General features: G+C 53.5%; 11 protein-coding genes, 3 long non-coding RNA genes and 1 other non-coding gene across 46 annotated transcripts; 9 read left to right on the top strand and 6 right to left on the bottom strand.

The window, feature by feature from the left end:
• Nucleotides 1-1,744: 1,744 nt before the first annotated feature.
• SLC25A39 (solute carrier family 25 member 39) lies at nucleotides 1,745-6,142 on the top strand. Of its 4 annotated transcripts, none has more exons than XM_003996984.4 (12): nucleotides 1,745-1,899; nucleotides 2,746-2,845; nucleotides 2,982-3,041; nucleotides 3,166-3,210; nucleotides 3,468-3,577; nucleotides 3,921-3,988; nucleotides 4,132-4,256; nucleotides 4,438-4,611; nucleotides 4,954-5,063; nucleotides 5,290-5,371; nucleotides 5,451-5,531; nucleotides 5,624-6,142. In XM_003996984.4, exons 2-12 carry the CDS (start codon nucleotides 2,761-2,763, stop codon nucleotides 5,737-5,739), a joined length of 1,056 nt encoding a protein of 351 aa, XP_003997033.1. In that variant the 5' UTR covers nucleotides 1,745-1,899; nucleotides 2,746-2,760; the 3' UTR covers nucleotides 5,740-6,142. The 4 variants fall into 4 exon arrangements, with proteins under 4 accessions (XP_003997033.1, XP_003997032.1, XP_006940482.1 ...); XM_003996983.4 differs by having other exon boundaries at nucleotides 3,444-3,577; XM_006940420.5 differs by lacking the exon at nucleotides 1,745-1,899 and adding an exon at nucleotides 1,971-2,644 and having other exon boundaries at nucleotides 3,444-3,577.
• Nucleotides 6,143-6,791: 649 nt separating this feature from the next.
• On the bottom strand, nucleotides 6,792-16,064 carry RUNDC3A (RUN domain containing 3A). Of its 5 annotated transcripts, none has more exons than XM_003996982.6 (11): nucleotides 15,905-16,064; nucleotides 12,146-12,261; nucleotides 11,629-11,777; nucleotides 11,355-11,440; nucleotides 10,321-10,410; nucleotides 10,140-10,220; nucleotides 9,830-9,995; nucleotides 9,574-9,731; nucleotides 8,684-8,821; nucleotides 8,459-8,565; nucleotides 6,792-7,419 (listed from the first exon to the last, which is right to left on the bottom strand). In XM_003996982.6, the coding sequence occupies exons 1-11, from the start codon at nucleotides 16,009-16,011 to the stop codon at nucleotides 7,277-7,279; spliced, it is 1,341 nt and encodes a 446-aa protein (XP_003997031.1). In that variant the 5' UTR covers nucleotides 16,012-16,064; the 3' UTR covers nucleotides 6,792-7,276. The 5 variants fall into 5 exon arrangements, with proteins under 5 accessions (XP_003997031.1, XP_019673542.1, XP_011287551.1 ...); XM_019817983.3 differs by having other exon boundaries at nucleotides 11,629-11,765; XM_011289249.4 differs by having other exon boundaries at nucleotides 11,629-11,762.
• LOC123381895 lies at nucleotides 12,258-17,983 on the top strand. The gene is made up of 3 exons (XR_006589453.1): nucleotides 12,258-13,502; nucleotides 13,796-13,895; nucleotides 15,833-17,983. It is a non-coding gene; the product is annotated as an uncharacterized LOC123381895 (long non-coding RNA).
• A 23,303-nt stretch (nucleotides 17,984-41,286) lies between these two features.
• Nucleotides 41,287-57,271, top strand: SLC4A1 (solute carrier family 4 member 1). Of its 5 annotated transcripts, none has more exons than XM_019817982.3 (20): nucleotides 41,287-41,412; nucleotides 44,948-45,030; nucleotides 45,156-45,246; nucleotides 46,286-46,347; nucleotides 47,214-47,394; nucleotides 47,496-47,631; nucleotides 48,080-48,206; nucleotides 48,346-48,430; nucleotides 48,587-48,789; nucleotides 49,258-49,462; nucleotides 50,114-50,326; nucleotides 50,506-50,654; nucleotides 50,743-50,937; nucleotides 52,013-52,186; nucleotides 52,631-52,720; nucleotides 53,181-53,347; nucleotides 53,841-54,094; nucleotides 55,196-55,365; nucleotides 55,460-55,636; nucleotides 56,303-57,271. In XM_019817982.3, exons 2-20 carry the CDS (start codon nucleotides 45,016-45,018, stop codon nucleotides 56,381-56,383), a joined length of 2,775 nt encoding a protein of 924 aa, XP_019673541.3. In that variant the 5' UTR covers nucleotides 41,287-41,412; nucleotides 44,948-45,015; the 3' UTR covers nucleotides 56,384-57,271. The 5 variants fall into 5 exon arrangements, with proteins under 5 accessions (XP_019673541.3, XP_019673540.3, XP_019673537.3 ...); XM_019817981.3 differs by having other exon boundaries at nucleotides 47,166-47,394; XM_019817978.3 differs by having other exon boundaries at nucleotides 47,154-47,394.
• Nucleotides 57,272-65,619: 8,348 nt separating this feature from the next.
• Nucleotides 65,620-65,692, top strand: TRNAK-CUU. The gene has a single exon. It is a non-coding gene; the product is annotated as a tRNA-Lys (tRNA).
• A 10,053-nt stretch (nucleotides 65,693-75,745) lies between these two features.
• Nucleotides 75,746-91,673, top strand: UBTF (upstream binding transcription factor). 6 transcript variants are annotated; one of them, XM_003996979.6, is made up of 21 exons: nucleotides 75,746-76,127; nucleotides 79,083-79,221; nucleotides 80,641-80,816; nucleotides 81,377-81,460; nucleotides 81,558-81,713; nucleotides 83,899-83,963; nucleotides 84,250-84,370; nucleotides 84,728-84,838; nucleotides 85,181-85,314; nucleotides 85,474-85,615; nucleotides 85,877-85,918; nucleotides 86,046-86,159; nucleotides 86,250-86,405; nucleotides 86,792-86,947; nucleotides 87,050-87,160; nucleotides 87,602-87,690; nucleotides 87,793-87,982; nucleotides 88,812-88,859; nucleotides 88,963-89,034; nucleotides 89,132-89,275; nucleotides 89,359-91,673. In XM_003996979.6, the coding sequence occupies exons 2-21, from the start codon at nucleotides 79,164-79,166 to the stop codon at nucleotides 89,482-89,484; spliced, it is 2,295 nt and encodes a 764-aa protein (XP_003997028.1). In that variant the 5' UTR covers nucleotides 75,746-76,127; nucleotides 79,083-79,163; the 3' UTR covers nucleotides 89,485-91,673. The 6 variants fall into 6 exon arrangements, with proteins under 6 accessions (XP_003997028.1, XP_023099219.1, XP_023099222.1 ...); XM_023243451.2 differs by lacking the exon at nucleotides 75,746-76,127 and adding an exon at nucleotides 76,445-76,583; XM_023243452.2 differs by lacking the exon at nucleotides 75,746-76,127 and adding an exon at nucleotides 77,806-77,943.
• A 5,457-nt stretch (nucleotides 91,674-97,130) lies between these two features.
• ATXN7L3 (ataxin 7 like 3) lies at nucleotides 97,131-104,881 on the top strand. 5 transcript variants are annotated; one of them, XM_023244800.2, is made up of 13 exons: nucleotides 97,131-97,436; nucleotides 98,797-98,907; nucleotides 99,207-99,339; nucleotides 99,544-99,715; nucleotides 99,907-100,004; nucleotides 100,178-100,200; nucleotides 100,508-100,574; nucleotides 100,729-100,814; nucleotides 101,123-101,191; nucleotides 101,465-101,508; nucleotides 101,787-101,858; nucleotides 101,952-102,109; nucleotides 102,223-104,881. In XM_023244800.2, the coding sequence occupies exons 2-13, from the start codon at nucleotides 98,857-98,859 to the stop codon at nucleotides 102,369-102,371; spliced, it is 1,122 nt and encodes a 373-aa protein (XP_023100568.1). In that variant the 5' UTR covers nucleotides 97,131-97,436; nucleotides 98,797-98,856; the 3' UTR covers nucleotides 102,372-104,881. The 5 variants fall into 5 exon arrangements, with proteins under 5 accessions (XP_023100568.1, XP_023100569.1, XP_023100570.1 ...); XM_023244801.2 differs by having other exon boundaries at nucleotides 97,134-97,436; nucleotides 100,529-100,574; XM_023244802.2 differs by having other exon boundaries at nucleotides 97,140-97,436; nucleotides 100,786-100,814.
• A 62-nt stretch (nucleotides 104,882-104,943) lies between these two features.
• On the bottom strand, nucleotides 104,944-109,190 carry TMUB2 (transmembrane and ubiquitin like domain containing 2). 4 transcript variants are annotated; one of them, XM_006940418.5, is made up of 4 exons: nucleotides 109,043-109,190; nucleotides 108,365-108,489; nucleotides 106,489-107,055; nucleotides 104,944-106,231 (listed from the first exon to the last, which is right to left on the bottom strand). In XM_006940418.5, exons 2-4 carry the CDS (start codon nucleotides 108,397-108,399, stop codon nucleotides 105,865-105,867), a joined length of 969 nt encoding a protein of 322 aa, XP_006940480.2. In that variant the 5' UTR covers nucleotides 108,400-108,489; nucleotides 109,043-109,190; the 3' UTR covers nucleotides 104,944-105,864. The 4 variants fall into 4 exon arrangements, with proteins under 4 accessions (XP_006940480.2, XP_044901295.1, XP_019673533.2 ...); XM_045045360.1 differs by lacking the exon at nucleotides 109,043-109,190 and adding an exon at nucleotides 108,989-109,007; XM_019817974.3 differs by lacking the exon at nucleotides 109,043-109,190 and adding an exon at nucleotides 107,877-108,233 and having other exon boundaries at nucleotides 108,365-108,951.
• Nucleotides 109,191-117,333: 8,143 nt separating this feature from the next.
• On the bottom strand, nucleotides 117,334-125,192 carry ASB16 (ankyrin repeat and SOCS box containing 16). Its single transcript, XM_011289257.4, has 5 exons — nucleotides 124,312-125,192; nucleotides 122,268-122,535; nucleotides 119,531-120,023; nucleotides 119,035-119,148; nucleotides 117,334-118,568 (listed from the first exon to the last, which is right to left on the bottom strand). Exons 1-5 carry the CDS (start codon nucleotides 124,610-124,612, stop codon nucleotides 118,383-118,385), a joined length of 1,362 nt encoding a protein of 453 aa, XP_011287559.3. The 5' UTR covers nucleotides 124,613-125,192; the 3' UTR covers nucleotides 117,334-118,382.
• A 3,695-nt stretch (nucleotides 125,193-128,887) lies between these two features.
• Nucleotides 128,888-144,812, bottom strand: CE1H17orf53 (chromosome E1 C17orf53 homolog). 5 transcript variants are annotated; one of them, XM_045045098.1, is made up of 11 exons: nucleotides 144,592-144,810; nucleotides 143,558-143,608; nucleotides 137,653-138,828; nucleotides 136,148-136,231; nucleotides 134,541-134,681; nucleotides 133,840-133,948; nucleotides 133,567-133,652; nucleotides 133,093-133,218; nucleotides 131,613-131,730; nucleotides 130,135-130,207; nucleotides 128,888-129,501 (listed from the first exon to the last, which is right to left on the bottom strand). In XM_045045098.1, exons 1-11 carry the CDS (start codon nucleotides 144,592-144,594, stop codon nucleotides 129,498-129,500), a joined length of 1,971 nt encoding a protein of 656 aa, XP_044901033.1. In that variant the 5' UTR covers nucleotides 144,595-144,810; the 3' UTR covers nucleotides 128,888-129,497. The 5 variants fall into 5 exon arrangements, with proteins under 5 accessions (XP_044901033.1, XP_006940478.4, XP_044901032.1 ...); XM_006940416.5 differs by lacking the exon at nucleotides 130,135-130,207 and having other exon boundaries at nucleotides 144,592-144,807; XM_045045097.1 differs by lacking the exons at nucleotides 128,888-129,501; nucleotides 130,135-130,207 and adding an exon at nucleotides 130,217-131,501 and having other exon boundaries at nucleotides 144,592-144,811.
• A 30-nt stretch (nucleotides 144,813-144,842) lies between these two features.
• LOC123382072 lies at nucleotides 144,843-150,112 on the top strand. The gene is made up of 3 exons (XR_006589844.1): nucleotides 144,843-145,069; nucleotides 146,188-148,342; nucleotides 149,264-150,112. It is a non-coding gene; the product is annotated as an uncharacterized LOC123382072 (long non-coding RNA).
• A 9,765-nt stretch (nucleotides 150,113-159,877) lies between these two features.
• HDAC5 (histone deacetylase 5) lies at nucleotides 159,878-198,739 on the top strand. Of its 4 annotated transcripts, XM_023244462.2 has the most exons (28): nucleotides 159,878-160,027; nucleotides 165,369-165,579; nucleotides 172,072-172,229; nucleotides 173,444-173,515; nucleotides 184,422-184,681; nucleotides 184,787-184,931; nucleotides 185,035-185,149; nucleotides 185,453-185,583; nucleotides 185,715-185,861; nucleotides 185,951-186,063; nucleotides 186,380-186,511; nucleotides 186,738-186,960; nucleotides 188,963-189,174; nucleotides 189,440-189,733; nucleotides 190,457-190,622; nucleotides 191,475-191,608; nucleotides 192,224-192,344; nucleotides 192,816-192,865; nucleotides 193,035-193,142; nucleotides 193,550-193,605; nucleotides 193,754-193,841; nucleotides 194,791-194,910; nucleotides 195,168-195,265; nucleotides 195,442-195,560; nucleotides 196,186-196,319; nucleotides 196,641-196,725; nucleotides 196,856-197,021; nucleotides 197,101-198,739. In XM_023244462.2, the coding sequence occupies exons 4-28, from the start codon at nucleotides 173,449-173,451 to the stop codon at nucleotides 197,138-197,140; spliced, it is 3,324 nt and encodes a 1,107-aa protein (XP_023100230.1). In that variant the 5' UTR covers nucleotides 159,878-160,027; nucleotides 165,369-165,579; nucleotides 172,072-172,229; nucleotides 173,444-173,448; the 3' UTR covers nucleotides 197,141-198,739. The 4 variants fall into 4 exon arrangements, with proteins under 4 accessions (XP_023100230.1, XP_023100229.1, XP_023100228.1 ...); XM_023244461.2 differs by lacking the exon at nucleotides 172,072-172,229; XM_023244460.2 differs by lacking the exon at nucleotides 172,072-172,229 and having other exon boundaries at nucleotides 173,441-173,515.
• Nucleotides 177,200-180,974, bottom strand: LOC123382071. The gene is made up of 2 exons (XR_006589843.1): nucleotides 180,641-180,974; nucleotides 177,200-178,920 (listed from the first exon to the last, which is right to left on the bottom strand). It is a non-coding gene; the product is annotated as an uncharacterized LOC123382071 (long non-coding RNA).
• A 378-nt stretch (nucleotides 198,740-199,117) lies between the features above and the next one.
• Nucleotides 199,118-203,539, bottom strand: G6PC3 (glucose-6-phosphatase catalytic subunit 3). Of its 2 annotated transcripts, XM_003996974.6 has the most exons (6): nucleotides 203,145-203,534; nucleotides 201,141-201,247; nucleotides 200,670-200,760; nucleotides 200,353-200,471; nucleotides 200,021-200,162; nucleotides 199,118-199,787 (listed from the first exon to the last, which is right to left on the bottom strand). In XM_003996974.6, the coding sequence occupies exons 1-6, from the start codon at nucleotides 203,360-203,362 to the stop codon at nucleotides 199,424-199,426; spliced, it is 1,041 nt and encodes a 346-aa protein (XP_003997023.1). In that variant the 5' UTR covers nucleotides 203,363-203,534; the 3' UTR covers nucleotides 199,118-199,423. The 2 variants fall into 2 exon arrangements, with proteins under 2 accessions (XP_003997023.1, XP_019673528.1); XM_019817969.3 differs by lacking the exon at nucleotides 200,353-200,471 and having other exon boundaries at nucleotides 199,615-199,787; nucleotides 203,145-203,539.
• Nucleotides 203,540-206,034: 2,495 nt separating this feature from the next.
• LSM12 (LSM12 homolog) lies at nucleotides 206,035-225,045 on the top strand. Its single transcript, XM_003996973.6, has 5 exons — nucleotides 206,035-206,237; nucleotides 208,013-208,146; nucleotides 222,094-222,203; nucleotides 223,607-223,733; nucleotides 224,519-225,045. Exons 1-5 carry the CDS (start codon nucleotides 206,114-206,116, stop codon nucleotides 224,609-224,611), a joined length of 588 nt encoding a protein of 195 aa, XP_003997022.1. The 5' UTR covers nucleotides 206,035-206,113; the 3' UTR covers nucleotides 224,612-225,045.
• The last annotated feature ends 2,744 nt before the right edge of the window (nucleotides 225,046-227,789 follow it).

Below are 227,789 nucleotides of genomic sequence, written 5' to 3'. Positions count from 1 at the left end.
CCAACAGGTGAGCAGGTCACTGCAGGGAGCAGAGAAACTTGGTTCTGAACGGGGTGGGGTGAGAGCTCCTCTGGACTCAGGCAATTGGGGGTTTGAATTCTGGCTCTTTCATTTGAGTGACCTTGGTGTGATTGTGACCTCTCCCGCCTCCATTTTCTTATTTGCAAAATGGGAGATTGCTGAGAGAAGTCTTGGTTCTACTCCACGGTAGGAGCCATTACACACAAGGCCCTCAGTTTCTTCCTCTGTATCATGGGAGAGTAATCTCTTGGCTGGAAACGTGTTTGGGTAAACCTTAACTTGGAGGCTGTGAAAGACCTTAATAGAAGCTTGGTTCTCGCCTTCACATACAGTTTATAAAATGATTTTGTGTAATTTCAGACCTCCTCTTTACGGGGGGTGGGGGGAGGTGGGGGGGGAGGGAATGTAAAAGCACCTTCTCCCCTGCCCTTTCGACCAGCGGCCACTTCACCGGTTACAGTTTGCACTCTCCCGCTCCTAAATGTGGGCTTTCAAGCCTCTCGGAGCCCCAAAGCCAGTTTCAGGGAAAGCTGATGGTTGGCCCCTTCGAATCCACGTGCTAACCTCGCGTGCGCTGGCTGGCTGGGCGGCTTCAGGTCCGAGAAGCTGGTGACGTCAAAGTCACGGACTGCCCTTCTTAAAGGCGCAGGTTTGCACTCCGTGTTCATTTTTCTGTGTTCGGACAAATAATTACGACTGCACAAAAGTTTTAAAGGCAAGGCAGGTGGTGGTGGGGTCTCAGGTGCGGGGCTCGCAGGGGAGATACGTGTCTCTCTGAGAGGCGGGATCAGAGACGTCAGCGCAGGATTTAAGCCTACCTGTCACCCAGTGCGGCACCCCCCAGTGCAGGGGGAAAGTACCTCGAAGGCACTTAACTTTGAGCCCCAGTTTCCTCTTCTGCCAAAAGGGCCCACATAATACACTTCTAAAAACTTGGGGACTTAGAAAAAATAACGTGACAGTAGCCGACGCAAAAATGCCGGTCCCCTTCTTTCCTACTCAACCCTTTCGTTGTGCGAAGGAGGAACCCGAGACCCGGAGTGGTGGTGTAACTTGCCCAAGGTCACACACGGTGGTGGGATGCAGCCTAAATGGAGTCCGGCGGACCCTGTGTTTCCTGGCTCCCGGGCCAGCCTTTTCTCTGTCCAGCCTGCCTGGGCCGAGTCACAGCTCTTCTAACCCCAGCGCCCACGCGCACGGTACCCAGCAGTTTGGCAAGAGGTTGTGGAGCAGCGCCTCGGTCGATTATCTGTAAAATAGGAATAATGCGAATTTCTGTTCCGTAGGTCATCACTAAGTTGGAAAACTCCGCAGGGAGCCCGGCGGGTAAATATATGCCATCACTATCTGATCGCCCAGTGGCTTTGGAAGAACTGATTCAAATCCCTGCCGGCTCCGCAGATGAGGACACCGAGGAAGAGCGGGAGAGCGCGTTACCCACGCTGGTCTGGAAGTTAAGGGAAGAGCTGGGACTCCCCGGGCAGCGCTCGGCCAGCGTACTGGTGGGATGGAGTTTGTAAGACCACGCTGTTAAGTGCGGTGCTGCCTCCGTCACGCTCGACGTGGAGACCCCGCGACCTTGGGGCGCTGGTCCGGCGGAGAACCTGCGGCGCACCCTCCCTCGGCTGGGGGACTGGGGCGCTGCGGGTCCCAGAACCTCTGCGGGTGGGCGGGGCCGGCGGCACTCCGGGCGTGCGGCAGGTCGGCCGGCGGGGGGCGGGGCCTCGCGGCGCGGTCCGGAGGCGGGGCGGGCTCTGCTGCTTTTCAAGTCGGCCTTGGTACGGGTCGAGCGCGCGCGGACCCTGCACCGGCCGCGGAGCCGCCATGGGCCCGCTGGGCCCTGGGCGCCGCGCAGCGCGAGCACCGGCCTGGAGCCAGGTGGGCGGAGCTGGACCGGGGTTGAGGGCCCGGCTCGGGGCGGGGGTGGAGGTGGGCCTTCCGAGGTCCCGGGGAGCCTGAGCTGGGCTGGGGGCCTGGAGTCGTGAGCGGTCGGGCCGACCTGCTCGGTCCCACCGGGCGTCCGCTGAGCGCGGGACCGGCGTGCCCGAGGAACAAGGAGAGATCCTGTCTCTCCAAACCTACTTTCCGCCCTCTCGGCCGAACAACCCCGCCTCTGTCTTGGGAAGAGAGCAGAGAGATTGGCCTTCCCATCTAGGCCTGGGGACTGGCCCTTCCGGCCTCTGGGGGAGGGCCTGGAACCTCGCCTGCAGTCCCGAGAGAGCGGACGGTCCTTTCGTGACCATCAGATTTGTTTACACGTTTCCCTCATTGCTCGGCCCCACCTTTCAGGCCCGGTGACTCGGAGCTCCCAAGTGCCTGCCTCGAGAGGCAGGGGCTTTGGGGATCGGCTCAGACGTTTTGATCTTTGGGTCCCCAGGGCCAAACCAGGTGCCTGCCCCGAGGAGGGGGCACGGTAATTCCGTGTTGCTTAGATGAGGGAATGGCAGTGGGCCATTATTGCCTCTTAACCAGTGAGTAACTCCCCAGGCTTCCCTCCTAACTACTCCCACAGTGACCTTGGTCAGGTCACCCTACCTCTGTGAATCTCTGTTTCTCAACTGACAAAGTAGAGCTGACAACTGCTTTAAAAGGTTATCGTGAGGATCGTTTGAATTCATGTTAAGTGAGTGAATTGGGATGAAGGGCTGGGTCAAATCCCTTTCTTCCCTTCCCACTGACTCGTGTTTTGTGAGTTGGGACTCCAGTTGACTGTTTATTTTTCAGAATTGAAGCTACAAGATGGCTGACCAGAACCCTGGGGGCATTAGCCCCCTCCAACAAATGGTGGCCTCAGGCACCGGGGCTGTGGTCACCTCCCTCTTCAGTAAGATCTGGGGAGGTTGGGTGGGGGCAGCTGGGGACTAGGGCAGACCAAAGATTGGAGGGGACCTGGTCCTGGAGGGGGGGGGGTCAGGGTTGGGGTCCTTAAGGAGACTTCAGACCTGCTGTCTTCCCCCCAGTGACACCCCTGGACGTGGTGAAGGTACGCTTGCAGTCTCAGCGCCCCTCCGTGGCCGGTGGTGAGTGCCCGACCCTGGAGCCAATATGGGGTGGTGCCTGGGTAAAACAAGGGTCTTCCAGGGATGGGGTCCCTGGAGCGGGTGGGGGGGTTCTCCTGACTTAAGGGACTGCCTTGTATTTTAGAGCTGATGTCTTCCTCCAGACTCTGGAGCCTCCCCTACGCCAAATGTGAGTTCCCCAAGCCACAGGGAGCTTGTGAAGGTCCAGGGGAGGGAGTGTCCCCAGGGGACCCGAGAGCTCCACAGCCCTAGCACACACTTCCAGGTCCTGTTAGCGAGCCCTCTGTCAGGAATGTCCACCCAGGGACCACGGCCTCTGCTGGCCCTCTAGGGATGGGGGCTCACCACCTCCCTGCAGGGTTCCAGAGGATAGTCATCCTAACACCCCCTCCCCTTTCCCAGTGCCCTCCTCTCTCCGATCCACAGGGAAGTGCCTCCTGTACTGCAATGGTGTCCTGGAGCCCCTGTACTTGTGCCCAAATGGTGCCCGCTGTGCCACCTGGTTCCAGGACCCCACGCGTTTTACGGGCACCTTGGTGAGTTGTGCCCTCAACCGTGTCTCCAGGCATTCCTGAGGGCTTTGCATTGGTCACGCTGCAGACTCAGGAAAGAATGAGTGACACAAAGCAAGTAGGGGTGGCCGGTTCAGTTTGGGAAGGGCTTCCCTGAGGAGGTATCGTCACTATGAGGTTTTGAAGGGTGGGCAAGAGTCCGCTTGGAGCTAAGTGGGTGATTGAGTGTGTGGGGGCCTGAGCGACTACCGCCAGGACTCCGGGCAGTGGGCAGAGGTGAGGGCATCAGGCTGGGGCCAAGTATGGGTTAGCCCCCTCATGGAGCTTCTTCACCTTCCTCCTTGCGGACTGGTGTCTGCTTGGCCAGGATGCCTTTGTGAAGATCGTGAGACATGAAGGCACTAGGACCCTGTGGAGCGGCCTCCCAGCCACCTTGTGAGTATCCCAGCTTGTGTATTTGCTTTTCCTTCCTGGACTCCTCTGACCCGTTCCTCTCCTGTTGGCTGACCGGGGCAGGGGAGGCCTGGGAGGTTTGGGAGGCTTTGGGAGTCCCAGCTAACCTCTGTTCACACTCCCAGGGTTATGACTGTGCCGGCCACTGCCATCTACTTCACCGCCTATGACCAACTCAAGGCCTTCCTTTGTGGTCGAGCCCTGACTTCTGACCTCTACGCACCTATGGTGGCTGGCGCACTAGCCCGCTGTGAGCACAGCCTTGGGCCCTTGATCTCTCTCTCTGACCCCCACCTGCGCTTGAGTCCGGTTCTGGCTTCCAGCTCCAATGTCTGGCAGCTTAGGGGTAGAGGGATCTCTTGGGCCCCCAGATCCTGGGACAGGTTGCCGTTGGGCCCCGTGAGCTGACCTCTCCCCACTATTCCCCCTAGTGGGAACCGTGACTGTGATCAGCCCCCTGGAGCTGGTGCGGACAAAGCTGCAGGCTCAGCACGTGTCATACCGGGAGCTGGGTGCCTGTGTCCGAGCTGCCATGGCTCAGGGCGGCTGGCGCTCGCTGTGGCTGGGCTGGGGCCCCACTGCCCTTCGGGATGTGCCCTTTTCAGGTAGGAATCAGGGGTGCAGGGGCTGGGGTAACGGAGCCTTTGGATGACTCACAAGAGTTCTGCAGTTAAATCCCTGTTGTGCTATTACTGACTTTGAAGTCACCTGACTTCTCTGGGCTTTGGATATCTCACCTGTGCAAGGGGGCCAGCAGGCAGGGTATTCACCCAGGTTTTCAGAAGTAAATTTCTGCAGAGGGCCCGTTACAGAAACTGGCACGTAACGAGCAGTCTTGGTTACCAGGAGGGAGGGCTTGTCACATTGTGCGGCAGTGGAAAATGGGAGGTCTGGGGCCACCCTGCTGCCCTCTCCAACTCTAATGAGCGTATCCTTGCGCCCCCAAGCCCTCTACTGGTTCAACTATGAGCTGGTGAAGAGCTGGTTGAGCGGGCTCAGGCCAAAAGACCAGACATCCGTGGGCATCAGCTTTGTGGCTGGCGGCATCTCAGGGACGGTGAGTTGATCGGACAGGGAGTGAGGCCAGTGGATGTGTCCTTGGGAGGCCTGAGGGTTGTTGGAGGTGCTCAAGAGAAGAGTGCTCGTGTAGCAGCAGGTGGCTGCCTGTTGAGGAGCAAGCTCACCCTCCCTGGTGAAATCCTAGTCAAGGTTGGCAGACCCTGGCTGGATGCGGCGGATGGGGGTCCTGGGAAGGGAGACCAGCTCTCTCCCTACCCCACCAGGTGGCGGCCATCCTGACTCTACCCTTTGACGTGGTGAAGACGCAACGCCAGGTCGCACTGGGAGCGGTGGAGGCTGTGAGAGGTGAAGGTTCTGGCTGGTGTGGGGCCAGGCAGGTGGGGGCCCAAGCGGGGTCTTACTGGGCTGTGCCTTACGTTTGCAGTGACGCCCCCACACGCCGACTCCACCTGGCTGCTGCTGCGGAGGATCCGGGCTGAGTCTGGCACCAGGGGACTCTTTGCAGGTGAGTGTCTGTGTGTGTTTGTCCAAACTTGGAAGGATTGGGCCCCTCCCAGGACCCTGACCTCTGACCCTAATCTCCGTCTCCCATTGCAGGCTTTCTCCCGAGGATCATCAAGGCTGCCCCCTCCTGTGCCATCATGATCAGCACTTACGAGTTTGGCAAAAGCTTCTTCCAGAGGCTCAACAGAGAACAGCCTCTGGGCTCTTAAAAGGAGCCAGGGGACAAGGACCCTATCTCTTCCATGGATGGGGGTGGGGCAGAAGGAGACTGAGCCAAGTGCCTTGTCCTCAGCACTGAGGGAGGGGCCTCATTTCCCTTCCCTCTCAACTATGAGCTCCAGGGGTTGGGGCTACCCCTCTAGGTCTGCCAAGGCCCCCCTAAAACAGCTTTCTTCCTGCTGTTCCTCATTCCCAAGCCCCAAGGATAATCACTTTTCCAGCCCCCCGCCCCGCCCAAGTTCAAGACCAAATCTGATAACTGCCCCCTCCCTCCCCACCATTTCCCTGTGTTTGCTGTAGCTGGGTCTGCTTCTGGGAGCCACAAAACCCTGGGCCTGGTGTAGTCTGCACCCTTCCCTGTTAATTCCTTGAGTCTAAAGATGATGAACTTCTCTCCAGTGCCTGTGAGTGCAGGGGGGTCGGGGTGGGGAGGGAACTGGGACTTGGTGAGTGATTTGCACAGAGGGGGCCTGGAAGGGACCTTGACAGCGGCTTTTACTGCCCAGGTGGTACCCATATAAAGCACCCCCCTCCTTATTTAGTGAGAGCTGGGTCAGTGCAAGGACCCAGAGTTGGGGGCGACAGGTAGTGTTAGGGCCAGGGTAGAAGGTGGTGCAAACTCTCCCCAAGGGCACACTTCAGTGACAACAGAGGAGGGAGGTTGCTTCTTTGGGTCTGCAACTCTGGGCCAAAGCTGAATTGCTCAGGGTGCCGGAAGCAGAATAGGGCCCTACCAGGGCTTGCCTCCTCCACCTGCCCCCAGGATGTTCAGTGTCTTCTCTGCTTGGGGCTAAGCAAGTTATTAAGAGTATTAGGCTGAATGGGGCATTTACAGGTCTGCTGGGGAAAGGCCTAACATTTAGGACCCTTCTTAGGAAAGCCACCTACTCCTGGCTTTCTTCTGACAGGTCTGCTCCCGTGGGGCGTGCACCCATTCTGTCTGGTCTAGCATCACCTTCGTTATGGGCCCGGCACCGGCTCTTTCAGAATGTGCCACCTCAGGACAGTGTCCAGTCCCAGCCCCCCACAGACAAAGTTGCCCTCAGTCTTCTGGTTTTTATTTGCCTGATCCCCTCAGAGCCCCTGCCCTGGGGACTGGGAAGGGAGGGACTCCAGGGAATACACAAGGACAGACTGAAGAGGCATGGGAGGTGGGGGTGCTGAGGCTGGGCCACCAGCTCCTGAGGAGGGTGGTGGGGATGAGCGAAGAAGAGTCCAGTGGGAAGCCAGCCAGGCGTCAGGGTCACCAGAAGAATGGAACAAACTTTCCCAAGGATTCCCTGTGGCCGCGGTGCCCCTGTAGCCTGGCCCAACCGACTCCCCTTTGCAGCTCCTGCTCCCTTGGGCAGAAAGCTAAAACTGGCGAGAAGCAAAGGGTGCCTTTCGCAAGAGACCCGTGGCTGGGTGGGCAGCGTTCCCTGGAAAAGTGGCCTGGACTGGGGGACTCTGAGGAAAGGCGGCAGGTGTCTGTGCCCCTGGCCAGGGTGGGGGTGGGGGGGCTGGCGTTGGTGCTGCCCACACCGCTCCTCAGCTGGGGCTCAGTGCTGGGCTGCCCTCAGGACTGTCGCTCACCAGGCACTCGTTGGATTTGAAGCTCGCCAGGGACTTGCAGCTGGGGATGGAGGCCAGGGAGCCGCAGAGGCCCAGCATGGAGGGCGTGGGGTCCTTCCCTGGGGAGAGAGGGCAGGTGAGGCCAAGCCAACTGGTCTGCCTGTGTGTGAGTTGGGGAGGGGGGTACAGGCGAAGGCAGTGGAGGGGCAGCCCTCAGGTGAACCCCCCCTCCCCCAGGAATTTTTCCTCATTTCTGGAGCATTTGCCATTTTCAGTTAAACCTTGATAAGCATCTGCCCATGCCATGCACAGTGCCAGGGACACTGTATTGTAATCGTCAGTTTATGTCTCTGTCTCCCCCTGAGGTTCATCCTCTCTGTCTGTTTATTAAACACACGGTGAGCACTTGTTCCGTTCCAAGCACTGGGGATACAGAGAACGGACGAGACACGGTCCCTGCCCTCACGGAGCTCACAGTCTGGTGGGGAGACAGACACACGGACAATCACAAACACAGTGTGGCGGGGTTCCACGTCCATAGCCTGCCTTGTCTCAAAGAAGATCTAAAATCATCCAGTACAGTGTGGTTTTTAGAAAGAAAAGGCAGAAGTCCAGGCACCGGGAAAACTAGGGCGGGGAACCAAGGTGAAGCCAGGGGAGGGCAACACAAAATGCATGCGTTGAAGTCCTGGACATTCGCTTGAAGAGAGCCACTAATTTGGCTCTGAGCTTCCTGGCAGCCAAAGAAAAGGGGGAAACAATGGTCAGGCAAGCGGTTCGCAGAGTGCATGAGATAAGAGCAAATCAGTTAGGCAAAGAATTCCCCAAGAATTTGTGAGCCCCTTGAGGATGTCATCATGCCAAAAAGCCATTGAGCCCTCACCATATGCCAACATGGGTGGTTATTTTAATCAGCATCCCCACTTTACAGATGGGAAGTGCTCAGCCAGGTGAAGTGACTGACCGAGCTGGCAGGGGAGGAGGCACAGCTAGTTTGCCCTAGGGTCTGCCCAACACCCCCAAACCAAACTTAATTGCTGTGCTAAGCTCTCTGAAAGGGCTGAATGAAAGAGGGAATTGGCCAGGGCCAGTTCCATAGGCCCCAAGGCCTGGCCTCAGCCCTTCTTGGAAGAGTTGGGTGCTGGATCGGGGGCTCACCGATGGGGCCCCAGGGCTCCTCATCCCGTTTGCCCTCTCCCAGGCGCTGGGAGTCCGAGCTCAGACTGGCTTCAGCTGACAGTGGCTCCGTGCTCATGAAACTGTGTCTGTGGCAGAGCAGAGGGCTGGTGTGCAGGCAGAGGCCTACAGCCCCCCCCCCCCCAGTGCCCCTCTTCCCAGTAAGGGCCAGCACTTGGGCCCAAGCTGAGCCTGGCTGAGGCTTACCTCCGGTAGAGCTTGGGGTTGTTGGCACCCTCTGCCCCATTGAGCGTTCCTAGTGACGGCCATTGGTTGACCAGGGGAGTAGTGAGCTCTTTGGAACCCTGGGCCAGGGGAACGTGGTCACCGGGGATCAGACCTGTCCTGGGATGGGGAGGAGGGGTCAGGACTGGCTAGGAGAGGGAGCAGAAGTGGGGAGGGGGGGGCGAGCTCAGAAAGAGATGGTGGTGGGGTTAGGAATGAAACCTGGGTAGCAGAAATGGGGATAGAATGTTGAGGATCAGTAGGGCAGATCCTGGGAGTCAGTGGAAGGTACTGGGGGTTAGAGAGGTGACGGGGATTTGGTGTGCTCCTACTGGGGGATGGAGGGGACAATGGGGTGTTTGTGGGACTCAAGTCAGTGTGGAGTGGATAGAGAACAGAGTGGGAATCCTGAAGGTTAACGGGGTATCTTGGGGACTCCTGCTGGGAGGTCACAGGGTAATGAAAAGGTCTAGGGGGGAGCTATTGGGGATGAGTAGCAGTGAAGTCAGTGGTCACCGTGGGGATGATGGTCAGTGGTTGCGGATCAGAGGGCTGTTGAGCAGAGGGAATAACGGGATCGTGTTGAAGGTTGCTAAGTAACACTTGAGGTCCTTATCAGTAATGTTGGGGTCCCAGGAGTAATGTTCTATAACCATGCTAGCTGACGGATGAAGTGGGGCGCCCAGGATCTTACGTTGAGAGTAATTTAGTTCGCTGGGGACGGGGGCCTGGGGTGGAGGAGGTGAGGGGATCAGTGGTTTGATGCTGGCGGTTGGTTGCACTAGATGCTGTTATCAAGGAAGGTGACGTTAGACTCTGGGGGCGATGTGGTCGGGGTGGCCGGGACGGGGAAGGGCGGCGGCGGCGCTCACAGCTGCTCCTGCAGCTCCAGGATCACGCCTTCCAACTCCCGCTTCTCGCGCTGGTTCTGCGCCGCCGCCTCCTCCAGCTGCAGCTGCAGCCGCCGGTTCTCCGCCTCCAGGTCCTTCAGCTGCGACTCGCGCAGGCGCACCAGCTCCTCCAGGTAGCCCTGCGGGGCGCCGGCTCAGCCCGGGACACGGGGGGAGGGTCCCAGCGGCCGCCCGCCCCCTTCCCCCAGCCCGCAGCCCCCGCCGCGGCATCACGCACCTTCTGCGCGTAGACGATGCGGAACTTCTGTTCCATCTTGTGCCATTTGCTGTACCAGCTGTCCTCGTCGGTGACGAGCGGCAGGTACGGGTGCTCGGGCGAGTTGTCCTCGCTGGTACTGCTCTCGGCGCTGTGCCGCTCCTCCTCGTCCGTCAGGTAGTCATAGCTTGGGGGAAGGAGCGGTGGGCACGGCCCGCTCTGCCCGCCCGGGCTTCCCTTGCCGGCCCCCTGGGGCGGAGGGACCCGGATGCCGGCGCAGCCTGCCCCCTGCCCGCCGTCCCCCACCCATCACAGCAGTCCTGCTGCTCACCTCTGGGTGAACTTTAGGTAGGGTGTGTAATCGATGACCACGGGGGTCTTCCCGTCCAGCACTTCGCCCTTTAGGCAGAAGCTGGGGGCAGAGGAACCACAAGGTTGGGGGCGGGTAGGAGGAGATGGGAATGTGGGCGTTCGCGGCTAAACTCCCTCCGCCACCTCCATCCAGACCCCACCTGAAGTCTATGGCGCTCAGTCCGATCAGCATCCCGGTGAGGACGGTGGCTTCCTCCCGAAGCATGATGGCTCCCGAGTCATAGAAACGTCTGCGGGGCGGGGGAGCGAGGGACTGATGGTGCAGCATCCTCCCGCGGGGGTGGGGGGTGGGGCACCCCTCAGGACTTCTCTTGTTAGCTTACTACAGACCTTTCCTAGAGGAAGGAGGGGTCTCTTTCCTGCTCACCTCTCAGGTGTGGATCTGGTCTCTCCCTCAGAGTGGGGCCCACTGTGTCTCCCACCTATTAGAACGTGTGTTCCCTGAGAATACTTTCCTCCATCCTCTGAACTACCCCTTTCCCGCAAAGCATGGAGTCATCCAGAACGGTAAAGTCAGGAAACCAGTTCTAATCATTAGTGCTTGGCATACAGCAGGTGCTCAAAAATATGGTGATGTAAACTCTGACATGTGAGGACAGACTAGAGATAGAATGGAGTAAAAACATTGGGTTGTATGTGACCACTGGGTTGGTGGGGAGAGAGACATGACCCTGACCATACTCAGCTTCAAGCACAAATTCTGCCTGTGACCCCTGCCCCTGAGACCCATTCTCTCTGCAAACCCACGGTGCAGGGACTGAGGCTCGGCACACTGGGACTCTGTCGTCCATGGGTAGCAAGTACAGACTGCTGCCACTGTTTGCGGGGTAGGTAGGGCTCTGTGTTATAGGTCATGGAACAAGGTTAACATAGTTGAGGCTTATTCAGAGGTGTGTCTAAGGTTAGGGCTGTGCATGAGGTCAGTGCTGCCGGATGGTGGAGAATAATTAATCTGACTTGGAAGAGATGGTGGTGGTGCTAAAGGTGTGTTCCAGGAGGGCAGGCGCAGTGGCAGAGGATAGTCTGAGAGAGGGAAACTGGCAAGCTAGCAGTGCATGCTGGGAGTTGTAGTCCAGGTACCGAAGGTTGCTCTAAGAATTGAAGGATCAAGTATGTTTAGGCAGTGAACGTGCACACTGGGATCTGTGGTCCGAGCTGACTGAGAGGGTCTGACCTGGTGGTCCGGGTGTCCCGCAGAGCTGTGGTGATGTATTCCGACATTCGCTTCTCCATCAGTGCCACTCGGATCCATGCCCGGCCCTGGAAAGCACACTCACCTTTATTTGTTGCCCCGAAGGGACCCATGAGTGCACTATTGGGTCTAGACCTCCTGTGGCTCTTCTACCCAGTGCCTGTAGGCAGGGGTGAGGAACAAGGAGCAGGCAATCCCCCCCGTATTCCCCTGCAACCAACAGCTGCCCTCGCCCTGCCCATCACAGGCCCCTCACCTTGGCTCGGGCTGTGCTGATGTTTTCCATGTTCTCAATGCTGCTCACACAATTGTTGGGCACTTTGCTGCAGGCCAACCGGATATAGTCCCAGAAGCCCCGCTGCCCGTCTGAGCTGAACCAGCTCACCGGACCTGCTGGGGCACAGGCTGAGCCAGGGCAGGGAGGCGGCTCAGCAAAACCAGGGAGTTTGTACAGGGTCCATGTAATGGGGTATACACATGCATAAGTATAAGCAGCCACGCCCACACATGGTGCCTCCCCCAAACATATGTGCACACACATGCATGTGCACAAAGGGCTCGCTAGCATATAACTGCACGCCGATTGATTGGGCTTGTGGGCACCCACTCAAGTGGCCAGAAGACCCCGTCCCCTCTTCCCAGCTCTGTGCATGGCCCAGAGTCAATGATGGGGTTCAGAAAGCCGCAGGGGAGATCAGAGTGGGTGGCTGGAAGCTAAAGGCTGGGAGTTAGGAGGGCTGGACAACAGGGGACAGGGAGCTGGGCCCGCCCACCTTTGAAACGGTGGCTGAGGATCTGCTCTAAGATGGCTGCAAAATTCACAAACTCCTCGGATGAGTCATCGATGGGTTCTGCCGTATACTTCTCCAGCAGCGTTTTCACAGAGAACCTGGTGAGGGGTGGGAGAGGGGGAAGAGGGGGGTCCAGTGAGACAACAGGGTAATGGCAGTAGAGGAGGGGTGTTAGGCAAAGAGAGGGAGAGAAGGACAGAGAAGAGGTCATGAAGAGCATGGGTGTGGTGGGAAAGGGAAAGAAGGTGAAATACGGAGGGATACACAGTGACCACAGAGGTGCTGTGACCTGGGAGTGATAGAGTGGCAGGTGGGAGACTGATTGACATATAGGTGATAGGAGAGGTGACAGCTAGAGAAAGGAAACTTCAGGAATAAAGTATGAGAGGGGATAGAACAGGTAAGAAGATGAGACACCCGGAGTCAGGGGTCTTTCCCAGAGCCCCTTCCTTCTTGCCCATCCTTTGGAGTTGCATTTTCTATGTGTGTGGGTCAGAGGTCAGCTAGGAGTTAGAAGTGGGTTTGTACCCCTGCCCTGTGCTGTCTTCTGCTATTGCTGGAACAAACTTCAGTCCCTTCTGGGGGCGGCGGGGGGTCACCTGTGCCAGGACATGTGAGTTGGCACTGAGCACATGGAGCGTGGGCATGCAAGGGTGGCCAGGTGGGCTTTTAGCACACGGATGCCCCCCTTTCCCCTTCTCCTTCCTAGCCTGGTCGCCCACACACCAGCTGCCCAGAACCAGGCGGTGCAGAGCTGGGCTGGGGCGTTGTGTGTGTGTGTGTGTGTGTGTGTGTGTGTGTGTGCAGGTTGTGGGTCTGACACACATTGGGTGTGTGTGTGCGGGACATTGGCAGCAGATCTCTGGAAGGGGTCTTAGAGGTCCAGACACCTGGCTTCTCAGAGAGGAAGGGAATCAAGGGAAGCCAACAGGGCTGAGAAACTGGAGCCCAGCAGCCCCCGTCCTTCTCTGCAATCCTGCTCAGAGCCTCCGCTACCTCTGCAATCCCTACCCCTGCAATCTGCACCTGCCATCCCTGCACTGGGATGGGGCAGGAATGAGGACTCAGCTCCCAACATCCCATTATTACCCTATTGTGGGTAGCAGAGCAAGAGTGGGTGTTGGGGGACATGGGGGCTGCTTGGAACTGCCCTTCCCCCCCTAAGCTTATCAAGCCCTGTAATGTGTCACGCACTGTAGTTTGCATGTATTAGCTCATTTACAACAGCTCTGGGAGGTAGGTCCTCTTACTATCATCATTCCCATTTAACAGATAAGGTAACTGAAGATCCAAGAGGTGGACTGATCGGTTCAGAGTCACACAGCTAGTGAGGAGTCAGGTAAGTATGTCTGATTCCAAAGCCCTTCCTCTTTCTGCTACATCTTGTGGCCTCCTGGTGGCCGTCACAATTCCCAAGGCCTGGGAGCAGCCCCTGCCTCCTCTGCCTTCCACTGCAAGCTCCAGCCCTTACGCACTGTCCTCTGAGGCTCTCAGACCAATGGCAGAACTGAGCCAAAGGCCCTCCCTCCCTCTCTTTGGGCTTAGAGCTGGTCTGGCCCCAAATCAGAGCCAGGTCAGTGTTGGGGTCGTAGTAGATGGAAGCAGCCTGATGGACTCAAATCCTGTTTCCAGGTGATATCCGTGTGGCCTTGGATGGGTCATTTAATCTCTCTGAGGCCCAAACAGGAATAATAGAGTACCTGCCTCGGGCTTCAGGAAGGACTGGGAGAAGGTAAGTGTGTATAGGCCATTGGGCAGGGGTGGCGAGGAGCAGGGCCATTAATGGTAAGGTCGACCCTGCTGGAAGGAGCGTGTGTTTAGGGCATTAGCTGGGCTTCATTATGCAGCACGCTTCACCCCCCGTGATATTTTCTGGTCATCTGGGTCAGCCCTCAGTGGGGGCCTGGGGCTCGTTTCAGTGTGGCAGCCATCTGCCATCTATCCTCAGGGGTGTCGCCGAACTGGTCATTGCCCCCGGGAGCCCCATGGTGTGTTCCTTGTTAGGAGGTGCAGTGGCTGCTGCAGGTTACCATGGAGACGGGGAGGCCAGGGCCCGGGGGAGCCCTTGGCCTGCTAAAGGGAACTGTTCTGGGAGCTGGAGGCGAACCACATGACAGTGATGAGGTGGCAGGGGCCTGAGGGGTTTCTAAGTCTTTGTCATGCCCCCAACCCCCTCCAAAACTCTGTCCCTCACACCCCAGCTCTCAGCCCACTTCCGAACCTCCAGAACCTCTGCTTCTCCAGCGTAGGCCAAAGGGAGATTCCCCGCACCCCCCCTCACCCTTTCCCCATGCACTCAAGAGGCTCAGTTGTCCTAGCAGGCAAAGGAAAGAAGAAGAACCTTCTTCTCAGAGACAGGAAGGGTACCATCAGGAGAGGGCTATTTTCATGTGCCAGGCGTGTGGCCCTACACGAATTATGCCATAACTATTCCTTGGTGTGGCTGTTACATTGACAGTGGGGATGATGAGGCACCCAAGGCCCAGAATGGTTGGGAGACTTCCCATGGTTGTACAGCAAATAACTGATGAAGTCAGAGCTTGAACCTAGGACCCTCTGGTCCCAAAGGCAGAAACCTTTGTTTTATACCATAGTGGCAGGGGTTGAGAGGTGAGGGTGGAGGCAGCAGCCTGCACTTTGGGCTGGGGCAGATGCAGTGTGGTTGGGTGTGTGCTCAGGAACCTGGAAGGAGCTATGGCGGGCAGGAGCCAGGGCATCAGGTGAGCGCTGATTCCTGGGGGGAAGGAGCAGGGCCAAGGCCTGTGTGTAGGCAAGGTGGGGGCGGCAAGGCAGGACAGCTGAGCCTGGCACTTGGAGTGCCTGCCCTCAGAGGTGGCATGGGGGGTGGGGAGGTTGCAGATGGAGAAGGCAGCTGGTGGTGGGGGGAGGTCCTAGAGGGAGAGATGAGGGCAGGTGAGGCTGAGGGACAGTGGCTGGGCAACTGGCCGCTCCTGGCTCAGGACAGGGCAGTGAGGGTGAGTCACTGCAGGGCTGAGGTGGGAAGGTTCATTTCCTGGGCCCCCCAAAAGCAGATGAATCTTCCCAACACTGCGACAGCCCCACCCTCAGGGACACATCTGCCCTCCCAGTCTCCTCCCTGGAACCCAGGAGACCCAGGCTTCTGCGGTCAGACCCTCCCTCCTTCCCACGGCAGGCACAGCGTCCCTCACCCTTCACTGGGTGGATTCAGGGGCTTTGCCCACACCCCTAGTTGATCCTGCCACAGGCTGCAGCTGCCCAGAGATGGAGGAGGGCACCATCTCTGCTCCCGGATTTGAGCCTGGGAAATCTCCCAGGAAAGCCCCACCCCTGAGAGGCCAGGATGTCAGGGGTGGGAGTGAGGGTATGCTTGGAGGGCGTTCAGGCCGCTACCTGTCAGTTCTTCTCTGCCCACCTCGCCCCCGCCCCCAGCAAGGGAGCCAGCCATCCCCACCCCTCCCCCTCACACACAATGTCACTTCCTGGTTTTCACAGGAAGCTGCAGTGCCAATTAAACACCCCTCACCCCCAGGCCCTGGACTGGGCATAGGCCTGACTTGGCCTAGAAGGATAGGGACCAGACCTCCAAACCCCCTCCTGGTCTGGGCCTGAGAGGAACAGTGGACGCGCTCCTCTTAACTCTGTGCTTCATCCCTTTTCCTCCGTGGCTGCTGTGCACCCTCCCGGCAGGCACGCTCGGTCCGTATTTCCGCAGCCCGCCCCGACGCCTCTCCCTGACCACCCCCCGCCAGCGGTGCCCACCTGCACACTGTGATCAGGTTCCTACGCTCCACGGCCACATTGCGGGAAGACGCTTTCTTGGAGGACAGCCCCAGAGCCATGGTGGTCTGGACAAAGCTCGCTTCCATCCAGATGTGCGGCCACTGCTGCCGCCACCAGCTGCCCCCCACCCCGCCTGGAGCCCCGGCCCCCCCCCCGCCGGATCACGGCTGGGCCCTCTGCCCGCCGGGGCCCCTCGATCCCTGCTCGGTCATCCCCCTGCCGCTGCTCCCGGTGCCCGGCCCCCTGGCACCCTCCCCCGGCGGCGATTCCAGAGCAAAACAAGGCCGGAGGGAGCTCTCCGAGGTGCTGAGCCGGGCCCGTCACCCCCCTCCCTTAGACGCCCGCCCCCCTCGGCTGGTGACGTCAGGGCCCTCGGGCCCCGCCCCTGGCAGGCCGGGCACCAATCCGCAGAGGATGCAGAATTTGGGGGTGGGGGGGGAGAGGGCTGGGGCAGAGGGAGGGCGGAGGGGGTCCCCGGAAGAAGCAGCGATTGGAAGGAGGAAGAGGGGGTATCTGGCCTGTTGTCCATTCCCACACTCAGGGCCCGGGACCCCTCTCCTCGCGTCTCTGAGTTCCCACGACTGAACTCCCTGGTTTCTGAGCTGTGATCGGTGGTGTCTCAGTTTTCCTTCTGCTGCCGGGGAAAGGAGGTCCTCACTTCCCATACCCTCATCGCAGCCCCGTCCCCCACCCAATCAGTATCTGCGTTCTCAAGGAGGCCGGGATCAGGTCTGCCTCCAGAGAGCGCAGGTGGCCCTACTCGGTAACCTAGGAGGCCAAGGAGCAGTCCGAGAGACTGTGTATCTGGTGTTTGGCTTGTCAGCACCGGCCGGTGGATTCAACGGCTCCTAGGGTGGGGGATGGGAATCCAGAATAAGCCGTAGGAGCCTAGCGGCTTGAACCACTCAGGACTGTGAGACTAGACTGGCAGCTAAGGGCCAAGGCACTGCTCTCTCTCTCTCTCTCTCTCTCTCTCTCTCTTTCTTTCTCTCTCTCTCTCTCGTAGTCCTACTACACCCTCACACCATCCCAGGGCAATTGGCTTGAGGGTTAACCCCCTGGCTATCAGCATTGCTGCATGGTACCATCAACTCACTCTGCAAGGCTAAGAGAGCCCCCAAAGCTGATCACATCTTTTAGGGTAAAGTGAAAGAAATGGATGCATTGCCTGGCTTTCCTGTCACCCTCTGCCTCCCAGTTGTTCTCTCATCCCTGCTTGCACCTGCTCCATTCCTCTACTCAACCTGTTCTCTTTCACACTCCAAAATCTCCAGCTCCCACAGAAATCCTTCTGTGTTAAGGTGGGGTACACCCAATTTTCCCATTTGGCTTTAGGAATGTCCATCCTAGGGCTCAGCTTATGTGTATTCACCAACTCTGTCCACCTCCTGGATTTACTCCACTTTACTAGTGTATGGTCATATGTCCCCACACGGATTCACATGTGCACCAACATCTGAATATGATCAGCAGGCAGGGACCCTCTGTTAGCACAAACAGAGGAGGAAGAGATTAAAAAAAAAAAAGGCCTATGCAAGCTCACAACCCCGGTCTCACTCCCTGGGCACTCCCAGCAAAGATCTCATGTCTACTCAACCTCAGCCTCAATTCTTGGCTTCCAGGACCTCAGACTTGGTCTTTTCTGTTTCTCCTTTGCCGTTTCCCTCTTCCCTCGCTTCTAGAAGGCCCTCTTATCATCCTCCTGCCTCCAGCTAGATAGCCAAGGCCAATCATGATATTCTTTTGTTTTTCAGTTGCAGGGTATGTCATGTGAACAAAAGAGCATGTAAAACACATAGGTGCAGTTTAAGGAATATTTACAAAACAAACACCTGTGTCATTTCCTTAAAGATCAAGAAATAGAAAGTTGTCAAGAACCCAGGACTTCCCAAACACACCCAGATCTTCTCTTCATCCATCCCCCCAAGGGACAGCCACTATCCTGACTTTTGTGATAATCATTTCCTTGCTTTTCTTTATAGTTTTATCACCTATATGTCAATCAATAAATATATAGTTTAATGTTTCTTTATTAAAAGAAAATTTGTTATTTGTCTATTCTTTCTCCATTATTTTCCTCGTATATGATTCCAGTACATGTCAATACTACACTTTATCTATTCTGTCACTGAGGGTAATTTTGTGTATCTGAAAGGGCCTAGTAAGAAAAATGGAAACCACATTATGTATTTCAGATAGAAGGGATTTAATACAGGGAATTGGTTACACAGGAGTTAGAAGACTAAAAGCGAAAAGAGAAAGAGAACACTGGGACGACATGGAACTCGTAACCAAATGAAGCAGCGAGGGCTGAGGGAACAAAAGAGAAGAGGTGGGATTGCTGCACCCAAAGAGACCACAGGTAGGGCCCTACTGAGTTGGGGCTCAGATTCAGGCAAAGTCACCAGGAGGCTGCTGCTTATTCCTCAGAGGAGCTGTTTACAAAGCTGGTTCTTGGCGTGCAGAATGAAGCTGAAGGCTGGAGCCAACTTCCAACGACAGAGCAACTCTGAAAAAAAAAAAAAAACAGAAATATGGGGAGATAGTTCCTTCTTTCTTCCTCCTGCCTTCCATCTCTCTGTAGTGTCTCTTATTAGCAGAACCTAACAGAAAGCCAATTAGTAACGGAGACTGGGAAACAAGTTTGCAGAGTCAGATGCACTCAAATCAGACACCAGAGACACAAATAATGGATTTAGAGCAGAAAGGCAAGAAATGAATAACTGACATTAGTCTGCCTCTCTGCCTGCTCAACATTTATACACGTCTTTTTTTTTAAGTTTACTTTTATTTATTTTGAGAAAGAGCTAGGAGCAAGTGGGGGGGGTGGGCAGAGAAAGAGGGAGACAGAATCCCAAGCAGGCTCTGCGATGTCAGCGCAGAGCCCCATGCAGGGCTCGAATTTGTGAACCAAACCATGAGATCATGGCCTGAGCTGAAACCAAGAGTTAGATGCTTAGCCACCCTGGCGCCCCTGTACACATCTTTCTATACGTATTTGAACAGTAACAGGGGTGACTGGCTGGCTGTCAGTTAAGCATCTGACTCTTCGTTTCATCTCAGGTCATGATCTCACGGTTCATGGGTTCGAGCCCCGCATCAGGCTCTGTGCTGACAGCTCAGAGCCTGGAGCCTGCTTTGGATTCTGTGTCTCCCTCTCTCAAAAATAAATAAACATTAAAAAAGAAACTTAAAAAAGTGAACAGTAATGAACTTCATACGTTTGTCTCGCAAGATGCAGTTGTCCTTTGTACCAATGAAGATGCTCTGGTTCCCACTCCCAAAAGTGGAGCTGCAAAGTCACTACGGTAACAGTATCCATTTCTGGGTGATGCTAATACCTCACCTAGTTCAGCCACATATCCTCTAGAGGATTCTGTAACCTAAAGGCTAAATTATGAAGTTCATTATCAACAAAAAACCGCCTATAAAATAATAAGGGAAAGAAAGGAGGGGAGAGATTAATGTGTAGAGATTAATATGTAGATTAATATGTCATTATTACATACATAATACTATGCATTATTAATATGTATTAATAATACAAAACAAGCAAGAAAGAAAATACCTATGGCTTCTACAATCCTTATTCCTGTAACTGTCACAAGTTTACCTTTATAACTCTCCTCTTCCATTACTCATTTCATTTTCACTTTGCCTGTAGCCATAACCTCAGCTTGTTAATTGTTCTTTTTTTTTTAACCAGGTCAAGTGACCAAGCCTTCATTCTTGATGATTCTAAATCCTCAGAATTGAGTTCCTGCGTTTTTTCTTTAACTTTTGCTATTGGACATGGAAGAAAGGAGAGGCACACCAGAGAATCCCATGGGTCCTAGGCATAGTCTTCCCTACCTTCATGGCATAGCTGGAACCCAATATCCCTTGGAATTTGGGATAGTCACCCCAGAGGGTAACCTTCTGTGCTCTGAGCCCAGGCGAGCCTCGATCTCCAGTTTAGTGGACCCACTCTTGTATCTGGTGAAAGGATTCCTCCCTAGGTGTAGTAAATGTTATCAGAGCTCCTCCCACATTCGCTCAGCTCTTGGGTATACTGGAAGAACTGCCAACTGCCAAAAAAAAAAAAAAAAAAAACTGCAACTCTTTCCCCAAGGGCTCTCTCTGGCCACTGGAGCCTGCTCTACTCCAACAAACACTGGGCAGGCTGAAAGTTCTGGGGAATTATACTTCCATCCAGAGCAACCCTGAGGAAATAACTGATGGGGATTGGTGAATAAATACCCCAGCTCCCTCAGCCCTCACTTGGGATGGTCCTGAGGCTCACATTATTATTGGTTCCCTGAGTGTCCCAACAGGATTTTAAGCTCTAGCTGGTCACACTCTTAATATATATTTTTTCTAATGTTAGAAAGAGAGAAAACGTGAGTGAGGGAGAGGAGCAGAGAGAGAGAGAGAGAGAGAGGGAGAGAGAGAGTCTCAAGCAGGCTCCACGCTTAGCACAGAGCCCAATGCAGGGTTCGATCCCACGACCCTGGAATCATGACCTGAGCCAAAAGCAGGAGTTGGACACTCAACCGACTGAGCCACCCAGGTGCCCGTAGTTGTTCACACTCTTAACTTTCTTGAGGGCGTGCCCTTATTAGCCTCCTCTCCTTCCCCATGTTGCTTTCTCACTTGCTTCCTGGTGGTTCTTAGCATCATTTCTCAAATAAAAACTTGCTTTTGAATCCTTTCCCTAGGTTCTACTTCTAGGGCAACTCCCCAAAATACAGCTGGTATTTTAAGTGGTCCTAGGAAGCAGGTTCTCAGGATAGGATTCTGGAATTGTATTATTCACCATCCATATGGCAACAAGGGTTACTTTGCTGAGGTAAGTGGAGTCCTTAGATCCACTGGAGTGCTGCACATCATGATTACTTTCCCCTTGGTGAATACAGGGTGTACGGCCTGTGAATATCTCTAGTACTTGAGACGTAGGAGGGAAGTGGTCATTATAAGGATGGCCAAGTTGGCCGGTTGTTGTTAAATGACATCAAAGTGCTAAAAGACAAAAATGAGAGACTCACATCAGCCAACTATCAACTCAGGGTTCAGGGTGAGAGCAGGAAGGCCTCTATGGCAGCATTTAAGGAAACTCTCATCTGCAGCCTGTGCTGAAAATCGATCCCATAATCTGATTGTGAGAATAGCAGAATTATGTCTTTAAAGACGCAACAAGTCAGGCCCCTGAGATCTGGTATGGGATCATCTGTCCTGGGACCCTCAGATTTTTTCCCTGAACCCTTTGGGGCAGCAGAAGTGGCCTCTCCTTGCCTGCATACTGTGCAAAGTCCACATCTGAGGCAGATGCCCCATAAGATGATACCTACCCTCTTCAAGATCTGACTCTTGACTCCCTCCATGATTCTAAAAAAAGTTTCTTAACATTTGTTCATTTTTGAGAGTGAGAGAGACAGAGCATGAGCGGGGGAGGGGCAGAGAGAGAGGGAGACACAGAATCAGAGGCAGGCTCCAGGCTGTCAGCACAGAGCCCGCCGTGGGGCTCGAACTCGTGGACTGCAAGATCATGACCTGAGCCGAAGTTGGACGCTTAACCGACTGAGCTACCCAGGGACCCCCCACGGTTCTAGACCCATAACTTCAGTTAAGTGTCACCATGCACCAAGCAGGGAAGTACTATCCCAGCGACAAGAAAGGGATTATTCATCAGAAGACTGCAGGATCTGACTGGCTAACATGTCGCAGAAATTGGGAGAACGTGCCTCTACTTACCCCATGAGAGTGCTGGACGGGGGCCAGAGGGTGGAATATAAATAAGTCTGAATAACGGAGAGTTTATTGATCTGGGATACTCTCCCAGAGCCGAGGAGTTAACATTTTAAAGGCTTGGCAAGGACATCTGAAGCCAGTTGCAAGATGCTACTGGGATAGATCTTCAAAGTTTAGGAAAACCTACGCATTACGGCAAATGAGGTGGAGAGGCCGGAACTGAGTGGCAGAATACTGGGGAGGGGGGTTCAAAGGCAGAGAGGTGGGCACACCAGAATGAAACTTTAGTTATATGTGATCAGGGAACCCTCCAGCCCGCTGTATTCTTCATGGAGGCCCAGAGATACTTCTTCAATAAAGTGATAAGGAACGGGCTAGATGTTAGGGGACGCTGGCACTCTTTACAACTCAGTAGTGGTTCTGCTCTGCAGGCGAAAGTCGGTGGTAGCAGAAGCTGCTGTGGAAGGGGGCTTCCCAGAGTCGATGTGTACGACAGGAGCCCAGAACAGAGGCCAGGTGGTGGCACTTAATCAGCAGGGTCAAGGTGGACCCTGTAATGGGCAGAAAGGCCAAAATGGTCACCTGGGATCTACTGTGAGTGTTCGCAATTCTTCCGAATTGCTGTGTCGTATGGTTGGTTATTCTATGCTTCATTTGTTGAGGAACAGCCAAACTGTTTCCACAGGGGTCGAGCAATTTTACATTCCCACCAGAGATATACGAGGGTTCCAGTTTCTCCACCAACACTTGTTAATTTTCCTTTATTTTATTTTATTTTATTTTGTTTTGTTTTGTTTTTATTTTGAGAGAGAGAGAGCACAAGAAGGGAGAGGGGCAGAAGGAAAGAGAGAATCTTAAGCAGGCTCCTCACTCGGCTTGGAGCCTGATCCAGGGCTCGATCCAACAACCCTGGGATTATGACTTGAGCCAAAATCAGGAGTCAGGCGCTCAACTGACTGAGCCACCCAGGCGCCCCACTTTGAACATTTTTTAAATGAGTTGTCTGTCTTTGTGCGATTGACTTTTAAGCCGATTCTACTGATTTGCTGAAAATTTCTATACGCTGAATTAATTAACCTGTAGCTTCTTTTGGATTTTCTTGATACACGATTAGGTCATTTGCGAAAACAGGTTTTGTCTTTTCCTCACCAAATAACAAGCATCCTTGTTCTGTTTTTGGCCTCAGAAGGAAAGATTTCAATATTAAGTGTGATGTTTGCTACAAGTTTTTTTTTTTTCAACGTTTTATTTATTTTTGGGACAGAGAGAGACAGAGCATGAACGGGGGAGGGGCAGAGGCAGAGGGAGACACAGAATCGGAAGCAGGCTCCAGGCTCTGAGCCATCAGCCCAGAGCCTGACGCGGGGCTCGAACTCACGGACCGCGAGATCGTGACCTGGCTGAAGTCGGACGCTTAACCGACTGCGCCACCCAGGCGCCCCAACTACAAGTTTTTTGTAGGTATCTCTTATCAGGTTACAGAAGTTCCCTTCTATTTTAGTTTGCTCAAAGTGTTCATCATTAATGGGTGACAAAATTTTATCAAATGCTTTTCCTGTTTCTGAGATGAATATTTGGTTTTTACTCTGTCTTTATGTTCATGTGGAGGATTACATAAATTGATTTTTTCTAATGTCATCAAATTCCATTTCTAGGATAAGCCAATTTGGTCATGGTATATTACCTTTTTTATATATATTATTGGCTTTAGTTTGCTAAATGTTTTATTCATTTAGGCTTTTAAAATTTATGTTCATGCGTGAGATTGACCTATTATTTCCCTCCCTTGTACTATCCACGCCAGGTTTGGGTATTAAGATTATGCTGTTAAATGAGTTAAGACATGCCACCTTATTTTTTATGCTTCATGACATAATTTGTGAATCTTTGGAAGCATTTGCTTCTTGAATATGTGACTGAATTTAGTGATGAAGCTATCTGGTCATGGAACTATCTTTGCTGATTCAATTTCTTTAATCGTTGTGCATCATTTGGGTATTCTATTCTTTTTTTTTTTGTCTTAGTTTTTTTATTTTGACTTTGTCAACTGGTTCTCCATTTTTATTATCATTATTATTTTTTAAAATTTTTTAATGTTTATTTATTCTTGAGACAGAGACAGAGCATGAATAGGGGAGGGGCAGAGAGGGAGACACAGAATCTGAAACAGGCTTCAGGCTCTGAGCTGTCAGCACAGAGCCCGATGCGGGGCTTGAACCCACGAACTGTGAGATCATGACCTGATCTGAAGTCAGACGCTTAACTGACTGAGCCACCCAGGCGCCCCAATGGTTCTCCATTTTTAAAACTCAATTAACACCGAAGAATAATTTACACACAATAAATGGGCCCGTGTTAATTTTACAAGTCAATGAGTTTTGACAAATGCATACACCCACTATCAAGATATGGAATAATCTATCACTAAAAAGATTCCTTTGTGGGTCTTCCCAGTCAATCCTTTGCCTTGCCCTTGTCCACAGGCAACCATTTATCTACTTTGTCTCTGTAAACTAGTTTTTTTTAAAGAATTTTATTTAAATGTAATCATATAAGATGTATGTGTCTAGTTTCTTTCACTTAGCATAACATTTTGGGAATGTATTCATGTTGTTACAAGTATCATTAATTCATCCCTTATTTATTATTATTATTATTATTTTTAATGTTTATTTATTTTTGAGAGAGAGACAGAGAGCAAAGGAGGGGCAGAGAGAGAGAGGGAGACGCAGAATCCGAAGCAGGCTCCAGTCTCTGAGCTGTCACGACAGAGCCTGACGCGGGGCTCGAACTCACACACTGCTAGATCATGACCTGAGCCAAAGTCAGGCGCTTAACCGACTGAGCCACCCAGGGGCCCCAATTCATCCCTTACTGTTGCTGATGGGGATTGGTGGATAAATACAGTGGATAAAATGTCGTATCCCACTGTATAGATATAACACAATTTATTTGTCCATTTACTTGCTGATGGATATCGGGATTGTTTCGATTCTGTTTACTATTTCGGCGAAAGCTAGGACAAATGGTATTGTATAGATTTTCAATACTTGTAATCAAATATTTTCATTTCTCTTGGGTATATATCTGAAAGTGAACTTGCTAGATCACATGGTAAGTATATGTTTAACTTCATAAGAAATTTCCAAAGTGGTGGTACCATTTTACATCCCATCACCAATGTATGAGAGAGCTACTTGCTTCTTATAGTAGACGGCATTCAGTACATTTATTCTGTTTAATTTTAGCCACTCCGGTGGGTGTGCGGTGGGACCCCAATATGGTTCTTCTTTACTGAGGTGGAATTTACATACGGCAAAATGTTTAGATGTCAAGCATGGCATTCACTAATTTAGTAGATACGTGCACTCATGTATCCCACATAGCAGTTAGGGAACAGAACATTTCCACAACTCCAAGGACATTCTCCTGTGCTTCGTCCTAGTCAGTCTGCTCAGAAGCAACCACTGACCCGATTTCTAGAACCATAGATTCGTTTTGCCTACTCTAAACCTTTATAGAAATGGAATCACACAATAAATACTCTTTGGCACTGGCTGTTTTTCGTTCAGCACGACGTTTTGATGTTGAAGCGTCTGTAACTATTTACTGTTATCGATGAGATAAGAAGTATATCACAGTTTGTTCATTCTCCCGTTGATAGACATTTGAGCTGTTTGTAGTGTTTGGCTATTATGAAGAAAACTTCCAAGAACATTCTCATTCAAGATATATTTCAGATCTCTGGGATAAATATCTAGGATTGATTAAATGAATTATAGGATAAGTATATGGTTAACTTTTTTTTTAATTTTTTTTTTCAACGTTTATTTTTATTTTTGGGACAGAGAGAGACAGAGCATGAACGGGGGAGGGGCAGAGAGAGAGGGAGACACAGAATCGGAAACAGGCTCCAGGCTCTGAGCCATCAGCCCAGAGCCTGACGCGGGGCTCGAACTCACAGACCGCGAGATCGTGACCTAGATGAAGTCGGATGCTCAACCGACTGCGCCACCCAGGCGCCCCTGTATATGGTTAACTTTTAAAGAAACCGCCAAGCCGATTTCCAAAGTGGTTGTGCAATTTGTACGATATATAAAAGTGTAAGATTTCCAACGCTCCACCCCCTTTCCAACACTCAGGGCTGTTGATCTCTGCATTTTTTTTTTAATTTTTTTTAGGTTTATTTATTTATTTTGAGAGAGAGAGAGAGAGAGAGAGCACAAGCAGGGGAGGAGCAGGGAGAGGGAGAGACAGAATCCCAAGTGGGGCTCGAACTCACGAATTGTGAGATCACGACCTTGGGTGAGATAAAGAGCCAGGTGCTTAACCTACTGCACCACCCAGGCACCCCTGTTGATCTCTGCATTTTAGCCGTTTAACTGGGTAGGTAGTGATATCTCCTTGTGGACTTAATTTTTTTTTTTCATTTCTCTAATGACTAATGATGTTGAGCTTTTCAACGAGCTTATTAGCCATTTGTGTGTGTGTGTGTGTGTGTGTGTGTGTGTGTGTGTGATGTGTCTGTTCAAGTCTTTTGCAAATTTTTTTCATTGAGTTGTTTGCCTGGTTTCATCATTGAGTTGTAGGAATTCTTTACATAGTCTAGATGCAAGCCTTTTGTCAGATATGTACGTTGCAAACATTTTCTCTCAGACCATGACTTACTGCATTACTCAAGGTGCTGAGTTTTGTTTCCCAAAATGCTGGACTTGGTCCTATCGGGCAATTAGTTAACTTACTCATGAGAAACTCAATTCTTTTGAAACTTATTTGTAAGGTGTTAGGGGAGGTCTAAATGTGCCTTTACTCTAACGCTACAGTAGCCCTACTACCAAGGTGTCTGTTACCTTTCTAGAGCCTCTCCTGAGTGCCCTGGGTGTTTTAACAAGGATTCTCCACTCTGGGTGGCCGGAACTGAGCTACGTCCTCGCCTTCTGTAATCTCTGGCAAGTCTTTCGCTTACAGCCTGCCACTGCCTCTCTCAGATGGGTGGAATTTCACCCTCACATACGTGGCTTAGTATTCAACGGCAGTCTCAGGGACACTCTGATGCATATTTCTGGAGCTCTTTCTATACATAGTTCCTTTATCTGTAATATTCCATTTTGCAAATTCCAGTCGTGAAAGCCTCCCTAACCTCTGACCTCTTGTCTCAACCCCGGCAAACCCCGCTGCTTTGGGACAACTTCCCGGCACCGATGAGGCCGTGCCTCCGGGCAGAAACTGGAACAAGCATGGGGCTTACTTTGTTTGTTCCCCTCGTCTTAGAGATTTCAGCCCTGCACCGCCCATCGTCAATGTCTCCAACGGTTGTTTCATACGTCTCGTCTAGTTTTCTAGTCGTTTACAGCAAGACAGCCAGTCCAGTCCTGGCAGCTCCATCATGAGGTAGAATTCCCTTTTGGCTTCTGGAGAGGGTATAAGTCATAGTTTTCTAAGACTCTGCCCATTTTTTTTTTAATTTTTTTTTCAACGTTTATTTATTTTTGGGACAGAGAGAGACAGAGCATGAACGGGGAGGGGCAGAGAGAGAGGGAGACACAGAATCGGAAACAGGCTCCAGGCTCTGAGCCATCAGCCCAGAGCCCGACGCGGGGCTCGAACTCCCGGACTGCGAGATCGTGACCTGGCTGAAGTCGGACGCTTAACCAACTGCGCCACCCAGGCGCCCCAGACTCTGCCCATTTTATTGAAAATTTTAAATTCTGGGCATAAAATAAATGTATCCATAATATACTCTTATTTTTATTTTATTTTTCTTAAGTTTATTTTTTTAAGTTTATTTTGAGAGAGAGAGAGAGAGAGCATGCGAGCGGAGCAAGGACAGAGAGAGAGGGGGACAGAGGACCTGACGTGGACTCTGCACTGACAGCAGCAAGCCCCATGCGGGGCTCAAACTCATGAACTGTGAGATCGTGACCTGAGCTGAAGTTGGCCGCTCCACTGACTCAGCCACTCAGGCGCCCCCTCTTATTTGTAATGTCCTTAAAACTGGTAGTGAAGTTCACCTTTTCATTTACTTCTTAAAGTTTCTTTATTTTAAGTGATCTCTACACCCAACGTGGGGCTGAACTCACAACCCCGAGAACGAGTCACATGCCCTTGAGACTGAGCCAGCCAGGCGCCCAATCACCTTTTCATTCCTGACGTTTGCCGAACGAGATCCTTGTTTTCATAAGTCACACTAGAGATTTTTAAATTTTATTAATCTTTTAAAAGAAGTAACTTTGTTGTTATTGATTCTATGATACTTTATTTTGTGTTTTATGTATTTTTACTCTTACTTTTTTCTACTTTTTTTTTTAATAGTCAACTTAGTTGACATACCGCATAGTCTTGGCTTCAGGAGTAGAACCTAGTGATTTGTCTCTTATATATAACATCCAGTGCTCCTCCTGAAAATTGCCCTCCTTAATGCCTGTCACCCGTTTAACCCACCCACCCTACCCACCCCTCCAGCAACCTTCAGTTTGTTCTCTATTTTTAAGAGTCTCTTGGGGCACCTGGGTGGCTCAGTGGTTTGGGCGTCCGACTTCGGCTCATGTCATGATCTCACAGGTTCGTGGGTTCGAGCCCCGTGTCGGGCTCTGTGCTGACAGCTCAGAGCCTGGAGCCTGCTTCAGATTCTGAGTCTCCCTCTCTCTCTGCCCCTCTCCTGCTTGTTCTCTCTCTCTCTCTCTCTCTTAAAAATAAACAAATAAAAGCTTTAAAAAAAAGTCTCTTATGGTTTACCTCCCTCTCTGTTTTAAAAAATTTTTTTTAAATGCTTATTTTATTTTTGAGAGAGACGGAGCATGATCAGGGGAGGGGCAGAGAGAGAGAGGGAGACACAGAATCCAAAACAGGTTCCAGGCTCCAAACTGTCAGCACAGAACCCGACGCGGTCTCCAACTCAAGAACCGTGAGATCATGACCCGAGCCGAAGCCGGACACTTAACCGACTGAGCCACCCAGGCGCCCCAGGTTGTTCATTTTCTTACTGTTGAATTTTATGGCTTCTTTGCATATTTTCAAAAATAGTCCATTATCAGATGTATCTTTTGCAAGTATTTTCTCCCAGTCTGTGGCTTGTCTTCTCGTTCTCTTGGTATTGTCTTTCATTCGGTTCAAAACTTTTTATAATTTCCACTTTGGTTTCTTCTTTAACCCTTGGGAACCAGGAGGCCAGATAGTCAGAGACATACAGAGATGTATAAACATATATGTCTCTCTGTGTACATATGTATGTGTATATATGTTTACATATTTATAAATATATTTTAGACATGTATAGATAAATGTTTATTCATAAATAATAATAATAAATTATAATAAATAAATAGATAATAAATAATAAATTGCTTTATTGCCAAGAAATTGGCTTACTCAGTTGAGGGGGTGCTGATTAGCAAGTCCAAAGTCTATAGGGCAAGTGTTGACACTTCAGTCCACGGGTAGAATTTCTTCGTCATCAGGGAACCCTTACTTTTGCTCCATAAGGCCTTTCAACTGATTGGATGAGGACCATCCATATTCTCTTTTACTTAAAGTCAACAGACTGTAGATGTTAATCACATATAAAAATACCCTCAGAGAACACCTAGATTCGTGTTTGATTGAATGAGCCCTGTAGACTAGTCAAGTTGGCATGTAGAATGAACCCATCACCCTGCTGTATCGGCCTCTGTCTGATGTTTCTCTCATGATGAGACCTGAGGTTATGAGTTGCAGGAAGGGAGATCATGGAGTCCCGGATTCATCCCGCCATATCAAGTGTGCATACTGTTAACATAACTAACGATGGATAATGTTGGTCCTGCTCCCTGGCTGAGGTAGCATTTATCAGGTTATTCCACTGTAAAGTTATATGTGTCCCTGCCCACACACACACTTTCCAAATTGTACTCTTTTGAAGGGAGTCACTAGGCATAGCCTACCCTTGAGCAGTGGAGGGGGGGTATCAATATGTAGTCTTTAGAATTCGTCCGTATGGGAGATTTATCTCTTCTTCTCCATTTATTAATTTATTCAATCATTTAAATATATCAATATGGACTCATGGATATTTAGTTTCTACTTTAGGTTATAATCCAATTCTACTTTATCTATTTATTTATTTTGCTCAAATTGTTCTCGCTTTGGCCATTGGGAGCTGCATGATCCGCGTTTTCCCATCTTCTTACCTTCACCTTTCAGCATTCACAATCCACAAGCGTTTATTGACGTCTACTGTGTGCCATGCCCTGCGCTAGTCATTCACGATCTACATGTGGTTTAGTACATAAGTGGAGAGAAGGAACAGGAAGAAGGACACTCGAAGTTAGAACTGTGAGATTTGAACAGGAGTAAGGAGCGATAGGCTCCAATTTGGGCTTTAGAAAGGTCATCAGTTACGGGGAAGCCAATGAATGGCTCCTTGGTGATTGGCCAGAGAAGGTGGAAGTTTTGCAGTTACTGCCAGGTTTCTGGCTTGAGCTATGGGTGGATGGGGGTGTCACTGGCTGACAGAGGGCAACTTGGAAGAGGACCAAGTTACAAGAGTGTGCACAGTGAAAAGAGAAGATAGGAAAGACAGACTTTGGGGAACACTGACATGGGGGGAGGTGATAGGAGGAAGGTGAACCAGCCTAGAAGATAGAGAAGAAACCATCAAAGGAACAGGGGAGGGGAACTGAAAGCAGATATTTCCAAGAAGGGAGAGAGGCTGCGCATGTCAAATGCTACAGAGAAGTCCAGCTGGGGAGCTGGAAAGTGTCTGTTAGATTTAGCAACTAATTGGTTATTAGTGGAAAGGGGAGACAGGGAAGAGGCTGGACAGTCTTGGGCAGAGGAGGGAACAAGAGGCAAGGAAGAGGAGTTGAGCTGTGAAGGGGAGGAGAGCAACAGGGCAATCATGGTCGGGTCAAGAGAAGATTGGTTATTTTAATGGGATAGGCTTGAGTTCATTTAGGGCCGTAGGGAAGGAGCCAGTGTGTGCGTTGGGAGAAGTGGGCACACAGTGAGGGAGGACGGCCAGAAGTGGTGGGGGCCAGGTGGAGGGCTCAGGAGAGGTAGGGAGTCACTAGGAGCAGCCTGGGCCCCCTGGAGGGCAGGCGGTGTCACTACAGACAAGTTTACAGGCGTCGGGGTAGGAGAGGCTGTTTACTAAATTCTTTAAAGTCCAGGGGCCTTTACTATGGAGAGAAATCCTCACTACTTTGCGAACTTGGTTTCATGTCCCTTTTACTAACTTTCTGAATCTACTAACTGATACTGCTTTAAACAATCAACATCTCTAATTAATTTGCCCAGCACATTCACCCCAATTAGGAATTTGACAAACTAAATTTCTCTAAACATTTTAAACTTGAGTTGCCTTTTGACCATGACAGTAAAAAAAATAAGTGGGGCGCCTGGGTGGCTGAGTCTGTCGAGCGTCGGCTCAGGTCACGATCTCGCGGTCCGTGGCTTCGAGCCCCGCGTCGGGCTCTGTGCTGAGAGCTCAGAGCCCGGAGCCTGCTTCGGATTCTGTGTCTCCCTCTCTCTCTTGCCCCTTCCCCGCTCACACTCTCTCCGTGTCTCAAAAATAGATGATAAATAAATAAATAAATAAATGATATAAAAAATTTAAAAAAAAATAAAATTGCTTCCAAACATACTATGTCTGCTTACCAGGCAAACCGAGGCTTCTTTGCAATGGTTATTTTCCAATGATCTAAAGTCTCTCTTTCTTTCTTTCTTTTTTTTTTTTTTTCATGTTTATTTTGTTTGAGAAAGAGACAGAGCACGAACGGGGGAGGGGCAGTGAGCGAGGGAGACACAGAATCCGAGGCAGGCTCCGAGCTGTCAGCCCAGAGCCCGACGACGACGCGGGGCTCAGACTCGCCACCAACGAGCTCACGACCTGAGCTGTAGTCGGACACTCAACCGACTGAGCCACCCAGGCGCCCCTAAAGTCTGTCTTTAAAGCCACTGCGTGGAGGCATCTCTCATGTCCTTGATTGTTTTTTGCTCTCATTTCTCTGCCCCTTTGATCACACGCCAGGATGGATGGCCACTGGGGCAGAGGCCTGTCCCCGGCCAGAAGCACATTCTGACCCTCTGGACTTTCTGTTCGTGTTGCCCCGCCTCCTTTGCGCACCTGGCTTGTTTCAGGCTCGCCTAATTACCCTTACTTGCCTGGTGCTCAAACCACGCCTGCCCAGCAGAAGGGCTTCTCGGCACTGCCCTGGATGTATTCCTGCTTCTTCAGGACCCGAAAGCCGCTATCATCCTGGGATTCTTATTCCCTTTCCTCTGCTACGTCGCAGGAGGGAATCCCCGCTCATCCTGAGGTTTAGAGGCCAAAATGATGTGACTTAGTGCCTGCGAGGCTCCTCCCGTGGGTTCTGGGCTGCTGCCTTTGCACCGTCCCAGGATGGGGGAGGGGGGTTACTCTCTCCCAGACTTGAAGGCCCCGGGACCCTCAGCATGGGTTTCAGGCTTCTGTATCTCCAAGTACCTAGCATGGTGCCCCATACATTAGTAGGGCAAAATAAATGTTATGGACCTACTCCTTGGATGAATAAAGGAACTAACGCCCCATCTTTTCAGAGCTGAGGCTTAGGAAACCCCATTTCATCCAGCTATCCAAAAGATAAACTGAGGCATAGACTGGAAACCCTTCCCCCGTCCTCCTCCTCCTGCCCATATCAGACCTAGTATTTTTTCTCCCAAGCCTCCCAGCTGTCAGCACTGGATTCTGAGATAGGGGCCTGGGCCCTGCAGACAGGCTCCCTACTCCCCACCCCACCCTACCCCACCCAGGGCCCCTTCTGCACCACTGGCCAGGCCCAAGTTGAAATCAACCAGTGTTGGGGCAGGCCTGAGGCTCTGGGTCCTGATTGGCTGCTCCAAGGCTTATTCAAAAAGAAACAAAGCACAGTCAACAGAGGGGACTTGGACTTGGGGACTCCTTGTCCTTCTCCAAGCTCAAGAAGGGACAGTTGAGTTACTAAGCTGAATCTGCTGGAACCTGTTGGCCTCGCCACCCAGGGAGATGGAGCACATGGGAGAAATAGAGGGTTCTGAAACATCCCCCACGAGGTCTTTCCAGAGCTCAGCCTCGCTGTTGGGATTGGAGGTGGGCAGCTCTAGGTCTCCTGACTGGGACAGTCTACAGAGGAGGAGAAGCTAGGGTTGGGGGTTTGGGGACCCAGAGGCCTTGCTCCCCTCCTTCTCCACCAGCCAGGCCTTTGGGCATCTACCCCCACCTGCTGGGAGTGTCACATCTCAGGGTCCCGCTGATGGGGGCCTCCCCTCAAGGGATCCCTGTGCTGACTAGGGTTTTCCCCTAACCGTGGCAATAGCTACTAATCATCAAACGTGACCGTGTGTGCCTGGAGCTATGTACAGGGCCTCCTGTACAATACCTCACACTACCTGCACAATGTTATGGGCGAATGTTATGGGTAAAGACTATGAGACTTGGAAGACATCTGGGAACTTACTCAAGGTCACACAGCTAGTAAGAGCAGATACAGTTGGTTTGACTCCAAAGCCTTTGGCTGAACCACAACTCCCCTGAACACACACACACACACACACACGCACACACAGTGGGGGACACACCCATAGGCCCAGGCCCTGAGACAGACCCTGCCATCAGCCGTCAGGCGGAGGCGCCAAACATCTGGCTCAGCAGATAGGAGGGGTGAGAAGAGAGGGAGCTGTTTCTGGAGGGAGGAGCCATCCGCCATCTGTCAAGTCAGGCCTGGCCCTCTCCCGGAGGAAATGTCCCCTCCTCCGGGAAGGGTGGTGAGAGAAGGGGCCCCCACGGGCTGGGAGGGGAGGTCCAGACTGACAGGGAGCCCCCCTCCCTGCTTCCCTGAGGAGGGGTGAGTCAGCCACAGAGACCCCAGGGGATGCTTGTGAAAGACAAGTCAGGGGCAAGACCTGAACGGCAGAGGGAGGGTGCCCTGCCCCCACCTCCTGCCCAGCTCAGGGGCACCAGCAGCTGTCTCCCCACTGGAGCCACGGACACGCACTAAACAGGAGCAAATTCCTGCGCATCATCCCTCTCCCCTCCCCTCCTTCCCTTCCTTCCCCCCTCATCGCCCTGCCCAGGCCCAGCCCAAGAAGTGTGGAGCTCCAGCCAATGCTGGCTGTTGAGGCTTCACGTGGAATCACGACTGCAGCGACGCGTATGTTATCCTCACTTTATTTAAAAACATTTTTTATGTTTATTTATTTATTTTGAGACAGAGAGAGACAGAGCATGAGTGAGGGAGGAAGAGAGAGAGGGAGACGAGACACAGAATCCGAAGCAGGCTCCAGGCTCCGAGCTGTCAGCACAGAGCCCGACGCGGGGCTCGAACCCACGAACCGTGAGATCATGACCTGAGCCGAAGTCGACGCCCAACCGACTGAGCCACCCAGGCACCCCTATCCACACCTTATTTTAAAATAAAGGGCCCAGGGGAGGGTGACTGGGGAAGACCATGCTTAATGCTGGGGTTCCTCTCACACAGTGCAAGTTGCCCTGGGGACCACAGATGGAGCCTTCCAGATGTGGCATCCTGCTACCTTGGCTCCTGGCATCAGGGGCCCTCTGAGCCCAGAGGGATAGTGCCTGGAGCTGACCCTTCCCCCCCCCCCCCCCCCGCTCCTCCCCCCCAACCTCCCGGACCTGCAAAAGAGGCTGTTCCATGCTTCTGATATTTCAAAGGGTCAGGCATGGAAAGCAGGGAGGAGGGACAGGCAGCTTCCCAGCGGTGGTTGGTCGCCTGATAATGCATGCTCAGCCTCCATGCCACCTTGTTCTGAGCTCCGACTGGGGGCAGGCCCACCCTGAAAGCAGAGGGTGACCAGGTCACAAGGAAGCCCTTGGGAAGGGGAAGAATAGTGTGATGGAGGTCCCTCCAAAGGGGAGGTGGCTAGACTGGAGAGGGACTGAGCTCAATTTTTAAGTTTATTCATTTTGAGAGAGTGAGAGAGCAGGGGAGGGAGGAAGAGAGAGAGAGACAGAGAGAGAGAATCCCAAGCAGGCTTCACACGGTCAGCACAGAGCCTGACACGGGGCTCGAACTCACGAACTCTGAGATCACGACAGATCACGATCGGAGCCAAAATCAAGAGTCAGATGCTTAACCGACTGAGCCACGCAGGTGCTCTGGGACTGAGCTCAATTTTAAACATTTAACCAGGGGAAGGGAGAGTGCAGAGACCTGGACTAGTAGGGCGGGACCTGGGACCAAGAGCAAGTTCAAAGCCAGGAGGCCCGGTCGGGAGGTCAGCAGAAACTGGGTCAGGAGGAATTTGGACTTTATCCTGAGACCGCCCGCCAGGAGCACCAGGAGCGGCTGGAAGTAGGGTAGGAAGTGCAGGGTCAGTGGGCCCCTGGCGCCTGCGCATGGCTCACTGTGTGTGCCCTGGCCCCATAGCCCTTCGGGAAGGAAGAGGGAGCCTGCTCTTCATACTTCCTCTGCCCAAGCAAGGCTCCCATCATCCCGGGCAGGTTGCCTGGGCCCTAAGTAGGCAGGGGCAGGGAGAGGGGGTGTCTTCAGCTGTGAATTCGGGCAGTCAGAACCGAGGGGCAGGCCTTCACGCCTCTGTAAGCCTATGGGCTTCTGCAGCCCTGCCTGAGCCTGAGGGACCCACCTACGTCTGGCTCCCTGAGGCGGCTTGACCTCGAACTCTCACTGACTGAGAAGAGCCATTTCCTTGAAGGTTTTCCCTCTCCGTCCCCATCCCAAGCATTGTGCCCTGGCTGCCTGCGTGGGAACCCAGTTCCAGCTCCACAGCTTATGAGCTGTGTGACCTCTGGGAAGTTACCTCACCTCTCTGTGCCTCACTTTGTTCAAGTATTGTGAGGATTAACAAAGAACAGCCTGTAAGACAGCCACCTTACTGAGGGTGGTCTTTGTGCCTGTGATTAAGTCTTTTTGTATGGCTGAGGAAGCAGAGGGTCAGAGGTTGCTGGTTAACAGGCAAGAGATGAGGTGGAAAGGGCCTAGATTTTAGCCTCCAGCCCTGGGCTGCGGTTTGTCCCAAGATTGAACTCTTCCTCATTCCAAAGCTCTTTGGTCTCGGGACTTGTGAGCCATCCTATAGCTTCTCTCTCCGCCTGTGAGCTGTGCTTTACCCCTGGGGACAGAGCTAGACCATGGGGTTGGTGTTAGATGAGACAGTACCAGAAAGGATGATTTGGACCAGGGCCCGCCAGGTTGGGAAATGGAAGCAGGCAGCACTACAGGGGACAGGGACAGCACTATCAGCGTTCTGCACCAGAGGGTCCTGCTTGTCTTGAGAGAAGCCTCCTCCTTGAAGCCTTCCCTGACCACTTTGCAATCTTATCAGAGAATTCCTGGGGCCTGAGAAGTTACAGCTTAGCCTAGGCAAGCAGAGTGCCCTGTACGTGGTAAGGACCAACCATCTGTATATCACTGAGGCACTTCTAGAGAGTCATCCCATGTATTAGCTCATTTCATCCTCCTAACAGCCCTGGGAGGGAAAGATGCTACGTTTACAACCTCAGGTCTAAAGTTCGGGGATGTTTGAATGTCTTGTTCTTGGAGCATTGGCTGAGACACAAGTCCTGGCCCCCTGGTTCCAAGTCACACGCAGTCTGTGCCCTACAGCACTTCTCCTGAGGCTAGGGCTGTCTCTGGACGCGTAATTTAAACTCCAAATTTCCTAGCAGCCAAGGTAAAAAGGAAGGTCTGATAAGACAGGTAGTTCTCCCTCCGCTGAAACAAAGAAACCGATCAGTTTGTCTGAAGTTTCAGACCTCTTCCTAGTGCTCGATGCCAGGGGGAATGAATTCATGGCTTCTATGTAACATCCTCACCCTGGGACTTGCAGAAGAGTTACAGAAACTTGTCCGAAACAACCATTTCCTCTTCTTTGTTTTAAAGTTTATTTATGGGGGTACCTGGATGGCTCAGTCGGTTAAGCGTCCGACCGCGGCTCAGGTCATGATCTCACAGTTGATGGGTTCGAGCCCCAAGTCAGGCTCTGTGCTGACAGCTCGGAGCCCGGAGCCCGCTTTGGATTCTGCGTCCCCCTCTCTCTCTCTGCCCCTTCCCCCCCTCACACTCTGTCTCTCACTCTCTTTTTCTCTCAAAAATAGATAAACATTACAAAGTTGGAAAGAAAAAAAAAAGCTTCTTTATTTATTTGGGGGTGGGGTGGTGTGAGAAGGGCAGAGAGAGAATCCCAAGCAGGCTCCACGCTGTCAGCATGGAGCCTGAACCCACGAACCGTGAGATATGACCTGAGCCGAAATCAAGAGTCTGATGCTCAATCAACTGAGCCACCCATGAACCCCTAAAGCAACCATTTCTTGGGGGCACCTGGGTGGTTCAATCTGTTAAGCGTCCGACTTCAGCTCAGGTCATGATCTCACGGTTCATGAGTTTGAGCCCCGCGTTGGGCTCTGTGCTGACAGTTCAGAGCCTGGAACCTGCTTCGGCTTCTGTGTCTCCCTCTCTCCCTGCCCTACCCCCAACTGTGCTCTGTCTCTCTCTGTCTCTCAAAAATGAATAAATGTTAAAAAAATTTTTTTAAACAACCATTTCTTACGTTGATCCCACTAGAGGCCAAAGGCAAGCCATAGGTGAGAACTTGAGGTAGAATTTACCAGGGAGAGGACACTAACAGACTCCAGGTGAGGTTTCCCGGCTTCTCACTTGATTCAGGGTGGAGCTGAGCCATCAGCACAGCCAGCACCTCAGGTAGAAAGAGCTGGAACAGAGCTGGAGCCACAGAGAGCAAGGTTCAAACCTTGGCCCTATTACCTGCTATGTAACCTTAGGCAAGTTACTTAATCTCTCTGAGCCCCATTTTCCCCCATCTGTAAGATGGGAATGAGAATGCATTCCTCAAATAATTATTGTGGGGGAGTCGTTCATTCATTCAGTACAAATTCATTACCTTTGCCTGTGCCAGGCACTGTGCTGGGCCCTGGAGATTCAGTGATAGACACAAGCCCTTGCAAAAAACTTGCCCTTGTGAAATTGATGTTCCGGTGGAGAGAGAATAACAAATAATGAAGCAGGAAACCATCAGCTGGTAGGAAAAAGAAGAGTATTTAGCAGGTGACATGATTCTGGCAGATTACTGGACACCCTCTAATTTTCATTTGCCTTTTCTTCCCGGGTTATAGAACTCTGGATACACGACTTCCCCAAATAAAGACTACATTTCCCAGGCTCCCTTGAAGCCGAGTATAGCCATGTGACTAAGTCCTGGCTAATGGGGTGCGAGCAGAAACAGTCTCCAGGAAATAGCCTGCAAGAGAAGGGGCATATCCTTCCTTACCCTTTCCTCCTCCCTGCTGGCTGGAATGCAGAAGTGATGGCTGAAGCTCGAGCAGCCACGATGAACCATGAAGAGAAAGCCACATGCCAAGGATGCCACAGAATAGAAGGTACCCGGGCGGGGTCCCTGACACTGCAGAGCACCATGCCAGCCGGGGAGCTCCAACCTCCAGATGTTACATCAAAGAGAAATAAACTCCCAGTTTGCTTTAAACCGCTGAGATTGGGGTTGTCTCTGACACACAGTGCACACTGATTTTCCTTGACGCGGTAATAGAGTGGCTGGAGGTTATCTCGAAATGGATGGTCAAAGAAGGTCTTTTGTGGGGGGTGACATTGATCTAAGGCCTGAATGGTGAGAAGGAGTGGGGGCGGGGGGAGGAGCATCCAGGCAGGGTGGGGAGAGACAGGCAGGAATGATGCAGGTGCCTCGATGGAGCAGCAAAGGGCCGGAGTGGTCTGTAGCAGGGGGAGTCACGACGGGGGAGTCACGGGGGAGCACCCCTCTGAGTGCTGGGTGGCACCTAGGGGGCTCGAGTGAAGCCAGGAGACCAGATGGGAGGCTCCTGGGGTGATTGAGGAGTGGGGTGGTGGGGTTTAGGACTCCGAGGGAGGAGGGTTGGGCTGATTCATCCCTGAACACCTTTCCAGTTCCAGTCCCATCCCCCACCTCCCCTCTTCTCCCCCCCTCCCCCCACAGCCCTCACCTGCCCTAATGGCGACTGGTCCAGTCATAATGTGCAGGGATTACTGCCCCACTTCCATTAACCCCCGAATGGCTCCGCACCCCCAACTCACGCGGTTCCTTATACCTCTGGTCCTTCCACATGGGAGGCCTTGCTTGCTCTTCCGATGCACTTTCCTAAGACTCAGCTCAGAAGACTCCCTGGGGACATCTCCACTTTCCAATCACTCGTCCCTCAGGCCCCCCATCCTTTTCACACACCTGTGACTGCACCGCGTGGTTGTTAGGTGCTGCCGGCCCCACTGGGTGTGAGCTCCTGGAGGGTGGATACTCTGTCCCCGCGGCTCCTCCCTCCACAACTCAGTCCCTTACCTGTGCCCCCGGCAGGTTATGCTTCCCGTTTTCATCGCGTTAGGTGTTCACAACAGCCCAGAGAGGACCACCAAGAGTGGAGAGATGACAGGCCAGCTCAAGGTCACATATCCACCGAGGTCCCAAAGCCTCCTGCCCCCACAGTTCCCCTGAACCCAAATGTCCCAGCCATGGGGTGCTTCCGCATGGTTTGAGTCCCCAGTCCGTGAGGGCACAGGAAGTCATATCTTCACCAGGGAATGCCCATGGACCCCTCCAGGTCAGCTGGCCAGACCCTGTCCTCTCTGCCAGCCTCCCGGCTCCCTTCAGTGGGTCACCCCATGCCATCTGGACGCCTCACCTCAGCAGCCCCTGCAAACCACAGTCCTCTTTGCCCCGAATGTGGGCCCAGATCTTCCCTTCAGTGCCTGCAGGGGGCTGTCCAGCAAGGCTTTGCTGGGGACTTGGGGAGAGCAGCCAAATTCATCCAGTGGGTACCGAAGAGCAGGTGTGAGACTGTGACACGTGTCTGCCTTCAGCGGTCATGGGCCCACGCTGCTCCACCTCATTGCCAAGTCCACGGCAAAGGACAGCTCACCAGGTTGCCATGACATCCCTCCTTCTCGTGTGGAATCTCAGCCTCTGCTCCTTCAGGCCAAGAAAGAGAAGACAGCCTCCTTTCCGTGGCCGCTGCCTCACCTCTCACTGAGGACAGGTGACATCCAGGACGGCGGGAAATGAGAAAGTCCCATCCCCCTTCAGGAGAACAGCGCTCTCTGCCCGGAGGTTCTCCCTCTGGGACAACCCGTCCCAGCCCGTGGTCTTGGGCTGTGTGGTCTGGCATAACATCGTAGAAGGAATGTAACCAAATCACCGCTCGCGGTGCACCCCCCAGGCCCGGCCTGGGGGTCCACCCTTGGCTTCCCTTGTTCCTGCTGACACTTGGCCTTGGCTCCCAACCTTCCATGAGCACAGGCTTGGACAAAGACCCCATGGACCTTGGGAAAGGCTCTTCCCTTAGCACTAGGAAGTACCTGGGGGTGGGGGTGGGGAAGGGGTAGGGAGTGGCAACAAGGACTCCACTTGACATTCTGTCACTCTCATTGCCTTCTCTGGGACCTGTGGAGGCTGCAAGGATCCGGTGTGACTGCCAGGTGAAGCCCCCAGCACTGTGTTCGTATGCAGGAGGTCGGCTCCGTGTTCCTGCCCCTTTCCCTCTCCTCTGGGCTGGCGCAGTGCAGGTTTGCGGTCGAGACCCAGGAAACGGCGGCGAAATTGCTGGATATGCCAGCTCTCTGTCCCTGTCTGAGTCTGAAGCAGGGAGCCCCAGGGCTGGTAGCCCCAGAACTAGGTACTCTCCCTTCACTGTAAGGACACTGAAGCCCACAGAGGGCAGGCACTTGCCCAGGGTCCCACGGCCAGTCAGTTTTGGTGCTGGGCTAGGATGGTTTCCTCTCTCGGCGCCCAGAGCAGTGTCTACAAACGCCCCTTTCTGTCTGCTTCCAAGCCTCTCTTCATTCGTGCCAATCTGAACTCATCTTTCAGTCTCTGCTTCTTTAGCAACCAGAGCCCGGGAACAGGTGACTGGCCCCAGCACCCCCAGGAGCAGAGGCAGCCCTGCTGGGGGGTGGGGTGTGGGCAGGGGCACGGCGGGGGCCGAGAATGCAGGCTGCTCTGGCCCGGGGGCCTGGGCCAGGCTGCCGACAGAGGAACCAGTGTGCCCAGACATTGGGGCTTTGTGAGCTAGGAGCTCTGTGTGGGGAAGGTTGTTTTTGTTGACCTGACATTGTTTCAGGTTGACTAAATGGCAGAGTTTTAGCATCCAGGGGCCGGCTCTTCGGTGCCATCCAGGGTCTTGGGGAAAGAGGGTGGCTAGGGAGCCCTCGTCCGGGGCAAGAAGGGGAGGGGGCTGCCTGGACCCTGTGTACACTGAGCAGGTCCCCGTGGGCAAGGCCATAGAGCAAGAGCAAGTTCTGAGCCAAGAGAGAAGAGAGAAGGCGCCCATGCATCTTGGGGCCGGAGCAGAGGAATCTGGCCAGAGCGAGGGCGGACAGATGCAGGACAGGGGCATCCAGAAGCTGGGGCAGACCTGCCATGAGGCTGGGAGCTCGAGAAGCCAGCCATCCGACCTTGGTCCACGAAGGAAGACCCAGGAGATTCCTTGAGAGCCAGGAGGGCAGCAGGCGGCCCTGGGGGCTAGCTGGCTGGGGTGGGGTGGGCCAGACTCACAGCTGTCCAGATGTGTGTAAGAGATAACTCTGTTTACTGGGCACCCAGAAGGAGCCGGGCGGGGGGTGGGAAGGGGCTCCCGGGACCGTGGGGCGGGCAGATTAGGAGGCGGGGGCATGAGTCAGGGGTTTGGGAGCCAGGACCTGGTGCTGTTAGAGCAGGTGTGAGCTCGGCTGGTTGCAGAGAACACCGGTGGCTTCAGGAGTTCGCTGAGGGACCCCAAGGCTCGTGAGCAGGTAAGCAGGGCCGGGAGGGGCTGGGGGGTGGCCTGCGGCACCTGTCCCGAGGGCTTCTGCAGGTGCACAGCCTGAATCTGTGTCTAGGTGGGCACAGGCACCCAACCTCCAAGGGAGGTGGGTGCGGGTGGGTGGGTTGAGAACGTAGGATGTGTGTTGTTACCCCTAAGGGCACAAGCCCATTGGCACCTACAGCCGGAGAGCACAGGGCTGCAGGTGTTAGGAAAAAGAGACTGGCACGTAGCAGCAGAGGCGTGTGGCTGGGGTGGGGGTGGGGGGCAAATCTGATCCCCCCCAAGTGTGGGTCCTTGTCAGGCTCCTATTTACCAGTCCCACCGGTCTTACAGCCCAGCTCCCTCTTTCCTCCACGTGTGGGGACGTACAGGCCATCCGATCTCCCTCTTGCGAGGAAAGTTGGCCACTGACAGTGCTTCCCGTACGGGATGCTTGCAGGGGAGTCGACCAGGCAGACCCGGCACCGGGCCCACCCTAGAGAGTGTTTGGGGGGAAAGGAGGCGTCCCCCATCACCCAAGGATCTCAAAGCATTTAGGCTAATTCCATGGGAATTGAAGAAAAATCAGAGACATAGGTGAAGAAAGCAAGTCTGACCTTGATCCCCAGTCTCAGTGATAATGACGGCAAACTTTTACACTGAGCTCTTTGTGCGTCAGACGTTATTCTAAGTGCTTTACGTAGATCAGCTTAACTCAGTGCTACAACAACAGGCTTATAAGGTAGGTATCAATATCACCCCCACTTTACAGGCGAGGAAACCAAGGCACAGAGAGGTTGAGTCACTTGCCCGAGGTCACGCAGGCAGTGGCAGGGCTAGGATCTGAACCCAGGCAGTCTGACTGCGGGGTTCACGCTCTTAACCACTAGTGCTGAACAGCTTAGAGCTGTTTTCTCTTCTAGGAGGCAGCTCAGCATGATGGCTAGAGATGCGGCTGGAGTCAGCTGGGCCAGGGTTTAAACCCGCCTCTGATACCTACCTACCATAGGACCAAAACAAGTTAACCCTTCTGAACCTCAGCTTTCTCATCTGTAAAAGGGGGTTAATGACATTACCCATTTCACAGAGTAGTTTGGGGACTATAGGAGATAAGGCAGTACAGCTCTGTGCGGTGTGGGGGCGATTACACAAAGGCAGTGCTATGCCACCAGGGAGCCCTCCCCATCATCTGGTCAACACCCCCCCCCCCGCCCCATCCCAGACCCCAGCCTCTGCCAGCTGTGCTCCACCTCCTGGGCTCCAGATGCCCTGCTCACCGTTATCTGGCCTTGCCCCGGCTGGTTGGACGGCCAGGTGTTTGGGGAGTTTCCAGACACAGGGCAGGGATCGGGTTCCAGGCTCTTATCAGTGCGAGGCCGGCAGCTGCGGGGGGTGGCTGGGCCTAGTGGGACCAGCAATCTGGGTCATGGGTGCACCCTGTAAGGCCCCAGATGCGTTCAAATCACCCCCGTTCTCCTCTCTTCTGTCTCACTGAGGGCTCAGAACCCTGGCCGGAAGGCCCTCCCCATTGTACAGATGGGATGACTGAGGCCTGGAGAGAGGCTGGGGGCTGCCCAAGGCTATTCGGCCAGTCAGTGGCAGACAGGCTGCTTCCTGTGGCTCTGCACAGCCCCTCGGACCAACCCGCTTCTCAGAAATGGAGGCCACAGTCCCAACCTCACAGGTGGGACTTTTAGCCCCTAAGGCTTAATACCCTTGAGACTGCTAGGGATCTGAGGCCCAGGTTGGGGCAAGGCCAGAGAAGGGAGGAAGGAAACAAAGATGGGAGAAGACGAAAGAGAGGGACAGGAGAAGGAGAGAAAAATCTGTGTGACAAGGGTCCTCAAGGGCCGTGCCCTGGTCTTCACTTCCTCTACCACCACCGCGAGGCAGGGACCCCTGCCTTTCTCAGTCTGGCGGGCCTCTGTCATGCCCTCTCCCTATCTCTTGGGACCCCAGCACCAGCCACTCCTCGGAAAGAAATTTCTCTGTCCCATTCTCTCTGTGTACCCTCCCTGCCCTCTTCCCTCAGCCTTGTCTGGCGCGGTCCCACCTCTGCACTTTGGGCAGCCACTCCTCAGACCCGGACTGTCCTTCCCCACCTCTCAGCCCTTCAGGTCCTTCAGAGCTTCTCGGCCCAGCCCCAGGGTCCCCCTCCTGGGAGCCACCCCACCCCCAACCCCACCTGCAGGTCCTTCCTACCCTTCGTCCTGCCCTACGATCCTTGGCCCCCGACACGTTCTGCTCATCTCTTGTTTGTCTGGGGGACTCGTTATCTCCCGGCGCCCTCAGCCTGTCACGCGTTCCCAGTTTGCGGTCCCAGTCAGGGCCGGGAGCTTCTCGAGGGGAGGGACAGTGTCTTGTTCATCTCAGCTCCGTGCGGGCACAGAGCGGGCATGTTTGTCGACCTGACCCGAATCGCCGTTGTCGCGACACCCAGGGCTTCAGTGGGTGAGGGGGAAAGGGAGCCCCTCCACGCCCAGTCCGGGGCCACCCTAGGGGACCTCTGTGCTCCCCTGGGGCTGGTCCTCATATTCCCGGAGTGACCATGCCTCCCTCTCTGCCAGAGCCGCAACCGAGCAAATGGAGGCGAGGGGCTCAGCCGTCTCTTGGCCGAGTCCCAGGCATCCTGACTCCCCAGTCCCAGAGGCACAAGCCTGCAGGGCGGAGCCACGCTTTACATTCATCCAAAACATATTTATTGGTGGCAACCATTCTTCTAGGAGTAGGGGATTAGTGGAGACTGAGTAGGGAGGGACTGAGACATAGACCTTGGCACTCGAGCGGCTTCCCTACTAGAGGCATCCTCAGATGAGGTATACATAAATGAATCAAACAACCAGAAAACGACCGATCGGGTCAGTGAACGGCAGGGTGGTCAGGAAGGGAATCTGAAGAGCTGAGATGTGGGAAGGGATGAGGTGTGGGGGAGGGGCACCTGGGATGTGGACAATTGCACGTGCAAAGGCCCTGGGGCAGGAAAGGGCTCGTGAGGCCAACGGGATAGGTGGGGAGCGAGTATGAGAGATGGAGTGGGGGAGAGAAACAGGGCCATGTCATTCAGCACCTGTGAGCCACTCCCAAGGACGCTACAGCCCCATGCCCAGCAGAAAGTAGCTGTTTCTGGCAGAAGAGGGTATGTTGTGAAGACTGTCAGGGGAGCCAAGCTCCTTGAAGAAGAAACAGGTCATGTCCCCGGAGTTGGCTAAGTCCTGAGGATGGACAGGAAAAGAAGCCAGGTGAGGACTGGTGGCCGGAGGAAGGAGTTGAACCTGAAGGCCCTCCATCCTCTCAAACGCCCTTTGATCAATGCCAGCCAAGCTTCCTCTACTTGCCCCATCTCTCCTGGCCCCCGTGCCTCCGCCCTCAACCTACAAATCTAGCTCCTTCCTCCAGGCCCCTCCGACACTTCTTCCCCTGAGCCCACTGTCTCCCAACACATGGGATCCCCCTCCACTCAAATGTAGCCTCCTCTGGGGGCGGGGGATCAGAAGACTCCGGGATGCCCTGTGTCTCATTCAGCTTGTGCTGCCCCACTGCAGGGACCAGCAGTGTGGGTTATGTTGGGAGCGCGGATCACCGCAGACAAATAGGAAATCTGGACAGCACCATGGGGGACCAGCTGGTGAGTCTTTCGTGGTAACTGCGGGGCTCCTATCTCGGGGCTCTGGGAACCCCGCCCTGGACCCCTGCCTTCGTGGTGGCTGGAGAAACCCTTCACAGCCCAGCCCTGATGGCCACTTCCCACAGGATGACTATGAAGAGGAGCTGGAGATCACTCTAGAACAGGAGGACTATGAAGACCCAGACGTCCCCGTGTTTCAGGTGGAGGAGCCAGTGGGTGAGCCCCGTCTCTCTTTGTCTTGTTGGGATGAGGTGCTGAGCCCCAGACAGAGACCGATGGGCAACATGCCTTCTCCCTTCTCCACTACCTCCCCAGCCCCAGGGCCAGTTTCCCCACAATCCTGGCTGATTGAAGGATAAACAGAGTTTTGTTTGAAATGATCACAGGGGGTGACTGCGGGGGCGGGGTGGGGCGGGGGCCGGGCAGAACCAGTCACCCATGGCCAGGCCTTTCCATTTGGGACAGGGCAGCCAAGCCTGTCTGGGACAAGGGCAGGAGCCCACAGGCCACCTGTGCCCATCCAAGGCTGACTTCTTGGCCAGGCACCGGGTCTGTCCTGAGAGCATCGTTCTGTTTGGGGGTCTAGAGGTCCTGAGAAATGGGGGGCTGTGGGGACCCTCCCAGGGCAGAGAGACATCAGGAAACCTTCCTGGCCCTGCCAAGGTCTCGGTTGGGGAGCCCCAGGTGGGGACCTGTTTACCGTCAACAGGACTTAAGTGCTGGCAATTGGTATGGAAGATAAGAGGCCCCTCTGAGAAATGCGGGCTGGGAGAGGGGTGGGGGGTGGGGGCTATATAAGGTAGAGCCCACCCTGGCTCCCAGTGCTCCACCTGGAGACGGTGAGGAGTTTTGGGGCGGGTGGGATTGTTGAGGCTGGAGGGAAGAAGGTAGGGAATCTGGTCCCAGAAGGTGATGGGAGAGGAGGGCGATCCTAGGAGAATCCTGAGATTTGCTGCTCAGGACCCTGTACCTCGGAGGTGACCCTCTCTGTCACCGCTGAAGATGAGTCTCAAGGGTCGTCCACCATGCTTGGACGGGGCATGACAGAGCCAGGCCGGGCCAAGAACGGACACACGGGGGGCCACAGCCCATGGAGCAGCAGGGGTGGGGTGGGTGGGGTGCGGGCACCCCGGTCCTGCCCAGCGGCAAAGGAAGGGAGGCTTGCTGCGCTGAGGCTCACGGGGGGAGGGGGTGCAGGACGACCCCGAGGGGGGCATTATCTGGGGGCAACCCTAACTGGCTTCCGGGTTTTCAGCTCACGAAGCCGAGCCGACAGCCACAGATTACCACATCACATCGTACCCAGAGACCCACGAGGTGAGGACCCCTGGGCTCCCCCAATTCTCTTTTCTGTGTTGCCCGTGGGACCTGCCCTTCTACCAGGGGAAGGGAGGTGAAGAAGGACAGACACAGCTTTAGCATCGGCGAACCCCACCAACAGGTAGAGAAGGAGTGGGCACCCTGGGAAATAGGCAGAATGGGAGAGGACACCCCTCGCTGATGGGGTGCCCGGGGCCTTCTTCCACTGAGCAGGGAGAGCCCTGGGCAGAGATAAAGTAACTTCTGGGGACCTGCCCTCCCAGACCCTCTGGCCAGGCTGTCATGTGCTCCCTGGGGAAGCACAGAATTACATACGTGCCCCCTCTGCCCAGGCCCGCCAGGCCCCGCACTTCCCTGCTGGGCATCAGACTGTCTAGCTGCTTGGGAAGCTGGGTCTGCCCTCAGCGAGGCTCCAGGGAGTGGTCCTCTGGCCCCAAGGACAGGGAAGGGCATGCCGAGCCCGCTCAACAGTCTTGAAGGCAGGAGATCCACCCGATGACCCCGAAGTCCTCCTTTCTCCCTTTCCTCCCAGGTGTCCTCTCTAGCACCCCTTTTGGTCCGGAGGTTCTCCAAATGCCTCTGAGATGGGGTGAGGAGGCCGGTCAGGGAGTCGGGGAATAGAGCCAGGGGTGTGGGCTGTACCCTTCCCCACACTTGCCGCCTCGCCCGACACGCCCAGGCTGCTGCTCCTGCCGGTCCCCCTCCTGAGCTCGGGGTCTGCCCCGAGTGCCTCCCAGGACCCCGGGCCTCCCCCAGACATCCCTCAGAGCCTGCTGAGTGTCCCCCATGTCCCGGGCTGACAGTCTTCTCCCCAGGGCGCTGCTCCGGGCCCCGGAGACGAACTCAGGCCTGTGGGGCTGCAGGTCTACGTGGAGTTGCACGAGCTGGTGATGGATGGGAAGAACCGAGAGCTGCGGTGGGTGGAGGTCGCGCACTGGATGCGGCTGGAGGAGAACCTGGGGGAAGACGGGACCTGGGGCTGCCCGCACCTGCCCTACCTCACCTTCTGGAGCCTCCTGGAGCTGCGGAGAGCCTTTGCCAAGGGTGAGCCCCGCCGGGCGCCTCTGCGACCCTGCACCTGCGGCTCGGTGGAGGGGAGGAGGGCCAACGTCCGGCCGCCCGGCTCACCCCGCCACCCCTTGCAGGTGCTGTCCTCCTGGACCTGCCAGAGACTTCCCTGGCAGGGGTGGCCAACCAGCTGCTGGACAGGTTTATCTACGAGGATCTGATCCGGCCTGACGACCGAGAGACACTGCTCCGGACCCTGCTGCTCCAGCACAGGTGCCCCTGTCTGCCAGGACCTGGGCTCCGCAGCCAAAAGGCCCACCTCCCCAGCCCGCCTGCCCCGAGCTCTCCCTAGAGGCCCGGGTGGCCCCTCCCCCACCAGGCCAGGGCCCACTTTTCTCCACGATGGCTCCTGCCTCGGACACCTCTTGGGGGGTGACCGTGTCTCCACGCTCAGATCTGGGGGGCTACTGGTCCTCAGGAGGCGAGACTCTCAAGGCCCTTCCCTCCATCCCTCCTGGCCCCACCTCGTCCTTCCAGACGGAGGCCACCCGCTGGCATCCACCCCGTCCTTCCACAGGAGGCCGATTGTCCTCCTGCCCCGGGGTTTCTCTAGTCTGGTCACTGGGGAACCCTGCTTGATCCCTCCCACCACGGGTCTCCACGCTATTAACAGCCCGGCCCGAACAGCTCTCTCAGTCCGCGTCCCCTGTGTTTCCTGCAGCCATGCCAGAGACCTGGAGGACTTGGGGGGTATGAAGCCCACAGTTGTGACGAGTTCTGGGAACCCCTCAGAGCCTCTGCTTTCCCAGCAGCAGCCCTCGTTAGAGACGAAGCTCTTCTGTAAGAAGGTGAGGCTGTACCGGGGGTGAGGGGAGCGCTGGAGAGCTCCCAACCTGAGCATGCAGAGACTTGACAGTGGTTAGGGAAGGAGGGGGCTGGATGCTCAGAGTGGCCAGAGGCGTCCCCTCACCACCCTCCTTCCAACAGGGAGAGAAGGACGTAGAAGAACACTCAGCATCTGGAATTCTGGAAAAGATACCCCCAGATTCGGAGGCCACCCTGGTGCTAGTGGGTGAGGAGCTGGTGCCCCCTTTCCCTCCGCACCCCCTGCTTCTGCCTCCCGGCCCGGCCCAGCCTTCCTCTCCCTGAGCCCGGCCCCAGCAGCCCCCCCCCCCTCAGCCTGGCCTGACCACCCCACCCCCCACCCCGTCACCCCTTCCCCTCGCAGGCCGAGCGCAGTTCCTGGCGCGCCCCGTGCTGGGCTTCGTGCGGCTGAAGGAGGCCTCTTGGCTGGAGGAGGCCCCGTTGCTGGAGGAGGCCGTGCGGCTCCAAGTGCCCGTGCGCTTCCTCTTCGTGCTGCTGGGACCTGAGGCCCCCCACATCGACTACACCCAGCTGGGGCGGGCTGCTGCCACCCTCATGTCCGAGAAGGTGAGGAGGGGCTGGCGAGGGCCGGGGGAGCCTGAGGCGGGGCGGCCGCTGACGTCACTCACTGGACCGGCCTGGGCCACTTTAGTTCTGCTGGTCTGGCGCATGCGGTCTAACCCAGCTGCTTCCACCCTGTGTGGCCAGGGACAGGCAGTCCAGGGCTCCTGTGCTCTGGCCCAGCCCTGCCTGATCTGGCCTGGTCTGGTGTGGCCACTCTGACCCGGTTCCGGCGGGTTAGGTCTGGCCTGGTCTGGCCCAGCCTCCTTTCTCCTTTCCCCACTCGAGGCCCTGTCTGCCTCCCCAAAACCCTTTTGTGGTGGGCATAAAGGTGAGGGGGGCAGCAGGAAAAGCAGTTCCTAGCACGAAGGAGCTGGGGGAGAGGGTTCTGGTTCCTGGAGGCCCTGAATGTGGCCTCTTGGGTCCTTTCGTCTAGCAGGTGCAGGCAGCCCTGACCCTCTCTCCGGCCCCCAGGTGTTCCGCATTGAGGCCTACCTGGCCCAGAGCCGGGACGAGCTGGTGGATAACCTGGAGGAGTTTCTGGACTGCAGCCTGGTGCTGCCTCCCTCCGAAGTCCCCTCTGAGAAGGCCCTGCTCGGTCTGGTGCCCGTGCAGAGGGAGCTGCTGCAGAGACGAGTAGGCGCTGTCAGGCAGGAGCCCAGACTCTACAAGGGCCTAGGTACCTACCCTGCGGCCCCCACAGACCCTCAGCTCCCCCGGCACAGCCCTGCGGGACCCTGCCTCCCCTCCTCTCTCTGTCTTCATATCTCCCAGCCTCCTTGGCCACTCCCTTCCCATCAGAAGATTCTCCCCTCGGGGCTCCTGGGTCGCTCAGTCGGTTGGGCGTCAGGCTCTTGATTTCAGCTCAGGTCATGGTCTCACAGTTTGCGAGTTTGAGCCCCTTGTTGGGCTCTGCGCTCACAGCTCGGAGCCTGCTTGGGATTCTCTCTCTCTCTCTCTCTCTCTCTCTCTCTCAAAAAATAGATAAATGTGGGGCGCCTGGGTGGCTCAGTCGGTTAAGCGGCCGACTTCAGCTCAGGTCATGATCTCGCGGTCCGTGAGGGCTGTGAGTTCGAGCCCCGCGTCGGGCTCTGTGCTGACAGCTCAGAGCCTGGAGCCTGTTTCGCATTCTGTGTCTCCCTCTCTCTGACCCTCCCCTGTTCATGCTCTGTCTCTCTCTGTCTCAAAAATAAATAAACGTTAAAAAAATTTTAAAAGAAAAAAAAAATAGATAAATGAGCATAAAAAATAAAGATTCTCCCCTCGATTCCTCTCTCCCCACACCTCCTGCTGTTACCCCCTGTGACCACGGTCCTGTCCTTGACTGCAGATTTGAATGGGGGTCCAGAGGTCCCTGGTGGCCCGGAAGACCCTCTACGGCGGACAGGCCGGTTCTTTGGGGGCCTGGTACGCGACGTCAAGCGCCGCTACTCCCACTACCCGAGTGACATCACAGACGCGTTCAGCCCCCAGGTCCTGGCTACCGTTATCTTCATCTACTTTGCTGCCCTGTCACCGGCCATCACCTTCGGCGGCCTCCTGGGTCAGTGCCTCCACATGGCCCCCCTCACCCTCACCTCTGACCCTTTGGCCTCCGTGTCGGCCCTGTCTTCCGTCCCGATCTGACGGTCGGGGCCCCTGCACCAGCCTGCCCGTGAAACGCACTATTGGCCCTTGGGAATGACCTCTTGACCTTGACCACACTGTAACTTCTACCCACAGGAGAAAAGACCTTTAACCACATGGGGGTGTCGGAGCTGCTCATCTCCACTGCGGCCCAGGGCATCATCTTCTCCCTGCTCGGGGCTCAGCCGCTGCTGGTGGTTGGCTTTTCAGGACCCCTGCTCGTGTTCGAGGAAGCCTTTTTCTCGGTAGCTCTGTTCTGGCCCTGACCCCACCTGCCTGACGCACGGTGCCTGGGCCCGTCCGCTGACCCAGCCGCCTCTCCCGCCCTTGCAGTTCTGCAGCAGTAACAACCTGGAGTACATCGTGGGCCGCGTGTGGATCGGCTTCTGGCTCGTCCTGCTCGTGGTGCTCATTGTGGCCTTCGAGGGCAGCTTCCTGGTCCAGTTTATCTCCCGCTACACCCAGGAGATCTTCTCCATCCTCATTTCCCTCATCTTTATCTCTGAGACCTTCTTCAAGCTGATCAAGGTAGGGGCCACGGGAGTGTCGACAAGCACGTGTGACTCTGTGCACGCGCCGTGTGACCGTGTGTGTCGCTGCGCACGTGTCCGTACGGCACTCGTGCGGCTGTACCTTCACAGTGTGTGGCCGTGACCGCATTCCTGTTGACTCCTGCTGCCTGTGGGCCGGTGCTCTCTTTTTTGAGAGGGAGGGAGAGAGGGAGTGTGAGCAGGGGAGGGGCAGAGGGAGAGAGAGAATCCCAAGCAGACTCCACACCCAGCACGGAACCCAACATGGGGCTCAGTCTCACGACCCTGGGATCATGACCTGAGCCGAAATCAAGACTTGGATGCTTAACACATTGAGCCCCCCAGGACCCCTGTGGGCTGGTACTCTTGCTGTGACTGCATAGTGCCTGTGCCTCTGTGCGCCCATGCCCAGTCCTGCATGCCGTCTCTACACTCACCCCCAAGAACCACAGGGCCTGTGGTTGGAGCACCCTGCCTCCTCACCTCAGTCACCTTAAACTATGCCCACCTCTGCATCTGCATTTTATATGGAGGAAGGGTGGACGATGCGCGTCTGCCCCTGATTCTGCTCGTTGGTGGGGCTTTCTGTTTCCAAGTCTTTGAAGCCCTTTTTAGGAACCTCCTTGGCATTTGTTTCCTGCCCACCAGCCTTCTCAGGTCTCCCAGTCCCTGAGTGCTCACGTGCACACACACATGTACTCATTGGCACCATGGCTTAACCCCACCCAAGCTGAGCCTGGTCTCTACTCCTGAAAACTAAGCCAAAGAATCCCATTGTCCCTCTGTTACCCTGTCAGTTGAGGAAGAAGATAAGTACATGGATGGATGGATGGATGGATGGATAGATGATGGACAGATTGATGGGTGGATGGATGGATAGATAGATAGATGATGGACAGATTGATGGGTGGATGGATGGATAGATAGATGATGGACAGATTGATGGGTGGATGGATGGATAGATAGATGATGGACAGATTGATGGATGGCTGGATGAATGATGGACAGATTGATGGGTGGATGGATGGATAGATGGATGAAAGGGAATAGGATGCCTTGGTTTTCTGCTGCAGATCTTCCGGGACCATCCACTGCAGAAGGATTATGACTACAATGTGACAACAGTGCCCAAACCTCAGGCTCCCCTGCCCAACACAGCCCTCCTCTCCCTTGTGCTCATGGCTGGCACCTTCTTCTTAGCCATGATACTGCGCAAGTTCAAGAACAGCTCCTACTTCCCCGGCTGGGTGAGCACACCCTCCCCTCACCCTGCCCTTGCCTACACTGCCCTATCTCAGTCCAAAGCATGCCTCTAGGTTCCTCAGTGTCCTTAGCTCTCCCTCTTACCCTAGATTCCCATCCCCCATTCCAAACCTCCCTGGTCTCCTCCTCATCTAGGCTGCCACTCTTCAGGCAAGCCCCTCTCCCTTTCTTAGCATGCCCAGGCTGAGAACCTAGTGGGGAGCCAAGGACAGCTCTTAGAAAAGGGGTGGAGAAGCTGTGGGGCCAGAGGTGGGGCTGGGCCAGGGGAAGAAGAAAGGAAGCAGGTACATTGAGGTGCAGGACAGGGCATTAGATGTTGATGATGGACTCCCTGGGAAAAGCAAGGCGCCCTGGGTGAAGAAGGGGCAGGAGTGGGAGGCAGGAGGTAGGGAAACAACCGGGTACTGACCACTGATTTCTGCCCTCAGCTGCGACGGGTCATCGGAGACTTTGGGGTTCCCATCTCCATTCTGATCATGGTCCTGGTGGATTTCTCAGTCAAGGACACCTATACCCAGGTGACCCTCTCTCCCCACTGTTATTTCATTCTCCCAGTATCCCCCTCCCAAGAATAGCTTTCCCAAACCCAAAGCCGGCTAGAACTACCCCTACCCATCCCTGCCTCCCCTGAGAGCCCCAAGTCCTTCCCACAGCCCTACAGGAGCCCTCTGACTGAAGCGAGGGTCTGGGGCAGATTCCCTCTTTACTCCAAAGAATCTGCTTTAGCCAGGCAGATCTGAGTATGAATCTCACTTCTGACACCAAATAGCTGTGTGATGCAAGGCAAACCACATAACCTCTCTGATCCTGTTTCCTCATCTATAAAGCTGGGAATGAGAAGATGTACGTAAAGGGCTTAGTGCAGTGACTGGGTACAAACCATAAGTAAGTTCCCAAGTGCCCAGGACCCTGGCTGGCCCTGCCTCCCTGCCCCCAGCCCCTGCCTCCGTTGTTCTCACCAGCATCCCCCTCCCACAGAAACTCAGTGTGCCTAAAGGCCTCTCGGTGTCCAACTCCTCGGTCCGGGGCTGGATCATCCACCCGCTGGGCTTGTATTCGCCTTTCCCCATCTGGATGATGTTTGCCTCCGTCCTGCCTGCCCTCCTGGTTTTCATCCTCATCTTCCTTGAGTCCCAGATCACCACGTGAGAGCCAGGGTGGGGCCGAGCCTGGGAGGGTCCGAGGCGGGGAAAGCGACAGGCTCCGGGCAGGCATGACACCAAGGACTGAGCACGAGTCTCAGTCAAACCTGTGGCCCTCCTGACAAGCAGGAGTGATGGATGGGCGGGGGAAGGTCCAGGTTTTGCGGGACGTGACACTGTGCAATTTGGGGAAGAAGGAGACAAAACGAGGTGCCAGAACTCAGAAGGGACCTGTACCAGCGAGGCTCCCTGAAGTTCAGCTGCATCAGCTGCTTGTGGATGTTCTAGATGATATCTAAAGATACTTCTACTCTTAGAGTCTGGATTCTCAAGAGGGGGTGGGAGGGAGGGGAGCAAGGAACTCTAAGGGAGATGAACACAGCAGGATAAATAGGATACAGAGGGACACAAGTATGGAGAAGGAAGGAGGGGCAAAGAGGGTGGGGGTAAGCGAGAGCACTGCTCACCCCTGACCTCACCCCCACCCCCCCGCCAGGCTGCTCATCAGCAAACCAGAGCGCAAGATGGTCAAAGGCTCTGGATTCCACCTGGACCTGCTGCTAATTATCGGCATGGGCGGTGTGGGTGCCCTCTTTGGGTTGCCCTGGCTCAGTGCCACAACCGTGCGATCCATCACCCATGCCAACGCGCTCACCGTCATGGTCAAGGACAGCACCCCGGGGGCTGCACCCCAGATTCAATCGGTCAGGGAGCAGCGGATCAGCGGGCTCCTGGTCGCTGTGCTCGTGGGTGAGTAAGGGCTGGCCACACTCTCTACCACCCTCTGGCCTTGCTCCGGGCCCCCAGCCCCTGCCCGTTAGGATCCAGTGCCTTCTCCAGCCCTGCCCGCACTGTAGCCAGATCTCCCCGACGTACCCCCTGCCCGTGTCTCCCAGTGTCAGTTGTCCACATGAGGGAATTCTGGAGGAGATGCCCAAGGCACTGAGATGGACATCTGAGTCGAGGAAGGAGCAGGGGACTTCTCTAGATAGGACCCAGCATTCAGACTTTTATCCAGCAGAAGTTCAGTCAGTGAATGGTGGGTTCCAGCCCTGCCCTGCTGCTAACTCAGTAACCCTCCTCATCTCTGGGCCTCGGTTTCTCGGTCTGTTCCATGAGAGGGTTCATTAGATGCCCCTGAAGTCTCTCTAGCTGGGCTGTTCTATGACTGATCCCAAGGGCAGTGCCCCAGGCATAATCTGGGGTGGGAGAGAAGACAGAGGGTCACTGGGGTTTGATCCAAGTTCTGGAGCAGCTGAGAGTCCGGCTGAGCTCAGTGTGGGCAGCGCCGCAGTCACTGATGGAGGAACCAGGGAAGTTTCTTAAAGGAGGCAAAGTTGGTGTTAGCTGGAGGAGGGTCAGGGTTTGGATAGGTGGAGGGGGTTGGAGGCATTCTGGGCTGGAGCGATGGAAAAGTTGGGCTTCTCTGACCTCTGTGACCCCCTGAGGCTAAAAGAAAAGGCTTTGAAATCTGGCTGGCAGGAGTCTGACTCCCTGACCCGCCACTTAGTAGCTGCGTGGTTGCAGACAAGTTGCTTCCCCTCCCTGGGTCTGTTTCCCCATCTGTAAAATGGGGGTAATACTTGGGGGGGACGGAGGGGTGGCCTGGGGCTAGGTGGTGGGGAAGATTAGGACGATGCTGGGAGTGGTTGGCCGTGGGCCGAAGTCTGAGGGGCCCGGGGGCCGGTCAGAGGCTTGGAAAGCGGCACAGGCATTAAGAGTGTTGTGTAAAATGGGGGTAATACCTACTAAGAGGGCTTCATACGGTACCTATGGTTTCATTCCCCAGCCCCTGATGCTTCTGGCCCACTGGGGCCCCTGGGGGCTAAGAGCGTGTGCTTCTCCCCGCAGGCGTGTCTATCCTCATGGGGCCCATCCTGTCCCTCATCCCCCTGGCTGTGCTGTTTGGCATCTTCCTCTACATGGGGGTCACATCCCTCAGCGGCATCCAGCTCTTTGACCGCTTGTTGCTTCTGTTCAAGCCGCCCAAGTACCACCCGGTCGTGCCCTACGTCAAGCGGGTACAGAGCCCTCCTGGCGGCCCGGCCCAGAGTGGGGTGGGGGGTTGCGGGGTGCCAGGGCAGGGCGGGCGGTAACCCCAGCCTCGGCCCGCAGGTGAAGACCTGGCGCATGCACTTGTTCACGGGCATCCAGATCATCTGCCTGGTGGTGCTGTGGGTCGTGAAGTCCTTCCAGGCCATCTCACTGATCCTGCCTTTCATCCTCATTCTCACGGTGCCTCTGCGCCGCCTCCTGCTGCCGCTTATCTTCAGGGAGCTGGAGCTCAAGTGTGTAAGTGTCTGCTCCCCTCCCCTGCGCCCCCCACCCCCTGCAGAGCTGCAGGGGGCAGGGAGGGGTCATCCCCGGGGCTGGCAGAATAGGAGGGGTGGGTCTGGAAACAAAGGAAGGCAGAAGGGCGCAAAGGTTAAGGTCTGGGTCTGGAGCCTGCGTCCAGATCCAGCACTGCCTCGTCCTAGTTTCTGACCCGGAACAAGTGGCTTCCTTTCTCTACGCCTTGGGTTTACTCACCTGTAACAGAAGTAATGGCAGGTTTGGAGAGAGTTAGGAAGCACACGGGCTGTGTTCCACACGAGCTGTCCTCACCGCTGGGGGACTGGTCCTGTGGTCTTGTAAGTCATTTTGGACAGAGTCTCTCCTCCAGTAGAATGCTTCCACGATGTGACAGTCGCTGTGGGGCTGCCCTGGCGAAAGGGTGCCCTGCCCACCCTCTGTAGGCCTTCTCCTGCCGGGGCACCGGATCCCCGGGGGCTCCTCGCCCATTGGACACCGCTCATCTGGACCAAACCTGGGGGCCGAGGGGGCAGGACATGACTCGTCCAAGGTTCAGAGAGAGCCAGGCCCTCTCCCTCCAGAGGCGATCTCAGCACTGGGGGGAGGGCTCATCTGCCCCGCCTCTCCCCGGAAGCTTACCCTCTCTCCTGCTACTCTACCCTCCAGCTGGATGCCGACGATGCCAAGCCGAACTTTGATGAGGAGGAAGGTCAGGATGAATACGACGAGGCGCCCATGCCCGTGTGAGGGGAAGGCCCAGGCCTCAGAGCCCCCTCCACCTTCCCGCCTCCCCTCTCTCCCAGGAAAAGCAGAAGTTCATGGGTATCTCATAGACTCTCATGTCCCTCCTGGGGTAGCAACTGGAGCCCTGGGGCTGTGGGTGGGGATGGAAGGAGTGACTAGTAAACCAGCTTTTATGGCTGGAGATGGCCAGTAGGGCCCACATTAGGAAATTCGCTGTGTAGTGCCCTCCTGCTGCCACACTGCCACGTAGGGTTCCCAAGCTGGAAGGCTCTGATCCGAACCAACGTCTTCACAGCCAGCACAGACAGGGGCAGTGGCAGGGGAGGTGGAGGGGGTGAGGTTCAAATTCCTGCATGCTGTGTGACCTTGGGCAAGTCCTCCAGCCTCTGCTTCCTCTTCTGTAAAATGGGTATAATTATAATAATACCCACGCTACAGGATGGCTACTGAGGACCAAAGATAAATGTGAAAAAGGAGCCTTGTCAACTTTGAAAGGACTGTCAGACGGTATCTTCAGGCTGGCCCAAGGTCACACAGCTCCTGAGCTGTACAGCTGGGGTTTGAACCAGGTCTCCTGACTCTGAGGCCAGAGCCCTAGGCTCTACTTTAGTTACCCACCTTCCCATGCCTAGAGATGCCCCTGCTGACTCCCCTTCCCCATTCCCACCCCCATCCCTTAGACCCTCTCGTCTGGGGCAGAGGGAGGTGTCCTGGTGAGGGCAAGGAGCAGGTGAAGACGCAGTCAGGGCGGGGACCCAGGACTCCTAAGTGCTCACTCCCTCCTCCCGTGCTCTCATTCAGTCATGTGTTCATTCATTCTGCAAACACTTACTGAGGGCCCTGGTCCCTGCAGATACAGGGGCAACCGAGAAAAGACTCTGCCCTGGGGTGGGGAATGGGGGCGGGGGGGGGGGGGGGGGCGGGGCGGGAGGCGGTGATGCAGAGTCTGTGCTAATTTGGATGGAGGGGGTGAGATCAGATGGGGGGGAGGGAGGGAGGTTTGTAATTTATTGTTTGCGTATTTTCTAAGAGCTTTCATTGTACTTCGGCTTCACACAAATGCCCAGGGCTCCCGTTGGAGACGCACTGCCCACAACCTCACCCCAGCTGAATCTTGGGGAAAACCCAGATTTGACCAATTGGGGTAAGAGACAGTGGACTCTGCAGAAGAGGGGCATAATCTTTTTTTTTTTTTTTTAACAAAACAAACATAGAAAAAGAGTGGAAAGTGCTGGAAGCGGTGAGAAATGGTTGAAACGGAGAATCAGGTGTCTTGGGCGCCCGATGGGAGGCTCCTGGGTGCATCCCTGAAGGCTGACAGCTGCCTCTCACCACTTCCCCATTCTATGCCTCAGCTTCCTCATCTGTAAAATGGGGACAATAATGGCACCTGCCTTGTAGGATTCTTGTAAGGATTGAATGAGACAGTGCATGTAAAGCGCTTGCTTAGCACAGCCTGGCCTCAGGCCTCAGAGGAAGCGCTCAATCAACCTTCGCTGCTGGTATTGTGATCCTCACTGGGGTGTCCCTGCCCCCTCCCTCCTTCTGCTCCTTGAACACTGCTCAGGAAAGTGGAAAGAAAGTCGCCCGCACTGCTAGCACCCTTCCCCTTGATGCTTGGGAGTCGGTTTTGCCAATAAATGCGTCTGTGGTGGAGTGACTGCCTTGCTGCAATTTCCCTCCGAGAGTCGGGGGTCCAAGGGGTCTCGGCCGGACCCTGTGGACACGGCACGCATGCCGTGGGGCTGGTGCCCAGAGTAACCCAGGGTGCGGCCAAGGAGGGCCAGGCTGGGGGGTGGCAGGGTGTATCCTGGGGGGAGGGATACAACTGGTGGCCCTGAGTCTTAGGGTGGAGAAGGCCAGCCGCCAGTGAGAGGGTGAGAGAGCCAGGGAAGACACATTACGCTCTGGACATCCTTCTTCAGAATGACCAAGACCCAGTGGGGGGAGGGGCTGAAAGGAGTGTCATCCGGTATCTTCAGGCTGGCCCTGTCCCTTGTACCATGGGCCCCACATCCCTTGGGGCCAATCAGCCCCTTGGCTTGCACGCATCAAGGTGGGCAGCGCCTCTGAGGGGCCTCGCCAGGGAGCGAAGGCAGTGTGCGCTCAGTTACGCAGGAACAGCGTCTCTTGACCAGCTTTTCCACTGGCCCTCACTCTGGTCCCCGTGGAAGACCACCAGCTTCCAGCAAATCTAGAAGGCTTCTGGGCCAGGTGTCACTCACCCCCTGGCCAGGAGGGTGCCAAAACATAAACCCTCCCCACACTTCTCAGCCTTCCAACGAGAGGTCAGCGCAGGGCTGGGCCGCCTGGCTTCCTTCCCTGCATCTATATTTACTTGCCGCCTATCCCCAGCTGACCCCTCCCAGGCTGCCCGGGACAGCCGCCAAAGGGCCAGAGAGCTACCTTGGCCCCAGGGAGAGCCGTCCTGGCTGTCCACCTCCTGCAAACAGCAGCTTCATGTCTCCACAGCAGCTGGCCCGGTCCTCAGGGCTCGCCAGAACCCCACTGGCCACCTTGAGCAGGCAAGGCATTAGGGAAGCGTGAAGGCCACAGAAATCAATCCCATCGACTTCCTGCCTGTCCTGAGGCCTTACTCCCTTTGTGCTTCCGGCCGCCCCCAACAGATGCCCTGTCCCACTCTCTCTACTGCCCACGTTTCCTCTAAGAGCTGTCCTTCTGCCCCCTCCAACCCCCAATACATACACACTCCCTCAACATCTCTGCAGTTTTAAATCCTGCTCACCCACTCAACCCTTTCTCGAAGACTGCCTCAATGTGAATGGGCTGCCGAAACGAGGTCCACACTGCAGTGTGAACGCAAAATAACCCCCCTCAAGGTAAGAGAATAATTCAACAGAATCCAAAAGCTATACACCTGAAGACTTTCTCTCTCTCTTTTTTTAAAATATTAAAAAATTTTTAAGTAAACTCTACTCCACACATTGGGCTCGAACTGAGGACCCCAAGATCAAAAGTCACATGCTCCACTCAGCCAACTACGTACTCCTATACCTGAAGATTGCCTTTTTTTTTTTAATTTGAGAGAGAGAGAGTGCATGTGTGTGTGTGTGTGTGTGTGTGTGGAGGAGAGGGGGCAGAGGGAGAGAGAGAATGTTAAACAGGGTCCATGCTCAGTGGGGAGTCTGACGCAGGACTCCATCCCTAGTCCCTGGGATCGTGACCTGAGTGGAAATCAAGAGACAGTCACTTAACTGACTGAGTCACCCAGGGGCCCCTGAAGCTATTTTTTTAATAGGATTATCTATGGTAACAAAAAAAAAAAAAATAGAAAGAGGCCAAATACTCTGTAATAGGAGGGTGGTTAGTAAATTATAGCGAATCACCCTACCTCAATATGATAGGCCACTAGGCAGGCCTTACAAATAATAATAATGAGGGACGCAGGGCACCTTGGGGGGCTCAGTGGGTTAAGCATCCGACTTCAGCTCAGGTTGTGATCTCACCGTTCGTGGGATCGAGCCCCACGTCAAGCTCTGTGCTGACAGCTCAGAGCCTGGAGCCTGCTTCCGATTCCGTGTCTCCCTCTCTCTCTGCCCCTCCCCTGTTCACAATCTGTCTCTCAGAAGTAAATAAACATGAAAAAAAAAAATGATGAGGGGCACCCGACTCGCTCGGTCTGTAGAGCATGTGACTCTTGATCTTGGGGTTGTCGGTTCAAGTGCCTACTTAGGAAAGAGACCCACAAAATAATAATGATGATGAAGAAGCTGCTGAATCAGCTTGGTGCAATCACGTGATCCTGGGCCTCTGAGGCCAATGAGTTTGGAATTCCAGCTTTGTGATTTAGTTGGAGAAGGACAGAAAACGCCATCTGCATTTGTAAAACGGTGGTAACGATATTGACTTCACAGTGTTATTGAGAGGATAAATTGAGATCACCCGCCTCGAGGTCCTAGCCCGGTGCTGGCCTTTATTTTATTTTATTTTATTTTATTTTATTTTATTTTATTATGTTTATTTGTTATTGAGAGAGACAGAGCGCAAGCGGGGGAGGGGCAGAGAGAGCCGGAGCCACAGAATCCGAAGCAGGCTCCAGGCCCTGAGCTGTCAGCACAAAGCCTGACGCGGGGCTGGAACCCACAAACAGTGAGATCATGACCTGAGCCAAAGTCGGATGCTCAGCCAACGGAGCCACCCAGGTGCCCCCGGTGCTGGCATTTAGGAAGCAAAACGTTTATTCCTGTTTCTTAAGCAAGGCATGAAGTGCTGTGACAGTCAAGGTGACAGCCATGCAGGAAAGGATAGCGTGCACAGGAACGAAGTTTAGAGGCTTAGACGGGAAATATGAAAACGCCACAGTGGTAGAGTTATAGGGGTATTTTTTTTCCCTCGCTCGCCTGGACTTCCAGGGCAAAGGGTTAAATTCATTATCCTCAGTTCAGGGTAGATTTGTTTGTTTCATCTTTCTCGCAATGCTTCCAAATGAATCTCAGACGCACCCTTCAGCTGTGCACCTTCCCACCAACACTGATCATTTTCTTAACCAGCTGCGGTGCCACCATCACACCCAACAAAATGAGCACTCGTGCCTGATATTATCAAATATCCAACCTACAATAAATTTCTCAAGATGTCTGTTTGTGGTTGGGGTGTGTGTGTGTGTGTGTGTGTGTATCTGTCTGTCTGTTCCTATACATCATCAGCATCATGTTCTAGTCCCGGCTCTGTTGGTGCTCTTTCTGCCCCACACTATGGTTTTAGGATCCAAAGATGAACACTGAGTTGCCTTAGCTCCTGTGTGGTGCTCCATGGAGCACCTTACCTTCGACTTCTTCTGTCTCCCAAGAAGGGACACCTTGCTGCACCCTACTCCCCTCCCATAAATGACTTGCAGCGTCCTCAGGCTTGTCCCCTTCTGGTTCTGGTGAGAACCTCTTTGGGTTATGTATCCAGGGGCCAGGGGTGGATTTGCTAGGTCATAGGGTATAAATAGGTCTGTCTTGACCAAATATGGCTATATTCCTCTCCGCGTTGTCTGCACCATTCAGCACTCCCACGGGCAGCCCACGAGGTTCCTATGTCCCCATATTATTGACATTATTCAGCCCTTTTGATTGTTGCTAGTCTGACTGAGGAATTACCTCATTGTTCTTTGTTTTTGGGGTTTGCTTGTTTGTTCTTCTGCATTTCTCTGATCACTGTAGAGTTTGAGTATCTCTGCATTTGCTGATTAGTCTTTAAGATTTCCGGGGCGCCTGGGTGGCGCAGTCGGTTGAGCGTCCGACTTCAGCCAGGTCACGATCTTGCGGTCCGTGAGTTCGAGCCCCGCGTCGGGCTCTGGGCTGATGGCTCAGAGCCTGGAGCCTGTTTCCGATTCTGTGTCTCCCTCTCTCTCTGCCCCTCCCCCATTCATGCTCTGTCTCTCTCTGTCTCAAAAATAAATAAAACGTTGAAAAAAAAATTAAAAAAAAAAAAAAAGATTTCCTATTACAGGGGCACCTGGGTGGCTCAGTCGGTTAAGCGTCCGACTCTTGATTTCCACTCAGGTCATGATCTCATGGTGGGTGAGTTCAAGGCCCTCATGGGGCTCGGTGCTGACAGCTCGGAGCCTGCTTGGGATTCTCTCTTGCCTTCTCTCTCTGCCCCTCCTCTGCGCACGCGCACTCTCTTTTTCTCCCTCTCTCAAATAAATAAACTTAAAAAAAAAAGATTTCCTGTTAGGGGCGCCTGAGTAGCTCAGTCAGTTAAGTGTCTGACTTCGGCTCAAGCCATGATCTCACGGCTCATGAGTTTGACCCCGTGTTGGGCTCTGGGCTGACAGCTCAGAGCCTGAAGCCTGCTTCAGATTCTGTGATTCTGTGTCTCTGTCTCTCTTTGCCCCTTCCCCGATCTCTCTTGGGCACTCTCTTTCTCTCAAAAATAAATAAACATTAAAAAAAAGATTTCCTATTATATAGAGGCACCTGGGAGGCTCAGTTGGTTAAGCATCTGACTTTGGCTCAGGTCATGATCTCACAGTTCGTGGGTTTAAGCCCCACGTCAGGCTCTGCACTGACAGCTCAGAGCCTGGGATTCTCTCTCTCCCTCTCTCTCTGCTCTGCCCTGACTTGAGCTTTCTCTCTCTCTCAAAATGAATAAATTTTTCAAAAACTTCAAAAAATGATTTCCCATTATATACACGGTTTTGTCATATCATTTGGTCATATTCTTACTGAGGTTGATGCTTTTCTGGGTGTTGATTTGCAAGACATTCTCTATCCTTTGTTGGTTTGAGATCTTGTTAAAATATTTTCCCATTTTGTCAGCTCTGTCTTAATTTTGTTTACCTCGTTGATCAAATCTTTAATTTTGATGTAATTAAATATACCCAAGAGGAAGAGTTTGGACTTGATTCAGTAGACACCAGGGAGTCATTGCAAGTTCTTGAACTGGGGAGTGACATGATTAAAGTGAGGCACTTGGGAGCTATATACAGGAGGGACTGGCTGCAGGGAGGCAAATTGAGAATCTGAAGGTAAGTGAGCCAATAGCAGAGGCAAACAGACATAGCCCCCACCCTCACGGGCCCTGCGATCAGCACAGGACCATGGCATTCAACAAGAAGGGTGAGGATTTGCACAGAGTGGTGGGAGCAGAGCGGGGCTAGAATTAGGCGTGGCTTCCTGGAGGTGGAGACATTTGCTCTGATTCCTAAGGGGAAAGTAAGAGCTGGCCCAGTGATGAGAGAGGGGGAACATCTTCGGGGAATAAAGGTCTAGAGAATGAATATATTCAGGGGTGCCTGGCTGGCTCAGTCAGTAGAGCAGTAGAGTGTGCAACCCTGATCTCGGGGTCTAAGCCTCATGTTGGGTGTAGAGATTACTTAGAAAGGAAAAAAAGACAAGAAAAGCTCAGCAAAGTCAAATGACATGGTGGAAAGCCTGCTGGGTTGGCAGGCCACATGGTGACCTCAGAAAGTTGTTTCTTTCCCAGGCACCTGGGCCCAGAGCCAGACGACAGGAGGTGAGGAAGAGCTGGTGAGGAAGCAGAAGCAGGAGGTGTAGGCCATGGTTGGGGAGCTTGGCAGGAATGGGCAGGCAGAGAGAGCCCAGCTGACTCTTCTCCAAGGTGATCCAGAGACTGCTTTCCAGGTAGGGAGGACACATTCATAGGCACGCAACCATCTCTCTTTAAACCACGTCTTCATATTTTCTTTTGTTGTAAAGTTTCTGTATTTCCTTTTGAGAGAAAGAGAGAGAGTGAGAGAGAGAGTGTGAGCAGGGGAGGGGCAGAGAGAGAGGGAGAGAGAATCCCAAGCAGGCATCTCACCGTCAGCACAGAGCTCAATGTGGGGCTCGAACTTACCAACCATGAGATCCTGACCTGAGCCAAAATCAAGAGTTGGATGCAGGGGCGCCTGGGTGGCTCAGTCGGTTAAGCGTCCGACTTCGGCTCAGGTCATGATCTCATGGTCCGTGAGTTCGAGCCCCGCGGCGGGCTCTGTGCTGACAGCTCAGAGCCTGGAGCCTGCTTCGGATTCTCTGTCTCCCTCTCTCTCTGACCCTCCCCCGTTCATGCTCTGTCTCTCTCTGTCTCAAAAATAAATAAACATTAAAAAAAAAAAAAAAAGAGTTGGATGCATAACCTACTGAGCTACCCAGGTGCCCCCCCCCATCTTTTCAATTATTAAAAATTTGTATGTGAAACACTTAAAATTATAGAACTATCTAATACAGAGAATAAAAGCCTCCAGAAAACCTCTCAGTAATCACTCACTGTTAATCATTTAGAATATTCTCCTGCAGATTGAGTTATATGGGAACACTAATTTACCTAGTTTAAGAAAATAGATCATACATAACTTTTAAACACAATTTCAGGGGCACCTGGGTGGCTCAGTCAGTTGAGCATCCGACTTTGGCTCAGGTCATGATCTCACAGTTCTTGAGTTCGAGCCCCACGTGGGGCTCTGTGCTGACAGCTTGGAGCCTTGAGCCTGCTTCAGATTCTGTCTCTCTAGATAATCCCCAATTACAGTAGGAAACCACAACTCTCTCAATTAACCATAGAACAAGTAGGCAGAAAATTATTAAAGATATAGAACACTTGGAGTGCACTATCAACCTACTTGACCTAATTTATGTTTGTAGAGCCTTCCAACTAATTATAGCAAAATACGCATTCTCTTTAACTACACCCATTCACCAAAATAGACTATGTTCTGGGCCATAAAACAAACCTTAACAAATGTGAAAGAATTGAAGTCAGAGGAAGTATAATCTATGCCCATCACAGAATTAAATTAGAAATCAGTAATGGGGGGTGCCTGGGTGACTCAGTCGGCTAAGCCTCTGACTCTTGGTTTCAGCTCAGGTCATGATCTCATGGTTTCATGAGTTTGAGCCCCACATCGGGCCCAAGCTGACCGTGCTGAGCCTGCTTTGGATTCTCTGTCTCCCTCTCTCTCTGCCCCTCCCCGACTCGCGATCTCTCGGTCTCTCTCAAAATAAAATAAAATAAACTTTAAAAAAATAAAAAAATATGGGGCGCCTGGGTGTCTCGGTCGGTTAAGGGTCCGACTTCGGCTCAGGTCATGTTCTCACGGTCCGGTGAGTTCGAGCCCCGCGTTGGGCTCTGTGCTGACAGCTCAGAGCCTGGAGCCTGTTTCAGATTCTGTGTCTCCCTCTCTCTCTGCCCCTCCCCTGTTCATGCTCTGTCTCTCTCTGTCTCAAAATAAATAAACGTTAAAAAAAAAATTAAAAAAATAAAAATTAAAAAAATAAAAAAATAAATCAGTAATGGAAAGACATCTGAAAAAAAAAAAAAGCCTAAGTATTTGGAAACTAAGCAAGTCACTTCTAAATAACCCATGGATCTGGGGCGCCTGGGTGGCGCAGTCAGTTAAGCGTCCGACTTCAGCCAGGTCACGATCTCGCGGTCCGTGAGTTCGAGCCCCGCGTTGGGCTCTGGGCTGATGGCTCAGAGCCTGGAGCCTGTTTCCGATTCTGTGTCTCCCTCTCTCTCTGCCCCTCCCCCATTCATGCTCTGTCTCTCTCTGTCCCAAGAATAAATAAACGTTGAAAAAAAAAAAAATTTAAATAACCCATGGATCAAAGATGAAGTCACAAGGGAAACAGAAAATATTTTAAACTGAATGAAGATGAAAACAGATCAAAATTTGTGAGATGCATATAAGCAGTGCTCAGAGGGAAATAGTATTAAATACTTAGGTTAGAAAATAAAAAAGATCTCAACTCAGTAATTTAAGCTTCTACCTTAAAAAACTAGAGAGGGATGCCTGGCTGTCTCAGCTGGTAGAGAATGTGACTCTTGATCTCAGGGCCATGAGTTCAAGCCCCATGTTGGGCATAGAGTTTACTAAAGAAAAAAAAAAACAACTAGAAAAAGAAGAGCAAATTAGAACCAAATCAGGCAGAAAAAAGAAATAATAAAGCTAGAACAGAAATCAATGAAATTGAGTATAAATAAGAGAGAAATATAATGAAACCAAAAATTAGTTCCCTGGGAAAAAAATCAATAAAATTGATAAACTTCCAGCCATGCTGACCAAGAAAAAAAGGAGAAATATAAATGATAAATAACAGAAATTAGAGGGCATCACTACAGACCCTAAGACATAAAAGGATAGTGAATGAATACTACAAACATAGCCATACATTTCACAACTTAGATGAAACTAAATTCCTTGAAAAACATAAACTTTTGAAGCTCATTAAAAAAGAAATAGAGGAGAACCTGGGTGGCTCAGTCAGTTGAGCATCCAACTCTTGATTTTGGCTCAGGTCATGATCCCAGGGTCATGGGATCGAGCCCGGCGTCCAGCTCCATGCTGAGCATTGAGCCTGCTTAAGATTCTCTCTCTCTGCCTCCATCCCTCTCCCCAGCTTTCATGCTCTTTCTCTATCTCTGTCTCAAAAAAGAAAGAAAGAAAAAAAGGAACAAAGAAAGAAAGAAAGAAAGAAAGAAAGAAAGAAAGAAAGAAAAGAAAAAGAAATAGAGACAACAATAATAATAAAACAACCCAATTTAAAAATGAATAAAGGACTTGAATAAACATTTCTTCAAAGAAGATCTACAAATGACCAATAAACACGTGAAAACATGATCAACATTACTCATCATTAGGGAAATACAAATCAAAACTACAATGAGATACCAGCTTACACCCATTAGGATGATTACTGAAAGGAAGGAAGGAAGGAACAAACGAACGAACGAAGGAACAAAGGAAGCAAGGAATGAAGGAAGGAACGAAGGAAGGAAGAAAGGGGAACAGAAAATGACAAATGTTGGTGACGATGTGGAGAAATTGGAACCCTTGTGCAATGTTGGTAGGAATGTAAAATGGTGCTGTTGCTATGGAAAACAATATGGTGCTTCCTCAGATAATTAAAAATAGGATTACCATATGATCCAGCAATTCTGCTTCTGGCCATATACCCAAAATAATTGAAAGCAAGGTCTCAAAGAGATATTTGTATACCTATGTTCATAGCAGCAGCATTCATAATAGCTAAAACTTGGAAGCAAGCCAAGTGTCCATTGATGGATGAATGGATAAGCAAAATGTGGATGGAATATTATTTACAATGGAAATTATTTACAAAAGGAAGGATTTTTTTTAGTTTCAATTTTTTAGTTTCAATGTTTATATATTTATTTTCTGAGAGAAAGAGAGCAACCTGGGGAGGGGCAGAGAGACAGGCTAGAGAAATTCCAAGCTCTGAACTCACAAACTGTGAGATCATGACCCGAGCTGAAACCAAGAGTCAGACCCCTAACTGACTTTGCCCCTCCCCGCTCAAAATAACATGTTAAGTGAAATAAACCATTCACAAAAAGGCAATGTATGATTCCATTTATGGAGATACTTAAAGTAGCCAAAAATGATAAAGACAGTGGAATGGTGGTTGCTAAGGGCTGGGGGGAGAAGGAGAGGAAAGTTACTGTTTAATAGGGACAGAATTTCAGTTTTACAAGATAAAAAGAGTTCTAGAGATAGATGGTAGTGATGGTGGCATAACATAAAGCAGTAAAGGTGGGGTGCCTGGGTGGCTCAGTTAAGCAACTCACTTCGGCTCAGGTCATGATCTCACTGTTCATGAGTTCGAGCCCCGCATCAGGCTCTCTGCTGTCAGCACAGAACCTGCTTCGTATCCCCTATCTCCCTCTCTCTCTGCTCCTCCTCCACTCATGTACAAGCATGCTCTCTCTCTGTCTCAAAAATAAACTTTCTTTTTTAATTTTTTTTTCAACGTTTATTTATTTTTGGGACAGAGAGAGACAGAGCATGAACGGGGGAGGGGCAGAGAGAGAGGGAGACACAGAATCGGAAACAGGCTCCAGGCTCCGAGCCATCAGCCCAGAGCCCGACGCGGGGCTCGAACTCACGGACCGCGAGATCGTGACCTGGCTGAAGTCGGACGCTTAGCCGACTGCGCCACCCAGGCGCCCCAAAAATAAACATTTTTTAAAAATAGAAATAAAAGGGGCACCTGGATGCCTCAGTCGGTTAAGCGTCTGACTTCAGCTCAGGTCATGGTCTCACAGTTTGTGGGTTCGACTCCTGCATTGGGCTCTGTGCTAACAAACAGCTCAGAACCTGGAGCCTGCTTCAGATTCTGTTTCTCTCTCTCTCTCTCTCTCTCTCTCTCTCTCTCTCTCCTCCCCCTGCTCATGCTCTGCCTCTCTCTGTCTCTCAAAAATATATAAATGTTAAAAAAATATTTTAAATAAAAATAAAAATAGCAAAGATGGCAAATTTTATGTTAAATGTGTTTTGCTACCATTTTTAAAAATGGGAAAAATAGGGGCACCTGGGGGGCTCAGTCAGTTAAGCATCTGACTGGCAGGTTAAGCCTGCCACCCAGGCACCCCAGGAAAAAAGCTGTTGTTGTTTTTTTTTTTTTAATCAATAAACCTTTAGCTAGGCTAACAAAGAAAAAAAGAGAGAAGACACAAATTGCTAATATCAGAAATAAGATGCCATCACTACAGATCCCATGGATGTTAAAAGGATATAGAGGTATATTCTAAATAATTCCACAAATTTGATAAATGGATGAAATGAAACAATTCCTTGAAAGGATACAATCTGCCCAAATTCACACGAGAAGAAATAGACAACCTGAATAGGCCTATATCCATTAAAGAAATTGAATCAAAAATTAATAATCTTTCAAAACAAAAAGTACCAGGCCCAGATGTGTTCATTGGTGATCTCTACCAAACATTTAAGGAAGAAATTAAATCAATTCTGTACAATTTCTTCCAGAATATAGAAGCAGAGGAAATACTTCCTAATGCATTCTGTGAGGCCAGCAGTACCCTAATACCCAAATCAAAGACATTATAAGATCAATATAGATCAATATCTCTCATAAATATAGATATAAAAATCCTCAACAAAATATTAGCTAATTTAATTCCACAATGCATAAAAAGAATTATACAACACAACCAAGTAGGCTATCTTTCACATATGTTGGGCTGGTTCAACATTCAAAAATCAATTAATATACTCCATCATATCAATAGGCCAAAGAAGAAAAACTACATGATCGTATAAATGGATGAGAAAAATCATTTGACAAAATTGAATACCCATTCATGATATAAACTCTCAGTGTACTAGGAAGGAATCCCCTCCATGTGATAAAGGACATCTACAAAAAACGTACAGCTAACATCATACTTAATGGTGAGAAACTCACTTTCCCACTTAGATTGGGAACAAGGCAGGATGTACCTATCCTCTTGCCACCGATTTTCAACATCATACTGGAAATCCTAGCTAATACAATAAGAGAAGGAAAAAAAAAAAAAGGAAAAGGTACACAAATTGGGAAGGTAGAAATAAAACTGTCTTTGTTTGCAGATGACATGATTGTCTATGTAGAAAATCAGAAAGAGGGGCACCTGTGGCTCAGTTGGTTGAGTGACTCTTGATTTCAGCTCAGGTCATGATCCTAGGGTCATGGGATAGAGTCCTGAGTCAGGCTCTGAGCTGAGCCTGGAGCCTGCTTAAGATTCTGTCCCTCTCTCAAATTAAAAAAAAAAAAAAAAAAAAAATCAGAAAGCACTAACAATAACAACAATAAAAAACTTCCTGGAACTAATAAATGATTATAAAAAGATCGTAGGACACAAGGTTAACATGCAAAAGTCAGTCACTTCCCTATATAACAGCAATGAACAAGAGGAATTTGAAATAAAAAATGTATTATCATTTATACTGGCACTCAAACTGAAATACTTAAATATAAACCTAACAGAATATGTACAAGAACTGTATGACGAAATCTACGAAACTCTGATAAAAGATACCAAAGAACTAAACAAACGGAGAGATTTCCAAGTTCATGGGTAGGAAAGCCCAATATTGTTGTCATTCTTGCCTTTTTTATATATAGACTCAAAGCAATTCCAATCAAAATCCCATCAAGTAGTTTTGTGGCTATTGGCAAACTGATTCTAAAGTTTATATGGAGGGGCAAAAGACCGGGAATAACCAATACAATATTGAAGGAGAAAAACAAAACTGGAGAACTGATACTACTCAGCTTCAAGATATACTAGAAAGCTACACTAATAAAAACAGTGTGGTATTTGCAAAAGAACAGACAATTAGGTCAATGGAACATAACAGAAAGCCCAGAAATAGACCCACATAAATATAGTCAACTGTTGGACAAAGGAGCAAAAGAAATACAATGGACGAAAGACAGTCTTAAAAAAAAAAAATTAATCTAGGGGCACCTGGGTGGCTCAGTCGGTTATGTGTCCGACTTCGGCTCAGGTCAGGATCTCACCGTTTGTGAGCTCGAGCCCCGCATCGGGCTCTGTGCTGACAGCTCAGAGCCTGGAGCCTGCTTCCGATTCTGTGTCTCCCTCTCTCTCTGCCCCTCCCCATCTTGTGCTCTTTCTTCTATCTCTCAAAAATAAACATTGAAAACAAATTTTTTAAATATATAAAAAAAATTTAATCTAATTAGACCTTATATCTGTCATCAAAAAATTAACTCAAAATACATAGATCTAAATGTAAATCACAAAGGTAGGAAGATGTGGTGTATATATATCCAATGGAATATTACTTAGCCATCAAAAAGAATGAAATATTGGGGGCACCTGGGTGGTTTACTCAGTTGGGCATCCGACTCTTGGTTTCAGCTCAGGTCATGATCTCATGATCGTGGGGTCCAGCCCCGAGTCAGGCTCTGTGCTGACAGTGCGCAAGGAGCCTGTTTGGGATTCTTTCTTCTCTCTTTGCCCCCCCCCCCCGAAAATAAATAAATAAATAAATAAATAAACATTAAAAAAAAAAGAATGCAGTCTTGCCATTTGCAATAACTCGGATGGAGCTAGAATGTATTATGGTAAGCGAAATAAGCCAATCAGAGAAAGACAAATACCATATGATTCCACTCATATGTGGAATTTAAGAAACAAAACAGATTAATATATGGGAAGGGGCAGGGAAAGAAGACAGGGAAACAAACCACCAGAGACAGAGAACAAACTGAGGGTTGATGGAGGTAGGAGGGTAGAAGATGAGCTAGATGGGTGTTGGGTATTGAGAAGGACACTCAAGGGGTGCCTGGGTGGCTCAGTTGGTTAAGCATCTGACTTTAGCTCAGGTCATAATCTCGCAGTTTGTGAGAGCCATGTCGGGCTCTCTGCTGACTGCTCAGAGCCTGCAGCCTGCTTCAGATTCTGTCTCCCTCTCTTTTTTAATGTTTATTTATTTTTGAGAGAGAGAGAGAGAGAGAGAGACAGAGCACAAATGAGGGACGAGCACAGAGAGAGGGAGACACAGAATCCAAAGCAGGCTCCAGGCTCTGAGCTGTCAGCACAGAGCCCAACGCCAGGCTTGAACTCACAAACTGCGAGATCATGACCTGAGCCGGAGTCAGACGCTCAACCGACTGAGCCACCCAGGTGCCCCGGTGATCACTTTTTAGATAAAAACACCAAGGGCATGAAAGTTTAATTGGTAAGCTGGATTTTATTAAAATTAAAAAGTTCTGCTTTATGAAAGACAATCAAGAAAACAAGAAGACAAGCCACAGACTGGGAGAAAACCGTTGCAAAAGACACATCTGATAACGGATTATTATTGAAAATATATAAAGAAGTCATAAAAGTCAACAATAAGAAAATGAACAACCTGATTGAAAAATGGGCAAAAAATCTGAATAGACATCTCACCAGAAAAGATATAGAGAGGGCAACTAAGCCTATGAAAAGATATTCAACATCATATGCATCAGGGAATTGCAAATTAAAACAAAGAGATATCATTACACACCTATTAGAACGGCCCAAATCCAAAAACCTTGACAACACCATTTGGCGATATCATTAATGTCCAATATATTTATATTCTATGATGCAGGAATTCCACTCTTGGAAATATACCCAGGAGGAATGTATGCACATATCCACCAAAACGTACGCGCAAAAATGTTTGAAGCCGTTTTATTCTTAATAGTCAAAAACTAGAAACAACCTGAATGACCATTAAAAGTAGAAAGGACGGGGGCCTGTCGGTTAAGCATCCAACTTCCGCACAGGTCAGCTGGTGAGTTCGAGCCCCAAGTCGGGCTCTGTGCTGACAGCGCAGAGCCTGGAGCCTGCTTCGGATTCTGGGTCTCCTTCTCTCCCTGCCCCTCCCCTGCTCGAGCTCTCTCTCTCTCAAAAATAAATAAACATTAAAGAAAAAAAGTAGAAAGGACAAACTGTGGTGTATTTATACGGTGGAACACTACATAGCAACGAAAATCGATGAACTTCTGCTATATGCAACATCACAAATTGATCTCAGTCGTAACATTGAGTGAATGAGGCCAGGTGTAAAGGAGTACATATTGCATGATTCCATGTACGTGAACTCCAGAAACAGGCTAAATTTATCTATGGCGATGGAGCTCAGAATACTGGTGATATTTGGAGGGGAATCTTGACTTTGAGTAAGTTTGCTAGATGCTAGAAACATTCCATACCTTGATCTGGGTGTTAGTTACATGGTATATATATATATACTATGTAAACATATGTAAAAATCAGGGGCACCTAAGTGGCTCAGTCGGTTAGGCATCCGACTTCGACTTCGGCTCAGGTCATGATCTCACAGCTCATGAGTTCCAGCCCTGCATCGGGCTCTGTGCTGACGGCTTGGAGCCTGAAACCTGCTTTGGATTCTGTGTCTCCCTCTCTCTCTGCCCCTCCTTGGCTCGTGCTCTCTCTCTCTCTCTCTCTCTCTCTCTCTCAAATAAATAAATAAATATTAAAAATATATATGTAAAAATCAAACTGAATTTCAGATGTGAGTACTTCATTATCTGTAAGTTATACCTCAATAAAAAAGAAAAAATAAATAAGGAACAGTAGCTCAGGGGGGAAAAAATGGAGGCTTTATGTCATTATCTTGAATAAAAATTTAAAAACGGAACATTTATTTTTTGAAAACATTTATTTATTTATTTATTTATTTATTTATTTATTTATTTATTTATTTATAGAGACAGACAGAGAGAGCACCAGCAAGGGTGAAGCAGAGGGAGAGGGAGAGAGAGAATCCCAAGCAGGCTCTGCACTGTCAGCACAGAGCCTGACTCGGGGCTCAAAGTCATTTACCGTGAGATCATGACCTGAGCCCAAATCAAGAGTCCGATCGATGCTTAACTGGCTGAGCCATCCAGGTGCTCCAATGTTATGTGTATTTTAATGTGTATTAGAAACGTTCTGGAGTGCCTGAGTGGCTCAGGTCATGATTTCAGGGTCATGGGATCAACCCCTGTGTTGGGCTCCCAAGCTCAGTGTGGAGCCTGCTTAAGATTCTTTCTTTCTCTCTCTCTCTCTCTCTCTGCCCCTCTGTCCTGCTCATGCTCTCTCTCTAAAAAAAACTTAATTGATTAAATAAAATAAAATACACATAACTTGGAAAATAATGTTCATTGTGGAGCATCAAATAAATAAAAATGACTCCACGTACACTAGGAATTCAAGTACTACACTTTGGCTAACGCATTCCAGGCACACTAGGGGTTTGATATGAGCCGGGTGCTGGGATACTGGCAACCGAAGGAAGGGCTGGGGCCAAGTGGAGAGTGTGTAGCTAGGATTATGCCTTGTCACCAGCTTGGGTTGGAGTTGTGGAATGCTGAGGCTCTGCTTCAAGGTACAGGGCAGAAAACTGGAAAGGGGGGAGGGTAAAGTGAGAGAGGGGGCAAAGAAAAAGGACCAAGGGCAGATTCCCTCATGCTCTGGCCCATAGCCCAAGTCCTAGACTCCTGACCTCACCAGAGACGCAATAGATGTAAAACAAGCCAATTGGTTTCCAAGTGGGAAGAGTGCCAGCCGTGATTCTTGCTGCCCAAGGAATGAAAAATCAATAATAATCATTTTTATGATTCATGTTCATCCTGTTTTATTCCAGAGCACTTTACCGAAAGGCCCCTTGGCCCAGCCAAGAAGTTCAGGGACGAGAGCCAGGACACCTGGACTCCAGATCTGTATGTGGAAGACTTGGGGAACTTTCTTGGGATCTAAGTTTCTCAATTGTGGCAAGTGACACGGTGGAATATTCTACAGTTTACATATATCATCTCAGTTGACCCTCCAACCCCCGAGGGGGGAAGCAGAAAACATAGGATTGCTGTTCTCATATTATTGATGAGGAAACTGGAATCAGATGAGGGTAGGAGACTTGATCACATGCACACAGTTAAGAAGGTGGGAAAGCCGAGAAACTGGGAGCTGTGACTTCTAACTCCAAAGGCTTTGCTCTTTCCCAGTCAAAATAAAAAAGTCAGTCCCTGCCTTCTCCAAGTACAGTGTGAGATGGCTTGATCCTACAGCAAAATGCTCTAAATATGCTGCAAGGGCAGAGCCGGATTTGTGGAGACCTAACTTGTATAATTGGGGGGTGGGGGGGGGTCTTTAACAAAAATAATATCAAATGATGAAACAAAATTAAGTACAGGGCACCTCACAGGCCCTGCGAAACAGGGCCCATTAGCTTAAGCTTCATTAGCATCAAGGTAAATCGGCCTCTCCTACGTGCCCTGCCGACTAAAAAATCCGGTCACACCAGGTCTTTGACAGGGTTTTCCTCCCTGTTTGTAAAACGTGGCAGATGTGGGCTGTGGAAGTCCTGGGAAAGGAATCTCATTGCTCCCAGGAGACATGAGGAATTACAGCAGCAGTGAGGCCGCTGAGTGAGGATAGAAAAGGCTGTGTGCCAGGGGAGAGCCCAAGGGGCCGGTGACCCAGTCGGACGAGATGTGGGCAGTTAGCAGTGTCGGGGTGGGAGCCTGGCAGCCCGCGGGCCCCGGGAGCCTGGAGGCATGGCGCTGCCCGGGGAGCGACGGCCCAGACCGCAGGCTCGTCTGTTGGAAGCAGGCGTTCTTCAGTCTTCTGGCTCCCAGCGTCCCGACAACCCTTCCTCTGAGGAGGGGAGGCCGGGACGGGCGACCGCAACCGACGGCAGCGGGAGGGTGGCTGGTGGTCCCCGCCCAGGCCCTTCGACACCCGCTCCGCAGGATGGTGGAGTGCCGGAGGCCTACGCGAAGGCTGCCCCGGGGCGGCTCAGGCGACGAGGCCCGGGTGCCAGGCTCCCCTCGCGGCTCCCCGCCGCCGCTGGAGGGAGAAGGGGGGAGCAGCGCCCGCGGCCTGCTTTCCCAGGGCTGGCCGAGTCTTTTTGACAAGCTGATTGCATGGCGGGGATTGGCTGGTCCGGGCGTGACGCCGGTAACAACAAAGGTGGAGTTGGAAGAAATTAGATTAAAGGAGAGGGGAAAAAAAAAAAAAAAAAAATTAAAGGGGGAGCTGGCAGGGGACCGGAGGCAGAGACCGAGGGGGAGATGCGCGAAGCGCGGTCTCCCGGCTCCCACTTCGCCCCGGAAGCCCCTTCGCTCAGACCCAACGGGATTATGCTCTCCACCCTAACCTCGGCCCAACTACCGACACCAGGGTTGGGGGGATGGCTGCTGCTTCTAGAGAAATCCCAACTCCCACCCTGACACCCTTTGCTACGGCCCAGGGGGAGAACTTTTTGCTCGGACTCCTCGGATCCTAAACCCGGCGGAGGTGAGGGGCTTTGAGAACAACGAGAGGCTCGCTCTAAAACCCGGAAGGCCCTCGCGGGAAGCCGAGATCCAGCGAGGCAGGGTGCTCCCCCGGTTTTTCAATGTGTTGCAAATCTAAGAGCTTCTTTCTTGCCTTTTCTTTTTCTTTTTTTTTGTAACGCCCCCCCCCTCCTTTATCCCCCACCCCCTCGCTTTGGCTTCAGGGTTGCAAAAGCAAAGAGCAATAAAAAAAAAAAAAAAAAAAAAAAAAACCCGCGCACACACTCAGACACACACCAGTGGCGACAGGGGAGAGTTGGAAAGACGCAGGAGAGAAGCAGGAGGCAGGAGGCAGTGGGGAGGGAGCAATGGGAGCGGGAAGCAGGCAGGTTCCCTCGCAAATCCCCCTCCGGCCCCACGTCGCTTCGCCGGCCCCGGCAGGGGAGCGAAGAGCCGGGCTAGCAGATGGAGGAGTGGAGCTCGCTCTAGGCAGCGGGCTTGGCCGGAGAATGGAGGAGCCGCCAAGCGACCGGCTGATTGGAAGAGAAACGCAGAGCGATGGAGGCGGGGGTAGGAGGACGATTTCTCTGCGGGGACTGGCGGCGGCGTATACGCCCGGGTCGGGCGCTGCAGAGCTTGGCTAGCTTTCAACCCGCGCTCGCCGGCTCCAGCCCCGCGCGCCCCCACCCCCAGCCCTCCCGGCGGCTCCGCAGGTGAGTGCGAGCTGGGGGCAAAAAATCCCAAAAGTCTCAACACGCCAACCCTTCCCCCCCTCCAAAAAAAAAGAAAGAAAAGCATTTTTATTTTTCTTTTTTTATTTTCCTGCAGCCCCCATCGCGGTGGGAGGGAAGGGGTAAGGCGGAGTGGCCCGGAGGAGGCGGAGGGGCCAGGCGAGGCCGGTGTGGCCCGGGAGGCGGCGGCGCCGAGGCGGCTCTGACGGGCGAGCGCTCGGAGCGGCGCTGCGCTGCGCCGAGGCGGGCGGGCGGGCGGAGCGGGGCGGGCGGAGCGCGGCGCGTGGGGCTCGCCATTAGCCGTCGCTCCGCTTCGCCATCTCGGGCTTTGTCTGGCGACTCGCTGCCCCGGCGTCGGCTGCGGCGGAGCTGCGGCGGAGCTCTTCGGCCCGCCGCACCCCTAGGTGCCCCTGGCCCGCGCTCCCATTCACACGCTCGGTAAGTGAGCCCGGGCTCCGCGGATTTCGGGGGAGAGGGGTTGCTGCGAGTGGCGGCGGCGCCGATCTCCATGCGCCCGGGCAGGCCTGGGGAGCCATGCCGGGCTGGATTGAACCGGCTCCCAGAGCGGCTCCTCCGCCGGAGCCCATCGCCTCCTCACCTTTTCCGGGGTGTAAGGAGCAAAGGGAATTTTTTATTATTTTTTTTAATTCGCAGGGAGGGCCTTTTGTCGGCGTAAAACAAATTTTTTTTATGTAAGTTTCGTGTGTGTGTGTGTGTGCTGTTCGGCAGCAAGGGGACCGCGAGGCAGGCACCGAAGACTGGCGCCGCGATGGGCGTGCGTGCGCCCCAAGCCGGTGGCCACGCTCCGGGGATGAGGGTGGGCGCGGAGCGCCCGCTCCAGGAGGCGGGAGAGGGGAGCTGGTGAGGACGGCCGTGGAAGCCCGAATCTGAGCTGGGAGGACTTGGGGGAGAGCTCCGAAGCAGGGCTGCAGGCACCCCTTCAGCCTTCCCAGCCGCCGGGGGGCCCCTCCGGGCACCCTCTCGCGGCCGCGCCTCGCGCCCTCCCTCCCGCGCCGGCCGAGTCTGCTAGTTCCCCCGCGGGTCTGGCGAGGTCGCTCTCGGCGCCCGCCCGCCTCGGCTCCGAGCCCCGCCGCCATCCGGGCGGCTGCGTGTCTCCCTGCCCCGGCCCCCCCCCCTCCCCGGCGGCAGCAGCAGCAGCAGCCGCCGCCGCCGCCACCACCACCACCACCAGCACCACCACCACCACCACCACCCCCCTCCCCTCCTTCCTTCCCTCCGCCTCGGCCGCCCGGGTCCCCCCAGCTCCCGCCCCTCCTCCCAGCTGCCCCCCGCGGAGCCCGCCCGGGCAGGCTGTGGGAGGGAGCGGAGCCGGCGAGGCGGGCGGGCTGGCGCTCGCTCCCCGGGGGTCGGTGTGCGCTCTACGGGGAAGGACGCGCTCGCTGCCCCGCTTCTCCCGCCCCCCCTCCCGCTCCTCCTCCTCCCTTCTCCCTCCTCCTCCCCGCTCCGGCGGCGGAGGCTGCGGCGGCGGCGGGGGTGTGCGAGCTGAGGCCGAGGCCGGCGGGCGGGCGGCGGGCGGGCTGCCTGCAGGCGGAGGGCGCTGTGCTTTGTGCTTTTCGCCGCGAGGAGCAGCAGGCAGCAGCAGCCACAGCCGCCGCCGCCGCCGCCACAGCAGCAGCCGCCGCCCCAGCGCCGCCGCCGCCGCCGCGCCCGGAGGAGGAGCCGCTGCCGCCGCGGGAGGGAGCTGCGGCTGTGCCCGGCCGAGCGGGGGAGGGCGCCGCCGCTCAGAGCCGGGGAGGGAGACGCCGGAGCGGGAAGCCCGGAGGCCGCGCTGCGCCGGGTAACCGAGGCGGCTGAGGACGCGCGCCGGGGTCGGGGCCGGGCGGCGGGGAGCGAGCCGCGGGTGCCGGAGACGCCGAGGGGGACCCGGGGCGCCCTCCAGGCAGGGGACTGGACGAAAGAGGATCAGGGCACTGGAGAGGACGCCGAGAGCCGGGGGAGGGGAGGGCAGGAAGCGAGGCCCGGGCCCGGGCCACGGGCAGAGGAGCCCGCGCTTCTCCGAGCCGGCAGGCGCAGTTCTCGCCGGCCGCCGGAGGGGGCGGCGGGGCCGGTGAGCGCTGCGCCCCCGCCTCCCGGCCGCCGTCCTCCCGCCCTCTCCTTGGCTCGGCTCCCCGGAGGCCGGGGCGGGGGCGCCGGCGGGGCTGGGCCGCAAGCTCGGGGGAGGAGGCGGCGGTTCCCGCCGTGGTCGCGCCTCTGCGCCGGGCTCCTCCGTGCGCGTCGGGGTGGCTGGGCGGTGGCGGCGCCTCTGGCCGGGGTGGGTGGCTCGGGGGCGGGGGGCAGGCTAGGCCGCTTCTCTCCGGCTGCTCGCCCGCCCAGGCGGGCGGGGACGGCGTCGGGAGCCCGAGAGGGGGGGCGGCGGGAATCCGGATCCGGTCCCCGGGGGCGGTGCGGCCGCTGCGCTCCGGGGCCGGCGGCGGCTGCGCTGCGTCCGGGTCCCCGCCGGGTTGCGGAGGCGGGGGGAACCGGCCGGGGGGAGGCGGGAGGAGGAGACTGCGGCGCGTGCCCGCTTTCACGGTCGCGCGCGCCCTTTACCCGCCCTTCCTCCTCCCCCGCCCTCCAGCCTGGGGCCTCCCCGGGGCGGGCGCACGGAGGAGGAGGAGGAGATTTTTTTTTTTTTTTTTTTTTTTTTTGGCCCGGGTGGGGGAAGGAGGGTGGAGGGCGGGCGCTAGCTGCACGCGGGAGCTGGGAGCAGTCTCTCGCGTGGGCAGGGGAGGGCGCACGCGGTGGAGCCGGGCTGCAGGGGCTGGGGCGGGGGGGAGGGGGGCGCTCCCACACCCACCGACCCCATTGGGTCTGCTAGGGTCTTGGCAGTCTCCGTGAGAGTGTGGACTTGTGCCCCCCTCCCCTTTGGGGGAGGGAGGAATAGAAAGTCCCTCACCTCGCATCCCGCCTGAGTGGGGACTGGTATCTCTCCTAAAGGGTGAGGTGGTTTTGACCGCGGGTTGCCCGGCCAGCACGACCCGAGGAGGTGGCTGGAGGAGGTGGCTGGACGGCTAAAGAATGAACGGAGAAGCTGACTGCCCCACAGACCTGGAAATGGCCGCCCCCAAAGGCCAAGGTAGGAGCTCTTTAACTTAAGCTCTCTTTTTCACATGGCTGTCTGCAGGGTCCGCTCTCCTTCAGAAGGGTTGCCGTCTGCATTCTCTGAATTGAGATGAGGTCGGTGTCTTCAGTTTTGTGAGTTAAGTTCGACCAAACCCAAATTATTTGGCCTTGAGACAGTAAGCTGTATTTTTCACACTCCGTTTCCTCTCTTAGAGAGGGAGAGGGAGGCCTGTGCGAGCCTTCTTTCTGGGGTTCCCAGGCAGACCCCAGTGTGCCCTCTCTACACCCGGTGTCGGGGAATGGGAGGTAGGACGAGGAATGTGGGGGGAAGAGGGAGAAAAGAGGGATTGGGAAGGCTTTTCAGGTTTTTATTGTTATTAAGAGGACAAGATTTTTGGTGAGGCAGGTGGAGAGAGAGGATGTTTTGGTGGCTTTGAGGCTCCAAGCCATAGGCCGTCCATAACTAGACCCTACCCCATCCAGTAGGGATCCCGTGGCGGGGAGGGGGCAGGGGGTAGGATGAAGATGAGCATCTGGCCATGACTGTGGGACACTGAGAGGAGAAAGGATTATGGGTCCATGTGACCCACCCTGCGGAAACCCTGACCAGATGCAAATGCAAATGAAGAGCCCTTTTGACTACTAGCCTTGGATATCTGTTCTCCTATCTCACCTTCCAGAATCACCAACCTCCAGGGAGGCCTTCTGGAGCTGTATTTCAGTGACTGGAAATCGCTGGTTCAGACCCACCCCTTTTTTTGCCTCCCTAGGGAGTTGGGCTCAACTCCCTGGATCCGGGGGATCCGGTTCTCCCTGGAGCCAGGGCCCTTTGCCCACCTGCCCGTCTTGCCTCCCAACTCCCCTGTATGGTTCTTCTGTTTCCACTCCATTTTTCTTACTTGCCCCAAATTTTCCTTTGGTCTTCCCTGAGAGGCCAAGAGGGAGTGGGGGATGATGGGATACCCATGTCTTTAAGGTTAGTTTCCAGTTACGCTGGAGAAAAACGTCTGCATGGATTCTCCTTACTGCCCACACTCCATCCTGTCTATGCACATCTCCGGTGTCTGCCTAGAACTTAAACTTGGCAACACATATCAATGTGTTGTGCCTCCCTCCCCTCTCCCAGTAAGTTAGCTGTTTTCCCACCGAGCCCCAAATCACTGTAGCTCATTTCTTCCTCTCCCCTGTAATAAACAGTAGCCTGTGGCGGCCTAGCGTGTTAGAAACGGTCGGAGTCTTGATGCCTTCTGGACGGGAATCCCAGCTCTAATCCATATGGTCACAGTTTTCCCTTATGACAAGGTCGTGTCTTGTCCGTGCCTTCCCATAGGAGGCAACCAGGGATGTGGGGTTCTCTGGGAAAGAAGGACTAGGGAAGAGATGAGGGGAAAGGATGGAGCTGGGCATGACTGCCTTTCTTTCCCCTCCCCAGACCGCTGGTCTCAGGAAGACATGCTGACTTTGCTGGAATGCATGAAGAACAACCTTCCATCCAACGACAGCTCCAAGTTCAAAACCACCGAGTCACATATGGACTGGGAAAAAGTAGCATTTAAAGACTTTTCTGGAGATATGTGCAAGCTCAAATGGGTGGAGATTTCTAATGAGGTAACTGATCTCCCCCCCCCCCCCGCCCCCCTTCCTGACACAGCTACACGAACTCTGCCTCAACCTTCCTGGTGGGGGAGAGGAAACAGAAGTCTGTAAACAGGAAGGAAAGAGACCAGGCGAGGTGCTCATGTGGTCGCCCTTGTGCGTTTGGGAGGTGGCATGGTTGACAGCACTGGCCTAGAGTTCTCAGTTCTGCCACTTTCTAGCTGTGTGGCCTTGAATACTTACCGTCTTGGAGCTTCTGTCGCCTGAGCTGTTCTGGGGATTGAATGAGGTGCTGGCATGGACAACCGCATCGAGGTCAGGTGGTCACCTTGTTGCTGTCCTTTGGTGTATACGGACTGCCTGGTCCTCTGCAGTAGGCATGGGCCAGCGCCTGGGTGCCTGCCTGGGGTGTCAGGGGCTGTCTGAGTTGTGTGGCTGTTGGCCTCTGCTCCTCCCGTGATAAATTCAGCCTAGTGGAAAATAGAGGAGACCCGCTGGAAAAGGGGGTAGGCTCTGGGGTGGTGTTTCCCTGTCCTGAACGTCCTCTTCACTCACTTCCCTTCTTCCTCCAGGTGAGGAAGTTCCGTACATTGACAGAATTGATCCTTGATGCTCAGGAACACGTTAAAAATCCTTACAAAGGCAAAAAACTCAAGGTGAGTTTCCAAGAGGAGGAGCATGGCATGTAGGAGAGGAATGGTCCAAAGAACGGATGCTGTCTGACCTTCACCGTGTCCTTGACCCTCCTTCCAGAAACACCCGGACTTCCCAAAGAAGCCCCTGACCCCTTATTTCCGCTTCTTCATGGAGAAGCGGGCCAAGTATGCGAAACTCCACCCTGAGATGAGCAACCTGGACCTGACCAAGATTTTGTCCAAGAAATATAAGGAGCTGCCGGAGAAGAAGAAGGTGGGGGGAGGGGGGCTTTGGCGGGAGGAAGGGAGAGGCAGGGAGCAGCTGGTGTGGTGTAGGTCAGCCGTCGGGGGGAGGCTCAGACAGAGGGACTCGGCGTCAGGGATACGGGTGGGTCAGCGTAGCAGAGTGTAGGGTCTTGGGCAGCCACACTTGATCTCCCTGTCCCACACACCGTCAGGCACGGGCATTGTCGAAGGTGTAATCCAAACTGAAGCAGGCGCTCAGACCAACATTTTGCCCCCCGGACCATTCACCGCGTTCTCTCACTCGGCTCTGCCCCTGTGCACGCGTCCTCGCTCTGAGGCTGGCACAGCAGGTCCACCCTCTGACATTTCCCGGTGTGGTCTCATTTGATGTGTGCCGTATCCTTGGAAAGGTAACCCCCCCGGAGGAGGGGTTATTCCGATCCTGTGGGCAAGGAACTGAGGCTCAGGTGGGACTCGTGTCCCGGGTCCCACAACTAGTGACAGCAGAGCAGGACTTGGGTCCGGTGCTCTTCTCACTGCCGTGTCCGTCCGTACATTATCAGGTGGGCTTCCTTCCTCTGTACGCATGTTCGCCCAAGGACATACCTTGTCCTTTGGGGCCTTGTGCTATCCCGGGCCATCGGAGATCCTTAACCTTGGGCGGAGGTTACCCGAGTCGCCCAGGGCAGGGGTGGACACGAGCGCAGTGAGGTCAGGTGGACCCTCACAGAAGCTGGCAGCAAAGCAGTGGAGGAGCCTGTAGCAGGGCCCGAGGGAGTTGGGGTGGGGAGAGAGACAGACACCGCTGGTGCTGGACTTGCAGGGTGGAGCCAGGGAGAGGAGTCGGGGAGGGGCAGCGGGAGAGGCAAGAGGGCACGTTTGCCGGAAGAGGAAACAAAGCCATAACCCAGCCGGCACACCACGCGCAGCCCTCTTCTGGTCTGTGTACTCTGACTGCAGGCTCACGTGCCCTTGGTTCTGTGCCCAAAAAGGAGCCAGCTTGGCTGGGGGAAACCGGCTGCCCAGGCCAAGCAGGAGTAGGAACTGGCGGAGTTCTCCTTGACCCCTCTGATGGGGATGTTGCAGAGCTGGCTGCCCACACGACGCCCAGACACACACGGGATGGGAGGGAGAGGCAGAGGGTCCAAGGACCAGGGAAGGACAAGAAGCTACATGGTAGGGTGGACAGGGTGCTGGCCTGGGGGACGCAAGACTGGGGCCTGGTCTCCTGACTACCACTGAATTGCTCTGTATGTGACCTTTGGTAAGTTACTTCGTTTCTCTGGACATGGTCTTTATCTGAGGTGCGGAGAGTAAGCCCAATCCGTCCGGTGCCTTCCTGTTCTGAAGGCTGCTGAGTTGTGTGAGGAGGGCCAAAATTGGGGCAGGGCAGGCTGGGTGCTGCTCCCTGTCTTCTGCAGGAACCACAGGGGAAAGTGAAGCTGTCCCTCCCCGTGCCTCGTGCCTCTTCCGTGAGAGGCAGGGCTTAGGCTCGGTTGTCATGAGCCCCTGGTCCCTTCTAAGGCTGCCTCTTGTGAATGGGGGAGAAAGGAGAGCTGGACACCGAGTGGGAGCCAGGACAGGAGGCAGATGAGGAAAGGAAAGAACGGATGGAAAGGAAGTTTGAGGAAGGAGCCCGGAAGAAGGGATTGGAGGCAGGGAAGAAGGTGACGGGAGGGGGTTAGGAATGGGAACTGGATGTAGTGGCTTGGGAAGAAAACCCAAATTCAAGAGACAGATCTATCAGAATGTCATTTACATTGCAAGAATTCACTCTAGGTTCCTTCAACACCATCTCCCCTCAGCCCTCGAAAACGGGGTCCAGCCTGGCCCTGGCCCTGTGGGCCACCCCTGAGGCAGCAAACCATTATCAGCTGCCACAGACATTGGAGGATCATTGGAGGAGGGAATGATCCGGAGGAGGCCTACACCGCCCCCCCCCCCCCCCAGCTCCTCATCATGGAGAGTTTTGCGGTGCTGGGGAAAGGTGGGGAGGTAGGGTCAGGGGGAGTCCCAGCCCGGTCACTGCTCACTCTGACTGGCTACGGTTGAGTCTCCCCAGCCCACTGGAAGGCAGGCCACCATCTCCTGCGAGCTCATGCCACCCTCTGTCCACGTCACCACTGGGAGGCAGAATAGCTAGCAAGGAGGACTCGGTGGTTTTTATAGCTCAGACTTTGGGTCCTGGATGACCCCGTCCCCTCCTCCCCCAGATGAAATATATTCAGGACTTCCAGAGAGAAAAACAGGAGTTCGAGCGAAACCTGGCCCGGTTCAGGTAAGGCAGTGGAGCCCAGAGGAGGGCCACAGGGCATTGGGTGTGGCAGGATAGGGTGACGCTGACCAGAGCCTCGAGTTTGCCATTTGTGAGGCATGGAAGATGGATGGGTCATGTGTAGACCCTAGTGGGTCATGCTCAGGGGCAGGGACAGGCAGGCGGCTGCTGTCCCAAGAGGCCCCGATTGATAGGCCTAGGAGCCTTGGTGGGGAGGGCAGCTAGACGGGGTCTCCCGGGCAGGATTCCCCCCGCACCCGCTGATTGTTGCTCCCCGTGCCCTGGCTAGGGAGGATCACCCTGACCTAATCCAGAATGCCAAGAAGTCGGACATCCCCGAGAAGCCCAAAACCCCCCAGCAGCTGTGGTACACCCATGAGAAGAAGGTGTATCTCAAAGTGCGGCCAGATGTGAGTGTCCGGCCAGGGGGTGGGGATGGAGGGCGCACGGTGGTGGCAAGGGGGGAGCCGCGCCAGGTCGGCCGGGCACGGTGCAGGGGAGCAGGAGAGGAGGCCCCTCCCCAGGGGTGGGCTGCATGGACAGGGCCTGGGCCAGCTGGCGTGCGAGCGTGTGCGTGCGTGCGTGTGTGAGCCTGTCCCCTTGCACCCAGGCGGGACCCCCGCCTCTCCACCTTCCCCTCCTGGCCTGTGGGGGACACTCATGTGACCTCCCGTGGCCTGAGGGGGCGGGGGCCTCTGTGCCCCCCTCCCCCTCCCCTCTCCCTGCCCCTGGCTGCCTGTGTGTGTCTGACGGCTTTTGGTTTGCAGGCCACTACGAAGGAGGTGAAGGACTCCCTGGGGAAGCAGTGGTCTCAGCTCTCGGACAAAAAGAGGCTGAAATGGATTCATAAGGCCCTGGAGCAGCGGAAGGAGTACGAGGTTAGGCTTCCGCTGCGCTCCTCCCCATCCGGCTCTTCAAGAGCCTCTGCCCTCCATCTCTGTGACCTCCGCACTCTGCGGGAGGCGGTCACTCCCTGTCCCTCCATTGAGGGAGGGGCCTTCTGGGCCCCTCACCTCTGCCCCTACCTTCCCCGCCCCCCTCCCCTCCATGAGATCTCAGGCTAGGGCAGGGCAGGGCACCACGTCTCGTGTGACATAGCAGACACACGGCCACCCCCCCAGCTTTGCTCCCTGCCTCCCCTCCCCAGCGGCTCTCCCCCCTCCCCGGCCCCGGCTAACCCCACACCCCGTTGCCCTCCGTCCCCCCACCTCACTCTGCAGGAGATTATGCGTGACTATATCCAGAAGCACCCCGAGCTGAACATCAGTGAGGAGGGCATCACCAAGTCCACCCTCACCAAGGCCGAACGCCAGCTCAAGGACAAGTTTGATGGGCGACCCACCAAGCCACCTCCGTGAGCGCTGCCCTGGGGTGGGGTGGGCGAGTGGGCAAGCGGGCATCTAGGGAGCTGGGCCAGCAACATTGGCCGGCGTCCGAAGTTGAGGAAACCTGTCGCCTTGAGCTGCCCCGGTCGCTCAGGGAGATGCTCCTCCTTTCCTGCTGGTTCTGATAGGAACAGCTACTCGCTGTACTGCGCGGAGCTGATGGCCAACATGAAGGACGTGCCCAGCACTGAGCGAATGGTGTTATGCAGCCAGCAGTGGAAGCTGCTCTCCCAGAAGGAGAAGGATGCCTATCACAAGAAGTGTGACCAGGTGAGCTATGCTGAGGAACTTCTGGAGACCCTTGGGCCTGGCCTCAGAAACCTGAAGCATGACATCTGGCCCCAGCTAGGGGTCAGTCAGGGGTTGACCAAACGGATCTTGGGCGCCTGCTACAGACTCGGTGGTGTCTGGGCTGATGTCTACCACCGATAGGGGAAAATGAGGTCCTGTCCGGGGTCTGGACATTTTGCAGAGGACTACTGTCCCTTGAGAACTGGAGGGCCTGACCCTGACTCCCCCTTCCTTCCCCAGAAAAAGAAAGATTACGAAGTGGAGCTGCTCCGTTTTCTAGAGGTGAGCGTTGTTATAGGCGGGGCATTGGGCAGACAGGCATTGGGATGGGACAAGTCCCTTGGGACGACCTGGGAGCAGGCTGGGAGCCACGTGCACAGCCCCATGCCACCTCTTGTCTCTGGACCAGAGCCTTCCTGAGGAGGAACAGCAGCGGGTCCTGGGGGAGGAGAAGATGTTAAGCATCAACAAGAAGCAGGCCACCAGCCCGGCCTCCAAGAAGCCCTCCCAGGAAGGGGGCAAGGTGGGCAGGGGGCAGAACTGGGGCGGAGGGGGGACGATGAGGCTCCCCACCAACACCCCATGGAACCCGGCCCTCTTCGTTCACCTGTAGGGAGGCTCAGAGAAGCCCAAGCGGCCGGTCTCGGCCATGTTCATCTTCTCTGAAGAAAAGCGGCGGCAGCTGCAAGAGGAACGGCCCGAGCTCTCGGAGAGCGAGCTGACCCGGCTTCTGGCCCGCATGTGGAACGACTTGTCGGAAAAGAAGAAGGTCAGGCTCCCTAGGCCCGGGGGGCTGCCGGGCCGAGACCAGGCCGCTTCTCCCCCAGGGGCTAGCTTCACTTCCTCACCCTTGGCCTGTGTGAGCCACACGTGTGCCTGAGCTCAGAGCGAGTGAGTGAGCCAGGCTGGGAGCTCCGCAGGCCGGAAGGCGGGAAGCTGTCAGCTGAGGGCTCTGGCTCCCTGGGGAGCAGAGCCGGTTGGCGGGCTGAGCCCCAGGCTGGAGACATCTGCACCAGCCCACGCCTCTGCCTCTGCTCTGCGCTCCCCGCCCTTGCAGAGGGGGTTGGGGGGGGGGGGGGACTTCAACTGCTGGCTGAGGAACGCGCGCCCCCTTGGGGCGGCCGGAAGGCTGACGCCACTGCCATCCCTCCGCAGGCCAAGTACAAGGCCCGGGAGGCTGCGCTGAAGGCCCAGTCGGAGAGGAAGCCAGGCGGGGACCGCGAGGAACGGGGCAAGCTGCCTGAGTCGCCCAAGAGAGCTGAGGAGATCTGGCAACAGAGCGTCATCGGGGACTACCTGGCCCGCTTCAAGGTGGCAGGGAGCTGGAAAGGGGTTGCTCAGCAGGCTGCCTACACAGGCCACCTCTGGCCCCAGGGGACCCTTGCCATAGCTGACACCCCTGTTTGTCTCCAGAATGACCGGGTAAAGGCCTTGAAAGCCATGGAGATGACCTGGAACAACATGGAGAAGAAGGAGAAACTGATGTGGATTAAGAAGGCAGCCGAAGACCAAAAGCGATACGAGGTGGGAAGGGTCCTGCTGCTCGGCCCAGTGGGCGGGGTGGAGCTGGGGCCGCCTCCCTCCACTGCACTGGTGGGAGCATCCTTTTGGGTGGGCAGCTTTCCTCCCTGGGTGGGCCGTGGACCCAAAAGGCCCAGCCTCGGTTGTGTGACCCCGAGCAAATCTCCCAACTTCCTTTTCTGAGCCTCGGTCACACATCAGTAAAGTGGGGACAGTGATGCCGGTCACGTGGGTGCAGTTGTGACTGCACTTTCGAGCAACGGCGCCTGACCCAGGTGTGAGCTGTTGGGAAGTGGCTCCCTGGCTCTGCCTCGGTTTCTCCTCCTCCCCCGGGACGTAAAAGGAGAGCCGGCTCAGGCACTGATGGCACGGGGCAGGAGGTAGGAATGTTTCTGGGTGGGAGGGGGGGTGGAGCGAGTGTGACCTTTCTGGGCGTCCCCGCAGAGAGAGCTGAGCGAGATGCGGGCACCCCCAGCTGCCGCGAACTCATCCAAAAAGATGAAGTTCCAAGGAGAACCCAAGAAGCCTCCCATGTGAGTCCCGTGTCCGGAACCCACCCTGGCGCTGGGGAAGGTCACGGCTGAAGGGCTGCTGGGCCAGGGTCCTAACCCTGCCTGCACCACCCCACCTCCTAGGAACGGTTACCAGAAGTTCTCCCAGGAGCTGCTGTCCAACGGGGAGCTGAACCACCTGCCGCTGAAGGAGCGCATGGTCGAGATTGGCAGCCGCTGGCAGCGCATCTCCCAGAGCCAGAAGGAGCACTACAAAAAGTTGGCAGAGGAGCAGCAGAAGCAGTACAAAGTACACCTGGACCTCTGGGTCAAGGTGAGCGGGCTTGGACCCTGGCAAGAAGGAGGCCTCATCTAGCTGGTCCGCATTCATGATTGCGGTCAGCGTCCTAGCAGCCCTGTAGTTGCTATTGAAGTCCCAACAGTTGCTATTAAAGAAACCAGGGCTCGGAGAGGTTAAGTAGGTTACCCAAGGTCCTACAGCTAGTAGGCAAAATAGTCCAAATCAGATTGTCTTTTCCTACTTCCATCCAGGACCAGAGGACCTTTCCCAGACTCTGGTTTGGCCCCAAGCCTCTGAGCTCCCCTTCTGTCCTTTGGTTGAGTGGTCAGATCTGTAACGGGAGAGTCCCCTGTGTCCCTACCCAGCCATCCGGGCAGGTTCGCCAGGGACCCTGGGAAATAGGTTTAGGTTAGCAGGGTTTAGGTGGGCAGAAGTTTGGGGAGCCCCAGACTGCCTCATCTGTGGCTCCAGGCTTGTTGGGTGGGAATGATGATGCCAGGCTATGTTAGCCATTGTGGGGGGGGAGGCTTCTCTGAGCTGAGGAAGGCCCTAACTCGAGCCTGCACTCGGGTAAAACAACAGGAGGGACAGGAAAACCAACAGCCCTAGGAGAAGGTAGCTTAGAAAAGGATTCAGGGCATCTTAAGCAGTCGTATGGGAGCTGTGTTCTCAGATCCTGGGGGGGGGGGGACTCTCTGCAGAGGCCCAAGGTATGGGGAGGGAAGCAGGGATAAAGATGGGACGATGGCATGTCAATGCTTAGCCCACTGCCTGGCTCTTGGTCAACACGCTTGGTCAGCAGAAGTTCAGGGGGGCGGGGGGGGCGTGTTCCAACCTTTCCCTCCTCCTCTGTCTCCCACAGAGTCTGTCTCCCCAGGACCGTGCAGCATATAAAGAGTACATCTCCAATGTGAGTCGGGGAGCAGGGCGGCGCCGGGGAAAGGGAGGGGTTGGGGAGTCGTTGTGTGGAACTCACGGCGGCTCCCTTTGTCTGTCTCTGGCCTTTCCTACAGAAACGTAAGAGCATGACCAAGCTGCGAGGCCCGAACCCCAAGTCCAGCCGGACCGCCTTGCAGTCCAAGTCGGTAAGGAGCTCCGCCCGGCCGGAGGAAGGCCAGGAAGGGGTCTGCGGTGCCCCGAGTGCCGGGGCGGAGACCACTGACGCACCTCCTTCCCTCCCAGGAGTCTGAGGAGGACGAGGACGAGGATGAGGACGACGAGGACGAGGATGAAGAGGAGGAGGAGGATGAGAATGGGGACTCCTCTGAGGACGGCGGGGACTCCTCCGAGTCCAGCAGCGAGGATGAGAGCGAGGACGGAGACGAGGCGAGGCGGCCGGGCATGGTGGGAGGGTCGGGCGGACCTTGCCACGAACTCCACCCGCTGACCGCCCACCCCTTGCCCCCCAGAACGAGGAGGATGATGAGGACGAGGACGACGACGAGGATGACGACGAGGACGAGGACAACGAGTCTGAGGGCAGCAGCTCCAGTTCCTCCTCGTCGGGAGACTCCTCGGACTCTGACTCCAACTGAGGCTCAGCCCCACCCGGGGCTCCCCTCCCCAACCAGCCACCTTTGTTTCTCCCCCATGTTCTATCCCCTGCCCCCTGGCCTCCCCCACTTTCTTTTTCTTTTTCTTTTTCTTTTCTTTTCTTTTTTTTTTAAACAAAATACGGTGGGGGAGGGGCTGGAGGAGCCCAGGCCAGGACTCTGCTGCCTCAGAGACATCAGCCCTGGAGGGCCCTCCAGGGAACGCAACCATCAGACTGAGCCACCACTGGACCGGGCCGGCCCACCCCTCTTCTGCACTTGCGGCTCCGTCATGGACAATGGACCTGGGAGTGGGGTGGGGGGTCCCAAAGAGTTCGGTGAGGCCCTCTACACCTGCAGCCCAACCCATGGGAGGGTGGAAGCTTGGGGAAGACCCCTCCCTTCCCAGAGGGGCTTGCCGACTGGACCCCTACATTGGAACTGGAGGCAGGGAACAGGTGGGGAGAGGAGGGTGGGTGCCTAAGAGCAAACAGGCACTGCCCCATAGCCCTCTCCCCTGCCCTCTGCAGGAAGGAGCTGCCTGGACCCACTCATGGGGGGAGGGGGCAGAAGTGTTTTTTATATATGTGTATATATTTTTTTTTTTAAGCTCTGAGCTGTCAACGAGACGTTTCCTACCGATCTCGGCTGCCGTCTCTGTTGTCATTTCTGGGAGAGGGTGGGTTTAGGGGGGTAGGTTTGGGACTTTTTTAAAACGGTCTTGGCACGAATGGAAAAGTGTGTGCGTGTGTGTGTGTGTGCGTGTGTGTGTGTGTGTGTCGCCTGTACATAGCATGGGTGCACCTGTGGATGTGTGCAAAGGCACGTGTGTGTGAGTGTGTGTGTGGAAGAGAGAAGGGGGAGCCCGCTTCAGTCTGTGAATCTGGTTGAATGGGTTGGTGAGGCCCAGGGAGACGTTGGTCCTGGTGGGAACAGGCTGGGTCAGCCCCTTTCTCCACATCCTCTGCTTTGCCTAATCTCTGATTCAATTTGGGGAGGGGGGTTACTGAAGCCACTCTGATGCTTCCTGTACCTGCTTCCCTCTGCCAGGGCTACAGGGCTCTGAGCTGCTGCTGGTCTCCAGCAGGGCACTGGGGAGAGGGACAGATTGGGTGGACCTGAGAGCTTCTACTTGGTGGGAAAGGCCTTTCCAGTTCATCTGAGAGGTTGCCTGGCCACCTGAGGCTCAGAAATTGGGCTTCGAGCTCTTAACACACATCCCTCCTCCCTGTCCCTCTCTCTTCCAGCTCCCCACCCCCATTCCCTATGATTTCTCAGGTCTGCTCCCTTCCCCACCCCTCCAAACCCCCAGCTGGGGAAGGGGTCTGCAAAGGCTGCTTTTGCGGCTGTCCCTTTAACCCTTCCTGGCCATCTCAAAATTTGGGGTACCCTGATTCCTAGAACCTTAGTAAGCCAAGCCACCTGGTCTCTGTGGATTTAAATTTTTTAATTTTTGATTAAATTTTGGCGCCTTTTTTTTTTTTTCTCTCCTTATAATCATGTCAATGACCTATTTAATTGGGGCTTTGTGCTTTTCTGCCTTCTCCCCCTGAATGAAAGTCAAGTGATGGGGGAAGAGTGGGAATTCTACCCAGGAGGTGGAATGGGAAAGGTGGGTCCCGCTCCCAAAGGAAGGCAGACAATCTGCTTTGCCTTGGACATGGTGCTGGGGTTGGGGGAATGGGGGGGGGGGGGGAACACTCCCCGCTCTCACTCCCCTTCCTTTGTCCTGACCCTGACGCAGGGGTTCATAGGTTCTATTTCTTCCCAGGAGCCCCTGCAAAGAACCCCACTTCCCTGTTTGAATGCCCCTGCGCTGTTGTGTTTTAGTGGAATGTGTTTTCATTTAAAAACAACTTTGAATGGGGCGCTTTTTTTTTCCTGTTTTAAAAATTGAAAAATTCTTACAGTACAAACAGGGCTGTGGGGGTGGGGGTGTTGGTGCTGTAAGAGGTCACTCTGAGTGCATTTTGGCACTGGGATGGGATGGTTGGAGTCAGAGGACCCCCCCACTCTCCCCTTTTTTTCTAATATTTAAGGAGTGTTTTTGTAGGTTTCAACAACAACCACAACTTGAATTTGTACCATGGGAGGTGGGAGGGAATGTCTTAGAGGTGTCTGCCTAAGCTTAAGGCCAACTGTAGAAGTTTTGTTTTCCCTCTTTTTGTACAATAAAGCAAAAAACAAAGGTTTGACTGCTGTCTGGTCACTGGAATCAAGGGCAGGGTGTAGGGGTGACCCAACAGGTTCAATGGGAAAGACTTGAAGTCTGGCTTGTTTGCGCTTCTCTCTAGAACCAGCTTTCTCTTGCTGAATGAAGGCTCCACAGGCAACCTACCTTCACATTGTTCTGGGTTGTTACTGAGCTTCCGATTCTGTCTGTACACCCTGGGTTGTCAGACCACTAAGGACTCGGAGAATTTGAGGGAACAGGTAACAATATTTTCCCCCAGAGTGCGTTGCCTTGGGAAATTGGGGGTGATGATCAGCTTTGCATGACTAGGGTGAACCCTGACCCTAATAAGGGGTCACTTTATGACTATTCGCCCTAACCATGCAAAGGTTTATCATTGGGAGTTGGGGTAACTCTCCCACCTTGAGCCGTCCGCCTCTCCCAGGGTTAGAGATGACTTTCCTAACTCCACCCAGGGCTCTGATAGGAAGTAGGCTGAACCTAGACGATTCCTCTGAAGTTAAGGAAGATAGCCTTCCTGGGGTGCTTGGGTGGCTCGGTTGGTTAAGTACCCCACTCTTGGTTTTGGCTCAGGTCATGATCTCATGGTTGGTGAGATCAAGCCCCGCGTGGGGCTCCACACTGACAGCACGGAGCCTGCTTGGGATTCTCTCCCCCTGTCTTCTGCCCCTCCCCTGTTCACACTTTCTCTCAAAATAAATAAACTTCAAAAGTTAAAAAAAAAAAAAAAGTGAATCCCTGCACAGGCCTTGGCTGGATTCCTGGAGCCACCGACGCTGGAGACCTAGGCCTCATCCAAGAGCTCTCCCTTGGCCCCACACCCTTCTCCTGTTCTTGGTCAAACTGCTAGAAAACTCACTGCCCTTTGTGGTCTCCATTTCCTCACCTCCCCTGGGGTGACTCAATTGACCAGCATGTTCATCATCCCATCTGGTGGACACCTGTCCATCTCTTGACTTCTTGGTCTATTCTGCAGGCATTGGTTCCTCCTCGTTCTATCCTAGGTGTTCATGTCACCCTATGAACCTCCAATTGTCACCCGTAGGTAACCAATCCAAAAGGTGGTATCTCCAGAGACCAGTCTTCCAAGCTGCAAATCTGTAGATTTCTGTGTGCCCTCTGGAATATCTGCCAGGCACCTCACCTCAAGACCCAAAATGATCGCCAACCATCTGGTTATTCAATCTAGAAACTAGGGTGTCAGCCTTGACTTCTCTCTCGTTCACCTCCATGTTCATATGCTCACCTAGCCCTGTCCATTCCACTTCCTGTGTCTCTCTCAAATCTGTCTACCCTTTCGCCACTGCTGTCATCCCCATCCTATTCAAGGCCACCACCATTGCCCAACTTCTGCAAAGACTTCCTAAAACTGGTCTTCCTGCTTGTACTCCTGCCCCCTCCGTCCATTCTGCACACAGCTACAAAAGTTATCTTTTAGAAAGAAATCTCACGACCTCTGTACTAACAACTTGCATGACTCTACAAGGCCTGGCCCCTGCTTCCCATCTCCCACCTTCGCTCACCCACAATGATCCAGCCAAGTGTTCTCTTTTGTTCTTCAAACATGCCTACCACAGGGCGTTTGTACTTGTTTCTTTCTGCCCCGGATGCCAATCCCTCAATTCTACACATAGCTGGTTTTCTTAACCCTCAGGCTTCAGATTAAATGTCACCTCACAGACAGGCCTTCCCTAACAACCCTTTCTGGTGAGGCCTCCTCCTACATCTTGTTTCTACTATTTGTTTGTTTCTTGTCTATCTCCCCAAGTAAAAGACGCTTAACACCTTATCTGCTTGTCCATTACAGTAATCCCAGCACCTTTTAAAGTGCCCTGGCACACAAACTTGACACTCAAGAAACATTTGTCGAATGAGAGACAAAGTATGGCTGACAAGGCCCCGGCAGATCTGTTGCCCCTGCTGCCTGTTGCCTCTGCACCAACCCCAGCTATGCCAGCCATTCAGGTCTCTCCTCCAGGGCCGGTACCCATTCTGCCTATACACATAACCATTCCCTCTGCCCCCATGTTCCTCGTCACCTCACTGTGTAGTTAATTCAGGGCTCCCCTTAAAAGATCACTTCTCCCGGGGGGGGGGGTCTTCTCTGACCCCTTGACAAAAACATCTTCCTGTCATTTGTCCCCCCCCCCTTTTTTTAATGCTTTTATTTATTTTTGAGAGACAGAGAGAGACAGAGCATGAGTGGGGGAGGGGCAGAGAGAGAGGGAGACACAGAATCGGAAGCAGGCTTCAGGCTCTGAGCTGTCAGCACAGAGCCCGAGGCGAGGCTTGAACCCATGAACCATGAGATCACGACGTGAGCCGAAGTTGGACGCTTCACCGCTTAACCAACTGAGCCACCCAGGTGCCCCCAGTTCCTTTTTTTTTTTTTTTAATGTTTATTTATTTCTGAGAGAGAGAACAAACAGGGAAGGGGGCAGAGAGAGGAGACAAAGGATCTAAAGCGGGCTCCTTGCTGAGAGCGGAGAACCCAAGGCGGGGCTCAAACTCATGAATTGTGAGATCATGACCTGAGCCAGAGTCAGATGCTTAATCAACTGAGCCACCCAAGTGCCCATGCCATTTGTTTCTTCAGCAGCCCGATGCCTTCACAGTCTTGTTTCACCCACATCAGGCTTTGCTGGGGTGTAGACTCTACTAGGATAAAGTCTGTGGGTTTCTCTGGCTCGCTGCCCTAACGCCACAGCCTCACCCACGGCCCAGACCAGCACGGTCCTCAGTATTTGCGGACTGCTTGATGCTACCTGGGGAGACCAGGCATGTTCCCAAAGAGGTCACCGCCACAGAGCAGCCCAGGCCAGGGCCTGGATGAACAGAACCATCCAGTTGTAAAGGAGTTGGTGTGAGGATGGCCACGGGTGGGAAAGTGAGGAAGTATTTAGGTAAACAGAGAGGAGACAGGAAGGCTTCTTGGGCATGTGTAAGTTCCTCAGGGCAGATACACTGGGCATATTTAGAGACTAGGAAGCCGATCAGCATCACTGGTGTGGAGAATTCCTGATTCACACTTCGGAGCTTCCTGAAGACTTGGCCTCATTCTTTTGCAAGTTCAATGACCTTCAGAGTCTCCACCAGCTCATCCCACAGCACCTACAACACAAACCAAGTCGAACTTGTCATTCTCCTTATATCCTCGCATCTCCTCCTCAGAGCTTAAAGATGTTTTCAGGGCCTCTTTGTCCTTTACTCCATATACCCCAATTGATAATTATCCACACGCCAGAGTGATTCTACTTAAAATTCAAATCTGGTCATGGGCACCTGGGTGGCGTAGTTGGTTAAGCATCCGATTCCTGGCTTCAGCTCAGGTCATGATCTCGCAGTTTGTGGGTTCGAGCCCCGCACCAGGCTCTCTGCTGTCAGCACAGAGCCCACTCTGGATCCTCTGTCTCCCTCGCTGTCTGTCTCTCCCCTGCTTGTGCTCTCTCTCTCTCTCCTTTCAAAAATAAATAAACATTGAAAAAAATTAAAAGCTGGTCAAATGAGTCCTTCCCCTTGAGGACTCTTCGTGGCCTATAGGGTTTAAGTCCATATTGCTCAACACACCTTTAGTCCTCTATGGTCTGACCTGCTCACCTCCTGCTGCTTCCGCACTCATTCCTGTGTTCCAGCCAGTCCCCAAACTGAGCCATATTCCTGCAGCTTGCTGTTTAGGATGTCTAGTGCCCTCCTAATCTCCCACTACAAAAAGCCTTTACTGACCAACTCTCTTACATCATTTTATCTATCTTTCTGGCCACCCCATCCCCTGTGCATCTCTGTTTTTATCACAGTGTTTGGCAATTATTTTCCTACAGTTTTATCTGACAAACTGTGAACTTCTTGAGGAGGCACAACTGTCTAATTTCATTTTTGCATCCCAGCACAGCGCACCGTAAGAATTCTTACAGGGCACGTAAGAATAACAGGTAAGATTTATAAAGCACTTACACTGAGCTAAGAGTTTCACATGCACTGACTTGTCAGTCCTCACGACGACCTAATGAGATAGGTACTATCATTATACCCAGTGACAACAGAGGAAACTGAGGCAACAGAGAGCTCATTTGTCCAAGTTCATTTTTCAAGTCCACAGATTTAAATTCTAATCTGACTCCTGGTCTGAAACACTTAGGATTATTGTCGCAATAAATGTTTGCTGAAGACTAAACAGCCAGTGACGGTCCCAACCAAGTATATGAAGACTTTCCTCGTTTAATCTCATCTTCTAGGGGGGAGAGAGCTGTCAGACACCCGCTCCAAAACTCCAGACCTAGAGAATAACCCAGATTGAAGCGCTAGTCTGGGTATCGGTGCGGCTAGGAAAGGCCCTTTCCTCCAGAAGGTAATGGGGGACTGTGAGAGCCCGCGGATACGGGCACACCCAGGGGAGTAGCACTGGGTCGGGGGAAGGGTCTGGCTAGTGCCGGGCAGGCTGGCTGAGAGGTGGGGGTCCAGCGTGGGTTCCGGAAGCAGGAAAAGCGAGCAGGTGTGGGATCTAAATTAGGCTGAGGGCGGGGAGGGCGCTCCGCTCAGAAGGGCACAGCTCGGCCTCCGCTCTCAGTGGAGGACCCTCATCTCGGGCATTCGTTGGCTCGCAGGCCTGGAGTGGGCTGAGACCCGCCCAGAAACAGGGGAACGGAGGCTCAGACGAGCCCCTTTGGCTCCATAGGTTTTCTGCCCTGAGGTGCTAACAGAGCCCCACTTCAACTCCGGCCTCTTCAGAGAAGTGGCTGCACGCTTCGGGGTAAATGCCGGAGTGGGGGCGCCAGGGGACTACACGGGGCGGGGGGGGGGGGGGGGGAAGAGCCGGGAGCCCCGAGGGAAGGGCGGGGGAGCCTGGGCCGGAAGGCGTCCCAGGCTCGGCTGGGAGCCGGCGCTCTCTTTCGACGCCACCCGCTGCCCCCGCCCCGGAGCCGGCCGGGACGGCACAACGTCTCCGCCCCCAGCGCACCGCGCACCTCACCTTGAACGTCGCTCCACCCACCGCCATCCTATTGGGCAGACCGGACCGAGGCGAGACGGCGATTGGCCGAGGTGGCTCCAGAAGGCCCCGCCCATCTCCCCGCCCTCGTCCCCGTCCGCCGGTACTTTGGACGGCGGCGTGGCGCCCCTCCTCCCCGCCCGGTCCCCGCCCCCTGGAGCAAATGCTGCCGAGCTGCGGCCGCGGGGCAGATGCACGCGCTCGGGCCCTTCTAGCAGGCGCGAGCAGTCGCTGGGCGCGCGAAAGCGAAAGAAGGAAGAGGAAGGGAGGGCGGGGGCGGGGTGTTGAAGAGGGGCGGGAGGAGGAAGAGGAGGAGGTTGGAGCGCGCTCGCGCTTGGCCTCGCGCCCGCGCGGAGGGAGGGGGAGAGGGGCGCGCGCGCGCACGCTCGCGTTCTCGCTCGCCCCATCCATCCATCCTCCGGTCGCGGCACGCGCGCGCGCTCCGGGCTCGCGCCGCACCCCCCGCCCGGGAGAGGCGGGCTGGAGTGGGGGGCGGGGGGAGGGGCGCGCGGACGGCGCGCGGACTGCGCGCGGGCGGGGTGAGGTGAGGAGGAGGAGGCGGCGACGGGACGAGAAGGGAGGGGAAGGGGCCATGGCCGCCCGGTGAGGCGGCGAGGCGGGGGGGCGGCCCGACCCCCCGGCCCCGGGCCCTGGGCCCCGGGGAGAGGCGAGGACGGACCGACGGACATGGGGCTCCGGAGCAGCCGCCGCCGCCGCCGCCGCCGGAGGACGCGGCCCTGAGAGGCCGCCGGGCCCCGGCGCGGCCCCCCGGGCGGGGTGAGTACGGGACGGAGACGGGGACGGGGGAGGGGCCTGCGGGGGGCGGGGGGCGGGGCCCGAGGCGGGGCTTGGGCCCCCTCCCCCCAGGTCTGGGTCAGCGCCCCTTCCCCTCCCCCCGGGCCGACGCGGAAACGCCCGGCTTCCCCCGGCTTCCCGGCCCGGCCGGGGCCCCCAGCTCTCCCCCTGTCTGGGTCCCCCCTGGGCGGGGCAGGGCCGGCCGGGGAGGGGGCGCGGGGCCTTTGTTAGGGAGCCAGGCCCCAGCCCCCGGGACAATAGAGACACCCTCCCGGACTCCTCTCCCCGGCCGGCTGGGGCTGTCGGCGGGCGGGGAAGGAGAGGGGCCGGGACGCGTCCCACTCTGCCCACTCTCTAGGGGTCGGTCTGTCCCGGACCGGCGCCGGCCTCGGGCGGCTCGGCTCTCCTCCCCCCAGTCGGTATGATGCAGCAGCAGTGCCGCAGGGACGGGGGAAGAGCCGAGGCCCGGCCTCCTACCCTCCCCAGTGCCCCTGGCTCATTTGTCAGTCCCCACCCCACTCTAGGCCGGCAGCTCCTTAAACTCGTACCCACCGTTCAGAGGGGCCCCGGACTGTGGGCGCTGTTTCTGAATCCTTTGGTGGGGATTCCTGGACTTTGGGGCTCTTGGAGAGACTTCCGGGCTGGTCCTGAGGGAGGGAGGGTGGTTATCTAAAAGAAGAGCAGGTAAGGGGAGTGCCCACTCCTGGCATGCCATCCCAACCGGGCTCTACCCCCTCTTCTTGCTCATGGGGGCTAGAAATGCTCCTTCGGCTCTAGGTTTCTGTGGGCTCTGCTCCCCTTCCGTGGTCACAGGCTTATTTCAAGGGAAGACAGAGTGGGGTGAAGGTTGTAGGGTTCTAGGGCCGTTCCTACTTCTGGTAGCAGTACCCCCCCAAGTGGACATCCTGGCTGAAAGCAGAGGTGACTCTGAGGAGAGCCTAGGGAAGGGGGGGGGGTTATTTAGGAGTCTGTGCAGTTCTTTGCCACACCCTGTGGGTTTGCTTTGAGGCCTTAGAGTTCCTTCTCCTCCCCCTGCTGCATTGCACCATGGGTATCGAAGAGGGGTTTGAGTTTGGGGGACCTGGGTTGAGCTGCTGCCTCCTATAGACCCAGACACTGACTGGCAGCCGAGTCCAGGGCCTGAGTTCAGTCCTGGGAAAGACTAGGCCGCCTTTGGGTTTCGGGCCCTGCAGGACCATCCAGACTTAGTGAGCCTAGGCCTTGGGGAGGGGTATATCTTGATGCCAGGATTAAGCTCTGGGCAGTGAGGTGCAGAGGGGAGGTGGCAGTCTTCACAGGTGCCTTGGACTCACACCAGCACCCCCCACCCCCGTGTGTGCAGCCGTGTTGCCGCCCGCTGTGCTATGAGCAGTCAGAGCGCCGTCTCCACAAGAGTTTACAAATGAAAATGGAGGAAATGTCTTTGTCTGGCCTGGATAACAGCAAACTAGAGGTGAGGGCTCCCCCACGTGTGCCTCTAGTTCTTTCTCTTGATGTCTCTACGTCGCTATATCTGGCATTCACACCAAAGAGGAATTTGGGTAGTCAGCCTGGTTCCTTAAAGGGAATAGCCAGCCGAAAAGGTCCAAGGCACCGGAAGAAGAAAGGACGCGAAGTCAAGATGGGGAAAATGGCAAAGAAAGCATTATTTTTGGCCAGGGCGAATTGGCAGACTTGGTTGGTGAGAGAGAGTTGCTCTCAGTCCAGGGGGCTGTGACTCTCCTGACCGCGGATGTTCTCCCCTGGGCCCAGGCCATCGCTCAGGAGATATACGCGGACCTGGTCGAGGATTCTTGTTTGGGATTCTGCTTTGAGGTACACCGGGCTGTCAAGTGTGGCTACTTCTTCCTGGACGACACGGACCCTGATAGCATGAAGGATTTTGGTGAGCTTCAGGGTTGAAGGAGAGCAGTCCAGCCCAGCCCCGGGGGCGCTCGGAGGTCCCTTCTCTGGAAACTGCGCCAGAAGTAGTGCCTGGAGCTCCTGTGAGCTTAGGCAGGGGGGTTTCACGAGGCCACGGGGCCATGGGCGGGAACACGAGGTGAGGGTCCCCTGCCCACCCTGATCGCCACGCCTCTCCTGTCCCCAGAGATCGTGGACCAGCCGGGGTTGGACATCTTTGGACAGGTTTTCAACCAGTGGAAGAGCAAGGAGTGTGTTTGCCCCAATTGCAGCCGCAGCATTGCCGCCTCCCGCTTTGCTCCACATCTGGAGAAGTGCCTGGGAATGGGCCGGAACAGCAGCCGGATCGCCAACCGCCGGTGAGGGCTTCTCCCGCTGCCGGAACCAGAGCTGCGCGTCTTCCGTACCCTGTGCCGTGGTGTAGTCCCTCGGGGGCGTTGGTAGGGCACAGAGGGTGGCTCCTGCTTGGCCTCCGACGCTGCACTGTACCCGTGAAGTTGGGGGCAGAGAGGTGGCCGCCTTGACCCGTTCTCTCCCCTCCCGTCGGCAGGATTGCCAACAGCAACAATATGAACAAGTCGGAGAGTGACCAAGAGGATAATGACGACATCAATGACAACGACTGGTCGTACGGCTCAGAGAAGAAAGGTGTTTGGGGATCTGGGGGAACTTGGGGGGCATTGGGGTGAGGTGGCAAGCGGGAGTTGGGTCACAAGTTATCTTGAATGAGGAGGAGAGAATGCAGCTTTGTCCTTTTCCGTAGAGGTCCTTAAATTGAGAACTTAAAGTGACCCTGTCCTTTGTCCTTTTGTCCTACACAGCCAAGAAGAGGAAATCAGACAAGGTGAGAGCGGGGGCAAGCATGAGGGAAATTTGGGCGAAGGACAGACACCCTCCCATTTGGGCAGGGAGTCCTCGGGTATTTTGACTCAAGTCTGAGGTCATCGGGTGCCTCTCTGGGTTTCGGGATGAGGGTGTCTGTGGTGGGCAGGAGGGCAGCGGAGGCCCTGGGGGAATGGGGGAGGAGGGAATATGGGTAGATGGGCCTCTTACTGGGGAGGAAGAGTAGGAATTTGAGGATGTTTCTTTGTCAAATCTTTTTTCCTTCCCTGGGTTCTCGGCTCCCCCTTATCGTTACCCTTTCCCCAAAGCTATGGTATCTCCCATTCCAGAACCCCAATTCCCCTCGAAGATCCAAGTCTTTAAAACACAAAAATGGTAAGTGGGTCTTGAACAATGGGAGCGATTCTAGCTGTGTCTTCTGGGAGGACTCATTGCCGGAGGGTGGAGGTGGGGAGCTTAGGGGACAGGGGTATCGAGGGAGGGCCTGTGATCCTTCTGTCACCCCCACTTCCTCTCTGGTTATTTTCAGGGTTCTCTGTCTGTACCTCTGCATCAAACACCCTTCCCCTTCTTTTTTCTTCTTCAGGGGAACTTAGCAATTCGGATCCTTTTAAGGTGAGTAGGTGCTGCCCCTCTTAGGTTCTCTCCCGTTTTTCTTGTTGGGAGTTGGGTGGGATTTGGGCAGGTGGGGTCAGGAGGCTGATGGCCCCAAGCACTAGATGGGGTATTTAGGTCTTGGCATGTTTACGTTCTCGCTGGGTCCCAGCCCCTCCCCGATGAGCAGGTGGGGTGGACAGAATCCCTGGAGAACTGCCGGGCAGTCCCATGTAGAAAAGGATGAGAGGGATGGGTTCCCTGTCCTCCCCTCCCCCCTCCCTCTTGGGCTGCCCCTTCTCTGACCTGTACCTTTGGTTCTCGCCCAGTATAACAACTCAACTGGGATCAGCTACGAGACCCTGGGGCCGGAGGAGCTGCGTAGCCTGCTCACCACGGTGAGAGACCAGGGGAGGGAAGGCCCTTGGGAGTGGGTTGGAGCCACAGGCGGTGGTCACGTCCCTGGAGGAGGCTGGTGACAGCAGGCAGGGCCATATAGCTCACTCTCTCTGGAATTAGGTTTCCTGGCCAGTGGTGGTCTGGGACTGTCTGTTCTGGACACCCCGGGGCCGTTTCTGCTCGTGCAATCTAGAGTTTGTACAGAAGAGAGTATCTAGTGTCTGGAGTGGGCTCCCTTCCGCCCCTCCTTTCAGCTTCTGTTCCTCTTCCAGCAATGTGGGGTGATTTCTGAACACACCAAGAAGATGTGCACAAGGTGAGCTCAGAACCTAGCAAAGGCGCCCAGGGGCCTCCTGCACACGCATCCTGGGCATGGGGTGGGAGTACCCTCGGACTTCAGCAATGGGGCCCCCACTCCTCCCCTCCCTCCTCTAATGGTCAGGCCTTAGGCCACAATCTGGGGGCACTCTGTGTATCCCTCGCCTGTCTGTGTCTGTTTGTCCCTCCTCTGTTGAGGGAAGGGGCTTCACCTGAGTTCCTCCTACCCTTCTTCCTGCCTTGTCAGGAGGGTCTGATTAATTCTGTCCTTGCCAGGTCCCTGCGCTGCCCCCAGCACACAGATGAGCAGCGGCGAGCCGTGCGGATTTACTTCCTCGGACCCTCAGCGTAAGTGACCCTCCGAGAAGGGTGGTGGGTTGTGAAAGATGAAGATCGTGATTGGTATTCCTCAAGCCCTTCTTTGGCCCCTTCTCTTTCCAGCGTCCTTCCAGAGGTCGAGAGTTCCCTGGATAACGACAGCTTTGACATGACTGACAGCCAGGCCCTGATCAGCCGGCTTCAGTGGGACGGCTCCTCTGATCTCTCACCCTCTGATTCGGGCTCCTCCAAGACGAGTGAGAATCAGGGATGGGGTCTAGGTAGGTGATACATCTGGGCCCCCTGGTCTCTCTGCCCGAAGCCGAGGACGTGGGGACACCTGCGTTCTCCTGACACAGCCCAGCCCTCATCCTGCGTGCCTCTTTCTTTTCAGGTACCAACAGCTCAGAGTCACGGAAAACCAAGAAAAAGAAATCCCATCTGAGCCTGGTAGGGACTGCCTCCAGCCTAGGCTCCAACAAGAAGAAGAAGCCAAAGCCACCGGCACCCCCAACGCCCAGCATCTACGATGACATCAACTGACTTGGGTGCAAGGGATAGCCTTTGGCTGAGCAGAGCCCTCTCTCCCAACCCCCACCCAGGTGGCGAAGCCTGGCAAATGGACGGCTGCTGGGGGTTTGGGCTTGGGAAGCTTGGTGGGCCAGGCAAGCAGAGGATCCAGTTATGCGCCCCTGGGGGGTGTCAGGGTCCTCTGCGATGGAGCACGACCCCTTGGCATGCAGGACTCAGACCTGGACATATTATGCCTTGGACATAAGTTTGGTGGGGAGGCGGTTTTCCTATTTATTCTGTGAGTTACTGGATGTCCAGCTAGGCCAGGGGCCTGACCTGGGCACTGTGCCAGGGCACTGCCTGCCCCCCACCCCAGGAACTGGACTCAGCCCTGCCGAGGAGCATCGCGGCTACCCGGGAGGCTGTGGGCTGGAAGCTGAGCCTGGAGGGGGCCTCCCCCAGCTGCCCTCAGCAATGTGAATGGGTCCGGTGCTTGGAGCTGAGGGGCAGGGCTGGGCGTGTCCTGTCTGTGTGCAGAATCCTATCAAATGCCCCCAATCCCAGGGGTAGGCAGGCACAGCAAGCTGTCTGCTGAGGTGGGTGTCCAGAACTGCCACCGCCTTCCCTGCCCCTCACAGGGGCAGCCCTTTCCCCTCAGTCCCCATGGGCCTCCTTGGCAGCAGGAGCTGTCCTTTTGTTGTTGGGTGCCAGGAAAGGGCCTCCAGCCTCTACAGCTTCACGGAACGGGCAAGGGGAGGGTAGGAAGAGGGAGCTGTGTATCAAAATGACTCCCCCCTACCTTTCCTCCCTGACCCAGGGCTGGTGAGGAGTGGGGCCCCAAGGTGAGAGGGAACGGTGCTGCTTTATTTGAAATGTTTTCTTACCTCATTCCCTGCCCCAGGAAGGGGCCCAGCCTCACCCTCCTGGGGTGGCCCCATGTTCCTCCTGCCTCCCCTGCCCCACTGCCCTAGCAGGGCAGCCCGAGTTCCCGACTGCTGCTTGCTACCCCCCTCTTTCACCTTGACCAGCTTCAGTTCCTCTCTCAATGCTCCTGCCTCCGAAGCCTGCCCTGTTTCCCCTTCCTTAGCCGCTTTTAAGTTATTTATTCTGTACTTGTGGTTTGGGGCTCTGAGGAAAATCCTGACCTTTTACCTCTCCCCCCTTGCTAGGAGTGGGGTGGGAAGAGGCTAGTCTCCGTGCTCTGGGTCGTCAGTGGAGGGGGAAGGGGTGTCATGCCCTCCGGTGGGACTACCCTGCCAGCGCGGCCACCTGCCTGGTCTACATCCTGAAGAGAGACACCATCCCGCCTCCATGTGGGCGCCATCACTCCCAGGAGCCGAGCTGGAGGACTGCAGTCTGGGCTGGGAGCAGAGCTGACTGATGACACGGCACGGAGTTGACCCTGAGCTGTGTTCTCTGGCATTTGCTGGATGTGTCCCCTGCCCTCTTCCCAGGAGGAGCCATCCCACATTTGGGTAGCTAGTACCCAGGACTGGTTGGACTGATTTGGGTTAGGGACCCTAGAGGGTTAAGGGAACAACAAGAGCTAGGGCTGCAGTACCCTGTCTGGAACCCCAATCTCCTCTCCCCCCCGCCCCCCCCCCCCCCCCCGGGGTGGTTCTGATTGTGGCTGACGCCTGGTTACAAATTGGTTTTTAACCCACGAATTGTGATTATTTTTTAAAAAGCCAAACAAATTTTGGCAGGAGTTAGAATAAATCCTAGGGCCTGGGCTCCTCTGTTCTTGACCCTCTGTAGCCTTCTCCCTCTAAGGGGAAGCCAGAGGGGAAGGAGGATTTCAGCCAGCCTCCAGCCTGCTTCCAAATGAAGTCTTGGGAGTGGGTTGAAGGTGAAGGGAGGAAGGCCACAGGCCACTCTCCCTTCTGAGAGGCAGCTGCAGCTCAGGCCCTACCATACCCTTTCCCCTCTGGCCTCTCCCTTTCCCCCTTCTGGTTGGAGGAGGGAGAAGTGGGAAGTAGTTTGGGAACTGGTTTGTCCACATCCACTTCCCCATTGTTCCTTGGCCCGCCCTCAGGGCAGAGCCCCCTGCCCAAGCTGGGTAAGAGATGGGCTTGGTCCAGCAGGGACCCTGAGGGAGCAAACCCTTTTCCTTCCGGGGAGAGTGTGCCCCCCCTACCATGTAGTTGAACAGGGGCTAGGAGCTCCCCACTCCCCTCCCTCTAACAGCAGGCTGTGTGGGTTTCAATTCCCATCCTTCCCACCCCGGCTAGGTGTCGTCCACCCTGTATCCTATCATGTGTCTGAGTGTGTGTGGGGGGGGTTCTGTACTAATTTCCATGGCCGGTGGCTTTTCCTTCCATGCATCACTCCCCCCCGCATGCCCAGGGGCCACCCGCCTGGCATTACCGCATGCTGGGGTCATTGGGGGAGGGGGGTGGGGCTCACGCTGTCCTGTGGTCTTGAGATTTTTATTTTTGCATATGTAATCCATCCTGTACAGGTAGCTAACTTTGTAAACGCTGTGTATTTCCCCCGCCCCCATGGCTGCTGGTGTAAATAAACTGCATTTCCCATTGGTAGCCCAGCCTATCCACCCTCATTACCATGTTGATGGGGACAGAGCAAAGCCATTCTCTTAATGTCACAGAAGGAGGCTCCACAGCCACAAAACGGAACTTTATTTAGTCACAGACACTGACCCTCCATCCATGAGCCCCGGAGGCAAGGGCCTGGGGCCCAGGGCTCCATACCCAGAGCTCGTCCTTGGAGCTGGGCAGGGTAGGACACTGGCTGAGGGCCAGAGCTGTCTCTTGCTTACAGCCTTAGGCCTAGGGTAGCAGCAGCTGTGGCTTGGCCTCTCCCAATGCTGGGGGCTTGGCTTTGTGCCGCACTCCCCTTCCTGACTGAGCTCTATAAAGGACTATTAAAAAAAAAAAAAAGAAATACAAGCAAAGTGCTTTGAAAAAGGGGAGAACACTGGAAACTATCCAGAACACAGAGAACACCCTATTCCTGCTACAGGGGTGGAGGGAGAAGGTAGAGGCGGCTAGGTGCCTACAGGGGAAGCGGACACAACCTTCATTCCTGCTGTGTGACTTTAGTCTCAAAAGATGGATATTCCCTTAAGAAACAGAAAAATTCTCCAGGCTCCCTACAGAAGTATGCTGGGGCCATGCTGAGCTGCCCTGGCAGGCAGCCCTGGGTACTGAGGAGCAGACATGCAAGACAATGGAAAGAGCTAGGGCCACAGCTGGGAGGGAATCCTCCGAGCCCCGGCTGCCCACTGAGCTAGACCGCCAGCTCAGCTCTGAATTTCTGGACCCTAAAAGTGAAAGAAGATGACGTCCTCGTTTTCTACCTGAGTTGTGCTTGCACAGAGGGGACGTCTGTACCCTCGTGGACGTGAAGGGGAGGCCCTGTACCTGCCTCCTATGTCCTAAGGAGGAGGACCCACCACATCCTTTCCACCCCTCCCTCCCAAGCCCTTGGGCCCAGCTCTGGCCAGGAAAGGGGGGAGGCCATAAAGAAGGAAGACCATGCCTTTCATTTTCTCCCTATATCCTTATCGTCCGTACATCCCAAATACTAGGAAGCTGAAAAAGACGGTGACCCCCACCAGGGAGACGGTGGCAGGTACTGTGAAGAACTGGCGGTAATTGATACGGAAGTACCAGACCACACCCAACAGCACCACAAACACGGGCACCATGAGGCTGCCCACACTGACGCCAAGGCTGGGGGGTTCAGTGGCCGAAGAGGGGGCCAAGGATGCTGAGGGGCCTGGAACAGCTGACCCTGGGGGGGAGCGGTGGCAGTGAATCACACAGTTGTCGGTAATGTTCAGAGAACGCAGTGTGCGGGCTGGGTCCTGCAGCAGACGGCCCTGGTAGATCAGTTTCATCTGGCTCTCTTGTCCAGGGAAGTATTTACTGTAGGGATGAAAGAGGCAGAAGGAAACACAGAAGGCGAGGAATGAGAAGGCAAACAGGCCTGGACTGACAAAGCAGGGCAATGAGGGGAAAAAACCAAAGGGTGAGTTTCTAAGAAGCATCCTACGCAATCCTAGCGGGGGCTGGATGGACCTGACCCATCCCTGCTGCTCCCATGTGGACACCAGCCTCCTCCCAGGTGACCAAGGGCTGAGGGCACGGGCTACGAGAAGCCTCCCGCTCTCCAGGCCACTCACCTCTTCAGGGCACCCACGGTATCCTCCGGCCTGGCCACAGCCAGCTCCTCGGTGTCATTGAGGAATTTGAGCCGCACATTGATGAGGCCAGGGCTGGGGGGGAGGCAGCTGCCATCCTCAGGTCTCAGGGGGGCCTCTGGACTGCTGCTTTCTGGGCCCGCTTGTCTTTTGGTCAGGCCTTGGATGTCAAGCAGATGCTCAAGGCTCGGCTCAACGCCACCCCCGGCTCCGGGCTCCCCTGTGGGGTCTCCCCCACCTTCGCCAGCCTCTTCAGCCTTCTCGTCATTACCCTCTGATGGATGGGGAAGTTCAGTGGGCTCTGGGGTGCCTTGGCCCGCTACTAGATGGTCCACGTGTCCCAGGTGGAGGACGGATGTGTCGCCAGCTGACACAATGGTGCCCAGGAGCTGGTTGCTACCGCTGTCTGCTACGTAGGTAGAGAGCCAAGCTAGGACCAAGGCTAGAATCAGCACCACCACACCTGCCACCACAGTCACCTCATTACCCACACCCTCAATGAGGGTGACATCAGAGAGCTCCATGGCCTGGCTGCTGACTGGGTCGACACTGCAGGAACAAAGGGGGATAGCATAAGCAGGGTGCGTGGGGTTGCAGCCAGGTCCCTAGCTTGTTTACGTTTTAACTGAGCCAGCCCTGAAAGAAAATGGGAGCTCGGCTCCCCATAGAAGGGGGAACAAATCTTCCTACCTCCGGACCCCCAACCTAAAGCTAAGGACTTCCCTTTTGTCTCCAACGTGAAACACTAGCTTTCGGGATCCACACCTTCCCTCTCTCACATTTCAACCTCCCGAGAGCATGGATCATCAGGAAAACCTCAGGACTTTGTTGCTGCTGCTGCTGCAACTCGTCGTTGCTTTTTTGGTAGGCGGGGAAAAACATTTGCCTCTTTGAGCCCCGAGTTTCTTTAGGATTTCTATCACTTGGTCCAGCAACTATGCCCCCCCACCCCCACCCCGAGAAGCCTCCAAGGAGGCTTCAGAGAGACCAAAGAGCCTGAAATATTTCATTCTAGGGCCTTCTGGAAACACAGTGCGGCCACTCTTGCCAGATTGTCTCATTTGAACCCTACCTCGTTCGTGGTCACCTATTCAGGTGCAGGTGTCAAGAACCAAAAAAACATTTTTTCACCAGAAGCAGAGTCACAGACCACCCCAAAGGGACAACTGTGTAGGGCCCATCAGCAAACATTATGCAGCAGGCACTGTGTCTCCCGCCTCTGAAACACTTCCGGCGAGCCCTAGGGAGCGAAGGAGGACGGACACCAGAAACACCACCCTTCTGGGTCATCGTAGGCTCACGACTGCAAAACCACTACCTAGGTGGAAATGACTTGGAAGCGATTCCACAATAGCTCTCACAATCCATACCTGTATCTCTCTTCTCGTACCGTGTAGTTTCTCCCTTGGTAGTTCCTTAGAAAGGCAGGAAAGCCTTTCTTTTGCTCCTTAGAGGACCTACTCTTTCCCTTGGAGAGTGTGCTGTTTTCACAGCTGTCCCGGGCAAATCCGATCGGATGATTATCATTAATAAACTATTCTCACGATACCTGTAACATTTCATTACACTCATCTACTTGTCCATCTCTCCCTACTAGACTTCTGGATGACAAGTATTTTTCTCTGTACCCCAGTGCCTAGCATGATGCCATAGAAACTGCTCAAAGAATATGTGCGTGACATGTCAACATCTGAATAGCTTCCACATCCTTATTTAGAACATGGGCCCTGGAGTGAAAACAAAAACAGAACACTAATTACAATCCTGCTCTTGCCTCTTACTAGCTCTGTAACCTCGGACAACTTTCTCAGAGCCTCAGCCTTCTCATCAGTAAAATGGGGTTAAAAATAGCACCTACCTCATAAGGTTGTTTTGACGGTGACGGGAAATCATCGAAGCAAGATACCTAGCACAGGGTCTGGCACATGGCAACGGTTCAATAAATAAATGGTAGCAGTTACTTCTCGCTCCCCAGACTAGCCCCTGATGGTAGTAAGAAGGTTAATGTCACCAACCCTGATTTACAGAAAAGGAAACTGCGGCGGAGAGAAGCGAAAACGACTGGCACAGACACAGGGAACTTTCGGGGGCAGGGGCCAGGCAGGACCCCAGGTCTCCGGCCTCAGAGGCCTCTGCTCTCTCCTCAGCCTGTGAGCGACACTGACGGCGCGGTGAGGAGGGGTCCCGACCCTGCGTTTTCTGAGGCGCAGGCTCCGCGTTGGGCGGTCCTATTCCCGCGGCGCCGGAGAGAAGTCCGTGGGCCCACCTGAGCCGAAAGGCTGCCCGGTCCCTGGCCAGCAAGCTCAGTTCTCCCAGCCCGTAAGGGGTAGAGTCGGAAGAGGGGGTCACAAACCATCCACACCCCTCAAACTTCGGGGCGGGGCTGAGGGCCTGGGGGCGGGGCTTGAGTACGCGGGGAGTCATGGGAAATTAAAGGGGGATTGGACCAGTACGGTGCCTGGATAGGGAAGGAGATCCTCACCAGAAAGGGCCAGACCAAGTGTTTTGACTTCGCCAGGAAGGCCCATGGACTCACCTTTCCGTAGGGGCCGGGGGAGGGGCTGGCTATCCCCGATTCTGTCCAGGGTCCGGTTTCTTCCGGCTTCTCCCGGAAGCTGTTTGAACCAGAGAAGGAAGTCCCGCCTCCGCGCTTTGCACTGATGACGTAAATCTACGTAAGGCGGGCTGACGTAAATGTATTCTTTAAATAAAAGGGACAGGTTTCTCAGCGGAAGGAGGGGCGGAGTCACTGTTGGCGGGATCGTCGCCCTCCCGGGGCGGGGCCACACTCACTGGGAGGGGCCTAAGGAGCCCAAGGGTGGGGGGCGGGGCCAGATGGGATTGGGGGAGGTGCTTGGGGGAGGGCGTGGCTTCGCGTCTGGAAAACTGAGGCGGGCTGGCACAGCTGGGCAGAACGTGAGCGGCGCTTCCCTAGTCCCAGCCTGTTCTTCCGGTCTTGTTCCCAGCCTCCCGGGCTGATTGGATTTAATACTGCTCTGTCCTGTGCACTGAGTTCCTGGTTAGCGGGATCAGTGAGGACTGACCTCCAAAAGTTCAACTCAGGCTAGTCTAGAGACAGACAGGAGGCAATTTAGTCACCGGCCGGCTGCTCCAAGAATGTGGTCCCAGGTAGCGTGGGACCTTGGTGAATAAGGCGAGAAAGCATTTCAAAGAAGGCACAGATTCAGCGCAGGCTTAAGGCGCAAGATAAAGGAGCACAGAAAAAGACAGGGGGAAAAAGGTTCATCTCCCAAGAACTTACCCGGATTTTTGCAATTAAAATTCTTTCATGGGGCGCCTGGGTGGCTCAGTCCGTTGGACGTCGAACTTCGGCTCAGGTCATGATCTCGCAGTCCGTGAGTTCGAACCCTTCATCCGGCTCTGCGCTGACGACTCAGAGCCTGGAGCCTGCTTCGAATTCTGTCTCCCTCTCTCTCTCTCTCTGCCCCTCCCTCGCTCACACTCTGCCTCTCAATCTCTCTCTCTCTCTCTCTCAAAAATAAAATTCTTTCGGGGGTGCCTGGCTGGCTCAGTTGGGGGTGTGAGTTTGTCCCTCATTGGACATAGAGATTATTTAAAAATTTTTTTTTTTCCCAAAAGACATGTTAGGATTTTTGTCGTTTTCTGGTGAACTATTGAATGAAGTATAAAAAAGGCAGACAAGGGTAAACTTATAAGCGAAGAGCTGGTGGTTTTCACCAATTAAATACCAGTGGAACCCACACTCAGATAAAAACATAGCAAATGTTCAGCCAGGTCACGATCTCGCGGTCCGTGAGTTCGAGCCCCGCGTCAGGCTCTGGGCTGATGGCTCGGAGCCTGGAGCCTGTTTCCAATTCTGTGTCTCCCTCTCTCTCTGCCCCTCCCCCGTTCATGCTCTGTCTCTCTCTGTCCCAAAAATAAAATTAAAAAAAAAAAAAAAAAAAAAAAAACGTTGAAAAAAAAAAAAACATAGCAAATGACCCCATAACCCCTCTTCATGTCCTTTTCCATACACTGACTTCTGTCACCATAGATTAGTTTTCTCTGGTTTTGTACTTTGTATGAATGGAATCAAACCATCTAGCTTTTTCCCCCCAACTCTTACTGTGAAATACACATAAATTTACCGTTTTGACCATATAATTTATTTATTTACTTACTGGTTGATTTATGTTTTAGAGAGAGAGCATGCGCAAGTGAGGGAGAGGGGCAGAAGGAGAGAGAATCTTAAGCAGGCTCCACACTCAGCATGGAGCCTGATGTGGGGCTCAATCCCACAACCCTGGGATCATGACCTGAGCTGCAACCAAGAGTCGGATGCTCAACTGACTGAGCCATCTAGGTGCCGCTATTTTGTTTATGTAAGTAATCTCTACACCCAACCTGAGGCTCAAACTCATGACCGCGATCAAGATCAAGAGTCACATGCTTTACCACCTGAGCCAGCCAGGCGCCCCCACTTTAACCATTTTAAGTGGCTAAGTCAGTGGCATTAAGGACATTCCTAATGTCATGCACACATCACCACTATCCATTTCCTATACCCATGCCTCCTTCCCACCTCTATTATACTTTCTATGAATTTTCTTATTCCAGGTATCTCATATAAGTGGAATCGTACAATATTTGTCTTTTTTGTATCTGGCTTATTTCACTTAACCATGTTTTCAGGGCTCATCCATGTTGTAGACTCTACCAAAATGTCATTCCTTTTTCAGGCTGAATATTTCATCGTATGTATATAGCACATTTTCTTCATCCGTTAATCTGTTAATGGACATTTGTGTTGTTTCCACCTTGTGGCTGTTGTGAATAGTGCTGCTACGCACATTGATGTACGAGTTATCTATTTGAGTCCCTGCTTTCAATTCTTTGGTCTGGCTTCTTTTGATCAACAGTACGTTTGTGAAATGCAACGTATTTAAAAAAAAATTTTTTTTTACGTTTATTTATTTTTTGAGAGACATAGAGAGACAGAGCACAAGTTGGGGAGGGGCAGAGAGACAAGGAGACACAGAATCCGAAGCAGGCTCCAGGCTCCGAGCTGTCAGCACAGAGCCCGACGCGGGGCTCGAACCCACAAACCGCTAGATCATGACCTAAGCCGAAGTCAGACGCTTAACCAACAGAGCCACCCAGGGCCCCAGCAAGGGATTTTTTTTTTTTTTAATGTTTATTTATTTTTGAAAGAGAGGGAGAGCACAAGTGGGGGAGGGGCAAAAAGAGAGAGAGGGAGACACAGGATCATAAGCAGTCTCCAGTTTCTGAGCGGTCATCCCAGAGCCTGTCACAGGGCTCGAACGCATGAACCGTGAGATCATGACCTGAGCAGAAGTCGGTCACTTAACCAGCTGAGCCACCCAGGTGCCCCTGAAAGGTAAGGTATTGTTTTAATGTCTGCATATGTGTATTTTGGGGGGGTTAAAATTTAGTGTTTTTATTTTGAAGAATGCTGGAGGGGGCAGGGCATCATAATATAGCTACACGGAGTTTTGAAGAGTGAATAGAGATTTATCAAGCAAAGTTCCAAACAGAGAGAGTAGCAAGTTCAAGGGCTCTCAATAAATACTTGAGGGAACGAATAAGCCAATGAGCTGAACCACTATTAGCGCTTTTGAGAGTTTATTATGTGCCAGGTACTGTGCTAAGTACTTCATATACATTATCTTATGGAGCCCAATCAAGTAGCTCTTATTATCCACATTTTATAGGTTTGGGAACTGAGGCTCACAGAGAATAAATAATTGTCCACATGAGGCCATTTGTGCTGTAGCTAAAGTCATCCAGTGCCTGTGCTCGAGCTGTCTCTCTCTTTCTCTCTCTCTCTGTCAGTGTGATCTTATTGTCAGTATTTGGTCCCTTCCTTTTTTCATTAATTGTATACCATGAAGTGTCTCCTATGTCACTGAATATTTTTATAGCATCATAGCATAGCTTTAAATAGCTGTTCAACAGTATTATCTTCCATGTTGCACCGTAATCTTTTTTAATGTTTATTTGTTTTTGAGAGAGAGAGAGCATGAGCGGGGGAGGGCAGAGAGAGACAGAGACAGAGACAGAGACAGAGAATCCGAAGCAGGCTCCAGGCTCCGAGCTGTCAGCACAGAGACCAACGCAGGGCTTGAATCCACAAGCCGTGAGATCATGACCTGGGCCAAAGTTGGACGCTTAACCGAGTCTCAATAAAAATTTTTGTGTGTCTTTGATGACAGATTTTTGTACACATCCATGATTTTTTCCCTAGGATAAATTCCTAAAAATGGAATTGCTGGATCGAAGGATGTACACATTATCAAGGTTTTTGATACATGCCCTCTAGCAGGTTGTACCCATTTACATTCCTATAGCAGCGTGAGTGGCACCCACTATTGTTTCCTTCCCCCAAAACAGGGTGGAGGCTAGAGAGAACGGGGATTAATGGGGGAAGGTGCTGAGAATCCTGATACAAGATCCTACAAGGAGGAAAGAGCAGAGGGAAAGGGGGAAGTGAAAATCAAGGCCATCTGAGAAGGGAATACTTGACTGAGCAGTGACCTCTGAAGCCCAGGAGGGCGGAGCCAGTGGCCAGGGCTGCCCTGCAGAGGAGGCTGGAAATCCGGCTTTTTGACTGCCCCAGCTATCTGACTAATCCATCTGGGGACTAGGCACAAACACTCTCGTGTTTCGTAAGCTGCATGGACCGACTTCTGCCAGGACACTTATCATACTGTATTGTCGTTTTTAATTTTTTTGTTTTACCAAATTCCTTAAAGGGAGGAGCTGTGGTTTTCATGTCTTATTTATTTATTTATTTATTTATTTATTTATTTTTTACTCCACTATCCCCCCAATCGATTCCGATGCCTGCCTACAGGAGTTACTTGGTCAAGATATATTCAATGAATGATGGTTGGATTCGGAGAAGCTGGAGGGAAGAGATGGGGAATTTGAGAGAGTTCTCTTCTCTGCTGGCCAAAGGTGAAGTCCTAAGACGGCCGTGGCAGGGAAGAAAATGGATGGAACAGAAGAGGAAGAAGGATTGGCTAGGGGTGAGGTAGACCTGGAATGCTCAGCTGCTGGGATGAAGGGTTGATAAAAGTGGAGGTTGGGCATAATGTATAGAATTGTAGAATCACTATGTTGTATACGCGAAACTAATGTAACGTTGTATGTCAACCACACTTCAAGAATACAAAAACATTTTTTAAAGTTTATTTATATTTGAGAGAGAGAGAGAGAGAGAGCAAGCAGGGGAGGGGCAGAGAAAGAGGGAAAGAGAATCTCGAGTAGGCTCTGTGCTCCTTGTGCAGAGCCCTGAGAGCCCAACACGGATGCTTAACCGACTGAGCCACCTAGGCGCCCCCAGAAGTAGACATTTTTTATGTTTATTTATTTTTGAGAGGGAAGGGGAGAGAACAAGTAGGGGAGGGGCAGAGAGAGAAGGGAACAGAAGATCTGAAGCAGGCTCTGCGCTGACAGTAGAGCCCGATGCGGGGCTCGAACTCTCAAACAACGAGATCATGACCTGAGCTGAAGTCAGACGCTTAACCCACCGAGCCACCTAGGTGCCCCTAAACATTTTTTTAAAGAGAAAAAAGAGGGGCGCCTGGGTGGCTCAGTCGGTTAAGCATCCGACTTCGGCTCAGGTCATGATCTTGCGGTTCGTGAGTTCAAGCCCCGCGTCGGGCTCTGTGCCGACAGCTCAGAGCCTGGAGCCTGTTGCAGATTCTGTGTCTCCCTCTCTCGCTCTGACCCTCCCCCGTTCATGTTCTGTCTCTCTCTGTCTCAAAAATAAATAAACATTAAAAAAAAATTTTTTTAAAGAGAAAAAAAGAAACCGGGGAGGTTGAGTCTAGCAAAGGATGCATTTTATGAATGTGGAGAGAAAAGGACAAGAAACAGTTAAGAGTGTTTTGAAAGGGGCTTTCCGGGGGCACCTGGATTGGAATGTGTACAGTAAGTCTGTTTTACTAAAACTGCTCCTTCCCCAAGCACTCTGTGTCATTCATCCGTGTTTGCCAATGTGATAGAGAGAGGCGTGTCTGTTCCTTTGATTTCCTTCATTGGCTTACTAGAGAGTTTTCCATTTTTCGTATTTCTTCAATCACTTTGTAAATTGATTGTTTAGGCCTTTTGTGTTTTCTTCCCTTAAAAAACTTTTAATTTCCCAAGAATCCATGGGTACCTGTTTCTAAAAAATTCAAATATGAAAAAAAAAAACTTAAAAAAAAACCCCACATAGTGGCAGGGTGCCTGGCTGGCTCAGTCAGCATGAGACTCTTGACCTCAGGGTTGTGAGTTCAAGCCCCACACTAGGCGTGGAGCCTACTTCAACAACAACAACAAACACATGGTGGGATTGAAATTTTTTAAAAAAATTTAAAATATGGACCATATATTTTTTCTTTCTTTTTTAATGTTTATTTTTGAGAGAGAGAAAGAGAGAACAGAAGAGAATAGAATAGAGAGAATGAATAGAAGTCCATGTCTGGACTTCTAACCCATAGGAACCGTAAAATAATAAATGTGTGTTGTTGTTGTTGTTGTTTAATGTTTATTTTTGAGACAGAGAGAGAGCATGAGCGGGGAAGGGTCAGAGAGAGAGGGAGACACAGAATCCGCAGCAGGCTCCAGGCTCTGAGCTGTCAGCACAGAGCCCGATGTGGGGCCCGAACCCACAAACCACGAGATCATGACCTGAGCGGAAGTGGGACGCTTAACCGACTGAGCCACCCAGGCACCCCTCAAATACAGACCGTGAAATGCCCCACTGTCACGGTCCTTCTCCCCTCCCAGAGGAGAATTTTTGGGCACCTGCCTCTGGGCCTTTCTCTCTTCATCTGCGATCGTGGGGTCTGGTTTTGTTTGTTTGCTGGACGTATCTCATTCCCACCTATTTTTTTCTCTTCAACAACGGCCTTGAAAATCTTTCCAAGGTAATACCTCGTGCTGGTCACGTGGAAGCCCTCCCCAGTTCTTTCCTGCTGGAGGGACTACCCTTTGTAAGGGCCGCGTTGTACACCAGAGTATGGACTTATTCACTATTTCCCGCTTCGTTGTGTCCTCCTTGCAGGCAGTGCTGGGGCGAACGTTCCCATGTGTGCCAGCCTTTTGTGTAACTGGGGAGCAGTGCTTAAGGGTGCTGCTAAATCGCCCACCAAAAAGGCAATTTCCCTTCCCACCAACAGGATGAGCAAAAAGTTCCATCTTCCTGGGCACTGTGTGTTATCAGTCTTTACCAATTAATTCCCTCAACCTGGTGGGCGAATAATATCTTATTATTGTTTCAGTTTGCATTTTCCTGATTGCTGGCGAGGTTGAGCATTGCCATTCATGGATTTGACAGATATTGGAGGGTCCACTCTCCTCAAAGCCCTGCACAGGCACCCAGTCACCAGTGGTGAATAAACCAGATACTGTTCCTGGGGCGCCCGGGGGCTCAGTCAGTTAATCGTCCAACTTTGGCTCAGGTCATGATCTCGAAGTTTGTGGGTTCGGGCCCCACATCGGGCTCTGTGCTGACAGCTCAGAGCTTTGGATACGATCTGTCTCTCTCTCTCTGCCCTTCCCCCGCTCTGTCGCTCTCTCAAAAATAAACATTAAAAACAAACAAAAACCCCAGATACTGTTCCTATCCTCACAGATGAAGGAAGTGAAATCTTTTAGTTGCAGATTTTCCCCCCAATATTTTGTCTTTTTTTTTTAAGTTTATTTATTTTGAGGGGGGAGGGGCAGAGAGAGAGGAAGAGAGAGACTCCCAAGCAGGCTCCACGCTACCAGTGGGGGCTCGAACACATGAACTGCGAGATCACGACCTGAGCCGAAATCAAGAGTCAGACGCTCAACTGATTTAGCCACCCGGGCACCCCCCAATATTTTGTCGTTTACTTGTGCTTAAGATTTGGTGGTTTTATAACCAAATAAATTTTTTTTTCTGTATCCAATCTATTAATCTTGTATGCTTTCACCCTGGAAGATCTTCTCCTACCCCAAAATAACATACATAATCTCATGTCTCTTTGGGGGTTTTACTAAGTGGGTATTTTGTCACGGCTGTAAATAGAACAGAAGAGGCAGAGCTCACTGGGGTCTGCCTGCTGTTAAGGGGTGGACCCCTCAGCATCCTCCCCTGAGAGCGAGGCTCCCAGCTTGGGCCCAGGACTAGAGAGGATTTCCCTCTCTTCTCTTTGGGTCTGCGAAATTAAAGCAAAACTTTCTTCCAGAAAGGAGAGGTTGCTTTTCTGCATGCCAAGGTACAAAACCGTCCTCGTGTTGGGGGAAGGGAAGATCCTCAGATACAACTCTCCACGGAGGAGTGTGGGCCGGGTGACAGCAGCAGGAGACGGCCCCCAGGACTCCTGACCCATCTCTACCGTGTGACTCCAGGTAGTAATGGCAGGGGACAGCCCAGGTCCCTCAGCAAAAGGACTCTCCTGCGGTGGGTACGACAGGCTCAGGGTCTGGCAAGGGCCTTCTGTTTGTTCTTATACCCTTTTTCCTATCACAAGAGTAACAGGTGCTCCGTGCAGAAAACTTGGGAACCACGGAAGAGCACAAAGGTGGGGTGAAAGAAATGGAGTGAGGGGGACCTCAGCCCCATTTTTTTTTTTTTAATTTTTTAATGTTTACTTTTGAGAGGCAGAGCGTGAGCGGGGAAGGGGCAGAGAGAGAAGGAGACAGAATCTGCAGCAGGCTCCAGGCTCCGCGCTGCCAGCACAGAGCCCGATGCGGGGCTCGAACCCTCACACCCTTGAACACTTGAGCCGTGAGACCATGACCTGAGCTGAAGTCGGACGCTCAACCGACTGAGCCACCCAGGCGCCCCGTATCTCAGCCACATTTCAACCTCACACATCCACGCTTTGATTCTGGGCACAAGTCATTTATTTGCATTCATAAAAACTGCTTTGGCTCAAAAGGTTCCTCTTAAAGATGAATGATGGTACTTTAGACTCTGGGGCCGGAGGAGGAAGTGAGAAGGGGGACAGCTGGTGGCTTGTCCTCCTGTCACAGGCCCTTAGAGACCACAAGTGTAGTGACCATTGTTTAAGACACCATGCATCACCGGTGGGGGCACCGGGGGGCATGACCGGAAACGGGTCCCAGGCATCACGCATTTATTCCTTCCTCAACAACCATTTGCTGAAATGCCTGTTCCAGGAATGCGGTCCCGGTCTCAGCCAAGCCGATGCAGACACAGGCTCTTATTTTTAAAAGTGCAATCCAAAGAGGGCTCTGAGGAGATCGTGCTATCGGGCTGATAGCGCTATTTTGTCCTCGGCTTCGACCAGGCCAAAAAAATGCGGGAAGGGTACACCAGGCAGAGGGAACAGCGCATACAGGTGCCTGGAAGCGAAGCAGCGTGGCTCTTATCCGGCAACCAGCTGCTAAGTTTGCTAAGGCTGGGTCACAGGAACCTCAGAGGGAGAAGGGGGGCGGGCGGGTCAGAGGACCAGAGAGCTTGGCGGAGGCAGCGGCGGAAGATGTATCAATCTTACTGGATTTGGATTTTAGCCTGCAGGTAGTGAGGAGCCGCTGAAGGGCATGGTCAGAGTTGTGATTCCCAAAGGGATCCTTGCCGGGCATGGGTCTCAAGACCAGGCAGCGAGGTCTTCCCGTCAAGCAACAAAGGCAGTTCGGGCAGAGGCAGTGCAGGTACAGGCAGAGTCTGTGACTCTTGACGAGGCCAGACAAGTACATGGGTGGCAGGGGATGGGGGGAACAACAAGGATCCCCCCCCCTCCCGGCCTGGGGGCCGGGTGGATGGGGGGGCATCCACGTAAGCAAAGGAGATGGAGGTGGGTGAAGGCGGAGTGTGCAGACCTTCCCATCGGACAGCGGAAGCCCGGGGGGGGGGGGGTTGGAGGTCAGCAAGCAGCTCGGGAAGCCGCCGGAGGGATGAGCTGGTGTGGGGCTCACTGGATACGCCCCTCAGCACGCAGCATCAGGTAGTCCCTGAGGACGGGGGGCAGTGGGAGGCTGGCGACGGCCTGGCGGCAGCGGCCACCCAACTGGGCCCGCACAGCCAGCCGGGCCAGGTGCTGCAACCGCCTGGGCTGGTTCACCATGCACAGGGCCGAGGTGTAGAAGGCTTCGTGCTCCTAGGCCAGGAGTGGAACGGGATCAGATGGCCCAGTACCCTTGACTCTGACCTCTCAGGATGACCTAGAGCTGGGGGCCCCGGGGGCATTTGCAACATGCACCCCCCCCCCCCCCCCGCCCCAGGTGTTTGGTGCATCTTGAAAGACTCAGATTCAGAGCCCAGAGGCTCGGCAGGGGTCATGGGAGATGGGACCGCGCTGTAGGGCAGGGTCTCAGCCATGACTGCACCCACGCCCAACTCCAAAGATGCCAACACAGCCCGCTGATAAATGCCCGTGCTGGCACGAGTGACAGAGGCAGGAGAGGTGTGTGGGATTAGAGGTTGTTCTGAGGTTGTTCTCCCTCAGAACAGGAGGGGGGCCCTGGGAAGCCCACCCTGGACGGATAAGGCCTGGGGCTCATCCTTCCTCTCCATCTCGCCCAGAGCCCAGGAAGGAGCTGTGCCCCTGGGGTGGACATGCTTACCTGCCACAGCTCTGGGAGCACTGCCTCCACCCAGGTATCACAGGATGGGACATAAGGGTAGGCATTAAGCAGGACTTCCAGGGCCCGAGGGAAGTTGGCACAGTGTTTCAGCATCTAGGAATCAAAAGAGGGTCTTAGGGTCACCATGGCTCTCCCAGCCAAGGGCAGACCCAAGCCCAACCGAAGCCGAAGCCCCATTCACACCCAAATTTGGGAGGCTAAAGTCTGAGTCTCTCCCCACTCTTTCCCATGCCTCGGTTTACCCCACCTTCAAGTGGGCTGCAACCTGTTGGCCCCAACCAGTCTCCTTGGGAGCTCTCTTCTCCTTAGACATGCTCCCCTATAGCCCTCAGTGGTCCTTTCCAAGGTGGGGACAGACGACCACAGAGCCGGGCTCTCAGTCTCTCGGTCCCCCTCTTCCCGGGGGGGGGGGGGAATTGCAGCCGTGAGCTCCCCACCCAACCCGGGCCTCCTTGCACAGGCCCTCCCTGCACACCTCAGGGCGCACAGGCTCGGCCCCGTAGTCAAGCAGCGCTGAGAAGAGGACCTCGGGCTCCCAGTTGGGGGCGTCCTGGACGGCCTGCAGCGCACAGTCCATGGGCGTGTGGCCCGCCCCGTTGGGCACTCCAGCGCAGGCCCCGTGGCGCAGCAGCAGCTCGGCCAGGCCCCCGCAGCCATTGGCACAGGCGTTGTGCAGCGGCGTGTGGCGCTTGCGCCCGGCAGCGCGGGCATCTGCCCCGGCCGCCAGGAGCCGGCGCGCTGCCGCCTGGTGACGTCGGCAGCTGCCTGGGCCCTCGGCCCCCGCGCACGCCGCGTTCAGGGCCGTCTCGCCCTGGCTGGTGCGCAGGTGCACGTTGGCGCCGTGCTCCAGGTAGAGGGCCACGTGCTCCTCCAGGCCGCGAGCCGCCGCCACGTGCAGTGGTGTCATCTCGCTGTCCTGTGCCGCCAAGTTCACAGTCGCGCCCGCTTCCAGCAGCAGCTTGGCGCACCTGGGGGCAAGGCGCAAGGCCCAGAGGCCAATGCTGAGGGACCAAGGCCTGGCCTGCGGTCATCCCCTTCCCCCTTGCTTCCCATCCCGCTGGCCCAGAGGCTGGAAGCGAGCGTGGTGTGCACCATCAGACTCACAGAAGCCCCAGGACAGACGGCAGAGCTTCAAGGCCTATCGATGTCACCAGGAACATCTCCAGGTTTCAGATAAAACCTCAGCCAAGAAAGGGCTCGGCACGGCCAAGGACCCACAGCAAGTTAGAGGCAGCGTCAGAATTAGTACTCACTGCTTCAGACAGTTCCTCCCAGAATCTATTTCCTCAGTAAATTCTAATCATGGGCTAATTTTTGTTTCTGAAACCTGACTCCCCAAGCGGATTGGGACCCCGCCCGCCGCCCCGCGCCCAGGGCCTGGTTCTGATCCCCTTGCCAGTGGTCTCCTAACGTTTTGATAGCACAAAATGTTTTGAAAACCCACTACTGTGTCCTTGATGAATGTTACGCATAGAAAATTAGAGTATGAGACGGAAAGAAAAAGAAATAGAAGTCCTAATATTTTCTTCATGCCTCCAACCTGGAAGACCACCCTTCTGGACCAGTGATATCCACTCAAGCAGAGGAAGGCACCTGAAGACCCACCCGCTCTCCTTTCCCCTAGAGAAAACAACAAAACCCAGATTTTAGGGAGCACGTGTTTCACGGTCTTCCAGTCCCTGGAAAAATTATAGGCCAGAACACTGTTGAGGCAAACATACATCATTAACCACCACGGGGTAAAACAAACACGAAACAAACTCCATTAATGATGCAATTAAACTAACAGTAATTTATAATTAAAAAGCCAGAATGGGAGCCACCGGAAGCCCAGGAGCAGGTCCGGCATCCCCAGCCAAACCCTGATGACCGGGTGTCAGTGTCCCTCCCCCAAATGGCCAGTATTCCAGCCCCCCCCTTCCCCCTCCTCAGTTCACAGATGCAGGAGGCTCCATGCTCCGTGGCCAAGAATGGAGTAGCAGCCCAGTCATCCGTAAACTTTATTTCCTCGGTCAGTTCTAATCATGGGCTAATTTTTGTCTCTAAATACTACACTTAAATAACACTTAAGTGTCATGATCTCGTGGTTGGGGCGTTGGAGCCCCACGTCGGGCTCTGTGCTGACAGCTCGGAGCCTGGAGCCTGCTTTGGATTCTGGGTCTCCCTCTCTCTCTGCCCCTCCCGCGCTCGCGCTCTGTCTCTCAAAAAAAAAAAAAAAAACGAATAAAGATTAAAAAAAATTTTAATGAAAAATAAATAAATAACACTGGAGAGCTCACTCAGGAGGGTTTCGGTAAGTTTCACTTAAAAGGATAAAGTCGGTTGGAAAGTGCACCGTGTGCTCGTAAGAATTCAAGAAAGGGATGGAAACTTAGAATCACTTGGGTCCATCGCTGATCTAGATCCAGCTGGGGAGAGGTCCCCAGCATGTGGGCTGTGGAGTGTCTCCCAGAAGCCCTTGACTCCCTACCACTGCCAGCCCTGGCTGGGGACCTGATTTGGAAATGTACGAATACCATCATGTAGGGGGGGCCAAAACCCTGTTAATCTTTTTTTTTTAAGTTGTTTTTTTTTTTTAGTATAGTTGACACACAATGTTACATTAATTTCAAGTGTACAACCTAGTGATTTGACAAGTTTATACATTATTCTATGTTCACAAGTGTAGCTACCGTCTGTCCTGTTACATCGCTCTAACAATGTTCCTTATGCTGTGCCTTTTATTCCCCTGCCTTATCCATTCCGTAACTGGAGACCTGTATCTCCCCCTCCCCTTCACCCATTCGGCACAACCCTCGACCCCTGGAAAAACTTGTCGATCTTAAAATTTGGGAGGAGGAGGTGTGTGTGTGGCCGGGGCTTGTACTAAGGTTGGGAAACACTGGGCTACATCTTTCTTGATGCCTGCCTTAAAACAGGTAGGAATTTGGCTACAGAGGATGCATAGAGGCTAAGAGACTGTGGTTGGGATAGGTTTTCCAAAAAAGCAACAAGGCTTCTGCCCCCTGGGCTTAGCTCACATGACGGACAAGTTACTAAAACTTTTTGAGCCTCAGTTTTCTCACCCATAGGATGACACCTGTCTCCCAGGTTGTTGTGAGGACATGTGTATGTGAGGTGTTTCCCCTTCTTCCGGCCATGTGAGCTGGACACACACACACACACACACACACACATACACACACACACACACCCCTCCCCTGGGCACCTACTGCAAGGACTCAGGGGCTGTGCAGAGGTGCAAGGGGGTCGTGCCCTCCTCGGACAACACGTTGGCCTTGGCACCAAAGGTCAGCAGCAGCTGCACACAGTCAGACTGGGCCCGGGCACAGGCCTCATGCAAGGCTGCCCGGCCTCCGACCCGGGCGTCCAGCTCAGCTCCCTGCCGGATCAGGTGGCGGGCACAGTCAGTGTAGCCTCGGGCAGCAGCGATGGTGAGGGGTGCCGTCTGCTTCGTCTTAGGCGTCAGCACCCAGAACCCTGGGGAGAGGAGGCAGTGTTGGGGGCGGGGTATGTGATATCCGCAGGGCAGGTTGTGGCATGCAATTGACCCTGGCCTTCCCTCTGCACCCTTGGCTGAGCATGAACGCTGTGCAGGACTGTACCTACGGAGAGGGGCTCACTCAATATAAATTGGGACAGCCTTTTATTTTATTTTACTTAAATTTTTAAATTTTTATTTGAGAGAAAGAGAGAGCACACACACGAGAGTGGGGGAAGGGGGCAGAGAGAAAGAGAGAGAGAGACAGAGACAGAGAGAATCCCAAGCAGGCTCTATGCTCAGTGTGGAACCTGACTCGAGGCTTGATCCTAGGTGAGATCATGACCTGAGCTGAAATCAAGAGTCAGACATGCTCAACCGACTGAGCCAACCAGGCACCCCCAAGGGCTTAGGACGCAGATGCCTAATATCCAACTGTAAGTTGTTTGCATTACGGTGAAGGAGATTCCTGGGTTTGCCAAATTTGGGGTAAAGCATGCTTTGTTTTTTATTAGGATTGAAATTAAGGCCGAGTTCCATTTGGGGATGGATATGCTGCAGGATGAGACCAGGATACCCTGGGTCGGGTCACATCTCTAACAGTTAAGGCCAAGCAGGAGTCTGACGCTGGCAGTGACTGTGAGAACATAAGCTCTCCGAGGATTTTGAGCCCCCAGATCCATGTGTGGGATTTGAGGCAATCTCTGTCGGTCTTAAGAGCAGGGCGATCTCAGTTGAGGTATTTGGTTTACACGGACAAACCCACGGGTCAGAATAGCACCTAAGGAAACTCTCTGGCAAGTACACAAAGATGTTCATCATATTGCTATTTAAAATAATTTTCTAAAAAAGGAACCCTATCTACCCAGTCTATTTGGGGGCTGGTTATATAAATCATGGCACACTCATACAATATAATTTATGCATCTATTTAAAATATTATGTGGAGGCGCCTGGCTGGCTCAGTTAGTGAAGTGCGTGACTCTTGATCTTGGGGTTGTAAGTTTGAGCCCCACATAGGGTGTACAGATCACTTAAAAATAAAATCTTACTTATTTTATTTAAAAAATCTTAAAGCGTTTATTCATTTTAGAGAGAGAGAGAGAGTGAGTGGGTGCATGTGCGCGCATGCACAGGGATGGGGGGGCAGAGAGAGGGGGAGATGGAGAATCCCAAGCAGGCTCAGCACAAAGCCAGACACAGGGCTCAAACTCACAAACCATGAGATCATGACCTGAGCAGAAATCCTTAAAAATAAAATCTTAGGCGTGCCCGGGTGGCTCAGTCAGTTAAGCGTCCAACTCCTGCTTTCGGCTCAGGTCATGATCCCACATTTGTGAGATTGAACCCTGCGTCACCTGCTTGGGATTCTCTCCTTTCCTCTCTCTCTGCCCCTCCCCTGCTTGCGATCGTGTTTACATGACTCTCTCTCTCTCTCAAAATAAAAAAACTTAAAAAAAACCCTTAAATATGTGTGTGTGTGTGTGTGTGTACACACACACACACATATATATGTATGTATTCAGAGAAAAAAATGCATTAGAATAACTGTTCCCATGTAATTGATATGTTAATATAACTTTAACTCTGAAAAGACATACAAACCGCTAACTACGCTTCATCTCTGCTTAGGAGGGAGCTAGAATGGGCTGTAGGAAGGAATGGTCAAGGCTGTGGTCGGGAGGGAGGCGGCGGGGCCAAGGCTGTCCTCTTCCCCACCCCCACCCCCACCCCCTTACCCTCCCTCATCTTCTGCCCCACTGGGTGCTCCCTACCCTGTTCAGCTGACCAGGCCAGCTGGTTGCTCACAGTCTCCACAATCATGTTGGCAGCGTCTTCATCTTGGAACAGGGCTTGGACCTGTGGCAGGTCACCGGAGAACAGAGCATTGTGCACGGCCGGGTCTCGGCAGCAGCGGCGTGGCCTGGTGAGTCGGGCCCGGGTGCTGGGGGGGCACCTTTGGCTTCGGCACTGCTGGGCCGCAGCCCGCCGCCGGTCCTCCCACTCCAGCCACTCCCGCTGCAGGCGGAGCGCGCGCAGCGCGGAGGAGGTGAAGGGGAAGGTCTCCTCTGCCATGCGGAGGGGCCCAGGGGTCTGGGCAGTGGCAGCTGGGCACAGCCCGGTTCCCTCGGCCGACTGCCTCCCTCGCTCTGAGCAGCCACCCTGCCCCTCACTCGTGACCCAGCAAGAAGAGCAGCTGAGGCTATAAATAGGTCCTTCGCTGGTTTAGTAAACACCGCTTGCCCAGAGTCGTGATCCTGGTGCAGAGAAGGTGTTGGGCCAACCCCTGCCCCGGCTGACAGCCTCCCAATGGGGCAGTGGCCCTCAGCTGAGGCCATCCGGGACGGAACTTCATGGTCAGCATCCCCTACTTCTCTGGAGAGAGCATCTTGGGTTGGCAAGGGCCGAGGGGAGTGAAACAGTCAATCTGGGAGACGGGCTGGACAGGGAGGAAGAGCCTGAGTGCCCCCGCCTCTCAGATGTTGGCTGGAGGGCAGAGCCCAGCCCAGGAGATACGGGCAGGTGGAGACAGGATGCAGCCAGGTCTTCCAGCGTCTGCCGTGGTAGGGATAACTCTGCACACATATGCACAGGGCTTTGCAAGTAATTACATTACCTTTACGTTCATCTTCTTTTTTTTTTTTTTTTTGATGTTTACTTATTTATTTTGAGAGAGAATGTGCAAGCAGGGAGGAGCAGAGAGAGAGAGAGGGAGAGAGAGAGAATCTCAAGCAGGTGCCTCGCTGTCAGCGCAGAGCCTGATTCAGAGCTCGAGCCCACGAACCATGAAGTCATGACCTGAACCGAAATGAAGAGATGGATGTTTAGCCAACTGAGCCACCCAGGCACCCCAACTTTTACACCCATCTTCACTCCAAGGGCCATACTTCCTGGCTCACGGAGGTAAAAAGCTTGGTTTTGACAATAAATTATACAATCAAGCCACTGATCACACTTGAACACCTCTGAGGTGGGTAGTTTTATGTCGGTTTTAACGATGAGGAACTTAAGGGGAAATTAACAAGGGAAATTACTGGCTCCAAGGTCACCGCTTGGAGCGGAGCCAGGACTAGGACCCCAGGTGGCCAGACTGCATAGATGGTGCACTTTGGCTCCAGCTGCTGTGGCCACATGAGGGCGGACAGTGGTGAGAGCCTTTCCCCACCCTCCTAGCAGGCCAGCATGATCTCTAGAAACTGCCCGCAATGAATTTTGTGTCCCCCCCCCCTCATCCCCCGGCACTTAAAAGGGCTCACCTGCCTGCCAGGCAAGGGGTCCACCTGGCAACTGGGGACTAGGACCAAAGACACCTACAAACCACAAACTCATTCACCAAGAGAAAGCAGCTGTCCTTCCAGGAGCCTCTAGGGGGAGGAACGAGGCCGTGAAATAGCACTGGCTGGTGCTGCGGCCAAGGGGGGGGGGGAAGGGGAGGGTACAAGGGATGCCCCAGCCTCGGCTGTCCCAATCCCCGACCTTTCCCAGTGTGCTGGCAGGAGGCCCGTCGGCCCCTCAGGGCCAGCCGAGCCCCACGGCGGCCCGGTCCATCTGCGCCAGCGCTGCGGGCTCTCCTGGCCCCTCGGCCCGCAGCGCCTCCTCCCCTCCCTGGCACCGCAGCAGCCCCTGCTCCCTTACCTCCGACTACTTCCTCCCCCTGATCCCTCACACAAAGTCCCAGTGCTGCTTCTCGCACTGTCAGTCACCATCTCAGTGCCCTTAACTCAGACGGGCCCAGCCTCCTGCTGTTCCTTTCTCTGGCCACAATCCCTCTGCTCTGCCACCCAAGTGGAGGGATCTAAAATGGTTCATTTCCTAGCTTGACGGTGTCTGCTGGCTTCCAACAGCTGCCCTCTCCAAAGTGAAGCCCGGTTCCTCTGGCCTGAAGCATCCTCATTGAGGCTCCTCACCCTTCCCTGCCACTCCCCTGCCCCGCGCTCCAGGAGGACTTCACACGGACTTTGTGAAGGACCTAGCCCAGTGTCCCGTGGACAGAAGTCGGCCATGCTGGGCCAGGATTTATTCAGCTGGGTCTCTGCGGCCCAGCAAGGGCCTGGCACACAATAGGTCTGGATGTGGTGTTTAGAAGCGCTTGGCTGGCAGCAGGCTGGCCCCTTATGTGTAGTGCATTGACTGAGGGCCCTTGTTCTCTGCCAGCCCGAACACTCATCTGCCTGCCCAAGTGGGTGGCAGCAGCCTGGGCTGTTTCCGGCACTGCCCTTACCCTGCTGTTCACCCACTCTGGCCCCAGCTTCTTGGTGGTATTCCAGGGTGGGGGATCCCAGAGGAGGAATGACATCATGTGCAGCGAGGTCTTTGGAGATCCTCAGAGAAAGGCGCCTCTATAAATGCGGCTGTGATTAACCCTGTTGGAACCCATTTGGTGTTTTAATTGCCCCGCCAACGGCCTAGCTCAGCACCCACAGCTGGGTTCCCAGGGTTAGGAGCCGATGGGCCGGGTGGGGCCAAGAGGGGCCAAGGTGGGGTGGGTGTCCCCGTCCTTCTGAGGCACACAGTGGTCATGACGTGTAGGGTGAAGGGCTGTGTTGACCTCCTCAGCCCCTCTGCAGCCTTCTTGTCTGTCACGCAGGCCGGAAGGTGCTCTGACTACAACCCAGTCCTCAGAGATACCGTGTGTTGTCTCCTGTCTTTAGCCTTAGCTTCCTGAGGGCAGAAAATGGAGGCTTTTACTCCAACCCCCACACAAACCCCCAGGGAACCCAGTTCTAGTGGCGGGAACAGTGCCAGGTGACTGGATGCCCACCCTGCCCTCTGGGAGCTGAGCCTGTAGGGTAAGGAAGGACACAAGGTTCCAGGATGCCGGTCAGGACTGTGAGCGGTAGAGAGCGGGGCTCAAGGGGACTGAGTGGGGAGTGGTATTGCAGGCCAAGGGGCACGGAGCGGTTTAGGTACCGGACGACCCCCCAGCACAGGTGGGCTGTGTCCCAGATCTGAGCTGCGTCAGCAGGGCTGGGGAATTCGCAGTGGCTAGAAGAGGGAGAAGTGCAGGATCTGTTCAGGTAGGAAGGTTGCTAGCAAATTAGCCCCTTCTTGCTCCTGGGCTTGGAACACAAAAGCCTTTTAGAACAGGGCCCCACAGCAACCAGAAGCCAGCTGAACATGGCGTTCTTAAAGCACTCGCTCACTTCAGCCTTGAGACAAGGATCCAGGGGATCAGCCTTTCTTCGGGAAGAAAGAGATTAGCGCCTTCCCCCAGAGCGGCACCAGACCCACTGGAGGCCTCAGACGCACAGCAGCTTAGGGAAGGCTGAGGCCGACGCAGGGGAGGCTGGCAGTCAGACTAGGGTCTTTAACCCACACCCCCTCAACCACGAGCTGGGGGACAATTCCTTTCTTCCCTTCATTCCAGAGAGGAAAACAAGGTTGGCAACTTGGTATAATCACACCTTGTACACATGCCCCTTGTCCAACTCTGGTCTGAAAAGTAGCACAGCAAAGCTACAGGACAAGGAACTGTTGGACAACACAATAAAGTAGCATTGGGTTATGACCCGACACATAAAACAAATACCCATGAGCCCACACTGATATAAATGTAGGACTGAGTAAGAAATGAGGGAGAATCCCCAATAATCTATACAGACATTCTGCCCTTAGAGAGGGTAGAACAGGACTCCTCATTCCTCAGCATGGGCAACACCTAGTGACTTTCTGCCAAAGAGGACAGTATGAAAAGAGAGAAGAAAATTTACAGTGGAGAACCCTGACGAATGCCTCCTTTAGCCAGGTGGTCAAGGTCAACATCAACCCTTGATGTGTGGTCTTACTTCTGTGGTCTTCCTCCACAAGACACGTAGCCCTAGTCTCATCTTTTTTTTTTTTTTTTTTTTAATGAGACAAATTCCAATAGGGGACCTCCTGGAATATGCTGGACCCATACTCTTCCAAGCTGTCAAAGTCATAAAAAACAAGGAGAGTCTGCCAGAGCCAGGAGGAGCCTGAGGAGACAGGACAACTGAATGGAATGTGGGGTCCTGGACGAGAAAAAGGACAGCAGGGAAACTGTAAATCTGAAGCAAGCACGAAGTCCAATTAATAATCATCATGTACGGATACCGGTTCTTTGGTTGTAAGAAGTGTCCACGCTAACGTAAGATGCCGACAGGGAAACTGGGTGTGGGATACACAGGAACTCCCTGTATTATCTTTGCGATAATTCTGCAAATCTCAAACTGTCTAGAAGAAAAGTTTATGAAGAAAGAGACAGAGAGAGACAGAGAGAGACAGAGAGAGAAGGAAAACGAGCGGCTTGGCTCCGCCCTGGCCAAAGCCCCGCCGGCAGGACAGACAGGACCAGGAGCAGCGAGGGTGGAGGGGAGAGGGAGGCGGGCGGAACAGGCAGCTGCTTTATTTCAGAACAAGACACCACAGCCACACCCCTGCCCCCCAACACCTGGGAACCTTGGGCACGGGTGAGCTGGGCAGCCACAGGCCTCAAGAGACAAAGCAGAGGGAAGTCTGAGTGTGTTCCTTCCCCGACCGGAGGGACGGCCGCCACTGCTGTGGTGTGGCTCCTCAGGTGTTCAGGGGATAGGGAGTAAGGAGCTCAGGGGCCCCCAAAGTCAAGGTGAGGCAGGAGAGTGCCACACCTTCCCTGATGGCAGAAGGAACGGATGCACCCAAGGGCTTGGAGGACAGAGGAGCAGAAGGGCCACCCCTGGGCTGAGTTCCGGTATGAGTGACAGCAGCGGAGAGTCCGAGGGACAAGGGCGTTCCCAGGGAAAGCATCCAGGGTGGGGGTGGCCATAAAAGTCCTCAGCTGTGTTTATGCCCCAGTCGTGCCAGGCCTCCTCTCTCCCGGGGACCCGATCAGACACAACCGGGGCCTTGCTTGGGTGCTGAGAGGCTGCCTGCTCACGGTGGGTGCCTTGCCTCGGGGCAGTCCCAACTGCTGGTCCCACAGAAAAAGTCCTCAGGGAGCTCACTCAGGAGTCCATCTAGGTCATCTGCAGGGGGAGATGGAGAGGGTAGGCAGACTTAGTGTCAGCGTTAGGGTTCCACGTGACTCAGGTCCAAAGCTCCTGCCCTTCAGGGAGGCCTGGACCACACACACACACACACACACACACACACACACACACACACAAACACACACACACACACACACACACACACACACACACACACACACACACACACACACACACACACACGGTACGGACAAAATGCCTGGGCCGTTCTGTCAAGAAAGATGCTTTGGCTGGGCCTCAGTGGTTCCTCTCTTTCCATCCAGAGTGCTTGAGCAGACAGACGTTCTCTAGTGCTACCCTCTCATTGGCCAGAGGGAGAAAAAAGGCGGGGAAAGCCATTTGAGGTGTTCAGAATCATTCCCTAATCATTCAGAAGCATTCCCTAATCTGGTTTCTCACCTCAAGAGCGTGAGACAACATCATCCCCTTCCCCAAAGGGCATTCAGGGGCGTTTGGAATGAAAGTAACTGACCCTGACTGTAGTTCTCAGACGGGTGCTTGTGTCTGAGAACTTGGAAATGGAGCTTGGTACTGTCACTGCTGACACAGCAGCTAACACATACTGAGCGTGTGTGGTACCGGGTGCGGGGCCGCACCCGCCGTACTCACCCCTTCCTTCCAGTCCTCACAGTATACTTCACGGGGCAGTTCATGGTGCTTCCTGTTAGAATCCCCACTTTATCTGAGAGAACCGAGTTCAAAGAGGTCAAACGGCCTGCCCGTGGTGAGCCTACTCGAGCTCCATCCCATGCCAGCGCCACGGCTTCCAGCTAGAAAACTCCCGCGCCACGGACGGGATCAGGCCGCCAGCGGAGTAAGTCGGGCTGGAAATTACCCCTGCAGAGGCGAGTCTGGTCTGGCTCAGGGCACGATAAACATGGCTGCTGGAAGGATAGAAGCCTGTTTGGGGGCATTCAGAATTTGATTAAGGTGACCAGCCCTGTACTCGGGGAAGTGGGACTGAAATTTGTAACAAAAGAAGGTGCCCCTCACTAGCTACATTAGGACGGTTCGGGGAAACTCTATATTTAATGAAGCGGAATGAGCAATCAGTGAGGGCCTAGGAAACTGGGAATCAGAGTAAGAACGAGTATTGGCGTCTCCAGGCCCTGTCCAGCCACCACGAGTAGTTGTCCGCTCGGCATGTCCGTCCCTACAGTGGAGACGTGACACCAGCCACAATATCGTGCAGGCAAGTCTCCTCAGTCTCACTCCCTGACCACCGGCGACCTTCTGAGGATGGTTTGGCTTGTCAGCAAGCTTACTTACAGGGACATTCCAGAGAAGATTCCAGCATAAGGAGTACTTTCTCATAGGCTATAAGTAAATGGGCTCTGTGGTTTATCCGTTGGTCTAACGCGAAATTGGTTCACGTGAGACACTTAAAGATTTATTTATTTATTTAAGTAACCTCTACACCCGGTGTGGGGCTTGAACTCACAACCCTGAGATCAAGAGCCGTACACTGTTCCGACTGAGCTAGTCAGGCGCCCCTAACGCGAGACACTTACCCATAATCTCAATGAACTGTGAGGCCAGAGAGGGTTGAATTTATGGAATCGAAAAGCTAAGGCGCAGACTTGGATTGTGCTAGCTTCATGTGGGGGATGCTGCCCCCCGAGGAACAAGCTGGCTGTACCCTAACCCAGTATTTGGGCCTCTCGGGTCTGTGTCCTGGTCCCACACGGACGTGTGAGTCCTCAGCACCGCCTGCAGGGTCTCTGAGCTTGGCCAGGATACGGAAATCTGCCTCTGGGGTCTGGCCATCAGCCCACGGAAGACTCAAGCTGTGGCAGAAGGACGGTGCCGGTTCATCTCCTCCTTGTGGCCAAAAGCACACGGCTTGGAAATGGGGGAGACCTGTGGCTCACGCTGTATCTGCTTTATGTGGCCCCTATCACACTGGTAGTTAGTTCGGGGCCTGCAGCCTGGCCAGAAAAGACACCACATCCGATTTCTGTAAGGTTGCGTAAGACCTAAAGATTCACAGGAGGAGGAGAAAGATGCAGCCAGGTTCTTCTGGCTGTGCTATTCAAGAGGAAATAGAAGGAGAACCTCTTTTGCTCCCGGGGAGCTGACTGCCTTACCTGCTTCTGGGAGTTCTTCCTCAGGGGATGCCCCTGCTTCTGCATCGTGCGCTGTTCTGAGGCCTCTTCCAGACTTCGCAGTCTCATGGTGGAGGCTGCCAGGGAAGCTCCCTGGGTCCTGGGGACAGACACCCTGGTTACTAAAGCCTGTGCTCTGGATACCCCTCTGGACAATTCCACATCCACCCAGACGACCTCAATGGAATAGGTGGGGGTTCAGGAAAGACAATACAGAGGAGTGTGGCAGGGGCCAGTCACCCAGGGGAGGGAGATAAAAATACCCAACACCCAAAACAGCAGGTAATTAAAAAAACAAAACACTTTTTGGGCACTCTTCTTTCCTAATTTTGTTGGCATCTGGTGCTTTAGGAAATCTATGTATAGTTGGAGCAGAGAGTGAGGAAGCCATTCAAAAATATGCTGAGGAGTTAGCCTGGGATTAAAAAGCTTTTAATAATCCCCACACTAGCTGATATATGAGCAGGTAGCGGAAATTAGTAATTAAACTGTTAACTATGGTTAGCCCTAGGGGATGGCAGCGGAGAAGAGTGAGTTACAAGCTTTGCTTTATTCTCTGTACCATTTCGATTTTTGTCAAGGGGTATGGATATCTTGAAACTTAAAAGAAAAAGAAAGATGAACTTTTGGAAGCAGGGTGATTTTGAGAAAATGTGGAAGGTTAAGGGGAAAGATAAGAGAAATGGAAGTAGGCCATTAGAGCCAAGGGTGGAGCGTGAGCAGAAGTCATCAGGTCTAACCCTTCACTTCAGAGATGAAGCAACAGCAGGGGCAGGGACGGGACTTGCCCAAGGTCACGTTACAAATTACCAGCAGAGTGGGGACATGACCCAGGTCTCCTGACCTCCAGGCCGGTCCACGATAACGACCCAGGATCCCGGGAAGTGTGGAAGTGGCCACAGAGGGGACACTGTGTGCCAAGTCAAGGCCAGGCTCCGCACTCTTAGCCTGGAGTGGAGCTGCCTGGAACCCCGGGCTCCTTTAGTTCCCAAGGGGGATGTCCCCACCTGGGTTCTGTGTGGGTGCCGCCTCACCTAGCATAGGTGGGGGCCAGGAGGGAAGATGCAGGCTAAGTGCCGGCTCACCCGACAGTCTGAATGTAGCTCACTGTTCTCTGCCACCTGTAGCAGATCTGAGCCTCCGTCACTTACTGAGGGCCACACCCTCTGGGGGACGCACAACTTGCTTAGTTCTCAAGTGACTCCTATCCTCTCCAGTGCTCAAGCCTGCCATCAGATCACGATCCCCAAGAAGCCAGCTGCTCTAGGTCCTGTTACTGTGCCATCTGGCAGGCGGCTGGACCAGGAACAGAAGGAGATGACCCTGTCCCCAGAGGCATCTCTTCACCTCAGGGCAACTGCCCCCTTCACACCTCTGCTCCCCAGGGTGAAGGAGGGGAAGACACCAGAATATAAAGGCAGAAAGCGATCTCCCGGGCCCCGTTCCATCCCGCTCCTCTTACCTTGGGGAAGGGCGGAGATGGCTTGAGGAAGTTCCCATCCCCAGAATCTGGGCCGTAAATATGGACCAGGTTGTTGGGCGTCACGTTGAGGTAGTGATTTCGGAGGGAAGGAGAAAACACTCCAACCTGGGGTCGAGGAAGGGGAAGGTCAGTGCCCTGACGGGGCGCTAAGATGCTGTCCCATGCCATCTGGTCCCCGCCTGCCTCTCCCTCTCTGGCTTCTGCACCAGGCTCACCCAAACCGCTCCTGCCCCCGCCCTGTAGAAGCACATACCACACCCTCCTCTCCACACAACACCACCACCCCCCCCCCCATCCCCATCCGCCCCACAGAATAGGAGGCGGGGTCTAGCACCAGCCCAACCATTCCTGGCCTGGGGACCGGGGAGGGAAGGGAGCCAGACGGACAACTCAGGGGCCTTCTCCAGGGTTGGGAGGGTTGGAGAGGAGGTCCGCATTTGGAGCCCCCCATACCTGCTTCAGCAGCAGCACTGAGCCAGGCTTCAGCTCACTCTGCCGGGCCTCGAGCAGCAACCTGTGCACCGTGCCCTGCATCTCTCCTGCAAATACCGCGCGGCCCATCAGTCTGGGTCAAGGACAGCACAGTGACTGGTTTGGGCCCTGGCTGGGAAGTGGGCTGCTCACTGCCTCAATTTTCCCATCTGCAAATGAAGAGGGTGACTCCTCCTCATCTCCTGAACTCCACAAAGGCCACTCATCAGACACCCCCAGGACCTAACTTCTCACCCGTGGGGTCCTTGAAAACCACACTGGCGTCCATCGTGCTCCGACTCAGGGACTTGATCATCACTGCCATGTTGGGGACCTTGTTCCTGGGAAGCTGCCTCAGGGCTGCCTGGTTACAAGGAGAGGCATTTGCTGAGCAAGCCACGTCCCACCTGTAAGGTTCCCAAGTGCACCAGGGCAACCGGAGGGGAGGAGGAGGGGAGGAGAGTACAGGTGTGGTGATGCTCTTTTTGTGGGGGGGCAAAAGGGCCGTCTGAACGACCCATCCTGTCTCTCTCTAGCAGACCCGAAGCTGGCAGGTCCTTTCTGCCCCCTGCTTCCTTTCTCCAGCATATATGTATTTATAGAGAGCTACATCACAGCAGGCCACGAGAATGTGTCTGCATCTGACCCTTGACCTCCAGGGAGCTCGAAGGGTAACGGTGTGCTTACCCCCGCCTCATCCAGGGCCTGGATGTGCAGAGACATAGCCATAACTCACTTTCTGCTTCCACCCGTGCCTGATACTGTCGATGCTAGTGAAATGCGAGGTGAGCGGAAGATGATACAACCAAAAGGGACTCCGCGCTGCTGCTCAGAGACAGGCCTGGGGTAAGAGGGAGCAAACGGACAGCCCCTTTCCTAAGGTGGAGTAGGACAGCAGGTTGGTAGGAAGGGTAAAAACGGTCTTTCTTGCACATCTCAGCACCCAGGACCCTTACCTTCCGCAGCACCATGACGATGCTATAGGTACAGAGAAAGCAGGTGGGGTCTCTCTCCTCCAGGCCCAGAGCAGATTTCATGGCCAGCCAGGGCCCTCGCCCAAAATCCTCCTCCACCGACGCCTGGGAACTAGTAACAATCTGGCACCACAGAGCAGAGGGGGAGCCTGTGTTAATGGACCCACCTTGCCACAGACCTTGACCGAGACAGGATGGAGGGGTGGGAGGGAAGGGCACGTTCCCTGCAACATGGTAATCACAGTCTCTGCTTTCGTTTATCCCCTAGGTCTCAGAATGGTACGTGAGATCTGGTTGTACAGCACATCTTTCATTTAACAGCAATAGCAACGGTGCTCCTTGTTTATTTTATTTCATTTCAGGGCACCTGGGTGGCTCAGTCGTTAAGCACCTGACTTCGACTCAGCTCGTGATCTCACGGTTCATGAGTTCGAGTCCCACATTGGGTGAGCACAAGCCCCGCTTCGGGTGAGCCCCACTCTCTCTCTCACCCCTCTTTCTCTCTCTCCCTCTGCCCCTCCTGGGATCCTCTCTCTCTCTCTCTCTCTCTTTGTCCCTCACTCACTTGCACCCTCTCTCTCAAAGTTTTTTTTTTTAATTTTAAATCAGTTCCTGACTTTAGTTGTCCCGAAGCAAAAGACGGTCTATCCATGCTTGTCTCTTGTGTAACAGCCTCGAAAAGTCTTAGGGCCAGGGAGCCCCCACTTACATTGATAGGCTTTCACAGTGCCTTAAGTCATTTTGAAACAGTCATATTTTATTTGGGATGCCTCTGGCTTAACTATTAACCTTCTTACATTAAAAAATGCTCATATTAAAAAACGCCTGGGTGGCTCAGTCGGTTAAGCGTCTGGCTTCGGCTCAGGTCATGATCTCGTGGTTCATGGGTTCGAGCCCCGGGCTGGGCTCTGCGCTGACAGCTCGGGGCCTGGAGCCTGCTTCAGATTCTGTGTCTCCCTCTCTCTCTTTACCCTCCCCTGCCCGCACTCTGTGTCCTCTCTGAAAAATAAACGTTAAAAAGAAAAAAAAAAATGCTTTGAACCCAGACGAGTATTTGCTGCTTTGGACCTGAAGCGGACTGATAGATCTGCTGGAACTACAGCAAAGAGAAAAACTGCTAGAGAATTAAAAGCAAAAGTGGGTGTGAGGGCAGAGTAGGTCAACGAGAATCCCAGTGAGGAGGAAGGATGGGTCTCCCCCACCAAAAAGGAATCCACTGGAGGCAAGATGAAGGCAGATCGTTCCCCACTCAATTCTCAGAAACCTGAGAGGAGGGGTTCCTGAGATACAATTTCCTAATACCTATTACGCTCCCCTCCCCTGAGGAAAGACGGGAGTTAGCTGGGCCTTTCTTTCTTGGAGGAGTAGGGAAGACTGGACCCCTGGCCTCGGTCAGCATCAGGACAGGCTTCACTTTGTGCCAGGAGAATCGCCACTTCCCCAAACGGCCTTCGCCACGTGCCCTTTGGTGCGTCACCGCGGGGAGGCCTAGCGGCATAGACTCTGCTTCTCAACTCCTAAAACGTGCAGGGATGTCCCTCACTCTTAAGTGATGCCCAGGAAGTGAACATCCGCAGGGAACCAGTTACCTCGGCCCGGAATTTAGCCAGGGCACCATGAGTCGGAGTCTGGGGTGTGGAAACCATGATCTCCTCCAGATTTTTCCCACTGTGCTGCAAGGGGAGAGAGAAGAAGGCGAGAGCGAGCTCAGCAGCTGTTATTTACAAGTTGCAGCTTCTTGTCTGGGTTACATAATGAGTTCAGGAAACTATCAGGGACAATTAACACATATTACGTCTCTCCTAACGAAGTCTCAGGAGCCTCGTTGGCAGCTCAAAAAAAGATGCTTTGGGGACTGTTTTGGGAATGTGAGGGAGCTGGAGCTGGCCCAGGAACCAAACCCAGGGCTTCCTGAAGGAGGCAATGACCCGGATAGAGAGGCCTGGGCTAGGCAAAGGGGCAGCTTTCCCCAAATGCCTTCTCAGGGACCGAACCCTTCCCTGCAGAGATCTAGCCCAGGAGGAAGATAGATGGCCTCCTTGGATTTCCCTTAAAGTGCCAGCGAAGAGCAAGGAACAGGCAGAAATTATCTGAACCGCCCTAAAACGTGAGAAAAGGAGTACACCAATCACCACCAGATCAGACCCGCAGAATCCCGTTATCTGGGATCTGATCCAAGATGCTTTGACGGATACTGTCCCTCCACCACCGCTGAAATTCAAACTCTCAGCACAGCCCGGCTTCCCCACGCCGACCCCGCACACCAGCCGCAGTGAGCTGTTCTCTGCACCTCTGATGGCATCTTGCTCTTACGCCGCTGTGCCTTCGCACACGCTCTTCCCGGTCTTGCCACCGCTGACATGCCTCCCGGAGCACAGCCTTCCTACACACACCTGTTAACCTCCTAGCCATCCCTCCAAAGCCCACTCGGTAAGCATAAGGAGTCCAGTGTCTCCCCTGCACCTAGGGAATGACCTCTACTCACACTATGCATTTTATGTCTAATCGCTCGTTCGCGTCTGCTTCTTCCACTGCGCTGGAACTACTTCTGTTTTAACCTCTGCATTCCCAGTTCCAAGCGAACTGACCAACACATACAAGTCCTTAGGAAACAGACGTGAATGAATCTGCCTTGCCTTAGTGCTAGCAAACAGTAGGTGCTCAACAGAAGAATAAAAATTGTGAGGTTCTCAGAGCCAAAGCACCTCTCTCGCCTGTGGTTTTTCAAGCACTTGATTCTTTCTTCCCACTTTTTTTGACTTCTTCTACCACTTGGAAAGCCCCCCTCTCTGGGGTGCCTGCGTGGCTCAGTTGGTTAAATATCCGACTTCGGATCAGGTCATAATCTCGCGGTTTGTGGATTCGAGGCCCGCGTCAGGCTCTGTGCTGACAGATCCGAGCCAGGATCCTGCTTCGGATTCTGTGTCTCCCTCTCTCTCAAATAAAATAAACATTAAAAAAAACAAAACAGCCCTCTCTCTGCACTTTCTCCTTCCCTCCCTCCCCCAGGAGTGAAGATATTCTGGGACCAGATTCTCCCCCTTGTCCCCGCAACGTCCTGGACCCCTTCTGCCAACGAGAAGCCGTCACTCACCTGGTGGGGCAGGATCCCTGCGGGGCCGGGGAAGCGGCGGGTTTTGGTGCGGGCAGGTCGCTGGGGTGTCCGGTTGGCAGCAGTGACCAGCTGCACCAGGTGGTTGGTGACTATGGGTGGCTGGAGAACTGCTTGGGGAACCAGGGAGGAATGGGGGCTCTTTGGGGTGCCCGCAGGACACTTAACGGAAGCCGCTGGAGCTCGGGGTTGTAAGGGGCTCCGAGAAAGTAACGCAGAGATAGTCCTCGAGGGAGTAAAACAGATCGAGTTGGGAGTTCGTGGTCCAGGAAGGTGAGATTTGCCACGCAAGCAGACATTTGGACGTTGGAATGACTGACCAGGGAAAGGACTTTGCGGGCTGCTCTGAACAGGCCGGCCAGCAGCTTGGAGAGGCTGTGCCGCTCGAAGAGCGGGCCCCTGAGGGCAGGCTTCCGAGTGGGGTTGCTGAGCAGGAACTGTTGAGGCAGTTGGGGTAGGAAGGTTGCTCACGGCACCGGGTCTCAGGTGGGGCCGTGCAGTCCTACAGTGGACCCCAGGTGCTGGGGGCTCATCGTCGGCTGACATGACACTCGTTATGTGGGAGGCAGGCGTGGGCCCCTCTTGGCAAGACCTGCTCAGCTCAGCTACTCGAGCCTTTTTAGCTAAAGCTAAGTCCTCCTGCTGCCAGGTGGGCGGGATTCCCGTGGCCTCACCGCTGATTCCAAGTTCCAGCTCCACGCCAGGCCCCTCCAGCTCCATGCTTGCCAGGACCTTATCAAATTCATCTTGTTCAGGCCCCTCAAAGCCACTAATCATCTGCTGTTGGCTCTCAAAGGTGAGCAGGGGGCGGGAGGCTGATGTCTGGGGTCTCGCTGGCTCTTTGAGCACTTCCGGCAGGGACACTCGTCTCTGATGGCCAGTCCAGCTGCTAGAAGTCGAGACAGGCCTTAGGGGGGCTGTTCCTATGGAAGGCGGGTCCCTGATGGCCCTGGGCATGCTGGAGGTAGGAAGGCGGAGTCCCAGGGCCGACGGGCCCAAAGCCTCTGAAGGAGCAGTGGGGCATGACAGCAGCTGCCCAGAAGACTGTGCCGGCACAGTCTCCTGTGGCCTAGAAGAGACAGGTCTCAGGCATCCAGCATTCAAAGGCCGTGAGCCAGCAAACTCGTTCTCTGCATCCTCCACAGCAGATAAAAAATCCTACAAAGAAGCAGAGATAGTGGGTCTTGGCATCTGGAAATCAAGAAACACACTCTGTCTCTCTTTTTTTTAACGTTTATTTATTTATTTTTGAGAGAGAGAGAGCGAGAGAGAGAGAGCACACACCCACACATACAAGTGGGGGGTGGGGCAGACAGAGAGGGAGACAAGAGAATCCCAAGCAGGCTCCGTGCTGTCAGCACAGAGCCCAACACAGGGCTTGAACTCATGAACTGTGAAACTGAGCCAAAAATATGAGCTGGACACTCAACCGACTGAGCCACCCAGGTGCCCCAAAGGAACACTCTTGCTCTTACTTTCATGTATGTGGCGTGTATATAAGCACAGATATATGCATGTGAGAAACCAAGCCATGAAAGACAATGGTGGAGTCTCTCACCATCTTTGACCTTGTCCATGAGCCCACCTCCAGACTTTTTTTTAAGATCTTATTTCTAAGTAATCTCTATATCCAACGTGGGGCTCGAATTTACAACCTAGAGATCGAGTCCCATGCTCCACAGGGGCGCCTCATGGCTCAGTCGGTTAAGCATCTGACTTCAGCCCAGGTCATGATCTCACAGGTTGTGAGTTTGAGTCCCGTGTCAGGCTCTGTGCTGACAGCTCAGAGCCTGGAGCCTGCTTCAGATTCTAGGTCTTCCTCTCTCTCTCTGCCCCTCCCCTGCTCATGCTCTGTCTCTCTCTCCTTCAAAAATAAATAAATGTTAAAAAAAAAAAAAAAAAGTCTCATGTTCCACCCACAGAGCCAGCCAGGTGCCCCAGAATGTTTCTGGTAGAAGCCTGGAGGTGGTGGGATGCCTGGCTAGCTCAGTCAGTGGAGCATGGGACTCTAGATCTCAGGGTTGTAAGTTCGAGCCCCACGGTGGGTATAGAGATTAGTTAAAAATAAAATCTTTAAAAAAAAAAAAAGGAAATAAGGAATGAAAGAAACATTCTTTTTAAAAAAAATTTTTTTTAACGTTTATTTATTTTGAGACAGAGAGACACAGCATGTATGGGGGAGGGTCAGAGAGAGGGAGACACAGAATCTGAAACAGGCTTCAGGCTCCGAGCTGTCAGCACAGAGCCCGACGCGGGGCTCGAACTCACAGACCGTGAAATCACGACCTGAGCCGAAGTCGGCCGCTTAACCGACTGAGCCACCCAGGCGCACCAAGAAAGAAACATTCTAAGGCTAAGTCTTCAGGTAGCTTCTCTCGGGGGACAGGGAAGCGGTGGCAGTCAGGGGAGTGGCAGGAGAAGCAAACATACCAGGGCACAAAGGAATCCAATCACCCAAGGCCACACACCCATCTCAAGAAAACAAGCTTTCTGGTGTCCAGCCTGTGCAACAGGGGTCTATCCAGCTGGTCATGCTGCCTGTTCTCAACGCACTCCTCCCCCCTCCTCCACCACACACACACACACACACACACACACACACACACACACACACACACACACAGCCTTCACTAAGCCAGAGGCCTTGGATCCAGCAAAATAGGCAGAAGTTAAATATAGCTTTTCAGGCAAGTTAAATTAAGTATGGATTCCAGTTGGGAAGCAAGGTGAGATTGACACCTTCGAGAGCAACAGACCTGTTCTGAGGGTGTTTTTGAGTTAGAACTGCTGATTTAACTGACAGGAAGGTCCCCTCCACCCCCAACCCGTGCTGCTGCATTAGAGTGTCTGGGCCAGAGAAAGGTTTTTTCTGGCTTTGTGTATTATCGGGGGTGTAGCATACTCTAGCAGGACTATCATGGGATTTAGCAATAATAACAATATTAGAATTACAGCAGCAATAAAATCCTGATGATCCTGGAGGTTGACAGATCCCTTTTCTCCTAAAGAGCTCACTCACAGGGGTGCCTGGGTGGCTCAGTCGGTTGAGTTTCCGACTCTGGCTGAGGTCATGATCTTGCGTCTGTGAGTTTGAGCCCCGCGTTGGGCTCTGTGCTGACAGCTCTGAGCCTGGAGCCCGCTTTGGATTCTGTGTCTCTCCCTCTGTCCCACCCCACCCTCAAGCTCTGTCTCTCTCTCTCTCTCAAAATAAATAAATAAACATTAAAAAAAAAAAAAAAAAGGAGCTCACTCTCAGACATGATGTCATCTGCCTTGGGAAGGGGGAAAGGGACTGGCCCATGGAACAGAAACTTGAACTGTCAGAGTCCTTCACTCTTCTTTTTTTTTTTTAAAGTAATCTCTATGCCCAATGTAGGACTTGAACTCACGACCCCAAGATCAAGAGTCACATGCTCTACCCACTGAGCTGGCCAGGCACCCCACAGACCTTCATTCTTTTAAAAAAAAAAAAACTTTAATGTTTATTTATTTCTGAGGCAGAGAGAGCCAGAGCATGAGTGGGGAAGGGGTGGAGAGGGAGGGAGACACAGAATCAGAATCAGAAGCAGGCTCCAGGCTCTGAGCTGTCAGCACGGAGCCTGATGCGGGGCTCGAACTCATGGACCGTGAGTCATGAGACCTGAACAGAAGTCAGTCGCTTCGTGACTGAGCCACCCAGGTGTCCTGAGACCTTCATCCTTAATCCCACTGCTGGCCCAGCCGTCCTACCATTACCTGGTAAGAACCAAGTGGGGCACTTAGCCACTTTTGCAGCCTATAAATACACATCTACAAAGCTGAAAGACAAGGACAAGGACACATCTCCTCGACAAAGCTGGCAATTTTGAATTTTTTTAAAAACCGAATTAAAGTCCCCAAGTGATAACAAAAACATGTAACAATCTGAAACCATGCCGGGTGCCAGGGACCATGTAAATATTTTACCAGAATTCTCGCAATGAATCTTCACAATGGCCCTAATAGATGTTATTATTCCTGTTTTATGGATTCAGAAATGGAGACTCAGAGAAGTACCTTCACAGAATCAGGATTAGAACTCATATGTGCCCCTGTCACTATGTCTTAGGGCTTCTGTGAATGAGCAAAGCCAGAGACTGATTTTTAAGGGGTCTGAGGAAATTCTGTTTTCCCTTTCAAACCTCAGGTTCCAAAAGCCTCAAAAGAACTGTGAAAAGGACTGTGGGGCCCCTGGTGCAGCATTCATCACCATACTAGGTACAAACTGGGCATCTGGACAAATTCTAAACGTGATTTTTATTTTATTTACTAAACATGATTAAAAAAATTTTTTTAATGTTTATTTTTGAGAGAGAGGCAGAGCATGAGCAGGGGAGGGGCAGAGAGAGACACACAGAATCTGAAGCAGGCTCTAGGCTCTGAGCTGTCAGCACAGAGCTTGATGTGGGGCTTGAACCCACGAACCTGTAAGATCATGACCTGAGCTGGAGTCAGATGCTTAACTGACTGAGCACCCCATTCCTAAACATGATTTTTAAAGCACAGAGCTGGGAGACAAAAAATAGGCCGGAATGGCTTGTCGCCGATAAAGTAAAGCAATTCTACTCTATAAATGCAGCTTAATAGTTTCCATATATGTAGACTGGAATCAGGAGGCAAGGACCTCACCCGGATTGTTGGTGCCGTATTCTTAAGCAGGTTAATTTACCTATTTGGGTTTTACTCACTTCAATCCTACCTCTTTCTTTTTTTTTTTCAACGTTTATTTATTTTTGGGACAGAGAGAGACAGAGCATGAACGGGGGAGGGGCAGACAGAGAGGGAGACACAGAATCGGAAACAGGCTCCAGGCTCCGAGCCATCAGCCCAGAGCCTGACGCGGGGCTCGAACTCCCGGACCGCGAGATCGTGACCTGGCTGAAGTCGGACGCTTAACCGACTGTGCCACCCAGGCGCCCCAAATCCTACCTCTTTCTGAAGAGGATTTCAAGTAGCAATTTTGGGCCTCCCAGATGAAACTATATCCATTGGATCTGAGCAGAAAGAGAACTGTGGGGATGGCTAGCTTATTCAGTGATCTCTGACTATACCCCCAGATTAGAAATAGCCCTGCCTGGGCCCATCCCTAGAAGTCCTGGTTTAATTGGTATGTGTTAGGGCCTCAGCAGGGGTGATTCTAATGTGCTGGCTTCCGATCCAGTCTAATCCCTCATCTTCTGAGAAAGAGGGAAGGGAAGAGCCTCTGGAGCAAAAGAATATCCCTCATACTGTAGAAAACAGAAGGCCAGAGAATGAAGTCGTTTTCCCTGGCTCACATAGCCACTTGGCGACCGACCTCAGGCCTCCCGTCATCCAGTGACTGTATTGTCGCTGGCTCTCCATAAACTTTCTTTCCCACCTCAAGTATGTCATCGTAAAGGTGAATCGAATCATCCACATAATATAGCTTCCAGGCCAGGGCCCTTACCATTTAGGCACCTCACGTCTCTGGCTCTGTGTTTCTAAAACGGTTAAGGGGCGCCTGGGTGGCGCAGTCGGTTGAGCGTCCGACTTCAGCCAGGTCACGATCTCGCGGTCCGGGAGTTCGAGCCCCGCGTCGGGCTCTGCGCTGATGGCTCAGAGCCTGGAGCCTGTTTCCGATTCTGTGTCTCCCTCTCTCTCTGCCCCTCCCCCGTTCATGCTCTGTCTCTCTCTGTCCCAAAAATAAATAAACATTGAAAAAAAAATTTTTTTTAAACGGTTAAGTAGGCTGTTTACATGTCTCATGTTTTCTCAGCCTCTCGCAGACACAAAAGCTATACATGTCAAAAGAAAGGAGGCTGGGGCAGGCTGCTTCGAAATGTTCTGAGTCTGGGTGTTTACAACTCAAGACCTCCTCTGCTATCTCTGATCACCAACACTTCCTTACCTCATCTTCAAACTCCTCTTCCACAGTAAACAGCTTCTGCAAACTGCATGCCTGAGAGGAAAACAAAGCAATTGAGGTTGGAGGAGAAATTCTGCTTGCAAGTACACTCTGTCCTCACTACGCTTCTTTCCAATTCTAACACGACCACCAGGTGTACTGTTTTTTATTTTTGTTTATTTTTTTATTTTTTTGCTAGTGCTGAGGGAGGAATCAGGGATGAGGAGGGGAGAGATGGGACTTACTTAAAGGCTTGGATGATTTAGAATCCCTTCTTGTAAAATAATCCACGCAGATCCAGCTGCATTAGCCCTGGGGTGGGGGGGGGGGGGGGAGGCAAGAGGAAGGCCGCCAGAGGGAACCTGGGTCATTCTTTGGACTCCGCGCTGTGCACATGGGCTTAAGGATTTTGCAACATCCCAGAGACCTGGCCTGGGGAACCCATGTCAAAGATGAGAGAGGCCACCATAAATCCAAGCATGCCCAGCAGTGCTAGTGGCCTTGTTTCTGAAAGCCAAACCAATGGTTTCCTTCTATCTAATCCCATGCCCCAAAGCCAGCGTCCCAGGAGGGTAGGATGTCCCAGTCCACGGTTCCTTCTTTCTAGGCAGCAGGGTTACTGTGGCCAGCTCTTAGACTGGCGTCAAACTCAAGAGCAGCGGGCTGTGCCTAAACCCCGGTTGCCAAAAGAGCAAGAGCTACAGTTAGGCACCCCCACCCCCAAGCGTCCAAGGATCAGAGTGTCCGGGTTAGGGGGAGGGGGTGGGGGCTCCGGAGGCGTGACGTTTGAGCCCACCGGGGAGGATGACCAGGAGTTCTCCAAGAAGAGATGGAAGGCAACAGGAGGGAAACTGAGGCCCAGAGGGAGGTAGGTGTGTGGCGAGGACCTTCCCAAGGGTCTCCGGGCAAGCACTGACTAGAACCTAGGTCTCCCGAAGCCACCAAGCTCTGACCCAAACCCTAGCCGGCCTTGCAGCTAGCACGACAGAAGGACTGGAAGCCGGAAGGCAGTTCTGCGGCTTCGGGCGCGGCATTACCATGGCGACGGCCGGCGGGCTCCGGCGAGGGGGGTGGCCGGGAAGCCCCCGACTCGAGGGGTCGCCGGGGCCTCGGTCTTGGTTGCGGTGGGAGCGTCGGAGTCCGGGCCGCACGGTCTCTGAGGCGAGGTCGGAGAAAGGCTACTCAGCGACCCTGGCGGGGGCCCACAAACCCGGGAAGCCGAGCACCAGCGCCCGAGGCCACTTTCGAAGCGGCCGCGACTCCCGAGTCTCCGCCCTCTTAAAGGGGCTGGCCTATTTCTATCCCGCCGACACAAAGGCCCTTCCTCCGTCAGTCTTCCGCCTCGGCCTTAAAGGGAAATGAATGGGCTCTCGGTCGCCCCCCAGCGGCCCCTCGGGTCAGGTCGGCGGCTTCAACAGGAGTTCTGGGAGAGCAGGCTGGGAATCTTGGGTCCCCAGTGCCGCCCACACCCTCCTCTCTAGAGTGAAAAGCACACCAGGGACCTGGCACTAGAGCGTGAGTCTCATTCACATCAGAATCCGCCCCATTGGTCTGTCTATCCATTCATCTGTCCATCCATCCTTGCAACACGTAGGTATTAAGCAAAGATGTTCTTGGTCTTGCTCTTTTTACCCTTCATATTTCAGCTTAAATCTCAGATCTTCCCTGTCACTGGTCTCTCAGGTAACATCCCTCCACCCATGGTTTACATCTTTATTGTGTGTCTTCTTCATTCAAATATGAGCTCCCGGGTTTCAGCACCAAAACCAAAACAAACCAATCAAACAAACAACAAACAAGCAAAAAATATGAGTTCCGTGTGGGCAGGGACTTTGGCTTGTTCAGCTTTGTATCTCCAGCACTTAGCACAACGCTCAATAGAATTATTGAATGAATGACACAATGACTACCGTGTATCTGGCACAATGCTTAACACTGGAGACAGAGACGTTAAGAAGAGTCCTTGTCCCTCAGGTTCACAAGTCAAGGAGACATAGGTCAAAAAATAGTCTAGGATAGTTGTGCAGAGAGATGCACAGGGTCCCAGTGAGCTGGCATAGCTAGTTAGCTCTTATCACTGAACCAGTCCTCAGTCCTCCTGTTTTCCTTCTTGCTTGTCACCATAAGGAGTGACATGAGAGCCGCATAGTCATTTATTTGTTTGTTTGTTTGTTTGTTTGTTTGTTTATTTATTTATAAGTAGGCTTCCCACCCAGCTTGGAGCCCAACATGGGGCCCGAACTCATGACCCTGAGATCAAGACCTGAGCTGAGATCAAGAGTCTGAGGCAAGGGGCGCCTGGGTGGCTCGGTCAGTTAAGCGTCCAACTTTGGCTCAGGTCATGATCTCAGGTTAGTGAGTTTGAGCCCGGCGTCGGGCTCTATGCTGACAGCTCGGAGCCTGGAGCCTGTTTCAGATTCTGTGTCTCCCTCTCTCTCTGCCCCTCCCCTGTTCATGCTCTGCCTCTCTCTGTCTCAAAAATAAATAAACATTTAAAAAAAAAAAAAGAGTCTGAGGCTTAACCAACAGTGCTACCCAGGTGCCCCTAGAGCTGCATAGTTTTGAGGACTCAAAAGGCAGGAGGAAGGTAGCTGATTCAAGTTCTTAATGATGTGATCTTGGATCTTCTCTAGGGTGGCCTGGACTGGCCTCACCTCTGGACAGCCGTCATAGCTTCATATGGACCAGTTTACCCATCACATGTCAGAATGGAAGCCAAAATGGCAATGGGAGGTGAAAGCTGGACTCCTCTCATCCAATCTGGGAATTCCTTCATAGCCTCTGTGCTTCGTCTGACCTGGGACCTCCTCTCCTTACTGGAATCCTGGGCACAGCTCTTCCTGCTCAGCTATGGATGATCCTGGAGACCCAGTCTCAGGGCCCCTCAGGCATCCGGGCTCTGTCAGCTCCAGCTGAAGGGGGATCACAGACCCCAAAAGGCCAAGAGGACTAATAGCAACTCCTATCCACACTGGAGTCTGAGGCTTCCAGTATTAATCGCGAGCTCATTTTGTCTCCACAAAGATCCCATGAAGAGTGAGGGGCCAGTATTATTTTACAGGTTAGGAAACTGAGGTCCAGGGGATAAGAGACCCCCTGAGGGTCACACAGTCACTTAGTGGTGGATCTTCTGATGGGAAATCCTATTTTCTCCTCCATCACTTTTCTAAGTTAAATGAACTTGGCCATCTACTGCCCCACCTCTTGTTAGAACCTGGATGGAGTTGGGGATAGGTGGTTGGAGCAAAGGGAAAATGTGGACCTGTGACATTTTAGAGAGGAGATGGCAGGACACAGTGAGGAGGTGGTCTGCGATTTTACAGTTGGGAAGGACCCCCCATACTGAAGGGTCTCCCTTCCCCCAAATCAAATGTCATCTTAAGGGAAAAGCAAGGATTGGGTCTCCATGGTGATGGGACCTCGATCCTTTTCTCCCTCCTCCTAGAAGAGAGGTTAGTGTTCACTCTAAGAACCAGCCTTGAGGATAATGGAGACTCAGGCCAAAAAGGAAGGGGTGGGTTCCGGGAAAGGGCAAAGTGGGCTGCCCGGACTTGGGCTAGAGGGCCACACGAGAAGACACCAGCCCCCCCAGCTATGAAGTGGGGTACAAAAAGGAGTGAGTGTAGTGAGAGGGTCTTAACAGCACTCTGATGTAACCCGTTATAACAGCCAGTACTTCCTGAGCACTATTCTGGAACTTTCCATGTATTGGCTCACTTGATCATTGTAACAAGCCTTGACATAGGTGCTAGGACTACTTCTGCCTTACAGAGGAGGAAAAGGTCAATGTCTTGCCCAAGCTCCTATAGTTAATAGGTGGTGGAGCTGAGATGAGGAAGCAGGCAGTCTGATTCCACACAGGTTTAACCACTGTGTCGTTCTGCCTGTTAGAATTCCAAGGAACGGGGTTCTTAACCTGGGGCTTCAGGGAATATAAGCCCCCTATAATTATAATTATGCGCAAAAACTGTGCACCTATGCCTATATGCCCTGTTCTGAGCGAGAATCCATGGCTTTGATTACATTTTCAGGGGTCAGAAACCTGTTTCCTTGTTCTTTCTTGGGACTAGGATACACCCCAACTCCCCCACCCCCGTCTATCCCTCACCTTGTCCAGATGCCTTCCAACTGTATGTACATCAGGGCTTACAAACTCCCACCTGAGCTATGGTGGTAGCTTCCTGCATGGTCTCCCTAGTCCAAGCTCTCTTCCCTCTGTCCATTCTTTCTAACATGCCAATGGGATACTATTTTCCATCATAAAAAAATTTCAGTCCTCTCAGTTGCTGAGGGATGAGATATAAAATCCCCAGGGCCTGCAATGCCCTGGTGTGTGCCTCCCTGCCCTAGCTCATCTCTCAACCAATCTCCTAATCAATACCAATCCTTCCCCACCCCACTCGTTCTTCATGCCCTGGCGCACAGGCTGCCTCCTCTAAGAAGCCTTCCTTACTGCCCCAGGAGATCTTACCGAGAAGGTAAGAGAGCTTACCTTCTCTTTGGTTCCCTGCATTTTTGGCCTACTTCCATTATGACTTGGGTCTCTTATATACCTTGTATTGTCTTTAGGCTTCCCTCACACCTCTCTGCTGGATTTCAGACTCCTTCAGGGCGACAACTGTGGTGTTCCTTTTGTGAACTGGTACTTGGAATAGGACTTGAATACCGAAGACACTTAGCAAGTGTTTGTTGAATGACTTAATGCCATTTGTCAAGAGGGAGTATAAATGAATCTGCTTACTTCCCCAAATCCCTGCAGTTGCTGGATGAGGAGACTCACCTTCTTAGGTACAAAGGAGGACGCACCTTGAGTGTGTATGTGTGTGTGTATGTGTGTGTGCGTGTGTGTGTATGCACGTGCACCAATGCCAGTGCATGTGTGTTTGCAGACAGCATGCTGCGTTGACTATGAAGTTAAACAAATCTTGGTTTGTATTTGACCCTGTTGCTAACTGGCTGTGTGACAGTTTGCGTTAAGTTACTTTTCTTCTCTGAAACTTAGGTGCCTCATCTATAAAAATGGGACAATATACCTTCCTTGCAAAGTTGCTGTGAGATTAACTGAATTAACGCATTGAAATGGCTAACTCCATGCCTGGCACGTTGGCAGGGACTCAACAATGTGGGTTCCCTTCCCCCCTACTTGAGTTGGCAAACATGTGCTGAGATTTGTTATGAGAACCACATGGTTTGAGTTTGTATCTATTTCAGCATGTTTGCAAATGCATTTTCCCCTAACTTGTATTTTTATTGTACCAACAGTTGTATGTGAATCGGTGTGCTGATGTGTGTGTGTGTGAGTGTTTATGTTTAGATTTTCCTTGGTATGGACATTGTGAGTCTCGCGTGGCCACGTTGGCAGGTGGGTGCTGTGTGAGCGTGTGTATGGAATTAAATGACTGTTGCGTGCTGCATAGTGGGTGGGGGTGCTGAGTGTCTGGGCTGGGGGAGCGCTGATCTGTTTGTGTGGCTTTGTGTGCGTGAAGGTTGTGCAGACCAGCGCTACTGATAGACCATTCTATGTTGATAGAGGTGTTTTCTATCCACTCTGTGCAATGGAGTAGCCACTAGTAACCTGAGGCTTTGAGCACTTGGAATGTGGCTAGTGAAACTGAGGAACTGAAGTTTTTTTGTATTTAATTTTAATTAATTTGAATGTAAATAGCCATGGGTAGACTAGACAGAAACCTCAAGACTTGTTCTCCACAGACCAAGTGGTGTGCATCCCCCTCCGTCTTATCCCAGAAACCCGTCTATGGGGCACTGACCCCAGCAGGTAAGTGGACCCGCTGGAGCCCCGCCCCCGCGCGCGCGCGCGTGTGCGCCCGTGTGCGCGCCCGTGTGCGTGTGTGTGCGACAGTCTGAGTCGTACAGAGGGGGCTGCTGCAGCCTCCTCCCCGCCCTCCAAGTCCCCAGGAGAGCAGTGAATCAGCCTGACAATGAGGTGAGTCATTCATGAACTGCTCGGCCGACCCAGCAGGCGGGAAGCAAACGTCAGCCAGCCTCCCAGCCCTACCCCCTACAACCCCCCAGTGGGATCGCTCAACCCCACGCACTGCAGATGTTGAAGAAACTGACGCGGGCGAATCAAGGCACCAAAGCTCATCTCCTCAGCCCCTCCCTCTGGTTTGCAATCCATTCATCCCCCAGCCCCTTTCTCCCGTCGGGTGGAGGGTGGCCTTATGAGTCATCTCAAGATCTACGCCCCCAATCCGACACCCACCTGCTCTAGCCTCTCCCAGTTGGTCTTCCTCCAAGGTTGGGGGAGGGCGAGGGGAAAGGAGGCTGGACCCCTGGTGGGGTGCCAGGGTCCGCCTTTGGAAGCCAGACTGACCCACTCAGAGCTGTGGGGGTGGGCAGGACTCTGGGCAGGCTGCAGCTGGCTGGATCTTGGAGAGCTGGCATCCAGCTTGCTTGGAGGAGCTTCAAGAGGAACAGGGGGTGGCAGGGAAGGAGTTCCTGAAGTGTGCTGCCTCCAGCACCTGTGGCTGGTGGGGGTGGGGGGGGGCAAGAGTATTCCTCTGGTTTCCAAGGAAGTCCTACATGGTGTCTCCCCAGTATCCCCCAGTACCTGACAGTCTTCAATGCCTGGTAGCTTCTCTCCTCTGCACCCCCCCCACCCCCGCTTGTTCCCCCTATCACCTATACACCGCCACTCCCAGCCTTCAGCCGTCAGTCATCTTCTCTTGCACTGAACCCCCTACCTGACGCTTCTGACTTGGACAATGGGTCCCATGGTAGTGTCCCTTACTGGGTCGGAAAATACTATCCAAAGCCTTAAAAATGTGTAGACCCTTTGACAAAACAACTCCACTTCTAAGAATTTATCCTAATTGAAGGGCGCTTGGGTGGCTCTGTTGGTGAAGCGTGGGACCCTTGATTTCAGCTCTGGGCTGACAGCGAGAAGCCTGTTTGGGATTCCCTCTTTCTGCCTCTCTCTCTGTCCCTCCCCTGCTCACACTCTGTCTCTCCCAAAATAAATTTTAGAAACTTAAAAAAAAAAAAAAGAATCTGTGGCTTTATACAGGAGAAAAATCGATTTATTAAATGTTTTAAAAAGCAATTTGTGGGCACAGTCCTGGGAATTAATTGTAAGTGGGTACTTATTGGGGTGATGACAATGTTTTAAAGCTGGATTTTTGTGATGGTTGTACAACGTGGTAAATTTACTAACAAATATTGACTAACAAATATTGACTTGTACACCGAACATGGGTGACTGTTATGTTATGCAAATTGTACTTAAAAGTGCTTAAAAACTCCTGATAAAAGCCATTTCCTGGGCTGTCTGCCATTAAGGTCAGTCTTCCAAGGGGATCTGGGGCGTGGATGCCAGATAAAATAAAGGACACCCACTTAAATTTGAATCTCAGATAAGGAATAATCTTTTAATATAAGTATAAAAATAAATAAGTTTTAAAAAGTTATGAACTTAATATAATAAGTATACAAAATTATTCTTTCTTTATCTGAAATTCAAATATAACTGGGCATCCTGTATGTATTTTTATTTGCTAATTCTGGCTACCCTCGCCTGGAGTCCTTGCTCCTGCAGGTTTCCTGGAGCAGGGAAACAGACTTGGGGGAGGATAGCTGGGCTTGCACCCCCACCCATCCCCAGGGCAATTCCATAAAGCCTGGGAGTGTGAAATGGGGAGCTCAGGAGCCAGAAACAGCAAGGTGAGAGAGGGTGGGGAAGGAGTCATTTCCGGTGAGGAAGGTGAGTACCTTGCCCAGGGAATGGGAGTGGCCAGTAGCCTATCAACCACCTCAGAACCCTGGAGTGGTAACACCGAGGTTGGGGGGGGGGGGTACCTGGAGCCTAGCCGGCCAGCCTTTCACACAAGTACTGGGTGTCAGGCCTCAAGGACGCAGTGAGGAGGATGTTGTCCATCTTTCGAGGTGATAAAACAGATTCGAAGAGTTTTAACTACGTTTCCAAGTTCATGGCTAGGAAGTGGCCAACTGGGTCTTTATACTCCGTCCTTGGGGTGGAATCCAGTGGTTAAAACAAGCAAGCTCTGGGCTCCACTAACCTGGGCAATAGCTGCACCCAGAATAGCCTTTGTTTTTACTTTATTTTATTTTTTTAAGTTTATTTATTTATTTTTAGAGAGAGAGCACGAGCAAGCGAGGGAGGGGCAGAGAGAGGGAGAGACAGAATCCCAGCACTGTCCGTGCAGGCCAAGCAGGCTCCCTACTGTCAGATCACGCATGACCTGAGCCAAGATCAAGTGAGATCATGACCTGAGTGATCATGACCTGAGTGAGATGATCTGAGCCAAGATCAAGACCCAGACGTTTAACCAACTGAGCTACCCAGGCGCCCCAGAATAGTCTTTGTTTTTAAACAAATGCCTAGCTTGTCGTAGGAGCCATGACGCTAGCTTTCCCCAGGCATGGCCGTTGCTGAGTGTAGAGACAGGGGTCTGGGCCAGGAAGGCATCTTCACTTACTGGGTTTGTGGCTTTTGGCAGGTTTGTTAAGTCTCTTGAACTTCATCTTTTTTTTTTTTTTTTTTTTTTTTTTTTAGATAGAGAGCAGGCAAGAGTGAGAGAGACTCTTAAGCGGGCTCCACGCTCAGCATGGAGCCCGATGCGGGGCTTGATCCCAGGAGCCTTGGGATCATGCCCTGAACCGAAACCAAGAGTCGGATGCTCAACCAACTTAGCCACTCAGGCGCCCCTCCTGAACCTTACCTTAAAAGGGAGCTAATAACAATCACACCCACCTATGGGTCAGAGGATGACACCGAATGGTACAGGGAAAGTCTGTTGTCTGCTGCTCTGTCTGCCAGGCAGGATGGACGTGCCAGAGACCCTACTGCTTAAGGATGATGGAATGTGCCTTCCAGACATAAGAATCAAGGATTTCCTGCGGAGGTCCTGGGTCCTCAAGGAGTTTCCTGGAGAAAGATGACAGAGCTGTCTCTGCCCGTTTGGGGAAGACCCCCTCAAAGCTGGGGAGACCTCACCTGGTGCTGTACCCAGAGAGCCTGGGTTGTGCCCTGGCCTGCCACATACTGGTTGCTCAACCTCCCCGGTCCTCCTCTCCTTGTCTAGAAGATGGAGTTCATAATATCGACCTTGTAGAGTTGTGAGAACGAGAACATAGGAGACAAGGCCCTTCAAAAAGGAAGTCGCTCGACAAATATTTACAAAAAGGGGGGGCGAAACGTATGTCACCTGAAGACTGTTTGCTGGAGGGAAGGCAATTAGGCCGGGTTTTGAGTGGTGATAGTCCTTGCCCCTCCACGTAGCATGTAAGTCCATGTCTTGTTCTCTTTTGTTTTATGACCTTTGGGCCAAGAGGGTCTTCCAGAATTAGAGGGTCCAACCCTCCAATCACAGAGGGGAAACTGAGGCTCAGAGAGAGCAGATGATTTGCGTGAGCTTCTAGGCCAACCTGACCTATGTCTCCCAGACTCCCTCCTTCCCCACTGTTCCATCTTGTTTTCTGGGGCTCTGTTGTTTCCAAAGGATCATAAAGTTCTGAGAGGGCAGGCACATTTGCATACTCTGTTCCCTCCCAAACACCCATGCTCTGCCCAGAGAAGAGCTTCTGGAGGAACCTGCGGACATGTGGGATGTGACTGACCACAGCTGTCGCTTCCAGTCTTGTGTTCATGTGGCCTCGACTCTTGAGCAGGCAGAGAGGAGCCCTGTATAGTCCAGGAAATCCCGGGCCTCATTTCCAGGTCCCAGCAGGGACGTGGGGGAGAGGATAGGCTTCCTTTTCAGCCATCCCCCTGGACCTCCTGCTCTTCTTGCTGTTAGAGGGGTAAGAAGGTTCTGTGTGAACCGCTCCAGGCTCCTGGGGGGATCTGGGCTAAGAAGCATTGTCTTCTGTGCTAGGCCTTCTGGTCACCTGCTGTCCCTTAGCAGGTACCTACCTGGCTGCTGTGGGAGGCTCTTGGTAGATGTAACCAGAGGACTGGCAGAGAAGCTGCTCTCTCCACCCCCCCCCCACTCTTTTTAAGTTTATTTATTTTGAGAGAGAGAGAGAGAGAGGCAGAGAGAGAATCCCAAGCAGGCTCTGTGCTGTGAGCACAGAGCCCGACACAGAACTTGATCTCACAAACCATGAGATCATGACCTGAGCAGAGATCAAGAGTCAAACGCTTAACCCACTGAGCCACCCAGGCGCCCCTCTGCTCATTCTCTTTGTGTGTGTGTGTGTGTGTGTGTGTGTGTGTGTGTGTGTGTGAATGCACCATGACAAATTGTGGTAGCTGCACCCAGAGCAGTCTATTTTTTTTTAATGTTTATTCATTTTTGAGAGGGGTTAGCGGCAGAAAGGGAGGACAGAGGATCTGAAGTGGACTCTGTGCTGACAGGAGAGAGCCCAATGCCAGGCTTGAACTCATGAGCCACGAGATCATGATCTGAGCTGAAGTTGGACGATTGACCGAGCCACCCACGCGCCCCCAGAACAGTCTATTTTAAGCAAATTCATGGGGCCTGAGTGGCTCAGTCAGCTAAGTGTCTGACTCTTGATTTCGGCTCAGGTCATGATCTTGTGGTTTTGTGAGTTTGAGTCCCACGTCAGCCTCTGCATGCTGACCATGCCGAGTCTGCTTGGGATTCTCCCTCTCTCCCTCTCTCTCTGCCCTTCACCCACTCACGCTGTCTCTGTCTCTCTCACAATAAATAAATAAGCTTAAAAAAACAACAACAACAAATTCATACCTTAATCTATGAGCCATGATGCTGGCTGGCTTTCCCCAGGCTTGGTCATTACTGAGTATGGAGACAGGGACCTGCTCCTGATCTCTGGTCCAGAAAGGCAGGAGCTGGGTGGCGTAGGAAGGGACAGAAAGTGTTGAGGGCCAGGTAACACTCAAGTGAATGACTGAGGCTCTCACCTCCAGCCAGGCCTTCTTGGTTTTGGTTTTGTTTTTGTGAGCTACAACTGTAGAATTGTTGGCTCGCAGAGCTGGAAAAATCCTCGGAAGTTAGCCATCCAATCATACCATTTGACCGATGAGGAAACTGGCAGAGGAATGGCAGCTTGCCAGGCACCTGTCACTCTTCCCCCAAAACATCTCAGTCAAGATGACTCTTCCTGGATGCTGGCTTGAAAGCAGTTCCCTTCAGCCCTAAGCCCAGAGAAGAGGGCCCTAGGGGAGAGGAAGGAAGGGCAGGAAGATGGAACTCCTTTTCCATCCTTCCTTCTCAACTTCACCTTGTTGGACCATCCAGAAAAGTCTCTAGCTGGAAGGAAGGGAATCCAGTCCAACCCTCTAATCCTACAGATACACAAGCAGAGGCCCAGAGAGAGGAAGGGACTTATTCAGGGTCACACAGAGCGACCTGAGCCAAACTCAGGCATCCTGGGGGCAGTTTTCATTATATTCTGCACAACTCAGTCCTCAGTGACGCCTTCGCTTTGTGCCTCAGGGCACATGAATTGTTTGCCCTGAAATAAACTCTTCTGCCCCTAGAACACATTGTAAACAGCCCAAGGGCAGGACTTAAAGCATCTCAGGGAATGAAGGTCCAGCCCAAACTTTGAAGTCCAGCTTTATGCTGGATGTGGTCACATCTGCCATCACATCTAATTTGGAATTCACAGAATGTCAGAACTGAAAGAGACCTTAGAGAACAGAAGTCCAAGTCCTGTTTCCCAGATAAGGACACGAAGGTCCAGAGGGAAAATGACTCATCCAACAACACACCGGGATAGAGCTGATCGTAGGACCCAGATTGTCTCACTTCCTGTCCTGTTTTCTTATTTTTTTTGTGCAGTCCCCACAGTACCTTGCACTGTGTTAGCCTCATAACCTTTCAATATGCTCAATAAGTTCTTGCTGGGTGGAATAGAAACAAGGTGCCTTATGTACAAATCACCCTTGGTAATTGACAAAAGACTTAAAGAATGTACATTTCCTTTGATAAATATCTAGTAAATATCTATTGCTTGGGCTTATCAGCTCACTTTTCCCTTGTTCTATATTATTTTCTGCCGGAGGCTATATTTAGGCACAATTGGACTATTTCCACCCCAGGCACTCTTTGGAGGCCAGCAAGACCACTTAAGTGCTCCTCCACCATAGACTGGAACTGACCAGAGCCTCTGGAATCCTGTCTGTGGATCTGAGGATTTCTACTGCATAAGAAATTCCGGGTGAGAGTTTGGAAGTAAGGGTGCCCTGTCTGTTCCCCAGGAATGCTAACCTTATCTTTTTAAATTTGTATTATTATTTTTTTTAATTTATTTTTAAATAATCCCAACACGCAACATGGGGCTTGAACTCACAACCCTGAGATCAAAAGTCATCTGCTTTACTGACTGAGCGGCCGACCAGGTGCCCCTAGGTTATGCTAACTTTGGAGGGCCTAGGCCCGGGTGAGCCAGAGGGGTGTGGCAGCAACGGGTGCTATCAGTTCAGGAGTGTCCACTGATCAGGGAGGAAGCTTGTTCTGTCTCCTGGTCCAGGTACTGGCCAGGGCATTTCTCATGATTCCAAATGGGAGTTGCAACTCCCATAGTCCTTAGCAACGTTGTTCACCATCCTTATTCTTCTCCCCTGATGCTTCTGCTTAAAGTCCAGTAGCGCTGCCAACCTGTCAGGCTAATAGGTTAAATGTCCAGCTCTCCTCCAAGATTGATTTCCTTCCTACCAAGGGGCCAAATTCACTATTGGATCCCAGGGACAGAAGTTCCCTAATCATCTACTAGGTTCTATCTGCAGGCTCCTTCTACATTGGGAAACTGAGGCAGCATTTGAGACAGACCCCTGATCCCTGTTTCCATGGTGAATGGTCTTAGCAAGGGCCTACTCTAGGGACTCATAACAAAAGACAGTTTTATTTTCTGTGAGGAACTCTAAGTTCCTTAAAGGCAGATTCATTTCTGTATCCCCAGCACCTACCACAGGTACTCAAAAACATAATGTAGAGTGAGTGCAGGATTATTTAACCCCCGCTTACCTGAGAAGGGGAAATCTGAGGGCTCCTCAGGGCGCCTCATGGTGAATTCTTATAACCCCTGGGGTATTTGGCCCCTGGGGAACCGAGGTGATAATCTCAGGGGCATCTGGAGGAGACACCTAGAGTGCTGGGAGCCCAGCCCCTTCGGGCCCTGTCCCTTGTATTTGGGAGACAGAGGGACCTGAGTTTGAATCCCAGTTCTTGCCTGCGTGAACCCTGTGACGTTGGGCGAGTCAGCTCAGCTTTGCTGCGCCTCAGTCCCCTCGTCTCTGGAATGGGAAGGGCCTAGCCAAGGTGCTCTGTGACAGTTATTGACATCTATCATCCCACATGGGGAGATTCTTTCCCCGTGTTCTGAGATCTTGAGAGAAGAAATTCTAGAGTCTTCAGTATCCCGAGGCCTTGACTGAGTACCTGCTATGTGCAGGGTGAAGTGCTAGGTACTGGGAAAGCACAAAGAAATAGGATCTTATCGCTTTTCTCAAGTGGCTTATACTCTTTTTGGGTAGGCAAAACATGCACTGGGAAAGCAAAATCCCAACCCAATCCAACCCAACCCAACCGCCCTAGAGATAACATAAGGTTGATCAAGAGTAACAGCAATTGGGTGGCACCATCTTTATGGGGTGGGGGCAAGAGGATCCCTGTCTTGGAGCGACAGGGGATGACCTAGGCGGGGGGGGGGGGGGGTGGTCTTTCTGCCTAGAGTCCATTGTCTAGTCAGAATGTGCTTCCTTTGGCTTAATGTTTTTTTTTTTTTTTTTTTTTTGTAACATTTATTGATTGAGAGATCGAGTGGGGGAGGGGAGAGCGAGGGGGAGACACAGAATCCGAAGCAGGCTTCGTGCTCCGAGCTGTCAGCGCAGAGCCTGATGTGGGGCTCGAACTCACGGAGTGCAAGATCATGCTCTGAGCTGAAGTCCTACACTTAATGGACTGAGCCACCCCGGTGCCCCAATTTTTTTTTTATGTTTATTTACTTTGAGAGGGAGAGAGAGAATCCCAAGCAGGCTCCAAGCTGTCAGTGCAGAGCTCCATGTGGGGCTCAGTCTCATGAACCGTGAGATCACGACCTGAGCAGAGATCAAGAATCTGATGGCTTAGCTGACTGAGCACCCAGCCACCCCAGCTTAATCTTTTAATACTCATTCATTTCACTCGACAAATATTCATTAAGTCTTTTTGTTGTTGTTCCAGGCACTGTGCTGAGAGGAAATGTAGGGTTTCTGCACTCAAGAAGCTTACAGTTTAGGGGAAGACACGGACACTGAACCAACAATGCCATAAATAGGTGCATATTTGCAAGTTGCTATCAGGGTCAGTTAAAGCATATAGAACAAGGGGAATTAATTTAGCTTAAGAACCAAAGAAGGCCACTTTCAGGAAGTGATATTTTATTGAGTTCTATGGATGAGTAAGAGTTAGCCAGGCAAAGAGAAGAAGGGAGTGGAGCATTCCAGAAATTAAAAAAAAAAAAAAAAAAAAAAATAGCGTATGCAAAGGCCCTGAGGAGCAAGGGGCACACAGTTCAAGAACATAAGAAAAAGCCAGCTAAAGGAAGAAAGGTGAGGTGGGTAGGGACCAGATCATGTAGAAGCTTCTAGGCTGTTTGCTTTTTTCTCCAAGTATGAAGAAAGGGCTGGCTGCAGCAAAATCCCCTGGGGTACTTATAATATTTGTGGTCCCATCCCCACTGAAAAAGGTAATTTGTAGGTACCCCAAAGTTTGGAAACCACTTTTCTGGGCCAGATACAGATTTCAGTGACAAAAATGGAAAGGTTTTAAGCCCTCCCTCTATTAGATGTGTGTTCTGAAGGGGTCACCCTGGCTTTGGAAGAACACTGGGATGGAGGCAGGGAATGGACCTGTCATGGAGGCAGCTAGTATTTCAGGTGAGGTATGATTTGTTTTAGACCAAGGGGTGGGGTGAGAGATGGGTCAGAGTGGACTGATTCCCGAGACACTTTGTAGGAAGAACCTTTATCATTCATTACAGAAACATTTATTTCGGTCATTTACTTTTTCTGATTAAGTAAATCAGATATACAGAAAAACTTCAGCTATACAGAAAAAGATGAAGAAAGCAAAGGTAAATATTTAGGTATATATTATTTTAGGCTTTTTTATATGCATACGTATTCAGACATATGGATCTAGCTTGTCGTGTACAATAATGAAACAGTTCTGTAATGCTGGATCAATGATTTTCTTTTTTTTTCTTTTTAAAAAATTTTTAACGTTTATTTATTATTGAGAGACAGAGAGACAGAGCATGAGCAGGGGAGGGGCAGGGAGGGGAGAAGACACAGAATCGGAAGCAGGCTCCAGGCCCGAGCTGTCAGCACAGAGCCCCACGGGGGGGGGGGGGGGGGGGGGGGAGGGGGGGGAGGCTGGAACTCACAAACCAGGAGATCATGACCCGAGGGGAGGTCAGACGCCCAACCCACTGAGCCACCCAGGCATCCCCGGATCAATCATTTTCAAGAGAACAGTGTATCGTGTGCATCTTTCAGGTCAACATAGACGTGCATAATTTTTAATGTCTGGATGGTATGCTGCTTAGTGGGTGTACGCCAGTTCCCTACTGATGACTAGTTAGGTTGTTTCCAACTTTTCACATTATTATAAAGAACCTTCTTACCTCTGTACTTATTTTTGAACGCAATTCCCATTTCCTCAGAAAAAACTTTTGTTAGTGAAATTACCGGTCATTGACAAACTGTCTAGGTTTAATTACACATACTCATAGAGTGTCCTAAGGGGAGTTGTAGAGGAGCAGGGCATCAAAGTCGGGAACCGGAAGTCTTCCTTTTGAAGGCCTTGAACTGTTACAGCCATACTCTGCCCTTTCTCAGTTTCTCCTTTCCCTGGCAAGGATGCAGTGTGGGCGGTGGGATCTGGCGGATTCGGGACCTGTGCCAGCCCTCCGCCTCCAGCCTAGCCCCCTAGGTGGGGTCTCGGCGGCTCTCCCAGTCCCTAGGAACCCATCTCCAGTTGCCCTCCCCCACCGCGGGAGGACGGGTCAGGGAGAAGCTTAGGCAGGCAACGATTGCACCATCCACGGTTTGAAAAGGAAGTCGAGGGAGCGCAGGGAGGAAAGTCGAGCGTCCCAAAGGCCGGGGCCCAGGAGTCAGACCGGGTCCCCTGCAGCGCTCCTTCCACCCCTTCTCGCAGGGCTCGGATCCCTTGCCTTCCACCCCCTCCCCAGCCCAACCCTTTGCTGGGTGTCGGCCCTTTAAGAACCTATCCCGGTGGCGCTGCTGGCCCCGCCCGGCGGGGAGGGCCGAGAGGGAGGGGAGGAGTTGGTGGTGGCTGAAGCTAGGGTGTTGGGGGGGGGGGGGGGAGGTCTGGGTCTATTTTTAGCTCTGGGTCGGGTCACGTGACGGGAGTGACGTCTCCGAATGTTGTTGTTGGTGGCGGCGGCGAGCGGAGCCGGAGGAGCCGCCGCAAAGATGGAGGAGCCGTCGAGGAGGCGCTGCCGCTGCTGCCGCCGCCGCTGCTGCCGCCGCCGCCCGCGAAGCCGGAGCTCGAGCCGCAGGGGGTGAGCCCGCCGAACCACCCCGGATCCCATCTCCCCCGGGTGCCCGCGACGCGAGGCGGCGCCCCCTCCTCCTGCCGTCGCTGCCCGCGGGCTCCCCGCGCGCGCGCCGAGCTCCGCGCCCCCCTTCCTTCCTCCCGGCTCCCGGTGCCCGGCGGCGCCCCCCGGGAGCATCGCCAGCCCGGGAGCCGGGCCTCGGGGTTATTGCGCGCGCCCCTCCCCGCCACTCCCGTGCAGGGGCGCGTTCCCTGCAGGTGAGGGAGGGGCCCGCCTCCCCGCGACCCGCACCCCCTAATGGCCCGGAGACCAGCCGGGGCTTCCTGATTTGCCCCTTCCCAGGCGGCGCATGTCGCGTTGCAGAGCGATTTGAGCCCTGCACCCGGATTCTATGCAGACCCCTCTACGCTGGACACTCCTTTCTTGGTACTCTGAGGTGAGGGGCGCTGCCCACCCCGCAGCGCTTCCACCCAGACCTAAGAACGCATCCTTGATTTTGTGTCCTTGACTTCCGTGCGTGAGGAGGGGGCCTGTGGGCCCACCTTACTTCTCTCTCCCATTATTCTCACCCCCTCCCCCGTGAGGCGTTATTGCGTTTGTTCCCACCCTCTCCACCGTCTGACACCCTGGGGCCAGAGAGAGATGAAAGCTACCCTCCTTCCTGTCTGGGGTGGATGCCCCCCGTTTTTAATCCTGGATCTGTATCTTATAGAGGCAGGGTCTGCTCTTGCCTTTTAACTTGAGGGAGGCTGCCTCCCTACCCCACCCTTCTCTGGGGCCCTGGGGAAGATGAGAACTGGCTGGGTGATAAGGAATTGATTTGGGAGTCTGGTTGTTGGGGGGAGAAGAGGGGAAGGTGGGGGTGCCTCCTTTGGGGGAAGAGGTGACCATCTGATACCTCCACTGTTGGCCTTCTGAGATGAGGTGTGTCCCCAAAGAGGAAGGGGTAGTAGTAGCTGCAGTTACTTTTGTGGGGGGGGGGTGCTCAAGAGACCCACCACCCTGACAGTGATCACTGTGCTTGTGGGGCCTGGAATTAGTTTTGGCAATTTGGGGTGATGATGGTGATGGTTGGGTTCACCTGAGAAGGGAGGATGATGCCAGATCTGAGGAACAAAAGGAGGCAGGGGATGGGAGATCCAAGAGGCTTGGCCAGAGGGACTCCTGGCCAGACTGCTCTGCAGGACTGGAGCTGGAGACTGGGTCTTGCCCCGGGCCTCTTCAGGTTCCGAGGACTTAGACAGAAAGGATCCTCAGTCCGAGTTCAGGTGCGAGGGCCCCAGAGTCTGTGCTGGCTGTTGAGATGCTGGGCTGGGCTGGGCTGGGCTGGGGCTGGGGCTGGTGGGTGAGCCATGTTGGGGGCTGCCTGCTTCTTCCTTCCAGTCTTCTCTCCTTCCTAAAACACAAAGCTTGGGACATCTTGGTTTGCCCCCTGCCCCTTTTGAATCCTCTCTTTGCTCTGTCTCCCCTTGGACTTAAATGTGGACTCTGTCTTGATAAGGCAGGCGGAGGTCTTTCTGAGTTAGAGGGGTGGGCCCCCAGTATCCCCACTCTGTCCTGTATATGCATGTCAGGGGCCAGAGAGACAGAGACCAGGTGTAAGTTACTTGGGGGGCAAGGCTGGAGGACATGTTAACTCTGTGCCAGCCTTCCCTTCCTCCCCAGTATATCCTCCCCAGTAGCTGGACCTAGTAATGGAGGTGGGGGGCAGCGGTATCACATGCCCCACCCACTCCAAGTAGCAGCAGAGACAAAGGTTTGCTTTCCTTTCCCTAGGGGTGGCATCTTAGCTATGTGTTTAGAAATGGGGCCTGGGGATGGGGGGTGGTGTGGTTTGTGTTTCTGCTTAAGGGGGAGGGGGATCAGCTATAGGAGCTGGGGGGAGTGCAGTCGGTGCCGAAATACCAGCTGCTCTTTAATAATTAATTCTTCCTACTCACATCCCTTTGAGGAGGGATGTCTGGAACACGGCATCAGGCTCAGCCAGCCTGCTAGAGGACGCACTCCTGTTGGGGGGGGGTTGGGGGAGAGACTGCGAGGGGGGGCGGTTCTTGGCATTTTTGGAGCACTGTCGCTTGCTCATGAATGAAAACCTGATGCAGCCCATGAGGGGGCCTATTGTAGTCGACTTTGGCTAATTAAACTTTCTCTGCCTTTCTTCTCCCCTACCCCACCTCACCCCAGCCCCCGCCTCAGCCCTTTCTTGAATGAGGACCCTGTCTGGTAGTGCTGGGGAGGGGGGTATCGGTCTGCCTGAGGTTTTAGGGCAAACAGACCCGGTCTTCTGCCCTCTGCCTCCACCTCCTCCCTCCCTCCCCTCTCATTCCCCCCCCCCCCCTTTTTTTTTCTAGAAATAGCAGCCTCCTCCATCTGGCTTGTGCAGATGCCTGGAGCTGCGTCTGAGCAGACAAACAGAAATGGGCCGATTGCAAAAATGAATTTGTCAGCCTGGTGCCTTTTTTCCTTTCCTGTTCTCTCCCCCTTCCTTTAGTTTGGGGCCTAGAGATCCAAGTCAGCCACCCCTCCTGGCTCTGATAATCCTGGGTTTCTGGTGGCCCAGCTTGGGGGAGGCACAAGGTGGAGGGAGCTCTTGGAGGCTGGGGAAAGTGATCTGCCAGGGCCACAGTCAGCAGGGGTCAAGATCATAGGTCTTTTGTGCCCGTGGGATGGGATGTCTGGGCTTGCAGCTTTCTGATGAGGTCTTTGCAACTGATCTCAGATTCTGGGTAATCTCAGGTTCACAGGGTTTGGTTCAGACAGCTCCACCCGACTGTCTGTGACCTGGGGAGGGGACCCCAGGCTGCAGTGCTCAGGACCTGGGAGAAGGCTGCCTGTTGGTGCTGGAGTCCAGGTTCCAGAGAGGCTGTTGAAGGGACGGACACCTGACTCCCCAGGAATTCTGAGGGAGTTGTTTGAGGGACAGATCCCTGCAGGGCAGCCCTGTGAACTTGTGGCCTTGGGGTCATTACATTGTTCCAAGCCTCCCTTATTTGTCTGCCCTTCTCCTCCCACCCTCTGCCAGAGTTTTTATTACTCATGAATGGGGTGGGGGAGTCTTTGCCTTACCTCCCCTGGTTTAGCCATGAGCTTGTGGGGTGAGGCGGGGCCGGTTTCCCTCATTCCACGCCCTGCCATCCTGGCTGGAGGTGGGAGGTGGGTTTGGATCCTGGAGTGGGACAGAGGTCTCACTACAAGAGAGAGTTGATGGGTTGGAGACTGGGCTCTGGGGGTCTGCCTGCTGATGATGTCATGGAAGCCAGGCTGCTCGCTGGTCAGGCATCAAAGTGTTCTGTTACCCAGAAGTGACACCTCTCTCGGTCCCTCACTGCCCACCGAGACCCTCGTATAACTATAGCCAACAGTGGAGTTTTTGCAGCAGAGGAAGGACCAAAGAGCCAGGTTTTAACCATTCCCCTGTCCTTTTTCCCTTTCATGCCCCACCCCAGACAAGAATCTTTGCCTGTCCGGATCAGGCAGTGAACTCTGCTTTGTTTCCCAGGGAGGCCCCTGTTCACTCAGGAGGAGGCTTGACAGAGGGATGGGGGCGGGGGCGGGGGGGGGGGGGAGGACTCAAAGTTGATCTTAACTTAGGTTTTGTACCATTGAGGTCCTGCCCCTTCTGAGTGTGCCCTGCTATGGAGGTGCCGAGATGGGCTGGGCCACTCGGGCTGCTGGGAATCGTGGGAATTTCTGAACGTGTGTTCCCCAGCCCACGGGAAAGGGTGTGAACAGGACTGGGCGCCAGCCCTGGGGTGGGCACGGGCTGAGCTGCCTGCCCACGCGGGCCCGGCCAGGGCACCAACAGCCCCACCTGCTACATTCCTGAGCTTGGCCTGAGCCCTGTGCAGCCTCTTTTGTCCTTGCCCCACATCTGTGCCTGCTGGGAACAATTCAGCCCCTTTACTCTGCCTCATCCTAACTCCCCATCTGAGTGCACCTTTCTCCAGCTATAGAGTGCAAACCTTGTGGATGAAAGCAAGGGACAGCTGGCTTAGGAAGACTTGAGGTCTTCTGTGTGTGTGTGTGTGTGTGTGTGTGTGTGTGTGTGTGTGTGTGTGTTTCCTGTGTCCGGGCCATGCCTGACTCCCTGGCTGCTGGCTCCAAATGGACCCCTCTCCTGGAATCCTTGATGACAGTGCAGGGCTTACTGAGAATTAATCCTGCCAGGAGGTGGGGCTGTCCAGGGGGGAGAGCTGGTTGCTTGTCCCTGGCTGGGGGAACCAGGTGAGGGCTTAAACATATACCTCCTTTCAGCCTCACTGGATCACTCAGCTACCTAGTTTTCACTGGGTATTGGAAGACCTGCCTTCATTTGGATCAGATGAATGAGATCATGTCTGGGGTGGATCATGGGCTGTTTAGGGATGGGCCCAGGTGGGTGCCTGTGTAGCGTCTGAGGCTTGAAGAGTACCTGTGGGGCTGGAAGGGGGGGGTGGCGAGTTGCTGAAGGAGTGAGGCCAGGTTGGAAAACTCACCGTCCTGTAATGCTGGGCTATCCTCCATTATTGTGTTGGTCTGGGCATACCTGTTATTGGGGTCTTTGGTGCCTTGGTACAAACTGGAAAGAAGGTGTCCCTTATTCTGGGTGGTCTCAGCCTGGCTGACTCATTGCTTGGCAGGCAGAGAACAGGTTGGTCTTCAGACCTCCTTGCACAGGGCACAACCTGTACAACACACGCAAAGCCCTGGGTTTGGGCCCTGGACCCTAGTCCGGGGAGTGCTAGATGTGGGGTGCGTGTGTCTGCTTTTCCAAATCCCTGGAAACAGCACGGGGTATGGGTAGAAGAGGCGGCTGCCCTCTTTCCTGGACCTGTTGTTGAATGGGGGAGACCAAGACAGAAACCCTTCACGATTCCAGAGCCGGGTGACACGAGGATCAGAGAGGAGGGAGAAAGTGACTGCGTTCCGATCCCAGCTCCGGCTTCTGGGGCTGGGGTACCAGTTTCTCCCGTAACTTTTGCCAGAGACTCCAGATCAGCCTGCCTCGCCCCACTGCCGTAGACAGTTCAAAGCCTCCCTGCACTTTTTTCCTTTCGTGTACACCCAGCCCCACATCAGGCCCCCCCGAGCGAACGAGTCTGTAAGGTCTCCCCACCTGGTAGTGGGCACTGTCACCTGAAAAGGAGTTTGGGTGTGGCTTCTGTAGCCATTTCCCTTTCCTCGAGTGCTGGCAGCCTCACCAGTTAGAGAAGAAGCGAGGGTCTGGCTGTTTTTGCTGGTTTCCTCCGGGCCCCTGGGGCAGATGTCCCTCCTTCTCTTCCCCAGGTGTAAACTCACAAGCCCTGAGGTCTCCTTCAACTCTCATTCCTGAGTTGGGGGCCTCTAACCCTGCTCCGTCTCTCCCTAGGGATGCCGTTCTGAGTGCCTGACTGCCTCGCCCCGAAGGATGGCCTCTGATGGGCATTAGAGGCACAGCGGCCCCGGGCTCCTGTCCCGTCCGTCTGTCTGTTTTCGTCTGTCTCTCTTGACATCACCGCAGCTCCACCCCCTCCCGTCCCAGCCCCCAACGCCAGCTTCCTGTGGGCCCAGAGCCGGCATGAACTCTCCCACCGAGTCGGGTAAGAGCTGGGAGGCCAGAGAAGGGCACCCTGGGGTGGTTTTGGCTAAATGAGCTTGTGTGAGTTTCCAGCCAAGGCCAGCTGACCTTTGGGGTCTGAGCTGTAAAGGAACAAGGGGGGGTCAGGAATGGAGAAGCCTTTGGAGAAAAAGACCGAGGCAAACCTGAAGTTATTGACCATGGGGTAGAGCTGGAAATTGATGAGCTGACAGTACAGCCTGGCCCTGGGAGGACATGGGTCCAACTCTGTCCCCATGCTTACCTTCTCAACTAGGGAGCCTCCAGTCCCCCTTCTGCCCTGCCCTGTTTGCCAAGACAGGCAGGCCTGAGAAGGGGACATGTATCCCTGAATGTCTCTGGGCCATCTGAGGATGATACTAGAAGATTTCCTACAGCAGCCGAATGCAGCTTCCTTTTTTGTGGTGGTGTTTCTCCTCCTGGTGGAGAGTTTCTCTGTGTTCCATGTTTTTTTCTTAGTGGAGGTTCGCAGGGCCTTTGGCCTTAGCCTTTGCTGGGATGTGTGGTACCGGGATGGAGGGGCGCAGTGATGCGTTGGTAGAGGAGTCTTGGCTTTCTCCTTTGAGTCTGGGTACCCCCTCTCTTCTTGGGCCCTGGACATGGTGGGTTCCTAATTTGGGGTCTTTGGCCCTGCAATTTCCTAGTCCCCTTTGCTCCTAGGAGGCTGCCTAGCACTGCCAGAAATAGTCTATGGGTGAGTCTCCAGGCAGATTTATGGATGGGTGGGTCTGGGTGTATGCCCATGAGGAAGTGTCCAAGTGGCCCGAGCTGGACCCTCAGGAGTTTCACAGGAGGGTCATGGGTCAGCGTGGTCAGAGTAATAACTACCTTCTTTCCCTGGCTGTCTCCTTCGGCACAGTCTTAGAGGGTCAGAGTCCATCATGTTCCGTTTTACCGCCCCCCCCCCCAGCCCAGCCTGTCCCCCACATCTTTTTCCGTAGGGGTAGAGGGATATTTCCCCATCTTGTAGAGGCAAGAGAACTAGGGCCTAGAGATGAAAACCCATTTGCAGGATGGAAGCAGCATCAGGATCCAAGGCTTCTCCCATCTCATTGCTGATCATTGATTTGCTGGACCTGATGCTTTCTTAAAAAAAATTTTATTTTTATTTTTATTTTGTTTATTTGTTTCTGAGAGAGAGAGAGAGAGAGAGAGAGAGAGAGAGAGAGAGAGAGTGAGCGCACACAAGCGGGGAAGAGGCAGAGAGAGAGAGGGAGACACAGAGTCCAAAGGAGGCTCTAGGCTCTGAGCTGTCAGCACAGAGCCCGATGAGGGGCTTGAACCCATGAATCGTGAGATCATGACCTGAGCCAAGGTTGGGTGCTCAACCTACTGAGCCACCCAGGCACCCCTAAAAAGATGGTTTTTTTAATGTTTATTTTTGAGAGAGAGACATAGTACAAGTGGGAGAGGGGCAGAGAGAGAGGGAGACAGAATCAGAAGCAGGCTCCAGGCTCTGAGCTGTCTGCACAGACCCTGATGCGGGACTCGAACTCACAAACTGTGAGATCATGACCTGAGCCGAAGTCGGATGCTTAACCAGCTGAGCCACCCAGGCACCCTGGACCTTGGCTTTCTGTTGTGGGGACCCGGTGCTGGCGCTCTGTGGCAGAGGTCCTGACCAGGGTCCTGGGGGTTCTGTAGACTCAGGGAAGCTGGCAGCTGGGGGGATTGTTTGGCTTTGCGCCGTTTGTTTTGGTCAAGGTTGTGCCCCTTCCCCTTTCCAACATGACATACTCAGGGCATGGGCCGCTGGCAGAGTAGGGCCCCGGCTGGTGAGGGCTGTACTCCTAAGACTCCCCACATCAGCTTTGCCTGCTGAGCCCCCTCCTGTTTCCCCTTTGGAGCCTCTAGTCTCTGTCTTTGCCTTCATTCAACCTGTGGGGGCTGTGGCGGGAGTTAGACGTGGAGAGGTCTGGGTGACTCCCGTGCTGGGGGAGGCTCTGACTTCCTGCTTCCTCCTCTGAGGCGGGGCTGGCCAAGGGAAGGGAGAGGCCTGGTGGGTTCTCCGCGGTCCCGGGCCCACCTCAGCTGGGCCCTGCTGCGGCATGGTCGCTTGTGCCCTGGTCGCTTGTGCCCAGCGGCAGGGCCCAGCTGCTCTTTTCCTCTGAGCTACTGTGCTGACCTCTCTAGGCGCCACCTGCAGTCACACCGAGCCTGGGTCAAACCCTTGGTCAAGGGAACAGAAACTGCCCGGAGGCATCTGGCTGTGGCTTGGGAAGGACATTTCCCGGCTTTGGGATTTTATTCCCTTACGGCGAAAGGCTAAAAAACATCACCCTTGGCTAGATGCGGTCACTAGGTTGCCTTGCCAGATGCTGGTGGCCCAGGTTCCCCTGGCAGCTGGTTCTGCCAGGGCTGGTAGGAGTGTGGTGGTAGATGGAGGTGTCCACCAGCGCAGGAGGCAGGCAGCCTGGGAGTGGCTGCTGAGCCTGGCCAGGAGGGGCCTCTGGGGCCTGGAGAGCTGGTCTCACCTCCTGGCTGGTTTTTCAGATCCCCCCAGCAGGGGGAGATGCTGTCTTCTCATGTTTGGGAAGGAGTTAGAGGAGGAGGGGGCCAAGAGACTGGGAACCACATTTCAGGACTGCGGAGAGGCCTCAGAGCTGGGGATCGTGGCCCGGAGGCTCTTCCCGTCCAGTTTTCCTGGGGCTCCGGGGCTGCCTCTCCTTGCGGAGGAAGAGCTGCTCTGGGCCGGGGGCGGGGGGTGGGGGGGGATGGCTCGCCTCCACACAGCTCTTCCTTTTTGAGGGGCCCCCGCGTCTCCTGTTCCCAGGGCTCAGAGTGGTATCTGGGCTGGGGCTCCTGGTGCCTGTGCCTGGCACGGGCCTGAAAAGCACGTGCCTTTGGCTCCAGAGAAGTAAAATGAAACTGTAGCTGGGCGGGTGGGTGTCCACTTGGCCTGTGGACACTCTGAAGGGAGCCCCAGAAAGAGCGTGGGGCCCTGGGGCTGGGGACAGAGGTAGGAATGATGAGAATGGGTAGTGCCCGGGACCTGGGTGCCCTGGCCCCAGAGCACCCCTCCCCCTCTCCTGAATCCCCGAAGACTCCCTCCTCTCTCCTTAGGGCACAGAACAGCACTGTTCCTTGGTTCCCTGCACTCTCTCAGGGTGGGAGCTTTCCTCTTTGGCCAGTGCTTGCTGAGTATCCCCAGCGTGCCCAACCCTGAGCTCAGCCTGCGGAGGGGACACAGAAGGAAAATAGAAGATGGTCCATCCCTGCCCTCCTAACAAACGAGTTAGTGGGAGAGAGTCTCCTGGGTGAGGGGCGGCAGGCAGAGGGAGCAGTTTGCTTCTGGGGCTCACCCCTCCTCCCCCGGGGGTAGGAGCTGATTGACTTACCTCTGGGCTGGGCTGAACGCCAGCATTTGACCTGATTTGCCTCTTTTGCCGTCTTGGGAGTACAGGCAGAGGCCATTGATGGGGCCGCCTGCTTCCCTGAGGAGGCCACTCCCTGGTGTCTGGCTTCTCTTCGGGCCAAAGGGGGCTCAAGGAGCAAGGCTTTCTTTATTTTTCTGGAACCGGTCGTTTCTGCTCCCCTCAGTGGGGTTGAAGGACTGACAGAACCTGCCGCCTGTCTGGGCTCAGACAGGCCAGGTTGGAGGAGATGCCCTGGCACCTGGGACCTGGGACCGAGGCCTGCTCTGGTCCCTGCCCCATCCTCTGTGCTGTTGCCCAGAAGGGAGGGCCAGAGTGAGGCCCGCCGTGGGAGCCAGTCTGGATGGCGGCAGGGCCCCAGGAGGAGGCGGCCAGGTTCCTTATCCCCAGCGTGGGAGGGGAGACAAGCTTCATGACAACACCTGCCTGGCCAGCACCTCCCAACACACTCCACACTTTCTCTCCTTCCCTTTCCCAGGAAGGAGGGAGGGAAGGCAGCTGCCCCCTCCGGGTGACCAGAGAAACTGGGGCATGGGTGTGGGGTGGAGCCAGGAACCTCGGCGTCCTGCCTCCCAGCCTCGGGCTCAGGCTCTGCCTCTGACGCCCCCCCCCCCCTTAAGGGGAGGCAGGCACCCAGCCCCAAGAAGGAGAAAGTGGGTCAGTACGGGCGTGGGCCTGGGGTCTGGGAAGTGGACTCTCTACTTAGATGCCCCCTGGCACACCTGTGCTTACTGTAGATTGGGATCTGCTCCGCCCTCCTCTTCCCTGCTTCATCAGTCGAAAGGGACTGAAGGCTCAGATGGGACGGCAGGGTCAACCCTGAGGGGATGTGAAAGCTGCCAAAGTAGGTGTTCACGTTTTTCCGGGACTTGGTTTCAAATGGGAGGCTTCAGCCAGCACCTAGCGTGGAGCCTGGCACACGGCAGCTCTGTCTGATGCCATGGGGCTGACGGGCTCCAGCATGATGGGGGCTCAAAGGGCAGGAGAAAGCTGGAGGGCAGGCAGGCCTGATGTCCCCAGGGCCGCAGGACACCTGGTACCCTCCCTCGATCCAGGGTGCTCCTGAGCCAGCCCTCGGGTTTTCACTGCGCACGAATAAGATTTGCTTTCTTCTCTTAGGTCAGGGCACTACCCCAACCTTTTGTGCCCAGGAAATGGGAGCCTGGAGGAACTCAAGGAGCCAGCAATGGCCTCTTCCCCTCCCCTAGATTTGGAAGGTTAGGAGGCCTGAGGCCGGCCTCTGAGGGAGGGAATGAGATCGTTGTGGTCTGGAGGGGATGGTGCCAGCTGCCAATGGCGTTCACGCACCCTAGGCTTGGTGGGTGCTCTGTGAGGTTTGTGGGATGACACATGGGGGGGGCTGGATGCCTGGAGACAGAGAAATGAACCACGAGGAGAGGGGCTGTAGAGTGGGAAACGTTGAGGGTTGGACATGAGGAAGACCTTATTGCATCACCTGAATCTCAGAAGGAGAAAAGACACTTGTCTTGTCTCACCCCAGGCCTCGTCTCCAGCTCCCCTGGAGGATTCTGGGAAGTGCGTTGAGGATTGTCTGGTTGTCTGACGCTTTGCTTCCCACTTCGTGCTGTTACAGGAAGTCCTAACAGTGCTGGGAACTGCCCCGAGCCCCAGGCTCTGGCCACCTCTGGTTGCCCAGTCTCCTGGGTGCTTGTGTCTTTCCTATGCAAGGAGTTCTCTTTCCTTAGGTTTCTGGCTGCTCCAGGTTCTGGGGGCTCTGCTTTTGAGGATCTCCTCTCCTCCAGAACAGGGCTCCCCGACCATATTCTCCTGTGCCTGGGGCAGGCAGAGAGAGCCAGGACAGGGCTAGCCAGCCCTTCTGGTTGCTCCCAGCGTGGGTGGGTGGAGTCCTGAGCTGGGAGGGGCTCCTGCCCCTGGCTCTCTGGGCTGCCTTGAGTCTGCTGCCCATCCCCTCAGTGAGGGGACTTTGGGTCTTTGCTTCCCTTCCTCTTTAGAGAGTCTGGTTGGCCAGGATGAGGTTGGGGCAGGAGGTGGTCAATGAGGTCCCCAGACCCACCCTGAGATGTCTGCCAACGCCAGACCCCTGCGGGGAGCGCTGCCGCATCACCATTTTTTTTAGAGTCTGCCTTGGCGGAGAAGCTGAAGCTCCAGATCTTTGTTCGGGTCTTTGTTTCCCGCCCTCCACCCCAGTGTCCGTCTTATTGTGTGAGATCAGCTCGTCTAGCGCCTGGGAAAGCCCATTTCTGCCACCTCCCTGTCTATATGGTCCCCCACCTGAGGGCAGGAGGCCCCTCTGCTGTCATCCCTGCTTGGCAGAAGCTGGCTAGAATACCGGGCTGCAGGAGCCACGGCTACCATGTCCTTGGTTGGCCAGCTCCTTCAGGGCTCCTGACAGGAGGGTGAGGTCATCCAGTCCAGGGAGAGGACAGGTGTCCCTGGCTCCGTGCCTGGAGTTGGGGGCAAGGAGGGGCCAGGAGGGGGCTCCAAAATAGCAACCGTGACATCAGGAAGGGGGAGGGGGACCGAGACCCAGGAATAACCAGGCTATTAAAAGGCTCCAGTGAGGGGGCGCCTGGGTGGCGCAGTCGGTTAAGCGTCCGACTTCAGCCAGGTCACGATCTCGCAGTCCGTGAGTTCGAGCCCCGCGTCAGGCTCTGGGCTGATGGCTCAGAGCCTGGAGCCTGTTTCCCATTCTGTGTCTCCCTCTTTCTCTGCCCCTCCCCCGTTCATGCTCTGTCTCTCTCTGTCCTAAAAATAAATAAACGTTGAAAAAAAAAAAAATTTAAAAAAAAAAAAAAAAAAGGCTCCAGTGAGGTCAGGGGGCCAAGTGGGATCTCTGTACCAGTGGGAGGTATAACCCGAGGAGAAGGGACGAGCCAGCAGTGAGCAGGGTAGGCGGGTGTCACAGGTCCTCGTGTGCACTAGCCCTAGGTCCCAGTAAGGCCCCAGGAGCATGGGCTGCTGTGCCAGGCCTGGAGCCGGTCAGGAAGGGCTGGGTCCTGGCAGCCTCTGGAGTCTTCTTAGAGGGGCTCTGTCCTCACGTGTCTTCCTCCCTGGGTACTGGGGGTCATCGTACCTGTGAATGGAAACCCTGGGGCAGCTTCATGTGTTCCTTTGTGTAGGAGGCAGTGGGCTGTGGTGGTTAGCACTCAGACTGGAGCCTCAGACATCCCGGCCTTACCATTTAAGCAGCTGTATGACCTAGAGTGAGTGACTTCATCTCTGCCTCAGTTTCCCCATCTGCACCTATCTCCTGAGGTCATCGTGCAGAGTAAACGAGGTGATGTATGTGCTGCCGTTAGCATCGCACCTGGTACATAGCCAGGGAGGAGCTCCGTGTGCCCAGAGTGGGCAGGTGCCCCCGCCCCCCCCCCCGCCCCCCCCCACCCGCTCCCTTCCATGGATGCCGCAAGGCCTATCGAGGAACTCTCCCTGCCCCCTGGAAGGAAGTGGAGCAGCCCATGGAGGCGACACCCCTAGTGGGTAGGAGGGAGCTGCCATTTAGCTGCTGCTCAGGGGTCTCCCTGCTGGTTGAGGGGGTGGGGAGGCACCTTCCAGCTCCGAGGGAGGGCGGAAGTTAAATCAACTCCCATCTGGCTGTTAGAAGGACTCCAGGGAAGATGTGAGGTTAGGCCAGGTGGCCCTGTCTGCCACCCTCTCCCAGACCCTTCTGGTTTCTTTACCTGCTCTGATGGCGAGAGGGAACATAGAGATGGAATCTGGCTTTTTGGTCTCCAGCCCCTCGCCTGCCAAGAATAGTGCCAGAGCGGCTCCTGAACACATGGGTCCTCTGGCCTGTGCCCTTCTCCAGCTCAGCCTCTGGCCACCCGGTTCTGTGGCCTTGGCCCTGAGTGCAGGCCCTCCCCTGTTCCCATCCCCCTGCCTGGCGCTTCCTCCTGGGGTGGAACGCGCCTCCCCCCCCCCCCCCCCATGGGGCCTCCGCCAGGCCCGGGCTCCTGGCAGCCGGCCGGCGGCTCCCTGAGCATGCTCCACCTATTTATAGACAGGGCCCTCCCCCAACTGCTATTTCAGTCTCCTGCCAGCTGCCGGCGGCTCATTCGGGAAGGAGGAGCAGGGAGCCAGGCCCAGAGCTGTCACCCAGGGCTGGGAGGGAACACAGAGAGCCCGCCTGCCTGCTGAGCTCCCCTTCCTGTCCCCTGAGCGCCCAGCCATACCCCGGCTCCTGGGAGCTGGGGAAAGGCCAGTGGTCCCATGCCCCTCTAGAGGAGAACCGGGCCTGTAGCTCCAGAGCCTCCTGGCTCCTCCTGCCGCCAGGAGTGCCCGGGCCGGATGAGGCACCTCCCCACAGCACGGGTCCCAGCAGCAGTGGCCTAGGGGAGCCCCTGAGCAGTGAGGGCCCCGCCCGACCACCTTCCCTCTGGCCGCCTCCCGCCTCTGGCGGCCCCCTCCCTGGCATGCTGCTGGTGCCCAAGGCTCAGGGGCTCGTGGAGATGCTGCAGACCATCTATGAGACGGAATCCTGTTTCTCAGCAGATGGGATGTCAGGCCGGGAACCATCCTTGGAAATCCTGCCTCGGACCCCTCTACACGGCATCCCTGTGGCAGGTAAGTGCTTTGCTGTCCCCGCCTGCCCTCTGCCATTGGGCATCCTTGTCCCTGGGGCTGAGCACCTGGCTCCAAGCATCGCCCAGATGGGGTCCTGCTTAGATGTTTTTGGAGGGCTTTGTTGAGAATGTGTGGTCAGGGGAGCCGTGCTCACTGAAGTCGGCTCCCCTGCCCTCCCTGGCCCAAACCTGCCTTCCCGCCGTGCCCTCCAGCTGCACTCTGCTGCATTCTGGAGTCTCTTTGGCCTCCGGCAGGGTGGCAGGGTCGGCGTAAGCTGCTGGGGGCTGTGGAGTACTGGAGGATCCTGGCCTAGTTGGCACTGTGGTCAGAGGGGAGGAAGTGGGTCAGTGACCTGCCTCCCAGCGGCCTGCTCCCCAGGTCTGGACAGGGGCATGAGCCATAGCTGAGTGTTCACGAGAGTAAAGGCCACCCCAGCTCCTGTGACTGAGTTCTTGGGGGCAGTGACTTCTGCAAGTCCCCAGTCAGGAGTTCCCCAGATGCGAGGCAGTTGTGGTAGGGTTGGGTAGAGGCTGGCAGCTTTGGGGTGTCGGGGGTCTTGACTTCCTTAGCTCCCCATCTCTCCTTCCGTCTGGCCTTGATTTCATCCCATCTCATGACGGCGAAGGCGTGTCACTCTGATTCTTATGGGCTTGAGGACCCCCTAGGACTGCCACTTTATCAGCAGGGACATTTTTGGCTCTTGCCGGGGGGTGGGGTCCCCCAGAGCTGGGCCACTCCCTCCCTCCCTCTCAGGAACCTGTTGGCAGCATGAGGCCTTTCTGGCACAGCCTTCCCACCAGGCCGGCACCACAAGATGCTTCTTCTAGGGAGGGGCCTGCTGGCCCCATGCCCGCTTGGCCCCTCCTGGCAGTGCCTTGGTGCTTGGGTGTGGGTGTCTGTGTGCATATGTATCAGGAGTCTTTGCCTTTGGATAGGTGGGTGTGGGTCCCAGGCTTTGAATTGGAAGGTGGGAGCTGTGTGCCTCCGTGGGTACCTGTGATTTGGCTCTAAGCTGTCCAAGGATGAGGTTGCAGCTGAACTAGGATACGTGAGAGGATGAATGTTTTGGGAAGTTTTGGAAGATCTTTGGGATAAGGCCTGCCATCTGCCTGGGCAGTGATGCCCGCAGTGTTTCCTAGGGAAGGGGCATAACCCTGGGAACCAGCCCTGCAGGGTGCCCACGCAGGCCCCTGGGTTGGGGGCATGACCCTGGGGGCTGGCCGTGCAGAGGACCTACACTGGGAGGGAGTAGGAACACAGGAGCGCTCTACCCCTGGTCTGGTTGAGCCGGCGGCTCTAACTGAAGACCCGGCCTGAAGCCCCTGGGAGTCGAGCTGGTCTCTTGGAGAGCAGAGGACTGACTGTGTAGAGCATTGCTTGCAGGCAGATGCCATATCGGTCCACCCATCCTGCCCTTCTCCCGCTGTCCCTTGCTTCCCAGCAGCAGCTGGCGGTTGGCCTGAAGTTTCCTCCTCAGCATGTTCTCTTACCTTCTTTCAAGTTAGACCTCAGAATCCTTGCGGGCTGGAACCCTGCTACTCTTATCCCTTCCCTGAGCCTCCTGTCCTTGCATAGACCCCCCCACCCCCTGCCAGCATCTCTCTCTAGATCCCTGTGCCCCCGCCACACGCGCACTGCCTAGCCTTCTGATCGGTGGTGTGGTCCATGCTGGCAGGAGGGAGGTGTGAGTCACCTCAGCGGCTCGGGGAGAGGGCTAAGAATGTTCCCCCTGCGCAGCTCTGATGCTGTGTCTGTGACGCGGCTGGGGACAGATATAGGCCTGGAGCTCGGCTGCCTTGTTTTTTTTTTTTTTTTGGACTCTGGAATGTAAATAGATGTTTCAAATAGAAACGCTTTAACCTTTGGGTTAAAAAAAATCCACCCCGGATAAACACGGCCATGAGGGCCCAGGCAGCCTGGTGTTCCCCCACCCCCACCCCCTCCCGCCTCCTCTCCCCATCTCTTGATCAGTCTCCAGACAGGATGCAAAAGCCTGTGGCTAAAAAAGCAGGTGTCCAGGGACGCTTCTTGGGCAGTGTGTGTCGCCAGGCCTCCCCAGCCCGACGGATTGGGGAAGAGGACTTTCCGGGGTGGCTGTCTACCCTGGACTCTGCCTACTCCAGTGGCAAATCTTGGGAACCCTATTTTAGGGCTATCCTTCGCTCCGTGGGCTGTCTTGTTCCCCGTCACTTAGCACAGTGCCTGGCACATGGGTGAATGAATGTTGCTTGAAGGGCTGGTGTCCAGAGCTGATGTCAGGATTCCTGGGTTCTATTCTGGGGCTTGGCCCTCTGGGTGAGTAGACAGATACGGTGAGTTGCCCCCATGGGAGAGCCAGAGCCTTGGCAGGGGGTGCTCCCGGGGGATGCAGGGCACTCTTTGCTGTTGCTGCTTGATGAGGGGCACAGATTGCAGCTGCCAATGGTGCCATCAGAGGTCTTCCTTGATGGGCGCGGTCTCTGCCAGGCCCCTCTACAACAGCCCAGCCCACAGTGGGCACTCCCCTCACTCAGGCCTGGTTGCAGCTTGGGGAGCCTCGGAGCTTGCACCCCTGTGTGGGATTCCCAAAGATGCGGTTCTGGGGGATCCCCCGTCACCCTTCTGTGGGCTCTGGATTCCCCTGTGGCCTGGACTGGCCAGAGCTGATGCTTGGGCATCGTGCCGGATTTTCTGAGCAGGCATGGAAGAGGAATCTCCTTTACCCAGTGAGGGAGGGTGTGAATCCTGCCTGTGCCAGGAAGGGATGCTCTGAATGCTGGGAAGTGCCATGGGGTTGGGGTTTGGTATTGGGGTTTCCCCTGGATATTCTTATTCACGTTCTTCAGGCCATTCCCAGCTTAGCTGGGTGTGTGGGTGTGTAGGTGTAGGGATGCGGGGAAGGTAGGAAGGGCGAGGCTCAGGTGGGAAGGGAACTAATATTATAATGCACTAAGTGACAAGAGTATCAGGTGCTTTCCTTACCTCGTCTCTTTTAGGAAGATATTATTAGCCATGTTGTACGATTGAGAAAGATCAGAGAGGTTAAGGAACTCGCCCAAGGTCACAGAGTAAGTGACAGCTGGGATTCAGATTCAGGTCTCTGTGAAGGGCTGCGGCCAACCCACACAAGCGTTCCTTTGTGCACCTTTTTTAGAGGGGGCCCTTCTTCCAGGTGGATGCATCTTCATGCCAGGGCACGTGGCTTAGCAATTGGAGCGTGGGCTAGATTTCAGCCCCAACTTGCCCCTTTAAGTTGGTTGCTCTTTGTATACACAGCGTGTATACACAACCTGCCTTTGTGCCTCTCCAGTTTGTGCTCCTGGAGAGTAGAGACCAGTCTGGCTTTGGGGGGACTTCTGAGGTTTCTGAGAGGAGACTTTGTTCTCTATGAGTAGTGGGGAGCCACTTGGTCAGCTCTCTCCCTCCCTGCAGGGATTTCAGGAGAGAGGCGGGCTCAGGAACAAAGTTGAACACTCCATCGCCTTCAGACAGCCTCCCCTCCCCCGCCCCCCCCCCGCCCCCCCCCCCGCCCCTCCGACTTCATCACCTCTTCTTGTTTTTGAGACCCTCAGCTGTCCCTTCCCTGCTGCACAGCTGCCAGACAGGAAATCAGATTAACTGTGTCCACACACACAGCTGTAACAGCTGTCAGGTTCGCAGCCGGACCGGGGACACGGTGAGAAAAAGTAGTTCTCCAACTTTCAGTCGTATCCAAAATACCAAGGGAATATATTAAAATGCAGAGCTCCAAGGCTTCGCCCCTGCCCTCCCCCACTGAAGGGTTTGGATTCTGTGGGGCAACCCGGGAACCAGGATTTGGGACGCATGTCAAATGGTTCTGATGTGTGTAGACCCGGCCTACGCTTGGAATAAGGGCTGTGTGGACAGGAATCATGTGGACGGGGTCGTGGGGCCCGGCAGCCTGCCTGTGGATGTCACCAGCCTCCCCGGAAGGCCTCAGTGGGCTCTGGGACTCCTCGGAGAAGGGTTGACCGCACCGGGAGGAAGGCTGTGGCCCCGGTCATAGTCAAACACAGCCCCTGGCCGCCTGGCGGTCTGCGGAGGGGGGATGTCTTGAGACGCTGGGCAGCAGGTGTGTGAACCCCAGCTGGGGTGGAGGATTATGGCAAGTGGCCAGGTGGGCAGGGCACCCCGCTGGATGCTCAGGGCTGCGTTGTACTTGCGGTGGGTGGGGGGGTGGGTGGAGGCAGAGCTCCTGCCCTGGGGCCCCTGCTGTCCACCCCAGGTGTGGAGTGAGCAGTCCCAGCGACAGCTGCAGGCTTTGCGATTAATGCGCCTTTTAACTGCTTCTCGCTTGGTGCCCCAGCGTTTCCTGGAAATGGTGGGGCTGGGAGAAGTGAGTCTGTTTCTCTTCCAGATAGCCATCTGAGATGAGCGAGTAACTCTCTCTTCACCAGTGAGAGATGCTCATGCCTTGCACCAGGACTCTCTGCACCCCCTAGGCTTAAGGTCCATCAGAGGCCCGGTCTGCCTCAAGATTTCTGGGGGTTCCAACCACTCAGCCCCCTTCTCACTGGTGCTCCTGGACTCTGGTGTTCTGGAGGCCAACGGGGTGCCCCGTCTAGATCCCTGCATCCTTAATGCAAAGTTTGGCTCCTCGCCCCATCTCTCATTAAGTGCAGGAACAGCCCTCAAGGTTTCTCCTGTTTGTTTGTTTGTTTGTTTGTTTGTTTTTTCTTCTTTTTTAGTGGGAGGCAGATGGAGAGCCGGAAGACCTGAGCTAAGCCTTAGCTCCCCTGCCTCCCTTCCAGATGATGTTGGACAGATCTCTTTGATCTGTGGCCTCACTGTCCTCTGTCACTTTGGGAAGTTGAGTTGCTGATCTGCAAGCCCTTCCTGCACTGATATTCTGAGAGTCTCTGAAGTCAATTGCACGTTGCTTCTGCCTTTCCAGAAGAGGGGCCCAGGAAGATGTGGGATGGTACTGGGGAGACAGTTGGAGCCTGCAGTGGAGTGAGGTTAGATACCAGAGAAGGCTTTCTGACTGCTTGGAGTCGGGACCCCCAGAGCAGGGATCCAAACCTTTGCTCCTCTGTGCTAAGCAATGCTTTTGAGGGACCAGAGGGATGCCACGGCCGTGGGCTGAGCCGCAGAGGACAGAGCGGCCCTTCTTGGAGGTAGCAAAGCAGCAGAAACAGCCTGGATGTGCTGTGGTTGGGAGGAGGCCGTTCCCAGGATTCCTTCTCTGGCGCTGGGATCTCTCGCCGCTGGCCGGTCCAGTTCACGTTGTGCCCCACAGGCAGGGCTTTGATCGGGACAGGACCACAGAGTGACCTTGCAGCAGGCTGAAATGAGAGAGCTGAGGCCTCGCTCTGGCGGAGGTCTGAGCTTGGCGTAGCGCTAAGTATTTTGTATCATGCACTTTAGAAACATTCTGAGAAGTGGTCCCGAAATCTTCACCTAGACTGCCAGAGGGGTCAAGGATAGAAACGGATACCAGGAGCCATTAGTAACAGCCCTGACTAGCATCTCCTGAGATCTTCCCCGGCACAGCGCCAAGCTCCCCGGCGTGTCCTCCCCTGAGCCTAAGCGCTCTGGGAGGAAGGTACTAGTCTTACTCCCATTTCACAGATGCCCGCACGGAGCACAGAGAAGGTGCTCGGTGCCTTGCCCTGGGAAGTGGCGGAGCCTGACTTGAACCCTGGCATTCTCTTGCTCCAGAGCCCTGGCTCTTAACCATTATGTGATGTGTCTGCTTGCGTTACATGAGGAGCTGTGACGATTGCTAGGTGAGAGTCTTCCCCAGCTCGCACATGTGGAAATACCGTCTGAATTGTGGTAGAACCTGTTGAGCCTAAATTGGCCTCACTAGTCACGTAAGAGCACAGAAATAGATCATGGGAAACCGTCCTTGGTGGGGAGGAGTCATCGGCATCACGGGGAGGAGTGTGAAAGGCTGTTCCCTGCCTCCTTCCCAAAGGCCGAGGAAAGGACAAACCCCTTTTCCCATTCTCCGGAGGGACAGAACGAGGTCATTAGCCATTTAAGGAAGCTGCTGACTGCCCCGCGTGGCGAGGGAGCTCCTGAGGGTACGGGGTGCTGGTGGAAGGTGCCGCCCGCACGTTGCTCTCCAGTGGGGCCAGTTATCCAGGCTGGCTGGTGTGGAGGGCCCGGGATGCCCTGCATTGGAGCCAGGCTGTTTAGGTTAGTGTTCAGAGGGTGTGATTCCCTGCTACTTAGCCGGTGGAATCTTCTACACAGCGGCCTAAGAGGTTTGTGCAAAAGAGGGGGCCGAAACAAATGATCTCAAAGGCCTTTTTCCCCCCTTCCCCTCTTTTGATAGGGTAGCTCCTTAGATCCAGGGTGTATCTGCAGAGGCCTCATTCTTTTTTTTTTTTTTTTTTTTTTTTGGGTCCTGTTTGTCCCAAACAGCTCAGCGCACCCCTCTCTCACACTCTGTGTACCCTGGGTCTCTACCTTCTCCCCTAGCCTTCTGTGGCTGGTGGCTCCTGGGAGCAGGGTCTTTTTAGAGCCCAGCATTAAGCTTTTTAGGTCTGTTGGACGGGTCCACTCGCTGTGCTGGCCCCTTCCATCTACATCTTCTCCAGGGGGAATGAAAGGTGCCATCTATCTGCTGCCAGGGTTTGGGTGACAGGTATTCTGGAGTTGGTGATTTCTCCATTTGAGGGCTTGGAGCCGGGGCATGGCTTGCAGTATGCTCAGAGCAGGAGGACAGCTTGGCCGTGCCCTGGAGCAACCCGATTTGTTTTTCGTTTTGAACCCTTGTTCCCAAAGTACCGCGAAAACCTGCTCCTCCTGTCCCAGAGCTCCTGCCCGCTCGGGGGCAGTGTCCCTCTTTGTCTGGACACTCCTTTTGGTCTAAGGCTGTGCTGGTGGCCGTCCCAGAAGTTGTCCCGTCAGCACCTGTACTATCTCCCCCTGAGGAGCCAGGCTATCTCTGCTTGCGCCGCCCGAACCATCTGCCGTGGGAGCCCCAACTGGGCTGCTGGGGTTCACGGAGAGGTGGGAGGCCCAGATGGATGGGAGAGAAGTATCATCGTTAAGATTTCGCCACTGCCCAGGTGTGCCTGTGAGCTAGGCAGGGTGGCCCCTTCTGAGCCAGCGCCTGGTATGCGTGGGGCCACTCTGATGGCTAGAAATACGCAGCCCTGCCCACTCACCTACCTGGGCTGGGGCTTCTCCACGGAGGCAGTGTGAGTCAGTCTTGCAGAAGGCCGAGGACAGGATGGTATTGCCACTTTTTCCTAAGGCCACCACTCCCAGGCAGAGGGGGCAGAGTCCTTCAGGAGTAGAGTATGGAGCAGGGTAGACCTGGACCCTTCTAGCTTCCCTCTGTAGGAGAGATTACTGTGTGGGCTGTCTGGCTTCCACTCTGTTCTCTATAGCTCTCTGTCAGAAGGAGGCATGGGGGCTGGGGGAAGGACCCAGGGCCTTGCCCTCCCAACTGATCCCTCTCCTGGCCTTTCAGGGGGCTCTTTGCTAGCCAGAGTTCCCAGCCTTTCCTCTTAGGGAATATTCCACCCCACGCCCCTCTCTTCCGTTTCCAACGTCCTCCCACTTTCTTGGTCCACCAGGAGGCGGTCGAGAGCCTTCTCCTATCTTGACACACCCATTTCTCCTGCCAGGTGCTTGGTTCTAATGGCAGCCACTGCCACCTGCTCTGCTCATGCCAAGCTGGCAGGGGCACAAATCCTCTAGGGGGTGCAAGGCCAGCCGGGCTCTAGGTTTTGTGCCCAGCAGACTTCATCCAGGAGGTTCTGTGCCTCCCCCACATCCTTTCCCTGACTCCAGCTGCCCAGCCGTCACCCCTTCCATCATAGATGGAGCCAGGTTATGACCCGGCAGAGCCCTCCCTGGGGTGCTGCATTTTGTCGAGGCCCTCCCAGGGCCTGCAGGTTAACATTCTCTAGTTGGCTGTGCTTCCTGCTTGCATGGAAACAAGGCTGTTCCCAGAGCCCGTTGGCCGTCCTGCCACCCGCATACCAATGGGGCTGTGGCTCCCACTGCATTGGGGCCTAGCATCTCTGCTGTGGTGGCGGCTGCATGGGAGCCCTGGTGGGAGATTCCCCTTGCCTGAGCCCGTGCCCTCTCTGCAGGGCTCCTGCAAGGGAAGCCAGCACTGCTGGCTGTAGTTCCATCCCTAGCAGGGTTATCTGCTGGGAGCCAGGAGTGCTTGGACCCCTGCCCTTCCCTGGGCGGGCAGGCTGGCAGGCATCCGGCTCCTGCAGCCCCAGCAGCCCCAGCACCGCCGGGAGCAGCAGGTTGAAGCCTGTCCTCCTCTTGGCTGAGTGGTCAGAGTGCCACGGGCCAAGCCAGCCTCACTGAGGAATAATAACTCTCCAGCCGGCTTGGGGCTTTGTTGAGCACTTCTAGCACTGGGGAGACCTGAGGCTGGCTGCTGATTCCTTGCTGTCACCCTGCTTTGCACCCTGGGTGGGGTCGGCCACCTCCAGAAAAGCCCTTTGCAGGGCCTTTCCGAGGGCGCTTCCTCCCGGGGCTGGGGCAGGACGTGGGTTGGGAGGGAAAGTGAGCGAGTGTGTGTGTGTCTGTGTATGGAACCCCACCCTCCTGGCCACATCTGGCCACTCCTGCACATGTGGCTCTGGCCTCGTGGCCACAGAGTCGTCAGTGTGGCTGGCGGGCAAACCGCAGAGGAATGTGCCTAGCAGTGCTGGGCGGAGAAGGGGCTGGTGGGGACCGAGATACTCTGCTCAGGCTTTACCGTCCCATCCCCACCTCCACTGGGTCCCAGGGGCCATATTCAGGCATAAGGGTGGTAGCGGGGCCTTAGCCTTCAGCAGGCTTTGCCCCTGCCTGGGTGACACTCATTCAGTATGGGTTCCCTGGAGAGATCCAGGCCCATGAATTGCACAGGGTCTAGAAGCCTCTCTTAGCTCAGCCCTTAGTCCTCTCCCAGCTCCCTCTCCACTCCCGATGAGGATTGATGATGGGGGCTTGGGCAGACCCCTGCTTACGAGGGGAGGAGACACTGGTAGCCACCAAGATGTTGGGGTCCTTCCTTCTCCAGGCCCTTCCTTGCCACAGGAAGGTCTTCCCAGCTCCCTGTGGCCTCCCTGGGCTGGAGTGAGGAAAGTGAGGGCTTTCTTTGGAGAATGAAATGGAAAAGAAACAAGGTGGGTCGGCCCTGCCTCTCTCACTTCCTCCTTCCTAGGCAGTGGGTAGCCTGCCTTCCCCTTCCTGCTGGAGGCTCTGTGGAGTGTGGGTTGGGCTTGGGGCTCCCTGCTGGTGTGGTGTTTGCCCAGTTGCCCTGGCAACCACGGGGCAGTGGTGGGGAGTGACATTCAGTGACCAGAGGACAGTGTACAGGGATCAAGAGGTCGAGACCCATGCTTCCCATAAGCCCCTTGGAACATTTGCCTCTCCCTGGGGCCCCCTCAGCCCATTGCCCACATGGGGGCCTGGACCCGAAGTCTTGAGACCCAGCAGATCGCTCCACCCCTTTCCCCTCCCCAGCGGGTTCTCCCTGAGACCAGAGTTCTGAGATCTCTGCCTGAGCTCCAGCCTCCGCCCCCCTTGCCATTACCCTTCTTCCTGTCTGATTCCCTTTCCTTTCCTGTCTCCTCCTCCCACCTCCTCCCTGCGCCTGCCCGCCCATTCTCTCATTCCCCCTCCCCCCAGGCACAGCTGCTGTTTGGCTCACTCTATATATAGCGGCATTTTCGGGGTAATTACAATAAAACTGTTGAAAGGAGATAATCCAGCAAAGGAAGCAGAGTCTGACTCCCAGCCCCCTCCTGTCCCTGGTTTGGTGCAGCCCTGCACCCCCTTTCCCTGAGTCCTCCTGCTCCAACCCCCCCCCATTCTTACAGCCTCTCCCTTGGGCCCCATCTTCCCTAGCTGGGTGTGGGGCAGAGAAAAGGGGAAAGGGTATGGGTGTCCTGAGGTCCCCACAGGCTTCTCCTGGGTTTCCCTAGGGCCCTGGCTGCCAGCCCCATCAGTTCTAGAACCAGCCTCTGTGCTTCAGTTTCTTTAGGTTTCTTGGCAGGGAATGTGTGATGCTGAGAGGTGGGGAGGAGGCATGGGAAGGATAGTGGTTAGAAGCAGAGGGTTTGGATTCACATTCTGGTTCTTTGATCACCTGGCTGTGTGTGTTTGGTCATGTACTTAAACCTTTTTTTCTTTCGGGGCACCCGGGTGGCTCAGTTGGTTGAGCGGCCAACTTAGGCTCAGGTCACGATTTCACAGTTTGTGAGTTCGGGCTTCGCGTCAGGCTCTGTGCTGACAGCTCCAAGCCTGGAGCCTGCTTCGGATTCTGTGTCTCCCTCTCTCTCTGACCCTTCCCTGCTCACGCTCTGTGTCTCTCTGTCTCTCTCTCTCTCTCAAAAATAAACAAATATTAAAAAAAAATTTAAAAACCACAACAACCTATTTCTTTCTCTTTTTAAGTTTATTTATTTATTTTGGGGGGTGGGGAGACAGAGACAGAGAGAGAATCCCAAGCAGGTTCCACACTCAGCGTGGAGCCCGAGTCAGGGCTTGATCTCACGAACGGCGGGATCACGATCTGAGCCGAAATCAAGGGTCAGACGCTTAACCTAACCGACTGAGCCACCCAGGTGTCCCTGTACTCGAACCTTTCTAAAGCCCGGCTTTCTCGTTAGGAAGGTAACTCATGTAAGATGCCCAGTGGTGTTAACAATACAAGACAATGTATTACGCGTTGAGCACTCACAATCTTCCAGGTGGCGTGCTTCACGCTTTTGCGTATTTTCTTATTGAAGTTCATGGCTTGGACCTCAATTAAGGAAGAACACTGATTCTGTGGAGCAGAGGGCTTTGACTGCCTCCACCCCCCACCCCGCCTGCCATCTATTCTCTTGGGTCTAGTGGGCCTGCCGGGGAGCTTTCTGGGCCCCCAGCACGGCTGCCACGGCCTAGTAGCGGTAGGATCGGGCTCACTGACGCCTGTCTCTTCTCCCTGCAGTGGAGGTGAAGCCGGTGCTGCCGGGAGCCATGCCCAGCTCCATGGGGGGCGGGGGTGGAGGCAGCCCCAGCCCCGCGGAGCTGCGGGGTGCCCTGGCGGGCCCTGTGGACCCCTCACTGAGGGAGCAGCAGCTGCAGCAGGAGCTCCTGGCACTCAAGCAGCAGCAGCAGCTGCAGAAGCAGCTCCTGTTCGCCGAGTTCCAGAAACAGCACGACCACCTGACGCGGCAGCATGAGGTCCAGCTGCAGAAGCACCTCAAGGTGAGCGAGGGGGGCGCGGGGGGGCTGCCCAGACCTCCGACCCCCGCCCGGACCTGGCTCACCCCGTCCCTCTTTCCCCCTGCCCCCCTCCCTGTGCCTCTGCAGCAGCAGCAGGAGATGCTGGCGGCCAAGAGGCAGCAGGAGCTGGAGCAGCAGCGGCAGCGGGAGCAGCAGCGGCAGGAAGAGCTGGAGAAGCAGCGGCTGGAGCAGCAGCTGCTCATCCTGCGGAACAAGGAGAAGAGCAAAGAGAGTAAGGCCCGGGGCCTCCCGCTCCTGCCGCCCCCCCACCCCCCGCCCCCAAGCTGTGGGCTCCTGGCCCTGAGCACCCGGGTCAGCGGCGCCCTGTCCTGCAGGTGCCATCGCCAGCACTGAGGTGAAGCTGAGGCTCCAGGAATTCCTCTTGTCGAAGTCAAAGGAGCCCACGCCAGGCGGCCTCAACCATTCCCTCCCACAGCATCCCAAATGCTGGTAATGGCCCTGGGCGGGCATGGGTCACAGAGGTGCGTCCCCCCCCCCCCCCCACCCCATCAGGGGCTGCCTGGTTGCAGGATGGCAGGGGGCTCCTGGCCGGAAGCCAGATACAGGCCCTGCGATCTCTCTCGGGAGACGAGATTGCCACCCCTGGCTTCCCTCTTTGTTCCCCTCCCCAGATCCACTTCCTGTCCCTTCATGCAGTGGGTATTTCCTAAATGCGACTGCCACTAGGTGGCAGGCCCAGCTGGCTGGGTAATAACCTAGGTCTGTTTCCATCCCCACCCCACACCCCCCCAGGGGAGCCCACCATGCTTCTTTGGACCAGAGTTCCCCTCCCCAGAGTGGCCCCCCTGGGACGCCTCCCTCCTACAAACTGCCTTTGCTTGGGCCCTATGACAGCCGCGATGACTTCCCCCTCCGCAAAACAGGTGAGCAGTGCCCAACCTGGCCTCCCAGAGTATGGCTCCTTGGAAGTAGGGGTGGGAGTGTGAAGGGGCCAGGCTGCAGGCGTGTGCGCATCCGTGTAGCTGTATCTGAGCCCTGCCTACCTTCTCCCTAGCCTCTGAACCCAACTTGAAAGTGCGTTCGAGGCTAAAGCAGAAGGTGGCTGAGCGGAGAAGCAGTCCCCTCCTGCGTCGCAAGGATGGGACAGTCATTAGCACCTTTAAGAAGAGAGCCGTTGAGATCACTGGTGCTGGGCCTGGAGGTAAGGGCTCCTCTTTTGTTCCTGTTCTGAGGTCCTGGGAGTGGGGGGTGGCTCTGAGCAAGCCCAGGTGACAGCCAGTTCTCCCATAGTGTCGTCCGTGTGTAACAGCGCACCAGGCTCCGGCCCCAGCTCTCCCAACAGCTCCCACAGCACCATTGCTGAGAATGGCTTTACTGGCTCAGTCCCCAACATCCCCACTGAGGTACAGGCCTGCTGAGGGCTGGGCGGGCGGGCCAGAGCTGCTCTGTTTCCCTTGGAAGAAGGAAGGCAGCTCCTTCCTGTCTGTCTTGCTGAGAGTACCCGGCAGGGACCTCTCCGCCCATGTGGACAGGCTAGAGGGACCTGTTGCCTCTAAGTGGGATTTGTCCCATGGGCCTCTGAAGGACTATGATCTCTCAGTACTGCCCAGGTGGGGCTTGGTGTGGGGAGCGGGGAGCGAGGCACCATTCAGAGCCCTCGGCCCCAGGTGGCCCCCCCTTTGCCTGCTCTCATGCCTGTCTCTCCCGACTGCTCCCTAGATGCTCCCCCAGCACCGGGCCCTCCCTCTGGACAGCTCCCCCAACCAGTTCAGCCTCTACACGTCTCCCTCTCTGCCCAACATCTCCCTAGGGCTGCAGGCCACAGTCACTGTCACCAACTCGCACCTCACGGTAAGTATGAGGCACACGCCCCATCCTCCCTCCGGTGTCTAGGTTTGTGGTCCTGGGTGCCCCCAGCTGGGGTTTTTGTCCTCACAAGGCCCCGAAGGAGATCAGATGGCCTTCCTCAGAGTTGGGGGGTGGGAGGTGGGTGGGGGAGGGATGCCGATCCAAAGTTGGCGGGACTGGGGATGGTATGTGCCTCTCCTTCATTTCCGTCTCTCTTTCCCTCCCCCAGGCCTCCCCGAAGCTGTCAACGCAGCAGGAGGCCGAGAGGCAGGCCCTCCAGTCCCTGCGGCAGGGTGGCGCGCTGACGGGCAAGTTCATGAGCACATCCTCCATCCCCGGCTGCCTGCTGGGCGTGGCGCTGGAGGGTGACACCAGCCCCCACGGGCATGCCTCCCTGCTGCAGCACGTGCTGCTGCTGGAGCAGGCTCGGCAGCAAAGCACCCTCATCGCTGGTGAGTGGGGGCGGCAGCTGTGCGAGGGAGTGGGTGTCAGGCTCCTCCTCCGAGGGTGCGAGGCAACCACCAGGGAGTAGCCGGGGACACTCTTCAGCTCTACCACAGCTCCCCTCCGTGGCATCGTTGATTTCTTCTGTATCGCGTTGCTCGGACATTATCGAGCACCTCCAGCCCGCCAGGTGCTGTTCTCGACGACATTGATTGCTGCGATGTGCTCAGGTTCCAGAGCAGTGCCGTCCAGTAGAAATACAACACAAGCCACATGTGCAACTTAAAGTTTTCTAGAACCGCGTTAAAAATATATATAAAAAGAGGGGCGCCTGGCTGGCTCGATCAGCAGAGCATGTGACTCTTAATCTCGGGATTGTAAGTTTGAGTCCCGTGTTGGGTGTAGAGCTTACTTAAAATCTTTTTTTTTTTTTTTAATTTTTTTTTTTTCAACGTTTATTTATTTTTTTGGGGGACAGAGAGAGACAGAGCATGAACGGGGGAGGGGCAGAGAGAGAGGGAGACACAGAATCGGAAACAGGCTCCAGGCTCTGAGCCATCAGCCCAGAGCCTGACGCGGGGCTCGAACTCACGGACTGCGAGATCGTGACCTGGCTGAAGTTGGACGCTTAACCGACTGCGCCACCCAGGCGCCCCTTAAAATCTTTTTTTAATTTGAATTAAATTTCATTTCATTTCATTGTTTTAAAGTTTATTTTGAGAGAGAGAGGGAGAGAGCACACACACATGCACAGGTGTGCACGTGAGCTCGTGAGCAAGGGAGGGAGAAGGAGAGAGAGGGGGAGAGAGAATCCCAAGCAGGCTTCATGTTGTCAGTGCAGAGCCCAGTGAAGGGCTTGATCTCCCGAACCGTGAAATCGTGACCTGAGCCGAAATCAGGAGTTGGACACTTAACCAACTGAGCCATCCAGGTGCCCCATAATCTTTTTATTTTTATTTTTCATTTTTTTTTTTTAATTTTAGAGAGCACACAAGTGGGGCAGAGGGAGAGAGAGAGAGAGAGAGAGAGAGAGAGAGAGAGAATCTTTAAGCAGGCTTCATGCTTAGTGTAGAGCCTGACATGGGGCTTGATCCCATGACCCTGGGATCATGACCTGAGCTGAAATCAAGTTAGACCCTCAACCGACTGAGCCACCCAGGCACCACAAAAATAAAAGCTTTAAAAAAATTGTGAAAGGAAACAGGTGAAATTAACTTTAATATATATACGTACACATACATATTTTTAAAATTTTATTTATTTAGTTATTCTGCACATCCAGCGAAGGGCTTGAACTCACAACCCTGAGATCAAGAGTCTCACGCTCCTCCGACTGAACCAGCTGGGTGCCCCAACTTTGATATCTGTTTAATTCGCTAGGTCTGGAATATTATCATGTCAACATATAATCAATATAAAGGGTTACCGATGAGACCATTTACTTTGTGCTTCATACTGTCTTGGAAATCCAGTGTGTATTTCATGTTTAGAGCACATCTCAACTCAGGCCACATTTTAAGTGCTCAGGAGTCACATGTGGCTGCAACTGTGGGATTGGATGGCACAGCTTTGGGCAGTCAGACCATAAGCAGCCGGTGGCATCAGAAGAGGTTCTGCTTAAAAGACAAGTGATCCTGGCCCCCAGACTTCCCCACCTGATGGGATCCTTGTCTATGATCAGGGGGGTCTCGTTGCCTTTGGGGAAAGCTAGTCCTTGTTCAGCCATACTGAGGGCCTAAGACGATATGTGTAGTCATAAGGGAATCAAAGAGAGAGAGTGGTGAATCCAGGAGGGCTTGCAGGAGGCAGTAGCTCTGAGCTACAAAACTGTTGCATTGTGGGGAGGAGGAAGAAGGGGGCTCAGGTTTGGGGGCAGGGTGCCCCAGGCCCCTCCAAGGTTTCTCCTGATCATGTCGGTGGTGGTGTTGCAGGAGGGGGAGAGCCTCGGGGTAGAGGGGGGCAGCCCGGAGCCCCGACAGTGATGGTTACTCGCCTTTCCCCACTGCACAGTGCCACTCCACGGGCAGTCCCCGCTGGTGACAGGTGAACGTGTGGCCACCAGCATGCGGACAGTGGGCAAGCTCCCGCGGCACCGGCCCTTGAGCCGCACTCAGTCCTCCCCGCTACCCCAGAGCCCCCAGGCCCTGCAGCAGCTGGTCATGCAGCAGCAGCACCAGCAGTTCCTGGAGAAACAGAAGCAACAGCAGCTGCAGCTGGGCAAGGTGAGCTGGGGGAGGCGAATGGCCAGGGCTGTGCTGGGGGCAGGACACCGGACGGCACCGGGCTGGCAGGCAGGGAGCGGGGGCTGACGCCCGGGGCCACTCCCCACGCCGTATCTGCTCCGAGTTGCCACCTTGCCTCACGCGGAAGCTCTGTACGGGCAGGGCGGCCACCAGGGAGAGGCAAGGGGAGGACGGACCCTCCTGGGCCACGGGCCGCACGGTTGCTCCCCCTCCCAGCCGGCGTGTCCCTTTGCTCTGCTCCCAGATCCTCACCAAGACTGGGGAGCTGCCACGGCAGCCCACCACCCACCCCGAGGAGACAGAGGAGGAGCTGACTGAGCAGCAGGAGACCTTGCTTGGGGAGGGGGCCCTGACCATCCCCCGGGAAGGCTCCACGGAGAGTGAGAGTACGCAGGAAGACCTGGAGGAGGAGGAAGAGGAGGAGGAGGAGGAGGAGGAAGAGGAGGAGGAGGACTGCATCCAGGTCAAGGACGAGGAGGGCGAGAGCGGCACCGAGGAGGGGCCCGACTCGGAGGAGTCCAGTGCTGGTTACAAGAAGGTGCTCCCTCCACCCCGGCCCTTGATCGCCACCCCTCTGTCCCCTGCAGCCCCTTCCCATCTTTGCCTTTCCCTCTCCCTGGTCTGCGCTTCCCAGGCTTTCTGAAGAGAGCCAAAGCAGAGTGGGAAAGAGACAAGGGGCTATGGAAGGGGGCGCTGCTTGTGTTGGTCTCAGAGCCATCTGTGCCCCAGTCTGCCAGCCCCTCCCTGTGTCTGTGTCTGCCCTTGCCACAGGCTGCTTGTGTGTGTGTGTGTGTGTGTGTGTGTATGTGTGTGTGCGCGTGTGCGCGCGCGCACACATGGCCTGTGTATCTGCGTTTCTGCTTGCGTAGGGCCGGTTGCGCATTGGTCTCTGCGAGCATGCGCGTGTGTACACACACACCCCCGCTGTTACTACAGTCCCCCTGCACCTAGAACGCACTCCATTCATTGCGGACACAGCCGAGCCCTCCGGGCCTGACTCATCCTGCCCCCTCCCACGCCCCCGTCCCTCCCAGCCTCTTACCTCAATGCTACTCTGGCGTGACTCATCCCTTCCCCCCACCCCCCTATCTCCTGGGAGGTGGAGATGGTGAAGGCTGGAGTGCCTCCTGTCCCTGGTGGGAGGAGATGGGGGAAGGGGGAGGTTTGGAAGAGAAGGACTGGAACAGGGGCCCCTTTGGGGGGCCCGGGACATTTGCCCTCACTTGCGTCTCATGCTCCCTCCCACTCTCCTCCTGCCCAGGTGTTCTCAGATGCCCAGCAGCTGCAGCCCCTTCAGGTGTATCAGGCACCCCTCAGCCTGGCCACTGTGCCCCACCAGGCCCTGGGCCGCACCCAGTCCTCACCTGCTGCCCCTGGGGGCATGAAGAGCCCCCCAGACCAGCCCACCAAGCACCTCTTCACCACAGGTGAGCCCCACCCCCACCAGCTGTCCTTCCACTGTGTGCCAGGGTGCCTGTGCATCGTGTCTAGCCTCGTGCGACCCGCTGAGAGACCACCTGTTTTTCGCACCATGGCCGCATAAGCCCTTGGGACCCTGGGTGAAGAGAGCTCACTGTCTCAGTTGGTCCCTGCCCTTCTAGCTTCCTGTCCTCTTCCCTGTGGGGTCAAAAGTGAGGCCTCAGTCCATTCCAGAAAGCTTTCCCACATGAAGCTGCCCTATGCTGGGCTCTGAGGGGGCACAGTTGCCTGGGGATGGTCCTGCCTCACCAGTGGGGTGGGGGGGGCTGGGGGAACAGCACACGGGCTGTGACAGAAGGGGGAAAGGTGGATGTGCCCTGAAGGGAGTAGAGTGTTGAGAGCATGATGTGCAGAAATGAAAACCAGTGGCGGGGGTTGGGGGTCGCCTGGGTGGCTCAGTCAGTTAAGCGTCTGACTCTTGATTTCAGCTCAGGTCTATGATCTCACCTGAGATCCAGCCCCGCATCAGACTGTGCGCTGACCGCGCAGAGCCTGCTTGGGATTCTCTCCCTCTGTCTCTCTTCTCTCCAAATAAATACATAAACATTCAGGGGCAGGCTGGTTGAGGCTTGAGGAGCAGAGGGGACTTTTGACGGGCGGTAATGGGAGAAAGGAACCTCGGGAGGAGAGGAGAGGGGCCGGTGTGTGGGAAGGCGGCTGGGGTGGGGCCGGGGTGGCCGTGGGGAGGTAGTGGGGCCAGGGCTGACTGGGGAGAGCTTGGTGAGCTCTGCCGGGGATGGCAGTGGCTAGGCTGCCGTGACCCAGAGCGGTGCTGGCTGACGGGTATGTCTCCGGTCCAGGTGTGGTCTACGACACGTTCATGCTGAAGCATCAGTGCATGTGCGGGAACACACACGTGCACCCTGAGCATGCTGGCCGGATCCAGAGCATCTGGTCTCGGCTGCAGGAGACAGGCCTGCTTAGCAAGTGTGAGGTGAGGGAGCCTCTCCTTCTTCCAGCTCCCTGCCCCCCCCCCGCCGCCGCCCAAACCCAGCCAAGGCCTTTGTGTCTCTGTGTCCATGAGGCCTCTCTCTGTGTCTTCCTCATTTTTCTTTCAACCCCTGACCTCAGGGTCAGTCCCTTCAGCCACCTCTCGGTTCCATCCCTCATAGCGCATTTTGCCGAGTGGGGGCGGTCCCGGACTGGGGTACGTGGGGGGCCAGGGCATACAGTAAAACCTGGGATTGTGAGGAACTTGTTCTGCGAGTGTTCCACAAGACGCCTCTAATCAATTTGAACTTGATAAACAAGCGACGTCTTGCAATACGAGTGGTACGGGACGCCGAACGTCACACGATCACCACTGAGCCAATGGTTCTTGAAATTCGCTTTGATATACAAGTGCTTTGGATTATAAGCATGTTTCCGGAACAAAGTATGTTCCCAAAGCAAGGTCTTACTGTACTCTCTCAAAATCCTTTGGATCTCTTAAGGCCAGAAAGCAGCTTCATGTGTCCCGGGCGGTAGGACAGAGAGAGGGTCTGGGCATCAGGGAGAGCTGGGCCTTCAGTGCATCCCCTCACTGGCCTCTTCTGCGCTCCCCGTACAGCGGATCCGGGGTCGCAAAGCCACACTGGACGAGATCCAGACGGTGCACTCCGAATACCACACCCTGCTCTATGGGACCAGCCCCCTCAACCGACAGAAGCTTGACAGCAAGAAGCTGCTTGGTGAGCCAGCAGGCATGGGGCAGGCTGTGTGCGCTGCCCTGGGGGATAGGGAGCTGTCAGCGTAGGCAAGTGGGTCCCAGTGGGCACAGATCATACCCTTGGCCGAGGTGGCACAGCCGCCACATTGCACACCTCCAGGGGGCGCCATTCACGTAGACCACCGTGTGGGTGGGGTGCATTGCAGGAGGGTGGAGGGTGGCAGGTCAGGCTTAGTGATGGGGGAGGGCTTTGCTCGTCTCCCTAATCGATCCATGCCCCTTTTTCCCTGCCGTCTGCCCCAGAGGTAAGGTGTTCCCGCCTGAGGACAGGGGACAGACCTCTCCCAACTGGCGTGGGGTGCAGAGGCCTGTCCTGTGCTTGGGTCTGGCCGCCTTTTTTTGGTGCTGGAGCTCACTGCCCTCTGGAGGCCCCAGCCTGTAGCCTTGGCACTTGAGGCAACTTCCAGAGTAGCTTTGTCCCTCTTCCTTGCAGGCCCCATCAGCCAGAAGATGTATGCCATGCTGCCTTGTGGGGGCATTGGGGTGAGTAGGGCACCTGCCAGTAGGGATGGATGGGCGGCACTCCCAGCTCTTGCCCCCCACCCCCCTTTCCCGCCCACCATGGCCGCTGGCCCACTGTCCAGGTGCCCACCCCCATTCTTGCCCTCCCCCTGCAGGGGGCACGCTGAAGCCTGCTCTCCTGCCCCCGCAGGTGGACAGTGACACTGTGTGGAACGAGATGCACTCCTCCAGTGCTGTGCGCATGGCAGTGGGCTGCCTGGTAGAGCTGGCTTTCAAGGTGGCAGCAGGAGAGCTCAAGGTGAGTGTGTGCCTGGGGCCTCGGCATCACGTGGCCTGGTCCTGCATCCTCAGGGGTAGAGGACGGGGGCAGCCTTGGCTTTCCCCTGAGCAAGCAGGCAACCTTAACTCTCAGGTGCCAGAGTGGGGGGGAGGTGATGGCTCCCGGGCCAGCCGGGGGGGTGAGTGGTAAAGAGGGACTGGCAAAGAGGCACTAATATCTGATGCTCTCGTGGGTCTCTTGAGATCAGAGGTGGTGTCTACTTGCCCACGTGGCCTGCGGCTGTGTTCTTAGTGTGTGGGATACATGTTTTTGACCTGTGTTCTCTTCCCTGCCTGGTTTGTGTTTCTCTCCTCTGCGTCCACCCCTTCTGTGGCCACCTTGCCTGTCTACCTGTCGTCCCCGTCCCCCTGTCTGCACCTCTTCAGAATGGATTTGCCATCATCCGGCCCCCAGGACACCACGCAGAGGAATCCACAGCCATGTGAGTGCCACACCCGCCCTGCCCTAGACCCGCTGCCCTCCTCCCTTCCCCTCTCCCTCTCAGCTGAGCTGATGTGTATCTTTTGCTCATGCAGCAAACAGTCTGCTAAAGCTGACCTCCCCCATCCTTTTCTCCCCCCACCCTCCAGGGGATTCTGCTTCTTCAACTCTGTAGCCATCACAGCCAAACTCCTACAGCAGAAGCTGAACGTGGGCAAGGTTCTCATCGTGGACTGGGTAGGCAGGGGGCTGGTAGGACCAGGGTCAGCCTTCAGGAAGGCACCCCCCCCCCAACACTGCCACCTATTCCTTAGGTGCCCACACTGCTGCTGGGCCTGATGACTTACCTTGTATCTTCCTGCTGGAGCATCAGCCCAGCCCTCCCATTACCATGGGCCTCCCTCCTTGCTAAGAGAGACTCAAAAGTGGCCTGAGCCCCAGTCCACCTTGGCCCCGACCTTGTAGCCTCAAGCAACCAAGATTTTCTACCGTGAACAGTGTAGACTGTTGGCCACCGTTGCTAGAGGTACTCTTGACTGGGGTTGGCTGTGTGCCAGGACACACGGTACTGCTCGTGGTTCGTATCGAGTGGTAGGAGTTAGGATGTGCATTTCTATAAATGGAGAGACACTGAGCTGTTGGGTGAAATAGCCGACCAAAGTCACAGAGTTTGGGATGTTGGCACTGTGCTTCGGATGAGACCTCTTGGCCCCAGCACTTCTGCTCTTGCTCCTGGGCGCCACTTCTCAAACCCCGCCTCTCACGGCAGAGGGAAAAGCACCCGCCACTCCCCATAACTGGGAAGTAGCCAGGAGCAGTGCTCATCAAAGATGAGGACTCTTTGAAGCCCAACTTTGGCTTAAAAACTCAACGTAAGTTGGGTCCTTCGGAGCGTATCTGCTTTCGGTTCCTTACTAGCCTTAAGGTTTCCCTCCACGCTGTCGAGGACAATGGTGCAGGGCGACCCGCCGTATTCGTCCCACGGCTTTGTATCTCTTCTGTACCGTGCCATGTTCTGGCCCACAGACCCTGGGTAGAGAAGTGTGGGGCGATACTGTTGCGGACAGAACACGCTGCCTTGCACCCCCAGAGTTCACCATAGGGTGGAGGTGGGGAGCAAGTGGAATTTTGACCATTGGGCCCAAGACTGGGCCTTCTTTCTGACGCTCCCACCTCTGCCGTCTAGGACATTCACCATGGCAATGGCACCCAACAAGCGTTTTACAATGACCCGTCTGTGCTCTACATCTCCCTGCATCGCTATGACAACGGGAACTTCTTTCCAGGCTCTGGGGCTCCTGAAGAGGTACAATTCCTGGGTTCAATCAAATATGGGGCCCCTTGGGGAGGTAGCAGAATGGGACCTAGCAGGGAGTCAGGGAGGCCTGTGGTGGTGCTGATATCCAGGGAGTCCGGGCTTCTAGCGGGAGGACCACGCAGGCCAACTGTCCCTCCACCAAGAGCAGCAGTGAGTGGAGTAAGGGCTGGAATCAGGGCTGAGGGCGGGGCCGATGTCTGGGATCCCCAGGCAGTGAGAATAACCCCTCCCCACCACGCTGCCAGGTTGGCGGAGGGCCAGGTGTGGGGTACAATGTGAACGTGGCATGGACGGGAGGTGTGGATCCCCCCATCGGAGATGTGGAGTACCTAACGGCCTTCAGGTGGGCACTGAGAAGGGCCAAGGGCAGGGTGGGAGCCCCCTGGGCCCTGCCATGGGAGGGGCAGAAGGCACTCAGGTTGGTGTGGGTGAGGGGTCTTGTCTCGGGGGGGGAACACAGAGTGAGGGGAGGCCTGGCCTAGCCACCTGCCAGGGTCAGCTTGGGCCCTCCCTTTGCAGGACAGTGGTGATGCCCATTGCCCACGAGTTCTCACCTGACGTGGTCCTGGTCTCTGCCGGGTTTGATGCTGTTGAGGGACACCTGTCTCCACTGGGTGGCTACTCTGTCACCGCCAGATGTGAGCTCCTGGGGGATTGAGGGAGGGCGTGGAGCAGAAATAGACTGGCGTTGCGGAGGTGGGGAGGAGGAAAGCGGAGGGGCAGGTCCAAGACGTGGAATCATCTTGGAGGGGCTTCCCACTCCCTCTGCCAACCTTGGCCTTGGGGTGGGGGGCAGGCATGTGGATGTGGGGTAGCAGAGGGTAGATCTCCTCCCAGAGCCATAGGGGTGGGACTTGTTGATCCCTATGTTTCGGTGGTGCTCCTTATGACATAATTGGAATTTCTTTTAGCCCACTCGTTCTGTTGTGTCTTTATTTATTAAGATTTTTAAAAAGTTTATTTATTTAAGCAATCTCTACACCCAATGTGGGTCTCAAACTCACGACCCTGAGATCAAGAGCCACATGCTCCACTGACTGAGCCAGTCAGGCTCCCCTGTTCTCTTTTGCCTTTAATGGAGCATTTAGTCCGTTGACATTGAATTTTATCACGGATATATATCTGGGTTTAAGTCTACTATTTTATTTTGTGCTGTTTGTTCCTCCTCTCATGTTGCTTTTTCTCTCCTTTCTTATCTTCTCTTGAAATTTTTTTTTTTTTTTCCAAACCATTTTGGTTTCCTCACTTCGCCCATCCCTAAAGGTTTTGGCCACTTAACCAGGCAGCTGATGACGCTGGCAGGGGGCCGGGTGGTGCTGGCCCTGGAGGGAGGCCACGACTTGACCGCCATCTGTGATGCCTCTGAGGCCTGTGTCTCAGCCCTGCTCAGCGTGGAGGTAAGGGATGCAGGGAGGCACTGGGGGAAGTGGACTAGTAAGCCAGGGGGTGAGGGCCCAGGGAGAGGCCAGTAAGGGAGGGCCCCTTTCCTGATTAAGCAGCACTGAGCGCCCTTGGGAAGGTTTTCTGGGTTCCAAAGACACCCGGTGGCTAGGGAGGGCTTTCTGACTCAGGGTTCCTCCTGGGTTCCTCAGGGTTCCTTTCTGCTGTTGACCCTTGTCACGGGAGATGGTTGGGGCTGAATGGGGTGCTCAGAGGGCCAGGCACCGCCACGCACTCCCCACCATAAGCCGTACGCCTTCTCTTCTTTCCCCTGCCAGCTGCAGCCCTTGGACGAGGCAGTCTTGCAACAAAAGCCCAACATCAACGCAGTGGCCACGCTAGAGAAAGTCATCGAGATCCAGAGTGCGTGGGGACAAGGCAGAGAGGCTCAGACCTCGGCTTGCCAAAGGGGCAGAAGCTTGTGGGCCTGCCAGGGCTGGGGATGTAGTATGCTTTCTGTCCTCCCTGATCCCCGTCTACCCCTCGTCCACAGGCAAACACTGGAGCTGCGTACAGAGGTTCGCTGCTGGTCTAGGCCGTTCCCTGCGGGAGGCCCAGGCAGGGGAGACGGAGGAGGCTGAGACTGTGAGCGCCATGGCCTTGCTGTCGGTGGGGGCCGAGCAGGCCCAGGCTGCTGCAGCCCGGGAGCACAGCCCCAGGTAAGGTTCCTCCTGACCTCTGCCCTCACCCAAGCCGGTGCCCCCACCTCAATGCCCCTCCCTATGCTTGTTCCCACAGGCCGGCAGAGGAGCCCATGGAACAGGAGCCTGCCCTGTGACACCCTGGCCCCCGTCCCTCTGGGCTTCATCATTGTGATTTTGTTTATTTTTTCTATTAAAAACAAAAAGTCACACATTCAACAACGTGTGCTGTGTGGGTCTCTCAGCCTCGCTCCCCCCCCTGCTCCTCTAAGCCGCCTCAGGCCTCCTGCCCAACTCCCCCCAGCAAGACCCACGTCTCCACTCTAGAAGTTTGCTCCCCCTGAAAGGTACGGGGGTACCCTTTCCAGCCTCACCTCCATGCTGTGTCCCGTACCCACTTCTCTGCATTCTGTCCTTTTCCACCCTGGAGACTGGGCCGGCTTAAAGTGGGTGTGGGGCCCAGATAGTACCTTCTAGTTTTGGAGTCTCGCTAAGTGAGGAGGGAACAGTAAGTTTGGTGCCTTGGCTTCAGCTAACTGGGGGAAATGCCTTAATTTCACCCTCCTCCCCTCTCCAACCTCAGGGGAAGATCCGGAAGGTTGCTCTATAGTCTAAGATACAGAGTGGAGGGGAGGTGGGCTCCCACCCCGCGATTCCCCACCCTTTTCCCTCTTTGTTGTCCTCACCATCTCTGCATAGACCCCTTCTCCTCCTCCTTTCTCCTGGCCTCAGCACCAGGGGAAGATTTGTGCCCTAGGATGTGGGCCTGTGGTCTGTGGGCAGGGCTGTCTGGCCTCATACTCCTCAGGACCTCTTTGCCCTTCCCAGGGGTTGGAGAGGGTCAAAGTGTGTGGGGAGGGATGGGGCTGGACTCCTGGGTTCGGAGGGACCAGGAGGAGTCTTAGAACCAGGCTTGCTCTCAGCCTTACTCTGTGGGCTTCCCTGCCCCTCTGCTGGCACAGCCTGGGGACGGGGAGGTGGTCCCTGCAAGGGCCGGGGGTGGTGGAGCCTCCAGGCTGGTGAGAGCCCCCTTGCTGTTCAGGACCAGATTTCCCCAGCTATCCAGTGGTCACTGGCCCACCTCCCTTCTGGGGCCTTTTACGTTGAAGCGTGGGGATGGTGAGAGTGGGGTTTCTAGAAGGGGGCAGGGCCAGAACCCAGGAGTCTGCCCTCACCTGTAGCTTCCCTTCCTCCTGGGCTGCCTCTCCTGGCCACTAGCCCAAGGGAGCTAAGACCAGGAGGGGCTGGGGGCCCGCAAGGCCTAGGGAATGCCGTCTAGCCTGTAGGAAACCAAAGATGGGAAGTGGCTCCTAGGGGGCTGCGTCTTCCTCGGTCCTCCTGTCAACACCACATACACTTCTTTTCTGCCCCATCCCGAGGGCCCCCCCCCCCCGCCCCGTCTGTTTACATATTATCCTAACGGGGGCCTGAGTAGGGTTGAGGGAGCCAGGGGAGGGGCAGGAGCCCCACCACCACTGGTTCGTTGCGTGCTTGTGTCCTGTGTGTTGTTAGTGTATTCTAGATCCTCCTGGGGGATGTGGATGGGGCTAGGCCCAGTGTACCAGGCCTCTCCCTGCCGAGCCCCAGCTCCAGGCCCTTCTCTCTCTCCCATGGCTGGTCTGGTTCTCATGTAAACCCACTCCTTGCTTTGTCTCCCTGGATATGGATTTCAGTTAAGTATTTTGTAATCTGTTAAACTGTGTGTCCTTATGTAAATAAACTTGTTTCTGACAGTGCCTTCTGGGGCTGATGTCTCTCTTCTCTGGGCTTCCAAATGGAGGAGAGGTTCCCATTCCCCACCCTGGCCAAAAAAACGGCTCTTCTTTTCTCCAGCCCCTGCACTGGCCAATTTAGGAAACAGGAGGCTGGGGTGGGAGGGAGTGGAGTCTCTGTCCTGTAGATTAAAGACAAGGTGTCACTGAATGTAGCCATAGCATCTCATGGGACCTCTCTTGTGGCCTAGCCGATGATGCTGGGCCCCGGCTGAGGGTCTCTGGAAACAAGCGTTGTGGGGGGAGGGGGAGTGTACAACAGGTGGCCTGGCAAGGGTCTCACTTGCACACACACAGGCAAGTTCAACGGAAATGTGCGCACAGGCAAAAAAGAAATCCAGATGTATTCAAGGGCTTTTATTGGGGCCTCTGTGAACCCCTCACAGTGTTACAGGACCCCACTGGTCTTGATGTTGCCTTTGCTCTCCGGGGACTCAGGGGAAGGCAAAAGGACCAGCATTTTTGGGAGAAAGAAGGCCCTTTGGGGTGAAGACCAGATGCTGGAGAAGTGGGAGACTGAGGATGACCAGGGCCTGTGGGAGCTGGAAGGGGATGGGGGCTGCCTCCTGGAGTGGGGAGGGAGGTCACAGATCACGGAGTGTTGGCTTTGGGGGGGGCGGGGCAAGTGGCAATAGGAGGCACTTGAAGTCAGGAAGAGCGGATGGGTGGTATTTCCTGGGCACTGAACGTGTGCACCACCCAGGGCACAAGGGCCAGGACGAGGCATGGCCAGAGGGTGTACTTGAGGAAATTGAAGATATAGAAAAGGCTGATCTGAGGTGGGTAGCCCAGCCAGTCCAGGGGGCCCAGCAGCCCCACGGCCAGCACAAGACAGACTATCTTCTGGCCATGTCCCAGGTATGCTCGCCGTACCTGGGCATAGCAGGGAGAGTGCAGGGCAATGCCCAGACCCAGGGCGGCCCCTGAGTCACGGCTCAGGGAGGCAAAGGGCCGGCTATCCAAGTGCACCCACTCAGGCCGCTCACACCACTTGGAGGCCAGACTGATGGACCTGTGGGGAGGAGGGGGTCTTTGCAGGAGAGACCTCCCCCCTCTGGAACCTAGAGGGCCAGTGGCTCTCAGCCCCTTTGGAGTCTACCCCCATGTTGTGCTGTGACCCCAGGAGAGTCTGTGTGAACAGGTCACATGTTCCTTTTTGGCTACAACAAACCAGGGACCCACCGGGCTGGGTACGGGTGAGGCAGAACGGGCTCCGGCCTGCCCAAACTTCAAAGCAGGACTTACCAAGAAAGATCCAGGCCCAGTGTAAAAAGGGTCCAATAGATGAGGCTGGCACCCAGCAAGAGGGCCAGTGAGGTCAATCCATAGAAGCTTAGCTCCCGCTCCATGGGTACCCGGGGGGCCATCAGCCAGCCCAGCGCAGCACCTAGGGAAGTAAGGTGACAGCAGCTTCAGGGAGTTTGGGGGATATGAGCCCCCTGAGCTGAAGGGCAGCTTGGCAGAATAGACAGGTATAAAAGGGCCTTGGGGTCAGCTATACGATGGGAGGATCCTATACGGGTCCTCCCACTGCCAGTGGCACCCCGTAGGCCCACCATGTTGCCCCAGTTGCTCACCAGTTATTAGGCCAGCCAGCACCTGGTGGGGGAAATGTGCTAAGAGGAAGACCCGGGACAGGCCGACCGCCAGTAGGAAGGTGCAGTAAGCCAGACTAGGTATCACCCTCACCCAGCGGCTACAAAGAAGAAAAGCAAATGGTTCAGGGGGTGTCCACACACAGCTTGGCTTCCCTCAGCACCCAAGCACTTCATGGTTTGACCAAATGCCCCCAGGGTCCCCAGAACTCCAGCTCCCAGGCTGCCCTGCCGCTGCGGTTTTTGGGTCCAGGGCACTGTCACCCCTGTCCTCATTGGTAGGCAATGCCAACGTGTACCTGTGGGCCCGGGTGGCCACCTGGGAAGAGATGGCCGTCATTATGGGCCAGAGCGCTGCTCCTGTGATCATGCAATGTCCAGAAGGGCTGCCTGCCGGAGGATCCAGAAGATCGAGGTGAGAGGATGAGAGTGGAACCCAGGAGCCCCTGGCAATAGCTGAACCCCGTTGCCCACCCCCTGCATTGGTCCGTGGCTCGCTCTGCCCTGAAGCCTTCTTCACCCCTGCCTGAGGCCACTGCTCTCGGGCTTCTGCTTTGTCTCTCGGATCTACTCGAAACAAGGTGGGCAGCTGGCACTCTAGCATGGGTGCCCTCCTCTGGAATTCAAATCATTCTTCCTGGGGTTTCTTAGTTCTCTGGGTCAGTAACTGAGAGGCTGGGCCTCTGGTTAGGCCACCCTGGCTGAAAAGTACTCTGAAACACTCACTGAACCCTAACCGCACCGGGACAGGGAGATTTGGGGCTTCCCACCTGGACCAGTTTCACAAGAAGCAGGGAACTGGTGGACCTGGGCTGGGGCCTGGCTGTAGTAGCCAGACTCATGGACCCACCAAAAGGGCCTGTCTCCAAACAGAAGCCTAGAAGAGAACAGACAGAAGATGACATTATATGTGCACGCAGCCAGGGGAACAGGCGGGAGCAGAAGGATCCCCGGGAGTACTCTGGAGGTCCTGCAGGGTGGAGTCGGAAAGGGAGTCCAAGTCTGTGCATTACCTTGCCATGAGTTTTCACCTTGGAACAGAAGAACACATGCTATTTTTAAAGAAGTGATAAGGAGGAAAGAGATCGTGTGTGTGTGTGTGTGTGTGTGTGTGTGTGTGTGTGTGTGTGTATGCACATGCACGCTCTGAAATGCTCTGAAATGCTCACTAGTCCCGCTCTTACTCCTCCCACTACAGGGCCAGCTCTGCTCTTCCCATTCCTAGAGAGCCCAGGACTTGACTCTTTCTGTTGCTCCCAGACTCCCCACTGACCCTCCTGAATCTTCCTCTCTCCAGTTCCCAAACTCCAGTCTGAATTACCTACACGTGAACTCCTTGGGTGAGACTCTCTTGTTTGAGAACGGGAGTGGGAAATGGACAGAGGAGGCCGAGAAAGAATAAAGAGGACAAAAAGCTCAAAGTCCCCTGGCTGGTGACTTCACTGGACCCTGGGAAACCACATCCTGAAGAGGCGAGGCTGCTGTGGCCAGAAAGAGGAAAGGCAGGAGAGCAGAAAGATGCTGCTGGGGAGGGAGACAAAAGGCACCTGCCTCTCCTCACCACTAGGTTCGCACGCCAGGTGCTCAAAACACACTTAGGAAATGAATAGGAGCTTTGTCACTTGTGGGGGGGGGGGGTGGGCATTGAGAATGTCTACCCAAGGGAGTGGTCTGTCCTGTCGGGAACAGTAGAGGGGGAGGCTTATACGGACTCTGAGCGGGGAGAGAGCGCAAAGCAAAGGGCAATTAGGCAAGAAGGAAATGAGTAGACAGCTGTTTTTCCATTTTCAGGAGAAATGAAGCCTTTGCAGGGAAGAGTGGGAGGGGAGGTAATTCCTATTTTGTTTCTCAGCAAAGTCATTCCAGCCCATTCAAGTATCTCCTATGAACTCCCTTCCCTCCCCCAGGCAGCAGAGGTTGAGGTGAGGGGAGGCACAGCTCCCCACTGCACCCAAGAGAGACCTGGTGGCACAAAGAGATAAGGCCTGGGGGCCCCACCCACTTGCCTGGGATTCCTGGCTTCTAAGTCTGTGTGAAGTCTACCAGTGAATGAAGGAGAGAAGGAAGAAAAGTGCTCCCTGGAAGGCAGTGCTTTTCAAGTCTTACTATGCACTGCAATCACCTGAGGTCCCTGTTAAAATGCAGATTCTGACTCAGAAGCTCTGGCCCGGGGCCTGAGATCTTGCATTTCTAGCAAGTTTTCAAAGTACTTCCTATGCTGCTGGTCATGGTCTGGGGAAACATACCTTAAATTTTGAGCCCTCTGCCCTTAGCTGCTAGTGTAAAGCCTGGCACAAAGCATGCTTCTTAACAACTATGTCAAATGAATGAATAGATGAATGAAAGAGTGAGCTGACAAGCAGGACCTTTTGCTACTTAAGTCACCACAGATGCTTCTTAAAATACAGATTCCCAACCCCTTCCCTTAAATTTCTAAGTCAGTATGTCTGCAGTGGGATGAGGTATTTGCATTTTAAATATTGCATTGCACCCCTTAGGTGATTTCTCCCATCAGGCCTGTTTGAGAAACACTGGTCTCATGAGTAAGATGGGGACTCTTAGGTCTGAGTCCAAAATGCATGAAGATGCTCAAAGGAAAAAGTCAGGGACCCGGGGGTAGGGGTGAAGAGATCTTAAGGCCATGGGTTCAGTGGGGCGGGGTGGTGGGGGAGGTCCGAGCCTTTGAGGCACCTGCTGAGGGAGATCAGGGCTTGCCCAGGACTCAGGGCCTTTGGGGGTGGGGGACCAGGACGCCGAGGGCTTCGGTGTCTCACCACTTGAAGACGAGGTTGAGCCACTCAGTGATGAGGCTGATCCAGAGCACTGCGATGCCCACGCGGCGGGAGGCGTAGTAGGCCGCGGGGAAGTAGAACAGAAAGAGGCTCTTGGGATCGCCCAGAAAGGTGACCCAGAGCCACACGTTTTCCAGCCAAGGCAGCTGGTTCTGCAGCGCCTCGGCCATTGCGATGCCCGCGCCCAGCGTGGACTCCATGGCGACCGAGGGACCGGCCGGGCGGGGGTTTGCTCTATGGTGGAAGCCGAGGAGTGTCGGAGACGCGTCGGAGACGCCTCGGAGACGAGGACGCTGCTCTCCCCGCTGCCGTCCAAAAGCCCACCTTTCGGAGCCCTAGGCCCCGCCCCCTGCCAGCGACCGGCACAAGCCCCGCCCCTCCCCCGTCCCCCCCCTCCCCCGGTAGTCCCTGACTCGCGCGAGCCCGGCCTCTAGCCGGTACCGTTTCCTCTAGTGTTCCACCCGGGTCTTCCTTTCTACTGGGCAGCGCAGGGGACAAATCTTTGCGAAGGCGTTTCCGCAAAGCCCCACGTGGCTGCTGTTGCCGGCACGTGGGCATTGGGCGCAGAGTCGGCTCCCGCTGCTGTTCCGGGTCAAGGGAAGGACTAACCTGCGGGTGGGCGACGTGCCCAGGGTTCTTGCTTTGCTGCTGCGAAGATGGATGTGTAATCTCCAAGGTCAGGATTCCTTCCAGACCAGACCTCTTTTCTCCAGTATCGCTGCCCTCCAAAGATATTCTGAGATTTCTTGGAGAGAGCGCTACGGAGACTCCTCCGAGGAGCCAGGCATCTCCGGTCGGCGCTGAAGCGGGGCTCTACATTTTCAGACACCGCTAATCGGCCCTTGCCTTTCTCCCCCAGCCCAAGAATCTCCCGCCCGAATTCGTCCGCTATTGATTTGGAAGCTGACAGATAAGCCTCTTGATTCTGAGGCGTCTAACCTAAACGCTTGCGAATTCTTACACATAGCAAGCAGTCTCACTTCCACTTCTAAGCTTGCCTTACCTCCCTCCTTGCCTTCCAAAACCCCGCTGGGCAGGTAAACTATGAGGTAGTAGCTGGGTTGGTATGGGAAGAGGAAGGGCACACACCCACGGCAAAATCTGGAATAATCCTCTCTAGGAACACACACGAAATAGAATCCTCACCTATTCTAGGTGAGGTCCTGCCTAGAGGCAGAGTTGGGGTGGGAGGAGACTGTTGAGTGGCTCCCCAGTTCCTTCCCACCTCAAGCAACTTTGTTCTTGGAGAGTTTTCTGCTGGCTGAACGAAAATGAGAATGTAAATATGGTTCTTCTTGGGGAGAAATTAATTTCACTAATTGAAGAGGTGTGGGGAACGGAAGCTGGATATAAACGTCACTTCACTCCCTTGCTGTTTTTCATTTGCCCCAAGGAGAAAGCCTACATTTTCTAGGTCTTTGAAAGTTTGCTCAGGTTCTAGCCAGACGACCTTTACCAGCCTACCCCCACAACTCCATTTCATAATATTTCTGAGCTACTTTATGTTCCTTGAAATCCACAGGCTCTGTCTCCTTTTAGAGATCTTGCCTGTCCTTCAGGTCTCAGATTTTTTCACTTTCTCCAAGAAGCTTTTCCTAACAGTACCTGGCAGTCATATATATGAAAACTATAATCACAATGCCATGTAAAAAGTGGAGTGGCAGTTACATATGACTTGTGGGGGTCAGAGTTGAAAGTTCTCTGAAATACCACAACTAAGAGGCATCAGTGTATTTATTTCTATTAAATGATTGGACTAATATATGCCCAACATCAGGAAGTTGATGTCTTTTGAAGGACAAGGAAACACTTTTGAACTGTGTTCAAGTAGTGCCAGGGCTGGTCTTTGCCTCCACCTAGAGAAAGTTCAACCTATTGTTACTCATACATGAGGCTCCAGAATTTCTATGGGGGTGGTGGGGTGGGATGTGGGCAGGTAGGTGGGTTAGGGATGGAAACTGGTGATGACAGGGCTGGAAAATACACCTTATGTGTTAAAACTGTCATAGATCAGAATGGACACTAGTAGGGGGAGGGGCAAAACTCCTGCCCCAAGGCCATCTTTGTAATTCCTGCCCTTTGCCTGGCTTTCTAGAGAGGGCAAGAAGGGAGATGGGGAAGCATCTTGAGTTCCAAGGGTGATGGGTGATCATGGAGGATCATTTATTAAAGACCTACTACATGCCATTCATTTGTACACATTATCTCACTTAACCTAACGACTCTAGAAGGTATTATCTAATACAGTAGAGCATCAAATAGAACTATCTTGGGGAACGGGTAGACCGAATTCTTTTTGGTTGTGCGACCCTGGCCAAGTTTAGTCTAAGACTTCAGTTTCTTCATCTGTAAGGAAGATGTTGATTCCTACCTCAAAAGATCGTTGGATCATCAGTAAGTGATAATACAGAAGAAATAAAGATACAGGGTCAGGTTTAGTAATTTTCTCAAGGTCATAGAATTTAATAAGTGGCAGACCTGGGATCCCAATCCCAGTTTAGCTAATCCTATAGCCAGTGTTCTTTCCACTGCCACTTTGTAACTGGGTATAATCATTCTGAGCAAATTTCCTTAAGTCCCCCGGGTCTGGGATTCCTCATATGTAAAATACAGAGTTCATTCATTAAACTCTTGTGTCAACGTGGGCACATAATGGAGACTGCAGCTCCCTCCACCTTCCCCTTCTCATTCAACGTAGGTTATTTATCTTTAACTTCTAAAATGGACTCTGCAAGCACTTTACCAAGCGGGCGCACTTGCACAAACACTCAGATTCTCCTTTATTTCCTCTTCTTTCCTTTTCCACCTAGGCTCCCGCCCCACCCAGCGCCAGGCCACGCCCTGGCGTGTGACGTCAGCACGCCTCGTGCGTCGCGTCGCGGCGCTCACTGGGGGCCCGGCTTTCGCCCGCTGCTGCCGCCGCCGCCGCCGGCCGCGGCTGCTCTCCCAAGATGGCGGCTCCTCCGGGCGAGTACTTCAGCGTTGGGAGCCAGGTGTCGTGCCGGACGTGCCAGGAGCAGCGGCTGCAGGGCGAGGTGGTAGCCTTCGACTACCAGTCCAAAATGCTGGCTTTAAGTATCCTTCGCTGCGCGGAGCCCGAGGCCGGGCCGGCGTGTATGTGCGGTGGTGGGGGGGTGGGGGACGACGGCGGCGGCTGGGGCCCTCTCCGGGCCTAGGGGCGACCGGCTACCGCGGCGCCCGGAGCGCATGCGCACGGCCTGAGCTCCCCTCCCCCTCGTCGTGTGTCCCTCGGTCCGCTTTGGGGACCCTGTCTCCCACCCCTTGTGGGAGCTGGGCCCCCGAGCGAGGGTCAGTGGGTGGAGGGGGGCTTGACACGCGGATGCTTTTTGGGGGGAAACGCTATGAGAGGGGACACAGTCATCAGGAGAGAGGGTGGTCGTGGGAGGGGGCTGGTGGATTGGAGCCCGGATGGAAGGGGGGCGGGTAGAATCATGTGGGGAGGGGGTGTGTAGAGTAAGGATCTGTTAGTGGGGCAAGGCTATGGAGTTTACGAGGGGGTGTCTCCTGGTGGGATTTAGTCCAAGGAAGGGCGGTGGGGTGGTGACCAAATGGGCCTTGCCTGCTTTGGGGAAGAGTAACTGCAGAACAGTTTGTATTTGAAATGGGGATAGGGGCTTGTTTGCTGGTGCGTGTGTATGCGTGGTGCTGTTGGGGGCGGGGAGTACTGAATTAGGTTCCTCAGTCATTTGAAGATTGCTGTTTTGAGGATGTTGGCACTGGAAACCTGGTCCAGAGAGAAGACCACGTTTTTTAGGGGCTTATGTGGGGTTGTGTGGGTTACAGGTGAAAGAGTAAGTTAATCTTCTCTTGCTCAGCCCAGCACATGGAGTCCTGACTTTTCCATAGTAGTTGCCTCCCCTTTTGGAAGTGGCGGTGTTAAACAGAATGGAAGAGAAGGCCTGCTTCTTTGGGGGTGGAAATGATTTCTGAGTTACTCCAGGAAACTCAGTCTTGGAAACAAAATACTTCCTGGTTGTAATAAATGTGCCACCCTTTCCCCTTCTTTTTGAGCCACAGGTGGGTTTATTTGGACTTTTTTTTTTTTTTTTTGAGGCGTAATCCTTTATGGCATCTTTCAAAAGGAAGTTTCCTACTGAGTGCTGCATTTGAGTGGCAAGTATTTTAATTTATTTAACCACTAGTTGTAGATTTCCAGTTTAGGAAGATGTCCTCTGAACATCTTTTTTTTTTTTTTTTTTGTAAAATATAAAAACTCAGACCTAGACCCTGTGAGACCTTTTACATTAGTGGAAGGGTTTTGGAATGAGGAATTACCTTTAATTGGCATGTGATATGCTCTTGATAAATAGTTGGAGGATGGGTGAGTGAATGAATGAATGGATACATAAACAAATGGGTTAACTGGCTGGGTCACCTTGAGTGACCCTCATTCCCAGTGCTGTAGTTTTCTCTTCTGCAGAATGGGAAATCTGAAATCTAAAAAAGTGAAAAGAGCAGTATCTAGATATAAGAACTATTATACCAGGAACAGAAAGTCCTGCCTCTCCTGTGTGATTCCTTAGGTTCAAGAAAAACTATATATACAGCATTAACGCAGCATTATGCCTCCATACGACCAGTAGAGAGGTGACAGAAACCCTTTTTGAGGCTTCCAATTTTAGATAATACTTGGCTTTGAAAAGCTTGAGATCTTTTGGTTCTGGGGTTTTGAGCGGGTGGAAGGTGACAGGCAGAGATTTCCTGAGGAGAGCTGTGATTCTTGTGAGGCTCCCCTGCCCCCCTCTTGCTCGTGACATACCTTTTACACCAGCCTTGTGTGAATTGTGTTCTCCATGCCCCTCTTTTCCTTAACTTTATTTTCTCACCAGAATGTCCCTCTTCCAGTGGAAAGCCCAACCATGCAGACATCTTGCTCATAAACTTACAGTATGTTTCAGAAGTGGAAATAATTAATGACCGAACAGAAACCCCTCCTCCCCTAGCTTCACTCAATGTTAGTAAGGTAAGGACTTGAGGGCAGTTCTGGCTCTTTAAAATGGTGGGAAAAATTGAGACTCATTGACCCCTGGTGGTACATACGTTGTCCATTGTTTTCCACGTTTTCATTGACTTAATGGTTTGTTCTGATAACCTTTTTGAAGAAACACCAATTTAAGTTTTCTTTTTATTCCTGCATGCCTTAAAAAAATTTAAGAAACCTTTTAATGCCCAAATAAAGAAATAAAGTTGCAAGCTTGCTTTTGTCCTTTGTGAAAGAGGGCTTTTTTTTTTTTTTTTCTTTTAAACCTGGAGTCCATGTGCGAACTTTTGGTGTTTGTGGGGTTGGGTAGGGGCGTTGCCTGTGAACCTCCTGAAATTGTGTGTATGTGTGTATGTGGTTTTGGGTGAACACCTGTAGTATTTTGGAGATTCTCGATTCATGACATACAAAAAATTGAAAACTACTGCCTTCAAGCTTCATTTTTGTCTTTATGTTTGAATTTTGAGGTCTGATAAAATTAGAGGCTTAGGATATTTTAATCTTGGATGTACGTACTGATATCTGGGAACCCTCAAATCACTTTTTTTGACTCTTCCCTTCTATCAGCCAAAGTTCACGTATTATAATAATAATACCCCTCCATGCCTTGTAGTCTTTGCTGTCCTTGTATTTGGAATGCTCTTTCTTCCAGAGTGTCTGGAGCCTCATCCTTCAGGACTTAGTTAAATGGCACCTCTTCTGAGAAGTCTTCTCTGATCACAGAGGCTAAAGGAATTTGCCCCCATTCTCTTTACAGTACCTTATCTTCCAGAGTTCAGGTGACATAGCATGTATAGTCCAACTTGGGACATTTTTGAGAGGAAAGCAGAGTGCTTTTGTTTTCCACTGAGACAAGCATAGATCAGTGTATCCTGGGCAAATTGGAACTTTAAGGTTACCTATTCGTAGTCTTTGTATAATTATAATTGTGTGTCATTTGTTTACTTTTTTATCTCACCAAACTTTGTTCTGTGAGGATGGGAACCATACCTGTTTTGCTCATGGCTGAATATACAGAGCCTTGCACAGGATAGATGCTTAATATTCTTTGAATAAATAAGTTAGACCTTTGATTTTAATAGCAGCTGCCTTTCCTTTAGTCTCTTGAATTCGTATGGTGGAAGTTTTTCCCTCTAGAGGAGTCTTGTAATAATGTATATTCTCTTACCTCTCTTGGGAATGTGGTGTGTTGGCTACAATTCAGCAAAGCAAGGAAACACTCAGGCAGCTGAAACAATAGAGGGTAACTGAGGCTGGCAGAATATACTTAGCTCAGATTGGGAGCTCCCTTTCCAGGTTCCAGAGAAATGCCACTCGTTTTTTTAGCGATGGCTGAGGACAGATTCAGAAAGGTCTTGGGTTCCGTATTAAAGGCTATTGCATATAGAACGTCCCAGTCTTGGGTGCCTGGGTGGCTCAGTAAGTTAAGTGTCCCAACTCCTGATTTTGGCTCAGGTCATGATCTCGGTTCGTGCGTTCGAGCCCTGTTTCGGGCTCTGCACTGATAGTGTGGAGCTTGCTTGGAATTGTCTCTCTCTCTTTCTCTCTCCTTAAAAATGAATAAATAAACATAAAAAAATATTTCCATTCTTAGAAACTTCTAGATTTTTGAAACCCTGGCTTAGGTACCTTCTAGAGTGTAGGAGTTTTTTGCATCGTCTTCTTTTGGCTGAAGAGATTTTAAAAGATTCAAGTGAAATAGTTTATTCCTCATATGTTGAAAATAGGCTCTGAGTTAGTTTTTATAGGGTAGGAGAAGTCTGTCACTAAATAACTAAATCTTTAGTGAGTAATAGAGGAAAGGTTATCTGAAAGGGATGATTTTCTCTAATGTAAAACATAGTAAGTTTCTGCTCTTGTGACCAGTAAGTGTCACCATTTATCTGAGAGGGCTTGGAGTGTTATGGGTGGGACTGTTAAAAGGTTACTCTCTTATGTTTGACCTCAAGTAGAAATAGTTCTTGGTTATTTAATTTTGTAGATTATCTTTGCCTTTGGGGTTTTGCTTTCTGCTGCTCAGTTTTAGCTTATTAGCATTGTTGTAAACTAGTTGTTTACCCACTCTTTCAAGAAAGTGGTTGTGTCATAGGTTGGGGAATATCAGAAATTTTTACTTTTCTTTGTGGCCTGCTTGCCAAGTCTTGAAAAGGGTTTGTTTTCTGGGGAGAGGAGTCAAACTAAATCTAAAATTAGGTTGGAGGGCTATCTTTGGATTTCATTTATTCCCTCTTTCATTTGCAGAGATGTTTATGAGTAAGCTTGTATTGGCTTTCTGAAACCCAGCGTTTGAGGATGCTTTGCGATTCCTCCCTGGATTCAGTTAGAATTAGAAGAGCCTTCTGCACTGTTACTGAAAACTTAATCTGGGCAGCTGTGTACCTATTGATTGAATGCCATGGAAAGTTCATCCCATGGAAGAGCATGGACTTGGGTTTTTTTCTAAAGATGGAGGATTGTTTAAGCATGTTAGAACTAAAGTGCTCAGAGATCCCTGGAAGAAAACTTGCTGCTCACAGTGTGGGGAAGCACCACCTGTGTGTACCACTTCCAGTGGAAGATACCATCACATGTTGGCTCATGTTGCTGACATAGTAAGCGCTCTGTTTAATCCTGTTGATATAAAATGGATATTTGTTTACTCTGACCCAGCAGGAACTGGAAGAGAAGGTCCTTCAATAAAAGAAAATACTTAATTCCAGCCCAACTAGAGAAGGTACGAACTAGCAGTTCTTAGAGATGAGCCTGTTTTGTTTTCAGTTGACAGTGTACTGCAGGCTAAGAAGTCCTGTGTCTACAGGGATGTGGGATGTGAGAGGCAGCTTGGAAGAGGACAGTGAGGTTGCTGAAGTTCATGAGTATCACTCGATCTACTCCCCAGTACTGTTGTACTTTTAAAGTGTTCTGAGTGTCCTGACTATAAGACAGAAGCATTTCAGCAAAAATACAAAAGCACATCAAAGCCAGTCATAAGTGAGGTTCAGATTACTCACTATGTGGCTTATTAGTTTATTCTGTCATGAGGAACTTAATACTGCTTTAGGGTGAGAAGAACCCTAGGGTCCCTGTGGCAGAATGAAGTTGGGTGTTTCTTAACAAGTTCTTTTGCATTGACTCAGCATCTTGTTCCCTGGGGATGAAGACTGCCCATGGATTAGTAGTGCTCTCAGGAGATGATTTGGGACATGTCAACATTAACAAGGGTCTCTTTTATGTAGCATTATAAAACATTTCCTGAAATCTGTTTTGTGTAGGTGTTGTGGTAAGCTCTGTCGGGAACCATATTTGTTTTTCTAGAGCTTTACAGATTACAAAGAGCTTTGACACCTCTCATTTTATTCTCACCACCACCATGTGATCTTTGTAGTATATTCTTTTCCTTTTCATTTAACAGGCTTATTAGTTTAAGTGACTTGTCTAGGTTACATGGCCAGTAGTGTGGGAGCTCATGTTTTTATGTGCCATTCTCTGAACTAGCAAATGGTAGATGTCTCATTTAATGCTAACGATAGTTCTTATGGTGTGGCTACCATCACCATCTTAGAGAAGAGTAAACTGGAGGCTCAGAGAAAATGAGTCACTAGCTCAGTGTCCTGCAACTCGTGATGGGTCTGGGATTTGAACTCCGGTCTAATATTTTGACTGCGAAGTCCCATGTTAAGTAATGTTTCTATGTAGAGAGAACCTCTGTATTGTGTGGTCAGGAGGAGTGCGGTCTAGTAGAAAAAACGGGCTACATGGGTAAGTCTTTAAAAGTCACTTCTCTGCCTCTTAACCTTACTGAACATCAGTTTTCTCACGATAAAAATGGGATAATGTTAGTGTCTATCTCATAGAGTTGTTATGGGGATTAGGTCACGTTGACTGGAATTGGCAAATGTTAGTTCTGTTCTTTTGCATTAGCTGTGTGTAGCCAACTGATGTTCCTTGAATTATGGCATGGGGGCAAGATGGGGAAAAAGGGGCAGTATGACAGCGGGAAGGCAGCTAAGAACATGAATGCCATTGCTATGTCATTCTAGCCTGGATTTGGTCTGACATTCATTCAGATATCCAAACTTGCCAAGCCAGGACTGGGGAAAATCAAAATTGTATTGAATACCATTAATATGTAATGTAGTTAAAACGTGTTTTTAAGAGATGTCTTCTTGGTGACCAGAATTAACTTGAACTTCCAGAGCAGTGTTATCAGGTGGCATAGTTAAGTGAACACTTGGCCGAGTACTGGAGTTTAGAGTGAGCAGTCACACAGCGAAGAAGGCTGTGCTTTTTTAGCCTCTGAGATTCCTGGGAAAGAACTCACCGACACAGCCAAGGCACGTGTATGTATTTGTTTAAATAAATCATCTGCATTGAATGAGATGTAAGTTCTCACTTTGCTGAGTCGGAGAAGACTTTCTTGAGATAGTTGTATGTTGTGGGGGGAGGCAGGGAAAGTGACAAAACATCAAAAATTGAAATCCACAGGTAAGGTGTCCACCTCCCTTACCAGACCACTGACTAATTTTTTAGCTTCTTTTATCCATGTATTACCCATTTATACCTTACTAACAAGCAGTGAGTTATCTGATGCAACCAGGAAGAAGAAAGAGATTGAAAGGGCTTATCATTAGCCCTTGGTAATGAAGAATGAGTTGGCTGCCTTTGAATAAGAAGGGTATTTGGAGATTGGTGGTGATTGTGGGGAGGTCTGGAAAGAAAGGCTGAGAAAATGGAAGAGTCACAAAGTTGACTTTTTAAAAAAACTGACCTCGGGGACCTTGGATGGCTCAGTTGGATAAGCATCCTACTTCGGCTCAGGTCATGATCTCAGGGTTCGTGAGTTCGAGCTCCGTGTTGGGCTCTGTGCTGACAGCTCAATGCTTGGATCCTGCATCCGATTCTGTGTATCCCTCCCTCCCTCTGTCTCTCTCTCTCCCCCCCCTCCACCTTTCCAATTCTGCATATCTCTCTCTCTCTCTCTGCCCCTCTCCCGCTTGTACTCTGTCTCTCTCTCAAAAGTAAATACACATTGGGGCGCCTGGGTGGCGCAGTCGGTTGAGCGTCCGACTTCAGCCAGGTCACGATCTCGCGGTCTGGGAGTTCGAGCCCCCGCGTCGGGCTCTGGGCTGATGGCTCAGAGCCTGGAGCCTGTTTCTGATTCTGTGTCTCCCTCTCTCTCTGCCCCTCCCCTGTTCATGCTCTGTCTCTCTCTGTCCCAAAAATAAATAAACGTTGAAAAAAAAAAATAAAAAAAAAAAAAAATAAACCTGACTTCAGTGCTCACCTTTAGGTATGATGTCACACTGAGGGAAGACCTGACTCTGACTTTTTGTTTTGAGTTCTCCCAGTTCAAAGCTAATATTTAGCATAACCATAGACTTTCCAGTGATGTGAGGGTTAATTCTCAGTGTGAGTAAACTCCTGGGGTAGTTAATAGCTACTGCATTGTGGCCTGCATTCATGGACCTATCCTGTTAGCCAGGTCCTTGACCGTATTGTGACCCTAATGTATTGGGGTATGGAGTTCACACCAAGTAGAATCAGATGGCCTGATTTTAGGTTATGTGTATATTGGTAGGAGGTAGAAGGTGTTCATAGTATGTGTAAATGGGAAGGGAAAGAACTACTTTTCTAGAGAAAGCAGGATTTTTTTGTCAGATAAGATTTTTCTAGCCTCTAGGAATCGCGTCTAACCTATTGGCTCCTCGATTAGAATATATTGTCAAGTGCCCAGTACTAGGTTAGAGTCCACCAGTAAGTTTTGCACCTGGCTGTGAACAGACACAGCTGTTCTTCATGAAAGTGTCATGAAGGTAGAGGTGGGGGGTGACTGCTGAGTGACGGGACATGTTAAGTAGTGAGTGGTGTCAGATGGAGTCAGAGAGGTAGAATGATTGACTACCATTTCAGAAATCACTAGTCTGTTGAAGGATGTCACGTTCTGTGGCATTTAAACTTTGGGGTCAGACTGACCCCCCCTAGTGGGGATGCGGTGCTCTAGGCGAGGGCTCGTGACTCCATTCAAGCTAGGGTGCATGGCTGCCAGCTGACTCTGTGAGCCCTCGTGAGGTTACGGTTTTGCTTTGGAAGGGGGCTTTCTTGACATTACGGGGTGTGGGGACAATCGCTGTCCACCTGAAAAGACAAATTGCTGTGCTCGAGTGACTAGCGGAGGTGTGCCACAGGTGCCTAATTGAAGGCATGTCTGCGCTCTTTGACACAGAGATGATTGGCAATAAGGATTTTTCTGGTAGGTCAGTGGTGGTATCTCTTCTGCTTTAAGAAAGGGGCATTCTAACTGGTTTGGTCTTCCTGCTACAGAACAGGCTTGAGGGGAAAAGGCTGGGGGGAAAGGTGATGCAGTCAAGTTCTAGCATTGGCATTTTGAGACTAGCTTAGGTAAATACCAGACGCTACCCTGGAGAGGGAAGCAAATTGCACCTGAGGTGGGAAATGAAAGGATCTGCACGCTGTGTCAGAAGCTAGCAGTATGTGTGGTAGAATGTGGGGAATTTAAAGAACTGGGTTCTTTTTGCAGCTGGGCTGTTAGTAATTTGTGTGACCCTGTGTTAGTCACTTAACTGGAACCTGGATCTGTTAGTTCTATGAATCTCTAATAGTCTAATAGTTTCTGTTCCTTTTATCCTCCTTTCCTCTTGCTCCCCCTTCCTTCCAGGTGCTGGGAATGTCAAGATGATTAACACTGCCTTTGCCCACAAGAATCTCCTGTTTGGGGGCGCCTGGGTGGCTCAGTCAGTTAAGCCTCTGACTCTTGATTTCAGCTCAGGTTATGATCTCACAGTTCATGAGATTGAGCCCCGTGTCAGGCTTTGCGCCGACAGCACGTAGCCTGCTTGGGATTCTCTCTCTCCCTCTCTCTCTGCCCCTCCTCCTCTCTTGCTCTCTCTCAAAATAAATTAAAAAAAAAAAAAGAATCTCCTGTTTGGCAGGGTGAGGGAGAGCTGCATTTAACTAGTGCTGACAATGTGGCAGGGTCAGTGTTAGTGGGGGTGTGAGCGAGGTGCTGTGAGAGCATAGAGCAGGGGGCAGCAAACTCTCCTGGAAGGGCCAGATAGCAAATGTTTTAGGTTTGTGGGCTGTACATTCTGTCACAACTACTCAACTTTGCCTTTGTAGCAAAAGCAGCCATAGATGATATGTAAACAAATGGGCATGGTCTTTCCTATAAAGCATAACTAAAACAGGTGTTGGGCTGAATTTGGCCCACAGGCTATAGTTTGCCAGTCCTTGGCATAGAGTAGTAAACATTTTAGGGAAGGCTTTTCTGATGTAACAATGGAGTAGGGTCTTGAAGAATATTCGATAAAAGGAAGGAAGTTAAATGGAATCCAGCGGATTTGGAAGGTGCTCACTTTGTCCATCTCTGCAATTGGGAAACTTCTTTTAGTAAGCTAACCCGGAGGTTGGTTGTTCTCAGGGAGTAAAGGGATGAGTTGTGTGCCATATTGGTGTTAGGTGCTTTCCATGCTTACTGAACTCCCAACAGTAACCCTTCAGGATGGGCCCCAGATGAATGAACTGAGGCTCTGGAGAGGTTATGCATCTTGCTCAGGTTCGTGCAGCTAGGGTGTGGTAGGCAGGGGTTTGAGCTGGAATCTAGGCGTAAGGGGGTGGCTCTCCTATTTTACTCTGCTTTCTCTCTTTTCAGAGCCCAGGAAAGAACAGTGCATGGCTCTTTCACTATCATGAATAAGATCAACTCTTTACTCACTAGATAGTGCACCCATTTTGGCATGTGAAGGGGAAAGGGATTTCCAATAGATTATTCCAGTTATATTTTGAAAGATGTCTTCTTTAGGACTTACAACCTATCTAGCAGCTCTTACAGAAACCAGAAAGGGAAGCACTGAGCCCATTGGCTAAAGGAAGGTTGGATTATATGAATTTTTCTGAAATGACCCACAGGCCACCTTCTCTGTGCTAACAGTAATGATGTTTTAATAACGATGTTAACAGCTAATATTTGCACAGTGCTTTACACCTAGTGCTTTCACCCAGACTGTCTCCCTTAATCCTCACTGCCATGTGTGAGCTGGCTAATTTGAGCGTACATTCTCAGAGATGGGTTGTTGAGATCAAATTTCAGCCTATATCCCAGCCAGTTTTCTCTCTGACAGGGCCATGTGCAGGTTCCATGGCAGTGCTGGTTTCAGGGTCTCAGGACTAGGAAATTACTCATTGTCCTGGAGGTTTAGTTTTCTGTTGTAGCTATGAATTGTGTTTGGTGACATAACTTACAAATAGCTGACAAACTCTTGACTTACAACTAGTTTTTGTTTTAAACCCAGTGAAAGAAAAAGCTTTGCCTATGGAGGGGACTGTGACTCAAGGCTGGTCTGTATTGTGCAGCAGCTACATCATGGTAACAAGGATGGTGTTGAAGCTTGGAGATTTTAGGTGGGGCTGCGGCCCCTGGATTTGCACGTTGTTTTTCCTCGTAGTTCAAAGCACTCAACATACCTTAACATGCAAGTACAAGAGACTTGCTTGACTTAGCTTCCCTAGTCTCAGCCCAGTCAGAAAATGATGGGTCCATGGGGCATCTGGCTGGCTGGCTTGCTCAGTCAGAGGAGCATGCAGCTTTTGATCTTGGGGTCATGAGTTCAAGCCCCACTTTGGGTGTAGAGATTACTTAAATACTTAAAAAAAAAAAAAAAAAAAGATAGATCCAGGGAATACCTGTCATTATTGGTCTGAACTGCTTTCTTATATAATGTCTGTTTTCTGAAAAGCATTCCTGCAAGTTACCTTTAACAAAAGAAATAAAGGATGTCCTTGAAGTTTAGGGTGAGACTGAGGCCCTTTTCAGAAGAGATACCCTTTACTAGAAAGCAGACAGCTGTGTTCTGCACTGGGGACATTGATGGAAATGCCAGAATGCGCTGACAAAAAGAGAAGGTGGCAGCTAAGTTTTAAAATATTTTTCCTTTCTGGAAAAAAAACTTTTTTCCTTTCTGAAAATACTTTCTTTTGCATTTAAATTTATATTTTCAGCAGTCATTTAGACTTCCTTAGGTGGAACTGTTTATAGTGACAGGGTTAAGAACGCAAGCTTTGGAGTCAGACTGGGTTGCAATCCACTCTCCCACTTGTGGCTTGGTAGACTTGGGCAAGTTTCTTAACAGCTGTGATTAGTTTCTCCATCTATTAAGTAGGAGGAATTTTAGTCCCTATTTCATAGGCTTGTTGTGCAGATTAAATGCTGAATACATGTAAAGTGTGTAGCTTGGTGCTTAGGGCGGAGTAAGCTCTCACTCAACAAGTTGGTTCTTAGAATTTTAATATTCACTGCCAGGCCTCTTGGGCTCTGTGGTTCCTGTTTGATTCAGTGTTTTGATTCATTATTATGTATTCTAGGACACAACGGCAAGTGGGATACTCTATTTTTGGAGTTCCCAACCATGCAAAGTATGGTTCTTCTTTACTGTTTGTAAAGAACTGTATTTTATTGAAACCAGCAGACAGGAGCTTTCAGCTAGGGAACAAGAAGACTTGGGGATATTGATTTGATAGTTGGAAGAAATATTTTTGTGAGCCCGCTTATTGCTGGCTAGGAAGGAGGGCTTTCTAAGAGTGCACCCCAGAATTGAAGCCACAGAAACAAGCGTGGGCCCTCCTGATGACAATTGTCCTTCGTCGCTGCAGTCTGTCTTCCCTCAGCCTCCACCAGGCCATGCGGGCAGCAGCTGCGGTGTTTCCTAACCTCTCTGTGAGGGCAGCTGGTTGGAAAGCCCGTGTACACAGAGAAGACAAACTGAGAGTGGCTCATCGGAGTCAGTAGGTCACATCCAGCATGTTCCTCCTTTGGACTCTGCTTCCCTTGTTGTATCAGCTGTCACAGCCTGTTAAATACTTGCGGTAGGAATCCCTCTGGGTTCCCCACAGCACCTGTGCTTTCCTGGTCTGGGTGTGTGGAAATAAGATGGCCCAGCTGGTGACTGAATAACAAGATGAAGTGCGTGGTGCTTGGATTTTGTTGTTGTGGCTGCTTCCTTTTCCCCGTGTCACTGAGTGCAGGAGGTGTGTGTCACTGGTGTTCATTAGTTCACTCACTCAAGGGTTACCCAACAGCAGGCGTGACTGGATGCCTTTTAATATTGATGTGCTCCGGTGTCAAGTTCCTGTACTTTTCTCTGTAGCCCGTGTCAAGTTGCTATATATAAAATGGCCACAGGAGGAAGTGCTGGTTAGTAGACAGGGAATCACTTTTTCACCGGGTCTCGTACAAAATAAAAGGAGAGGCATGTTAGCACAGGTTGTCTTGTGCAGTCATTTCATTTAAGCCACATGCATGTTAGTGACACATATTTGTGGGTTTTTGCTTCTCAGTTTGCCCGAACCCAGTGTTTGTAAAGTGGTGCCTTTAGTATTCTCTGAGATTCTAACCAGTTAGCGCTTCAGATTTGATTGGAAGAGAGGCCAGCAGCTAGCATGTTTGCATTGAAAATAGATGTAGTGTGGTGACAGTCATTGAATTTAAAAAATCATGATCCTGCTAACCTTCCCAAGCTGAGAAGGCACACTCTCCACCTCTACCGAGGGCAGCTTCCATTGGTTCCCTCTAGTGGTTTGACAAAAACTGTAAACTTACTATCTTGGAATAACTGGACCATCTATACGTATGCATTAGTTTACAAAAATGTGGGGAAATTTACATCTGTGTAACTGCTAACTTGAGGGTGGAGTGATAGTTATTTGCTTTACAAAGGGACGCTTATCTATACTTTTCATGGGTTTTAAGGAACCTGCCTAAAAAGACCAAGGTAATCTTCTTCCCTTCTCAACTCCAATTTTGAGAGAAGAAAGACTTCTAGATTCCTTTTGTGAGGGTAACTAACCTTCCTTGTGCCTAACCGATTGGATCTTTTGTAGAAGAAATTTACCCCATTTGTACAAGTTCCTGGTGAAAGCATATCTGTAGAGCTGGATGTCAGATTTAAGCATTTTTCAGATTGCCGTGAAAATACAGTTCATAAACTGACAGCTGGAGGATTCAGGGTTTGCAGTGCATCCAGACCCCCCAAAGCACAATTGCAGGTCCAGGTAGAGTAGTTGAGGATATTGGGGCAAATTGAAATAACAGCTTACTCTGATTTCTGTTGACTTTTCTGAGGTTTGTATATCATTTAGCATTTGGGATCTGTTTGCGCTGTGACTTGAAATGGAGAATTACCCAGTTTATTCTCCTTTGCTTGCAGAGCCTTTAGAAGAGGTGTTTTGGGGGGCTAGAAGTGTATTTTGAAATCATTGTTCTCTAGTCATTGTGTTGCTATTACTCAGGCTGTCCAAACGAATCACTCTGGCTAAGATTTATATGTATTTCATTATGCCTCTGGCAAAAATTCAGAAGTGGCTCCCAGCCTTTCTACCTCCTCTTCTAGCTTAATTTGTCCATTCCATTCTTAACCATTCTGCATAGGTGCCTGGTTTCCCTGAGCCAGTTCCTCCCACTGAATGGGTCATGTTAGGTTTTTAATCTACTAGGTGGATGACAAGGATGTTTTGCTCTGGTATCCGTATTGTCTAGTCAACACAAGCTTTATAGACGCAGCTTTGTCAGACCCAACACTGGGAGATGTTTTTGGTTTTCGGGGATAAACATTTTTTAAAAAAACCCTCAAAATGTGAGACCCTCCTGCTTGTTCATGGGGTAAGATAAACATCTGCTTGGTCACTTGTGCTTCCCAGGAGCCCCGTAGGAGTGTGGTTAATCCAGGGGAGCTTTTGTTGCCCCTGGTTTTACCCTCTGTCTTTGGAGACTTCAGATTTGTACAGGGTGTTTGAAAAATGAGAGTCAAGGAACCTCCTTGTTATCAGGGTTTTCTTGGTGATTGAGTAAGTTTTGCCTGTTGCTGCTTAAATCACACCGGCAGCAGCTCTCTCTGCAGAGAGACCGAGTGTGCTTTCTTGCTGCCGCTGGGATTGCCCAGGCTCCAGGGGATACTGTCAGCCCTGTGCATTGATTTCTCTGCAGACTCTGGCCTGGTGGGGCCAGATTGGCAGGGCCAGGCTTGAAAGATTATTTATTTACTCCTGCTTTATCTCTCTCTCTCCATGTACCCGGGACCATGTGAGAAAGGATCTCCAGCTTCCAATCACTGTAGTTTTGGCCTTTCTTCCCTCTCTGCCCTAGGGAGACTGAAATGACCCTGCGCGTGACCTCTCTCTTCGGTGCTCACACCCCTCCCCCCCTCAGATCTTTGAAGCTCAGAGACAGGGCTCCCCATGACCCAGTTGAAGGTCTCCTTTTCTCTTCTTCATAGTCAAACCCACACCTTAATAAAGTGCTTCATTTTGCTAACAGGCGATTAGACGCTTTGCCTGTAGAACTAAATTTGGTCTGTGGTTTGAAGGGTCACTGTTAGGCAGAATATAAATGTTTAAGAATTCCAAATGTCTAGGTACTTTGGGGATGTGCAAGAGATATGATCTCTATCTTAAGGAGCTGGTATTTGGGGACAAATTATGTGTGTTCACGTGTGTGTTTGTGTGTCTGTGTTTGGTGAGCTGCAGCATCAGTATAGTAAGCCCTTAATGGGTCTGAAAAATCTCTAACTCATTTGTTTGACTTTCAGATGCATTGTCTGCCTTTCATTTTAACCGTCTTGTCCAGCGTATTTGTTGTGTCTTATGCTCTAGCGAATTTGCCCTTCTGGAGTCTCTAGCAACCAGTAGTGTAGGGTGGGGACTAGAAGCGTGTTAGAGGGGCAGTAGGGGTTGACGGGGCAACCCACCCCTGTTGGGAGGGATTTCCTAGATTTTAGTAGACTGCGGTATTCCCCCCTTACCTGCAGGGTGTGCATTCCAAGACCCTGGAGGATGCCTGAAACCATGCATAGTACCGAGCCCTGTATCTACTGGCTTTTTTCCTGTACATACATACCTATGATAGTTTAATTTATAATTAGGCACAGTAAAGATCAACAACAATAGCTATAAAATGGAAAAATTATAACAGTGTGCTGTCCTGACAGTTACGTGAATATGGTTGTCTCTCTCTAAATACCTCATTGTACTGTTCTTAGTTACCCTTCTTGTGATGATGTGAGGTGATAAAATGCCTACGTGAGGAGATGAAGTGAGGTGAATGATGTAGGAGCTGTGGTGTAGCGTTGGGTTACTGTTGACCTGATGATATGTCTGGAGGAGGATCATCTGCTTCTAGACCGAGGTTGACTCTGGATCAGGGCCGGGGGGTGGGTGGGGAGCGACTACTGTACTAGATTTTACTAGAATTTCTTTTGATCAGTCTGTGAGCATTCCACTAGAGGGCAGTTAAGGAAAGACATGAGGTAGAATGTGGACCATTCCTTTTTCTAAAGAGCAGGGTAACGGTAGCTCAAGTTGAAGGTGGACAGTATTGGGTTAGGTTTACTTGGGTCTTGGCTCCCCATGTGAGCACAGATAGTGTGGTACCAGAAAGATAGTCTTTTGAACCTCATATTCTGGTCTCTGAAGGTGTTGTAGACGTTGATTTCTAAAACTGAGACTAGCAGTGGCTGATAAAAGGTCTTAATTCTCTCCTTTCATAGAGATGTATGCATTACCTTTTATCTGATGGTCACTTCCCAGTCCCACTGTGTAACGTCGCCCTGCTTTATTTTCTTCCCAGCTCCTTGGCACTATCTGTAGTCACTTTGTTTCTGTTCGTAGCCTGTCCAGTCCCGGCGGCAGTGCTGTACTCTAGTTCAGCACAGTGCATGTCTGGTATGTGTAGGCACTTAGTAAGTACTGGATGGAAGGAATGTCTGCCGCAGTGGCAATAACCCCTCAGGCATATTATGTATGTGTATGTTTCGCTTTTGAACTCTGAGAGAATTGAATCTGCCAAACTAGTCTCTTCCAGCCTCCTTTCCTCAACAGGTCCTGACTGTTGGGAAGAATGAAGGTGAATGCTTTTCTGAGTCTCTTTCCTCTCCCCCACCCTAGCTTGCCAGCAAAGCACGGACAGAGAAGGAGGAGAAGCTGAGCCAGGCCTATGCAATCAGCGCTGGTGTTTCCCTAGAGGGCCAGCAGCTCTTCCAGACCATACACAAGACGTGAGTTGGGGGAGCATAGGGGTCCCTTGTCCCCGGGGGCAGCTCTGCCAGGCTGTGCTGTGTGGGTAGTTGTGTTCCCGAAAGTCAGCAGAGATGCTGGTTAGTGTGTCTGCAGCACCTTGGTGTCCAGGGATGTGGGTGCCTGTTGCCCTTCCATACAGGAGAATGGTGTAATCATGGACAAGTTGGTTTTTTGGGGCTTCGGTTTCTTCATGTGTAAAACTTGGTTTGGGATTAGATTATCCTGAGTCCCTTTCAGAACTGGTATTCCATAATTTAGAACACGGGGCTTCTTTCTCTTTCATTATTTTGACCTTGTCATGCCTTTCTCCAGAAGCTGATGGGGTTTTATTAAGGGAGTTACAAGTCTGTCTCTGATTGTACACTGGGAGAAACATAGGGAGTTAGGGAGAGCAGAAGGCCACCTTATTACCACCTCCTAAAAGACATTTTGTCACAGCAGAAGTCATTTGACTCTCCACTAGCTTCCCTAGCTGCCGAAACACTGAAACATTTGACACTCCCCCTCCCCCCCGCTGCCTTCTGTTACCCTATTTAACCACCTGGGTCTGGTGCACAGATGGCAGCTGGCATCAGAGCTGTTCGAGGCCATGGTATGAGTATCTGAACATTTACAGGTATGTGAAGGAACTCTTAGGAATATCAGCTGCCCTGTGTTTCCCCGAGTGTGAACTGGAATGGGTTTTCCCAGTCTGGCAAGTGCCCAGCTGTCTGATAACTGAGAGGGGCCGGTTTGAGGAGCAGTTACTGTTTCAGGAGGTGGGTGGCAGAGTACAGATCACAGGAAGATGGGGGGATTTCTTTTCCTGTCTTTCTAAAGGTGCCGTTTCCCCCCAGGCCAAAGGCTGGCAAACTCCAGGTAGTGGGCACATCTGTTCATTTGTTTATGTATTGTATTATCTGTGGCTGCTTGTGTAGTACAGCAGCAGAGTTCAGTAGTTGTGACAGAAGTTGTATGACCCTCAGAGCCTAAAATATTTGCTGGCTGACTCTTGATAGAAAAAGTTTGCCAACCCCCTGCCCTAGGCTGCTACTTAAGTTGCATCTAGTGGCCTGAGCCTAGCTCTTTATTTGAATTCAATTTGGTTTGGACTTCTGAGGCTGCCACCAAGTTTTTTCTGGTTTTCCAGGTCCCTAATGCTTCAGAGTGCCTCTTCTGGGCCCTTCTCAGAAGAAGTACACGTCAGGTCATTGCTTTTCCTAGCCACTGGTGCCCAGGAAATGTGTCGTGGCTACTCTTCCCTGTAGGCTGCTGGCATCTAGTTGTTGGCTGAGTTGGGAGCTGAGAACTTGGGGTCAGTTTCCTGGAGTTACTTATTCATCAGGCAGGAGGTGTGGGATGCCGCAAGAGGCAACTTTCACCTGCTCTCTTCTCCTTCCAGCATTAAAGACTGTAAATGGCAAGAAAAAAACATCGTAGTCATGGAAGAAGTTGTTATTACACCCCCATATCAAGTGGAAAACTGTAAAGGCAAAGAGGGGAGTGCACTGAGCCATGTACGCAAAATAGTAAGTAAAGGAGCCATGAACCTTTAGAGAGAGGATGATTCCTTGACCTTCACCCCTCCCCAGCATCAGGGCAGGACACTGTGCTGAGATCCCTGCCTCCGACCTACCAGCCTGAGAGCAGCCCTGCCTAGCCACCTGCCCCCTGCACTGCAGTGCTCTGGAGCTTATGGTTTGGCCACTTCTGTGGGGATGGAACCCGCTGGGCAGCATGCGGTAAAGCCAGCGGCCAGCCCCATGTCCTCCCTGGCATGGCTTTTTGGAATTAGCCAGACCATTCTGTGGTATTGCACCCGAGCAGTTCCTCTCATCCCAGTCTGGGTTCCTCTCGGAAGGAGCTGGTTGGTGTAAGTCAGTTGCTGTTGGGTCTCTGACCCTGCATATGTCACATGACTATCTAGGTTGCATTGTAGCATTTAGGAAAAAACGCTCTGAGGGTTTGAGGGACCAATGTCGTGGATGTAAAAAGTCCAAGACTGCTAATTCCCTATTAGCTTTTCATTCTGCACTTAGATGAAGAGGGGCGAGGCAGTTTCGGACATAATAATCTCCTTTCATACTGTGTTTTAGCTTACAGACTCACTTTCTTCTAGATAGTCTTGGCCAAAGCTGCAACAAATGTGGTTGAAACAAGAGGCCCCTGCCTACCTTTGGCTGGCAAGACCAGCAGACAGCAAGGGGAGAGATGCCTGAATAGTCCATGAGGCTGTGGAGACCTGGAGTGAACTGTTGGGGAGGCCTCGGTGCCCATCTCCTGTTCTGACCTAGGCTGAACTGGTCTCTTTCAGGTTGAAAAACATTTTAGAGACGTGGAAAGCCAAAAGATACTGCAGCGTTCACAAGCCCAGCAACCACAGAAGGAGGCTGCCCTGTCATCCTGAGTCCACACACACGGAGGACTCTTCCAGCATCCAGCCAGCGAGGCGATGGTGGTGGCTTCGGCGGAGGCAGGCCGGGGGAGGGAAGGGATCCTATATTTCCTGTTGGCTCTTGTTAACAAAGGGTCAGCATTTCCAAATCTTAGACTTGAACAAACAAAACACCCAACGAAAAAGAACAAGAGAATAATTTAAAAGTTGAATCATTACTTGACTAACAGACTTCGGTCCACCATGTCCTTTTCACAGTCCCCTTCTGGAACAGTCACCTTGTTAATTTTATTTTTGAAAATTCCTTTCCTGCTCTGCCCTTTCACCTTTGACTTTCCTAGTCTGTCCCTGCCATTCTGTTTTTATAAGTGGCTTCACTTGCCTTCTGAGTGATTGAAAGAAACTTTTACATCTCTTCCAAAATAAAAGTAACAAGTTGACTGTGACACTGAAGTCGAGACTAGAGCAGCAGACAGAGGTCTCACTTTAAATTTGTCTTTGGTTTTCTTTTTCTTTTTTTTTTTTCTTTTTTTTGCACAGGGCATGGCTTGAATTAGTTTTATTTTTCTTAACTTTAAATATATATATGAAAATATATATTAAAATGTTCTCTAAATATTTTCTGCTTCTTGCAGGTCTCTTTTTACTAGATCATGGCCGCTCTTCCCACCTCCTCCCTTCGAAAATAAAAAATGTATTCCCCTCCCCACCACCTATAGCCAGGCAACTAACTTGACTTGGTTCACAGCAAGAATCTTCTGCAGCACTTTCTAGAGCCGGTGTTTGCAGGTGGGATTCGGCTGTGAGGGTTCCTGATGGCTTTTTAGTCTTTAACTGTGTGTGTGTACCAGTCTCACATTTGGCCAAAACCTCAGGATTCTCCCTCTGCCTTTTGTCTTACTTCATGGTACTAGAAGAACTTCCTCACCACACTCCTGTCTCCTCGATGGGAGAGTCAGCTGCCCTGTCTCCTGTGCCCTCTGCAGGAAGAACTATTTTGCATGGCACGTCTCAACTCCTCCTCGAAGGATGATTTTCTTCCTAAGAAACCTGGAGCCCACCTCTCCCAGTCTCTCGGAGTCTGTATCCAGAGCCAGTAGCCCAGGAGAAAGCTTGGGTGACCTGTAGTTTCTCTGCTCCCACCAACCTCCTGCTTTTATGCCCTTCCCCACCCCCCTGAAATTTTACAAGCTTATGATAGTTTGTATGTGCTCAGCCAATGGGCAGAAAACCTGGAGAGAATTTCTGGACTTTAGCCCACCAGTTTGTCTGGTTTGACTAACCTGCTGAGTGCTAAAACTGGCACCTGTTGCCCCCATGCCTTCAGGGCAGCCTGGGGGGGCAGAGTGTGCCACCAGCTGAATGTCAGGCACCGAGTGGGAAGTGGGTGATGCTCATGTGACTGGCTAGAGCTTTGGGGGTGGGGTGGGGGGTAACTACTATCTTTTTGGCCATGATCTCTTTCCCCTTCCTTTTTTTTTTTTAATTAAATAAATGGATCAAAATTAAATAATTCAAGCCCTGCCTTCAAAATGAATTTTTTTTTTTTTTTAGTATTGTTTAGCAAAAACAATAAAACCCAAATTTTTTTAACCATCACTCATGTCTCAGGTTTGTACGTGCTTTAGAGACCCCAGGGGGGAATGGTGTGAGGGGGGAGTAAGTGTTTGGTAATCTTTCCCTTTAGATTCTCTGCTTCCTACTCTTTATTCTCTCTCCTTCCATCTCCTGGAGCTCTCCCAGTGATAGAGTGCAAAGGATATAATTTAAGAAAGGGATCCTGGGTTGGGAGGTGTGTGTGAGTGGGGTAGGGGCACAGAGGGGTGGGCACGTATGCAAGGCTGTTTGTTACGGCTGTTTGGAAGAAAAGAGAAGACTGATACGTGTACTTGCATACCCACTTGCCATTGGCAAGATCTAGATTATTTTTTTTAATGTTTATTTTTGAGAGAGAGACAGAGCGTGAGTGGGGGAGGAGCAGAGGAGAGAGGGACACAGAATCCAAAGCAGGCTCCAGGCTCTGAACTGTCAGCATAGAGCCCGATGGGTGGCTTGAACTCACGAGCCGTGAGATCACGACCTGAGCCGAATCAGATGCTTAACTGAATCAACCACCCAGGCGCCCCTGGCCAGAGCTAGATTTAAAGTACCAGGCCTTCAATTTAGTCTGCACAGAAGTATAAGCTTCTGGAGAAGGTAAAAGGGAGAAAGGAGAGGGACCTTGTAAGCTCCAGAAATGCTAAGAGATGCCGTTAAAGTAGTGTGAATCATGGAAACTGGAAGGCTGGAAGGAAGCTCCGTGTCACATGTCCCACACCATCACTTCCTTCCCTTTAGGTCTATGAATGGGAGATAGTAAGTAGCAACGGTTTCTGGTAGGAAGCACTTCAAGAGGTGGAATTAAGGTCGAGTGAAAGGCAGGGAGGTGAAGAAAGAACAAGGGCTTTGGCAGCATGAATAGTTGGGCTCAAATCCCTACACCTCCCATTCTTCACTTTGAGGCTGTGGGTAAGTCAGTTCATGAGTCTGAGCCTTAGCTTCCCCAACTGTACACATGGAACACCTACCCATTTCCTAGGATTGGTGTGGAAGTTAAAGATACTTCAACTGCTTGATACCTAGAAGGTGCTCTGTAAATGTTAATAGAAATGTTAGCTGGATCCTGGGATGGTTGAGTCTGGGGTTGAGTTTGGATTAGGTGATTGTCAGAGGCTCCAGCTTTGCTGTCGAAGTCTTGATTTTTATTAAAAAAATTTTTTTTTTAAGTTTATTTATTTTGAGAGAGAGTGAGGAGGGTGGGCCAGAGAGAGAGGGAGAGAGAAGGAAGCAGGCTCTGCACTGACAGCACAGAGTCTAACACGGGGCTTGAACTCATGAACCGTGAGATGATGATCTCAGCCGAAATCGAGATTTCGGACACTTAACCTACTGAGCCACCTAGGTTCCCCTGAGGTCTTTCTTAGATGGCGTTTTAAGTGAAGCTAATACGTAAAGCAGTCAGGCAAGTGGGGAAGGGGTCTCAGAGCTCTGCCCTCTGTCTCTCACAGATCTTACTGTATCTCTGCTCTGGAGTCCCAGGGAATTCCTTTGATTGTATTTTGAAAAGCCCTTATTTTACAAAAGGAGAGTGGGTTCCGCAGGGTTAAATGACTGCTGCCTGTCGTGGTGGAGCTGGAGCAAAACCCCAGCC

Source organism: Felis catus, chromosome E1 (assembly GCF_018350175.1).
Source record: "Felis catus isolate Fca126 chromosome E1, F.catus_Fca126_mat1.0, whole genome shotgun sequence".
Lineage (NCBI taxonomy): Eukaryota > Metazoa > Chordata > Mammalia > Carnivora > Felidae > Felis > Felis catus.
The sequence above is the reverse complement of the archived record's forward strand: the minus strand, read 5'-3'. Positions and strand labels throughout refer to the sequence as shown.

Coding starts and splice junctions, on each gene's coding strand:
- SLC25A39 (XM_003996983.4), top strand. CDS start 2,761: ATGGCTGACCAGAACCCTGGGGGCATTAGCCCCCTCCAACAAATGGTG. Junction 3,042..3,165: donor GCGCCCCTCCGTGGCCGGTG/GTGAGTGCCCGA, acceptor CTTGTATTTTAG/AGCTGATGTCTTCCTCCAGA. Junction 4,612..4,953: donor TCGGGATGTGCCCTTTTCAG/GTAGGAATCAGG, acceptor TGCGCCCCCAAG/CCCTCTACTGGTTCAACTAT.
- ASB16 (XM_011289257.4), bottom strand. CDS start 124,612: ATGGCAGAGGAGACCTTCCCCTTCACCTCCTCCGCGCTGCGCGCGCTC. Junction 122,536..124,311: donor GGCCTGGTCAGCTGAACAGG/GTAGGGAGCACC, acceptor TCCTCTCCCCAG/GGTTCTGGGTGCTGACGCCT. Junction 118,569..119,034: donor TGCTCCCAGAGCTGTGGCAG/GTAAGCATGTCC, acceptor CTCCTGGCCTAG/GAGCACGAAGCCTTCTACAC.
- LSM12 (XM_003996973.6), top strand. CDS start 206,114: ATGGCGGCTCCTCCGGGCGAGTACTTCAGCGTTGGGAGCCAGGTGTCG. Junction 206,238..208,012: donor GTCCAAAATGCTGGCTTTAA/GTATCCTTCGCT, acceptor TTTTCTCACCAG/AATGTCCCTCTTCCAGTGGA. Junction 208,147..222,093: donor CTTCACTCAATGTTAGTAAG/GTAAGGACTTGA, acceptor CCCCCACCCTAG/CTTGCCAGCAAAGCACGGAC.
- TMUB2 (XM_006940418.5), bottom strand. CDS start 108,399: ATGATTTCCCGTCACCGTCAAAACAACCTTATGAG. Junction 107,056..108,364: donor CGTCAAAACAACCTTATGAG/GTAGGTGCTATT, acceptor TTGTTCCTGCAG/TGTCGACCCAGTCAGCAGCC. Junction 106,232..106,488: donor ACCGTGGGTGCCCTGAAGAG/GTGAGTGGCCTG, acceptor TCATCCCTACAG/TAAATACTTCCCTGGACAAG.
- CE1H17orf53 (XM_045045097.1), bottom strand. Junction 138,829..143,557: donor AAGAGGAGTTTGAAGATGAG/GTAAGGAAGTGT, acceptor GCTTCTTTGTAG/GATTTTTTATCTGCTGTGGA. Junction 131,502..131,612: donor GGAAGAACTCCCAGAAGCAG/GTAAGGCAGTCA, acceptor GTGAATCTTTAG/GTCTTACGCAACCTTACAGA.
- SLC4A1 (XM_019817978.3), top strand. Junction 52,187..52,630: donor GCTCCTACTTCCCCGGCTGG/GTGAGCACACCC, acceptor TTCTGCCCTCAG/CTGCGACGGGTCATCGGAGA. Junction 55,366..55,459: donor TCGTGCCCTACGTCAAGCGG/GTACAGAGCCCT, acceptor CTCGGCCCGCAG/GTGAAGACCTGGCGCATGCA.
- HDAC5 (XM_023244460.2), top strand. CDS start 165,558: ATGAACTCTCCCACCGAGTCGG. Junction 165,580..173,440: donor GAACTCTCCCACCGAGTCGG/GTAAGAGCTGGG, acceptor CCTGTTTCTCAG/CAGATGGGATGTCAGGCCGG. Junction 173,516..184,421: donor ACACGGCATCCCTGTGGCAG/GTAAGTGCTTTG, acceptor TTCTCCCTGCAG/TGGAGGTGAAGCCGGTGCTG.
- UBTF (XM_003996979.6), top strand. CDS start 79,164: ATGAACGGAGAAGCTGACTGCCCCACAGACCTGGAAATGGCCGCCCCC. Junction 80,817..81,376: donor GGGTGGAGATTTCTAATGAG/GTAACTGATCTC, acceptor TTCTTCCTCCAG/GTGAGGAAGTTCCGTACATT. Junction 87,161..87,601: donor AAGACCAAAAGCGATACGAG/GTGGGAAGGGTC, acceptor GCGTCCCCGCAG/AGAGAGCTGAGCGAGATGCG.
- ATXN7L3 (XM_023244800.2), top strand. CDS start 98,857: ATGAAAATGGAGGAAATGTCTTTGTCTGGCCTGGATAACAGCAAACTA. Junction 100,815..101,122: donor GCAATTCGGATCCTTTTAAG/GTGAGTAGGTGC, acceptor GTTCTCGCCCAG/TATAACAACTCAACTGGGAT. Junction 102,110..102,222: donor GAATCAGGGATGGGGTCTAG/GTAGGTGATACA, acceptor CTTTCTTTTCAG/GTACCAACAGCTCAGAGTCA.
- G6PC3 (XM_003996974.6), bottom strand. CDS start 203,362: ATGGAGTCCACGCTGGGCGCGGGCATCGCAATGGCCGAGGCGCTGCAG. Junction 200,761..201,140: donor TTCTTGTGAAACTGGTCCAG/GTGGGAAGCCCC, acceptor ATCCTCCGGCAG/GCAGCCCTTCTGGACATTGC. Junction 199,788..200,020: donor CTGGGCCTGGATCTTTCTTG/GTAAGTCCTGCT, acceptor TCCTCCCCACAG/GTCCATCAGTCTGGCCTCCA.
- RUNDC3A (XM_003996982.6), bottom strand. CDS start 16,011: ATGGAAGCGAGCTTTGTCCAGACCACCATGGCTCTGGGGCTGTCCTCC. Junction 9,996..10,139: donor TACCTAAAGTTCACCCAGAG/GTGAGCAGCAGG, acceptor CCTTCCCCCAAG/CTATGACTACCTGACGGACG. Junction 8,822..9,573: donor CTGGAGCTGCAGGAGCAGCT/GTGAGCGCCGCC, acceptor TCCCCATCCCAG/GACAGGTCTGATCCCCGGTG.